Genomic DNA, 288358 nt, shown 5'->3' with positions numbered 1-288358 from the left:
TTTGGTCTTGCCCATGTTGTAGAGGTTAGAGTCAGACTGATTGATTGAGTCTGTGGACAGGAGTCTTTTATACAGGTGACCATGTAAGACAGCTGTCTTTAATGCAGGCAACAAGTTGATTTGGAGCGTGTAACTGGTCTGGAGGAGGCTGAACTCTTAATGGTTGGTAGGGGATCAAATACTTATTTCTCTGTGCACAATGCAAATAAATATATATAATTTTGACAATGTGATTTTCTTTTTTTTTTTTTTTATATATAATCTATCTCTCACTTGTAAAATTAACCTAGCCTAAAAATTCTAGACTGTTCATGACTTTGACAGTGGGCAAACTTACAAAATCAGCAAGCGATCAAATACTTATTTCGACTTCCGGTTCCGGCGCTGGGGATGCAGGACGCGAGTGACTGAGCTCCCGCTCCCGTCCAGCCTGTAAGCTCGAAATAGTCGCTACGGCGACGATAATCAGCGGGGAAGTCACCAGCCTTGCACACGGCAACATCATCGGTGGTGCCTGTATGGACAGGTACCTCCTCAGAAGCGCGCAGAAGCCAGCCATGGAAGAATCAGCCGCGGCCGTGGTAAAGGGAGGTAAGATGGCGGCGCTTCCCGCCACTGCGACCCTGCTATACACACAGGAAGATGAGCTGCAGCACCATCAGTCCCAGCTTTCAAGCCCGGCAGAGCATGTACTGTCCGCTCTTCCAGTAGCCATTGACTATGTAACCCTGGCCCGTGAAGTAGCCAAACAGATAGCGCCAGACCTGCAAAAGGCGCTGGAAAAAACGGTGCAAGATTCTCTAAACCGCGTGCATGCGGAGCTGGCACAAGTCACTATCAGAGCTGATGAGTTAGAACAGCGTATGACGCTGCTGGAGGATGAAAATGAACGCCTGCAATCCAAACTCAAAGGGGTGCTGTCTGTTACTGCGCAGTTGGGGGACAAGGTGGAGGATCTGGAAAACCGCTCCAGGAGGAGCAACCTGCGACTGGTGGGGCTGAAAGAAGCAGTGATATCTGCTGATTTGCAACGAGTGTGTGAGAGGACATTGCCGGAAGCCTTAGGTCTCCCCCGTCCATGCCGGGTGGAGAGGGCGCATAGAGTGGGGCCGGACCCCAGAAACCTCCCAGCAACAGCTGACCACAATTCACATCGTCCCAGACAAGTGATCTTCAAACTGTTGGATTACAATGACAAGGTGGCACTCATGAAAGCTTTCCGCAGCAGATCGCGTCCTTTGGAAATAATGGGCATGAAAGTGCTACTATTTGAGGATTTCTCGGGTTGCAAAACGAAGGCAGGCTTTCAGCAAAATCTGCACCGCGCTGTTCCAAGCGAGAATACGCTTTAGCCTGCAGTACCCAGCCATCCTGCGGGTGTTTCAAGAGAACGGGCGGAACAAGGTTTTCACCACTCCACAGGAAGCGGAGGACGCACTTGCGGAGCTTTGTGGGAACAGATCACAGCAAGAGGAGCGTCACAGTCCAGTACATAGTCTGCAGCGCAAGTCAAGAGAAGACAAAAGGAACCGGCTAAATATGGAGCGTACCTGGGCAGAAGCCTTAATGCCCACACCTGGAAGATCCCGGGGGGGTCGAGCCGGAAATAGAGGGGACTCTCCGAAGCCGCAGAGGCGAACACGGGACCGCACCCGATCCACGTCTCCTGATTGACGGACGAAGTCCTTTTTGGCGCATTTTATTTAAGCTGTTGTGATGATGATTTTGTGATGATTCTGGCATAACAGAAAAAAGTGAAGTCACGTACACCAGTGGGTATGGAGGGACTGCTAACCCTTGCCGCAGGTGATTTTATGATTTTGTTAGGTAAGGGATGGTTGGCCTTGTTGGTTCTGGCTTACAAGCCAGGGTTTGGTTATGATGTTAATGTTAATGTTAGTACATGGCTCTTGGGAAAAGGCGGATCTGACTCCCCGAACTCCGCACGACTTTTAGGCACTTTAGCTCATCTTAAACACGGTCCAATAACATGAAAATAGTTTCTTGGAACGTTAAAGGTCTGAGATCCCCACAGAAACGGACCAAACTTTTAAGGCACATGAAACGATTGCATCCTGATGTGGCCCTATTGCAGGAAACTCACCTTACCGAGCCGGAGTTTAAGTATTTGCAAAAGTTCTGGGTGGGTCAGGTTTTTGGCTCGTTGGCAAGGGAGGGTAAGGCGGGAGTTATAATTCTGGTACATAAAAACTTTGCGTTTACGCTGGTGTCCCAGGAGCGGGATGACGAGGGCCGTTGGATCCATCTAGTGATGGAGCATGCAGGGGAAACCATCAGTATTCATAATGTGTATGGCTCAAATACGGTTAACACTGGTTTTTTTGGTCACTTGGAAACCCAACTCCAGCATGATCGCACTAGGTTTTTGATTTTAGGGGGAGACCTTAACACTGTAAGGTCTTCAAAGGAGGATAGGAGCGCAGGGACTAGTTCGCAGAGAAATAGAGATAAGATCTTGCCCGACTTTTTAAGACACACGGCCCTAATAGAAGCGTGGAGGAGTTTACACCCAGATGCGCGGGAATATACACATTTCTCTCATGTTCATCAGTCATGGTCGCGTATTGATTATTTGTTAGTTAGTGACGCAATGGCGCGACGTTTACGTGAAGCGGCAATTGAAGATTTAGTTATTTCGGACCATGCTCCTGTTACCATTACATTGGCTGACACAGTAGCTAGAGGAACGGATTTTATCTGGAGGTTTCCCGCTTTTCTGGCAAAGGATGAGGGCTTTACACAGAAGCTTAAGGGGTGGTGGATGGAATTCGATGGGGATAATGTAGCGCATCGCTCGGAACCGTCATTGTATTGGCGTACAGCCAAGGCGGTAATAAGAGGGAAAATCATGCAGTATATGTCTAATCTTAAACGTAAGACGACTGAAGGATACAAGGCAGCGAGCGACAGATTACGGCGTGCGTACACAGCATTCCTACATTCGCCATCAATGCTATTGGGGGAGGAATGGAAGGGAGCGAAGCGACAGTTTGATCAATGGTTAGACAAAAGAGAGAGTATTTACCGGTCCCAATTTGATGCTGATTTAATGCGTTTCGGCAATAAGGCGGGCAAATTATTAGCGCGGTTAGCAAAGGGGAGGTATGCACCGGCACATATTTCAACACTTAAAGAATCAAACGGAACTCCTACCTCGGACCCAAAAAAAATCAATACCATATTAAGTAAATATTACCAAGCCCTTTACTCAGAAACACCCATAGATCTCCAAAAAGGGAGGGAATTTTTGGAGAAGGTGAAGTTGCCAGGGCTCACCCAGGAGCAGAATGGTCATTTGAGCGCGGAGATTACACTAGAGGAAGTTTGGAGCGCCATTAAAACATTATCTAACGGAAAGGCCCCGGGTCCGGATGGATTCACAGGGGAGTTTTTCAAATCTCTGAGAGAAGAAATCAGCCCTACCTTGGTGGCATATTATAATACTTTACTAGGAACGGGAGCTTTACCAGCAGAGGCCAAGGTAGCGCATATAAAGGTGTTACCCAAGAAGGGGAAGAATCCTCTTGACCCGGGGTCGTACCGCCCCATCTCGCTGATAGATCAAGATCAGAAATTGCTCACAAAAATTTTGGCCAATCGACTGGCTATGTATCTACCCATACTGGTGGGAAAATCTCAGGTAGGCTTTGTAAAGGGCAGGGCTGCAGTGAGAAATTTACGCAAGGTATTGACGGTGCTAGAAACAGTCAGGCACGATCCCCAGCCGGCTACCAGGCCGGCACTTTTAGCGCTAGACTCAGAGAAAGCCTTTGATAACATACAATGGGAATGGCTGGGGATGGTGCTAGACAAAATGAACATTCAGGGAGATTTCCGGGTCTTCCTGAAGGGAGTCTACAATAGCCCGCAAGCACGCGTTCACTCCTCGGGGTTCCTATCAGATCCCTTCCAATTACATAAAGGAACACGACAGGGTTGCCCCTTGTCGCCCCTGCTATTCAATCTAGCACTGGAACCTATGGCCAGATTCTTGGAGGAATCGGATATGTTCAGAGGCATTCAAGTGGAATCTTGTGCAGTGAAATTAGCCCTGTTTGCTGATGATGTCATACTTTTTATGTCAAACCCTCAGGAGCATTTAGGGAAGGTTTTTCAATTTTTGCAGGAATTTGGGCAATGCTCGGGATACAAAGTCAATATAGCTAAGAGCGAACTGCTGGAGTTGGGCAGGCCATTGCCAAAGACCTTTTGGCAATCCTTGGGTTGCGGGATATCACCGGTGGAACACTGCATTACCTATCTGGGTATAAAAATAGGGCACCAGACACTCTGTATGGCTTAAATTATCCCCCGTTAATTAAAAAAATACAAGCGGAACTCACTAGATGGGGCCAATTGCCGTTGTCTCTCTTGGGAAGATGTCATCTGATCAAGATGGTTAGTTTTCCTAGATTGCTATACCCCTTTCAAACGCTACCTCTCTTATTGAAGCATGTGGATGTCTCGAAATTGACGGCTTCATTCACTAAATTTATATGGGCAGGAAAAAGGCCGCGCATAGCGCTCACCAAGTTCATGATGGGTAAACAAGAAGGGGGGGTAAACTTCCCGAATGTCAGGGGTTATAACGTGGTCTGTCTTATGCGTCATGTAGTAGATTGGCTTCATGAAACAAGCAATTATTCCAATTTAGATCTGGAAGGGGAGTATGCCGCACCTTGGAACCTGAAAGCTTTGTTACATTGTAGAATCGCTTCTCTTCCGTGCCGTCTCAAAACCTCCATTGTATTGAGAGATACAGTTCTAGCTTGGAAAGTGGTACGTAAGCAGTTTGGGTTACCCCACCTGGTATCGAAGTATATGCCGTTGAGCGGTCATCCGGAGTTTTTACCGGGAATGGACAAGGGGGACGGAATTGCCTCATGGGGAGGGTAGGCATTGGTAGCGCAGGGGATCTTATGCATACAGAGGAAAAGAGGTGGTTAACTGGGGAGGAAATCACCGCTAAACTCAGACCCATAGTAGATAGAGTCAATTTTTTGCAAGTACTTCAGGTACGAACATTTTGTACCTCCAGGCTCAGGGATTTGAGTAAGGAAGCTACTAAGCACACTCTGGATGAGGTCATAGGTCCAACAACTGGGCGGGCGACCATTTCAGGAATGTATAGAGCATTGAGAGAGGGTTTTGTTCGTCCGCAATTAAGGAATAGTTTTAAAAGCTGGGAACGGTGGACTCAGGATCCAGATATAGGAGAGACCATACTGGGGGGTTGGGAGACGGTACGGAAGAGTGTGATAAATGAGAGCTGGAGGGAAACCTATTTCAAGTTGATGCATACAGCTATATATGGCTTTAATATTCTGCCTTCACAATCTTTCCCTGATCGCATTACAAGTTGTCCCAAGTGCAATACACCACTGACGAATTTGTGGCATGGAGTGTGGGGGTGTGTACATACGAAACGATTTTGGGGGATGGTACAGAAATATATTAAGGACCATTGGAAAACGAATCTCCCAATGACGCCTCAAGCGCTACTATTCCATCAGGCGCGGCCGCCAGAGGAAGAGGGTGCTCGAGGAGTAAGATCACCTCCCATGTTGGTGCACACGATTTTACTGGTAGCTTTGAGATGCCTCCTGAGTCACTGGTTAGAGGCAGACACGCCGGGGTTAGAATTGATTGTGTCACGGCTGAAACAGTTATTGGTTCTTGAGAGGGTGGAGGTGGAAAGGCGGAAGGAAACGGGAACCAAGAAGCTATTTGATAAGTGGCAAGTATTTATAGAAACGCAATGCACAGCAGCCGAAATAGCGGAAATTATTAGGCCTTTCCAGTACACAAAGTGGTACTGCACGCAGCTCTTGGCAGGCGTTTTAGGGAGGATGCAACTGTGAACCAGCTGGGGGAGAAAGGATGAGTGGAAACTCATTGATGATCTAGGTGGTGTTGGTGTGTTTATATGTTATGTTGAATTTAATTTAAAAGTTAATCCCATGACAGTTGAGTGCTGCGCACTCATGATGTAACTCTTACGTGAAATGTTTGTAAGAAAATGTGAAAACTGACAATAAAAAGGATATTTAAAAAAAAAAATACTTATTTCCTGCACTGTATGTACTGAGCTTGGTTCTGGTGTATTTATGTACTGAGCTTGGTTCTGGAGCTGTAAATATGTACTGAGCTTGGTTCTGGTGTTGTATTTATGTACTGAGCTTGGTTCTGATGCTGTAATTATCTAGAATATATTTATAGTATAAAAATTACAGGGCAGATGGCATTGTTTTCAATTCTTTGTATATTTAATGGGAACCTGCCTGGTAGTTTTAACCCCTTGAACCGCCACCATGCGGTATTACATGACCTGACAATATTTCCAAACATTCCCCTGTATGTTGTTTTCAGATGCAGAAAAATCTATAAAATCAACTTTTAAAACGACGCACGTTATATGCTAATTACTCATTAAAGGGTCATGGGGCAGTGCCGCTATCCTGAAGAGTCAGAGTCCTGCCTCCAAACCCAATTTTCCATGCTTGATTGACATCTCTCTAGCTGTTATACATCACTACCAGCCTCCTCCAACTTTCTCGGATGCGCCATTGCCTTCTACTACTTGGGCACACACCGTGCAGCGAGGTGTACTCTGCTCGGCTGAACCACGCATGCCAGTACAAGGCAACGGCGCATCTGCAAGAGCTGGCGGAGGCTGCTGGTAATGTAGAACAGCCAGGGGGATGTCAATCAAAGTCTGGGGGGCGCCATTTCAATTTTCGCCTCAGGCAGCAGAAAAGCTAGAATCGGCCCTGCAGACAGTGGTGAACACAAGCACCAACATTACAATAACTGCTGCCTCCTGGTGTTTAAAACCACATCTTTCCGAGATTTATTGCTGTGTACTACGAAATGATGGGAAGGAGCACTGCAGAAATGTAGGATAGTGCTTGTTGGCCGAACCACAGCTAATCAGCTCTAGACTTGTTTTCTGATCCCTCGCTCATTAGTGCACATCTCTAGCACCGCAGAGTAAAAGGAAAATCAGTACCTGCCCAGTCTGTATGTACAAATCAAACCTAATTCTGGTTGGCTGAGCATTAGCCAATTAGTGATGGCTTGCTCTTTCTACTGCCCCCTGAGCACAAATATGCATTTTTGTGAGTTTTGTGTCTTCTTCTAATGTATTAGTGGCATTTGTGTGCGTGTTGTTTTCATTGTGAGTGGTATATGTGGTATAGGTCTGTGTGTAAGTGTTATGTGAGGTATGTGTTTAGCATTTGCGTGGTGTGTGCGGTATGCGTCTAGTGTAAGTAGTGCATGCGGTATATGTCTAGTGTCTGGTACGTGTCTAGTGTGTCAGTGGTATGTGTGTAGTATGTGAGTGGTGTGTGCAGCATCTGTGCCAGGTGTGAGCAGTGCGTGTTCAACATGTGTCCTTGGTGTGGGTAGACAACGTGCGGCATATGTCTTAGGTGTGAGTGGTGAGAGTGGGGTATATATCCTAGGTGTGAGTGGTGTGCGTGCGCAGGTGTCCTAGGTGTGAGTGGTGCATGTGTGGCATATGTCCTAGGTGTGAGTGGGGGATGTGTTCTAGGTGTAAGAGGTGTGCTTGCGCATGTGTCCTTGGGTGTGCATGCGCATATGTCCTAGGTGTGAGTGGTGTGTGTGCGCATGTGTCCTAGGTGTGAGTGCGGATGTGTCCTAGGTGTAAGTGGTGTGCATGCGCATGTGTCCTTGGTGTGAGCGGTGTGCGTGCGCATGTGTCCTAGTTGTTAGTGGTGTGCGTGCATATGTGTCCTAGGTGTGAGTGGTGTGCGTGCGCATGTGTCCTAGGTGTGAGTGATGTGCGTGCGCATGTGTCCTTGGTGTGAATGGTGTGCATGCGTATGTGTCCTAGGTGTGAGCAGAGTGCGTGCGCATGTGTCCTAGATGTGAGTGGTGTGCGTGCACATGTGTCCTAGGTGTGAGTGGCATGAATGCAGCATGGGTCCATGTATATGGCTGAATATAAAATTGAAATCGTACTATTTAGTTACAGTATGGTGATATTTTAGCATTGTATAATGGTATAATTTGCAATCTTTATACGTCAGTATTAGGCCATGATCACGCAATCAGAATTCGATTAGGACTAAGTCCACACCTAAATCCCTTTCAAATCCAATAACATTCTGCATCCATTACAAGCGAATGGGCTATTTTATACCCCATTCACATGCAGCGGAAAGAAGTCTGCTTGAATTTTTCGCCGCTGTGCAAAAAAAAAAATCCTCTAGAATAAAGAGCATGTTCATTATTCTCGTGGAAGAGCAGTGGATTCGTTGGAGTTGGAGCTATCAGGAACTATTCCTCTTTTCATTTACACCTGTTTTAATAAATCTCCCCATGTCTTGTATAGCTGAAAGGTGGTCCCAGCCCAACACTGGCGGCTGTTTATAGCCTGCGGTGGGCCTGTGTGCTTAAAAATGCCAGGGCTGATTTTAAGTCCCAGTCTGGCCCTGATCTTAGCCAGTAGATTATCTGGATATCCCAACTCCTCCTGGAATTTATGCCTAAGGAAAAAGAAGCATACCTTAGCTTTCACCCATATAAACTGCTAATATGATTCCTGATTTCTCCGCCACTTGTCATATCAGACAGGTGAGGGATTAAATATATACAGTAATTCCTGTTCCGATCTTCCTGAATTTTCCCAAAATTTTCACTTTATAGTTTCTCTTATAGTTTCTTCTTAACCACTATTTCTTCTCTTAGTCTGAATTAAATTCTGCATTTCAAGATAAGCATGGAAGGGGGAAATTCTAACTAAGGGAACTTAATAGTTGTGGCATGGTAACTTGGAGTACTACCTATACTACTTATAAAGGACCAGTAACTATCTTCTAGATACTACTATTCCTTAAATAGTAGAACTACCACTAGTGAATAAGACCTTGAATGAGCTAGTGTGGGACTAGTTCCTCTGGCAGGTGATATGAGCTCACATCTCTCTGGCAAGCTGAGCAAAAAAATCAAGTACAGTGCCAGGCTCTTACGTGTACACAAACCTCTGAAATGTATTCATTTTATCATTTTGTGGAAATTCTAGCTTTATGAAAGCATGGGGGTGGTAAAACAAACGTAGACTATGCATACTATTTTTGGGAAAAAAGGCCTATAATATTTTCTAATTATAAATTCTACCAGATTTATTCAAAATTTTTTACTGAATATTGAGATCAGTTTACTATAGTTGTGCTTGGATAAACTGCTGGCCCAAAGTGGCTATAAATGTAAATATAAAATTCAAGTAATCTTGAATTTTGTATGTCTCAGTTTTTTCAAGTGTTTGGTTTTCATTTTGTTATTCTGAATCAATTACACCTACACATAGGCACTTAGCATCCCACTAAAACATGTGCTATTACTTTAATTTGATATTTGGCCTCAATCTCCTTGTTAATTATAATGTTTATTTAAAAAATATTTTGTTAACTGCCTTAACATATTTTTTACCAATATTTAATTTAATTTGAAATTAATAAAAACATCTGTATATTTATTTTAATGTTTGGAAATAAAAAGCAGTATCTCACTACATTGCACATGTATTATTAGCGGTGTATTATGGAATAAGCAAAGAATTACTGCACCAGCAAAATTCCTATATGCAAAAGAACTACAAGATCATCATAGGACCAAACAATAGCAATAAACTATGATCAATATAAACATGTAAGATTAAGGCCACATTTGTCTTTATTTTTTACCCCCTCCAATCCTCAGAACAATGGCACCCCCCTTAATTTTTTAAACAAGTACAATGGCTTTTCCATAGAGGCAGCTGTGCCTAGTACTCCAGTGGCGTCACATCCACTTACTTTATCACTGCAGATCAAACATTGATGGCCTATCCTAAGGATAAGTCATCATGTTTATGTCCTGGAAAACCACTTTATCACATGTATAGTGTTCTACTGAGTAGAGTATAAAGAAGATAAGGATCAAACAGTGCCGTTTTTGATGCATTTTTTTTTCAAGTTAAAAAGTGTGACTGCAAGGAATCATAGAGGGGGCATATGGCCCATAGTATTAGTTTGGTAGAGTGCTTGGAGGGGTGAAATGGAAGAAAGGCAGTGAAAGGGGAAGAAGTCTCTGGATGAACGGCCAGTGCCACTAACCAGCCTAGGGAGTATTGTTTAAGGACAAATAGGCACAATGGAGGATAAAGTTGGGATTGGTGGGTGGATGATGGAAAGGCATGTGGGTCATAATAGGGCCTAATGGCAGTCTAATTTTTGCACTAACAAGTATAAACAAAACCCCTCACCCAACCCTTTTTTTTTGTTATGCAGGATTTATGTAAGGCAGGATTACCGCTGGCCTTTTTAAAGGGTGACAGAGACAGGCGTGCTTAGCTGCAGAGAGTTGGATGAAAATTGTGTACCCTAGCTTAGCATGTAGGGTTCCATGATCAGTCATTACTTGCAATACATTTTTTCCTTTGTAGTCAGCATTACAAGATCCACTTACTCTAGAAAAGTCATGTGGGTGGTCCCGATTTCCTGGGCAGTCATGCAGTTCTGTCTTGATTTCATATTGCCATACACAGTATTGTCAATGCAGTACAGAAGCATCAATCTCATGACCTAAATTAGACACAGAATGGGATCAGGGCTGCTATATAATTTTTGAAAAAGCAAGAAATTACTGCAGGGCAAGGTGTACATGTAATGGCGTTCTATTATACACTACCGTTCAAAAGTTTGGGGTCACCCAGACAATTTGGTGTTTTCCATGAAAACTCACACTTATATTTATCAAATGAGTTGTAAAATGACTAGAAAATATAGTCAAAACATTGACAAGGTTAGAAATAATGATTTTTATTTGAAATAATAATTTTCTCCTTCAAACTTTGCTTTCGTCAAAGAATGCTCCATTTGCAGCAATTACAGCATTGCAGACCTTTGGCATTCTAGCTGTTAATTTGCTGAGGTAATCATGAGAAATTTCACCCCATGCTTCCAGAAGCCCCTCCCACAAGTTGGATTGGCTTGATGGGCACTTCTTGCGCACCATACGGTCAAGCTGCTCCCACAACAGCTCTATGGGGTTGAGATCTGGTGACTGCGCTGGCCACTCCGTTACAGATAGAATACCAGCTGCCTGCTTCTTCCCTAAATAGGTCTTGCATAATTTGGAGGTGTGCTTTGGGTCATTGTCCTGTTGTAGGATGACATTGGCTCCAATCAAGCGCTGTCCACAGGGTATGGCATGGCGTTGCAAAATTAAGTGATAGCCTTCCTTATTCAAAATCCCTTTTACCTTGTACAAATCTTCCACTTTACCAGCACCAAAGCAACCCCAGACCATCACATTACCTCCACCATGCTTGACAGATGGCATCAGGCACTCTTCCAGCATCTTTTCAGTTGTTCTGCGTCTCACAAATGTTCTTCTGTGTGATCCAAACACCTCAAACTTCGATTCGTCTGTCCATAACACTTTTTTCCAATCTTCCTCTGTCCAATGTCTGTGTGCTTTTGCCCATATTAATCTTTTCCTTTTATTAGCCAGTCTCAGATATGGCTTTTTCTTTGCCACTCTGCCCTGAAGGCCAGCATCCCGCAGTCGCCTCTTCACGGTAGACGTTGACACTGGCGTTTTGCGGGTACTATTTAATGAAGCTGCCAGTTGAGGACCTGTGAGGCGTCTATTTCTCAAACTAGAGACTCTAATGTACTTGTCTTGTTGCTCAGATGTGCAGCGGGGCCTCCCACTTCTCTATCTACTCTGGTTAGAGCCTGTTTGTGCTGTCCTCTGAAGGGAGTAGTACACACCGTTGTAGGAAATCTTCAGTTTCTTGTCAATTTCTCGCATTGAATAGCCTTCATTTCTAATAACAAGAATAGACTGTAGAGTTTCACATGAGAGCTCTCTTTTTCGAGCCATTTTGAGAGTTTAAACGAACCCACAAATTTAATGCTCCAGATTCTCAACTAGCTCAAAGGAAGGTCAGTTTTATAGCTCCTCTAAACAGCAAAACTGTTTACAGAGGTGCTAACATAATTGCACAAGGGTTTTCAAGTGTTTTCTAATCATCCATTAGCCTTCTAACACAGTTAGCAAACACAATGTACCATTAGAACACTGGAGTGATGGTTGCTGGAAATGGGCCTCTATACACCTATGTAGATATTGCATTAAAAACCAGACGTTTGCAGCTAGAATAGTCATTTACCACATTAACAATGTATAGAGTGTATTTCTGATTAATTTAATGTTATCTTCAGTGAAAAAAACTGTGCTTTTCTTTCAAAAATAAGGAAATTTTCTAAGTGACCCTAAACTTTTCAATGGTAGTGTATGTCACGTGATGGTGGGCCTGACATGAAATAATATTTAACCTTGCATAGACTATTGTTTTAAAGTGATGACATAACCACAAATTATTTATTAAGTCTTCTTCTAGTATACATAACAGGCAATTTTAGTAATGAGTTGGATAGCCTCTATCGGTTGGCTAGATGAATAAGTTGTTGTACCAGTTGTCTGTATCAGTTTAATTTTAGTTTTCAAAAAGGTTTTATAGTTAATGTTGGATCTCAAGCCACATATGAAATACACAGTCAAAATACAATCACTGCGTGCAGGGGGTTGAGGTACAAGCGTGGAGTTGTACATACAGCAAAAGAACAGGTAAAGGATGGGTAAGAGGGGGTAAGGGAAGAAATATATGTCAATAATGGCAGAACATCAAATACAGTAACATTGTCGCGTCTGTTTCAATTTTAAGCATATATTAACTAAAAATAGGTAGAGTAAGTAGTGAAGCATTATTACGTGGACATCTTTATATTTCCAACTATATACACAAGTTTTAGGGGAAGACAGCCAACACACCATCAAATTTTTCTCTGGTCTTATTTCTAGAGACTAAATTTTTTTTCAAACTGCATAATTTGGTTTATTCTTTGCTTAACAACTTGAAAGGATAAAGAATTCGATCTAACATTGGATATAACTACAGTGTGTGCCAAAGATCCACTGGTACATTACATCCCCAAAGGAATCAGTTTAATTTTATAGTTTTACACAATGATGGTGGTTACGTGTATAAATTTTATATTGGTTGCTTAAAGAGGCTCTGTCACCCGCCTGGAGGCAATGACTGGTCATACTCCCGTCGCTTGTGTGAAGGAACTACGGGAGTAAGTGACAGCACAGCGTGATCTCGCGAGATCACGCTCTGCTGTGGATTAAACTGGACATGAATGAAGAGAAGTATATGACGCTGGTTGGTCAGTCATACATTTCTCTTTACTACGCCTACTTAGTCAAGAGTAAAAAAAAACTCCCAGTTGGGCATTAAGGACATATTTGCATAACACTTAAAATGCTCATAACTTTGTAAAAAAAACAAAAACACATTACTTATCTACATTAAAGCGCCTAATAGATTAGGAAGAAGATAGGGCAGTTATAAACTGGTGACAGAGCCTCTTTAACTTAGTACAAAGAGCCTCCTGGTAATTAATTCAATGTTCTCCACATAAATTTTACACTTGCCGAAGTTACTACTAGGATTTGAAACATATTATCTGCTATATGTTGAATTCAGCCAGTGGTTGTATTCCTGCAATGCTGCACATTTCTAATTTGTCTCAGAATTTCTTCTTATTCCTCAAATCCCTGAAATAGTGGAATATGCCCAAAAAAATATTTTACAAGCTCACATTCTTAAAAAGTTAATACATAATATGATAATTTGTCAAAGTTTCACCTCCAATTCTGACATTGCTTTCTTCATTACATGTTTTTACTGTATAGGTTCCTTCTTCAGGACTGTATCACTCTACCTTCTGAGCACAGATCCTTAAGAAGCTCTAATTCGGTTATAATTTTGTTAGCAAATTTCATAGTGTCTCTGCATGTTGTATTGCTTTGGAACAGCCAGCACTTCTACAGATCAGACACAACAGCTTTCTGCCTTTTTCAACAACTCCCGAACTCTTTTAGCTTCTATGGCTTCTCTTCCTTTCTGATCTGTCTCTGAGTTAGCAAAAGTGGATGAAAAGCTACTTCCTTCATTGGTGAAGAGATCTATTGCTGCAGTTAGTCTTTATGTTACACAAATGCAGTTGAAGCATGTGGCCTATTTATTGACTACTTCTCACTGCGTGGCCCCTGACCAAAGTGTTGCACTGTAATTGAGGAGGAAAGTCAGAAACTATATCGCAAGGGTTCCCATTTATTTAGTACTCTTTGCTCATGCTCTGATATAGTTTCAACAGGCTATTTAGGCCGGATTCACACGAGCGTGTTCAGTCCGTGTTATATACGGTCCGCAGGTCCCAGACTGAGCACACTGTCGATGACGCTAGGAGTCGCTGCCGGAAAACTGTCCCGTACTGAAAACATGACAGTAGTTCCGCGGAGAGGCAGGGACTCCTAGCGTCATAGATAAGGATGATGCTAGGAGCCCAGCTCCCTGCAGTGTGCTCAGTCCAGGAAATGCGGCCGACTTGCGGTATATCACGGACTGAACACGCTCATGTGAATCCGGCCTTAAAGTCTTTTTGAAGGCCTGTGCTTTTGAGATTCAGCAACCTGATACATCTTCCTCTCTTTAGGAATCCCTGGCCTCAGATTGAGGGCATCAGTTATTTATTTCTGTCACTTATATAGCACCAACATATTCTGCAGCACTGTACTGAGGTCCTCACTTACTGTCCCCATTGGGGCTCACAACCTAAACTCCCTATTAGTATGTTTTTTGGGGTGAAACCAGATTACCCAGAGGAAACCCACTTTAACACAGGAAGAACATACATACTCCATGCAGAGGGTGCCCTTGGTTGCATTTGAACCCAGGACCCCAGCGCTGAAAGGCAATAGTGCTAACCACTGAGCCACAGTGCTGTTTATAGAACTTGTTAACTGTGTTGCCATGTGCTAGTCAAATCATGTGTACCGGTGTAGGGTTGTGATCTTCCTGCTCTGCCTAAGTATTTCCTCAGTCCATGTTTGCTTCTGTGTTTATTGCTGTTAGTTTATCCTGTTCCATTGTTTTCTTTTTTGGTTTGCATTCGTTTTTGATCGGTTCGGGTTGTTTTCATAGCCTCTGGTTTCAATTGTTTTCCTGAGACTGTGTTAGGGACAGTGTCTGCAGATTAAGATTTTTATTAGGTACAGTGTTTTGGACAGTGAGGGTTAGTGGTGTGGTGTTAGGGTCAGTGATTAGGAACAGATCCAGGGAAGATATAGGTCTAGCTTGTTAACATCTAACATCATTCATTTGATTCCCCTCATTTAGCCGTTATCATTACCCATTGTCTGTAGTTTCCATCAGCTGTGTGTTATGATCACCCATCAGCTGTTTGTTCTAATCATCCATCTGACATCATCATGTTGTTACATGCCTGTCTTCAATAAGTAAGTCGATGATTCTTGTATTCCTGTTGCTTATCAGAATTGTGATACATTCTCCATAATTCCCTTTCCTTTTGACAGTCCGGTTGGTTCACAATTTGACTTTACTCTAGTCCTGGGATTACTATAGATGAAGCCTAGTTCTGCCGTCTTATAGCCAGCCGGCGTCGTTACCGTGCTACGCATTCTGATTTATCAACTTCTTTCAGCTTTAAAGAAACAAAGTGTGCAGCACATAATTGTATTTTTTAAATTATTTATGGGTGAGAAGAGATGGGGTTACTATATGGAGAGTAAAAGGTGTCAAGAAATAGCGGATGTATATGGTGATCAAGGGGAGAGCTGGAAACAACAAAAAACAGCTGAGAGAACCTGGAGATGCAGGAAGGAAGCCAAGTTTTCCACCACGGGCCTAGATATATATTGCCATACACAGTATTGCCACTGCAGTACAGACACATCAGTCTCATGACTTAAAATAGACACATAATGGGATTAGGGCTGCTACCTAATGTTGAAAAATGAAAAAAAGGACTTCAGGGCGTGGTATGCATGTAATAACATTCTAAAACATGTCACATGATGCTTTTCTGGTGGACCTGACATTTAATAATATTAAAACTTACATAGACTGAACCTTACATAGACTATTGTTTTAATATGATGACATAACCACAAATTATTTAATAAGTCTTCTTCTCCTAGTGTAAATAATGGGCAAATTTAGTCATGAGTTGCATAATTACTTTTAGAGTCTCATAAGTCTTTGCAGAGGACAACAGCCTTTATAAGGAGGTCTAATAATACCTGTTCTTCTGAAAGTTCTGAGAATTCCCTGATCCATGCCTCCAAAACTCCCTTACATGTAAATACATGCTAAATTGCTTAGACATAACTTATGTGGTTTTTGGGAAGACTTTTCGAAAAGACGCAATCTATGTCATTTTCAAACTCTCTCTACAAGTGTCATGATGCATTTAAAATATTGATCTGTTTGGATATTGGTCATTCTTAAACAAGGGAGGTTAGGAAATGTACCTGGCTTAAAGGGGTTGTCCGGAGAAACCAAACTACTTGTTATTAATCTTATGAATAGATATAAACAAACCAATAGTGATACATTTTTAACTTTGTTCTAGAATCTTCAAATGGAACCCCGGTCACATGAACCCGGAAGCTCTGTCGTTTCAACCTACCTGATGACTCGCTGATACAGCAACATGTGATCTCTGCCGGATTTCTACTCCTGTTAGTGTTGGGGCTGGCTTAGGAAAGCAGCAGTCACAGTGCCAGATTCTTCCTCTATCCGCAAGAGAATGCCTAGAGCATGCGCAGCATATCGTATATACGCACTGTCTGTGCATGCTCTATACCGCCCAGCTAATGAAATAACAGTTTAATTGGGGGAAGTTTTATTGGGGGCGGACCTATAGGTGATTCAGTAAAGAGGGTGGGGACTAGACTGCAGAAACAAGAGAAAGGTATGACAGGATATGTAATTCCGAAGTGCCCAAATGCCACCTTCAAATCCGAAGTGAAGGTGCATTTGAGCCGTGATATCGGGGGACTGCTACTTGAATGTGTTTAATAGGTAAATAAGAAGGTTTTAACACCAGGTAAGCAATTTAGATGTGTTTGCGGAGTTCGATTTTTTGTTGGTGGCCTATGGACAACCCCTTTAATTTTAATACTAGACAAACATTACTGAAATGTTTAAGATATTTTACCCTATTTCTTAATACAGTTTTTTACTGTGCTTGAGCTTCTGAATTTAATATTTAAAATATGTTATCCTATCCAGCTAATACATGGAATGTGGATCGAATGCCATCTTTTGCTTGCCTAAGTAACACCTGCATTCATCATGTGGCGGCTAATGGTCGACTAAGTACCTATGTGTCTTAGTAATATACACTACATGCATAGAAGAATTAGGACACTTATACCTACAGGAGCTTTTATGACATTCCATTCTTTTTTTTAAAATATCCTTTTTATTGTCAATTTTCACATTTTCTTACAAACATTTCACATAAAAGTTACATCATGAGTGCGCAGCACTCAACTGTCATTGAATTAACGTTGAATTAACTTCAACATAACATAACATATAAACATGGCATAAGTGTCGATCTTCATATGGACCGAAAACATGACTTCCTCCAACCCCGACACGACCTAGGTCATCTATGAGTATCTACTTATCATTTATCCCCCAACTAGTTCAAAGTTGCAACCTCCCTAAAGTGCCTGCTAAGAGCTGTGTGCAGTACCACTTTGTGTGCTGGAAAGGCTTAACAATTTCCGCTATTTCGGCTGCTGTACATTGCGATTCTATGAATATTTGCCACTTATCAAATAGCTTCTTGGTTCCCGTTTCCTTCCGCCTTTCCACCTCCACCCTCTCAAGAACTAATAACTGTTTCAGCCGTGACACAATCAGTTCTAACCCCGGCGTGTCTGCTTCCAACCATTTACTCAGCAGGCATCTCAAGGCTACCAGTAAAATCGTGTGCACCAGCGCTGGAGGTGATCTCACTCCTCGAGCACCCTCCTCCTCTGGCGGCCGCGCCTGATGGAATAGTAGCGCTTGAGGCGTCAGTGGGAGGTTCGCTTTCCAATGGTCCTCAATATATTTTTGTACCATCCCCCAAAATCGTTTCGTATGTACGCACCCCCACACTCCATGCCATAAATTCGTCAGAGGTGTATTGCATTTGGGGCAACACGTAATGCGGTCAGGGAATGATTGTGAAGGCAGAATATTAAAGCCATATATAGCTGAATGCATCAACTTAAAATAGGTTTCCCTCCAGCTCTCATTTATAACACTCTTCCGTACCGTCTCCCAACCCCCCAGTATGATCTCTCCTATACCTGGATCTTGGGTCCACCGTTCCCAGATTTTGAAACTAACCCTTGATTGCGGACGAACAAAGCCATCTCTCAGTGCTCTATGCAACCCTGAAATGGTCTCCCGCCCCGTTGTTGCACCTATGACCTCATCTAGAGTGTGCGAGGTAGCTTCCTTACTCAAATCCCTGAGCCTGGAGGTGCAAAATGCTCGTACCTGAAGTATTTGTAAAAAATTGACCCTACCTTCTATGGGTCTGAGTTTAGTGGTAATTTCCTCCCCAGTTAACCACCTCCTTTCCTCTATGTGCATAAGATCCCCTGCGTTGTCAATGCCTACCATCCCCCATGAGGCAAATCCGTGCCCCTTGCCTACTCCTGGTAAAAATTCCGGGTGTCCGCTCAACGGCATATATTTCGATACCAAGTGAGGTAACCCAAACTGCTTACGTACCACTTTCCAAGCTAGGACTGTATCTCTCAATACAATGGAGGTTTTGAGACGGCACGGAAGAGAAGCAACTCTACAATGTAACAAAGCTTTCAGGTTCCAGGGTGAGGCATACTCCCCCTCCAGATCTAAGTTGGAATAATTGCTCGTTTCGTGAAGCCAATCTACTACATGACGAAAAAGACAGGCCACGTTATAACCCCTGACATTCGGAAAATTCACACCCCCTTCTTGTTTGCCCATCATGAGATTGGTAAGTGCGATGCAAGGCCTTTTTCCTGCCCATATAAATTTAGTGAATGAGACCGTCAGTTTAGAGACATCCACATGTTTCAATAAGAGAGGGATTGTTTGAAAGGGGTATAGCAATCTGGGGAAGCTAACCATCTTAATCAGGTGGCACCTTCCCAGGAGGGACAACGGCAATTGGCCCCATCTAGTGAGTTCCGCTTGTATTTTTTTTATTAACGGGGGATAATTTAGGCCATACAGGGTGTCCGGTACCCTCCCTATTCTGATACCCAGATAAGTAATGCAATGTTCAACTGGGGATATCCCACACCCCAAGGATTGCCAAAAGGTCTTAGGCAATGGCCTGCCCAACTCCAGCAGTTCGCTTTTAGCTAGGTTTACTTTATATCCCGAGCATTGCCCAAATTCCTGCAAAAATTGAAAAACCGTCCTTAAATGTTCTTGAGGATTTGACATAAAAAGTATAACGTCATCAGCAAACAGGGCTAACTTCACTGCCCGAGACCCTACTTGAATGCCTCTGAACATATCCGATTCCTCCAGAAATCTAGCCATAGGTTCCAATGCGAGATTGAATAACAAGGGCGACAGGGGACAACCCTGTCGTGTTCCTTTATGTAATTGGAAGGGATCCGACAGGAACCCTGAGGAGTGAACACGTGCCTGCGGGTTATTGTAGACACCCTTCAGGAAGACCCGGAAGTCTCCCTGAACGTTCATTTTGTCCAGCACCATCCCCAGGCATTCCCATTGTATGTTATCAAAGGCTTTCTCTGCGTCTAACGCTAATAGTGCTGGCCTGGTACCTGGCTGGGAATCGTGCCTGACTGTTTCTAGCACCGTCAACACTTTGCGTAGATTCGTCACTGCTGCCCTGCCCTTTACAAATCCTACTTGGGATTTTCCCACCAGTGTGGGTAGATACATAGCCAGCCGATTGGCCAAAATTTTTGTGATCAATTTCTGATCTTGGTCTATCAGTGAAATGGGACGGTACGACCCCGGGTCAAGAGGATTCTTCCCCTTCTTGGGTAACACCTTTATATGCACTACCTTGGCCTCTGCTGGTAAAGCACCCGTCCTTAGTAAAATATTATAGTATGCCACCAAGGTAGGGCTGATTTCTTCTCTCAGAGATTTAAAAAACTCTCCTGTGAATCCATCCGGACCCGGGGCCTTTCCGTTAGATAAGGTCTTAATGGCACTCCGAACTTCCTCTAATGTAATCTCTGTGCTCAAGTGACCGTTCTGCTCCTGAGTGAGCCCTGGCAGCTTCACCTCTCCAAAAATTCCCTCCCTTTTTGGAGATCTACGGGTGTTTCTGAGTAAAGGGCTTGGTAATATTTACTTAATATGGTGTTGATTTTTTTTGGGTCTGAGGTAGAAGTTCCATTAGATTCGTTAAGTGTTGAAATGTGTGACGGTGCATACCTCCCCTTCGCTAATCGCGCTAATAATTTGACCGCTTTATTGCCGAACCGCATTAGATCGGCATCAAATTGGGACCGGTAAATACTCTCTCTTTTGTCTAACCACTGATCAAACTGTCGCTTGGCTTCCCTCCATTTCTCCCCCAATGGCGGTGATGGAGAATGTAGAAATGCTGTGTATGCACACCGTAATCTGTCGCTCGCTGCCTTGTATCCTTCGGTCGTTTTGCGTTTAAGATTAGACATAAATTGCATAACTTTCCCCCTTATTACCACTTTGGCTGTACGCCAATACAATGACGGTTCCGAACGATGCAATACATTATCCACATCAAATTCCATGCACCACCCCTTAAGCTTCTGTATAAAACCCTCATCCTTTGCCAGAAAGGCGGGAAACCTCCAGATAAAATCCGTTCCTCTAGCTACTGTGTCGGCCAAGGTAATGGTAACCGGGGCATGATCCGAAAAAACTAGATCTTCAATCGCCGCTTCACGTAATCGTCGCGATAATGCGTCAATTAACTAGCAAGTAGTCAATACGCAACCATGACTGATAAACATGGGAGAAATGTGTATATTCCCGCGCATCTGGGTGTAGACTCCTCCACGCATCTATTAGGGCCGTGTGTCTTAAAAATTCGGGCAAGATCCTATCTCTATTTCTCTGCGAACTAGTCCCTGCGCTCCTATCTTCCCTTGAAGACCTCACAGTGTTAAGATCTCGCCCCAGAATCAAAAACCTAGTGCGATCCTGCTGGAGTTGGGATTCCAAATGACCAAAAAACCCTGTGTTAGTCGTATTTGGGCCATACACATTATGAATACTGATAGTTTCCCCTGCATGCTCCATCACTAGATGGATCCAACGGCCCTCGTCATCCCGTTCCTGGGACACCAGCGTAAACGCAAAATTTTTATGTATCAAAATTATAACTCCCGCCTTACCCTCCCTTGCCGACGAGCCAAAAACCTGATCCACCCAGAATTTTTGCAAATACTTAAACTCTGGCTCGGTAAGGTGAGTTTCCTGTAATAGGGCCACATCTGGGTGCAATCGTTTCATGTGTCGCAAAAGTTTGGTCCGTTTCTGTGGAGATCTCAGCCCTTTAACGTTCCAAGAGACTATTTTCATGTTATTGGGCCGTGCATAAGATGAGCTAAAATGCCTAAAAGTCGTGATAGGTTCGGGGAGTCAGATCCGCCTTTTTCCAAGAGCCATGTATAAACATTAATAACATAACCAAAACCCGGCTTATAAACCAGAACCAAACTCCATGTCAAGGCCATCCAGCCCTTATCTAACAACACCATAAAATCACCTACGGCAAGGGTTATCAGCCCCTTAATACCCACTGGTGTAAGTGACTTCACTTTTTTCTGTTGTGTCAAAACACGCCCCTCCCTCCCCCTCCCCCCCAGACCTGCATATATATCTCCTTCAATGAGGAAGCAGCACCTGCCCTTACCACCTCATTACCCCTTTGTCGCCTGTGCACACATTTATACATTCTCATACCATCGGTTCAACAACCTAGAGTCCGTTTGTATTATATCCTCACATAACCACATAAATCTTGTTTCACCTCTAGGTTTCCCTGCCGTTTTTTCCCAGATCTCCTGCCGCAACTTCCCCCAGTATGTCATCTGTGGCAGATATAACTAATCCCTTGTGTAGGGGAGGCATTGTATCATTCCCGGTCGATCCCGCCCACCAAGGAAAAATCTCAGAACCTGATCTAACTCCCTCACTAATCTCCTGTAGCGAGAATGCAGGGAAATATCAAAAAGGCATACATTTCAACATTGTAACATTATAACATTAGGTCAGCTGTTGACCGGTACAGAGTGCCGTATAAGACCGCCAAATATCGCCCTCAAAACTTTCAAATTATCTGCAAACTTATCTGTAACCGGTCGGAATCTGCAATTGGTCTACAGCGTCCACAGAATCATCATCACATCAGCTTAAATAAAATGGTGCTGAAAAGAACTGTGTCCGTCAATCAGGAGACGTAGACCGGGTGCGGTCCCGCGTTCGCCTCTGCGGCTTCGGAGAGTCCCCTCCATTTCCGGCTCGACCCCCCCGGGATCTTCCTGGTGTGGGCATTAAAGCTTCTGCCCAGGTTCGCTCCATATTTTGTCGGTTCCGTTTGGCTTCTCTTGACTTGCGATTTGGACTGTATGCTGGACTGTGACGCTCCTCTTCTTGCTGGGGTCTGTGCCTGCAAAGCTCTGTAAGTGCGTCCTCCGCTTCCTGTGGCGTGGTGAAAACCTTGTTCCGCCCGTTCTCTTGAAACACCCGTAAGATGGCTGGGTACTGCAGGTTAAAGTGTTTTTTTCGCTTGGAACAGCGTGGTGCAGATCTTGCTGAAGGCCCGCCTTCGTTTTGCAACCTCCGCAGAGAAATCCTCAAAAAGTAGCACTTTCATGCCCATTATTTCCAAAGTACGCGATCTGCTGCGGAAAGCTTTCATGAGTGCCACCTTGTCATTGTAATCCAACAGCTTAAAGATTACTTGTCTGGGACGAAGCGAACTGTGGTCATCTGTTGCTGGGAGGTTTCTGGGGTCCGGCCCCACTCTGTGCGCCCTCTCCACCCGGCAGGGACGGGGAAGACCTAAAGCTGCTGGCAATGTCCTCTCACATATTCGCTGTAAATCAGAAGATATCGCCGCTTCCTTCAGCCCCACCAGTCGCAGGTTGCTCCTCCTGGAGCGGTTCTCCAGATCCTCCACCTTGTCCCCCAACTGCGTAGTAACAGACAGCACCCCTTTCAGTTTGGATTGCAGACGCTCATTTTCATCCTCCAGCAGCGTCATACGCTGTTCTAGCTCATCAGCTCTGGTAGTGACTTGTGCCAGCTCCGCCTGCACGCGGTTTAGGGAATCGTGCACCGTTTTTTCCAGCGCCTTTTGCAGTTCTGGCGCTATCTGTTTGGCTACTTCACGGGCCAGGGCTGCATAATCAATGGCTGCAGGATGAGAGGACATTATGTGTTCTGCCGGGCTTGAAAGCTGGGACTGATGGTGTTGCAGCTCATCTTCCTGTGTGTACAGCAGGGTCGCAGTGGCGGGAAGCGCCGCCATCTTACCTCCCTTTACCACGGCCGCGGCTGAATCTTCCATGGCTGGCTTCTGCGCGCTTCTGAGGAGGTACCTGTCCATACAGGCATCACCGGGTATGTTTCCGTGTGCAGGGCTGGTGGCTTCACCGCTGATTGTCGTCGCCGAAGCGACTATTGCGATCAAACAGGCTGGATGGGAGCGGGAGCTCAGTCACTCTCGTCCAGCATCGCCAGCGCCGGAACCGGAAGTCCATGACATTCCATTCTAAATCCACAGGCCTTAATATGGTGTTGGTACGCCTTTGCAGCTAAAACAGCTTCCACTCTCTTGGGAAGGCTTCTACAAGATTTTGGAGACTGTGGGAGTTTTTAGCCATTCACCCAGAAGAGCATTTTTGAGGTCAGACACTGATGTTGATTGAGAGGGCCTGGCTCTCAATCTCTGTTCTAGCTCATCCCAATGGTGTTCGATGCGGTTGATGTCAGGACTCTGTGCGGGCCAGTGAAGTTCTTTCACACCCAACCATGCTTTTATGGACCTTGCTTTGTGCACTGGGGCACAGTCATGCTCGAACAGAAAAAAACCTTCCTCAAACTGTTCTCACAAAGTTGAAAGCATACAATTGTCCAAAACGTCATGGTATGCTGAATCATTAAGAATTACCTTCACTAAAACTAAGGCTAACCATGAAAAACAACCCCATAGCTTTATCCCTCCTCCACCAAACTTTACAGTTGGCACAATGCAGTCAGGCAGGTAACGTTGCAAAGGTTGAGTACTAAGAAGTGAGATGGTCTCAATAAGCCCCACTAGACTGTAGCATCCTAAAGGCTAGTGTCCATTCATCTGTGTGACCCTCATATATCTATATTTATAAGGCAGCACTGTTGTATACAATAGGTTAATCAACACAAATGATTACCTGTCGAGAGAGAGAGTAGGATGGCCTGTTCCATCGTAGCATGGTAAATGGCTGCCAATGACCCATAATAGAGTGAGAACATAATCATTGCGCATGCGGCAGTTACACAGTACAGCACCTGCGCATAAAGTGGCGCTCAATACACAATACTACACTTGCGTGCCAAATAGAACCCAATAGATGGACCAGGAATGGCATCCCAGTATATAGCAGCTGTGCATGCACCGATCGGTAGTCTGGCACATGTGAGGTGTAAGGCAATCCCAATAAAACAACAATTTGTTCCCATTGAGAGTAGAATATAGAATATAGAGAGTAGAATATATGAGCTGCTCATGTGCTAATCGACCACTTGGCACATGCGTGGTACAGGGTACAACGGATTCTTCCCTTAAAGCAGGGCACATCTATATCTGTTTTTAGTCTCCGATGGTGGTACCAGCTACGGATGTAGCCATCTTTATCTTGACTCTGATAACTTGCTGCAGCGTGATATCACACAACAAAAGCCATTGAAAAGTCATTGAAAAAGTCAAGATAAAGGATCTTGCCACTGTGTATTTAATGTGTTAAAAGTCACGATAAAGACGGCTACATCTGTATAACAACAATATATAGGGATAGTTGTACAGGGGCAATCTTAGAATAAACTTTTTAGTCAGTTATTCCAATATGTCGTGCAAAAAATAATAATAGAAAAATACAAATAAATATATATATATATATATATATATATACACACACACACACACACACACACACACACACTATATGGACATTTCATGACATCTCATTCTAAATCTATAGGCCTTAATATGGAGTTGATCACACCATTTGCAGTTAAAACAGCTTCCACTTTGTTCGATGGAGTTGAGGTCAGGACTCTGTGCGGGCCAAACAAGTTCTTCCACACCAAACTCACCCAACCATGCCTTTATGGACTTTTCTTTGTGCACTGGGGCACATGCATGCTGGAATAGAAAAGGCCCTTACCCAAAATATTCTCACAAGGTTGGAAGCATACCACAATGTCCAAAATGTCTTGTACTGTTTTCCTGACATTTGTAAAACCCAGATTTGTCCATCAGAATGTCAGACAGAGAAGCATGATTTATCACTCCACAGAACATGTTTTGACTGCTCCAGATTCCAATGGTGGCATGTTTTACACCACTCCATCCAACGCTTGGTGATGTAAAACTGCTCGGGCATGAAAACCCATACCCTGAAGCTCCCAGAGTACAGTTTTTGTGCAGATGTTATTGATAGATGAGCTCTGGATCTCTGCAGTTATTGAGTCAGCATAGCGTTGGCGACTTTTATACTCTATGCACCTCAGCACTTGGCAAACACGCTCGGTAACTTTACGTGGTCTGCCACTTCACAGCTGTTGCTGTGGTTCCTAAACTCTCAAACTCTTCCACTTTGCAATAATACCACTCACAGTTGATCGTGTAATATCTAGGAGAAGAGAAATTTCATGAACTGACTTGTTCCAATGGTGGCATCCTATTAAAATACCATGCTCGAAGGGTCTATTGACAAGTCCATTTTTAAAATGATTGGATCAGATATTACTCATTTTTATTTACTGTTACGAAACATAAAAAAATCTGTGTCACAAATATATGGGTACTTATTAAAAGCTGTCACAGAGAATATCACTTTTATTATTCATTACAAATGGGAGGGAGAATTTGGAGAAATTAATGATGCACAATATTAATTTTCACATAATGCTAATCACTGTATGGTTCAATATAGTATTATTCACAGATTGTACTACACCTGGCTTTCCTATGTAAAATAAGTAGTAGAAACTATTCCATTTGCCCCTGTTGCCTTCAGTCGAATGCAGACTTTTCATTTATTATCTGTTGTTGCCAAAAAAAATCGAAGGGAATTGGCACTCGGTTTTTAAAGTGATGCAAGATAAATATTAATTAAATGTTCCAGCTCTTCCGGAATATGCAGTTTTAGGAGATGTAACACAAATTCCTGGCCACAGGGAAATTAAAAATTCCATGTTGAAGTGTTTATTCCTTGCACTAGGATTTGGTTGTCGACAACCATTTCTGATCTAGTAAATTGGTTAAATTTGGTAAAGAAAATGATTACATATGAGAAAAATTTTCTGCAAAAGGAAAACCAAGGGGATAGGTTTTTGAAATCATGGAAATATTGGCTTTCATTAAGGGAATTGTTTATCTTTTAATTTTCTTCTTTTTTTATCACTGTTTCTTACAAATGTTCTTACTCAATGTGCATCTTTTATACTCTCATAGGAAGCATAATTCCAGTATGACATCTGCATCTTATGATTGTCCTGACTCTCAAGTTTCTATAGAAATTATACCCATAGCCATCTCAATCACATGGGCACCGTGGATGTAATGACAACTCTGTGGATAGCATTAGGGGCTTTATGACTGGCAATAGGCACACCGTGGTTGGTAATGGGAGCTCTGGCTGTCAGTGAGTCTTCTATTGCTGTCATAGGGGCACTTTGGCTGTTAAATAGGTTGTCCACTATCAGACAACTGTGGGAGTCCGACACCCATACTCCACACCGATGTGGTTGCCTTTGTACAGTTGTTCTATGGCTGGTCCTTTTATAAGGGAAATATAGTTGGCTGTGCTATGGAGGTGCTGTAATCGGCACTGATACAGGGGCACTGTTACTGGAAGAGTTATGGGGCACAATTGCACTGAATACAGAAAAGCTACTGTACGATATTTACTTTGAAAATGTACACAGAGTCAAAAAATAGCAAAAGTAAAGTGACATACTTGCAAGTAGAGATAATTTAAAAAGAGTCAACATGAATAAGAGGGAATATCTCACTATTCAATCACTGTGAACAGAGATGTACTGTACAAAACATTATAAGGTGATGCTTTCCTATTTTGAATTTTAAAAGTATTTTGATTTTTTATTCCCCATGCTGTTCTCTATGTGATTTTACTGCCTGATTAGAACGAATTAAAAATAGATTTTAATAGTATAGTATAAAATTGGCTCATATGGCCCAAAAGTACATATGTTCAGGCTCAGACAAGTGGTCAGGGATAGGAGACGGTATATTAAAGTGTATATCTACAAACCAGAACTCCTCTTATAGTATATAGCCCTAACAGCCACTCGCTGAAAAATTGATTGTTCCAGCCCAACAGGCTCACAGCATATGGTCAAAGAGAGAGGGTGTATCGACAGTCCTGATTGCAGACCGATATTACCCTTCAATGGTTTCAGACTCTAAGACCACAGACTGATTAGTTAATTACAACCCTACGCGTTTCAGTGCCACTGTTAGACGTGACAGATCATCAGGGCTGGAACAATCAATTTTTCAGCGAGTGGCTGTTAGGGCTATATACTATAAGAGGAGTTCTGGTTTGTAGATATACGCTTTAATATACCGTCTCCTATCCCTGACCACTTGTCTGAGCCTGAACATATGTACTTTTGGGCCATATGAGCCCATTTTATACTATATTATTAAAATCTATTTTTAATTCGTTCTAATCAGGCAGTAAAATTACTTATTCAGTGAACGAAATACATACAATATAAACCGATATTTGCTGTTCTCTATGTGAAACAATAAAATGTAAAGTATGCTCATTGTGTTGAAGGTGTATTGTATAAATGAGGCAACTTTTGGAGGAAATTTTTGCAAAGCAGAAATAGACATTGCTTTTTAAATACTACACACTGCTTAAAGAGGTTCTGTCACCAGATTATAAGTGCCCTATCTCCTACATAATCTGATTGTGTCATACTCTTCTCTCTATTCATGTCCACTTCTCTCCATTCATATCCATTCGTACTCCGCACAGCTTGATCTCACGAGATAAAGCTGTGCTGACGCATACACCCACATTAACTTTACTTAAGTGTTTTGAGAGTGAATAGACATCACCTCCAGCCAGGATGCGATGTCTACTCACACTCCCGACACTTCGGTAAAGTTTTTGTGGGACTTACTCACACAGCACAGCGTGACCTCGCGAGATCACGCTGTGCTGAATACAAATGGACATGAATGGAGAGAAGTGTATGACGCTGATTGGTCAGCAGGCTTGAGAAAGACCCTCCACTTGTCACGGGTCAAAACGTTGCAATTTTTTACTGGATGTTTGACCAATAAAATAACTTATTGATTGAAACTTGGGAGACGTGTGCTAATGTTCACCACGCTTTTTCTGAAGATTACATTACGTCAGACTGGGTTTGTCTGATTTTACAGCGTGACACTGCTCCTGATAACGGGATTTGTGCTGCTTCAAATATTGCATTTTTTTTGCTGATTCATCAGCGTCATACACTTCTCTTTACAATGCCCACTTGGTCAAAAGTTAAAAAACGCCCAGTTGGGCATTAAGAAACTAATTAGCATAAATCTAAAATTGTTCATAACTTGCTCAAAAATGAACGTTTTTCAAAATAAAAACCACTGCTATCTACATTACAGCGCCTATCATATTGGGTAGGGGATAGGGCATTTATAACATGGTGACAGAGCCTCTTTAAAGGGACTCTGTCACCAGTTTATCAAATCCTTATCTCCTAACTAATGTAACAGTCGCTTTGCTGCTGATAACTAGTGTGATTTGTTTTAAAAAACTTTTATTATTTGCAAAGTTATGAGCATTTTTCCTAATATGTAAATGAGCCTTTATTAGACAAGTGGGATGTAACAGCAGCGATTCCCCTGAGGTGGAGCTACCTCACAGCCTCTAACGCTTCACACAGTATGAGACACATTCTAGAGAGAAGGGGGACAACTTCAAAGAGCCATATCTCGGGCTTTGGACCACCTAGAACAGAATCTTTCATATGATACCAGGATCGCCGTTCTAGCTGTGACACAACCAGAGATATCACCAGTTGAAAACACAGTCGGGAATGGATGTTGTATACTATATGATCACGCTGTGCTGCTGGGCAGGGAAGGGGGAGAAGCTGTATGCTGATTGGACAGCGTCATAAAGAAAACTTTACACCGCCCAGAATGAAAAGAAAGAATCACCTCCTATTTGGCTACTAGAGCCACATTAGCATATTTAGAAAATGCACATAACTTTGCAAATAATAAACGTTTTTTAAAACAAATCACACTGTAGTTATCAGCAGCAAAGCGCCTATAAGATTAGTTAGGACATAGGGAATTGATAAACTGGAGACAGAGTCCCTTTAAGGAAGACTCTACCAAACAATACACAGAGGAACTTGTCCATATCATCAATAGTTTCAACGTTGTGTCAGACAGGTACTGGACCATATACTGGACAATCCCAGAATGGGTACATTCTACTTCTCACCTAAAATACATAAAGAAGGCAATCCAGGGAGACCAATCATTTTGGGTGTCCCAACTTTAACTGAGAATATTTCTGGCTGGGTGGAAAATATTCTAAAACCATTGGTGAGGCGCACACCCAGTTATGTCCAGGACACCACAGACATCCTCTGCAAACTCTCAGCCCTAGGTCCACTACCAGATGGAACAATATTGGCAACTATGGACGTGGAGTCTCTGTATTCTAACATCCCCCATGAGTATGGCATAGCCGCATTCCAAAACTTTTTTCAGAAGAACAATCTAGTGACAGAGCCAACCATACAATTCATCAGGTTCGTACTTCATCACAATAATTTTTTATTTGACAAAGACATATATCTGCAGTGTATAGGAGGCGCTATGGGTAGCACAATGTCCCCACAATATGCTAACCTGTTCATGGCCAAACTAGAGGAGGAGTTTTTATCAACTTTCGCAACTAAACCTCTAGCAATTTTCCGGTACATTGATGACCTTCTGATGATCTGGACAAGCTCTGAACATGAACTGCTATCTCTCCATAAAAACTTTAACAAGTTCCATCCTACCTTCAGACTCACTCTCAACTACTCAAAGTCTCAAATACATTTCCTGGACATGACTGTATACATGAGAAGCAATACCATACAAATCACAATCTACCATAAACCTACAGGCCGTCCAGCATTTCTGAGATGGAACAACTTTCATCCAGGACACATAACGAAATCCATCATCTACAGCCAGGCTCTGCAGTACATACGGATCTGTTCAGACAGTGAAGACAGAAAACAACACCTGCAATCACATTGAATACATTCCTAAAACAGGGATACCATCCACGGATTATAGATGATCTGTCATGCCCATGGCCGCGGGCCGCCACGTTTGCTTACCTCCTCACGGCGGCAGCCATGGATCAGTGAGTGCTGGTCCCCATCTCCTCCTCAGGAGACGCCAGCACTCACTTCTGCTCCGCTCTGCTGTGTCCCGTAGGGTGCGCACGCTATTACCTGCTCTTAAAGGGCCAGTGCGCGCACCTGAAATAAAGACCAAATTAGCCAATTTTCTTTGCCGCTACCTCACCGCAATGATGGAGACGCGAAGACCTGCCGTGGATTTTTGAACCAGTGCCAGATCCACTTTAGCCTGCATGCAAGGGCATTTTTGACTGATGGCGCAAGGGTCGCTTTCATCGTCTCTCCCCTCACTGGCAGGGCCCTAGCATGGGCGAACCCTATCTGGAAGAGACAAGTACCAGAGACCCGTGACTTCCTAGGGTTCCTACGGACATTTAGCACAGTGTTTGAGGAGCCCGGACGAGTTTCATCGGCAGCGACCTCCTTGCTGAACCTACGCCAGGGAGACATTTCCATGGGCGAGTACACCATCCACCTCCGCACCCTGGCGGGAGAATTGTTGTGGCACAATGAGGCCTTGGTGGCTACATTCTGGCAGGCTCTGTCTTCTTAAATTAAGGACGAGCTTGCCGTCCGAGATCTGCCGTCTACCCTGGATCACCTCATCCTTCTGGCCGCCTGGATTGATATAAGGATCCGAGAACGGCTCCAAGAGGCTCGACAGAAGGGAGGACTCCCTAGTCCGGTTCCTACTTTGCAGCAACCTCTGCTGTCCTCATCAGCTGCTCCTCCAAAGGAGTCTTTGAGGATGGACTATCTCAAGCTGTCTATCCTGGAGAGACAACGCAGACGCACTTCGGGACTCTATCTGTATTGCGGCCTCGGAGGCCATCTTGTGCGTCTGTGCCCCCAAAAGCCCCAGAGCCTAGGGTTGGTTGGAGAGACAACCCTGGGTGAAGAAGGTCTTTTCTCTAAATTGTCCATTCCGGTCACCATAATGTTCGGCGAGAAAACACATGGGATCTTTGCTTATCTGGACTCTGGATCCGCAGCTAACTTCATTCGGAGAGACCTGGTGGATCTTCTCCAATTGCCCACAACCCCTCTAGAGAGGCCTTTGATTGTTGCATCTGTGAATGGACTACCTCTGCCAGACCCGGTTGTAGCTGTGACCAAACAGCTCAGGCTCCAAGTGGGAGCCCTCCATTCCGAGCTCCTCTCATTCTTTGTCCTGGCTAAAGCCGTCAACCCTGTGCTGCTGGGCCTGCCCTGGCTCCGACTACATGTCCCAGTACTGGACTGGAATTCGGAAGAGGTTCTCCAGTGGTGTTCCAAGTGTCTCAACCACTGCCTGGTACAGATTCGTCCGGCTCAGCCTCCTCTGCCTCAGTCCTTGGCAGGATTGCCTGGTCATTATTCTGCATTCTCGGATGTCTTCAGCAAGGAGGAGGCGGAGATGCTGCCCCCAATACCGGGCGTATGACTGTCCTATCGAGCTGGTTCCTGGTGCATCACTTCCCCGTGGTAGGGTATATCCTCTCTCCTTGCCAGAGACTCTGTCCATGTCCGCCTATGTTAAGGAGAACTTGGAGAGGGGCTTCATATGGACGGCTTCCTCCCCGGCAGGAGCTGGGTTCTTCTTCGTCAAGAAAAAGGATGGTTCTCTGCGTCCTTGCATCGACTACTGGGGTCTCAACCAGATTACGGGAAAAAATAGATATCCATTGCCATTGATTTCTGAACTGTTTGATCGCATACGAGGAGGCAAAAATTTTTCGAAGCTAGACCTGCGGGGGGCTTATAACCTCATCCAGATTCGCCAGGGTGATGAATGGAAGACGGCATTTAACACCCGCAACGGACACTATGAATATCTAGTAATGCCCTTCGGCCTGTGTAATGTTCCCGCGGTCTTCCAAGAGTTCATTAATGACATCTTCTGTGTCTATGTCTGTGTTGTGGTCTATCTGGATTACATCTTGATTTTTTCTCCAGATTCTATGACTCACCAGAGACATGTCCGTCAAGTTTTGCTGTGCTTAAGGGAGAATCGCCTGTACGCCAAATTGGAGAAGTGTGTGTTTGAGAAAAATGCTCTACCCTTCCTGGGCTACATCATCTCGGATCAAGGCCTGAAGATGGATCCTGAGAAGGTAAAGGCCATCCTGGAATGGCCACGTCCTCAAGGCTTGAGGTCCATACAGCGCTTCCTGGGATTCGCTAATTTCTACAGACAGTTCATTCCACACTACTCCTCACTGACATCTCCTATCTCTACCCTCACCAAGAAAGGCATGAATGCCAAGGTGTGGACTCCAGAGGCGGAATCCGCATTTAATAACCTGAAGAGTGCCTTCACGTCAGCCTCTATCCTCCATCATCCAGATGTATCTCGACAGTTTTCGTTGGAGGTGGACGCCTCCTCTGTTGGTGCTGGTGCACTCCTGTTCCAGAGAGGGTCCATGGAGAAGACAATGGTATGTGGCTATTACTCTAAACTCTTCTCTTCCGCAGAACGCAACTACTCAATTGGGGATCAGGAGTTATTGGCCATCAAATTGGCCCTGGAGGAGTGTAGACATCTTCTAGAGGGCGTGTTCATCCCATCTTGATATTCACAGACCACAAGAACCTCACCTATATCCAGACGGCCCAACCACTGAATCCCCGTCAGGCCAGGTTTTCGCTGTTCTTTGCCCGGTTCCAGTTTGAGCTCCACTACCACCCGGTCGACTAGAATGTGAGGGCCGATGCCTTGTCCAGGTCATTTCGAGACAGAGGACACCATGGAGTCTCCACAAAGTATTATTGAACCATCTTGTATTGTCTCAGTCAACCCTCTGCAGGTTATAGACATCCCTCCTGGGAGGACTTTTGTGCGCCCGGCAGACAGAGGGAGAATCCTCCACTGTGGACACAGCTCCAGACTGGCAGGTCACGCGGGTACCCAAAAAACCAGAGACCTGATTGCCGGTCATTTTTGGTGGCCCACGCTGCCCATAGATATCATGGATTTTATTTCATCCTGCTCGGTGTGTGCATCTAAAAAGGTTGCTCACTCCAAACATGCTGGTTTGCTCCTGCTGCTGCCTGTGCCCGATGCTCCCTGGCAGCATATAGCAATGGACTTAGTTACGGACCTGCCTCCCTCTGCAGGATGCAGTGCAGTCTGGGTGGTGGTGGATTTTCGAAAATGTCTCACTTCGTTCCGCTAACCGGTCTACCTTCTGCTTCTTGACTGGCTGCCCTCTTCATCCAACACGGCTGCCTCGGCATATCGTGTCTGATTGGGGGGTTCAGTTCACCTCTAAGTTCAGGAGAGCCCTCTGTAAACTCCTCAATGAAAAGTTGGACTTTTCCTCAGCCTACCATCCTCAGTCCAACGGTCAAGTCGAGAGGATCAACCAAATCATGGAGAATTACCTACGACACTTCATCTCCAAGCAGCATGATGACTGGGTGCAGCTTCTTCCTTGGGCCGAGTTCTCATATAATAATCATACTAGCGAATCCACAAGAAATACACCGTTCTTCATAGTTTACGGCCAACACCCACGAATTCCTCTCCCAGTGTCCGTTATGTCCGAAGTGCCCACAGCGGATTCCACTTTTAGGGACTTCCTGCGGATCTGGCAGCAGACCCGATCCTCCATTCTGCTGGCGGTGGACCGCATGAAACGTAAGGCAGACACAAGGAAAAGAGAACCTCCCCAGTTTTCTCCAGGTACAAAGGTCTGGCTGTCCTCCAGAAATATCCGGCTGAGGGTGCCATCTTACAAGTTTACTCCCATGTTCCTCGGACCATTTGAGATCTTGCAACAGATCAACCCGGTCTCCTACAAGCTTTGGCTGCCTCTTACCCTCAAGATCCCCAGCTCCTTCCATATCTCTCTTCAGAAGCTTGTGTTCTTGAACCGCTTCTCCAAGATTTCTACTACTGCAGTGGCTCCCAGCGGTTCATCAGAGACTTTTGAGTTTAAGGAGATTCTGGACACCAAAAGAGTGGGTGGAAAAAACTTTTATTTGGTGGATTGGAGGGGGTTTGGTCCTGAAGAGAGGTCCTGGGAGCCATAAGAGAACCTCAAAGCTCCTACCCTCTTGAAGAAGTTTCTCTCTCGCTCTGGACCCCAGAGGAGGGGGCGTAAGAGGGGGGATACTGTCATGCCCATGACCCGTTACCACCTGACGGCCGCAGCCATGGATCAGTGAGCACTGGTCCCATCTCCTCCTCAGGAGGCACCAGCGCTCACTTCTGCTATGCTCTGCTGTGTCCGCTATTAAATGGCCAGCGCGCGCACCTGAAATAAAGACCAAATTAGCCCATGAGCGCCCTGGACTATAAGAAGGGCTCTGCCCCTTCCTCCATTGCCTTAGCGTTGTTGTCGTTAACCTAGTTTGTCTCTGCAAATGGTCTCCTAAGTGTCTTCCAGTTCCCGGTGTTTCCCGTTCCTGCTACCTGTAACCTGTATCCTGTGCTATCCTGGTCAATTGCCGTATTGAGTTGGAGTCGTGCTGTGCTGTGTATCACGCCTGTCCTGTTACACCTTGCCTGCCAAAGTCCCTTCCGAGCCTGCCTTGCTACTGTCTGAAGCTACCACAGGTACACCTATACGAACTATAGACTTTGACCTGTGTCCTGTTGGCCAGCTGCCATACTGTTAAGGTGGTACGGCCCAGTGGGTCCACGCACCCCACGTGACATGATCAGATCTACAAAGCCATAGGAATTCCAAGGAGCAATCTTCTGGAATACAAATAGAAGGAAGACAACAGCAGGGTGCCCCTTGTGGTCATATACAACCCCCAAATGAACATCCTTACGAAAATCGCAGCTGATCTCAACCATTATTTCACAAAGACAATACACTGAAGGAATTTATACCCAGATTTACATCTCCTCGCATACAAACAGCCACCAAACCTAAGGAATCTCCTGATCAAAAGTGCCCTCTCATGACCATCATATACTGGCACTTTTTCTTGCAACAGTAGAAAATGCAAGACCTGTACCAACATCTTGTCATCAAAGACCATCCACATACCAAACACGCAGCAGGACTATAAAATCACTGGCACATTCTCCTGTACATCCTCCAATGTAGTGTACATGATACTGTTATAACATATGCATTGGACAGACAGATTCAGACAGGTCTGGCATCACTCACTATGTATATAGTGAATCCTGGTGCTGTCCCTCTGTTCTAACGTGGAGGAACAGTCTGTACAGCACATTCCTGCAGTTTAGTGTGGAGAGACAGGGCATGCCCATTTCCAACATGGCTGACTCTGGTACTCGGACCACGCCCCCTCATGACATCAAGGGAGGCTGCAAGGGTGCAGACCATTGATTGGCCAGCACAGCCACACCCCCAAAAATCGGGGCGGGATTCTAGCAAAGACGTGATGCCAGATCATTGGCTGAAGATAACAGTGAGCTCATGAGGAGGAGGGTACTCGGTCTTTAAAAGACAGAACACTTTGCCACTGACAGTGGCTAGCAACTATGTCCACGTTTGATCATAGAATCAGTGCATTGTCTACACAGACCTCTGGAATGCCAGAAGGTCTAATCTATTAACTCTGTGAGCCCCTGATGAATTACTGCAGAGTTACTTATGAGTAAGGAAACGCGTAGGGCTAGATAACTACAGATAGGCAGGATTAGTGTGTTGCTAAACACGAGATCCTCACAGTGGAATCCACAGCAGCAGCAGCAGCTGAAGCTGTATCAGCTACTGGCACACACTGGGCTTGATAAAGCAGCTGATCTGCTAATAAGAGAGCTGCACAGACATCTCTATAGCAGCAGTAGCTGAAATACAAGAGATTCATATAGAGGAACTCCTAGAGCAGCTGCTCATGTTGCTTCAGTTCCTGGCACACACCTTGTGACAAAGAGGGTACCGGTCCCAACTTGGAACAAAAATATTTAAACATAATATTTTTTGAATAAATATAAAAAAATATAAAAATATAAAAATAAATAAAAACCAGGAAAATGCTAAAATAAATTATAAATACTAGAGTGTGATGGTATTAACCATTTAAATCTCATCCTTGTCCTATCTGAACTTATTACATATGTCAATGTAAAGTGCGCAAGCGCTAGTGAACGAACCTTATGGATACAATTGTATCACTATCTGAAATTGCTAAAAAAAAGAAATAAATCTCACATTAAAGGTTAGGCTCTAACCAAAAAATTCCCATTGGTATTCATCCAGTGAAACATGTACATGATACTGTGTAATAAAAATAATGCTAAAGCAGAGATACATACTTAAATATAGTTTACAAATACAGGATAAAGATATCATCTTACATTGTCTCCATCTTGCTTGGCCCTGGGTGTGTTTCTTCATCGTTGGTGTCACCCTGGATCACCCACCCATGTCTATCTCTGGTTGTCATAAATACCCCAGAATATAGGGGTGTCTTAACATTTAGGTGGCATTTGTGTCTATATTTGGAAGACCTACAACTGTCATTACTCATCCATTACTTCTGGTTTGGAAATAGCTGAAATACGTTTTACTTAACTGTCATGGTCAGCATAATGTATCTTTAGTTCTATCTAATAACATTTATATTATAACACAGAATATTTAACAGACTCCAGATCCCTTAAATCTTAAACCCTAGGCGCACCACGACGCATCTGCATGTCCTGGTGGCCTGTGTCTTAGCGCACGGGGACATATAGTTACTGCTTATTTCCGCTGATTTCGGCAATTAACTCCTTAATTGTGGTGATCGATTGCAATCGCCGCATTTTAGGGGTTTCTAGCACATTGGCAGACCGCACAATGAAATCGTGAGGTTTGCAGATAATGGCCTCCGTGTCTGCCATGTACGGAAGCCTATCAGGACCAGCCTCCTGATAGACTTCCTGTCAGAGTGACAGGACGTCACTGCCGTTCGCGATGCACACTGTCGGTGACAGTGTCTGTGACAGTGTGCATAGGGAACCGGGACGTCATCTGTACGCTGATTTAGGCAATTAACCCATTAAATGCGGAGCTCGATTGCGATCTCCGCATGTAGGTGGTTTGTAGCACATCAGCAGCCCCCATGCAATTGTGGGGGCTGCTGATGCTTGTGATGGCACCCGGGGGCCAGACAATGGCCTCCGGGTCTGCCATGTATGCAAGCCTATGAGGACCCGCCTCTGGCTGGTCCTCGTAGACTAACTGTAAGGGCAGGTTCAGACGTGGCGGCGTTTTTCCGCTGCAAATTTTGGTGCAGATTTGGGGCAATTACGCAACGAATCTGCACCAACATTTGCATATTTGACAGGTCATTCAGACGTTGCCGAAAAGACAGCGGACGTGCCACAGATTTCAGTTTTTGCATTGCAAAGGCTGAAATCCGCAGTGAAATTGCGCTTCTTCTCCGTAACAGTCAGTGCATGCTGCGGAGGGAAAATTCCGCACCGCAGCCTATGGTCCACAGCGGAGTTTTCCGTATCGTCTGAACTAACTTGCCTCAAAATGTATTGAAACAACTGTAAAAAACGGCCGCTGGAGAATTCCACTGTGGACTGTCCGCAGCGGAATTCCACAGCAATTCCGCCACGTCTGGCTGTGACTTCAGAGGTACCCTCTCTTGCTATCTACATGGAATGGGTGGAATAAAATCAGACACATATTGGGAGTTTCTCCGTTGATCTCCCCTTACTTGACCTTAGTCAAGAATCCTGGCTTTCAGGATGGTGGGTCCCATGCGATATTTGGTAACTGGTTCAGGGCAGGTATCAAGAACATACATTGTCTGCTGCATGTTGCGGAAAAAAGGATGTACACGAGAACAGAACTTCTGCAAAAATATCCTCATGTACCGTTCCCTTACTTCATGTATTTTCAGGCGAGAAGTTATATTAACACTCTGCTACATAAACTGACTGATAGGGATTGGAACCCTGCTGTACATGCAAAATTCAACAAACTCCTGAGCATTAGGGGAGCGATATCTCGTAACTATCAAGCTCTACACACACTTATAGATTATGCGGAAACTGAAGTTTCCCTCTCCAAATGGGTATTAGATGACTCCACTCTAATTTATGGGAATATACTGTTAGCGTTAGAGCAAGCCTATAAATATTTACCATCTGCCAGGTATTTGAAAATGAGAATAAAGATATGTCACAGAGCATACCTTACTCCCTCAAGGTTGTTATCTGATGGGTATATATACGAACTCTAATTGTTTTAAATGTGGCAAGTCTGACGCAAATCTATATCACTGCTTGTGGACATGCCCGGTGATACAACAATTTTGGGATAGAATAAGAACTTTTACTTTAACACACCTGACTAACTTCGTTTCTAATGATGCCTTGTGGGCTATTTTTGGATATCTGGACAAAGGATGTTATAACTATACATGGGGAGCAGGTAAATTATTGCATATGATAGCGGCAGCGGGTGTAAAATCTATTTTGCACACTTGGTTGCGAAAACGAGTGCCGCCGTTCCAATTGTTTTTGGATAAATTCACATTTTTGTTCAGGATGGACTGGACGGAAACCTCAATACGTAAGACGGCGTTCATAGAATCTTTTTTTGACACTTGGGGTAGTTTTATCTCTGTTCTTCCACAAAGAGTTAGGGAGGCTACCAAGACCAATTTCCAGAGCACTGTGTGGTACCAGGAAAGGGTATTGATGGGATCACCACCGATGTCATAATAACAATATATGTGAAACCCGGACCTACGTGTTTGGAACCTGTTAGGCGGGACCGCAGGTTTCCCATTAATACACTCTGCGGCATTTATGCCTGTACCCACCACAAGGGAATAGGGTATACAATGTTTGCTGGGTGGTGGTGTTTTGAGGAATGTGGGGAGCATGGCTGGCTCTAAGTTCCACATAGGAACTTTTGTTTGGGCTTGAGCAAAGTGCTGATTTATTTTTGATTTGCTCTTATTTTATTATTTTCTTTGTTATGATTTACTGTACTGATAGGGGCATTGTTCCTTACCTAGCTACTGACATGGCGGACGCCCATATACTTCTGATTTTTATGCACAAGATTAGCTGTATCTTCTGCTATAGTATCAATCGTTGTTATTATCACAATGCCCTTGTCGCTTTGATGTTTCTGTTTCATTGTAAAATAATTGTTTATGGTGAAAATCACAATAAAAACATTTGTTATAAAAAAAAAAAAAAAAAGGTACCACACTTGCCCTGCACCATTCCCTTGGCACTACACTAGCCACTAGAAAATAAATGAATATTATGAAGAGAGGGTCAGAAATAACTGAACTAAGTTCTTTAAGAACTCTTGGGTGTATATGTTCGAGGTGACAGTAGAATAAGGTCAGGAATAAAAATGTAGATCTTGGTTTTATCTGTGTATAGGTGAGATTTGAGGCTACAGAAGAAAATTACTTTCCTAAGAATGGTGGTGTAGTGAGAAATTGACTGCATTCAGAAATAACCACATACTGTACAAATCTGCAGTTTCTATTAACTAATGTCTAATGACTACGGGTTGTGTTAACATGGATGTACTGTAAATAGAAAAGATATTTTTCTAACTAAGGAAGTTAGTTAGCTAGCTCTTTAAGTTTAGTTTAATGCCTGCAAGAAAAAAAAAAAGATGTTTGGATAGGATGTGGAATTGGTGTTTTATTGCATTGTAGCCAATCCTGACCGTCAGCCAAAGGAAAAAAAAAAACTTCAGCAAGGAAATAAATGAAACCTTAGACACAGATCCAATGAGGCTTTGTGCAGAAGGGAGCGCAGACAGTGCCACAGGGACATTTCACTATGCTTCCACTAATATTTATCCTGTCCTTTTATAGCTTGTATGGATCCTGCCAGTTGCTATCTGGAAGAGGTATGTAAGGGTTTTACCTTTTTTTAAAAAATATAAATGTAACTACCTTATTAAAAAAAAGTATGTTAGTTTACAATACATGTTGCGTTATGTACATAGATTCATAAAATTACATTGCAAGTTATGTGCCTGTCAAAAATTACATAAGGCACTTTATGGAAAAACAGCATTCATTAAAATATTAACATGCTAAAATGTCTTCTTTTTTGAAAAGGTGCCTTGCTAAATATCTCTAATTCTGTTTTTCACATTTTAAAGGGGTTGTAGGGAAACAACTCTTTTTGAAATGCATTTTTAGGGTATTCTGAGTTAAGAGAGTGGGTACTCAATCTGGATCCCCTCTGTAAGCCATAGAGGAGAGATGGTTTAAAAGGCAGCTCTCATTCTTGAGGACCTGTCCAACAAATAAAAAACTGTCATTGGTGCCTATAGCAACCAATTCCAGAACAGTTTTTATTTTTTCACAGCAATTTAAGAAATGAAAGCTGAGCTCTCATTGGTTGCTGTAGGCAACATAGACAGTTTTGATAAATAAGGACCATTCTGTGTTTACAGTAGACTTATATTGCAATGGTGTATCATGTGTTTAATATTTTGGGGCACTATGAGGATAGATTTTTAAAAACTGGTGTTTCATATGTCAGTGTAAAACAAAAAGTAGGCTGGAGTGAAGAGCGTCAAATTTATAAAAATTCGTAAACCTCAACAAATTTGGTGCATTTTGGACTGGTGAGCAGGCATAGATAAGCAGCAAAATTTGTGCCATTTTCCGGCTTTCACGTTATTAAATTTGTCTTGAACATGGAGACTACACCCATGCACACATTTTCAACTTTTTGCAAGTGGGTGTGAAAAGTAGCCTTTTTCACAAATTTGGAAAACAGTTTACCACCAGAACTGGTGGAAATGTATTAATAAATGTGGGTCAATATGTAGCCAGTTTGTTGCGTTCTGTACACTTATAAAGTATAAATTATTATTTGTTTTAATTTTTTTAAATTAGTCTTTCTATCTGGGTGAGTATGCTGCAAAATTTGAGGAATTCTTCTTTTGTTTGTCCAATTAATCATCTGTTCTGTTTAATACCAAAAATGTAATGTGCACGCATTTTCGCATTTTTCTGGGATATAAAATTGTTGACATTTTCTTTAAAAAAGCCATCAATGTGTTATCTGTTGGGGTACAAAGCAAATGTGAACAGAGCCATAACCATTTATGGCATATCTCATATGCCATAAATGCCTTGTCTAATAACGGCAGGTCACACCTCTGGTACCGTCACCCATCACGATACTGGGGGCCTTGTGTTCCCTATTTGCAAATACACACTTAACCCATAGAAGTCAATGGATAAGTGACCGGGTCTATGAGTGTTTGGGTATGTTCACACGGCTGCCTCCGTTACGGCTGAAATTACGGAGCTGTTTTCAGGAGAAAATAGCTCCGGAATTTCAGACGTAATGGCATGTTGCAGGCGCTTTTCGCTGTGTCCATTACGGACGTAATTGGTGCTGTTTTTCCATGGAGTCAATGGAAAACGGCTCCATTTACGTCTCAAGAAGTGACAGGCACTTCTTTGACCGTCGGCACAGAACATCGTAACCCCATTCTAATGAATGGGCAGATGTTTGCCGACGCTTTGGAGCCGTATTTTCGGACGTAATTCGAGGCTAAGACGCCCGAATTACGTCCGTAATTAGGGTGTGTGAACCCAGCCTTATAGAAACAGCTGAGCCGAAAAGCCCATAGACATACTAAGGGTATGTGCACACAAGAACTGTCTTTTACGTCTGAAAAGACAGACTGTTTTCAGGAGAAAACTGCTGCATTGTTTCAGACGTAAAAGCTCCTCCTCGCATTATGCGAGGCGTCTTTGACACCCGTAATCTTGAGCTGCTGTTCATTGACTTCAATGAAGAACGGCTCAAATTACGTTGCATAGAAGTGTCCTGCACTTCTTTGCCGAGGCAGTCAATTTACGCGTCGTCGTTTGACAGCTGTCAAACGACGACGCGTAAATGACAGGTCGTCGGCACAGTACGTCGGCAAACCCATTAAAATGAATGGACAGATGTTTACGTCTGAAAATAGGTTGTGTGAACCCAGCCTAAGGCTCTTTCACTTTGCATTTAATTGTCTCAATTTGACGTATACATTAAACAGAGGTTGTGACGGATGCCTAACAGTGGCATTCATCACACATAGACTATAATGTTATTTGTTTAATGGATACGTCATGAACTCTTCCAACCTTTTTTCATGACGTATCCGTTAAACAGATACCATTATAGCCTATAGATGATGGTTGCCACAGTAAGGGTATGTTCACACGGCCTATTTACGGACGTAATTCGGGCGTTTTTGCCCCGAATTACGTCTGAAAATAGCGCCTCAATAGCGCTGACAAACATCTGCCCATTGAAAGCAATGGGCAGACGTTTGTCTGTTCACACGAGGCGTATATTTACGCGCCGCTGTCAAATGACGGCGCGTAAATAGACGCCCGCGTAGAAGAAGTGACCTGTCACTTCTTTGGCCGTAATTGGAGCCGCTATTCATTGACTCCAATGAATAGCAGCGCTAATTACGGCCGTAATTGACGCGGCGTTCAAGCGCCTGCACATGCCGGTACGGCTGAAATTACGGGGATTTTTTCAGGCTGAAACATCCCCGTAATTTCAGCCGTTACGGACCCCCGCCGTGTGAACATACCCTTAGGGTATGTTCACACGCTGAGCCAAAAACGTCTGAAAATACGGAGCTGTTTTCAAGGGAAAACAGCACCTGATTTTCAGACGTTTTTTGAGCAACTCACGTTTTTCGCAGCGTTTTTCGCGCCGTTTTCGCGCCGTTTTTTCGGCCGTTTTTGGAGCTGTTTTCAATAGAGTCTATGAGAAAACGGCTCCAAAAACGTCCCAAGAAGTGTCCTGCACGTCTTTTGACGAGGCTGTAATTTTACGCGTCGTCTTTTGACAGCTGTCAAACGACGACGCGTAAATTACAGGTCGTCGGCACAGTACGTGGGCAAACCCATTCAAATGAATGGGCAGATGTTTGCCGACGTATTGGAGCCGTATTTTCAGGCGTAAATCGAGGCATAATACGCCTCGTTTATGCCTGAAAATAGGTCGTGTGAACCCAGCCTGAGGCATCCGTTTAATGCATCCATTACCTGTTACATCATTAATAACCATAATATGTCAGGCTTAAAACTAGTTGCAAAGCATCATTAATAAAGTCTAGTTCACATGATAGCCAACATAATAAAGCTGTAGAAAGACATGTGAACCTCTTATGTAGAACCATTACAGTCTTGAGGTATGATTACATCAAAATTCAGGCAAAATTGATGATAGAGCATTTTTAGATACTTACTTGTAAAGGCTTATTCTGCAAGAGAAGGAGGATACAGCTGCTTGCAAATAGTTAATCTGCTAGAGGAGGTGGAAGAGGAGGAGATAATTACTTGTAAAGGGTTAATTTGCCAGAGGAGAAGGAGACAACTGCTGTAAAAGGTTAATCTGAGTAATCTGAGCAGGGTCATCATCTAAAATATCTAAGCCCTGAACGTGTAAAAGGTCAGGCCCCCTTAAAACTATTATGTCCAGCAACCTCCGTCTTGTACCCAGGGCCAGTTTTAGACAAAGAGTGGCCCTGGGCAAAGTTAAAAGTGGGGCCCCAATTGCTGAATTATTGTATCAATAATGCAGTCAATTCAGAAGTCGATGTGCAGAGAATTGCATCGCTGATTTCTAGCGTGTCCAGGAGAGTTGCATGCCCCAAAGCATATGTCCCCCCTCTCACACAAAAAATGATCTATAAACATATACAGTTATTAAATCATACCACTATACCAGATTAAATATTACCTGCATACTGTTGAACACAATTTACTATTATAATACCAAAATTACCAATAATAAGGTCTAAATAATACCACCACAGCATAACCACATAATGACTAAATAATACCCTATACTGAATAATACCGCCACACCATAACCACATAGTGACTGAATAATACACCATACTGTATTGGTTCAGAGCGCACAAGACTGAAGGAGGTGCACGAATAGGGTCCCAACCCAATCGTATGTGGAGAAGTATCCGGCACACAAACAAATGTGGTTCAATTTTTCGGTTTTATTAAATCTGATGCCATGGGCAATGTGCGTGCTACGTTTCGGTTCAATGACCTTCGTCAGGCACTACAGGTGTACAAAATATTACACATGAATATATTGGCATCATATTTGAACAATAACATAGTGGATAATATCAATGGTGAAGAACAAAAATAAAGAGAAACTTACATAAAATAGAATTCAATAAAAAGATATATAATATAATAAGAACAGAGTCTTTCGGCAAGACACATACAGTGCTCATATCTAGTCAATATATGCATTATTTCATTCGGAAAATGCCTCAAATAATAAATGTAAATATTTATATAGATATAAATATGAACAAATGTATGCTGATGGGTGACTTCCCTTCCAGTGTACAGTACTTGATTCAAAGAGTAGCGGTATATTACCGAGTATCACATAGAAGTTATCTAGAAGACATAACAGTCAAATGTAATGGACACAATGTAACAGTAAACAATGTAGCTGTGGACAACAAAGCGACGTACATGGAATGATAATCCGCATTCCTGTAGATATTCCCCATATCTGTTCCCAATCTTTAAGGAAAAGAGCATTGCAACATAGATCACTGAACATAAACTTATAACATTGATAGAGATAGTAGAAAAAATCCACCTGGGAAGCCTGTGTATCTGTAGTCTCATATGCATCCCTATCTGGGGTGCTGTCAAAATGTTGTCAGCGCATATAAGATCATCCACAACCCCAAGTTCTGCCAGTCATAGAATAGGCAAATTGCATAACGTATTGGTACAGTATTAAGTAATGATACAAACCATGGCAGTGGTAAAGCGTCAAACTTGTATAATATTTACCTAGATCCCACTTGGCGTTCGTTTACTCAATTATGTAGCGCTGCTGTCAGTATGGCGGCTTGTCGCTTCGTTCTTGGCGCTAAATTATGGTTTAAACCTCTGTGATTTAAATACTATGGGTGTGGGGCGGGCAGTGGGCGGTACTTCAGTGTGTGTAATGTGACGCTTAGATCGTCACACCGAAGGTATGCAGACAGGAGGGCATGTAAAGTGACGTAGCTGGCAAGGGGCGTGTCTAACGTAGGAAGTTCCACTCACTCCCAGACTTAGACTGTGGGACGGTCATGTTTGTGAACGTCATGGAGGGCGTTCCTAAGAGCAATGTATCGTACGTTGTGATAAGCAGGGGGCGTGTCCAATGGTGAGTATTCCGTTCGCTCCTTGTCCCTGCTAGTGGTTTGCCGTGTTATGTCCCAATTTTTACCATGTTTGAGAGAGCATTTTTATATATATAGAAGAATATATATATATATATATATATATATATATATATATAGAGAAATATATGAGAGGCAGAAGGATAGTAGGAGGTGTTAACTACTCTTAAATAGGCATACAGTGATCATATCATCATGAAGTATAAACTAGTAGCGATGGTCAGAAATGGTAACTAAAATCTGGGCTAATTTCCATAATAGATCATAATAGATCATAAATAATGTTATAATTTATACATTATCGGATAGATGTCGTATCAACATATTATAATATTAGTAGGATATCTATAAACATATGTATATATATATATATATATATATATATATACATATGTGTATATATATATATATATATATATATGTTTAATAATACCTCCAGACCATAACCACATAGTGACTGAATAAAACCCCCATACTGTTACTGAATAATACCGCCACACCATAACCACACAGTGACTGAATAATACCCCCAATACAGTTACTGAATAATACCACCACACCATAACGAAATAGTGACTGAATAATAACCCCTCACTGTTACTGAATAATATCGCCACACCATAACCTCATAGTGACTGAATAATACCCCCATACTGTTACTGAATAATACCGCCACACCATAACTACATAGTGACTGAATAATACCCCATACTGATACTGAATAATACCGCCACACCATAGCCGCAAAGTGACTGAATAATACCCCCATACTGTTACTGAATAAAAACCACTATAGACAGACCAATATTACCACCATACAGTGACCATATAGTGGCAGATACCAGTTATACACAGGAGCTCTGCAGAATATGTGATTACAGCACATTTATGTCCAGTGACTCACAGGTGATGTTTTCTCTGATTAGAGTCGTTTACTTTCCCTTTTTTTCCTCCATCTGGCCCAGGCCACTGTGACGACTTATTCCGGCCATGACTCATCTCTGCAGAATTTGACACACAGACATGTTGGTCTCTTACTTTTCCAGCACCCTCCCCACCTATATGCCATGCTCTAAACAAACTCGTAATCCACAGTGCCCCAGATGGTAATAATGATCCCTTACTGCTCGACACAATAAAGTGCCCCATCAGTAACCATTCCACCTTTGTGCCCACAGACAGTAATAATGCCCCTTTGTGCCCCCTGTAGGTAGTGCCAATGTAGATAGCGCCACAGCATTCCCTGTAGATAGCGCCACACACAGCCCCTTGTAAATAGAGCCACACAGCACCCCGTTGTACATAGTGCAACACAGCCCCCCTTTTTGTAGATAGTGCCACACTGTCCCCGTCATTGTAGATAGTGCCACACAGCCCCCTCCTTGTAGATAGTGACACACAGCCTCTCCTTGTAGATAGTGTCACACAGCCCCCCACCGTCGATGATTCCCCACAAACAAACACAAAATTGTACTCACCTAGCCTGCAATGGACGAAGCTGCTCCCCAACCTCGAGACGCCGAAACACTACCCGGTGACGTCATCACCCCAGCCTGCGCAGGGATTCTGTCCTAATGTGGCCTGTAGCCTATAGTATTCAATTGTATCTGCATCCTGAGAACCCATATACAATTGAATGTGGCAGTTGCTAGCACCGGGGCAGTGCTAGCGACACCACCGGGCATGAGGGGACCCGTGCCACCCTGCCCATAAATGTTACTGGGCATGACGTGGGCCCTGTAGCAGCCTCTATGGCAGCTATAGTTACCCAACTATCTACATTTTGTGGGCACCTTTGTGGGAGGCTGTTAAGCTCACTGATTTTGAAATGAGAAGGAAATAATATTAATCTCTTTATTCAGCCTCTCAGGCCCAGACCTTATATTTAGTTGGGAAGGGGTAAAATAATACTAATAGGGGCCTGTCAGTATATACTTGTGTGAAAAGAAGTGCACCTTGTTGGGAACCAGGGTTCTTTGATTTTCTAAGTGAAACTTTGTGACTCCCATGCAGCCAATGTAGTTTAGCAGGTGGGAGGCAGCTCACAGGTTTTGGCCCCTTATTTCTCTGAACCCCTGACAGCAGTACCATCTGTACTGCCTTGATAGCAGCCTAAAATCTGAGTTTCTCACTTCATACACACAGACCCAGCAACAGATTCACACTGAGGAGAAAGTAGAGAAAAGCTGTGACAGGATTTACCCTCCTACTATCTACGGTTGTTCTAGAGAGAGGCTTTTAAGATTACCCCCTCCTCCTCCTTTAGCTGCTCCATAATACACAGGAGAATCTTTTTATATTGCTGCTAATATAATAACATTGTGTACACAGCTTCACACCAAGGCTATTTTTACACGTGTCCGATTTGCCATAGTCATAGGTTTTTAACCAAAGCATTTAATTTGAGTTTTAGTATCTAAAATTATGAAGCATCTGGATGTCTTAAGTAATGGGGTCACATCTCCATTAGCCAGAACAGAGAGCAGCTGTAAAGACTGGTTCCCTCTCTGGTAGACCCTGCGTGAGCATTTAATACCACATTTCTCCTACAGGGGAAATGTGTGGCCACTTGCAGGTCCCCCGCTGTAGTGCCAGGACTTTTAGCAGTAGGACCTGCATTTAAGTGCTGACATACAGGGCAATTTGCCACTGTTTCCTTACCAGTGCAAAAGATTTATTATGCACCCATAGTGCCATGTTATCCATAAAAGAGATAAGTGAAATTAATAATTCTGAGTAGCTTCGTGTACTTCAAGTACTTTCATGTTAAATTCTGTACTGAATCGTTCAGTTCAAACCAGGTGAATTGGTTTGCCGGTAGTCCTGTAGTTTTCGTAATATTGATGACGTGCCGACGTGGCCCTGACTCAGGGCTTGCTTCCTGTGCTGTTCTTGTTGGCTTGTTATAAAGCGCATGACCGCAAGGGGCTGGCACTATGCTCCTGACGTCACTGTCCATATATGGACTATGATGTCAGGAGTTCCTTATCGCTGGAGTGAGTCCCCGAGCAAAGCATCAGCTGGCGCTCTGCCTAGGGACTCCAGCACATCTCTTGACGTCTCTGTCCATATATAGGAGAGGCTGCAGGGCAGTACGACCGTGTGTGCTGGCGTCTCCGGGTAGGGAGAGGTACGCATGAACTCAGAGGTCTGCGGTCGCCAGGTGAGAGAAGGTGGCAGTCTGCGTACGTGGCCATTACAGTACCCCCCCTTACGCCCCCTCTTCTTGGGTCCAGAGTGTGAGAGGAATTTTTTAATGAGGGTATGGGCCTTAAAGGGAATGTGTCGCTAGAAATTTTTTTTTTTAGTTAAACAATTATTATTTAAGTGATTACACATTGTTTTAATTTTTTCACAAGTCAGGAAATATTAAAAATTAGATTCTAATTTATAACATTCCCATGTGCTGGCCACTAGAGGGAGCGGTTCCCAAAATTGCAGGATGGTCAATGTGGTAAAGCAACCTCATTGCTTTATGCTGCAAATTTGGGGTAAACACACTCTCTCTAGTGTCCTCACACAATCCCCCCTCCCTTCTTCTAGCTAGTGCCAGGAGAAGGAGGGGTTTGAATCTTCAAACCTCCTACACTGTGTGCCGCCATTTTCTGAGCGACTGCACAGTGTAGGAGGATTAGATACAGTGCTCAGCAGACAGTATAACACGAACATACACAAAAATAATACACACATCCCATACACGAACATAATTTACCTTCTCTTGCCGCCGCCTCCACTCCTATTCCTTGCGCCTTGGCTTCCTTGAACATATGGCCGGAAGCCGCAGCCGGAAGTAGTCATCTTACTGTCCGGCCGCGGCTTCCGGTCCACATGAAAATGGCGCCAGATTTCACTCTGCGAACGGGCTTAGTTTTGGTCTGTGTGGGAGCGGCGCATGCACCGTTCCCACACAGACAGCATACGCTTCAGAGAATGGAACGGCTCCCGTTCGCATTCTCTATGGGGTTGTATGTGCCGTATTCCATCTCTGTATGTGTCGTTAATCGACACATACAGAGATGAAAAAAAATGGCAGCCCCCATACAGAAGTAAAACTAAGAATAAAGTAAAAAGTAGAACATGAGAACACAAATAAATAAAATTTATGTTAATATCATATTAAAAGCAATATGATAAAAAAAACAAAACATTTCATGACACCTTCCCTTTAAGGTTCTCTACTGGTTCCCAGGACCTCTCCTCAGGACCAAAACCTTTCCAGTCCACCAGATAGAAAGTCTTTCCTCATACTCACTTGAAGTCTAGAATTTCCTTTACCTCAAAGATGTCAGAAGAACCGTTGGGAGCGACTGCAGAACCAGGGAATTTGCTGTAACAGTTCAGGACCACAGGCTTTAGGAGATTAACATGGAACGAGTTGGGGGTTTTTAGAGTAGTAGGCAGCCGAAGCTAATAGGACACAGGGTTGATTTGTCGTAACACCTCGAAGGGGCCAAGGAAACTAGGAGCAAATTTATGGGAAGGGATTTTCAGACAAATGTTCTTTGAGGAGAGCCAGACCTTGACATCGGGGAGAAGATGAGCAGGAACCCTTCTCTTCTTATCGGCAAGAATCGCAAATTTGGTCTGCTGCCAGATGTGAAGAAAAGTCCCGAATGAAGAGTTGGATGCAGGCACTTGAGACATAGTAGGCACAAGAAGAGGAACTCGTGGGTGCTGACTGTATACAATATAGAATGGAGAGGAAGCAGTAGACTCCCTTGTATGGTTATTGTATGAGAATTCTGCCCAAGGGAGAAGCTGTACCAAATTGACATGTTGGACAGAGACATAATGACGGAGATAATTCTCTAGTATTTGGTTGATCCTCTCCATTTGACCGTTAGATTGTGGGTGATAGGCAAAAGAAAAGTCCAGCTTCACATCTAAAAGATTACACAGGGCACTCCAGAATTTAGACGTGAACTGTACACCCCGGTCAGAAAAAGTGTGAAGAGGTAGTCCATGTAGACGAAAGATGTGTTGGATGAACATATCTGCAAGACGAGGGGCTGAGGGAAGTCCTGTTAACGGAAAAATATGTGCCAGATAGTAAATTCCATGGAAATGTGTTGCCAGGGAGCATCAGGCACCGGTAGAGGTTGGAGCAGACCAGCAAGTTTAGAACGAGAAGATTTATTTAGGGCACAATTAGCTCAGGAGGAAACAAAGTCCAAGACATCTCTAGGTAGCGAGGGCCACCAATATTGATCAGCAATAAAGTACCGAGTCTTGAGGGCACCAGAATGCCCGGCCAGTTTGAAATTATGCCCCCAGCGGAGAATTATTTTCATGTCAATATGACGGACAAAAATCTTTACAGGAGGAATGTCCTTAATCTGCAGCAGATTTACAGTAATAATCCTAGAAGGATCAATTATGTGTTGAGGTTTTTCTTCTAAGTCGTCAGTTTCGAATGACCGAGACAGGGCATCGGCCTTAATGTTTTTGTCTCCAAGGCGTAAATGAAGAAGAAAACGAAAACTGGCGAAGAACAGCGACCATCTAGCTTGACGATGATTTAGTCGCTGTGCAGACTGCAGATATGTAAGATTTTTGTGGTTGGTGTAGATGATGATGGGGTGAGCAGACATCTCAAGCAGGTGCCTCCATTCTCCACAGGGACTGCCACATGTAATTGTATATGCGTCCTCAGGACGCAGATACAATTAATTTCTATGGTGGAGCAAGGAGCTATCAGCTGAGCCCCCTGCTCTGCGATTTACTAGGGGCAGGGAGGCAAGTGCCGGTTCTGCAGTAGTTTAGGGCCGCGGGGAGAGTTAGAGAGAATCCCTGCTGTGATTCTCCTGCACAGAACATGTGACCTCCGCCCGGGTGGCTGCATTATATGATGTCACTTCTGATGTATAATGCAGCTGCCTTGGGTCACACTCTGTGCAGGAGAATCACAGGTCCTCTGACCAGGCTGCAATAAAATATGGGGCCCTGCAATTTACCGCACTGCACAGCCCCATCTAGTTTCTAAGCAGGCAGGGAGGATGGAGGAAGAAGAAAGAGCTGGAGAGGAGCAGTGACACACAGCTTTCCTCCCCTCCTGCCCGCAACGGCCACCAGGCAGCTGATGAAGATTCCTCCTGGACAGGTAAGAAGGAACTGTAATGTTATGTGTGGGGGGAGGCAGTGGCGGATTAAGTGTACCATGGGCCCTGGGTTGTTGACAAAACTTGGGCCACCTCCTTCCCCCTCACACGCAATTCAACCCCCCCAACCCGCTGACACTGTACCCATCAGTGCCACTGACCTAACGGATACAGGTTTTAGCACTAGATACAGCTGCTCTGTATTCAGGATATAAAGCAGCTGTATCTCAAAAAGTTTCAATCTTTAATAAAAAGTATTTAGAAAGTTGCCCCAAACAAACTGATACACTGTTTTATTAAAGAAAAAAAAAGAAAAAATAATAATAAAAAAAAAAAATTATAACACCTATCTTTAAAGTGTAACTAAACTTTTAACATGTCATAGTGATATGTCAGAACTTTTAATCGGTGGTGGGTTCGAGCACTGTGACCCCCACCGATCGCTAAAGTGAAGCGGCAGAAGCGCACAATTGAATGCTGCGCCGCTTCGCTTCTGATCGGCATAACTCGGAGTGGGGTTCGTCCGTACACCGCTTGCTCGGCTTTCTGAGAAAAGTAGATCAGAAACTAAGCGGCACAGCGGTCACCTGAGCGCTTCTGCCACTTTGTTTTAGCGATCCATGGGGGTCCCAGTGCTCGGACCCCCACCGATCAAAACTTCTGACATTTCACTATGACATGTCAGAAGTTTTTTTAAAAGTTTAGTTACACTTTAAAAGGGTTTTCCTGTGAGGGAAATTTATGACATATTCTGTGGATCCTGTCAGATAGGTGCAGTTCCCAGAGGTGGGACTCGCATCTATCTCTAGAACTGGGCCCCCTAAACCCTGTTCTGCCTCTTTCTGCTATCGCTGCCTCCCGGCCACTTCCTGACCATGGACTTTCCGTAAGGCACAGTAGTGAATGGCAGTTACGGAAGCAGCGTAGCATGTGAGCTACGCTGTTTCCATAACTACCATTCAGTTCTATGGGACTTACGGAAACAGTGTACCAGAACCAAGCTCAGCACATAAATACAACACCAGAACCAAGCTCAGTACATATATACAGTTCTAGAACAAAGCTCACTACATATATACAACATCAGAACCGAGCTCAGTACATAAAGACACTACCAGAACAAAACACAGTACATAAATACAGCCCCAGAACAAGCTCAGTACATAAATACAGCCCCAGAACCAAGCTCAGTACATAAATACAGCCTCAGAACCAAGCTCAGTACATAAATACAGCCCCAGAACCAAGCTCAGTACATATATACAGCACCAGCACAAATACAGTTCAATTTAGTGCAACCCCTGCTGTATAGGTTTGTATGGATAAAACTACAGCTCCCAGCATGGCCCAAACAACGGTAAGGATATGCTGGGAGTTGCTGTTTCCCCCCAAAAAAAATCATACCACCCATCATCTCGCTGCAGATCATACAGTGACTACAGTACTGATTAGAGGGAGAATAAACATTTACATTAAGTGACTTACCAGTGACTTCATTTCAGATTCTAGTTCTACTTTTTTCTTTTCTTCTCAATCCGGTCCACACCTCTATGACTTCTCCCGGCCATGACCAGTTTTCCGCTCAGATGTCTTGGGCTTCTCACTTTTCAAACATTTCTGCATCTATAAACAAAGATAATGTTATCATGGTGCCGCACAATACGTCCCTATATATAATAGTACCATACACTGCACCTATAATTATAATAACGCCATACACTGTGTCCCTGATTATAATAGCACCATACACTGTGTCCCACACACACATAGTGCTCCCTGTAGATAGTACCCCCATAGAGCCCCCGGTAGATAGTGCCCCACATATATCCCCCCCTGTTAATATCGCTCTACATATAGCTGCCCCTGTATATAGTGCCCCACATATAGTCCCCCTGTAGATTGTGTCCCACATAAAGCCTCCCCTGTAGATTGTGCCCCACATATAGCCCCCTGTAGATTGCGCTCTACATATAGCGCACACTGTATATAGTGCCCTACATACAGTTCCCCTGTAGATTGTGTCCCACATAAAGCCTGCCCTGTAGATTGTGCCCCACATACAGCCCCCCCTCCTGTAGATAATGCCGCCCACATTTTTTAGTTGAAAACAACAAAATTTACATACTCACCAGGATCCTGTTCCCATGCCGTCCTGTGTGAATGCAGGCCTGCTCTCTTCTGAGCAGGTCTGCTGGTGCTGAGCGACACCATCGCGCCGCTTGTGTCATTGAAAGGTGCTGATTGGCATGGCAGAATGACATGTTCCGTCAATCAGTGCCCTTCAACAATGGAAGCGGTGCGATGACGTCATCGCATTGCTACCATCCTTGATTGGCAGGGCAGAATGACTTCCCGTGCCAATTGAAAGACGCTGATTAGCGAGACAACTCATTCTGCCCTGCCAATCAGCGTCATTGTAAGGCGCTGAATGGTCGGGCATGTAACGTACCCGGCCATTCAGCACTTATGCATGTAATTGTACCTGCGTTCTATAGACGCAGGTACAATTAGTGCAGGAGTGGGTGGCGGCGGCTGGTTTCAGTTGCGCCGCCACCCTCTCAGAGAGGCAGCAGGGCGGACGGTGCGGCCCTATTCCCTCTCAGCCCGCCCCTCCTCCTCATTAGCGACGCTAGCGCGCTGCAATGTGTTTTTTTTAAAATGATGTGTGGTTCGGGGAGCCGTGGGCCCTGGGCGGCCGCCCGAACCGCCCATATGATAATCCGCCACTGGGGGGGAGGGTATACTGTGTAAAACGTTTTTGTGGGGGAGGGTTGACTTGGCTATGAATGTTGTGTGGGGGAGGGAGAACTTGACTCTAAGTGCAGTTGTACACGACCGAGTTTCGGCCGTGAAAAACAGTCCGAGTGTCGGACGCATTTCCTGGCCCTACCATGGTACAGGTGAACGGGACTCCTGGCATCATAGACATTTTATGAAGCTAGGAGTCTCTGCCTCCTGCTGTTCCATACGGTATCATTTTGTTCAGTACAGAACAGCAGTTCCAAGGGGAGGCAGGGATTCCTAGCATCATAAAATGTCTATTATGCCAGGAGTCCCGTTCACCCGTACTGTGGACGGGCAATGCGAGCGACACTCGGACCGTTTTTCACGGCCGGAACTCGGTCATCTGCAAGAGGTGTAAATGTAATGTGTGGGGTGAGGAAAATCTGTTTTAATTGTTTTTTTTATTTAAAAAAAATCTTATTTTTCAGATACAGCTTCTATGTATTCTGTATACATAGAAACTGTATCTTGCCGTCAAAGCTAAATCCATCAGGTCTGCAGGACTGACAGCTTAAAGGGGTTTTCCAGCGTGTAAAAATTGATGGCTTATCCTCAGGTTAGGCCATCAATAGCTGATGGGTCGGGGTCTGAATCCCAGGACCCCCACTGATCAGCTATATTGAAGGGGGGTGCAGTGCTCTTTCCCTTCATTTCTACTTGCTCACTATGAATCGGCGACACGCATTTAGCGGCGAATCACAGGTATTGCAGCCTTTTCTCTAATTGAAGTGAATCGTAGAAAAGGCTGCAGTACCTGTGAATCGCTGCTACGTGCGTGTCGACGAATCATAGTGACCCACCAGAAATGAAGGGGCATATGAGCGCTGCACCCCTTTCAAAACAGCTGATTGGCGCGGGTCCTGGGATTCGGTCCCCGACCCATCAGCTATTGATGGCCTATCCCGAGTATAGGCCATCAATTTTTACTGGCTGGAAAACCCCTTTAAACGAACGCAGGTCCTGAGTGTCTCAGACACGCAGGATCAAGCTAATATCAATCACATCTAAGTTCATGAACTTAGATGTGATCGATAATAACATCATTCATCAACATCGACGATCTGGATCAGCGCTCATTTTCATGGCCCTTGTCAGGCCGTGTAAATGAAACCTAGAGAAATGCAATAGTTGAAGGGGTTCCTGTATTTATTTTTTGATAAATCTTGTCATATGATATAATTACTTTGCTGTTTCTTGGCTGTTCCACCACTTATGGTTTTCTGGGTCCCCTGATGCTCCTTTTGTTTATAATCTGTGGTCACGTCTGTCATCTATAACAATGTTGCATCACGCTGGGGTAATGTAAGATTGTTCTGGACAATGGCACTAGGTTATAAAAGAAAAGAAGCATCAGGGGACCCAGAAACCGTCAGTGGTGGAACAGCCAAGAAACAGCAACATAAGTGTCACGATAGTTGCGTGGACCCACTGGGCCGTACCGCCATAGCGGGATAGCAGCCGGCCAACAGGATACCAAGTCACAATCTATAGTTTGGATAAGGGTACCTGTGGTAACTTCAGACAGTAGCGATGGTAGGCTCGGATGGGACCTTGGCAGCAGGCAGACACCAGGCGCAGTGTAACACGGAAGGCGTAGTATACAGCACAATATGACTCCAACTCTTTACGGCACAGGAACAAGGTAGCACGGGATACAGGATACAGGTAGCAGGAACGGGAACACTGGGAACTGGAAAACACTAAGGGACCATTTGCAAAGATTAACATGGGTAACACAACAACGCTCAGGCAATGAAGGAAGGGGCAGGGCCCTTCTTATAGTCCTGGGTGATCATGAGCTAATTTGGTACACAATTCAGGTGTGCACGCTGGCCCTTTAAGACCGGGCACAAGCGTGCGCGCGCACCCTACGGGACAAAGCAGAGTGAAGCGGAAGTGAGCGCTGGCATCTCCTGAGAAGGGCGCTCACTGATCCATGGCTGCGGCCGTCAGGGGGTTAGTAATCCCGACGGTCCGCGTTCATGGGTGTCACAGTAAGTGTATGACTGACAATGTTTCTTATGTTTTCATGTTCTGTTAATATATGAGCTTTAAACAATAATAAGTGTGATTTTAGCATGAAAACACCACCAGCCACCGTCGTCTTTTGATGATGGCTGTTTTCAAAACCCAGTTACCCCTGACGACTTTCTACGGCAGATGGAGGTAAACAGATTAAGGATAGGCTGCTACTTATGGGCCAGTGCAGTATGCTTGACCCCAGACTAAAATTTGCCAGTCAGCCTTTGCCTGCAGCCTATAAGATGCTATAAGAACCGAAGGGCTCGAAACGTGTAGGTGTTCTGTGCCCGGGATTTTACTTATTTGTTTTACATTTTGATACCAATAAAGCAGCATTGAATTCTATACATATCGTGTGCCGGACCCATCTCTAATATAGCTGGGACAGGATCCCTGCGCAGTCCGGCACGATGATGTCACTGGATCACGCCGGCCTATGCAAGCGTCCTGTCTCCAAGAGTCCTGTGGCCCCATCTACAGGGTGTATGTGTGTGCATAGCACTATCTACAGGGGGGATACAATAGGGGCAATTGGATTATAGATATCTCGGAGATATATATCTTTTTTTAGGGGGGGGGGGTAAACATATGTCTTGGGGTTTGTGTCCCTGATGTTTTCAGAACCTAGCAACACCCCTGGTTGACTCCCCTTGTTTGAAGGTCAGCAGTGAGGCAGCTGCAGAGGATGTCCGACCCGGTTCCTCAAACACTGTACGGAATATCTCTAGAAACAGTAGTAGATCAGAGAATTCCAGGGCCTCTCGTTCCAAGATGGGGTTCGCCCATCAACTAACAACTAAGGGAACATTTGCCTTGACTAACATGTGAATATAACAACAACACTCAGGCAGACCAATTTTTATAGTCCAGAGTGATCTGGGGATTGGTTAGGGAACTATTACCTGGTGTGGGCGCTGGCCCTTTAAGGCCGGCTGACGAGTGCACCTGCACACTCTCGGAAGGGCTGCAGGGCAGTACGGCCGTGTGCTGGTGTCTATGGGAAGGGAGACGTCAGCATGAACTCAGAGGTATGCGGTCGCGGCCGCTGGTGGGTGGGAAAAAGCAGCGGGCCGTGACTGCGGCCATAACATGGACAGTGACGTCAGGAGCAGTGCTGGAGTCCCTGGGCAGAGCATCTGCTGATGCCCTGCTCGGGGATTCCAGCACTGCTGCCGACGTCACTGTCCATATATGGACAGCGACATCGGGAGCAATGCTGGAGTCCTGGGGCAGAGCATCAGCTGATGCTCTGCTCAGGAACTCCAGCGATAGGAAACTCTTGATGTCACTGTCCATATATGGACATTGATGTCAGCAGCAGTGCTGTCGTCCCCGAGCAAAGCATCAGCTTATGCTCTCCTCCGGGACTCCAGCCATAGGGCACTCCTGACGTCGGAAGCAGTGCTGGAGTCCCTTGGCAGAGCGCTAGCTGATGCTCTGCTCGGGGACTCCAGCGATAGGCAATGTGACAGCCCCTTGCGGTCATGCGCTTGATATCACGCTGACACGAACAGCACAGGAAGCAAGCCCTCAGTCATGTGGGGTTATGTCGGCGCTTCATCAATATTAGGAAAACTACAGGACTTCTGGCACCAATTCACCGGGTTTGAACTGAACGATTCAGTACAGAATTAAACATGAAAGTACATTAGTAAGGGACTTCTTTTCACAATGAAATATAAATCCAAAGCAATTTTTGGTCCCCGGATAACACCTTTAAGAAATAGCAATGACAACCTACACACCAAGGTATTGACTGATGTCAGATACGGACACTGATAGCAAAAAGTGTGTGGCCATAGCATTTGCCTGCATTCGCCACTAGGGGGAGCTCCTTGCATAGAGATTTGTAACGTTTCCCTAGTAGTGGCTGCAGGCAGCCAATGTTATCAAGTACTGTGTGAAGTAATGCAGGGGATTTTAGAGCTGCATGGGGTAGATTTATAAATTATTTATGCCAGTTGTCTGGTGTAAATACATTGAACAATATAGGGGTAGATTTAGTAATACTGTCTTAAATTTAGACAGCTTAGAACTTAGAACTAGAACTACATTTTTCACAACTGCTTATGCTGTATGACAAATTTTAAAAATTGTTACGGATAGTGATGCGATTATTTGTCACTACCTATACCTTGCCTAATCAAACAAAAACAATAAAGGATAAGGCTAAAATGTTACTTTTAAAGGGTAACTAAACGTTTAAATAATTTTTGACATGTCATGAGCCTGTACACAGTTCGAAAAGTCAATTGGAAATGAATCGGCACAACGCTCACGCGAGTGCTTCTGACGCTTCGTTTAAGCGATTGGTGGGGGTCTTAGTTCTCGGACCCCCACCGATCTAAACTTCTGACATGTCACTATAAAAGTTTGGTTACCCTTTATTATACTGCCAACCGATAAAACAGAAAGATCACAGCTATGGAAAGTTTTTAGTTCATATTTTTCTATTTTTGCACATACCAGCAGGGAGGGCATTTGCAGGTTTCTGGAGGGGAAACAACTTTAAGGCTGGATTCACACGACCATGTTACGTCCGTAATGGACGGAACGTATTTTGGCCGGAAGTCCCGGACCGAACACAGTGCAGGGAGCCGGGCTCCTAGCATCGTACATAACTATGATGCTAGGAGCCCGGCTCCCTGCACTGTGTTCGGTCCGGGACTTCCGGCCGAAATACGTTCCGTCCATTACGGACGTAACATGGCCATGTGAATCCAGCCTTAGCGCTAAATGCTGTTAGGATAACCAGTCAGAGTAGGGCATAGGTTCCAGTCTGGCCAAGAGTTGCTCTTTTCAGTGCAGATACTCCGCTATGACCAGTGTTAGTCGGAGAATACCAAAGTGAATCTAAGTCAGTTTAGGAACTGTGTCACTCACTAACCAGAGGCATTCTAGTTTTCTTAAAAAACACAAAACTTAGCAAAAGTACAGTCTAGCACCCAGCTCTGTCCAGAAACCTGTAAATGCACTCCCTGCTGGTATCAGCAAAATAGAAAAATATACACTAAAAACTTTTCTATCACAATAACTTATTTCCATATCTGCGATTTTTCTGTTTTATCGGTTGATACTATGGTAAAAGTTACATTTTAGCGTTACGCTTTATTGTTTTTATGTATGATAAATTTGGTGCATCTTTAGCCACGTTTGCCTAACTTAATGCCTCTTGTTTGGCTTACTTTAGACCAACTTATTTGTGGCATAAATTTGACGCAATGTGGCACATTTTAAGACATGCTCCCTTAAAGCTAGCACACACCCCTTTTCATCTAAGCCACACACCCTTATAAAACAAAGCTCAACAAATGTCTAAAACAGTTAATAAATGTGTCGCATGGCATGTGCGCCAAATTTCTGCCACATTTTGAATAGTTAAACTGCCCCATAGTGTTCAGACTGAGCGCTATATTTATGAAGTACATATGTACGAGCTGGTGAAACTGATGAGGTTTCTGAGTTGTGCAGTGTTCAACTTGTTTAATGAAAAACGTATCCACTTTTCTAATTCGAAGTGTTGGAAGAGGTCTGGCCTAAAGTCCTAAGACAGATTCATCAACAGGGGGTGCACTCTGTTAATAAATCTGTTTAACGCTGCACAGAGGAGAGATACTAACATACCGCTCACAAGCTGCATCAGTATTTCTAACAGAGCTCTAACTATAAGTTTTAGTAATTATTACCTATTAAATATTAGTACATTTTTCAGAGCTCTCAGTGCGGGGGTGCGGGGGGGGGGGGGGGTAGGGCCTATACTAAGTTATGTGCGTCATCCCAAACATTAAAAATGTCTCTCTGTTCTTTTCTGGCCCTGTGTTTTATTGAGCCTTCACTGAAATGTGTACCTGTATGATTATCACCCATGTGCTGAGTCTGTGTCTAAACCTAAGATGAGGGAGATACATGTTAGGCTGGGTTCACAACTGCATAAGAGGAGCCTTCTTCGCAATTAAGGACACCATGAGTGGTCCTGAAAGTACCCATTAGAAGTCAATGGGGTCCGCCGGGGGCCGATGTTTTCCATCATGTGATGGATCTGTTACAGCAGTGAATTCAGATTTCCTGCTCCTAAAACGAAACAGAAAAACAGAATTCTTAGCACAGATGTGATCCTAGCCTAAAACTGAAATGGGGCCTTTGTTGTCTACATCACTATGCACAGGGATACTGCAGGAAGTAGCTTGCAGTTGTAATTTTCTAATTGAGATAAAACTAGTGTATAAAATATATTGATTAAATGCCAACACATAAAGAGAGTTTCATGTGTTTTCCAGAATTTAATATATATAATTTTAATCTACCTAAAAACAAAAACAAACTCCACTTTCATCCACAGAATCTAACCATTCAAAACTTGCCAACCATATAAAACCTGCCCTAGAGATGAAAGAAATAGCTCTTTCCTGTTAAATTAAAATCTGTTTGTGTTATGGTTAGAAAGCCACGCACAGTTCCTATGTTACTTTCCATGCAGAAAGTAAAACCCGTAGGATAGCGGGGCTATTCACCCAAAATTGACAGTATTTATGGATATAAAAAAAACATCAACTCATAAAACATGGATAAAACAGCAGAATATGTCTGTTTTGTATACACTATAAAAATAAAACTATACTGCAAAGGTTTTGCTATTCAGAACTGAACACTGAATTGGTTGCTATGGGTATCAAGGCTGCTTTCTCTCTGAGACAATTCTCAAACAAAGACATAAAAAACGCAGAGCAGAAAAAAAAAAAAACAAGTATCAACCAGATCACTTCTTTTATTTATTTTAATTGGTTGTCTCATAACAGACAACCCCTTGTCTCATCACAGACAACCCCTTTAACCCTTATGCACACAACCATATTATATCTCTCTTGTATACAGAGCCGTAATAGAGCTCCAATTAGAGTGCATAGGGCCTGTACTGCATATCCGTCTGGCTACGATTTCTTTGAAAAAAAAATTGTGGTGTGCTTCATTGGATGCCATATGTATGGAGCTTTTCACCTAGGGGAGACTAACTCAATACATTCAGCACCTGACAGAGGTCACACAGACACTCAGATCTCTCAGCTGATTTTGACAGGGACAGTTGCTGTTGGCTACTCACTTTCCTGCAGCAACCACTACAGGAAGAATGAATACCTCCCAACCATCCCGGATTCAGCGGGACAATCCCAGATTCCGGGCAGTGTCCCGCTGTTCCGGGCGGCCGAGGTATGTCCCACTGTCAACTGTATCTGCGTCCTCAGGAGCAGATACAGTTCAACCAAATTCTGAAGCAGGGAACCATCAGCTCCCTGCTTCAGAATTAGTTCATAGTGGAGGAGCAGAGGGAGCTCTTCCGCTCGTCAAGGCTCCCCGGGCACAGCGCTACTTTAAGCGCTGTGCTCGGGGAAGCCCTTGATGTTACTTAAGCGGAATTCCCGTCGCTGATGATCTCGCCAGGTATTCCACTCCTAGAGGAAAACCTATTGACGTCAGGGGATCCTCCTGGAGCGGGGATTCCGCACAAGCAGTAGCCACTGACGTCACTGTCCATATCCATATATGGAAAGACAGATGGAGAATATGAAAGCACTGGAGACCCAAAGCAATATGCAATATAGTGAGTGCAAGCCTCAAAGGGACCTGATGCTTGAGAAAGGTCTTGTTGGACTGAAATGTCAAACCTGTGGGTGAATAAAATTCCAGTTTTCTTGGATGTGCTGCCTTGCTACTTTTTTCTTGGATTCCATATATGGACAGTAACGTCAATGGCTACCCTGAGCTTAAAGTAGCGCTGTGCCCGAGGAGTCCTCGGCGAGCGGAGGAGCTCCCTCTGCTCTTCCGCTCTGAACTAATTCTGAAGCAGGGAGCTTATGGTTCCCTGCTTCAGAATTATTGGCTATTCCTTGAGTGGAAGCCCCGTTGCTGATGATCTGACCGGGGATTCCGCTCCCAGAGGAAACTCCTGAGGTCACTATCCATATATGAACATTGATATCAGGGCTCCCCCTGGAGCGGAATCCCGGGTCAGAGTCAGCAACGGGGATTCTGCTCAAGGAGTAGCCACTGATGTCACTGTCCTTATATGGACAGTGACATCAGGTCTTCCCTCTAGGAGCGGAATCACCAGCCTATGCCCAATGTCGCTATCTACAGGGGGGTGGCGCTATATTCAAGGGGTGTGTGGCACTATCTACATGGACACTGTGGCACTATATAGGGACACTATCTAGAGGGGACACTGGCGCTATGTACATGGGCACTATCTACATGAGCACTAGGGGCAGCTAAGAGGGCATTATACTGCATGGGGGCATCTGTATGGGCATTATACTGCCCCCTGTAGTGCCCCTACACAGTATAATGTCCGCTTAGTGGCCTCCACACAGTATAATGTCCCCCTACCCTGGCTGCCACACACAGCCCCCCCTTGTAGATAGTTCCCCCCTGTAGATTGTGCCATACATCCTCCCTGTAGACAGTGCCATAATCCCCCACCTCCTCCTTGTAGACAGTGCCATAATCCCCACCTCCTTCTTGTAAGCAGTGCCAAAAATCCCCACCTACCCCTTGTAGATCATGCCATACAGCCCCCACCTTCCTAATGTAGACAGTGCCATACAGCCCCCCACCTCCCCCTTGTAGCCCAAAAAAAATATTGTACTTACCTAGGCCCCGGTCCCACGAAAAACTGAGCTGCTCCACGATGGGATCCTTTTGTAGGCCGGCATGATCCTGTAGCCCAGTACAGAGTTTCCCAACCTTTTCGGACTCGAGGGACCCCTGGAAAATTTTATTTTTCCTCCGGGCACCCCTACCAATTTTTTTTTGAGAAAGACAGAAAACGGCTATAAACAAGCACTACACTGACTTAGGGTATGTTCACACGGCCTATTTACGGACGTAATTCGGGCGTTTTTGCCCCGAATTACGTCTGAAAATAGCGCCTCAATAGCGCTGACAAACATCTGCCCATTGAAAGCAATGGGCAGACGTTTGTCTGTTCACACGAGGCGTATATTTACGCGCCGCTGTCAAATGACGGCGCGTAAATAGACGCCCGCGTAGAAGAAGTGACCTGTCACTTCTTTGGCCGTAATTGGAGCCGCTATTCATTGACTCCAATGAATAGCAGCGCTAATTACGGCCGTAATTGACGCGGCGTTCAAGCGCCTGCACATGCCGGTACGGCTGAAATTACGGGGATGTTTTCAGGCTGAAACATCCCCGTAATTTCAGCCGTTACGGACCCCCGCCGTGTGAACATACCCTTAGTGTATGTTCACACAGCAATTTTTGTAAGGCAGAAAGGAAGGAATTTTGAGGCAGATTTTGAATTGACAGCGTTATTCGAACTTTTTTCGGCATTTTTTTAAGCCGTTGAAGCTAATACAGAAGACACAGGCGAAAAAGCACCAAACGAGTGCCGCAGGTGTTTTCTGCCTCCTATTAATTTCAATTGGAAGTCAGAAATGGAAACCACTTGAAGACCATCAGCCCCCCCTCTCACAGTAAAATGACCATCAGCCCACCACTCTCAGTAAAATGACCATCAGCCCCTCACTCACAGATTACCCCTGTAAATAGTGCCACACAGCCTCTTGTAGGTAGTGCCACACAGCCCTTTGTAGGTGGTGCCACACAGCCCCCTATAAGTAGTGCCACATAGCCCACTTGTAGGTAGTGCCACACAGCCCCCTTGTAGGTAGTGCCACACAGTCCCCTTGAAGTAGGTAATGCGACACAGCCCCGTGTAGGCAGTGCCACACAACCCCCTTGTAGGTAGTGCCAGACACCCCTTTGTAGGTAGTGCCACATAGCCCCCCTATAGATAGCACCCCTTCCCTTCCTGTAGATAGCGCAACTGTAGCTCACTGAAGGAGCGGATTCCCCCTGTGTCCGAGAATTCCGCTCCTGGACAGAGCTCTTCATGTCTCTGTCCATATATGGACAGTGACATCAGGGGCAACTCCTGAAGCGGAATCCCCGTCCACAGCGTTGCCGACGCTGTGACCGGGGATTCCACTCCAGGAGAAGCTCCTGACGTCTCTGTCCATTTAGGGACAGTGACGTCAGGGGCTTCTCCTGGAGTGGAATCTTGGTCACAGCTTCAGGGTTTCAACTCCGGGAGAAGCCCCTGACATCTCTGTCTGTTTATGGACAGTGGCGTCAGGGGCTTCTCCTCGAGTGGAATTCCCGGTCACAGCGTTGGCAACGTTGTGGACAGGGATTTCGCTTCAGGAGTTGCCCCTGATGTCACTGTCCACATATGGACAGAGACATCAAGCGCTTCGTCCATTGAGCGGAATTCCCGGCCACAGGGGTATTCCGCTCCTTCGGGAAACTACAGTGGTGCTAGTAGATAGCAGAGCAGGGAGATACTATGGATGCATACTATTAAATGTGGCGTCGCTACCGCTGTAGCAGCCGTACCGGCTGCTAGCAGTGCTGCCGGCACAGGCTCCCTCATAGCTGGTGTCGCCGCTAGCAGCTGCTATGGCTGAGAGAAGAAGTGCTTGGGCAGAAAAAGGCAGCTGCTGAGTCGCCAGCCCGGGCACTTCTGAGATAAACAGGGGAAGGGAGCCAGTGCAGCGCCCCCTTCCACCTGTTGGAGTGATGTGCCCTCTGCCATTAGGGCGCATCACTCTGTCGCACACCCCTAAGGCCGGCCCTGCAGCTATGGGGGTATTATACTTTATGGTTGCAGCTAGAGGGCATTATACTGTGTGGGGGCAGCTATTTGGTATTATACTGTGTGGGAGGTACTATGGGAACATGATACTGTGTGGGCGTGGATTGGGTGGTATTAGAGATGTGGCCTAAAAGAAAACAATTTGCCACGACGCGCTGCGCCCGCCACATCGTTTGTCCCTCTTGTGATACTTGATAGTTGGGAGGTATGGAGATGTAGTGTTACATGCGGCTCTTGAAAAGGTCAGCCAGAGCGAGATAATCTGCTTGTTAGTGAGAGACCCCCACTATAAACTTCATATGCTCTAATAGGGTCTATGGACAGGAGACTACTCCTTTAAATGCACTGTGGAACTGAAAGCTGGAATCTGATTAGTTGCTATAGACAACAGATTTATTATTAAGGGGCAAGTTTTGGCATTGTGTAAAAAGTGCTATTAATTTAAATCAAATCTGTCATTAGAATATGGTGCACTATTCATGGGCAGCTTATTTGACAGGTCCACTGGGCTATTATACCAAATAGCACCAAACAATATTGTACCGTTTGGTTAATATCCAGGTAATTAAAAAGTTGCAGCTCTATAGACGAGTGACAAAGAGAGAGCCACATTTGGGTCTTATTTTTCAAAACTGCCTTAGGTTCGGGCTAGAGCCAGACAGTGGGTGATAAATCGCGGTCCATGGGAATGTATTAGGCTAGAGCTAATGATCTCACTACAAAAATCGCTGTGATATCCCTGTGATAAATTGTGGTCCATAGGAATGTATTAGGCTACATACAGAATATTTATCTCACTACAAAAAATTTTTGGGGATAAATCGCTGTCCATAGGAATGCATTAAGCAGGGCTACACACAGAGTGTCTTAAAAATCTCTAGAAAATCCCTCCAGTAAAGCGATTTGCTAGCAATTTTTTTTTCTTAATCGCTACGTGCTAGGATTTCAGAGCTACACACTTGTCTGGAGCGATTTTTAAGAGATTTTCAAGCTACTCAATGCATTCCTATGGACAGCGATTTATCAACAAAAGTCTAGATCTAGCTCCAGCCTTTAAAGCCATCCCATTTTAGACTAAAGCCAGACCAGCAATTGGCTAATCGTTGTGGGTCCACTTTCAAAAACCCTTGCTGATCAGCTGTATCTCTAAAGGAAGCTGCAATGAGTAGCTTGAAAATCTCTTCAAAATCGCTCCAGACAGTTCAAGTCCAAAGGACAGACCCGTGATAATCCGGGACAGCCCATGAAGTCCTTCACCAGACCATTCACCCAGGCGAAAGCAAACCCTTCCAGACCTGGATCCTCCAAGAAATCCCAGTCAGGTAAGAACACAAACAATATCTTTTTCTTCAGTTCATACCAAAATATGGGACAAAATCTCCACGGACCGTTAGTTACTACCCTTGAGGAGCATCTTACCCGGTCTGCCTCTTACAGAACTGAGATTACAAATCTCTTCATCACTTCCAGACCTCCGTTCCGAAAAGCATCTGCTAATACAGTTACATGCTGGATTTTATTTGCGATGAAAAGCACAGGCATAGATACCAATTTATTCAAAGCCAACTCTATCTAAGCTACAGCTTCCTCCAGGGCTGCAGCCAAAGTAATTCCCCTTGCTTCCATACTCAGAGCAGCTAGATGGTCTTCTAGCAAAAGCTTTGTCAACTTTTAGTGGCATCCTTCCAGAATAAATGCCTTGAGTTACAGAGCTACCACCAGGTGTGTGTTAGTCTACATTCACACGAGAGTGACAGAATTATGTGCATAAAAAACGCACTTAAATCTGTCCGTGTGCGTTGCGTTATGCATCAGTGTGCTTTGCGAGTGGCATGTTTTTCACACACTTGCAAGCACTTAATTTTTTTTTTCCAATATAATTGATGCGTAAAACATGGACAGCACACGAATGTGCATCCGTGTGCTGTGCATGGTTTTCACGCACCCATTGACTTCAATGGGCGGCTAGATGCGTGAAAACGCACCAATATAGGACATGCAGTGAGTTTCACGCAACGAACACTCGCTGCGTGAAAACTAACGCGTGTGTGAACAGCCCCATTGAAATCAATGCATAGCACATGGACGAGATTCACGCTCATGTGAATGAGCCCTTACTCTACCCATTAGCTGGTGCTACAGATGCTACGTCTTTATCGTGACTTTTAACGCTTTAAATACACAGTGGCGAGATCCTTTATCTTGACTTTTTCAATGACTTTTCAATGGCTTTTGTTGTGTGATATCACGCTGCAGCAAGTTATCAGCGTCAAGATAAAAATTGCATACATCCGTAGGTGGCTGCCTCCCAGATGAACAAAGCACAGTCTGCAGAACTCTCCGACCTGCAAACTGTATTTGTTCTAGGGGTAAAGACAGCCACCTAGCCAGAGGCGTAGCTAGGTTCTCCAGCACCCGGGGCAAAGATTCAGTTTGGTGCCCCCCCCCTCCTGAACCTCTTTCCCCACATCTCCTTCCTCCCCGCCATGTTTGTTTTCTCTACTAATCAAGGTGTCTTTTTTTTTTCCACATTTCTTTTATGTAACTCGAGCATAAAACCATTTGTACATTTTACAAGCAATATAGTTCTGTATACAACACCAGAACCAAGCTTATTCATTACATATATACAGCACTAGAACCAAGCTTAGTACATATATACAGCACCACAACCAAGCTCAGTACATATATACAGCACCAGAATGAAGCTCATTACATATATACAACACCAGAACAAATCTCAATATACATACAGCACCAGAACAAAGCTCAGTACATATATATAGCATCAGAAGCAAGCTCATTACATATATACAGAACCAAGCTCATTACATATATACAGCCCCACAACCAAGATCATTACATATATACAGCTCCAGAACCAAGCTCAGTACATAAATACAAATACAGCTCAATTTAGCGCAACCCCTGCCATGCTGGGAGCTGTATACAGTTTAGTGCAAACCAATACGGTTTGCACTAAACTGTATACAGCTCCCAGCATGGCCCAAACAATGGTAAAGACATGCTGGGAGATGCTATTTCACAAAAAAATCATACCACTCATCATCTCGCTGCAGATCATACAGTAACTACAGTGCTGATTAGAGGCAGAATAAAAATTTACATTAAGTGACTCGCAGGGGATTTCAGATTATAGTTGTTCTTTTTCTCTTTTCTTCTCCATCCAGTCCAGACCTTTATGACGACTTCTCCCGGCCACAGCCCATTTTCTGCAGTTTGCAACTCAGATGTCTTCAGCTTCTCTTTTTTCTAACATTTCTGCACCTATAAACAAAGATAAAGTTCTCATAGTGCCAAACACTGTGCCCCTAAATATAATAGCGCCATACACTGTACCTCTAATTCTAATTTCTAATAGCACCGTACACTGTGTCACAAACACACACCGTGCCCCCTGTAGATATTGCCACCCATAGGGCCCCCTGTAGATAGTGTCCTACATAGATCGCCCTGTAGATAGTGACCCCCATAGAGCCCCTGCAGATAGTGCCCCACATACAGCCCCCTGTAGATGGGTTCCCACATATAACCCCCCTGTATATAGTGCCTCACATGTAGCCACCCCTGTAGATAGTGCTCCACATATAGCCCACCCCTGTATATAGTGCCTCACATATAGCCCCCTCTAAAAACAGTGCCCACATGTAGCTCCTCCTGTAGATAGTGCCCCACATATAGCCTCCCTGTAGATAGTGCTCCACATATACCCAACCCCTGTATATAGTGTCCAACATATAGCCCACACCTGTATATAGTGCCTCAAATATAGCTCCCCTATAGTACTCTATATATAGCCCACCTCTGTATATAGCTCCCCCTGTAGATATAGCCCACCCCTGTATAGTGTCCAACATATAGCCCACCCCTGTAGATAGTGCCCTGCATATATCTCCCCCTATAAATAGTGCTACACATATAGCCCACCCCTGTATATAGTGCCTCACATATAGCTCCCCCTATAGTGCTCCACATATAGCCCACCCCTGTATATAGCCCCCTGTATATATTGCCTCACATACAGCTCCCCCTTTAGTGGTCCACATCTAGCCCACCCCTGTATATAGTGCCCCACATATAGTCCACACCTGTATATAGTACTCCACATATAGCCCACCCCTTTTTATAGCCCCCATGTAGATAGAGCCTCACATATAGCTCCCCCTGTAGTGCTCCACATAAAGCCCACTCCTGTATATAGCCCCCCATTAGATAGAGCTGACCCCTGTAGATAGAGCCCCCCTGTAGATAATGTCACTTTTTATTAGGATAAAAAAAGACAAAAAACTTTATATACTCACCTTAAGCCCATTCCCGCGCCGTCTGGTGGCAATGCAGACCAGCTCCCTTCTGAGCAGGTCTGCTGGGGTTGAACGACGCAAGCGGCTTGATGACCTCATCGCGCCGCTTGCGTAGTTGAAAGGTGCTGATTGACAGGGCAAGTCATTCTGCACTGCCAATCCACACCTTTCATAGATGCAAGCGGGTTGATGACGTCATAGCACGGATTGCGTCTATGAAAGGCGCTGATTGGCAGGGCACTATGACTTGCCCTGTCAATCAGCGCCTTTCAATGATACAAGCAGCGCAAAGAAGTAATTGCGCCGCTTGAGTCGGTGAAAGGCGCTGAATGGCCGGGCACGGAACGTAACCGGCCATTCATCGCCTATAGTGCAGGAGGGGGTGGCAGCTGCTGGTTTCAATGCCACCGCCGCCCCCTCAGAGAGGCAGCAGGCCACCATCATGGATGGAGCGGACCTGGCACCCCCACCTACTCTCTTAGTTGCGCCCACTTGTCCCCCTTAGCTACGCCCCTGACCTACAGTGACTTTCCCATTCTCCCTCCCCAACAATGTTGTCCTGTGGTAGCTGCCTTCATAGGGCCCATTCACACGAACGTGAATAACGTCCATGTGAATCCGAGAATCAGCTGCATGAAACTCACTGCATGTCCTATATTGGTGTGTTTACACGCACCTACGTGCCCAGTGAAGTCAATGGGTGCGTGAAAACCACACACGGCTGCACATCTGTGTGCGGTGCATGATTTCCGCATCAATTCAATTGAAAGTAATAAAAAAAAAAATGTGCTTTGCGAGTGCGTTAATAACACATGCCACTCGCAAAGCACACTGATGCATAACGCAACACACACGGACCAGATTCACGCGCATTTTTCAAGCACGTGAATCTGATACGCTCGTGTGAATGTAGCCTTAATGTCTCCATGTTTTAGGTCAGCAAAGAAACCTAAGAGAATGGAATCCAAGAAATAGACACTGGTCTTGAAGCTTCACTCCTAGACTGAGATTTACTTAACACTCTTAGGACCCTTCACCTATGTCTTAGGCTACATTCACACGAGCGTGACAGATTTATGTGCATAAAATACGCACGTAAATCTGGTCCGTGTGTGTTGCGTTATTGCAACTGTGCTTTGCGAGTGGCATATGTTTTTCACGCACTCGCAAAGAACATCTTTTTTAACGGAGATTTGGACTAGCCATCTTGTCTCCTTGGAAAAAATCTTAGCGCAGTTCATGCCCTCTCGCGAGAACTCCTCTTAGGATCGTGTGATCTTAGATGGCCCGGGGAGGCTGCCATCTGCACCCATTCGCTGTTGCTAGGTGGCTGTTCTTACCCCTAGAACAAATACCGTTTGCTGGTCATAGATGTCTGCAAACTGTGCGATCTATAGTGCTGAACACAGCCATCTTCATTTTTGCTTACACACACACAAATATATATATACAATGAATGGCCACTTTATTAGAGATGCCTGCCCTTTCACGATCGGAACTGCCCTGTATGGAAATGAGACATGTAACCCTGGAGTGCAGCATAAAATAAAGTGATCCTGTGGATCCTTTGTAGTGTGAATACACATTAGAATGGGAAAAACGAGTGATCTTTTAAACAAAGCCTTGGTTATCGGTGCTAGACTAGCTGGGTCCAGTATTTGAAAAACCGTTAACATCGTGGATTTTTCTTGTGCAACGTTGTTGAAAGTATACAAAGAATTTTGTGATCGAGGAAAATTATCCAGTGAAAGGGGATCCTGTGGTCGTCAAGAACTCATCGACAAAAGGGTTTAGAGGAGGATGTCGAGAGACGACCAGTTCAAATACCACTGCTGTATAAAGAGAGGCAAGACTTCAGTGGGCAAAAGAGCACAAATACTGGATCACTGAGTAGTGGAAAAACCTCGCCTGGTCAGATGAATCCAGATTTCTGTAGCACCATGCAGATAGGAGGGTCAGAATTGGGTGCAAGCGGCATGAATCAATGAACCCTTCGGGCATGGCCAGACGTGGCGGAATCGCTCTGGAATTCCGCTGCGGCCAGTCCGCTGCGGAAATCCGCAGCGGACATTTTCTCCATTGCTTTCCACAGCTTTTTAGTTAGGTTCGTGCACACGTTGCGGAAAACTCAGCTGCGGACCATAGGCTGTGGTGTGGAATTTGGTGTCCGCAGCATACACTGGCTGTTGCGGACGTGTAGCGGACTTTTGTTTTGCGGACTCATTGCGGAATTTCTCCATTGACTTCAATGGAGATTCAAAATTCCGCAATTAAATCCGCAGATGTTATGTGTGTTGCGTTGCATATTGGTTTTACGAACATCATGTTTCTTCATTCTGGCTGGACCTATGTATTTCTAGGTCTATAGCCAGACTGAGGCCCCATGCACACGAACGTAAAAGCGGCCGTAATCACGGGCCGTTATTACGGCACAGGCAGGCCCATAGAAGTCTATGGGGCTCCAGTAATTATGGGTGACTACGTGTGTGCACCCGTAATTACGGGAGCGTTGCTAGGCAACGTCAGGAGATAGTCACTGTCCAGGGTGCTGAAAGAGTTAAACGATCGGCAGTAACTGTTTCAGCACCCTGGACAGTGACTACCGATCACAATATAGATCAACGTGTAAAAAAAATAGAAGTTCATACTTACCCAGAACTCCCTGCTTCTTCCTCCAGTCCGGCCTCCCGGGATGACGTTTCAGTCCATGTGATGGCTGCAGCCAATCACAGGCCAGTCACAGGCCAATCACAGGCTGCAGCGGTCACATAGACTGCCGCGTCATCCAGGGAGGTCGGGCTGGATGTCGAAAGAGGGACGCGTCACCAAGACAACGGCCGGGTAAGTTTGAATTTCTTTTACTTTAAGGGCACGGCCAGACGTGGCGGATTTCCTCCGCAGCTGTCCGCATCAATGCCGCACCTAATCCGGGTTGCGGATTACGGCTGCGGATCTGCCCAAAATGTGCAGTAAATTGATGCGGACTAGCTGCTGCGGACTGCGGAAAAAGTGCTTCCCTTCTCTCTATCAGTGCAGGATAGAGAGAAGGGACAGCACTTTCCCTAGTGAAAGTAAACGCATTTCATACTTACCGGCCGTTGTCTTGGTGACGCGTCCCTCTTTCGGCATCCAGCCCTACCTCCCTGGATGACGCGGCAGTCCATGTGACCGCTGCAGCCTGTGATTGGCTGCAGCCGTCACTTAGACTGAAACGTCATCCTGGGAAGCCGGACTGGAGACAGAAGCAGGGAGTTCTCGGTAAGTATGAACTTCTATTTTTTTACAGGTTGCTGTATATTGGGATCAGTAGTCACTGTCCAGGGTGCAGAAACAGTTACTGCCGATAGCTTAACTCTTTCAGCACCCTGGACAGTGACTATTTACTGACGTCTCCTAGCAACGCTCCCGTAATTACGGGAGCCCCATTGACTTCCTCAGTCTGGCTGTAGACCTAGAAATACATAGGTCCAGCCAGAATGAAGAAATGTCATATTAGTAAAACCAATACGCTCCGCAGCACACATAACATGTGCATGACAGCTGCGGACTTCATTGCGGAATTTAGAATCTCCATTGAAGTCAATGGAGAAATTCCGCCATGAGTCCGCAACCAGTCCGCCACTGCTCCGCAACAGACAGAGCATGCTGCGGACACCAAATTCCGCTCCGCAGCCTATGCTCCGCAGCGGAATTTTACTCAACGTCTAAACGAACACTTCTAAATTAAAGTGGAAGTCAATGGAGAAACGGCTCCGCTGCGGATTAACGCTGCGGAGTGTCCGCCAACGGAATTCAAGTGAAATTCCGCCACGTGTGAACCCAGCCTTACTAGGGAAAGAGCTGCCCCTTCTCTTTATCCTGCACTGATAGAGAGAAGGGAAGCACTCTTCACCTGAATACGCAACGGCTAATCCGCATCAATTTAATGCACATTTTAGGCAAAGCCGCAACAGAATCTGCAACGCAGATTATGTGCGTCATTGATGCGGACAGTGTCTGCAGAAATTCGCCACGTCTGGCCATGCCCTTCCTGTCACGTATCAACAGTTTAAGCTGGTGGAGGTGTTGTAATGGTGTGTGGACTGTTTTCTTGGCACACCCACTGATACCTGTGGATGGACGTTTATACAGTAGGGCTTGCCTAAGGATTGTTCATCCCTTCATGGCAGCTGTTTACTCTATGACAGAACTACAATTTAGCGGCGACTGCGAGAACCTATCCTGTTCACATGGGCCAATATTCCTGCAGAACAATTTCAACATCTAGTGGAATCTATGCCACAACAAATTGCTGCATTTCTGAAGGCTAAAGAAGGTCCAACGCGCTACTAGATGGGTGTCCCTCATAAAGTGACCATTCACTGTATATATATGCAGATGTAGCTGATAAAAACATAGATCCACATCCATCATGGTGTATTGATAATTTGTTCAAACGACAAAGGCCTTGTTCACACAGTGAAGCGTTGCTGCAGATTTTGCATGTATTTTTTAAGCCACAACCAGGAACGGAAGCTAAACGGAATAAATATATAAAGGAAGGCCTTATAGGTCGTTTTGGCTTAAAAAAAAATGCATGTAAAAACTGCACTTGTGAACAAGGCCTTATAAAACTTAATTCCCTTCTAAACACGGTCTTGCTGCAAACTGGATGAATCACTTAATATTTCGATATTTGTTTTCACAAGTCCTCTTGAAAAAAAACCTCAAATCATAGCTAATAGAAGCTTTTAGAAGCTAATAGGAGGCTACATAAAATCTTATAACCACAGTCAATCTTTTTTTTTTTTTCTTTTTTGCAGAAAGCAATACCAACATTATGAAAAATAAACCAGCGTAAATGCATTTGTTCATGGAAAACCTTGCATATAATGATGTCCCAAGGGGAAATCTTATACAGTTGATGGCACTTGCCTTTAGTGTAACAGCAGATCTGTAGTTCCCAACCTTTACAATAACACCAAAGTAGCAATTATCTTGATAACTAAATTACAGGTTGATTTGTCGTAAAGAGCAAAATTACCGACTGTTTGAAAGCACTTTCAGAAGATTATTAGTAACATACCATTATATATTGTTCACTCGCACACTGGAGTCAAGGAGAAAGGAAAATTTATCCTGGCCTCACAGTGATAACAATCTCTATGGTTTATCTTTTTGATTTGTTAGGCCTCATGCACACTTTCGTCGGATCAAATCAATGAAAGGGCCAAGACTGTTCTGTCAAAAATGGACAGGAGTCGGAGCTGTCCTATTTTTGTCAGAACGGTCACACGGTTCCGTTAAAACAACGGAAGTGTGCATGGCCCCACTGAAATGAGTGTATAAGGGTGCTATCAGTTAGAAAAAACGGATAGCACCCTGAAGAAAATAACTGAAGTGGGCATGAGGCCTTAGGCACATTGAAGGGATTGTGAGCTTCAGTACACCTGCACTGCACCTCATTCTTTCTTCACCTTTCCAAAAGAAGATTCTGATACTATATATACATTAGTAATAAAATAAAGTACAGTATTGTGCAAATTTCAGAGACCACCTTCTGTTTTTTTATAATTCTAGTCAAAACAGGCACTTAGACAAAAGCCTCCAACAATTAGTATAATAATAATAATAATAATAATAATAATAGTAAAAATAAAATAGGTGCCCCTTACAGCCTGCTCCAGCCGCAGGTGCCCCTCCTATGGTCTGCGTCAGCTACAGATGCCCCCGTTAAAGCCTGCACTAGCTATAGATTCCATCAATATAGCCTGCGCCAGTCATAAATGCACCGAATAGGCTGGATTCACACGAGCACATTACGTCCGTAATGGACGGAACGTATTTCGGCCGCAAGTCCCGGACCGAACACACTGCAGGGAGCCGGGCTCCTAGCATCATAGTTATGTACGATGCTAGGAGTCCCTGCCTCTCCGTGGAACTACTGTCCCTTACTGAAAACATGATTACAGTACGGGACAGTTGTCCGGTAGCGAGGCAATGACTCCTAGCATCGTACATAACTATGATGCTAGGAGCCCGCCTGCCTGTAGTGTATTCGGTCTGGGACTTGCGGCCGAAATACGTTCCGTCCATTACGGACGTAATGTGCTCGTGTGAATGAGGGAGGAAAAGCACATTGCAGAGTTCTAAGAAAATATGTTTCAGAATTGTTATTTTAGAGGAAATACAAGTATTTACTAAAAAATAGACATGTGAGGAGAGGTGACAGGTCTTCTTTTAAAAAAATTTGAATGTTATTATAAATTATTCATATATAATTCAAAATTATCATTTTAGGTGGAGATGTTGCACCACAAATGCTTGCAGAAATGAAAGAAACTAACATTGTCTTGAAAGAGGTCCGAGAACTTCTAAAACAACAGGTGATTTCCATAGTTAATCCAATAAGGTCATCTCTGAAAGCACTGTTTTTCTCGTAAAACGGACCTCAAAGGGAGCATGGTTTATGCAATTATGCCCCAAAGTGGGAATTCTTGGGTTGGTTTTTGTGGGTGTTCCTGGCAGAATGAGGCGGGGCTTAATAATGTCTCGCTAATGGGGATTCAAATATCTGGAGGTATGCTTAAACTATATTTCTTCACAGTATCCCTCTGCACAGTGGTGCCGCTCACCACCTTCTATGCAGGCAAATGTTACACAGTCTGATTCACTTGGACCTAGCATAGCACAGAAACTTCTGAAGTTGCTTGTGCCCCTTTAGGGCACATTCAGACGTGGTGGAATCTGCAGCAGCCTTTTTTCCATTGGTTTCTATACCTTTTTAGGTAACTTTGTTCAGATGTTGCGGAAAATAACAGTGCAGAATTTAGGCTGCAGTGCAGAATTTTCCCTCCGCATCATGCACATTATGTTGTGGAGAAGCAGCCGAATTTCACTGCAGATTTCAGCCTTTGCGAAGCAAAAACCGAAATCTGTGGCAAGTCCGCTGTGACATCTGCAACGTCTGAATTACCTGTCAAATATGCAAATGTTGCTGCAAATTTGCAATGAATCTGCAGCAACATTTGCAGTGGAAAAATTCTGCCACGTCTGAATGTGCCTGTATTCTCAAAGTCGGCAGGGGTCCCAGAGGTTGGACCCCTCCAATCATGAAATGATGGCAAATTCTTGTGGTATGCCATCACTTCTTAAAAAGGACTTATCACTTCTGAAGTAACATCAGAAAGTGATAGGAGACCATAATATAAAATGATTGTGAAATATATGTAATGAGGTAAAGTAAGCATAAACCTCTCTTAGGCCCGGATCACACACACACGCACTTTTCATGCCGTTTTTGGCTTATTTTTTTTTAGCCAAAGCCAGAAGTGGATCTACAATAAAGCTTTAAAAAAAAGTGATGCATTTTGCCACGATTTCATTGTAGTCATGGCAAAAAAAAAATGTGCCCTTAGGTTGAAACTATACGTGCAGTTTTTTTTGGCAAAGCCAGGAATGTGTCCAACTGAAATTAAATCAAAAGACATTAAACTGCACCAAAGACCACAACACCTGGATGGGTGGTATTTTTGGTGGCTTTTCTTAACCCCTTAGCCGATAACCCCTTAGCCCCTTAACCCCTTAGCCGATACGTCTTTTTACGGCGGTCATTAGTGGGCTTTATTCTAGAGCGCCGCTATTCTACCTCGCTGCTGTAGAATAAAGTAAACAGAGCAGGGAGCCGTGAAATCTCCCTGCTCTCAGCTGCCAGAGGCAGCTGAGGGCTGGGGGCGTCCCTGCTCTGCCGGGTGAGATCGATATTAGTATCGATCTCACCCGTTTAACCCTTCAGATGCGGTGCACAATAGCGAGCACCGCATCTGAATGGTTTTGGAGAGAGGGAGGGAGCTCCCTCTCATCTCACTGACACCCGGCGATAAAATCGCCGAGTGTCTGTGTCTTCTATGGCAGCCGGGGGTCTAATAAAGACCCCCAGGTCTGCCTGGAGCGAATGCCTGCTAGATCATGCCGCAGGCATGACCTAGCAGATGCCTGTCCGTTTTAAACGGACAGGCAGTAATACACTGCAATACAAAAGTATTGCAGTGTATTACAATAGCGATCGGAGGATAGGGAAGTCCCCTAGTGGGACTAGTAAAAAAGTAAAAAAAGTTTAATAAAGTTAATTTTAAAAAAAAGTGAAAAAAAAAAAATGAAAAACCCAGCTTTTCCCCTTACAAAATGCTTTACTATTAAAAAAAACTACAATAAAGCAAAAAAGTTACACATATTTGGTATCGCCGCGTCCGTAACGACCCCAACTATAAAGCTGTTACATTATTTAACCCGCACTGTGAACGCCGTAAAAAATAAAATAAAAAACAATGGAAAAATTGCTGTTTTCTGTTAATCCTGACTTTAAAAAAATGTGATAAAAAGTGATCAAAAAGTCGCATCTACTCTCAAATAGTACCAATAAAAACTACAAGTCGTCCCGCAAAAAACAAGACCTTATACAGCTATGCCGACGCAAAAATAAAAAAGTTACAGCTCTTTGAATGTGACAATGTAAAAATGTAAAAAATGGCTTGGACATTAGGGCCCAGAATGCAAGCAGGGGGAAGGGGTTAATTTCATTATACTTCTGATATATGTTTTTTTTGGGGCGTTTTTCAAGTCCTATAGAGTCGCAGCATTTTTGGACAAAAAATGTTGAAAAAACAGCACAAAAATGCATAGTTTTTGGTGATATTTTTCCAGCTTTTGTTTCCCTCAAATGTTTGCTGAGAGTGAAATATAAAACACACTAGAAACAATTCTTTTGTGGCATTTTTTTCTGGCCTGTTTGTGCATTTCTTGAGTCAGGCGCGTTTTTTTCAAAACACAGCATGCTCCAGGTAGGGCATGGCCAGACGTGGCGGAATTGCTCTGGAATTCCGCTGCGGCCAGTCCGCTGCGGAAATCCGCAGCGGACATTTTCTCTATTGCTTTCCACAGCTTTTTAGTTAGGTTCGTGCACACGTTGCGGAAAACTCCGCTGCGGACCATAGACTGCGGTGGGGAATTTGGTGTCCGCAGCATACACTGGCTGTTGCGGACGTGTAGCGGACTTGTTGTGGACTTATTGCGGAATTTCTCCATTGACTTCAATGCAGATTCAAAATTCCGCAATGAAATCTGCAGATGTTATGTGTGTTGCGTTGCGTATTGGTTTAACGAACATGATATTTCTTCATTCTGGCTGGACCCATGTGTTTCTAGGTCTATAGCCAGCCTGTGGTGAAAAGTTTTAAAAGACAGCAGGAAGTACTCTTCACCTGAATGCACAACGGCTAATCCGCATCAATTTACTGCACATTTTAGGCAAAGCCGCAACAGAAACTGCAACGCAGATTATGTGCGGCATAGATGCGGACAGTGTCTGCAGAACTACGCCTTTTAGGACTTGAAAAATGCCTGAAAAAACCCATGATATAAATGTAATGAAAAAAAAACTCCACAAGAAAACGCATTAAAAATATGTACCATTAAAAAAACATTGGTAATTTCTAGATGACTTCACAAAGTCAACTCTAAGTTATGAGGAAATCTAAGAGATCTAAGAATCTAAGTTATGAGGAAAGATTAAAAGAATTAAACTTATTTAGCCTTGAAAAAAGACGACTAAGGCAGGACATGATTAACTTTCTGTAAATATATTAATACATACAAAAAATATGGTGAAATCCTGTTCCATGTAAAACCCCCTCAAAAAATAATGGGGCACTCCCTCCGTCTGGAGAAAAAAAGGTCAAATCTGCGGAGGTGACAATCCTTCTTTACTGTAGAACTGTGAATCTGTGGAATAGCCTACCGCAGGAGCTGGTCACAGCAGGGACAGTAGATGGCTTTAAAAAAGGCTTAGATCATTTCCTAGAACAAAAAAATATTAGCTCCTATGTGTAGAAATTTTTTTTACTTCCCTTTTCCAATCCCTTGGTTGAACTTGATGGACATGTGTCTTTTTCAACTGTACTATGTAACTATGTAACTATGGCTTTCTAGTGCAGCAACAGTTTCACCCCTTCATGCTCCTTGACAAACTATTCGGTCATGATGAGCGCATCTTTCGTGCTCAGTGACAGAATAGTAAGTCACGAGAGGAACCGCCACTTCGGCCCCCCTCATGGCACATACAGGAGCTGTGACAACTGCTGTCTCGTACAGCAGTTGCCGCAGATCCTTCCCCAGGGACCGATCGCGGTGGTCCCCACCAAATAACCCCTTAGAAGCCGCGTTGAATAGCAATCTCGGCTTCTTAGGGGTTAAAACACTATTGGAGTCCCGTGACGTGATCGCGGGCACCGATGGTTGCTATGGCAACTGGAGGCCTAACAATGGGCTCCAGCTATGCCATCTACGGAAGCCTTGTAGGTCCCGACAAAGGCAGGACTCACTATGCTTGCTGTCAGTGAGTAGCTGAAATCTCTAATACACTGCACTACATACGCATGTAGTGCAGTGTATTGGAATAGCGATCAGGGCATCCTGTCCTCATGTCCCTTAGTGGGACAAAAATAAAATAAAAAAAAAGTTGTATAAAAATTAAAAAAATGTAAGTTTTAAAGTAATAAAAGTAAATATCCCTTTTTCCCTTATCAGTCCTATAACTATATAAAAAAAAAAAAACTATACATAATTGGTATCGCCGCGTCTGTAACGGCCTGAACAACAAAAGTAATTAGTTATTAATCCCGCGCGGTGAACGCCGTAAAAGAAAATAATGATAAACCATACCAGAATCACTACACTCCCAAAAAATGGAATAAAAAGAGATCAAAAAGTCTCATGTACCCAAATATAGTACTGATCGAAACTACAGTTCGTTACGCAAAAAACAAGTCCTCACACCGCTTTTTTGATAGAAAAAAATAAAAAAGTTATGGTTCTTAGAATAAGGCAACACAAAAAGTAAATGATTTTTTATAAAAAGTATTTTATTGTGCAAACGCCATGAGACATAAAAAAATGTATAAACATATGGTATCGCCGTAATCGTATCGCCCCGCAAAATAAAGTGAATACAGATGTAGCCGTCTTTATTTTGACTTTTAATGCATTAAATAGACAGTAACAAGATCCTTTATCTTGACATTTTCAATGACTTTTCAATGGCTTTTGTTGTGTTATATCACGCTGCAGCAAGTTATCAGTCAAGATAAAGATGGCTACATCCGTATGTCATTTATAGCGCACTGTGAATGCTGTAAAAAAAGGAATAAGAAAAAATAGTAGAAATAGAATGAAAACTGATCAAAAAGTCGCATGCACCCCATGAAAACTACAATGAATTACTCAAGGGGTCTAGTTTCCAAAATGGGGTCACTTTTAAGGGGTTTCCCCTGTATTGGTACCTCAGAAGCTCTGCAAATGCGACATGGCGTCCAGAAACCAATCCAGCAAAATCGAATGCCAAATATCGCTCCTACCATTCTGAGTCCTGCCGTTTGTCCAAACAGCAGTTTATGACCACATATGTGGTATTGCCGTAATCTGGAGAAATTGCTTTACAAATGTTGGGGTGATTTTTCTCCTTTATTCCTTGTAATAATTAAACATTTCCAAGTTTTATCTGAAAAATATGTGATTTTCAATTTCACAGCCTAATTCCACAATATGCAGCAAACAACCTGTGGGGTCTAAATGCTCACTATACCCCTCAATAAGTTCCTTCAGGGGTGTAGTTTTCCAAATGGGGTAACATTTGCGGGGTTTCCACTGTTTTGGCACCACAAGGCCAGGACCACACACAGTGTTTTGATGCAGTTTTTGGCTCCATTTTTTGAGCCAAACACAGGAGTGGACACCAAAGAATGAAGATGCATCAGTCTTTTCTATGCACATTTTCAAAACTATGTGTGTGTTTTTACCCCAAGACCTCTTCAAACCTGACATGGTGATGAAAATATATTCTAATAAAAAGAAGGCCCCAAAATCCTCTAGGTGCTCCTTCATTTATGAGGCTTGTGTGGTCCACCAGGACCACATGTGGGAGATTTCTAAAAACTGCAGAATCTAGGCAATAAATACTGAGTTGTGTTTCTCTGGTAAAACCTTCTGTGTTACAGCAAAAAATGTATACAAAATTAATTTCTGCAAAAGTATAACATCTATAAATTTCACCTCTACTTTGCTTTAATTCAGGTGAAACTCCTAAAGGGTTAAGAATCTTTCTAAATGCTGTTTTGAATACCTTTTAGGGGCGCAGTTTTTTTTTAAATGGGGTGACATATAGGGGTTTCTAATATATGGGCCCCTCAAAGCCAATTTCTTGCAAATGTGAGAAATTGCTGCTAAAGTTCTAAGCCTTGTAACATCCAAGAAAAATAAAAGAGCGTTCAAAAAATGATGCAAACATGAAGTAGACATATGGGAAATGTAAACTAGTAACTATTTTGTGTGATATTACTATATGTCTTACAAGCAAATACATTTCAATTTAGAAAAAATCTAATTTTTGCAGATTTTCTCAGAATTTTGCTGTTTTTCACAAATAAATACTGAATGTATCGACCAAATTTTACCACTAACATAAAGTACAATATGTCATGAGAAAACAATCTCAGAATCGCTAGGATAAATAAAAGCATTCTAAAGTAATTACCACATAAAGTGACAAGTCAGATTTGAAAAAATCGACTGTGTCCACAAGGCTTTAAGGGGTCCTTTAGGGGACCGCAGAAACAGCAATATAATATTATTGGAAAATATAACTGTAGGGAATGTCAAATTCCCAGCACTTACAAATCTATCAACTATTCACAGGCCGTTGCTTATGTCAGACTATAATCTTCACTAAACACGGGCTGTAGGCATCCCACACTTTGCTTTTGAGTTTATAAGGCAAGCACTGGGAATTTTAAATGATGTTATTTACAATAAAATCAATTCCGTAGTCTACTCTATAAAACAGACTTATTGTATGTGCACACATAGTGTTTTCAAACGTTTTTCGGGCCATAAACGGGCTGAAAAATCCGAAGCAGAACGCCTACAAACATCAGCCCATTGATTTCAATAGGAAATACGTCGTTTTGTTCCAACTGGGCATGTTTTTATGCCTCATTTTCAAAAAGCGGCGGGCAAAAAGATGCCCGCAAAAAAGAAGTGCATGGCCGTAAAAAATGGCCGTAAAAAACGCTAGTTGCTTAAAAAACTTCTGAAACTCAGGAGCTGTTTTCCCTTGAAAACAGCTCCGTATTTTCAGACGTTTTTGATTTTGCGTGTGCACATACCCTTACGGTGGAGTACCTTTTTTTAAGCTAACCCGTCAGTAAGATATGGTGGAGTTTACTTTTAGGGTATGTTCACACGCAGTGTTTTCAGGCATAATTCGGGCATTTTTACGCCTGAAAAAACTCCCCGAATATGCCTACAAACATCTGCCCATTGCTTTCAACGGGAATTACGATGTTCTGTTCCCACGAGCCTTTATTTTACACGTCGCTGCCAAAATACGGCGCATAAAATTATGACTTGTCAAAAGAAGTGCAGGACACTTCTTGGGACATTTTTGGAGGCGTTTTTCATTGACTCCATAAAAAACACAGCGAAAAACGCGAGTTGTTAAAAAAACGTCTGAAAATCAGGAGCTGTTTTCGCCTGAAAACCGCTCCATATTTTCAGAAGTTTCTGGTCACTGTGTGTGAACATACCCTTAAAGGGAACCTTTCATCCAAATCATGATGCCCTAATCACTAGCATTTTGATTTAATGGCAGGTCCTACAATCCTATTGACAGAGGCGTAGCTAGGGGTTTAGCACAGGGGGGCGAAACATATCTGAGTGGGCCCCAACCCAGTAGGCCACCTAATTATAGTGGTTATCATTGTGAATGAGCAGGAGTGCTGTACTCCATACGCTGCTATATTATCCATGATAATTAAAAGTTTGAGAGCAGTATAAAAGGCTGTCTTAAAGAAACTCTGTCACCATATTATAAGTGCCCTATCTCCTACATAAGGAGTTGGGCGCTATAATTTTTATTCAGAAAAATGATCTATTTTTACCACTTTATGAGCGATTTTTAGGTTTATGCTAATTCGTTTCTTAATGCCCAAGTGGGCGTGTTTTTACTTTAGACCAAGTGGGCGTTGTACAGAGGAGTGTATGACGCTGACCAATCAGCGTCATACACTTCTCTCCATTCATTTACACTGCACTAGCGATATAGCTATATCGCTATGTTCAGACACATACACAAACACTAACATTACTGCAGTGTCCTTACAATGAATATACATTACCTCCAGCCAGGACGTGATGTGTATTCAGAATCCTGACACTTCTGAATCTTTTCTGTGAGATTTCCAGCAAGGCAAACGTAATCTCGTTTTAAATGACAGTTTACATCGTAATCTCGCGAGATTACGTTTGCTTTGCTGGAAATCTCACAGAAAATACACATCACGTCCTGGCTGGAGGTAATGTATATTCATTGTAAGGACACTGCTGTAACGTTATATTGTGTTTATGTGGCTGCACATAGCGATATAGCTATATCGCTAGTGCAGTGTAAATGAATGGAGAGAAGTGTATGACGCTGATTGGTCAGCGTCATACACTCCTCTGTACAACGCCCACTTGGTCTAAAGTAAAAACACGCCCACTTGGGCATTAAGAAACTAATTAAATTCTAGATAAAATTCTAAATAAAAAGCGCTGCTGTCACCTACATTATAGCGCCCATCTCCTTATGTAAGAGATAGGGCACTTATAATGTGGTGACAGAGTCTCTTTAAGTACATTACACATGTATAGCCTCGTTTAAATGCTATGTACTACATTATGCAAAACAGTAGAAAGGAAGGGCACTGGCGTAGCTATAGGGGTCGCAGCGGTCGCAATTGCGACCGGGCCCACAGCCCCCCACACCACATCAATAAAAAGTTACTATAGTAACTCGGGCCGCGGGCCCCTGTTACTATAGTAACAGACTGTACTTACCTTCCTGGTTCTGGATCGCAGCGGAGGTCCTGACGTCAAGCGCTGTGCACAGCGCATGACGTCACAGCGCTATGCGCCGCGCAAAACATCGAGAGGACAGAATTTCCGACGCGGCTGAAGAGGAAGGTAAGATTAGTAGAAGCCCTGACTGGCGGGGTCCGACTCCCGGGACCCACCAATCAGCTGTTTTGAAGGGGCCGCAGCACTCGTACGAGAGCTGCTTCCCCTTCATTCCGGTCACACTGTGAATCGGTGTCGGCGATTTACAGTGTGAGCGAGTGGTGAAATGAAGGGGAAGCAGCTGTCGTACGAGTGCTGCGGCCCCTTCAAAACAGGTGATTGGCGGGTCCCGGGAGACGGACCCCGACACATCAGCTATTGATGGCCAATCCTGAGGATAGACCATCAATGTTTAGGGACTGCACAACCCCTTTAAGCCTACGATGTAGCAGGCTTAGAGGGCCCATTAGACAGGATCACGGATTGTGTGATGCTGTCTGCTGGGCCCTGTATCTAAGCCAATCACATGGTAGGCTTAGATACATGGCCCATGTGTGATCCTGTCTGATGGTCCCTGTATATAAGCCTACCACACTGTAGGCTTATATACAGGGCTCCAGCAGACAGTAATCTTATACTGTATAAGATTACTGTCGACTGGACCCTGTATCTAAGCCTACCTTGTGGTAGGCTTAGATACAGGGTCCCACAGACAGTATCACACATGGGCCCTGTATCTAAGCCTAACACATGTGTTACTAATCGTTTTTTTTTGCGTGTTTTCTTACAGGTTTGGTCGTTGGACTACGTCGGATTCCAGGACTACTTCGATGACGGCTTTTTTTTTATTATCAATAAAATGGTTAATGAGGGTTGTGTGTTTTTTTTTTTTATTTCAATAAAATATTATTTCTATGTCTTTGTGTTTTTTTTTAATCTATATTACTACCGCCTTAGCAATGGCCGCCGGCTGATTGACTACATACATTGCTAAGGCGGGGCTTAGTGTTAGCCGGTGCAGAGGGTAACACTAAGCCCCTTTATTACCCCGGTACCCACCGCCACCAGGGGTGCTGGGAAGAGCCGGGTACCCTCCAGTACTTGACCATCTGTAGTGATGGTCGGCCACTGGGGCCGCAGGCTGGTATTATCAGGAGGGGAAAGTCCAAAAACAGTGGCCCTTCCCACCCTGGTAATGCTAGGCTGCTGCTGCTTTATTGTATCTGGCTGGTTATGAAAAAGGGGGGGGGACCCCACGTCATTTAAAAAAATAAAAATAAAAAATAATTGGAAAGAACGGTGTCGGGTCCCCCCCCAATTTTCATAACCAGCCAGATACAACACAGCAGCAGCAGGCAGCATTACCAAGGTGGTAGGTGCCTTCCCCAGCCTAATACTACCAGCCTGCGGCCACCCCGGTGCCTGCCCGTCACTACAGATGGACGGGTACTGGTTCGTACCCGGCTCTTCCCAGTACCCCTGGTGGCGGTGGGTACCGGGGTAATAATGGAGGTTAGTGTTGGCCTTTGCGCCGGCTAACATTAAGCCCCACCTTAGTAATGGAAGTTGTCAATCAGCCAGCGGCCATTACTAAGCTGGTGATAATAAAGTTTAAAAAGATACAAGGACATAGAAAAAATATTTTATTTAAATAAAAAAACACCGTCATTGAAGTCCTCGTATCCGAAGTCCAACAACCGAACCTGTAAAAAAACACAAACACACAAAAATAATCAGTAACACATAAAGAAGCAAAATTATTATTCTTACCTTTCCTGGGTCCAGCGCTGGAACCGCAATGTCAGCGAGCTGAGTCCTGTATCTAATCCGATCATGTGTGATACTGTCTGCTCAGCCACTGTATCTAATCCTATCATGTGTGATACTGTCTGCTGAGCCACTGTATCTAATCCTATCATGTGTGATACTGTCTGCTCAGCCACTGTATCTAATCCTATCATGTGTGATACTGTCTGCTGAGCCACTGTATCTAATCCTATCATGTGTGATACTGTCTGCTGAGCCACTGTATCTAATCCTATCATGTGTGATGCTGTCTGCTGAGCGACTGTATCTAATCCTATCATGTGTGATACTGTCTGCTCAGCCACTGTATCTAATCCTATCATGTGTGATACTGTCTGCTCAGCCACTGTATCTAATCCTATCATGTGTGATACTGTCTGCTGAGCCAATGTATCTAATCCTATCCATAGTTTATAGGGACGTAGTGCTATAGATATGCTATGCTGTCTCCTATACACACTTTTTTTTTTGGGGGGTGCACATATGTATTGGGGCTATTTCCCCTGACATTTTAATTCCTTAGCGACGCCCCCGGCTGCTAGTGCTGCATTGTTGGGTCACTTAGGAGACCCAGCGATGCAGCTGAAAGCTGCGGACCGTCGGCCATGAGAAGTTTGCGGGGGGGGGTGGGCCCAATAAGAACTTTTGCATCGGTGCCCATGAGCCTTTAGCTACGCCCCTGAAGGGGACTATTACATTAAGAATGATTAACAGGAGAAGACACGACCGCCATCTCAATATCAGAGACACATCTTAATCTATAGAAGTTTAATAGCCGAATATAATACCAGTTCAGCGGTATATCAAAAGGAGATATACATCTAAACCAACGTGATAAGTGAACGCAGTAGACTAGCCAAATATAAGCAAGGAGAACATCGGCTCTAATCCATCACATAAACCTTATCATATACAAATCACAGAAGCAGAGCATGTGAGCAGCTAGAAGTACATACACAATTAGGCAACTATTATAAATCAGATAGAAAAACACTTTAATATACTCATAGAAAATACATTTCAAAAACATGTTACTCACCAAGTCAATGTCTACGTTGGCTCAAACTCAAAAATAATCATGTGATCCATTTTTCTCAAACTGATACAGGGATGTGGGGGTTATATACAGTTATATACAGGGATGATGGCTGGTATATACAGGGATGATAGGGGGTTGGGAACAGAGATGATGGGGGTTATATACATTGATGATGGCTGCTCCAGCTATCATCCGCATATATAACCCCCATCATCCCTGTATATATCAACCATCATTCCTGTATATAACATCCATCATCCCTGTATATAACAGGCAGGCTGGTAAATACAGGTATGATGGGGGTTATATACAGTGATGATGGGGGTTATATACAGTTATATACAGGGATGATGGCTGGTATATACAGGGATCATAGTGGGTTGTGTACAGTGATGATGGTGGTTATATACAGGGATGATAGGGGGTTGTGTACAGTGATGATGGTGGTTATATAGTTATATACAGGGATGGTGGCTGGTATATACAGGGATGATAGGGGGTTGGGTACAGAGATGATGGGGGTTATATACATGTTTTGATGCTGCTCCTGCTATCATCCCCATATATAACCCCCATCATCCCTGTATATATCAACCATCATCCCTGTATATACCAGCCATCCTTCCTGTATATAACCTTCATCATCCCTGTATATGTCAGCCAGGCTGGTATATACAGGAATGATGAAGGTTATATACAGGGATGATGGGTAGTCCAGCCAGCATCCCGGTATTAACCCCCATCATCCCTGTTTAAAGCAGCCATTATCCCTGTATAATTTCAGAACGGGATACATCGGGGAGAGGTGCGTGCACTAGCAGATGTGCCTAGCGTGTGCGCAAGTCTGCTAGCTTGAATGACTGTGTGGCCGCGCACAGTCATGTGAGGGCGGCGGGAGAAGAGCGGAGCGGCGGGAGCGGAGGGCCCCACCATCTCAGTGAGTGGGCACCACCATCTCAGTAGGCCCGGGGCCAACGCCCCCCCCCCCCACTAGCTACGCTACTGCCTATTGAACTATGTTTTATTCTAAAGCGCTGTCGTGTTTTAGAGAAATCATAGTTTTAACACTGTTGGTTTCAACAGTGTTAGGCTGGATTCACGCTTTGCATATTTTTGTATGCCACGAAATTGGCTGCAGCAAATCCCCAACAAAATCAGCATGTAAAACATGCAGAGTTTGCGGCAGATTCAATGCGGCCAAATCTGTGGCATATAAATACACCATGTGTGAAGCCACCCTTAATGCTGGGCTTGGGGAAAAGTATCCAATGGCCAGCTCCCCCCTGGCTTCTCCCTGCCCAGCTCAGCATAATTGACAGGTCTCTCCCTGTGCACAGATAGGAAGATTAGACCCTTCAATCATAGTGAGCAGAGCAGGGGAAGCCAAAGGGAAAGGTTCTAGTGGACACAACTCCCAGAGCCCAGTATTTAATACTTGGAGCAAACCAGGGGCGTAGCTAAAGGCTCATGGGCCCGGGTGCAAGAATTCAGCTTGGGCCCCCCTACCCCTCCCCAGCACCACCATCATCATCAGACCCCTGCGCGCTCCTATGCCCAGATGCCTTGCCCAACAGCCCCCATAGTATAATGCCCCCACACAGTTAATGCTCCCATAGCTGCACCCACACAGTATAATGCCCCATAACGTATACTGCCCCCCCATAATAGCCCCATACCGTATAATGCTCCCCATATCAGCCCACCATACAGTATAATGCCCCCCCACAATATCAGCCCCCCCATACAGTATAATGCCCCCATATGTGCATAATTACTTACCTATCCCCGTTCCCACGTTGAGTGGAGGATCCTTCGCCTCCTCCGGTGTGTACTATGAGTGACTCAGCGCAGGCAGGCGCGATGATGTCGCTACATCACGCCTGCCTGTGTCGAGCCACTCACGGCACAGGGAATGCTGGATCAAGGAGATGTCAGCTCCTTGCTCCAGCATTGATTGGAACCTCGGTGAGTGACTCACGAACCCCCAGGGGGACGCAACCCACAGTGTAGGGATGTCACGATACCAAAATTTGGACTTCGATACCGATATTTTGTTTACTTTGCCAACAGTAATAAAAAAAAAAAAAAGTTCTTCCATTTTCTGATGTGAGGCAGGAGGTGTGATTATGAATTTTGAATGTGCCTCACATTAATAGTAATTAACCCCATTATGTTTCTCAGTCATAATGGGTTAATATGTAAGGTACATGATGGAGTTAATTACTATTAATGTGAGGCACATGGAGGTTAAATTCATCATCGCACCTTGTGCCTCACAATTAGGCCCCATGCACACGACTGTAAATAACTTCAATTCACTTTCATTGAGCGCGGACACATTTCCGTAGCGCTACGAATGGGTGTCCGTGCCGTAGAAATGTTCCGAAAATTATGGAACATGTCCGTCCTTTTGCATTTTGCGGGCCGTTCTCCCATACTTTGTATGGGAGGCACGGCCCGAAAATGCGGGTGGCAGTCGGCGGCCGGCCGTGCCCGCAATCGCGGGCCGTGATTGCGGGCATGGTCGTGTGAATGGGGCCTAAGTGATAGAAAGCAATTTATTTTTTTACAAAGTACACATCATAAATGATGCAAAAAAATAGTTGTGCAGGTTATTACGGGCGCGCCAATACCGATTATGTGTATGTTTTATGTATTGAGACTTATTTTAATGTTTATTATAAAAAAGGTGTATGTGTATTTTTTTTATTTAACATTACTGTAATGATAGGGGTAGGGAAACGGACAAGTGAGCCCTAATCTACCCGCCACTCTGTCCCTGTCTACTTGCAACGACCCGCCCTAGGCGACGGGGTACAACTGGGCGGCGGTCCCTACGCTCAGTAAGTGCACGAGACAAAACATACAAGGGAATATAAAGCAAAGGGAAAGGGGCGGTTGCCCACGGCGAACCGTGAGCAACAGAGTGGTGAACGAGCCAAGTCAAACCAGGAGAGCACGAGGTACCAAACGCAGAGCAGAAGAGTAGTCAGAAAGCCAGGGTCAGAATGGAGCAGGATCAAATTGTTAGGAGCTGTAGCTGGGCCAGGAAACCACACGGAAAGAATCACAAGCAAGGAGGAAAAGGAAAGGCAGGTATAAATAGACAGAGGGCGGGAGCTAGCTGAGTCTGGCCAGGCTGCGATAGGCTCTCCTACTTCTAAGCCTGCCAGCCTGAGTGGTGGAAGCTGGAGTCAGTCTCAGAGAGATAGACTCAGGTGAAGACTGATTACCTAAGGAAGTTAACCCCGAAGCTATGCCTGGCAGATCCTTTACAGTACCCCCCCTTTTATGAGGGGCCACCGGACCCTTTCTAAGCGGACCTGGTTTACTGGGGAAACGAAGGTGGAACTTCCTGACAAATACCCCAGCGTGAACATCCCGGGCGGGTACCCAAGTCCTCTCCTCAGGCCCGTATCCTCTCCAATGGACCAGGTACTGGAGGGAGCCTCGGACCATCTTGCTGTCCACAATCTTGGCCACCTCGAATTCCACCCCCTCAGGGGTGAGAACAGGAACAGGAGGTTTCCTCAAGGGAGCCAAGGACGGGGAGCAGCGTTTAAGGAGGGAGGCATGAAACACGTCGTGTATACGAAAAGATGGGGGTAACTCCAGCCGGAAGGAGACAGGATTGAGGACTTCAATGACCTTATACGGCCCAATAAACCGGGGAGCAAACTTCTTGGATGGGACCTTAAGACGCAAGTTCCTAGATGATAACCACACCAGATCCCCGACCATAAACAAGGGGTTAGCAGAACGTTTTCTATCAGCCTGAGTTTTTTGTACGCTCTGGGACGCCTCTAGGTTCTTCTGAACCTGGGCCCAGACTGTGCACAGTTCCCGATGAACGACCTCTACCTCGGGATTGTTGGAACTACCAGGTGAAACGGAGGAGAACCGTGGATTAAACCCAAAATTACAGAAAAAGGGGGAGACCCCTGACGAGTTACTGACCCGGTTATTAAGGGAAAATTCAGCGAGGGGAATGAATGAGACCCAATCATATTGACAGTCAGAGATAAAACACCTTAAATATTGTTCTAGAGATTGATTAGTCCTCTCAGTTTGGCCATTGGTTTCAGGATGGAAAGCAGAGGAGAAGGACAGATCAATCTCCAACTTCTTACAGAAGGCTCTCCAAAACAAAGAAACAAATTTTACCCCTCTGTCCGAAACAATATTGACAGGGACCCCATGGAGACGCAGGATGTGTTTGACAAACAAGGTAGCTAACGTCTTGGCGTTGGGTAGTTTCTTGAGGGGCACAAAGTGGCACATCTTACTGAAGCGGTCTACTACCACCCACACCACCGACTTGCCTTGGGATGGAGGCAAATCGGTGATAAAATCCATGGAGATATGTGTCCAAGGTCTCTGGGGAATGGGCAACGAACGTAGTAAGCCCGCTGGTCGGGACCTGGGAGTCTTGGACCTAGCAGAAACCTCACAAGCGGCGACGTAGGCCTTAACGTCTTTAGGCAAGCCAGGCCACCAATAGTTTCTGGCAATGAGGTGTTTGGTACCCAGGATGCCTGGATGACCAGATAGTGCGGAGTCATGATTTTCCCTAAGTACCCTTAGCCTGTATTGCAGGGGAACAAACAGCTTGTCCTCAGGAAGGTTCCCGGGGGCTGAACCTTGATCAGCTGCAATTTCAGAGGCTAAATCAGAATCAATAGAAGAAATGATTATACCGGGAGGCAAAATACAAGCAGGATCTTCCTCCGAAGGAGGGCTGGCCATGAAGCTACGCGACAGTGCATCGGCCTTAATATTTTTAGACCCAGCCCTATAGGTAACCAAAAAGTTGAATCTGGTAAAAAATAGCACCCATCGAGCTTGTCTCGGGTTTGGCCTCCGGGCAGATTCTAGGAAAACCAGATTCTTGTGGTCGGTAAGGACCGTTACCTGGTGCCTAGCCCCCTCCAGGAAGTGGCGCCACTCTTCAAATGCCCATTTAATGGCTAAGAGTTCGCGGTTGCCAATATCATAGTTACTCTCAGTGGGCGAAAACTTCCTGGAGAAGTAGGCACAGGGGCGGAGATGGGTGAGGGACCTGGTACCCTGGGACAAGACAGCCCCCACTCCCACCTCGGATGCGTCAACTTCCACGATAAATGGCTCCATTTGGTTTGACTGAACCAGCACCGGGGCCGAGATAAAGCACTTCTTAAGGACCTCAAAAGCCTGGACAGCCTCAGGAGGCCAGTGGAGGAGATCAGCACCTTTGCGAGTGAGGTCCGTAAGAGGCTTAGCGATGACCGAGAAGTTAGCAATAAATCTCCTGTAATAATTAGCGAACCCCAAAAAACACTGTAACGCCTTCAGGGAGGCAGGTTGGACCCATTCCGCCACAGCCTGAACCTTGGCGGGGTCCATGAAGAATTCATGAGAAGTGAGGATTTGACCCAAAATGGTATGTCCTGTACCCCAAACACACATTTTTCGGTTTTTGCAAACAGTTTGTTTTCCCGAAGGAAGCACCTTCCTGACATGCTCAATGTGGGAGGACCAGTCCTTGGAAAACACCAGTATGTCATCAAGGTACACTACAAGAAATATCCCCAGGTAATCTCTCAAAATCTTATTTATGAAATTCTGGAAGACCGCCGGAGCATTACACAACCCAAAGGGCACGACGAGGTATTCGAAATGACCTTCGGGCGTGTTAAACGCAGTCTTCCACTCATCCCCCTCTTTGATGCGGATAAGGTTATACGCCCCCCGTAGATCAAACTTAGAGAACCATTGGGCCCCCTGAACCTGATTAAAGAGATCAGGAATCAAAGGAAGGTGATACTGGTTCCTTACAGTGACCTTATTCAGGTTACGGTAGTCAATGCATGGCCTAAGACCACCATCCTTCTTCCCTACGAAGAAGAAGCCAGCACCTACCGGTGAAGTAGAGGGGCGAATGTAACCCTTGGCCAGGCATTCCTGGATATACTCTCTCATGGCTTCACGTTCGGGACAAGAAAGATTAAATATCCTACCCTTAGGAAGCTTAGCTCCTGGTACCAATTCGATAGCGCAATCATATTCTCTATGAGGAGGTAACACTTCGGAGGCCTCCTTAGAGAAAACATCAGCGAAGTCCTGAACAAAGTCAGGTAGCGTGTTCACCTCCTCAGGGGGAGAAATAGAATTAACAGAAAAACATGACGTCAAACATTCATTACCCCATTTGGTAAGCTCCCCAGTATTCCAGTCAAACGTAGGATTATGCAACTGCAACCAGGGAAGGCCTAAAACCAAATCGGACGATAATCCCTGCATCAACAGTACAGAGCACTGCTCCAAATGCATGGAGCCAACAAGGAGTTCAAAAACAGGGGTATGCTGTGTAAAATAACCATTAGCAAGAGGAGTGGAGTCGATACCCACTACCGGGACAGGTTTAGGCAAATCAATCAAAGGCATAGCAAGAGACATAGCAAATTCCACAGACATGATATTAGCAGAGGACCCTGAATCCACGAAGGCACTGCCGGTAGCAGACCTACCACCAAAAGAGACCTGAAAGGGAAGCAAGATCTTATTACGTTTCATATTTACGGGAAATACATGTGCGCCCAAGTGACCTCCCCGATGATCACTTAGGAGCGGAAGTTCTCCGGCTGCATTCTTACGCTTAGGACAGTTGTTCACTTGATGCTTGTCATCCCCACAGTAGAAGCAGAGACCATTCTTACTGCGGAAATCTCTACGTTGTTGGGGGGACACGGAGGCCCCGAGTTGCATAGGTACCTCTGAGTCTTCCGGGGAGGAACGAAGCAACGGAACCTCGGGAGGCATCATGGGGGAGTCGGAGGAGAAAAAACATAAACGTTCACTTTGTCGTTCCCTGAGACGTCGGTCAAGTCGTACCGCTAAAGCCATAACCTGGTCTAGGGAGTCAGAAGAGGGATAGCTAACTAGCAGGTCTTTCAGGGCATTCGACAGACCCAACCTAAACTGGCACCTTAAGGCAGGGTCATTCCACCGAGAAGCTACGCACCACTTCCTAAAGTCAGAACAATACTCCTCAACAGGTCTCTTACCCTGACGTAAGGTCACCAGCTGACTCTCGGCAAAGGCAGTCCTGTCAGTCTCGTCATAAATGAGTCCGAGAGCAGAAAAGAAACAATCAACGGAGGAAAGTTCAGGGGCATCAGGAGCCAAGGAGAAGGCCCACTCTTGGGGCCCTTCCTGGAGCCGGGACATAATTATACCCACCCGCTGGTTCTCAGAACCTGAGGAATGAGGCTTTAAGCGAAAGTAAAGCCTACAACTCTCCCGAAAGGAGAGAAAAGCCCTCCAGTCCCCTGAGAACCGGTCGGGCAACTTGAGGTGGGGTTCAGGAGGTGAGGTGAGGGGAACTACCAAGGTAGCATCAGGCTGGTTGACCCTCTGAGCCAGGGCCTGGACCTGTAGGGAGAGACCATGCATTTGCTGAGCCAGGGTCTCAAGGGGGTCCATAGTGGTGTCAGGGACCAAGGTAGACTAGGTATGGGCTTGTGATTATGTAACGACGGGGGTAGGGAAACGAACAAGTGAGCCCTAATCTACCCGCCACTCTGTCCCTGCCTACTTGCAACGACCCGCCCTAGGCGACGGGGTACAACTGGGCGGCGGTCCCTACGCTCAGTAAGTGCACGAGACAAACATACAAGGGAATACAAAGCAAAGGGAAAGGGGCAGTTGCCCACGGCAACACCGTGAGCAACCAGAGTGGTGAACGAGCCAAGTCAAACCAGGAGAGCACGAGGTACCAAACGCAAATCAGGAGAGTAGTCAGTAAGCCAGGGTCAGTACGGAGCAGGAACAAATAGTTAGGAGCTGTAGCTGGGGCAGGAAACCACACGAGAAGAATCACAAGCAAAGGAGGAACAGGAAAGGCAGGTATTAATAGACAGAGGGCGGGAGCTAGCTCCGTCTGGCCAGGCTGCGATAGGCTCTCCCACTCCTAAGCCTGCCATCCTGAGTGGTGGAAGATGGAGTCCGTCTCAGAGACGTAGATTCAGGTGCAGACTGATTACCTATGGGAGTTAACCCCGAAGCTGTGCCTGGCAGATCCTTTACAGTACCATGTGACCATAACCTGGAAGTGTCGGCTTCACGGACAGAAGATTCAGTTAGAAAACATGCTGTATGGCAACGGGGGCCCGTGGGCCCCCCAGGCTTATGGGCCCGGTCGCAATTGCGACCGCTGCGACCCCTATAGCTACGCCACTGGAGCAAACCAGTGTTAGGTCTTCTTCACACAGAGAATTTTTTAAGCGTTTTAACCTGCATCAAAAAATTCTTCTAAAAACTGTAGCGTTATTAAAATGTAACATGCGTTTTTTAAGGTGTTTTTAGATGCGTTTATTTTATGCTGTGTCGTTTTGTACATTATTCTTTTCTGGCGTTATTAAAGTCCTATAGTGAAGCCTATGGGAAAAACGCTTGAAAAAAACCGCCATACACTGAGCATGCTGTGTTTTTTTTAACAGCTGCCACACAGCTGCATTAAAATCAATGCATGTCTTTGGGGCTATTCACACTGCCTTTTTTTTTTTTTTTTTTTTTAACGGACCGTGTGAACAGCCCTTGAAAAAATAGGTCATCTCCTATCTTTGCCCATTTTCTCGGATCCCTCAGTAGACTCACTCTATGAGGGATCCGGGAAAAAAGGTCCAGCACGGGTGCAAATCGGCCGTGAAAAACAGTTGTTTTACGCGGCCGATTTGACACCCGGTCATGTGAATAAAGTCTAAGGCCCCATGTACACAACCGTAGATTTCGTCCGTAACTAGAAACCATAATTATGGTCCCATTCATTTCTATCACCGACTGACACATTCCCGTATGTCCTATTTTTTTATTTGAAGCAATTTTGAGTCAGATTTTTTCTGCCTATAAAATACTCCGTGTGAACAGGGCCCAAGGGGGAACAGAAGCTTTACACAGTTCTCATTAAAATACATGGGCTGTCCATGTTCTACACCGGTGTGTTGGGTCCCCGCAGAGCGAGAGACACTCCTTGTAAGTGCTCTCCACTCCAGCTATGAAATTGGGTTTTCCAACCAGACAACGCATATGTCTACATATGTAATACAGGGTGTAAAATAACTTTATATTAGCTCCAAATAACCCAAAAAGATTAATACTTAAAAGACATGTGTTCTTTATTTTTAATTTTTTTGCCTTGGTTTTTAACATGTTAACAATACCAACAGCACCATAGAGCTAGGGTGAACTTTTACTTTTCAAGTGTTTGGGTACATACACAGAAACACACGGTCAATTTTAAAGATATTAGGACTGGTTTTCACTGGTTCTTCTTGTCAATGGGTCTGTTTAGTATAACAGTATACATTCAGTCATTTGTTTGCTATTAATTGACCTCATGTTCCCAACTGTAATCTCCAGACTTGGCAATAACATTTCTAACTGTGACCAATGCGGACATCCGATTAACAGAATCTTTGGCTTTGGTGCAGAAAAAGAGAAGGGATTGAAATAAAACTATGGCTATGTGTCCATACAGTATGTTTGTACATTTAAAGAGGCTATGTCAACAGATTATAAGTGCCCTATATCCCACCTAATCTAAGGCCTCTTCACACACTGATAGCAACACCGCAGAAGAAATGCTAGCACAGGCTTCCAGTATCCGTAGTTTCAGTTGCTGCACATCTCGTATCTTCACAGCATAGACAATTGCCTTCATATGACCCCAAAGATAAAAGTCTAAGGGGGTCAGATCGGGAGGCATTTCTTCTGCGGTGTTGCTATCAGTGTGTGAAGAGTGGGAGAAGAGGGTTGCATTGACAATCCAACACTTTGAACACATTTTATAAGTGGTCAGAAACTTGTAAATAACTCATGAAAGAATAAAGTAACGTTAAAACCAAGCACACCATTGTTTTTCTTGTGAAATTCTCGATAAGTTTGATGTGTCACATGATCCTCTTCCCATTGAAAAAACTAAAGTTGGATACAAAATGTCCGACTTCAAAATGGCCACCATGGTCAACACCCAGCTTGAAAAGTTTCCCCCCTCCCACATACTAATGTGCCACAAACAGGAAGTTAATATCACCAACCATTCCCATTTTATTTAGGTGTATCCATATAAATGGCCCACCCGGTACATTTATACTAACTTTACATTTCATAGCCATTTAAAGGAGCACTCCCACAAAATGTTTTATTCTCTGGCCTATTAGAGAGACACATTATGTAAATTGTGGTGAAGGTAATCTTTTTACCGGTGGTTGTATTTGTGCGTTATCCACTCCCTTCTAATCCTCAGATGTGCCATGTGACCAGCAATAGGACTCCCCAACTGCCGCAGCGTCTCATGTGTGGACAGGAAGTCAGTTTCTCTAATAGGCCAGAGAATAAAAAATATTGTGGGAGTGCTTCTTTAAAGATAATGCATGTATAGAGTATAACTATCTGAGAGTCTAGAGCAGAGTATAAATATAAATAGCAACATAACGCAATGGTTGAGATTAATTATTTAATATATATTATGTCTCTATGCACCATCTTATAGATGTTGAATGTAGCCCTCAGGAATGAGCTAATATATCTATTAAAATCTCCATTTCCAGTGTTGTTAATACTTATGGAAAATATTTGTTTCAAAGTAGCTAAAGCAGTAAAACGGATGATTATTTTATTTAATGTTTAAAAACTGAAATCACGCAGTATACAAGTACATGGAAGGATAGGATGAGGAAAATGTGATTCATCACTTAATAATCACGCTTGCTACATGACATTATTCACTAATTCCCGCATATTACTGGACCAGGCAGGGGATCTAGAAGAACTTTTTGTTTTATTTTGTATATCGCACATCTTTATAATGAATGTTTTACGTGTTTAAGTTTGATGAGTAATACTTAACCTTTTACTCAGTGCCAGATATGCATAGTCATTGTGTTACAACCGTGCTGTGTATTTTCCAATAGTGAAGTTTCTTTTGTCAAAAAATCTTTTTTTTTCTTTCTAGATTAAAGAAATAACATTTTTGAAAAACACAGTCATGGAATGTGATGCTTGTGGTAAGTAACAGTTCACTAAGAAATGTTTAGAAAAATCTTACATCTAGCAATAAGCAACTGTAAACGTGAAATGTCCCACTGTTGAATGAACATGGATTTACTATTTTGTAGACAGAAAGGAGTATGCTAAGGCGGGGGGACCCCATGGGAAATCAATTTTGAACCCTCTTAGATTGCTTGCCAAAAAACGATCCTCCCAAAATACCCCTATGGGTGCCCTTGGAGGGTCACTCGAGCTATGGCCAAAGATGGCCTCAAGGCTTATACACATAACATTGGTGCAACGAGTGCAACGAGTGCAGTAAGTAAAGGGGCCCACTGTCACCTTAAGGCAGCCCTCTTCTGTATGTTAGATTGCATGTAAATGCCTGAGATTATGAATTTTAAGGCAAACAATTGTTATAGAGACTTAAGGGGGTGATTTATGATTAAATATTGTAGCACAAGGGGTCCATATACACTTCTTGCACAGGGGCCCTCACCTGTCTGTGTCCGCCCCTGCTCATACAAGTAAGGCTGTCAATGATTGAGTAATACCATCCTCCAGATTCATAAGCCCTGAGAGAGGAGCAATTTAAATCTATAAATTAAAAGTTATACATAGGTCTCATGTACATCTTTATTATGGCTCCGTACAAGCTGCAGGTTATACTGAGCCTTAAAGCGGAACCCATGTACTTCTATATGCCCCTGATTTCATACAAAGGGATGTTGTATTTATACAGAATCAACAGAAAGAAAAGAGATTCCGTATTATGGAGGTATTCTTCACTAGAGGCATTGCACCTAAGGGACATTATCTCTGTAATGTGCCATACAGTAACACATTCTGTACTACAGGGCTGTAGAGGCTTTGTGTGCCGCTATACAAGATCTGTGAATCAGCTGACACCGGGACATACCCCCGGCCGCCTGGGACAGCGGGACACAACCAGCTTATCCGGGATGGTTGGGAGCTATTGCACTGACGGGTTCAGTGTCAGCGGTCCACCTGTCATCCATCACATCTAAGTTCATAACTTACCACCCAGCTATAGTCATGTAGTTTATCCTTGCCAGCTGGCTGTAGTCATGGTGACGCGTCCCTCTGTTCTGAGCGTAGCCCGGCCACCTGGGATGACGTACAACGTCATCCATGTGACCACTGAAGCCTTTGATCAACTGCAGCAGCCACATGGGATGAAACGTCATGCCAGGAGGCCGGGCTCCACTCAGAAGAGAGGATCGCATCACTGGGACTACGGCAAGGGTATGTATACATTTTTTTATTAATTTAAAATTTAAAATACCTTCTTTTCCATTTGCGATTTTTGGGTGGGCATTGCAGCATTTCCACCGCTAAAGTCGCAACATATAGCTCTTTGTTGCGGGTTTTACCTCCCCATTGAATTCAATGGGGAAAACCTGCAAGAGAAGAGCAGTGATTCCGCAGCATAAATTGACACGCTGCGGCTTCGTAAACCGAACTGCAGGTCAATTTATGAACATTTTTGGATATTTTCTGCTGTGTGTGGCTGAGATTTGTTCAACTCTCATCCACATTACTTCTACTGTACTGCGCTGCGTATTTTCCGCAATGACTTCCGTTACGTGAAATCCGCAGTGTTTTTGTCTAGTGTGTTCCTACCCTAAAGAACAAATCAAGAGCCCAGGGCCTAAATATGTCTAGGCATAAAGAGTGCATTGAGGCATTATAGGGATTTTCCAGTTTTATGTAAATAAAACATAATCACTGACTAAATGCAACTTTCTAATATACTTTGTGTTTCAGTTCCTGACCGTTTTTAAAATCGATATGATTTCAGTGAATGCAAACATTATTGTTTCTGTCTAAAGGCTAAAAATCCATTCTTATTTAATACATCTCACAGCAGAGAACTTGCTACACTATATCCAGTCTAGACAATCCTCTGTGAACTAAACAGCATTGACTAGGTTTATACCAGGTGTCTCAAATTCATGGGCCACATATAGAAAAAATGTGAAGTTGACGGGCCCCATTACTTTAAAATTTGATACAAAATTATTGTTAATCAATTAGGTATTTGAACTACTATAACAATTCTACATTACTATAATAATACTACATTACTATAATAATACTACATTACTATAAGGCTGGATTCACACGACCATGTTACGTCCGTAATGGACGGAACGTATTTCGGCCGCTAATCCCGGACGGAACACAGTGCAGGGAGCCGGGCTCCTAGCATCATAGTTATGTACGATGCTAGGAGTCCCTGCCTCGCTGCAGGACAACTGTCCCGTACTGAAAATATTACATTACTATAACAATACTACATTACTACTACAATACTATACTACTACATTACTATAATACTACATTACTATAATAATACATTACTATAATACTACTACAATACTATAATACTACATTACTATAATAATACCGCTGGGTTTAAACTTAACGGAAATGTGCCCGTTTTCTCAACGTGCTTATTTTAACAATCCAGTTTTCCAGTTTTAGTGTCGCTAAATGCAAGTCCGGCAGGTCAATTGGCAGCGTTTGGCAGACAAACGAATGTCAATATTGGGCAGCCCCTTTTTAGATAGTGCCACAGAGCCCTCTGTAGATACTGTCACAGTGCCCTCTGTAGATACTGCCACACACCCACCCATAGATAATGCCACAGGCCCCTCTGTAGATAATGTCACAGTGCCCTCTGTAGATCATGCCACAGTGCCTTCTGTAGATAATGCCACAGTGCCCTCTTTAGATGATGCCACAGTGCCCTCTGGAGATACTGCCACAGTGCCCTCTGTACATACTGCCACAGTGCTCTCTGTAGAAAATGCCACACACACCCCTTGTAGATAGTGCCACACACACACACACACACACACACACACACACACACACACACACACACACACACACACACACACACACACACAGTAGATACCTCCATTGGGTCTCCCTCTAGGAGTGGAATCCCCAGCCAGAGCGTTGCCGATGCTTTGGCTGAGGATTTCTCTGCTGTTGGAGCTCCTGATGTCACTGTCCATAGACAGTGATGTCAGGGGATCCTGCTGGACCAGAATGTGATGTTAGGGGCAATCCCAGAGTCGGTGTCCCAGAGCAGAGCACTAGTACAGGCTCTGCTCTGGAACTATGGAGAAGCCACTGACATAAGTGACCATATATTGACAGTGATGTCAGGGGCTTGCTCAGAGCTGGAGTCCCGGAGCAGAGCCGTTTCTAGCATTTTGCCTCGGATTCCAGCTCTGTTCCTGACATCACTATCCATGTATGGACAGAGATGTCAGGGGCAACCCCAGAGCTGGAGTCCCGGGCAGAGCGCTAGTAGCTCTCTTCCTGGAACACCAGCTCTGCTCCTGACATCATTGTCCATATATGCACAGTGATATCAGGGGCTTGCTCAGAGCTGGAGTCCCGGAGCAGAGCCACTTCTAGCACTTTGCCTGGGATTCCAGCTCTGTTCCTGACATCACTGTCCATGTATGGACAGAGATGTCAGGGGCAACCCCAGAGCCAGAGTCCCAGGCAGAGTGCTACTAGCGCGCTCTGCCTGGGACTCCAGCTTTGCTCCTGACATCACTGTCCATATATACACAGTGATATCAGGGGCAACCCCGGAGTCAGAGTCAAAGGCAGAGCGCAACTAGTGCTCTGCTCTGGGACTCCGGCTCTGGCGAAGCCCCTGACAACTCTGTCCATGTATGGACAGTGATGTCAGAGGCTTCCCCAGAGTCCCGGAGCAGAGCCCATGCTAGTTCTCTGCCCGGGACTATGGCTCTGGGGAAGCCCCAGACATCGCTGTCCATATATGGACAGCGATGTCAGGGAATTCCACAGAGTACCAGAGCAGAGTCTATATTAGCGGTGCGTGTTTGAGACCCCTAGTTTATACATTACCCACACTGATAAAATGTGGCAAAGTGTCAGGGCAGTAGAGAGATTTGTGATGCTGATGTATTTAGCTCTCAGAGAATAGGAACAAGATGTGGTCAAGATGAGTTTTCAAACTTTGAATGTAAACAATGAACGTTTCCACTCACTGACCGTAAGCAGACATCTTGCACATGTTGAGGAAGTAAAAACAGATTTAATGCATAGGGTGGAGATATAAGGAGCTTAAAATACTAGCAAATTGCTTTTGGACCTTTGTAGCAGGTTCGACAATGGATAATGAATTGTATGGTGTAGAAAATATGTATAACTAGAACAAAAGAAATTCAAGTTAAAGCTATTTAATGGCAGGGACCTTCACAAACTGTAGCTTCACTGATGGTGTTTGAAGGGAATAGAGCCAAATTGCTGCATTTTACCTGATATTACAAAGTATTTTTATTTTACAACTGTTACTCATATCTAAACTGAACTAAGTGCATTCACATTTAGTACAAAACAGCAAAAGTCTTCGAGACGCAGCAAACTTGGCTGGGATTTTTTTTACTGCCACTGACTCATGCACTTGCTGTCAGCAGCCATACTTTCCAAAGTACATTTTTTATTTAGTGCTAAATTAGATTTTACTGGAATTACAGATTAAGAGGGATCTAGATTATGCTTGGAAAATTAACTATTAAATAGGTACCAAATAGGAACTCATACGTGTTTTTGTGGAGTGCCCAGTTCTAATGTATGTCTACTATTCAACTCTCTTGTGGGCAAAACACTGTTTTGTATTGGCAGAAGATATTCATTCTTTCCTTTTCATGAGCATCTCTAGCTTTCCTTCCATTGCAATTGATGCCAAGATAAAGTAAAATTACTGTCTTAGTAAGCCAATGCAGCATCTCCCCTGCCAAAAGAAAAGACAGAAAACAAGTCATGTCCCTTGATATTCATGTTTAACTGAGCCAAACAGACATACGGAGGACAGCTTTTAATGCAAGATGTGTTATTACACAGTGAGCAGGTCACAGGGGAAAAAAAAATGAAAGTAATTAGAGGAAATTGCTCCTATATTCTGTTGACATGTAGCAGCAGACAGTATGCAATAACCTCTTCGAAACAAAGGTTTTATTATACAACATTTGATCTGCACCTTCATGTAGCCACCGAGCAATGACAGAGTTTTCTTTGAAAAATTACATTTGGAATCCCACATGTACTTGCATCAAATGAAAGAAGTTTCATAAAGAAATGTCACTTCATAAAACTTCAGGAGGATTTCCATAATTTTTAAATAAAAAACTGGAATACAAGGTGATTTAAAGTTTACTTCAGCCAAATAAATAATAATTTTTTGGCCCAGAGCCTCAGGAAAATATTACTCCTGTCCTGTTATTCATATTTCATCAGAATATTCTTCTGGCATACCTTCTAACAATACTAAGGGGGAAACTAGGCCAATCCACCTAAGTCTAAAGATATTTGGCTAACTAGTTAAGGACTGCCCACCGTAAATCGATGGGGTCGGTCCTGGTTCTTAAACCCATGCCATTGCACATTCATTCCACATTTTTAATCTGGTTGCTCAAGCAATTGGGCAGCCGAATGACAGGTCTCCAGCTGTCAGAGAGTGCCAGGAAAGAGAACAGGAGCGGTTTTCACCTAAGAAACAGTGCCAGTGCCAGTTCCTCTTGATTGACTGATCACGTGACTACTGTGAATCAGGAACAAAGAGGAAGCTGCTGGTTTTAACTAGAACCTGCTCAGCCCTAGCAGTGACAATTGTCACTGAAATAGAGCTGATTTCCCCTTTAACTGGGTATGATGGGCATCCCCAGTTACAGTGATAAACCAGACTGTAAAAATTGAATTCTAAAATAATATAGTCCCCTAATTGTTGTTTCTGATATTTAGGGGAAAAAGGAAAAAAATAACAAACAAATACAGTATAAAAAAAATTATACCTTCCCGCCACCCATTGTTGCTGTAGTGCTAGCCTTGGCTCACCTACCAAAATTGTACATAAATATATCAAAACAAATGTTAGATAATGGCGATTACAGATATAGCTGGTTGCTTGTAGGTAAGTAAATGATGGGATGGTAAAGCGAGCAGATGCCTCTCTGATTTATACAGCATCATGGTGCTGTCCTGAAATCCCAGATTACCAAGCAGGGTTTTGTATAGGGAGTGTGTGGGTTCAAGATTTTTGAGCATTTTGATTTTCCACCAAATACACCATGTTGTTATCAATAGGGGTATTGTCTCTTATGTAAGGGAGTAGCGTGTTATAAAAAGTGTGTAGAAGGTTGGGCAGCGACAGCGTTTCAGGGAAAGCCAGGGCTAGTGATGGACCAGTCTGGTAAGAGGTTTGTTGTGACCAGTCTTTTATAATTCAAAATTGCGTGGCTGTTTACTGTAGTTTAAGAATGTCTGGAAAATTAAGGCCTCCATGAAGTCTTGTTTGTTGCAGTGTTCCAAACGAGAGTTTAGATTCCTTTGTACCCCAAATAATATTTCCAAAAAGAAAATGAATAGAAATAGACCAGCAGTACCTGCAAAATGTACAGCACCCAAAGGCTGGCTCTATCCATGAAAGTGGGTGGGAATTTTTGCCAGGCGGAAAAGAATGTGTCACGGCACGGGGTGTGGACCCACTGGGCCGTACCGCATAGCGGAAAGGCAGCTGGCCAAACAGGTACAATACAAAGTCTATAGTCCAGAAATGGTACCTGAGGCAATGTAGACAGTAGCGGTGATTCAGGCTTAAGATGAGGTTCCGGCAGCAGACAGACACCCGGTGGGTGTGACACAGTAGATGCAGTGGAAGACAAAACTCGACTTCAACTCTAGACGGCACAGAGGCACGGTAGCACGGGATACAGGGTACAGGCAGCAGGAACGGGTAACCCTGGGAACTGGGAAAAAACTAGGAGACCATTTGCAAGACAAACTTTAGGTAACACAACAACGCTCAGGCAATAATCAAGAGGGCAGAGCCCTTTTTATAGTCCAGCAGCATACTGGGCTAATTGCAGATTCTCTGCAACTGGACGCGCACTGGCCCTTTAAGGCCGTGCACACGTGGGAGCTCGCACCCTGCGGGAGACAGTCTCTGAACCAGGAAGTGAGTGCCAGCGTCTCTCAGGTGGGAGATGCCGCAGAGAACACACACGTCCATGGCAGCTGCAGTCAGACGGTAGGCCAGAACGATGGTCCACGGCCATAGACGTTACAGTATCCCCCCTCTTACGCCCCCTCTTCTTGGGGCCAGAGCGGGAGAGAAACTTCTTCACGAGGACAGGGGCATTGATGTTCTCCTCTGGCTCCCAAGACCTCCCCTCTGGACCAAATCCCCTCCAATCCACCAAATAAAACGTCCTTCCTCCCATTTTCTTGGTGGCCAGGATCTCCCTCACTTCGAAAGTCCCTGACGAGCCGCCAGGAGCCACTGCGGAACTAGGAGTCCTGGAGTAGTGGTTTAGGACCACAGGCTTCAGCAGGGAGACATGGAAGGAGTTATGGATCTTGAGGGTAGGAGGCAGCCGAAGCTTGTAAGACACAGGATTGATATGTAGCAGAATCTCGAAGGGTCCGAGGAACCTGGGGCAAATTTGCAAGACGGCACCCTCAGCCGGATATTCCTGGAAGACAGCCAGACCTTTGTACCTGGATGAAACTGGGGAGGTTCTCGGCTACTAGTGTCTGCCTTTCTCTTCATGCTGTCCACCTCCAGCAGAATAGAAGATCGGGTCTGTTCACATATCTGCAAAAAGTCCCTGAAGGTAGAGTCAGCTGCAGGCACCTGGGACATAGTAGAGACAGGAAGAGGTATTTGAGGATGTTGGCCGTAGACAATGAAGAACGGACTGGAGGTGGTGGACTCACTAGTATGGTTATTATAGGAGAACTCAGCCCACGGGAGCAGCTGCACCCAGTCATCATGCCGTCTGGAGACAAAGTGCCGCAGATAGTTCTCCATAATCTGGTTAACCCTTTCGACTTGACCATTGGACTGGGGATGGTAGGCCGAGGAGAAGTTCAACTTTACACCAAGGAGACCGCAGAGTGCTCTACAGAACTTCGAGGTGAACTGAACCCCTCGATTCGAGACAATATGCAGAGGGAAGCCGTGCAGACGGAAGATGTGTTGAACAAAGAGATTGGCCAGTCGAGCAGCAGAATGCAGACCAGTCAGGGGAACAAAATGAGCCATTTTAGAAAATCGATCCACATTCTTGTCGGCAGGTCGGTAATGGAGCTCAAACTGGAACCGAGCAAAGAACAGCGACCACCTGGCTTGACGAGAATTCAGCCATTGAGCCATCTGAAGATAGGTCAGGTTCTTGTGGTCCGTGAAGACCAGGATAGGATGAGCTGTGCCTTCTAGTAGGTGTCTCCACTCCTGCAGGGCCAGCTTGATGGCCAGTAACTCCCGATCCCCAATCGAGTAGTTGCGCTCTGCGGGAGAAAAAAGCTTGGAGTAGTAGCCACATACCACAGTCTTGCCTTTCGAACCTCTCTGGAACAAAAGTGCGCCAGCACCAACAGAGGAGGCCGCAATATAGTTAGAGTCCAGAGGTGCGCCTGCGCTGTTTCTCCTGAACTGACATTTTAAGCCGATCCACCTGCATTTGGACCTCGGTGTAGCAGTAGAAGAAGGCAAGAGGGGATGCTGGAAGTTGGGCGCCAGTCTAGGAAGCCATCTCTCTTGTCAAACTTCTTGAGATCTTTCTCTGAGCCTTATGTCCACTCGAGTGGAAAGTAGAATCAGGTCGTCCAAGGTAGATGGTAGATCCCAAGCAGCAAGTTTGTCCTTGACCTCGGATGATAGGCCATGCCAGAAGGAAGCTACCAATGCCTCGTTGTTCCAGGATAGTTCTCCTGCCAGGGTCCGGAACTGGATGGTGTATTCGCCCACGGAGGCGTCCTCCTGGCGAAGGTTCAGCATAGCAGTGGCTGCCGACGAGACTCGTCCAGGCTCCTCGAACACCGTACGGAATAACCGCATGAACCCCTGGAAGTCTCGGCTCCCTGTCGTTCCCAGATTGAGTTCGCCCACGCCAGGGCCTTGCCGGCAAGTAAGGAAATAATGAAGGCTATCCTGGCTTGGTCTGAAGGAAATGCTCTGGCGTGCAGGGTGAAGTGGATATGACACTGGTTAAGAAATTACCTGCACGTACTTGCGTCTCCATGGAAACGAGGTGGCAATGGCAGCGAGAACCGAGGATCAGAACCGGAGCTGCCAGGAGGTGTAGCAGGAGGATCAATCGGAGGAGCTTGAACAGGAGCAGAGAAGGAAGCAGCTAGCGCTTGTAGCTGCTGTGCCATGAAATCTACTGCCACAAGTAGTTGATCCTGTCGTGCTCGCAGATCCTGCAGGATCTGTTGGGAGGGTGGCAGGCCCTTGAATTGATCAGCGGGGTCCATGGCCTGAGCGTACTGTCACGGCGTGGGGTGTGGACCCAATGGGCCATACCGCGTAGTGGAAAGGCAGCTGGCCAAACAGGTACAATACAATACAATGTCCAGAAAGGGTACCTGAGGCAATGTAGACAGTAGCGGTGATTCAGGCTTAAGATGAGGCTCCGTCAGCAAACAGACACCCGGTGGGTGTGACACAGTAGATGCAGCGGAAGACACAACTCGACTTCAACTGTAGATGGCACAGAGGCACGACACACCCCCTGAGGAAGCACCTACAGCGAAACGCGCATTGGGGTTCATGTGGTAGAGCGAATATTGACCATCATCTTTTTTGCTGCTATGGGTAAGGCTCTCGTTTTGAGTGATATATCTATGCACTGACACTTTTTCCTATTTCCCTTTCTATTAATCAAGTATGTTTACAGGGTTCAGGGATAAGCAATAGGGAACCCTTTTGGATCTATAAATATATCTTTTAAATTACCCTATACAGCCTGCACATCTATACATGCCATCCAGCAATTGTTATATTTTGCTCCATTCATTTTACTAGGGTCTTGTCCTTATATGTATTTTAATATATTGTTTGTTATATTTGTCTAATAAAATTTTCATACTTTTATATACAATTGGCTATTAGCTCTAGTCTTTCTATCTTGTATGGCACAGATGGACGGTAGCACGGGATACAGGGTACATGTGTTCTATGTGTCAGAGGAAAAGTTCTATGGATAGATTCAAGAGGAGGGGTGAAAGAGGGTATCACTGTCTTGTGCCTCTAAATGGGTCAATAGGTAGGGAGCTTCTGCCATCAATGGTTAAAATTGTGCTACCCGCTTCATTAATAAGTTGCAGGTAGAAGATACAATTTTGGCAGATAGTATATAAAAGGATGAGAGACCTTGTCAAAGGACTTTTTGGCATCTAGACTTGATAACATCTGTAACGTCCGTGGTCGCTGGCCACAAACTCCTCCCATCCTGTTGACACCCTTCTCTCCAGAGATGTCTGCACATACGGCCGTCCTGTTCCGCAGTGACCACTAGGGTGCACTCGCGAGCTCAGTCCAGCCTTATAGATTGAGCTGATTGCTCCCAGATCACCCTGGACTATAAGAAGGGCTCTGCCCCTCCCTGCATTGTCTGAGCGTGTTTGTATCTACCCGTATCTGTCTTTAAAAATGGTTCCTTGAGTGTTTTCCAGTTCCAGTGTTCCCGTTCCTGCTACCTGTATCCTGTGCTACCGTGTTCCTGTGCTGTACAGTGTTTGAGTCGTGTTTTGTCGCCTACTACACCTGCTGTGTTTCATCGCACCTGTTGTCTGCCTGCTGCCAGAGATTCATCCGAGCCTAAACCATCACTACTGTCTGAATTGCCACAGGTACCTTTATCCGAACAATAGACATTGACTTTGTACCCTGTTTGGCCAGCTGCTATACCGCTACGGCGGTACGGCCCAGTGGGTCCACATACCCACAGATCGTGACAGTACGCTCAGGTCATGGACCCCGCTGGTCAATGCAAACCGTGACGACATCACAAGCCATGCAGTCGGATATGCTAGTCTGCCAATTACGACAGGACCAACTCCTCCAGGCGGTGGACTCCATTACAGAGTGACTGGATGCACAAGCTGCAGTTCCCCCGGCACCTGCTCCTATTGCCTCTGCTGTTCCTCCTACTACACCTCCTGGCAGTACAGATCCTCCGACTACACCTCCTGGCAGTGCTGACCCCTGATTTTCTCTGCCACTTCCTCATCACTATGATGGAGACGAGAGGACCTGCAGGGGATTTCTCAACCAGATCCACTTCAGCCTGTATGCCAAGGCATTTTCCACTGACGGTGCTAGGGTCGCTTTCATCGTCTCTTTCCTCACTGGCAGGGCCCTAGCATTGGCGAACCCCATCTGGGAACGACAAGGACCAGAGACCCGTGATCTCCAGGGGTTCCTACGGACATTTCATATGGTATTTGAGGAACCTGGACGAGTCTCGTCGGCAACTGCCTCCTTGCTGAACCTTCGCTAGGGAGAGACTTCCGTGGGCGAGTACGCTATTCACTTCCGCACCCTAGCAGGAGAGTTGTTATGGAACAACGAGGCCTTGGTGGCAACATTTTGGCAGGGACTGTTCCCCGTGATTAAGGACGAGCTTGCCGCCCGAGAATTGCCATCTACCCTGGAAGATCTCATTCTTCTGGGCGCCTGTATTGACATAAGAATCCGAGAACGGTTCCGAGAGACTCATCGGGAGAGAGGACTCCCTAGTCCGGCTCTCACATTTCAGCAACCCCTGCTGTCCTCATCTGCTGTTCCACCTAAGGAGTATTTGAAGACGGACCATCTCAAACTCTCTATCCAGGACTACCGGGGTCTCAACAAGATGACGGTAAAAAACAGATGTCCATTGCCATTGATTTCAGAACTGTTTGATTGCATATGAGGAGCTAAAATTTTCTCTAAACTAGACCTGCGTGGGGCTTACAACTTAATCCGGATTTGCAGGGGTGACGAATGGAAGACGGCATTTAACACTCGGGACGAGCACTATGAATACCTGGTAATGTCCTTCGGTCTGTGTAACGCTCCAAGAACTTCAAAGAGTTCATCAATGATGTCTTCTGAGATCTCCTCTATGTCTGTGTTGTGGTCTATCTTGATGACGTTCGGATTTTATTCCCAGATCCAGTGACTCATCAGAGGCATGTCCGTCAAGTTTTGCTGCGATTAAGGGAGAATCGTCTGTATGCCAAGCTGGAGAAGTGCGTGTTTGAGAGAAAGTCTCTACCCTTCCTGGGCTACATTATCTCAGTTCAGGGTCTCAAGATGGATCCTGAGAAGGTAAAGGACATCCTGAAATAACCATGCCCGCAAGGCTTAAGGGCCATACAGCGTTTCTTGGGATTCTCCAACTATTATCGACAGTTCATCCCAAACTTCTCCATACTGACCGCTCCCATCTCTACCCTCACCAAGAAATGCATGAACGCCAAGGTGTGGACTCAAGAGGCAGGGGCCGCATTCAATAGCTTGAAGAGTGCCTTCACGTCAGTCTCAACCTTCCATCATCCTGATGTGTCTCTGCAGTTTTCGTTGGAGGTGGACGCCTCCTCTGCTGGTGCTGGCGCACTTTTGCTTCAGAGAGGTAACAAAGGCAAGACAATGGTATGTGGCTATTACTCCAAGCGTTCTCTTCCGCAGATCGCAATTACTCGATTGAGTTACTGGCCATTAAACTGACTCTGGAGGAGTGGAGACACCTACTAGAGGGTGCAGCTCATCCCATCCTGATTTTCACTGACCACAAGAACCTCACCTATCTCCAGACAGCCCAATGGCTGAACCCCCGTCAAGCCAGGTGGTCGCTGTTCTTTGCCCGTATCCAGTTTGAGCTCCACTTCACCCTGCCGACAAGAATGTGAGGGCCGATGCCTTGTCCAGGTCGTTCGAGACAGACGACACCATGGAGCCTCCACAAAATATCATTGACCCATCCTGCATCATCTCTGTCAACCCTCTGCAAGTTAGAGACATCTCTCCGGGGAGGACTTTGGTGCGCCTGGCAGACAGAAGAAGAATCCTCAAGTGGGGACATAGCTCTAAACTGTCAGGTCATGCGGGTGTGCGTAAAGCCCTGAGACCTGATTGCCCGTCAGTTCTGGTGGCCCACACTGCCCAAAGACATCATGGACTTTGTCTCTTCCTGCACGGTGTGTGCAGCAAACAAAGTTGCTCACTTCAAACCGGCTGGCCTGCTACAGCCGCTGCCTGTGCCCTATGCTCCCTGGCAGCATATTGCAATGGACTCCGTCACGGATCTGCCTCCCTCTGCTGGATGCAGTACGGTCTGGGGGGTGGTGGGCCGATTCTCAAAGATGGTTAATTTTGTTCCGCTGACCGGCCAACCCTCTGCTTCTCGACTGGCCAACCTCTTCATTCCACACATATTTCACCTGCACGGCCTACCTCTGCATATCGTGTCTGATCGGTGGGTTCAGTTCACCTCAAAGTTCTGGAGGGCTCTCTGTAAGCTTCTCGATAAAAAGTTGGATTTTTCCTCAGCCTACCATCCCCAGTCCAATGGTCAAGTTGAGAGGATCAATCAGATCATGGAGAACTACTTACGACACTTCATCTCCAGGCAGCATGATGACTGTCCTCTATTCTGCAGGCAATCGACCGCATGAAGCGAAAGGAGAGCCTCCTCAGTTTCTTCCGGGTACCAAGGTCTGGCTGTCCGCAAGAAATTATCCGACTGAGAGTGCCGTCATGCAAATTTGCTCCAAGGTTCCTCAGACCCTTTGAGATCCTGCAGCGGATCAACCCGGTCTCTTATAAGCTTCGGCTGCCCGCTACCCTCTGAATCCCAAACTCCTTTCACGTTTCTCTCCTGAAACCTGTGGTCCTGAACCATTACTCTAAGACTCTTAGCCCTGCAGTTGACCCCATAGGTTCTACCGAGATATTTGAGGTTAAGGAGATCCTGGACACCAAAAAAGTAAGAGGAAGAACCTTTTATTTTGTAGATTGGAGGGGGTTTGGTCCAGAAGAGAGGTCCTGTGAGCCAGAAGAGAATCTCAATGCTCCTACCCTCATTAAGAAGTTTCACGCTCGTTCTAGTCCCAAGAAGAGGGGGCGTAAGAGGGGGGATACTGGAACGTCAATGGTCGCTGACCACGAACTCCTCCCATCCTGTCGACGACCTTCTCTCCCGAGATGTCTGCACATGCGGCCGTCCTGTTCCGCATAGACCACCAGGGTGCGCTCGCTAGCTCAGTCCAGCCTTAAGGAGCCAGAGCGCACACATGTATGAGATTGAGCTGATTGCTCCCAGATCACCCTGGACTATAAGAAGGGCTCTGTCCCTCTCTGCATTGCCTGAGCATGTTTGTATCTACCCATGTCTGTCTTTGCAAATGGTTCCTTGAGTGTTTTCCAGTTCCAGTGTTCCCGTTCTTGCTACCTGTATCCTGTGCTACCATGTTCCTGTGCTGTACAGTGTTGGAGTCGTGTTGTGTTGCCTACTATACCCACTGTATTTCATCGCACCTGTTGTCTGCCTGCTGACAGAGTTCCGTCCGAGCCTAAACCATCGCTACTGTCTGCATTGCCACAGGTACCTTATCCAAACTATAGACATTGACTTTGTACCCTGCTTGGCCAGCTGCTATACCGCTACGGCGGTACGGCCCAGTGGGTCCACATACCCACAGATCGTGACAACATCGTTAGGTGATAGAGCCATCTAAGCCGTTGACTGTGATTGTAACTGATTTACAGATATTTTTAATTGACTGCTGGTTAGTAAAGACACCCTGTTGCTTGTTTGTTAAGATGGCATGTGGGATTTGTAGTCTGGTAGCTAGAATTTTGGATAGTAGTTTATAGTTCTGGTGCAGTAATGTGATTGGATAGTAGGATTGGGGAAGTCATGGAAATTTGCCTGGTTTGGGAATAACTATCGTCCTGAATTCAGCAAATTTGTCTATTATTGTGGAATGTTTAAATGTTAAGTTGTAAAGTTGGGTTAAGTAAGGTGTGATTTCCAGGTAAAGGAGTTTATAGCATTCTCCCAGGAAGCCGACAGGACCCAGGGTTTTGTTATAAGGGGACAAATCTATTCCTTGTTTCTCCTTCTCCTCCTGTTTTGTTCTAGATTATTGGGTAATGTGTGGGAATCAATGAAGGAATGTGTCGCTGCTGAATCTGTTGGCGGGTCTCTGTGCAGATCTTAATAATAATCGCATAGGATTTTGGTTATATTATTACATTATTGAGAAGCTTGCAAGCGTCTTCGCAACAGCGCAGATTTCCAGAACAGGGATGTAAGACATGTGTGGCTCTGGGCATGGAGGAGGTCTGCATGCAACACTTGGATGTGGGTTTTGTAGTGTTTTTTCTGTAAATTAACATAGCTGATGACGTGACCCCTGCAGCATCGGCTTGGACTTGGACCATAGGAGGGGGATATCCTCCAGGTGTTGAATGTTATTAACTATAAAGATTGCATACTGTGTTTTTAGGTAGGATTGAAATTCTGGGGAGGCTGATAAATATACAGTTAGGTCTAGAATTATTTGGACAGTAACACAATCTTCATGATTTGGGTTCTGCATGCCACCACATTGGATTTGAAATTAAACAACTGTTGATGCAATTGAAGTGTAGACTTTCAGGTTTATTAAGGGGTTTGAACAAGAATATACTGTGAAACGTTTAGGAATTGCAACCATTTTTCTACACAGCCTCCTCATTTCAGGGGCTCAAAAGTAATTGGACAAATTAACATTACCATGAATAAATGTTGTTTTTTTTAAAATATTTTGTAAAGAATCCTTTGCAGGCAATGACTGCCTGAAGTCTGGAACCCATGGACATCACCAAACGCTGGGTTTCCTCCTTTGTGATGCTTTGCCAGGCCTTTACTGCAGCTGTCTTCAGTTGTTGCTTGTTTGTGGGTCTTTCTGCGTCGCTCCTGCGTTTGTGGGTCACTCCTGCGTCGCTTTCGCAGTATGTTTTGGGTCATTGTCCATCTGTACTGTGAAGCGACGTTCAATCAACCTTGCTGCATTTGGTTAAATCTGAGCAGAAAGTAGATCCCTAAACTCTTCAAAATTCATCCGGCTGCTTCTATCTTCAGTCATATCATCAATAAGCACTAGTGACCCAGTGCCTTTGGCAGCCATGCATGCACATGCCATCACACTGCCTCCACCATGTTTTACAGAGGATGTGGTGTGCTTTCGATCATGAGCCATTCCAAGCCTTCTCCATACATTCTGCCTCCCTTCATTATGGTACAGGTTGATCTTAGTTTCATCTGACCAAAGAATGCTGTTCCAGAACTGGGCTGGCTTCTTTACATGTTGTTTGGCAAAGTCTAATCTGGCCTATCTATTTTTGAGGCTGATTGATGGTTTGCACCTTGATGGGGAACCCTCTGTATTGGCTCTCATGAAGTCTTCTCTTTATAGTAGTCTTAGATACTGATACACCTACTACCAGGAGAGCGTTCTTCACTTGGGTAGATGTTGTGAAGGGGTTTTTCTTCACCATGGAAAGGATTCTGCAATCATCCACCACTGTTGTCTTCCGTCGACATCCAGGCCTTTTGGAGTTCACGGGATCACCAGTGCACTCTTTTTTTTCAAGGATGTATCAAACTGTTTATTTGGCCACTCCTAACATTTGTGCTCTCTCTCTGATGGATTTCTTCATTTTTTCCAGTCTAACGATGGTCTGTTTCACTTGCATTGAAAGCTCCTTTGACCTCATGTTGTGGGTTCACAGCAACAGCTTCCAAATGCAAATGCCACACCTGGAATCAACTCCAGACCTTTTACCTGCTTAATTGATGATGGATTAATGAGGGAATAGCCCATGCAGCCCTTTAAATAGCTTTTGAGATAATTGTCCAATTACCTTTGGTCCCTTGAAAAAAAAGGCAGCTACATATTAACACCTTAAGGACGCAGCCTAGTTTGGGCCTTAAGGCTCAGAGCCCATTTTTCAAATCTGACATATTTCACTTTATGTGGTAATAACGTCGGAATGCTTAAACCTATCCAAGCGATTCTGAGACTGTTTTCTCATGAGACATTGGGCTTTATGTTAGTGGTGAAATTTGGACGATATAGTCAGTGTTTATTGGTGAAAAATTGCAAAATTTTGAGAAAATGTATAAAAAATATAATTTTTCTGAATTTAAATGCATCTGCTTGTAAAACAGATGGTTATACCACCCAAAATAGTTACTAGTTCACATTTCCCATATGTTTACTTTAGATTGGCATCGTTTTTTGAACATTCTTTTATTTTTCTTGGACGGTACAAGGCTTAGAACATAAACAGCAATTTCTCATATTTTTAAGAAAATTTAAAAACCCTTTTTTTAAGGTACCTGTTCAGTTCTGAAGTGGCTTTGAGGGGCCTATGTATTAGAAACCCCCATAAAACACCCCATTTTGAAAACTAGACCCCTCAAAGTATTCAAAACAGCATTTAGAAAGTTTATTTAACCCTTTAGGCATTTCACAGGAATTAAAGCAAAGTGAAGGTGAAATTTGCAAATTTCATTTTTCTTGCTGAATTTCAATTGTATTAATTTTTTTTCTGTAACACAGAAGATGTTACCAGAGAAACACTACTAAATATGTATTGTCCAGATTCTGCAGTTTTTAGAAATGTCCCACATGTGTCTCTAGTGCACCTGTGGACTAAAACACAAGCCCCAGAAGCAAAGAAGCACCTAGTGGATTTTGAGGCCTCTTTTTTTATTAGAATATATTTTAGGCAGCATGCCAGGTTTGAAGAGGTGTTGAGGTGCCAAAACAGGAGGAATCCCCAAAAAGTGACCCCATTTCGGAAACTCCATCCCTCAAGGAATTCATTTATGGTTGTTGTTATTATTTTGACCGCACAGTTTTTACACGGCACGTATTTGAATTGGGCTGTGAAATTTAAAAAATGACATTTTTTTCCAATAAAATGTCATTTTTCATCAAAATTTCTTATTTTCACAAGGAACAAAATACCCCATTTTGTTTCCCAATTTCTCCTGAATGCAGAAATACCCCATTTGTAGAGATAAACTGCCGTTTGGGCCCATGGAAGGCCTCAGAAGGGAAGGAGCGCTGTGTGTTCTTTGGAGTGCAGATTTTGCTGGATTGGTTTTTGGGTGCCATGTCACATTTGCAGAGCCCCAGAGGTATCAAAGCAATGGAAACCCACCAGAAGTGACCCCATTTTGGAAACTACACCCCTCAAGGAATTCATTTATGGGTAATGTGACCATTTAGACTCCATAATTTCTTCACAGAACTTATTTGAATTGGGTTGGGAATTAAAAAATTATTTTTTTCCAATAATATGTTTTAGCTCAAAATTTCTTATTTTCACAAGAAATAAAGTACTCCATTTTGTTGCCCAATTTGTCCTGAGTGCAGCAATAACCCATTTGTGGTGATAAACTGCCGTTTGGGCCCACGGGAGGGCTCAGAAGGAAAGGAGCGCTGTGTGTTCTTTGGAGTCCAGATTTTGCTGGATTGGTTTTCGGGTGCCATGTCGCATTTGCAGAGCCCCAGAGGTATCAAAGCAATAGAAACCCACTAGAAGTGACCCCATTTTGGAAACTACACCCCTCAGGGAATTGATTTATAGTTGTTGTTACCATTTTGACTGCACAGTTTTTTCACAGCACCTATTTGAATTGGGCTGTGAAATGAAAAAAATGAAATTTTTTTCCAATAAGATGTCATTTTTTATCAAACGTTCTTATTTTCACAGGGAACAAAATACCCCATTTTGTTGCCCAATTTGTCCTGAGTGCGGCAATACCCCATTTGTGGTGATAAACTGCCGTTTGGGCCCATGGGAGGGCTCAGAAGGAAAGGACCACCATTTGGCCTACTGGGGATTTTCTGGTGCGAAGTTATGTATGCAGAAACCCCTGAGGTACCAGTACAGTTGAAACCCCCGAGAAGTGACCCCGTTTTAAAACTAAGTCCTTAACGCATTCAGCTAGAGGTGTAGTGAGCATTTTGACCGGAGAGATACACCCCATAAACTGTAATGTGGGTTCTCACGGGTATGGCAATACCCTCCATGTGGCTGTTAACAGCTGCCTGGGCACACAGCAGGGCTCAGAAGGGAAAGATGAGGGGGATAAGCTGTGCGGAGGGCATCAGGGTAAGTAATACTGGCGTAGATTAAAAATCAAGGGATGTGTGATAAATTTGAAAACACTCTTTCATACAGAGCCTTAGTTTTTCAGGAAACGTGTCACATTGATATATTTTGTCCTCCCTTATCCCCCTCATATAACAGACTTTGCACCTCTTTTGACTTTTTCCCTTCTTGCCAGTTTGGGGAACTTCTCCTGGAAAGTGTTGCCCTGGTGCGATGCGTGTGGCCTCGCTTCCAGAAGTACTGGGGGCCCCCCCCTTCCTGGTCCCTAAAAATTAGTTTCTTGATAACCACCTCTTGAAATTTCAGGAAAGTTCGCCTCTGGCCTGTACATCGACTTAGCATGTACGCATTGTATAATGCCATCTGTATGAGGTGCCCGGCCAGCTTCTTATACCACACCGCATGGCGCTGTAGGGCTTCAGGGCTTGATCTGACAAGTCCACCCCTCCCATGTACCTATTGTAGTCCAGGATGCAGTCTGGTTTGGGGGTCTCTGTACTGGTATCTCGTACAGGTACTTGGGTACTGGTGTGACATCTCTCTTGTCTTGTACGGGACACACAATATGTTACTGCTAGATTGTGCTCTGCTCTCACGCCTTCTGAGTGTTTGCCCACGCAGAGTCTTAGGGAGGCCTCTCAGATTTCTTCTAGCAGTGCCGCATGCCGCAAGACTTCTGGAAGAGAGGCAGTTGAAGATTGGGACGCGGGTATAAAAATTATCCAGGTAGAGGCGGTAACCCTGGTCCAGCAATGGGTGCACCAAATCCCAAACAATTTTTGCATTTACTCCCAGTAAGGGGGGGGGCATTCTGGGGGCTGAATACTGGTGTCCTTCCCTTCATATATCCTAAATCTGTAGGTATACCCTAATGTACTTTCACACAGCTTATACATCTTCACGCCATACCTTGCTCTCTTACTCGGCAGGTAATTGAAGCCTCCCTTTAAAATGTACCAAGGACACATCAATAGAAATACAATTCCCGGGGGTGTATGCTTGGGAAAACCGGGCAGTGAAACGGTCTAATAGGGTTCTCAGTTTGTACAAACGGTGAAAACTGGGGTCATCTCAGGGTGGGCACTGCTCATTATCAGTATAGTGTAAGAAGCGAAGTATTGCCTCATTTTTATTTATTTTTAGGTTTCAGTTCGGTTCTGAAGTTGCTTTGAGGGGCCCATATATTAGAAACCCTTATGAAACACCCCATTTTAGAAACTAGACCCCTCAAAGTATTCACAACAGCATTTAGAAAGTTTATGAACCCTTTAGGTGTTTCACGGGAATTTAGAGCAAAGTAGAGGTGAAATTGACATCTTTTTTTTGTCAGAAAATCCTTTTTATACCATTTTTTTTATAACACAAAAGGTTTTACCAGAGAAACGCAACTTAATACGTATTGCCCAGATTCTGCAGTTTTGAGAAATATCTCACATGTGGCCCTAGTGCGGTAATGGACTGAAGCACCGGCCTCCGAAGCAAAGGTGCACCTAGTGGATTTTGAGGCCTCCTTTTTATTAGGCACCATGTCCGGTTTGAAGAGGTCTTGTGGTGTCAAAACAGTGGAAACCCCCCAAAAGTAACCCCATTTTGGAAACTAGACACCTTGAGGAATTCATTGTAGTTTTCATGGGGTGCATGCGACTTTTTGATCCGTTCTTATTCTATTTTTAGGTGGCGTGGTGACTAAAAAAAGCAATTCTACTATTGTTTTTTCGTTCTAGTTTTTTTACCGCGTTCACCGTGCGCTATAAATGACATATTCCCTTTATTCTGCAGGGAGATACGATTACGGCGATACCAGATGTTTATAGTTTTTTTTATGTCTTATGGCGTTTGCACGATAAAATACTTTTTGTAAAAAATCATTCACTTTTTGTGTTACCTTATTCTAAGAGCCAGAACTTTTTTATTTTTCCATCAATAAATCCGTGCGATTACTTATTTTTTGCGTAACGAACTGTAGTTTCGATCAGGACCATTTTTAGGTACATGTGACTTTTTGATCTCTTTTTATTCCATTTTTTAGGAGGTGAAGTAACCAAACAATTGTGATTGTGGTACGGTTTATTATTATTTTCTTTTACGGCGTTCACCGCGAGGGATAAATAACAAAATAATTTTGTAGTTCAGGCCATTACGGACGCGGCGATACCAATTATGTATAGTTTATTTTTTGTTTATATATTGTTATTAATAATAAAAGACTGATAAGGGAAAAAGGGGGATTTTTACTTTTATTACTTTTAAAACTTTTATTTTCTTATTTTGACACATCTTTTTTTAACTTTTTTTTAACTTTATTACTTTGTCCCACTCGGGGACTTGAGGGCAGGAGGCCGTGATCGCTATTCTAATACACTGCACTACATGTGTAGTTCAGTGTATTAGAACGGTCAGCTACTCACTGACAGCAAGCACAGTGGGTCCTGACTTTGTCAGGACCCACTAGGCTTCCGTCGATGGCATAGCCGGAAGCCATTGTTTGGTGTCCGGTTGCCATAGTCACCATCGCCGGCCGCTATCGTGTAGCAGGCCGGCGATTGTAGCTTAACCCTTAAAAAGCCGCGTTCGGTATTGAACGCGGCTTTTAAGGGGTTAATCAGCGGGGACACAGCGATCGGTCCCCGCTGTAGGAGCTGTGACAGCTGCTGAACAAGACAGCAGCTGTCACAGCTCCTGTATGTGTCGGGAGGACGGCCGAAATGGCTGTTACTCCCGCGACGTACTATTCCGTCGCTGAGCGCGAACGTATTAGTTAGCGCGACAAAATAGTACGTAGCTGAGCGCGAAGAGGCTGTAATTCCTAATCCCTTAATCAAATTAGGATGTGAATACCCTCAAATTAAAGCTGAGAGTCTGCACTTTAAGCCCATATTGATTATATAACTGTATATTCAATATGTTTTGGTAAACAGCTAAAATGCCAAAACTTGTGTCACTGTCCAAATAATTCTGGACCGAACTGTAGGACTTCCACAGCCTAGTCTGTGCACCTTCTAGGCAGCTAGAGTTGGAAGCCCCAGAGTGAGAGAGAGCTGAAGGGATATCTGATGTAACATATTGAATTAAGTCCAGCCCCTTTACCGTTCCTGGGATTCCTAGGAAGGGGAGGTTATTGCATCTGGATCTGATCTCCAAGTCCTCCAGTTTGTCTTGGTGAAGTTGTTTTGCTAAAAAGTTAGTCTGTGCTGGCCGTCTCCATCATTGGTCTCCACCACCCTAATTTTCCAGGTCGCGCAGTTTTTGATCATTGCTAGTGATTAGGGGAAGGGCACCGTTTATTAAGGAGTGGAGGAAATGCAGCCTCTTGTATAATAGAAACATGATAAGTCTAGTAACCAGCACCACTGTCTCTCAAAGGCCCCATGCATACAGCTATAGCCACGTGCACTGTCTGTGATTACGGGCACGGACGGCCGCGGACTGTCAACCGCATTTGTGAGCCGTGCTCCCGTTATAAAGTATAGGAGCATGGTCCCCAAATTAAAAAAATAGGATATGTCCTATTTTTTTGCGGGTCATTTCTGCAGCCCGGATACATACCCCTAAACATACGGGAATGTGTCCGTGGGCGATAGAAATGAATGGATCCGTATTTTTATCCACAATTACGGAGACGTAATTGCAGCTAAAAATTACGGTCGGTGAATGGGGTCTAAAGCAGCAGGGGTGGAGGTTTGGCATTTCTGGAGTTGCTCCTATTTCAAACAAGTAGGTGCTCTCGACACTGGTTCTGGGGCCTTAGCGGGAGTTTTGCTTCTTCTGTATGTATATCTTGGCAGTATACCTGGTTTTGTGGTATTTTCTAGCTCCTACTCTGTCTTAACATATCTTGATATTGGGAAAGAAGGAATTTGTCCATGTCAAAGGGGGAGAGAGCCACATTGGTATGGAAGAGGAGAGGTGCGACCTTTAGTGATGAAAATATATGACCTTGGGGAAAGGTGTTAGAGCGCTTACATTGAAGTATTCAGCCCTACGGTCTGCGCTAATGAGGAAGTGCAGTTCAGGGCAACCAAGAGGCAATAGTGTGAGTATCTCTTGTCTTGCGATCCGTTAGCGTGGAAGCCATTCTACAGATGTTGATGGTGGGATGCTGTTAAAGTGGACTGGGATGCGGGAAGAAGACGTGTGAGTCCATAGTAAAGCAGGGTGTGAGGGAAGAGAGGAGTGCTTCCTTGGAATTATGCTTAAAAATGGCAACTATGCTGGCCTAGGTGTACAATGTGTAGGATAGGTAAATTGTAATGTACAACAGTTCCACACTGAACGGCTCTGTACTTTGAAAGAGAATGTGGGGGCATCATCACCCTGTGTAGTATGCGGGTACACAGGGAAAGTTTCAGGGAGAGTGCTCAGTTCTGCAAATCGGTAGGGACCTCTGTAATTTGTTCTGTGAGCTATGAGGTGCAGGGGTGATTCCTCATGCAGTCAAACATTATTTCAATCTGGGCAGCAGGAAAAATAATTCAGACTGCACGGAGCGGGTGGTGTTTAAAGGCTCTTTCTCCCTCGGAAAGAAGCAAGATGGCGGTGGTCTCCATGTGTGCTCACCAGCCACTGGTTGTGGCCAAAATCACTCTCCTTAAGAGGTTAGAGGATGGGGCGACATCCTCTGCTTTTCCAGACCCAAGGATGGATTTGGTTGGCATGCAAATGGTCTTCTGTGACATCTGGCACAAGCTGACGGATAGTGTTGGCATGGGCGACAGTGATGACTATTAATCCTGATCTTCGGAGCAGCAAAATGGTGAGCTATTCAGCTGTGGAGATACAGTGGGAAACTTGTCCCATTGTCTGGGGCAATGTTCGCCGTATGATGGCTTAGATTTTTCACCGATAAGGCCTGTATGTGCAGGAGCTCTGCTAAGATGCCACCGTTACAGACACCCCATCTCCGGAAGTCTAACTGAATTGACCTTTTAATACACTGGGTCAGATTTATCAATTTATTTACCCAAGTTTTCAGGTGTAAATACATTGAAAAATATTGATTCAGGCCGCTATATTTACAGTATCATGCCTCTGCGTCACTTTTTTTTTGACACATACAAATGTACGTTTTAAAGTTGAAGATCGCGGCTACATAGAACAGTTTTTAAATTAAACATCAGGTCCAATCATCTATTAACACAGTGTATTAACTGGTTGCCGACACAGGACGAGTATGCTCGTTCTGAGCGGCGAGCACTTCGCGCATTAGGACGAGCATACTCGTCCTGTGTGACAGCCTTCTGTGCGCGTCTGTGCGCGCGAACGAGAGCGGGGCAACGGCTGTAATACACAGCCACGGCCCCGCTCTGACAGCGGAGAGGAGAGAAACATCTTCTCTTCGCCGTTAACCCTTTGAACGCCGTGATGAAAGCTGATCTATGCCAGTACATTGCAGTTACAAAATCAAAATCAAAATGATAAATCCATTTATGGGATTAAAAAAAAAAGGAAAATGAATGTAAATTTTTTTTAATGATAAATAAATAAATAAAAAGTAAAAAAAATACACAGAAACACACATTTTTTTATAATAAATAAACTTTTTAAAGTATAAGTCCCAAAACATGAAATAATATAGACATATTTGATATCGCCACGACCGTAACAACCTGTACAACAAATGTATAACATTATTTATGATGCTCAGTGTATGGTGTAAAAAAAAAATATTAAAACTGCAGAACTGCTTTTTTTCTGCATTTTCGCCAAAATAAAAATGTATAGAAATTAAACGATAATGTATTTGTACCAAAAAATGGTACCTACATAAGTACAACTCGTCCCGCAAAAAATAAAGTCTCATACAACTACGTCGTACAAAAAATAAAAGAGTTATGAGCGTCGGGATGCAAAGAGGGGAAATGTAAAAAAAATTGCTCTGTCCTCAAGGGGTTAAAGTATTATTTTAGAGATAGAAAACAGTGGTAAACAAAACATATGCTCCAACTCAACAAATGTCTCATACTGGTAATGGTTTTTAATACCTAGTTTTTCAATTTAGCATGTTTATTTTCCATAAACGATTTTTTATTTGTGAAATAAAATATTGTAAGTATTTTGTTTTTTCACTCCACATAGGTATACATCCAATTCCCAGTAAAAGCCAAGTTGTTACTGTGGTTTATCCAAAAAGATGTGTCCCTAATCCCTGCTTCTCAGGAGTCACCTGCACAGAAACGTCATCTGGATTTAGGTGTGGCCCATGTCCACCTGGGTATACTGGAAATGGAACTCACTGTACTGACATTAATGAGGTAATGCATATTCATATTAGTGTATTTATAATGTAGACCTGTAAGGGTGTGGGGGAGAATTCCCACCTATAAAGGGATCAGTAAGTGCTATCATGTATATATGCTAAAGTATATGATACTTAGTTAAATACCTACTGTGCCTTTAAGTGCTGTTGTATGCTATTTTTCTCTCTAGGTGGCATACAGGAGGAAGGGTGGCAAGTCCAGCCTATTGCACTTATACCTATTGCAATTATACTATATGGACACAAATATTGGGACACACCTTTTAATCATTGCATTCAATAGTTTCATTCAGTCCCATTTCCACAGGTGTATAAAAATCAACCACCTAGCCATACAGTCTACCAGACCAGATAAACTTACAGAGCGGGGTCGCCGAGTGCTTAGGTGCATAGTGCATAAAAGTTGCTAACGCTCTGCTGACTCAATAATGGCAGAGTTCTAGACCTCCTCTAGCATTAACATCTGTACAAGAACTGTGCGCCGGGAGCTTCATGGCATGGGTTTTCATGGTCGAGCAGCTGCATGCAAGTCTTACATCATCAAGCACAATGCCAAGCGTTGGATGGAGTGGTGTAAAGCATGCCGACTTCTGGAAACTGGAGCAGTGGAAACGTGTTCTGTGCAGTGACGAAGCACACTTATCTGGCAGTCTGATGGACAAGTCTAGGTTTGTCAAAGGCTAGAATAACGTTACCTGCCTGACTACATTGTGCCAACTGTAAAGTTTGGTGGAGGAGGGATAATGCTATGGGTTTGTTTTTCACGGAGAGAGAGATAGATGGGTATGGGCAGGAGCCTTCCAACAAGTATAGCAAGCAAGCAAGCAAGCAGTAATCCAGGCTTTACATTGCCAGACTAACCCCTGTATCAGAGAGAGACGCCCATCGTCCTGTCCACGAATAAGCAAGCCAAACCAGCCATCTTCCTGCCTGAAATGTGCCTAGTCTTGTGCCTCTCATATTGAGAAGCAAACTTTGTGCTTTTCCTGCTGTGGACAGTTGTGCTGTGAACACTGGCATAGTAAAGTTTAAGTTGGCAACAAATCCCTTGCTTCCAACTTTATGCTTACCGCAATAGCAGTGACAGGTACAATACCCCCAATTAGTGGCATTGCTGCAGTGCTACTTATTAGTGCTATCTGCCACAGTACCTATTAATAGTGCAACCAGCCACAGTGCCCACCAAGCATGTCTATAGCCTGATTAGTGATGAGCGAATTTCCCAAAACTCGTTCCGGGGCCAATTCTTTTGAATCGGCCCTGAAATTTGTTTCGGTACGATTAAATTTGCCACGAAACCCAAGTCCCTTGATAGCCCTATCAGTCTTAGAAACTCAAACAAGGCAATCATGGCACTTGCGATTCCACAAAAGTAAAAAGGTCTTCTGTAGCAACGCGTTTCTGCCAGCAGCTAAGATTACATAGCTGTCAAATGTGATTGCTGCAGACAAACACAGGCTGCAGCGGTCACATGGGACAAAGCTACGTGTTGACGTTGCTGTCTCATGTGACTGCTGCAGCTGCAAATCACTGGCTGCAGCGGTAACATGGCAACGCTATGTCATGACGTAGTTTTGTCCCATTTGACCCCTGCAGCCTGTGATTGGCTGCAGCGATCACATGGGACAAAACTATGTATCTCACTTGCCCAGCAGGGACGCATCGCTACGGAAGACCAGAGGAGGTGGTGAGTGTGTATTTTTTTAATTTTTTTTATTTTCTCTTCTCCCCTTTTTTTTCTATAATCTACAAAATAGCAGCCGGTGCTCAACAGTGGCCGCCATTTTGACAATTTGTGCTCTGCGAACAACAAAAATTTCAAATTTCAGCGAATCCAAAACGTTTGGGAAATTCGGACCAAATTAGATTAGTGCCGAATCGGTTTGCTCAACTCTAGTCCTGATGGTTGTGGTCGCACAGAAAGTGTCTGAAGCCCATGAGTTGTTCACCCGAATTATTAATGATGGTGCCCAATGGTGTAATGGCCGTGTCCTCGGCCACTCTCTCCCGCTACTACCGCCATTGACTTATCAGTGTCTTCTGATTCCTGGTCGACGTCACACCTCTGTTCTGGAGAACTTTCTCAGAAATTTTGTGTCTCCTCTTTAAGATGATTGGACTAGTTTTCCTCCTTGGGAAGAGTTTGACTATATTAATAATCATTTTGGTGAATCCACTATGTCTTCTCCTTTCTCACTGGTGTACAGACAGCATCCAAGTGTTCCTCTACCAGTTCATACTCTCACTGAGGTTCCTGCAGCCAATATCTGGCTTGATGACTTCTTGCGCAACTCGCAAAGGGCCAAGGACCTACTTCAAGAAAAATGCTGATAAGAAGCACAGGATTCCTCCTCAGTTCCATCCAGGAAATATAGTGTAGTTGTCCTCCAAACACATTCGTCTGAAGACTCCCTGATTGAAATTGGCTCCTCAATTTGTGATCTTAAAACTAATCAATCCTGTTTTCTACAACCTCCATCTGCCTAAACCTTTACAGATTCTTAACTCCTTTCACGTGTCACTCCTCAAATCTCTGTTTTTAAATCGGTTCTCCAAGAAGCCTACATGTCCATCAGCCTCCTCCTTTGGTCCTGACACCGAATTTGAAGTCAACCATATCCTTGACACCAAGAGGAAAACTCTTTTTCCCCATTGATTGGAAGAACGTTTGTCCTGGGGAAAGGTTCTGCTAACCTGAGGAGAACATCCATGCTTCTGCACTCATCAGGAGGGGGGTACTGTAATGGCTGCACCCTCGGCCGCTGTCTTCCGTTCCCACTGCCATATACTTACCGCTCCCTGGCATCTTCTAATTCCTGGCAGACGACGCACCTCTCCCCAAGTCCATGCTCCCTGCATCCTCGCCGCTGCTCTCCTGCTGTTTCTCTGCTGGCCACTGTAGTATGCGGTGACCATCCGTTTCTTGAAGGGCCAGAATACGCCAATTCACCCAACTTTCCCTAGTACTTAAGGTACCCACCCTCTTTGCCTGAGCAATTAGGTTACATACTATAGCTTCTAGTTGTATGCTCTTGAGACTTGTATTTGTATTATCTGTTGCCGACCCTGCCTGGACTTAACCTCGCCGCCTGCCCTGACCTCTGGTTTGCTAACTGTAAGTGAAGGTCTGACACCTGCCATGAACTATGCTATACAGGACTCTGCATCTTGCCTGCTGTCACTGTACCTCGCCTGTCTACGTTGGTAGCTGCCAACAGGGACTACTCTGGGGGGTAGCGAACAGGAGATACAAGGTTAAATGGCGAAAACCTAGTTTACTCCACGCCAAATCTGTTGGCTGCACAGTGGATCCACACCATCCTCTGCAGGCCCCATGACAGTCACTACCCTACAGGCCCTGTGACAAATGGTGTTAGTAACTACAGAGCTCACACTATTCATACACACTTAGTTAACTTTTTTCTGCTCACTAGCACTAGAATAGAAATTAGAAAGGAGGCAGAGAGGAAGCAAAAAGTAATTACAGCAGCTTCCAAGCTTGTAAGGAGGCTCTAAGGAGATAGTCATTTATATAAAAATCAATACAAAAAATCAATACTATTAGATAAAATCTTATATAAAAGGACAAACCCTTCTTTATATATTCTGTTGTAAACCATGTTTTAACACTAGAGATTAATGCATTCTATAATAACCAATTGCAAGTCATAGTGCATAGTGCCTTATATTGCTCCCGGTGGAGCCATGAACTGAAGTTCTAGAAACCCCTGAGTGAGAGGTCTGATCACGTTGATATGTCTTATTAATTCATAGTTAGTATAGTTGAAAAAAGACATATGTCCATCAAAGTGTTCTTTGCATTTTGTTGTTTTTTAGTTTTTGTGTAAGCTTGGATTTCTTTGAGATTACTAACAAAGTAATGTGTCTTTCTAGTGCACTGCAAATCCTTGCTTTCCACGTGTCCGTTGTGTCAACACTTCTCCTGGGTTCCACTGTGAACCATGTCCTCTTGGTTACATAGGGAAAAGAGTTGAAGGAATTGGTTTGGAGTTTGCTAGAGCAAATAAGCAGGTACTTTTATATTTTATAAGTAATATGTTATGTTTAACTACAACTAGCTTATAAATTAAAAAACATTATTAAAATGTTCTTAACATTTTTAAATGTAGTAGAGAATGCATTATCGCTTTGTATGTATATTTTAAATGTATTTCTACCCCCAGTGATATTTTTGAAATAAACTTCCAAAATGTAAGAAAAGTGTTATTTTGAATATACTTTCTGAAATGCCCCACTTGTTTTTATGTAAATGATGTACACTACCGTTCAAAAGTTTGGGGTCACCCAGACAATTTTGTGTTTTCCATGAAAACTCACACTTATATTTATCAAATGGGTTGCAAAATGACTATAAAATATAGTCAAGACATTGACAAGGTTAGAAATAATGATTTTTATTTGAAATAATAATTTTCTCCTTCAAACTTTGCTTTCGTCAAAGAATGCTCCATTTGCAGCGATTACAGCATTGCAGGCCTTTGGCATTCTAGCTGTTAATTTGCTGAGGTAATCGGGAGAAATTTCACCCCATGCTTCCAGAAGCCCCTCCCACAAGTTGGATTGGCTTGATGGGCACTTCTTACGTACCATACGGTCAAGCTGCTCCCACAACAGCTCTATGGGGTTGAGATCTAATGACTGCGCTGGCCACTTCATTACAGATAGAATACCAGCTGCCTGCTTCTTCCCTAAATAGTTCTTGCATAATTTGGAGGTGTGCTTTGGGTCATTGTCCTGTTGTACATTATGAATAACATAGACGTTTATTTAACATCTAACTTCATCTTGAACTACAACATGCAGGGAGTTCCAACTAATATATTTTTTTATAATATTCTGTTAAAAGGCAGTCTGTGGGGGGATTTATTAAGACTGGCTTTTTAAACGTCAGTTTTAATCTTAAGAGCCCTGGAGTAAGATGCGCCTCTTAATAAATTAGGCGCATCTCTGGCTGTCGAGGGAAAGAAAATCAAATCTACTCCATTTACGAGCTGGAGTATCTTTGCACTATAATTTATGCCAGTTTCTGGCGTAAATTATAGTACATTTTTCCAAGCATGGAAGGCAATGTCCCCTTCTACCAATCCTCACCCACGTTTTTGTAAAGTGGCGTGAGTGGCACTAATACCTCAGAAGCTGCAATTTTTCACACAAAATGTGACTCTTGAGGCATTTGCCACTGTTGTACACCAGAAAACTGTTGTAGAATGAATAATAAATTCCTCCAATATCTACCGAAAGATTAGTGGAAATTTGATGGCCTACCCTGTTATTTAGAAAAATTCTGGTAAATGAATATTGAAGACTATTTTTTTCCAAGTATCGTTTTTAATAAATTTGAAGAACTTTTTTAAACAGATCTGAATCTTGTTTGACTGTTCATTTGACATTGTATTATGCCATGGCTAGGATAGGAAGCATTATTTATACTTTAGAGAGATAAACAGATTTATGATCTATATACTAAACATTTTTATTTTATGTAAAATTCAATTTCTACTATTCCATAGGGGCACAGTTTCCAACAGTTAAATATAGATTATACACCATTTAGCCATAACATAAAAACAAACTGACTAATATTGTGTAGGTTCCCCTCGTGCCGCCAAAACTGGTCGAGGCATGCACTCCACAAGACCTCTGAAGGTGTCCTGTGGTATCTGGCACCAAGATGTTAGCAGCAGATCCTTTAAGTCCTGTAAGTTGTGAGATGGGGCCTCCATGCATCAGACTTTTGTTTCCAGCAAACCTCACAGATGCTCAATCGAATTGAAATCTGGGTGATTTGGAAGCCAAGTCAGCACCATTAACCTTTGTCTTGTTACTCAATACATTCCTGAACAATTTTTGTAGTGGGGCAGGGCACATTATCCTGCTCAAAGAGGCCACTGCCATTAGGGAATGTCATTGTCCTGAAGGGGTTAATTGCAGTAATGTTTAGGTAGATGGTTCATGTAAAAGTAACAATCACGAGAATGCCAGGACCCAAGGTTTCCCAGCAGAACATTGCCCAGTGCATCACACTGCCTCTGTCAGCTTGGCTTCTTCCCATAGTGGATAGTGGTGCCATTTCTTCCCTGGATAAGCAATGCACAAGCACCCTGCCATCCACATGATGTAAAAGAAAACTTGATTCATCAAACTAGGCCACCTTCTTTCATAGCTCTACGTTGCAGTTTTTAAGATCACGTGCCCATTGTAGACGCTTTCAGCAGTGGACAGCAGTCAGCATGGGTTCTGACCAATTTGCGACTGCACAGCACCAAACGCACCAAGCTACGATGCACTGTGTATTCTGACACCTTTCTACCAAAGCCAGCATTTATTCTTTTAGAAACTTCTGCTACAGTAGCTCTTCTGTGAGATTGGACCAGTCGGGGTAGCCTTTGCTTTACACGGGCATGAATGAGCCTTGTGCACCCATGAACCTGTTGCGGGTTTACCGGTTGTCCTTCCTTGGAATACTTGTGGTAGGTACTAACCACTACATACCGTGAACACCCCACAAAACCTAGCCATTACAATTTGGCCCTTGTCAAAGTCGCTACAATCCTTATTCTTGCCTGTTAAAGGGCTGGTATAATAGCGGGTTTCGCTTGCTTGTGTCGTCCACTATTGCTACCTCCTTTATAATCAGGATCACTAGGGTTATGCCTAGTTCCTCTACCTTTTCCTTATACTAACGTTAATCTACTTGCTTTGCTGCTACGTAAGTGTATACGACTGAGTAAATACAATTGTATAGTAAATAAAGGGTAATATTTATTACTAACAATAATCACACTTATATATAAAATACACCAAACACAGAATACAGTAACTGATCACGGTATAGTATCAGTATACCCCAATACATATAACACGTTAATATATACTGAGTATACTCACACTATACGTAGTACAGTATAAACACGGTATCACAATCCTAATTATACCGCCACCCACTTACCTAAACATACATAGAAGTTACGTTACAACATAATACGCATGCACATGCTCACTGTTTCTGTCCCATTTCCACCTAGCAATAACTATCCCTGTACACTAAGGGTTAATAGCAAGGGTCACTAGGGACAGCAAGGGTTACCAGGTTAGCAGAACCTTTCCCCTTGAAAAAGACAAGGCCGGTAACATTTTTGAGAAATCTTTTATGATATTTTGCATACTGGCAACCAATTGTGACCTGGTAGCAAGCTCATCATTCAACTTGGCAATGATGGCATTTGTAGATGCCGTCTTATCCTTAAACGCATTGATCACAGCATAAGACCCAGTCAGCTGTGCATCAATATCATCACCATGATTTTTCAAATCTATCACCTGCGATTCCAGCATGCAAATTTGCTTAGCAATTTTACATTGGGCATCCTCTGCCAGTTGTGTCTGCAAAGCACAAACCTGCTTCACATTGTTGACACAACACTGGCAGTGAAGATTTGGGGAATCACTCTTCATTTCTGAGTTCTCCTCATACACACATATCAGTTTAGCCAGCATGTGGAGCCTTTTGGAGGTTTTGTTAAAAACACTCCTCTTGCTGATGCACATCTTATCATGTGCATAAGCCTCGTCCAGCAGAGTGGACCACAGCATTCCTGCTGACTCATATGTAGTGGGTGCTACTGGATTGAATTAACTATGTTTAGCAAGGTGTTTGAGTGTGGAGAAGTCCATACTCACTCTATCAGTAGTCATATTGGTTAGTGTTGTCCTCCGTGTTCCTTGCTACATGAAAAAGGTCCTTTTACGTCGGAACGCTTTTTCCCGAACAGCTGTATTTTCACACGAAGGACACCGACGTCGATACTGCTGAAGACTCTAATGTGTTGCTCGATCGCTCGACGATTTGTCGCCATAGAGAAGCGCCCTGCAAAGCAAAATAAAAACGTTAATACGTTAGAAAAAAAATAAAAAAATAACTAGGTTCGCTGTTCTCAATTGTATCCTGTAATAAGCCTTAAATAAAATTGTGTTACTCGTCTAAACTTGAAGGTCTGGGCGCACAGTATAACACAACACTTCACCTTGTACGTATGTTATCAGTCCACGCCTCTCCGCCTATCTTAGTTCACATTTTAACACAACTTTATTGTACAAAACACAGAAATAAATTGAAAACAGTTTGGTCCTCGGCTCGCCATATGTTAAGAGGTCACATATATATAATATATATATAATCTCATTACACACACACACACACACACACACACACACACAGTCTCCTACCTGGCACGCCATATGTTAAAGGGCTTCTATATATATATATATATATATATATATATATATATATATATATATATACATATATATATATACACACACACACACACACACACACACACACAGTCTCCTGGCTGGCTCGCCATATGTTAAAGAGCTGGTGTAATAGCGGGTTTCACTTGCTTGTGTTACCCACCATTACTACCTCCTTTAAAATCAGGGTCACTAGGTTTATGCCTAGTTCCCCTACCTTTTCCTTATACTAACGTCGATCTAATTGCTTTTGCTGCTACTCAAGGGAATAAGACCGTATAGAAAATAAACATATTTATTAACATACAGTAATCACTCTTATATAAATACAGTAACTAATCACAGTACAGTATAAACACGGTATCACAATCCTAATTATACCGCCACCCACTTACCTAAACATACATAGAAGTTACGTTATAATACACATAAGTTACTTGTAATTCTCACACACTCACTATCTCTATCCTATTCCCTCCTAATATAACTTTCCGTATACACTAAGGGTTAATACGGGATAAGGAGGAACAAGGGGAATGGGTTTCTGTGTACCTGGGGATGTGCAGGTCAAGGGTCACTGCAGGGTACTTAGGGCAGCAAGGGTAAACAGGGACTGTAAGAGCTCACAGGGACTGCAAGGGTTCACAGGGACTGCAAGGGTTCACAGGGACTGCAAGGGTTCACAGGGACTGCAGGGGTACACTGGGCTGCAAGGGTACACTGGGACTGCAAGGGTTACTGCAAATGGGAAGGGTTGCTGTATGCCAAGGGATAGCAGGTAAATAGTTGGAAAGGGTTGAACAGGGAAGTATTGTGTTAGGGGGGAGAAGTTGCGTGTAGCTGCTGCTACACGTGGATACTTAGCGGTTCATCTGGTTCAACGTTGGTGCGGTCTCAGGAGGGGAGAGCCATGAGGCAAGAGCAGACCAGGAGGGAAGGGGAATACGTTGGGAGCCGGGGAGCAAGAAAAGAGAGAGAAGTGTGGGACCGTTTGTCCTTTTTAAACCCTCCCGTGCACATCTGTGTGACATCACATGCTCATGCACGTGCAAGGGGGGAGGGCATAGGTTTATGGCTACCTCATGGAATCTCATTACCTGGTGAGGGGGATGGAAGCAGTTGGAACTTCCTGCTTCCTGGATAAGTTCACTACTTATGGCTTCCACCCCCCCCCCCCAGGATGTACCTGGTGAGGGGGGAGTGCAGCTTGTGTGAATGCATTGGATGTGTCTAATGTTTTCTCCCCCCTCCCCCAGAGGGCAGAGATACACACCTAACTAATATCTGACATAGAAAACACTTCCCTTTACATTGTCGATTTTTCCTGCTTCCAACCCATCAACTTGAAGAACTGATTGTTGACTTGCTGCCTAATATATCACACCCCTTGACAGGTGCCATTGTAACAATCTAAACAATGTTACACACTTCACCTGTCAGTGTTTTTAACCCTTCGGCAACATGTGACGTAACTGCACATTACAGTTACCAAGGGGGAGTATGGAGCAGGCTCATGGGCTGAGCCCGCTCCATAGTCCACAGGTATTGGATGTATGTTACTGCCAACACCTGACTGCAACGGCAGTGATCAGAAATAACTCTAATCACTGCCATCATTAGCCAACTCGGCATCTAAGCCATTAGAAAGGGGGAGCTGGCCCCCTGCGTCAGCCCATTGCCAACCCCCACCTCCCTGCAATACCAGCGGCAGGAATTAATAGGAGCCGATAAATAGGAAAATACACTGCAGAACTTAGGTACAGTATTGCAGTGTATTGTACCAGCAATCAAACAATCCCTTGTTCAAGTCGCCCAGGGGGACTAAAAATAAGGTAAAGAACTGTTTTTTGCATATTTTTAATATATTTCACCTCCACTTTGCCGTAACTCCTATGAAGCACCTAATGGTTAAAGATGCTAACATAAAGTGGACATATGGGATATGTTAACTAGTAACTATTTTGTGTGGTACTACTATCTGTCTTACAAGCAGATACATTTAAATTTAGAAAAATTCAAATTTTTTAAAATTTTCTCTCAATTTTTTTTTTTTTTACAAATATACACTGAATGCATCGACCAAATTTGACCACTAACTTAAAGTACAATGTGTCATGAGAAAACAATTTCAGAATCGCTTGGATAGGTGAAAGCATTCCAAAGTTATTACCACATAAAGTGACATGTCAGTTTTGAAAAAAATGGCCTGGTCCATAAGCTGAAAACAGGCTGTGTCCTTAAGGGGTTAAGTGTAGTGGGGGAGGTGTCCTGCTGTTGTAGTACCCCATAGGCTTTAGATATACCTTTTAGATGTCAGTTCAAGATTATAAAACTATTGTTCATATCTAGAAAGAGGACCAGTAGTTTTAAAATGAACAGATGAAAGATAATGTTGTAGTTGGAGGTACTTATAAAAATCATTAGACTGTAAGTTATACCTAGAAGTGAGTGTAGAGAAGGGTAATAAAAGGTTATTGTTATACAGCAAATCTATTGAGACAATACCCTTAGTAATCCAGTCAGTGAAATTCGAGTTAGGAATACAGCGCTGCACTATCTCCAAAGATACAAAACTACGCCTGAGCGGTAGGATAGAGACAGCATTCGACACCCCCTTCCACACCTGAAAAGTCGCTTTAATGGTACAGAATCGCTGTTTTTAAGTCACATCTCCTCACAAAAAATGGAATGAAAAGTGATCAAAAAGTCACATTTACCCCAAAATAGTACCGATAAAAACGACATCCCGTCCCACAAAAAACAAACCCTGACACAGCTTTTTCCACGCAAAAATAAAAAAGTTATGGGTCTTAGAATATGGCGACACAGAAAACAAATTATTTTTAAAAAAAGTGATTTTATTGTGCAAAAGCTGCAATACATGAAAAAAACGCTATAAATTTGGCATCGCCGTAATCGTATACACCCGCAGAATAAATCTAGCATGTAATTTATATCGCACGGTTAATGCCGAAAAATACCCAATAAAAAAACAATTCCAGAATTGCTTATTTTTGGTCATTTCCTCTTCCAAACAATTAAATAAATAGTGATCAAAAAGTTGTATGTGCCCCAAAATGGTACAAATGTCTATAGCTTGTTTCACAAAAAACAAGCCCTCACACAGCTCCATCAATTGAGAAATAAAAAAGTTATGGCACTAGTAATGCGGTGATGGAAAAACATCCCGATGTGCAGGCTGGAGGGGAACATTCCTTCAGTTTCTGGACCCTAGTATTTAGGAACTAGGAAGGGACACAGCAGGTTTGATGGAAGCGAGGGCACCCATATTATACCAGGGCTCATCTTTCCCAGCAAAATTTCCCAAACTACAAAAGAGGAAAAGTCCCCAAAGGGTGCAGAGTGTTACAAAAGGGGGATAAGAAAAAAATACAGTTTATCAGTGCGACACTTGCCCAGGGCTGGCGTCAGCACCCTGTTAACCTGGGCATGTGCCAGGGCAGACTACCCAAGGGGGAGGCCCACTCGGCCGACGGATGCTGACGCTGCCGTCGTCACGGCATCACTGTCCATATATGGACAGTGATGTCAGGAGGAGAGAAGGAGTCCCTGGCAGAGAGCTAGTGGCTCTGCTCCGGCACTCCGTCTCTGGGAAAGCCCCTAACATCACTGTCCATATATGGACAGTGTTGTCAGGAGAAGAACAGTGTCCCAGGCAGAGTGCTAGTAGCGCTCTGTCCGGGACTTTGGCTCCAGGGTTGCCCCTGACATCATTAGCCATATATGGACAGTGATGTCAGAGACTTCCCCAGAGCCGGACTACCGGAGCAGGGCCTTTACTAGTGCTCTGCCTAGGACTTCAGCTCTGCTCCGGACATCACTAGCCATATATGGATAGTGAAGTCAGAAGGAGAGAAGGAGTTCCAGGCAGAGCGCTAGCGGCTCTGTTCAGGGACTCCGTCTCTGGGGAAGCCCCTGACATCACTGTACATATATGGACAGTGATGTCAGGAGCAGAGCAGAAGTCCCAGGCAGAGTGCTAGTGGTGCTCTGACCGGGACAATGGCTCTGGGGTAGCCCACCCAACACAGTCCATATATGGACAGTGATGTCAGGGGCTTCTCCTGAAGTAGAATCCCCAGCCAGAGCATCAGTAATCCTCTGGCTGGGGATTCCACTCCAAAAGGGAACTCCAAAGGCACTACCTACAGGGAGGGTGGCTCTGTGGCACTACCTGGGAGGGGGCTTTGTAGCACTACCTGGGAGGGGGACTGTGTGACACTATCTGGGAGGGGGGCTGTGTGGCACTACCAGGGAGGGGGGCTGTGTGGCACTACCTGGGGGGGTCTGTATGGCACTCCCTAGGAGGAGGGGGCTGTGTGGCACTATCTACAGAGGGCACTAAATTTATGGGGGTACAAACTGGGGGCCTAACTTCTATATGGGGGCATAAACAGGGCCTTATGTCTATATGGGGCACAAAGTGACATTTTCTGCCATTTTACTGCCGCCATGAGTTCCCCCGCAAAGGCGCCTACTAAGGCTGTGTCGCCCAAGGGCCCATATAAACCTGGAGCCGGCCCTGCACTGGCTTGCGCATAACGGATTGCTTTACAGCGTAACACACATTTATGGATAATGGTATTATTTACCCCATTATTATACCCTCTTATTATGCCCTGATGTACTCCGCACAGATTACATATGCCCCCACAGTATAAACTGAAATACCAGTAAAACTCTAAGTAAAACTACCAAGCAAAATCCACGCTCCAAATGACGGTCCTTTCCTTCTAAGCCCTACAGTGTGCCCAAACAGCAGTTTACGTCCAGATGGATGGCATTGCCATAAACGGGAGAACAATTTATAGGATAAGATTCTCCTGTGGCACAAGCTGGGCACAACATATAGTGCGGTGACATTGCATATCAGTGGAAAAATTGCAATTTTCACTTTGCATCATCCACTGCGTATTCATTTCTGAAAAACACCTGTGAAGTCTAAATGTTCACTGCACCCCTTGACAAATGTGTTTAGGGGTGTAGTTTCTAAAATGGGGTCACTTTTTTTTGGTACATAAGGGGCTGTGCAAATGCGACATAGTGTCTGCAAACCATTCCAGCAAAATATATGCTCCAAAAGTCAAATACCACTCCTTCTTCTGAACCATTCCATACAGTGGATATAAAAAGTCTATACACCCCTGTTAAAATGTCAGGTTTATGTCATATTACAAAATCTGTCCAAGATAAATCATTTCAGAACTTTTTCCACCTTTAAAGTTACCTATAATCTGTACAATTCCATTGAATAACAAACTGAAATCTTTTAGGGTGGAAAAATAAAGAATAAAAATAATATGGTTGCATAAATATGCACACCCTTAAACTAATACTTTGTTGAATTAGCCTTTGACTTTATGACAGAATTCAGTCTTTTTGGGTAGAAGTCTATCAGCATGACACATCTTGACTTCGCAATTGTTGCCCACTCTTCCTTGCAAAAGCACTCCAAATATGTCAGATTGTGAAGGCATCTCCTGTGTACAGCCCTCTTCAGGTCACCCCACAGATTTTCAATGGGATTCAGGCTTGGGATTTGGCTGGGCCATTCCAAAACTTTGATCTTCTTCTGGTGAAGCCATTCTTCTGTTGATTTGGAGGTATGGTTTGGGTTGTTGTCATGCTGAAAGGTGAAATTCCTCTTCATCTTCAGCTTTTTAGCAGAAGCCTGCAGGTTTTGTGCCAATATTGACTGATATTTGGAACCGTTCATAATTCCCTCCACCTTGACTAAAGCCCCAGTTCCAGCTGCAGAAAAACAGCCCCAAAGCATAATGCTACCTCCACCATGCTTCACTGTGGGTATGGTGTTCTTTTGGTGATGTGCGGTGTTGGCTTTGCGCCAAACATACCTTTTGGAATTAAAGCTAAAAAGTTCAACCTTGGTCTCATCAGACCATAACACATTTTCCCACATGCTTTTGGCAGACTTGATGTAGGTCTTTGTAAAACATAGCCGGGCTTGGATGTTTTTCTTTGTTAGAAAAAACTTCTGTCTTGCCACCCTACCCCACAGCCCAGACATATGAAGAATACGGAAGATTGTTGTCACATGCACTACACAACCAGTACCTGCCAGAAAGTCCTGCAGCTCTTTTAATGTTGATGTAGGCCTCTTGGTAGCCTCCCGGAACAATTTTCGTCTTGTCTTTTCATCAAGTTTTGCGGGACGTCAAGATTTTACAAAAACATTGGCTTATTCTTCTTGCTAATTCTGACCTCCGTGATGCTCTTTCCTCCACTCCTAGTATTACATACTGCAGAGGGAAAAATTTGCGTGATTATCTTGTGCATAGTCACTATTCTAAAACATCCACAGCATCAAAATGTTGGCTTAAAGAGGCTCTGTCACCAGATTTTGCAACCCCTATCTGCTATTGCAGCAGATCGGCGCTGCAATGTAGATTACAGTAACGGTTTTATTTTTAAAAAACGAGCATTTTTGGCCAAGTTATGACCATTTTCGTATTTATGCAAATGAGGCTTGCAAAAGTACAACTGGGCGTGTTGAAAAGTAAAAGTACAACTGGGCGTGTATTATGTGCGTACATCGGGGCGTGTTTACTACTTTTACTAGCTGGGCGTTGTGTATAGAAGTATCATCCACTTCTCTTCACAACGCCCAGCTTCTGGCAGTGCAGACACAGCCGTGTTCTCCAGAGATCACGCTGTGTCGTCACTCACAGGTCCTGCATCGTGTCAGACGAGCGAGGACACATCGGCACCAGAGGCTACAGATGATTCTGCAGCAGCATCGGCGTTTGCAGGTAAGTCGATGTAGCTACTTACCTGCAAATGCTGATGCTGCTGCAGAATCAACTGTAGCCTCTGGTGCCGACACGATGCAGGACCTGTGAGTGACGTCACAGATCTGCACTGCCAGAAGCTGGGCGTTCTGAAGAGAAGTGGATGATACTTCTCATCAGAAAGCCCAGCTAGTAAAAGTAGTAAACACGCCCCGATGTACGCACATAATACACGCCCAGTTGTACTTTTGCAAGCCTCATTTGCATAAATACGAAAATGGTCATAACTTGGCCAAAAATGCTCGTTTTTTAAAAATAAAAACGTTACTGTAATCTACATTGTAGCGCCTATCTGCTGCAATAGCAGATAGGGGTTGCAAAATCTGGTGACAGAGCCTCTTTAAATCATCGGTTATAGGCTTTCATTCCTGCGGGAGATGTTCTTTTTGTACCTTTATGCCCACTGTCAAGAACTTCTGTAATCCCTCAGATGATAGATCTTACCAAATCAGACAATTTATCAACTCCCAAAGCAGTGGAGTCATTTATATAGCTAAATGTCCGTGCCCTAAATTGTATGTGGGCAAAATGGTTCAAGAATTGAGGAGAAGAATTTCTAAACATCTCAGTACCATAAATAAAAAGGAAGACACACCTTTATCCAGACATATTAGATTTATACATGATGGGGATATCCGTTCTTTGCCATTTTGGGGCGTAGCTCAGATTAAGTTGGGCCCCAAAGCTGGCAATTTAGACAGTAAACTTCTACAAGAAGAGGAACGGTGGATCCACCGTGTAACGTCCGTGACAGGCGTTTATCCCAGCATCGTGGGAACAGATGCATTTAACTATCTTTGCCACTGCATAAGATTTATTTCTTTCTTGCTCCAAAGCCTCCGACTATAGAGGCTAATTGGCTTAAACTCCCCTGAAGAATTCTGGCCACAAGGAAACGCATCGGGAGAAGGCATAATACTAGTTGCCTGGACACATATAAAAGGAAAATAGGAGGTTTCCCAGACCCCAGCTACAGGATCAAGATGGACTTGGATACACTATAGAACGGGTAGAGGGGTGGATTACCCCAAATATACCTCTTGAAAAACCTCTTCCTTATGCAGTAACATATGGAGCTTTGTATTTACTCTGTATAAAAGTGGTCACAACCTGCACAAATGGGTAATTTATGACCAAACAGAATGTAATTTTTCTCTCACAAAAGGGAGTACAGTTTTATCCTATAAATTTGTCCTGTGTATATGTATTTGCACATTTTTGAACAAATAAGAAGTAAAAGTTATATTTTATAACCTCTATCCTCATTCCAGTGATTTTTTCATTAATTCAAAATAGAGTATTTATATTTAAAATAAAACCTTTGGTGGAAGGTATTAAAACACCACTTGACATCTATTCGTAATGAAGGGGAAGTAGCGCTCGTACGAGTGTCTGCACCCCCTTCAAAACAGCTGATTGGTGGGGGTCCCTGGAGTCTGACCCCAACGCATCAGCTCCAGCAGACAGTGGCATTAAACTTACCCTCCTCTTCAGCCGCAGCAGAGGTCCTGACTCCATCCAGGGTCGGGATGTTGTGCGCAGAGCATAGTGTTGTGACGTCATGCCCTGCGCACTGCGCTGTGACGTCAGGATCTCCGCTGCGCTCCGGAAAGAGGGGATAAGTACTGTCAGTTAGTATAGTAATGGGGGCCCATGTAGTTTATTACATAGGCCCCAGTTACTATAGTAACTTTTCCTTGATGGGGTGGCTTGCGACCCCTGCAACCCCTATAGTTACGCCACTGCTTTCATGTATACGGTCATGCCCAGGAAATGTATTTGAGATTTTGAGTAGTTGGGAGTGAGTCTGATGTTAGGAAGGAACTTGTTAAAGTTTTTATGGAAAGATAACAGTTCATGTTCAGAGCCTGTCCAGATTATCAACAGGTCATTAAAATGCTAGAGGTTTAGTTGCGCTTATCTTAATGATGTATCACCTCCATGTACTAATTGTCTTTGTATAACATCTTAAATGTTGTGCTTTTTTCTAAGTTATTTATTTATAAACCTGCCTGAAGCAGGTGCCTGTGTGCTCTGAAAGCTTGCATACATATTTTTTGGGGTTAGCCAATAAAGGTATCATACCTATAATACTTTTGTCTTTTTTGACACAAAAGTATTTAACGTTATATAAATATACGGCAACAAATTCTAGTCAAAACTGAGGCCATTTGGGGCCAGCGTGCCTAGGTTCCTAATCCGATAGAATTTCATTTGGTCACAACCCCTCCTCGGTTTTGGCACACTATCGATAACTTAAAACTTAGCATACTTTATGAATGTTTTCAGAAAGTATTTTATATATTTAAATATTTCAGAAAATAAGTGGATCTTACAATAAGTAAGATCATTTAATTCTCGACTTTAGGAATTGAAAGTTATCATACATATATTTTAGGACTCCTTCCCATCACGATTGTGCCCTTTGTATATCCTCCCGACATACTCACGATAAGAGTGTTTATAGGGCTCCATTAGCCAGACAGAGACCAAAAGTGTGTCCTCTTAGTCTTTGTCAGGATGTTATACCTCAGTATACCTTTTTTTTTGAAGGATGGAATAGCATAGTACACTACACTATTCGTTCCTGAGGGAGTCCGCAAAAAAAGTATATTTTACGGTCTACAAATTTATTTTTCAACATGGGAGCCTTTGGGTGATGGATGCCATGGATGTCTATATATAAACATGGATGTCCCCGGCGAGAGCTCTTCCGACACTCTGTCCGGATACTCCAGTATTGTAGACATCACTGTCATATAAAACATAACAGGTCCTATTCTTGTCCGGATTTGCAGTCCGTCTCACCCATTCCAGTGTATGGGTCTGCAAAAAAGAACGGACATCCCACCGAAAGCACTAGAACTCGAGTTTTGTGGTCCGCAAAATCGTAACAGCCGTTTGCATGATGTCTTAAGTTCAGCTAATTGGGCTACTGTATTACTACTTTGAGGTATATGTGCGTTTTTTTGAACACATGCAGATGCTAGTTTTTAAAAATGCATTTTTTAATGCATATTTTTAATTGATGCTGCTTTTTAATTAACCCCTTCCCAACTTCTGACATACATGAATGGCAGAATTCGGAGGGGGAAATATGGAGCGGGCTCGTAGGCTGAGCCCACTTTATATGCTATCAAAGTATAACCGCATCTGAAAGCTGCATGCCTTTTTACTGTGATTTTATGCGGTAAAAGATGCAACCGCATCGAAAATTGCACCAAGTCCCTTATGCAGTTTATCGATGCGGTGCTAACTGCACCTCAACCACAAGAAGTGAATGGACCCTTAGGGTATATTCACACAGTGCAGTTTGGTGCCGTTTTTTGGTGCAGATTTTGAAGCCACAAACTACGATCCATTTCTAGTTGTGACATCAAAAACTGCCTAAAAAAAACTGTATAAGTATATAAATAAGGCCTAAGGCATAGTCGATTTGCTGCAGATTTGCAGTTTGGATTCCGCATTGCAAATCCGCAGCAATTTACAATACATTACAAGTGGATGGGGTTATCAAAATATCCGCACTAAGTTAAAGTACCACAGGCTGAGATTTTTCCGCACATTTGCTGTAAAGTCGTTGCAAAAACCATAGCGGAAATTGTCTGCCATGTCTGAATGTGCTTTAAAGGGAACCTGTCACCAGCATTTCACCTATTGAACTTTACTTATCCCTCACTGGCCATTGCTATAAAAAGTTCATTGCCGTTATCCCCTCACCTAAACTCCTCCGCCGACTGTAAATAACGGTCTGCAAACATTTTGCGCCTTTTAGCGTAATAATCCGGTGTCCATTTGTGCGCACACCCAAGAAGAGGATATCAATGCACAAGCGCGGGATAGTGTGTGCTGGGGGAAGACGAGGAGCTGTCAATCAAAAGTAAGGAGGCGGGGTAAACGCGGAAAGACTTGAGGAACGAAGATTTGACTCTTTTCAAAGGAAGATTTGACTCTTTTCAAACGAAGATGTGACTCTTTTATGCTCATTAGCATACGGTGTGGGAACACTAAAAAACTGAATACTAAAGCTACAGAGCCGAATAAGAAGACAATTATAGGTTATATAGAAATTTTTTTTAGATATATTTTTATTTTTATATATAGGTGAAATGCTGGTGACAGGTTCCCTTTAAGGGTATATACCAATGGGTCGGATTCACTGTAGAAAAGCCTGCTATCTGTACCACAGGGAAATCTAACCTAATATTCACCCCAAATGGTGATTTAATTTGGTGCGGTTGATCACTATACAAAACAGTGGACCAAAAAAAAAAGTCTATGCTCTCCTGGCACTGAATTGATTTGCTGCAGGGGTCACATGTAACGGTGCAGTCGGAAGAGCAGGGACACATTGCTATAAGAACATCAGGAAAAGGAAAGTTGAGTAAAGTCTTTTTTTTTTAACCTGCAGAATTTGCTGCAAATAGGCACCATAATCACAGCAAATTTCGCAACTATTGGCATTTATTGCGAAATTTGACTACCCCATTGAACTCAATAGGGAAACTCTGCAACACATGTGCAGCATTTCCGCAACATACAGTTAGGTCTACAATTATTTGGACAGTGACAAAGTCTTCATTTTTTGGGCTCTACATGCCACCACATTGGATTTGAAAAGAAACAACTGAGATGCAATTGAAGTGTAGACTTTCAGGTTTAATTTAAGGGGTTGAACAAAAATATCCTGTGAAACGTTTAGGAACTGCAACCATTTTTGTACACCACCTCCTCATTTCAGGGGTTCAAAAGTAATTGGACCAATTAATATTACAATAAATAAAATGGTTTTTTTTAATACTTTGTAGAGAATCCTTTACAGGCAATGACTGCCTGAAGTCTGGAACCCATGGACATCACCAAACGCTGGGTTTCCTCCTTTGTGATGCAGCTGTCTTCAGTTGTTGCTTGTTTGTGGATCTTTCTGCCTTAAGTTTTGTCTTAAGCAAGTGAAATGCAGCTCCATCGGGTTGAGATCTGGTGATTGACTTGGCCATTACAGAATATTCCACTTCTTTGCCTTAAGAAACTCTTGCGTTGCCTTCGCAGTATGTTTTGGGTCATTGTCCATCTGTACTGTGAAGCGATGTCCAATCAACCTTGCTGCATTTGGTTGAATCTGAGCAGAAAGTATATCCCTGAATACTTCAGAATTCATCCGGCTGCTTCTATCTTCAGTCACATCATCAATAAACACTAGTGACCCAGTGCCTTTGGCAGCCATGCATGCCCATGCCATCACACTGCCCCCACCATGTTTTACAGAGGATGTGGTGTGCTCTGGATAATGAGTCGTTCCAAGCCTTCTCCATACTTTCTTCCTCCCATCATTCTGGCACAGGTTGATCTTAGTTTTGCAGACAAAAAGAAATGGGGAGGAGACCTCCAGCTCACCTTGACACTCCAGTGTGGTGTAGATAGTGGATGGCGCTCGGATCCTCGTGTCGGCACACGGCAGGCTAGCAAAGAAGGAAGAAGGTAGGATCCAGCGCTGAGTGCTATTAAAACGGAATCTTTGTTCCAAGTTTAATGGTAATGGAATAAAAGGAAGTCCAGTTGCATGTAGTCCAGGGTGAGTGAGAGGTGAAAGTGCTTATCCTCGGGGCCTACGCGTTTCGGACGTCTGCCGCGTCCTTAAACTTGGCTGTAGTGATTTTTGAAATGAGCGCGCTGTCAGTTTTATAGAAGGTCAGCTGATTAGTGCGTGTCGTCATTATGATGCTTTGGAACGCAAACCGGAACTGATTTGGTTGGTACTCAGTCAGCTGTTAAATGATGCGTGTCATTGTCTAATTTGCGGTGGAACGCATGCCGGAGATAGTCATGAAGTCCTGTGTTTTCTGTCGAATTACATCTGTAAGTAGTAGAATTTTTCTCAAGATTTATCTATCTGGACGGATAGCGTTGTGTAATATGTTATTACTAGTTATGTTGAGTGCCATGTGTTGATGGTAATTATGTTTTGATTTGACTGCTACGTTTCAGAATTTTGAGTGGACATGTGAAACTTACGATGTCCTGCTTGAATGTAAATCCAGGTCTGAACAGTCTCCAAGAAATCATCGAGAAAATTCGTATTGGCCGTGCGTGATATCAAATCATGGGTTCTATTCATGTGCCCAATAGATTAAATGAGATATGGTTGTATTAATAGTTGGTTGTGGTGAGAACTGGGGGTTAGAGACAGCTGATCATGATGGATTATCGTATCATACAAGGGTGGCCAAGAAAGTTGAATACTGACTGGTATTAGTACGTGACATTGCTGTATTGCTTAATGATAAAGTATTCATGATGACCTAGTTTGCATGAGGCAGCGCGTTCTTGTTGGGAGGATGAGGATAATGTGGGAATTGTGTGGGAGGGACACAACTGGATATCTAATAGGGATTGGGAATAAGGAAAATTTACAACAAACTGGGTGGTGTGAGTGAAGAAAAATGGATTGGAATTGAAATTAAAATTAAAAAAGTGTGCATGACAAAAAGCATATGTTATGCATGCATCGCTTGGTAGACTTATACCTTGAGTAATTTTAGTTCAATTTTGGTTTTTGTGGGTTGTTAATTCTATCCTGAAGTTATGCCTATGTATGACTGATGATATTTATGAAAATACTAATTGTATTAGTCACTGGTAATATTTGGATGACTGATGACTGCTTAGTATAGATACATTAGTTCTTTTCTTAGGTTTAAACCTTTAGGGTACCTTGTATTGAGTCTATATATCCAGTATGCTTCCCTGAGGTGGGTTTTATGTTTTATGTCACCTCCTCGTTTGCAGGGATGGATTTTTTCTATGGCATAACAGCAAAAATGTTTGGTAGATCTATGATGTTGGGAAATAAAATGTTTGGCGGCATTTGATGTATTTAGGATATTTTCGTTTCTGATGTAGCTGAGGTGTTCCAAAATTCTTACTTTAAGCTTCCGATTAGTGCAGCCTACGTATTTCAAATTACATTCTGTGCATTCTATGATATAAATGACAGCTTCAGAATTGCAGTTAATGTAATTTTGAATATTGAAACTGTTTTTGTTTGTGGAATCACTGAAAGTTTTAGTGATCTGGACAAAGGAGCACACTTTGCATGGATGCTGCCCACATTTGTAGAAGCCTATAGTCTCTAGCCACGTTGTTTTTGGTTTTTCATTGGCAGTGAACAAAGATGGAGATAAAGCAGTACCTAGGGAAGAGGCTTTCCTTGCCACTATTCTGCATCCTTCGGACAGCAACGTGCGTAGGGTGTCATCTTCCATGAGGATAGGTAAGTGATCTGTTACTAATTTTTTAATTTGTGTGAACTGATTACTCTGTTGTAAGATTAACGTTGGTTGGTTGTCCATCGATTGAGTATTGTATGTCGAATTTGTTGTTTTGCTGTCCTGACCTAGAAGTTGAGGTCTGGTTTTTTTGGTCATGATGTTAGTGGCCCGATTGAGTGACCATTTGGGATAACCTCTTTCTTGGAGTCTTGTTCTGATTATTTTCTGTTCTGTTTCAAATTGTTTTTGTGATGTGCAGTTCCTTTTAGCACGGTGCATTTCTCCCACTGGTATGGCTTTAATGGTGTGCTTGGTATGGTTGCTATTCGCATGTAATATATTGTTGGTTGCCGTGGGTTTTCGGTGTGTTTTGGTCGAGATGTTTTGGCCTTGGACACCTTTCAGTTCTAGATCTAGGAAGATGATATTGGTGACATCAAAGTGGTAGGTAAATTTGAGATTGCAATCATTGTTGTTGAGGAATTGCGCAAACTCAGGGATAATGTTGGTGTCCTCTTTCCAGATGATCAATATATCGTCGATATATCTACCATACCATTCTATGCAGTGGTTGTATATATTTTCGGTCGAAAAGATGTGAAATTGTTCCCACCATGCCATGACTAAGTTGGCAATCGAGGGGGAGAATTTTGCCCCCATGGATACCCCTTTGAGCTGTAGATAATATTTTGAATCAAATTGAAAGTAGTTGTGTGTTAGAAGAAAATTGAGTACCTCGAGTATGTATAATTGGAAGTTTACATCATATGTACTGTGTTTAGTAAGATGAAATTCAAGGGCGGTGTGAGCTATTCGGTGCGGGATTGATGTATATAGTGACACGACGTCACATGTGAGCCAACTGTATTTTTTGTCCCAACGTTTGTTATACAGTAAATTTAGGACATGTTTGGTGTCTCTGAGAAAGCCGGGTGTTGATTGTGCCAATGGTTGTAACAATGTATCTAACCATTCTGAAAGTCTCTCTAGGATCGAACCAATACCTGAAACAATCGGTCTCATTGGTGGAGGGAATATCTGTTTGTGAATTTTTGGGAGTGCATGAATAATTGGAGTGATTGGCTGGTCAATGTAAATAAAGTCCATTTGTTTTTGGTTAATGAACCCTTCTAGAAGTCCATCATTGAGTAGTTTTTTCATTGACAATTTGATTGTTTCTACTGGGTTCTTTTCCAATTTTTTGTAGGTGGTTTCATCTGACAGCATGTTCAAAATGGACTGTTTGTAATCTTCTTTATTTAATACTGTGACATTTCCCCCTTTATCTGACATTTTTATGATTAGTTGATTGTTTTCTTGTAATGATTTTGCTGCTTTTTTGAGTTTAATTGACATGTTCTCTGTCGGACGCTGTCCTTTCAGGTTGTCCGCAAGATGGTGAAGTTCTTTTTCAATGACCATTTGAAATCGATCCATAGACTCTGTACGTGAGCTTGTGGGGTAAAATTTGGGATTTGATGTTTTGAAATTGGGAGCTGTGGTCACTGTTTGATTTGGCGTTTCATTTCTCATATGGTCAAGGCTTACTATCGTTGTAAGTTCTTCAAATGAAAAGTTCGTTGACTGAGACACTAATTCAGGCAATGATTGTGCCTGTCTATCGATATCTGTGATAGAGAATGATGACAATGTCCTAAAATCTTCTGGTTTTGGTTCATTTTGGAGAAAAAAATGCTTTTTAACTGTCAAATTGCGAATGAATTTATTAATGTCAAGTATGGTGTTGAAGACGTTGAAGTTTTTTTTAGGGGCATAGTTCAGGCCTAGGGATAAGACATCATTTTGTTCAGCAGTTAGAGGTATGGAGGAAAGATTTGTGACATTGGTAGTTAGTGTTGTTGGTATTTCCTTGAGCGGAGGCGGCGGTTTTGTTCTATGTTTAGTCGACTTGTGTTTTCTGCCGCCCCTCCTTCCCCGTTTTTTGACTGGAACAAGTTGTTGTCGGATCTGAAATTTGCGTGGGGACGTGTTCGAGTGTTTTCGTCTTCTGAGAAACCATCGGCAGACTCTGGTTCTGTGGAGCTGAAGCTAACTCTATTTGGAAGGTCCCTAAATTGTTTATAGGTCTGGTTTCTTCTTTTTAGAATAGGTCTTGGTCTGTTGTAGTTCCTTGTTTTTTGGCTCCAGTTGTAAACTTCGTTGCATGAATAGTCTTTGATGTCTCTTTGAAATTTGCTTTTCTTTATCTCTGCAATAGCGTGATCGAGTTTGTCAGTTGCAGATGACGTCCTGGTATATAGAGGAGTGAATGAAGGTGAGTTTGAAAAGATTTCTAATGATCTCTTTATGTCCGAAATGTTGGTATCTAGTTCTTTTAGTTTTATTTCCTCTTGTTTAGTAATTAATTTCATTAGATTTATTGAGCATGTTGATAGAATTTCATTCCAGTCCATTCCAGTCCTTTAGAAAGTCCTCTGTATAGATAAAGCTGGGTGTTTTGCGTAACAGATCTTTCATAAACTAGAAAAAAACTTAGCCCAACAAGCAAAGATTTGGTGGGATCTCACCACGCTAAAAAATTATATCGCAAAGGACATGATACCTAGAGGTTTACGGTTACGCAAAACACCCAGCTTTATCTATACAGAGGACTTTCTAAAGGACTGGAATGAAATTCTATCAACATGCTCAATAAATCTAATGAAATTAATTACTAAACAAGAGGAAATAAAACTAAAAGAACTAGATACCAACATTTCGGACATAAAGAGATCATTAGAAATCTTTTCAAACTCACCTTCATTCACTCCTCTATATACCAGGACGTCATCTGCAACTGACAAACTCGATCACGCTATTGCAGAGATAAAGAAAAGCAAATTTCAAAGAGACATCAAAGACTATTCATGCAACGAAGTTTACAACTGGAGCCAAAAAACAAGGAACTACAACAGACCAAGACCTATTCTAAAAAGAAGAAACCAGACCTATAAACAATTTAGGGACCTTCCAAATAGAGTTAGCTTCAGCTCCACAGAACCAGAGTCTGCCGATGGTTTCTCAGAAGACGAAAACACTCGAACACGTCCCCACGCAAATTTCAGATCCGACAACAACTTGTTCCAGTCAAAAAACGGGGAAGGAGGGGCGGCAGAAAACACAAGTCGACTAAACATAGAACAAAACCGCCGCCTCCGCTCAAGGAAATACCAACAACACTAACTACCAATGTCACAAATCTTTCCTCCATACCTCTAACTGCTGAACAAAATGATGTCTTATCCCTAGGCCTGAACTATGCCCCTAAAAAAAACTTCAACGTCTTCAACACCATACTTGACATTAATAAATTCATTCGCAATTTGACAGTTAAAAAGCATTTTTTTCTCCAAAATGAACCAAAACCAGAAGATTTTAGGACATTGTCATCATTCTCTATCACAGATATCGATAGACAGGCACAATCATTGCCTGAATTAGTGTCTCAGTCAACGAACTTTTCATTTGAAGAACTTACAACGATAGTAAGCCTTGACCATATGAGAAATGAAACGCCAAATCAAACAGTGACCACAGCTCCCAATTTCAAAACATCAAATCCCAAATTTTACCCCACAAGCTCACGTACAGAGTCTATGGATCGATTTCAAATGGTCATTGAAAAAGAACTTCACCATCTTGCGGACAACCTGAAAGGACAGCGTCCGACAGAGAACATGTCAATTAAACTCAAAAAAGCAGCAAAATCATTACAAGAAAACAATCAACTAATCATAAAAATGTCAGATAAAGGGGGAAATGTCACAGTATTAAATAAAGAAGATTACAAACAGTCCATTTTGAACATGCTGTCAGATGAAACCACCTACAAAAAATTGGAAAAGAACCCAGTAGAAACAATCAAATTGTCAATGAAAAAACTACTCAATGATGGACTTCTAGAAGGGTTCATTAACCAAAAACAAATGGACTTTATTTACATTGACCAGCCAATCACTCCAATTATTCATGCACTCCCAAAAATTCACAAACAGATATTCCCTCCACCAATGAGACCGATTGTTTCAGGTATTGGTTCGATCCTAGAGAGACTTTCAGAATGGTTAGATACATTGTTACAACCATTGGCACAATCAACACCCGGCTTTCTCAGAGACACCAAACATGTCCTAAATTTACTGTATAACAAACGTTGGGACAAAAAATACAGTTGGCTCACATGTGACGTCGTGTCACTATATACATCAATCCCGCACCGAATAGCTCACACCGCCCTTGAATTTCATCTTACTAAACACAGTACATATGATGTAAACTTCCAATTATACATACTCGAGGTACTCAATTTTCTTCTAACACACAACTACTTTCAATTTGATTCAAAATATTATCTACAGCTCAAAGGGGTATCCATGGGGGCAAAATTCTCCCCCTCGATTGCCAACTTAGTCATGGCATGGTGGGAACAATTTCACATCTTTTCGACCGAAAATATATACAACCACTGCATAGAATGGTATGGTAGATATATCGACGATATATTGATCATCTGGAAAGAGGACACCAACATTATCCCTGAGTTTGCGCAATTCCTCAACAACAATGATTGCAATCTCAAATTTACCTACCACTTTGATGTCACCAATATCATCTTCCTAGATCTAGAACTGAAAGGTGTCCAAGGCCAAAACATCTCGACCAAAACACACCGAAAACCCACGGCAACCAACAATATATTACATGCGAATAGCAACCATACCAAGCACACCATTAAAGCCATACCAGTGGGAGAAATGCACCGTGCTAAAAGGAACTGCACATCACAAAAACAATTTGAAACAGAACAGAAAATAATCAGAACAAGACTCCAAGAAAGAGGTTATCCCAAATGGTCACTCAATCGGGCCACTAACATCATGACCAAAAAAACCAGACCTCAACTTCTAGGTCAGGACAGCAAAACAACAAATTCGACATACAATACTCAATCGATGGACAACCAACCAACGTTAATCTTACAACAGAGTAATCAGTTCACACAAATTAAAAAATTAGTAACAGATCACTTACCTATCCTCATGGAAGATGACACCCTACGCACGTTGCTGTCCGAAGGATGCAGAATAGTGGCAAGGAAAGCCTCTTCCCTAGGTACTGCTTTATCTCCATCTTTGTTCACTGCCAATGAAAAACCAAAAACAACGTGGCTAGAGACTATAGGCTTCTACAAATGTGGGCAGCATCCATGCAAAGTGTGCTCCTTTGTCCAGATCACTAAAACTTTCAGTGATTCCACAAACAAAAACAGTTTCAATATTCAAAATTACATTAACTGCAATTCTGAAGCTGTCATTTATATCATAGAATGCACAGAATGTAATTTGAAATACGTAGGCTGCACTAATCGGAAGCTTAAAGTAAGAATTTTGGAACACCTCAGCTACATCAGAAACGAAAATATCCTAAATACATCAAATGCCGCCAAACATTTTATTTCCCAACATCATAGATCTACCAAACATTTTTGCTGTTATGCCATAGAAAAAATCCATCCCTGCAAACGAGGAGGTGACATAAAACATAAAACCCACCTCAGGGAAGCATACTGGATATATAGACTCAATACAAGGTACCCTAAAGGTTTAAACCTAAGAAAAGAACTAATGTATCTATACTAAGCAGTCATCAGTCATCCAAATATTACCAGTGACTAATACAATTAGTATTTTCATAAATATCATCAGTCATACATAGGCATAACTTCAGGATAGAATTAACAACCCACAAAAACCAAAATTGAACTAAAATTACTCAAGGTATAAGTCTACCAAGCGATGCATGCATAACATATGCTTTTTGTCATGCACACTTTTTTAATTTTAATTTCAATTCCAATCCATTTTTCTTCACTCACACCACCCAGTTTGTTGTAAATTTTCCTTATTCCCAATCCCTATTAGATATCCAGTTGTGTCCCTCCCACACAATTCCCACATTATCCTCATCCTCCCAACAAGAACGCGCTGCCTCATGCAAACTAGGTCATCATGAATACTTTATCATTAAGCAATACAGCAATGTCACGTACTAATACCAGTCAGTATTCAACTTTCTTGGCCACCCTTGTATGATACGATAATCCATCATGATCAGCTGTCTCTAACCCCCAGTTCTCACCACAACCAACTATTAATACAACCATATCTCATTTAATCTATTGGGCACATGAATAGAACCCATGATTTGATATCACGCACGGCCAATACGAATTTTCTCGATGATTTCTTGGAGACTGTTCAGACCTGGATTTACATTCAAGCAGGACATCGTAAGTTTCACATGTCCACTCAAAATTCTGAAACGTAGCAGTCAAATCAAAACATAATTACCATCAACACATGGCACTCAACATAACTAGTAATAACATATTACACAACGCTATCCGTCCAGATAGATAAATCTTGAGAAAAATTCTACTACTTACAGATGTAATTCGACAGAAAACACAGGACTTCATGACTATCTCCGGCATGCGTTCCACCGCAAATTAGACAATGACACGCATCATTTAACAGCTGACTGAGTACCAACCAAATCAGTTCCGGTTTGCGTTCCAAAGCATCATAATGACGACACGCACTAATCAGCTGACCTTCTATAAAACTGACAGCGCGCTCATTTCAAAAATCACTACAGCCAAGTTTAAGGACGCGGCAGACGTCCGAAACGCGTAGGCCCCGAGGATAAGCACTTTCACCTCTCACTCACCCTGGACTACATGCAACTGGACTTCCTTTTATTCCATTACCATTAAACTTGGAACAAAGATTCCGTTTTAATAGCACTCAGCGCTGGATCCTACCTTCTTCCTTCTTTGCTTGATCTTAGTTTTATCTGTCCAAAGAATGCTGTTCCAGAACTGGGCTGGCTTCTTTAGATGTTGTTTGGCAAAGTCTAATCTGGCCTTTCTATTTTTGAGGGTGATTAATGGTTTGCACCTTGTGGTGAATCCTCTGTATTTGCTCTCATGAAGTCTTCTCGATATGGTAGACTTAGATACGGATACACCTACTTCCAGGAGAATGTTCTTCACTTGGGTAGATGTTGTGAAGGGGTTTTTCTTCACCATGGAAAGGATTCTGCGCTCATCCACCACTGTTATCTTCCGGGGACGTCCAGGCCTTTTGGAGTTCAGGAGATCACAAGTGCACTCTTTGTTTTCAAGAATGTACCAAACTGTTGATTTGGCCACTCCTAACATTTGTGCTCTCTCTCTGATGGATTTCTTAATTTTTTTCAGCCTAACGATGGTTGATTCACTTGCATTGAGAGCTCCTTTTACCTCATGTTGTGGGTTCCCAGCAACAGGTTCCAAATGCAAATGCCACACCTGGAATCAACTCCAGACCTTTTACCTGCTTAATTGATGATGGATTAACGAGGGAATAGCCCATGAGCCCATTAAATAGCTTTTGAGATAATTGTCCAATTACCTTTGGTCCCTTGAAAAAGAGGCAGCTACATATTAAAGAGCTGTAATTCCTAAACCCTTCCTCAAATTAGGATGTGAATACCCTCAAATTAAAGCTGAGTCTGCACTTTAAGCGCTTTAAACTGTATATTCAATATGTTTTGGTAAACAGCTAAAATGCCAAAACTTGTGTCACTGTCCAAATAATTCTGGACCTAACTGTACGTTGACATGCTGCGGATTAATACATCACAGGTCAATTTATGTACGTATTCTGTGCATAAATTTGTCCATAGCCTGTAAGCTCTTTCTCTTTTTCTCTCTCTCTCACACTCTCTCTCTCTCTTTTCATCTTTCTCTCTCTTTTTTCTCACTTTTTTGCTTTCTTTTTCTCTCTCTTTCCATATTGCAAAAAAAAAAAAATCAAGACAGGGAAATAAAAAACGGATATAATATTGATAATTTCATACAGATCTGTAGTCAAAACAGAAGGTAAATGTTAGTGGCATATAAGGAAGGTAGATGGGTCAACGGTTTAATAATTTTAATCAGCTTTTTAAGTCATTTTTAAAAGATATTGAAATAATTGCAGGTGAACTTAAAATTAATAATATACCGTTTTCTCTCTCTCTCTCCACCTGTAGATGTGTCAGGATCTAGACGAATGTGGAAACAATCCATGTCCTGCTAACACTGTCTGCACCAATACCAAGGTAAATTGCATAATATTTTAATGTCTTGCATATGAGAGGGTAAAAGTCATTGGACCTCATTTATCAAAACAGTGTTACAGAAGAACTGGCCTTGATACCCATACCAACCAATCGGAGCTTAGTTTTAATTTCTTAAGCTGCTTTGGAATAATTAAAGCTGCACTGTGATTGGTTGCCATGGATAACAAGGCCAATTTTTCTGAAAAACAGTTTTGATAAACGAGGCCCATGAAATTAATTTACTTGTTTATTGTACAAATAGATGCAAGTGTGGAAATACATATAAAAATATTTGCAAAGATAAAAACCATTCCTCACAGGGAACGTATGACCAGTTTCCCTATGGTGAACAATACTGGAATGTACTGGTTAACATTTGCATGTGTATGGTCAGCTGAAGGCCGGGTTCCCACGTAGCGTAAAAGCTGTTTCGTTTCCGCAACAGACTTTTGTGTGGAAATTCCACAACATTTACAGTAGCAGCAAAGTGGATGAAATTTAGAAAATCTCAAGCCCACACCGCAGAGAAAAAAATGCAGCGAAAGCGTTAATAAATTGACCTGCAGTGCCAAATTTAAATTTCCAGCATTTAAATTTATGCTGTGTTTTTCTTTACTGTTCTGTTGTTTCGCAATGAAATCCAATCTGCAGTGTTTACGCTACGTGTAATCAAATCCAAGAAATGCGCAGTGCTATCATATTAACACTCCCTCCCCTGCCCCCACCCCCCACATGAACACTGGGGCTTATTTCCCATATTATTGATCAGGTCACATTTTACTATTTTTTAGAAAAAAACAACACACTCTTTGCCCGACAAATTACGACCTGCCGGTTACCTACTTTTGTCCTACTTTTATAAGTAGGCCAATGAACTGAGGTAACCTGGGACCATGTGATGTAAACTAACCAATGACACCTTAGAGCTGTCACTGCTTAGTGTCACAGACCCAGGTAAATAAGTATAATAATGGTTTTGCTTTTTTATTTATTAGTGTTACTAATGTATTTTTTTTGTGTTTTTTACAGGTTCGTTTGTTGGACTACGTCGGATTTCAGGACTACTTAGATGACGGTGTTTTTATTTTCAATAAAATGGTTAATGAGGATTGTGTGTGGGCTTTTATTTAAATAAAATATTTTTTCTGTGTTGGTGTGTTTTTTTTAACTTCATTACTACTGCCTTAGTAATGGCGGCTGTCTGAAAGCATCCATTACTAAGGCGGGCTTAGTATTAGCCGGTGGAAATGCTAACAGTAACCCCCATTATTACACCGGTACCCACCACCACCAGGGGTGCTGGGAAGAGCTGGGTACAATCCAGTACATGACCATCTAAAGTGACGGTTGTGTACTGGGGCGGCTGCCGGCTGGTATTATTAAGCTGGGAAAGCCCAAAAACAATGGGCCTTAGCACCCTGATAATGCTGGGATTTATTGTATCTGGCTGGTTATGAAAAATGGGGGAACCCCAAGTTGTTTTTTTAAATTATTTATTTATTTTAAAAAACCCGATGTTGGGCCCCCCCCATTTTTTATAACCAGCCAGATACAATAAAGCAGCTGCAGCCTAGCATTACCACGGTGAGAAGGCCCATTGTTTTTTGGCTTTCCCAGCCTAATAAAACCAGACTGCGGCCGCCCCAGTACCCGACCATCACTTTAGATGGTCGGGTACTGGATTGTAGCCGGCTCTTCCCGGCACCCCTAGTGGCAGTGGGTTCCGGGGTAATAATGGGGTTTAGCGTTAGCCTTTTCACCTGCTAACGCTAAGCCCCGTCTTAGTAATGGACGCTGTCTATCAGACAGCCACCATTACTAACGCAGTAGTAATAAAGTTAAAAATAACACAGACACACAGAAAAAATATTTTACTGAAATAAAACCCCAAATAACCCTCGTTAACCAATTTATTGAAAATAAAAACGCAGTCATCGACGTAGTCCTCGAATCCGACATAGTCTAATGACCGAACTTGTAAAAGAACACACAAAAAACCATTCGTAACACTAATAAGTAAAAAAGCAAAACCATTATCATACTTACCTTCCTGGGTCTGTAACAGTAAACTAAGCTGTGACAGCTCTAATCTGTCATTGGTTAGTTTACATCACATGGTCCCAGGTTACCTCAGTTCATTGGCCTACTTTTAAAAGTAGGCCAATGAACTGAGGTAACCGGCCAGCACATGATGTAAACTAACCAATGACAGCTTTAGAGCTGTCACTGCTTAGTTTACTGAGCCTTGTAAGTGGCGCAGGATCACTCGAGATCTCAGGTGCGTGCGCCACTATAAACCTAGTGCAGGGACTCCTTTAGATACAAAGGAGTCCCCACACTAGGAGTTACTAGCGTCGGTGGGGCTCAGCAAAAAAGTTTCTGTTGATGCAAGCCTGGTCTTTTCTGATCAGGCCTGCTCCAGCGGAACGACGGCAAATGATGAGCAAGAGAACTAATGGTTCCCTTGCCTCACCACCGCTTTCAACTGTATCCGCCTCCTAGGGACGTGGATACATTTGAAGACAGTACATTACATTAGACAGAACATTTTCTTTCCTTACCTGCTGCAGTGCCCTCCTGTCCTGCTCTGCCGTGCATTCCCCACAGCGCTTCTTAGACTGAGTCTAAGATACACCCACTGTTCTCGGATTGGCTAAAGCTGCTCACGTAAGCAGTTCTGGACAATCAATTAACAGAGGGCGTGGTGTCCTACTGCCTGAGGAGCGCTTGTGATCTGCACCCCCCCCCCTCTGAACTGTGAGTGACCTGGCCACTGGTCGGTCAGGTCACAAGTTGACTTATTAAGAAAATTATTCTATGTGGGAGGCCGGCCTTACGGTGTTTTTGATGTGTTCTTTCAATGCGGACATATGTTACATTAACGGCTATAGTGAAATTTAAAATGCACTACATACAATTTTAATCTGTGGCGTTTTTGTTGCTTTTTCATAGCAAGTGGTGTTTTTGTTTTCAAAACACAGCGTGTGGGTGTGGCATTTATTTCTAGCATCTTTCCTATAAGCCACCAAAAACGCCACTAAAAACACCTTAAAAACGTATGTTACATTTTTATAACGCTAGCATTTTTTAGAAGCGTTTTTTGATGTAGTTTAAAATGCCAGAAATTTTCTGTCTGAAGGAGGCCTAAAGGTATGACTGATGTCTCATCTCTTTTTGTATCCACTCCTGTTTAAAGCTCAGAGATGTGCCACTAAACCTGCATGTGTGATTCCAGATCACCTTATCCAGCTGACTCCACTGACTTACATCTGCTGTGTATCTAGAAGCACAGCCAGATCTCGAGCATGGTGCCACGCATTTACTAATCTTTATAGACCCTTCTTCTAATCTGTAGCTCCAGAACTATCTGTCATCACATCAGAGTGTAATAACTCAGTAAAATAATACAGTAAAATTATTCTCCAGGCAAAGACCGACAACATTACAACTTTTTAATTTGGGTTTGATAGTTGCTTGCTGAGTCTTATTCTGTACATGAAGTAAAAAAGTAGATTACACTTGATGCATCCATATCACTGGTCCATATCACCATATACAATAGAGGTTCCTGGGCTATTTCAGCATGGTCAATGTCTTTATTATTGTTGGGAATGTTTTAAAATAATACAAGTGGTGGCTATGCCCACAGCCACCCATTTTCTCAGGACCCTAGATATGGGCCTAGGTTGATTAGTTGGTAAGTATGTTTGAGCTGCGTGAACATTTTCTTTTTATGTCTCTATAGGGTTCATATAAATGTTCGGCCTGTAAGTCTGTTTCGGTAGCTGAGAACCAAAAGACTGCATGTAAAACTGAGAGGAGGTGTCCAAATGGTGAGATTAGCAAATGCCATGAAAATGCAGATTGCATTATGGAAAGAGATGGATCCATAGTATGCATGGTAAGAATCTTCCTTAGTCTTACTGAGAATTATTTAGGATAGTAATTGATTTTTGAAGAATTCTTTATCGAAACTAAATATGCAGATTGTGTACGTTTTTTCCATTAATCTAGTAATGTCTGCAGGGAAAATTTTAGATTATCTTCGTTCAAGTTGTTACAGTCTACCCTAACTAACATCACTTCAAATTCATTATTGGGATGTTAGATTTATGTAATCTGCCTATGATTGTTTATTTGATATATTACCTCATTGGATCGAACTATAGGCAGTACTTATTGATATGTAAACCAGCTCACCAACCTTGGTAATGCAGTCCTTGTTGCACCGTATCTACATTACGCATGGAAGTGGCATGGCACCACAAGGTTCAGCAAGAATTTACAAGATGTAAAGATAATCCAGCATCAGGCAGTAGAAAAATCCATATCTTTATTTGGAAAACGGAAGTAAAATGCAGCAGACACCCCACACACCGCATTTCCAAATAAAGATATGGATTTTTCTGCTACCTGATGCTGGATTATATTTATATCTTGTAAATTCTGACTGTAGGCAGTAGACACATTACTTATACTTGCACAATTGGCAATGCACAAAAGACAATTCCAGTGGCTGGATATTATTGGTCAGTGTAGCATTAATGTGTTGTGGCGGGCATAGGTACCAATGCATGATATATTTTCAAAACAGCTTAAAACAACAAAAACATAGTGAAAACACTCCCCCAAAGCAAATAACTATACTGGAAAAATTATGCAACTTTCTAATATATTTTAGTTCTATTTCACACCATTTTCAAGATCTCCTACTTGCTGTCACCTGTCAGTTAAAGGAAAGCTGAGCAAACCTAATACTCTGTACACTATTCAGCCTGTATTCTAGACTAATAGTTCTTACAAACTCTTAAAGGGTAAGTAAACTTTCAGAAAACTTCTGACATGTCAAAAAAAAAATATCGGTGGGGTCTGAGCACTGAGACCACCACGATCGCTAAAACGAAGCTGCAGAAGCACTCAGATGAGCGGTAAGTCACTTGGTTTCTGAACGGCTTTTTTCAGAAAGCCCGGCAGTTGGTGTACAGGCTCATAGACTTTCTATTGTGCATGTACACCGTTACCTTGGCTTTCCGAGACAAGCCGATCAAAAACCAAGCGGCTCAGTGCTCATCTGAGCGCTTCTGCAGCTTCAGTTTAGTGATCGGTGGGGGTCTCAGCGCTCAGACCCCCACCGATCAAAACTTCTGACATGTCAATATGGCATGTCGGAAGTTTTCTGAAAGTTTAGTTACCCTTTGAGGTCCTTTTACATCGGCCAATATGGGTCATGAAAACGAGCGCCGATCAAGGAGACAGCTCGTTGATCAGCACTCGTTTGCTCCTTTCACCAGCAGCAATGCTTGGTCATGTATGGAGACGATCAATCATTACTACAATCATTCGTCCCCATATATTTCTATCATGTCGGCATCACATCTCCATGTTTACACAGGTAGATGTGCTGCCAACAACGATAATACTTATTGCTGCATAAATTATATGACTAGCCGATGAATGAGTGTTTGTTCATTCATTGGCAGATTATTGCCCTGTTCAGGAATGAGCATTCATATGAACGATCGTTTGCCAGATCATTGGATCATGTAAAAGGGCCTTTAGCTGTAAAGTATTATTTATATTCCAATTAATAATGTTTCCAGTCCCTGATAGCAAGCAGAGATCTTGAAAATTGTGAGGAATTGGAACATAGTAAAATATTAAAACATTACACGATACTTCATTATACAACAAAGTGCCACTTTACCTTCGTCCTCCCGCCTGATCTTACATTGGTATTGAAAAAAAAGCAGGTAGCATTCCAAGGCAACGGTACAACTCCTCAGGAGTCTCGTGCACAGATCCTATTCTAATACAGCTGCCTCAGTACTTGTACAGCCCAATATGCAACCTGGATCTCTCCAGTCCTAATGGACTACAGGTACATGCACACTATAATTAGTTAAATGAATAAGGCGTCATACTCACATCTACTACAAATATATAAAACATAACTAGAACATTATCATAAGAAATGGACAAGAAGGCATTCTTTTGGTTAAAGTGGAAGGCCACAGCTTTATTATTATGATGAACAACGTCAACCTGCCCAGCTACGATGGGCAGCAAATCGTCCTGGTATGTCCTAGTAATATTCTGCCTTGGACAAGTAACATGCAACGGTTATAAACGGCTTGCTAGGCAAACCAACACCACCACAACGGGCGCCGCGTAAACCTACAATGTGTCCCGGCCCCCACCCAGAAGAAAGAGCGCCTACTCAATACCTTCTTGTAGTCCCAGCAAAAAGATGTCCAGACCAATAGGATTTAGGTGAACTCCATCCGGCAGTAGCACATCCTTATTGTTCCATTCGAGCATTTGGTGGCGAACCACCACTCCACCAAGGTCCTGTACGTAACAGGAAACTCGCACATTAAAGACTCGTCTAGCCCGCTCGATAGCAGCCAGGTTGCGTGCACCGTGCCACACCAAATGTGGCACCACCTCCGACCATACCAGTACCATCCTCTGGAAAAAACTGGGCAACTGTTCAGATCGATCTTGATAAAGTGAAATCAACTCTGCCAATTTGACCACACACAGGTAATTTCTCCCGGTGTGCACCACCAATACGACCGGACCAACCACCTCTTTGCTGTATTGAAATGCCTCTGGCAAAACACAGGACCATCTCATGCCCCATGCTCCTTTCCAAGACACATCTGCGTGGTGAAAACCGAGATGAGAACCTCCGGGATGAATACCAGCCCTCTGAGCAGACCAGTGGATGTAAGAGTGCCCTATGATGCACACCTGGGGGCGTCCAGCACCTGCAGAAAAAACAACAAGGAAAGTAACGATACAGAGGCAAAACGTCACACAGAAAAAAACAAACACATAATTGGCAAATAAATCACAGCACAAGATCCGGACGAATATAACTACGAAAACATTGAGACCGCCATCAGCCCAAATGCATGATATCCGACTCCGGAAAACACAAAGCGTCCACCATTGTAGCTGCCCCAATGTGGAAGGAATGGCTTCCGAACTCACTCGGGTTCAAACCCAACGAAGAAATACAACCTTTAAACAGTGACTCAAACGGAAACTTTGTCAAAGGCGAACCATCAAAATGAATGAAAAATGGCGAAGACACTGAGCTAGCAGGCCTGTGCCGCACGTAATCACCCAATATAGCTACAGGGCAAACCGCTGTACCCAAAGACTTGATCGATAGCCAGGTTCCCCTTCCATGAATATCCGTTTTTGATCTCCGCACACACAATTTAACTCCATCTTTGAACAAAACTACATTATCTCTCAGGAGACCGCCAGACTTGCAGGTGCTGGGAGGCACCAGTTCGCCAACCCGCAACGCCCCAAAAAAGGCCAAAGCAAGGGATGATCGCAACAGTAATACTTAATAATCAGAGGCACAAACCACAGCGGAGGCCCGAAAAAAATCCCCCAACAGTTCCAAAGATACGGGACGCCTGCGATCCACCTTAGTCAATTCTTTTTTCCAGCCTTTTAAGGCTTGACCAACCACAAACTGCTTTGTCACACCCAAGAAACCATTCAGCTTAAGCATAAAAACCACCCCAGACAAACGTTTAGAGGCCAAAACAGCACACACACCCATATTCCTAAGGAAAATCAAATAATGTAACACCACCGTGGCATGAATAGCATCAGAAGACGGGTAACGACCCGCCGGCCACCGACAACCATTCAGCCAACGCCTTACCATAACTGCTCCAGGTGGATGGAGCCACGGAACGTTCAACCAAACTCAGAAGTTGGCCTCTACCAGACCCATCAAGTCGGCCGGGCACGGATCCCCCACCTCCAGGGCAGATGGATTCAGCTCCCTGATGCGACCAACCTGAAAGTAAGACAAAGCGTCAGCGATGTCATTATTCACAAACTAGAACATGTTTAGCTCTAAACCACACATTCAACTGTAAGCATGGTAACACCAAACGCCTCACTAACATCAATACAGGCAAGGAACTAGACGACAAACTGTTCAAGACGTGAACCACAAACACATTGTCGGTCCAAAACAGAATACTGTGATTTTCCATATCTGAACCCCACAATTCAACAGCTAACACAAACAGGAACAGATCCAACAGAGTCAAGTTCCTAGTCACACCGAGCTCGTGCCATTGTTGTGGCCATACTCCATTTCTCAATCGGGTGACAAACACTGCACCAAAACCATAATCGCCAGCCGCGTCAGTAAACAGTTCAAGATCAGTACTAGACCTCTCTGCTTCCTGATACATAGTTCTACCATTATAGGTTCCAATAAAACTGTGCCACACAAGCAAATCAGCTTTTACTGACCGAGTGAGCCGAATAAAATGATGAGGCGAGGACACACCCGCCAGTGACAACCTTCTACAGAAAACCCGCCCCATGGGCATTACTCGAAAAGCAAAAACTAACTGCCCCAGAAGAGACTGTATCTGCCGAAGCGTGCATTTTTTTGCAGTTATAAACTGGCAAAGCAAGGCAGACAAACAACCAAGTTTATCACCTAGTAGCCGAAAGACCATGGAGACCGTATCAATCTCAATACCTAGAAATGACAAATAAGTAGTGGGGCCCTCAGTCTTCTCCGAAGACAAAGGCATCCCAATAGATGACATCAGGAAACGAATAGATTCCAACAAAACCACACACACTGGGAACCCGCAGGACCAACAAAGAGAAAATCATCCAGATAATGCAACACAGAAAGAAAACCAGACTCAAAGCGCACTATCCACTCCAAAAATGTACTGAACAATTTAAAAAACAAACAAGAAATAGAACATCCCATCGGGAGACACATGTCCACATAGAAGTCTCCATCAAGCATACAACCTAACAAGTGAAAACATTCCAGGCTCACTGGCAGCAACCGGAAAGGCCAACTCTATATCAGGTTTTGCCAACAATGCTCCTTTACCTGCCTGACGCACCAAAGACACAGCTTTGTCAAAGGATACATAGGACACTGCAGACTCAGTCTTTGAAATTCCGTCATTCACTGATTTGCCTTTTAGAAAAGACAAATGGTGAATCAAGCAGAACTTTCCTTCCTCCTTCTTGGGCACCAGACCCAAGGGGGATACCCGCAAATTGTCATAGGGGGGTGTGGAAAAGGGGCCGGCCCAAACTGACCTCCTTCAAACAATTTCGATCTTGCTACCTCAAAATTACAACCAATAGAACGCAAGTTTTCTGACATCAATAAACAATCACCCGGTACATAAGGAATAAAGAAACCAAATGTAAAACCCTCAAGAAACAACTCTGCCTCCTGTCTCCTGGGGTATTGATTGAGCCAAAGCCACAACGTGGTGACACTCACCGGCATTCTCCGCTCCACCGGGCACCCCCGCAAACTGAACATTCATGACGGAATTTACATGCGGCATAAAATCGGCAATGGACGTCGTTGTATTGCCAGCATGCACCAGTAAGCTTATTGTTGTTGTTGACGGTGGCCGCAGACCCCGGTGACCCATCCGGACCGGCGGCCCCTGCGTGACAGGGGGCGTGCCGGGCGCTGAGACATCATTAACTGTATCCAGACGTTGGTGGCCATTGTTGCCCAACCTACAGATGGGCTCAAAGCCAATCGGCACCTGAACTCTTCATTATAGCGCCACCAAGCCGCACCTCCGTGCAGCTTAAAGGCGCTATGAATCGTATCCAAATAAACAAAAAACTCGGCACACCGCTCCGGAATTCGCTGACAAAAAACATGAGCTAAGACAAAAAAACAATGAAGCCAGTTACCAAATGTTTTAGCAACCTTGATCTTCTTCTCAGATCCCCTCTCAAAAACTGGCTCCTTGTCAATCGTCACCTGATCCGCGGAAACCAAAGACCAAATGTCAGCATACTCTCCCTTCAAAAATGATTCCCTGGTTTCCACAGACAGGTGAGCATCGAGAGGAGCCACACCACAAAAAACAGAATCGCCAAAAGTTAGGCCAGACAAATTGGCCGCCCGTATGGGCAGGGGCACTACGCCCCCTCCCCGGTAAAGGCAACATCCCTTCAGGCCGAGAAGGATTCTCCAACGTAGCCAAACACATTTTTAACACAGAAACCACATCCAAGTTTTTAACCCCATTATGTATGGGCCAAGGGCTCGTCACGGATAAAGACAAAGAACACGCACGGTTATGTATATGGCAAAAAGTCTATAGACACAAAGAATATATAATAAAGCATATAAATTTATTAACAAAAAATACTCCACAAACACGATAAAAACATTTAAAAAAGCAGATGGCTGCTATAACTGGTTCAACTGGGAGATACTGCCCTGATAAGCATCCCAATACTAACTCCCCCAGAAAAGAACCTACCTCAAATAACCCTCACGTAATAATGACAAAGATAAGGACACAGATAAAAAGAATATTGCATCAGACCATGTGAATAAATGAGTCCTGAAGGCGTAGTGAAGTGTCCCAACAGAGGGGTTATGGAGGTATAAAGCGCCCAAGGGCTCGCCATGGTCAACTCACCAGATGCTGCAGTCCCCAGTGGACCCGGGAGTAGCTCCGGAGGTGAAGAAACAGCAACTGTAGTGGTGATCGCATCTACCGGTCATGCAGTCGGTTGGGTAGACTGGTCACTCTACACTGTAGGCATCGTCTCGCTCCGCACTGCCGTCCCACATTGATGACGCATATGACCAGCTGCCAGAGAGGAGCAACTGTAAGAGGAGCAACCAGGAGATTCAGTCTGTGAAGAGCTCAAGTGCCGCTCATGGCCATCACGGTCATCATGCCATCACGGTCATCATATCATCGCCGTCCATGAAGATGCTTATGGTGCGTGTGTGAGCCGTGTCTCCGGGAATGGGCTCTCCTATAGCCGCTCAATGATTCTGAGGAGGAGGATCGTCTTGGAGGGTAGCTGCGACCACATTGCTGCTGCTGCTGTGAACCAGGGGTAGCAAAAGGCAAAGGATTAGTTACATGTGCTCTTTCTACCACAGGGGGGAAGTAAGTCACAGGGACCGCGACCAAAGCATCAGCACCCAAATCCATAGGGGAAAAGAGGGTACCTGAGACCGAAAACAGCTCTGAGCTGTCATGACCTGGTGGGGGAATAGGTGCCTGACTGAAGGAATTGCCCGCGTACAGAGCACCGACGACTTGGGTGGGAGGGGCCGGGCTGCACAGAACACCCGCACCCGCAAGGGTTGTAGCTGCGGTGGTGGCATGAGCCCCGCCTTCCCCGGCCGACAGGAACAGCGGCAAAACAACCGGTGAAAGAGGGGGGTTAGCGTCCGGTCCCTGCCGGGAGAAAGTGGCCGTTTGTCCAACTACTTATACCACCGCTGTGGACGAGAGACCACCCACCGTGTCCAACACATTCTCATGTTGTTGCTGTCCTCTGGCCGAGGAACATCGCCACGCAGCGGCGCTGCAGAAGCAGACTGACCCACTGTGCGCAGGGAGCCGGGTTAGGAACCGCACTTCCCAAGCGCATAACTAAGAGCTTGGCACGGGTGGAGCAGGGTTTTGATGCCGCTGCCAGGGGGCGGGCGGTCTGCGATATCTGCACAGGTGGCATCCGGGAGCGGGGCCGGCCGCCTTGTGGCCTAGTAGCCTCAACTCGCTCCTGTCTCTTGGCCCGAGGCAGTACGGTCGGAGGCGGAGTAGGGGGGACAAAACCGGATCAACCGCTGCCGCTGTCATCCATCAGCAGCAGTGATCCTGGAGCTGCAGCCAGAGCGCAGCCATTACGTTTTTGAGGGGGAGGGAGGTCAGGACTAAGGCGGGACTGGGGGCGAGAAAGCCTGCGAGGTCTACTCACAGCAGGTGCCTACCCATAGGCCACACTAAGGCTGGGTTCACACGACCTATTTTCAGACGTAATGGAGGAAATTACTTCTGAAAAACCGGCTCCAATACGTCGGCAAACATCTGCCCATTACTTTCAATGGGCTTTACGATGTACTGTGCCGACGACCTCGCAAAACGCGAGTACATGCAATTACGTCTGAAATTCAGGAGCTGTTTTCTCCTGAAAACAGCTCCGTAATTTCAGACGTAATTGCAGTTATCGTGTGCACATACCCTAACAACAGAGGAAGCAGCTGCAGTCGGACGCAGCTGTAAAGCTCTCCCCAGCCAGGCGGAACCCTCCAAGCTCACCTTCTCAATAACCAGGGAGGTCAGCTCATCAGAAGATCTTTCAGCCATGGGTACATTTTTTGCTGGAATGGCCTGGAAAGAGGCCTGAGGTAAGTCTTACTGTCCTCTCAGTGACCTCTAACATAAACATAAAAAAGTTTGGGGCCAGGGAGAGAGCAAAACAAGTATCCCCGCCCTGACCTGCATTTGCCCTTTATTAACTCTTAACTGACCTATAGTCCAGGGCACCTTGGTACCCGCTAAAAGAATAGGTGGGAGAAGGTGAAATTGCACTTTAAAGTGTAACTAAACTTTGAACAAACTTCTGACATGTCATAGTGACATGTCAGAAGTTCTGATTGGTGGGGGTACGAGCACTGAGACCAATCGCTTAAATGATGCGGCAGAAGTGCTCGTGTGAGCGCTAAGCAGCTTCGTTTCTGTTTGGCTTTTTTTTTTTGGGAAAGCCAATGTATCGGACTACGGGCTCATAGACTTTCTATTGAGCCCATACTCCGATACATTGATTTCCGGTAAAAGCCGAACAGAAACTAAGCAGCTGAGCGCTCACATGAGCACTTCTGCCACTTGTTTTAGTGATTGGTGGGGGTCTCAGTGCTCGGACCCCCACCAATCAAAACTTCTGACGTCACTATGACATATCAGAAGTTTGTTGAATGTTTAGTTAACCTTTAAGCATTACTTACACAAGACTGGACAACCCCTTTAAGATGACAAACTATTGCATTACAGATACTGTACTGTTAACCATTTCATAGTTACAGCTTTATTTATCTAAAAGTAAGAGACAGAATGTCTAACTTGATATAATAATTTCCTTGATGCTTTTTGTTTTTGAAGCATTCTTTAACATATAAACAATTCTCTACAGTGTAAAGTGGGATGGGCGGGTAATGGACTAATCTGTGCAAAGGATACGGACATTGATGGATTCCCAGACGAAAAGCTGCGATGCTCTGATCTGAGATGTAAAAAGGTAAATTACAAATAAATTATATAATAAATACGTAAAGAAAAATATTTCAACCACATTCCAAGTAAGACCACTTGCACACAAGGCAAATCCACAATGCTTTTAAGTATTTTGAAGTCATTACAATCCCTCTACATGTAGTAGCTCATAACCAAAACACTGCCAGATGCATCACAAACTGTACAGTAATCCTTTAAGTTTCAATGGCTTTAGGTTACAATACTTTGTACTTACTACTTACAATGGCCTTTCCTGAACTCAAAACCACATTCAACTTATAATGGTGTGCCAATCCGTGGCGCATGTGAATGGCTGGAAGATCCAGCCAATCAGCGTGCTAATAGCTCTAGTAAAATGTTGGTGAATAAACACAAGTAGAGCCAATCAGCAGGTACTTTTATATGAAGTGCATGCACTGATTGGCGCATCTCTGAGGTTAGTACAGTACTACATGTACTGCCTTCTACCTGTATTACAAGTACTGGACTGCTCGCTACCTGTACTACATGTTCTGCTATCTATCTGTACTACATGTACTGTACTGCTCACTACCTGTGCTACATGTACTGTACTGCTATCTATCTGTACTACATGTACTGTACTGCTCTCTAACTGTACTACATGTACTGGACTGCTCTCTACCTGTACTACATGTACTGGACTGCTCTCTACCTGTATTACATGTACTGTACTGCTCTCTACCTGTACCGTATGTGCTGTACTGCTCTCTACCTGCGCTACATGTACTGTACTGCTCTCTACCTGTGCTACATGTACTGTACTGCTCTCTACCTGTGCTACATGTACTGTACTGCTCTCTTCCTGTGCTACATGTACTGTACTGCTCTCTACCTGTATTACATGTACTGTACTGCTCTCTACCTGTATTACATGTAATTTACTTCTTTCTCCCTTTACCACATGTACTGTACTGCTATCTATCTGTACTACATGTACTGTACTGCTCTCTACCTGTACTACAAGTACTGTACTGCTCTCTACCTGTACTATATGGACTGGACTGCTCTCTACCTGTACCACATGTGCTCTACTGCTCTCTACCTGTCCTACATGTACTGTACTGCTCTCTACCTGTGCTACATGTACTGTACTGCTCTCTACCTGTGCTACATGTACTGTACTGCTCTCTACCTGTGCTACATGCACTGTACTGCTCTCTTCCTGTGCTACATGTACTGTACTGCTCTCTACCTGTACTACATGTACTGTACTGCTCTCAACATGTACTACATGTACTGTACTGCTCTCTCCCTGTACTACATGTTCTGCTCCCTTCCTGTACTATATGTACTGTACTGCTCTCTACCTGTACTATATGTACTGTACCGCTATTTACCTGTACTACATGTACCTTACTGCTCTCTACCTGTACTACATGTACTATAATGCTCATTACCTATACTACATGTAATGTACTGCTCTCTACCTGTACTACATGTACTGTACTGCTCGCTACCTGTTATACATGTACTTTACCTCTCTCTACCTGTACTACGTGTGCTGTACTGCTTGCTATCTGTACTACATGTACTGTACTTCCCTTTACAAAACAGCATTATAATAGCAGCAAGAGGACACTCCAGTCTCCACCTGCTTGTCTCAGCAGATGCAGGGAGACTCCATTCTCCACCTGCAGGGACTACAAACGTAGGTAGCCTCACTTACAACCTCTCCTTCCAGGCATCTAGCAAACAAGCAAACAGTGCACTCTCGCTCTCTGTCAGGCCCCAGCACTTTGCCGGGCTACTAGCGCTATTTCAACTCTCAGCCGCTCTCGTGCTCACCAGTTTCCAATGCCTCTCTGTGACTGACCCAACTTCTTAACAGGATCCACAGCTTTACATACTATGAGGGGCATTTATAAAGACTGGCGTTTCAAAAGTCAGTCTTAATAGAAATCTTGAGGTAAGATGCGAATGCCTCTTAATAAATGAATTGCATATTTCAGCCGGCTGTGCGCCAGCGCAATTGTGGTCCTCCATCTAGCCATAAAATTTTAAAAAAACACATACTCACCCCATTGCTCCTACTCTCCCCTCCGGCTCCCCTCATCATTCCAGCTCGGCTCATACAAGGTCCCGTTACCGAGCAGCGTCAGGGCCTTATATGCGTCACAGCACTTCATCATCATCAATACTGCTTCACATACAACGTCCCAACGCTGCCTGGCGTCAGCACATTGTATGAGCCATGTCACGCTGAGGGTACCTGGATAAAAGAATGTTTTTTCATTTAATGGTCGATTGGTGGGTGTCCCGATCAGGAGGGGGCAAAGTATGAAGGCCAGCTAGAGCCCCTACCTTGTTACGCCACACAGAGTGAAATCTATGCCAGCTAGGTGCTGGCGTAGATTTCGACTATAATTTACGCCATTTTTTGGGCATAATTATAACAAATTTGTTAACCCACTGTGTGGCCCTACCCTCTTTTCCAACCCAAATTGCGGCTTTTGGAACCTTTTGAGAAAAGTGACGTAGAAAGGATGATAAATTCCCATGTCTCTTTATACTGCACTGCACGCTCTCCCTCCTCGGCTGTCTCAGTGACTCTTGTTCCGTTGCGGGTTTGTGGACCCACTAGGCCGTACCGCCGTAGTGGGGAGGCAGCTAGCCAAACAACAGGGAACTCCAGTAATACAATGTCCCGCACAAGGGTACCTGGATAGTCCAGACAGTGGCCGCAGCTCTGGCACTGATGGAGATGGGTGCAGCAAGTAACGCCAAAAGTGCCGCAGGTTGCGCCAGACATGGCGAATTCCTCTGGACGTGGCAGATGACATAGGATGTGGCGCATTTCTCTGGACGTGGCAGATGACACAGGACGTGACACAACTCCGACACTAGTAGGCACAGGAACAAGAACAGAACGTGATACAGGAACAGGTAACAGGGCACGGGTAACAACTGGAACGGGAAACACTAAGGAACAATTTGCAAGACAGACTTGGGATAACTAACAACGCTCAGGCAAGGATCATAAGGGCTGTGGCCTTCTTATAAACCAGGAAATCATGGGCAGTTGATGATGATGATTTCCTCTTGTGCGCTGGCCCTACGGGACACAGCAGACCGGAGCGGAAGGGAGCGCTGGCGTCTCCTAGGAAGGAGATGGGGACCAGCGCTCATGGATCTATGACTGCGGGCGTCGGGAGGTGAGTAAACCCGATGGCCCGTGGCCATGGATGCTACAGTATCACCCCTCTTACGCCCCCTCTTCTTGGGGCCAGAGCGAGAGAGGAATTTTTTAATAAGAGCAGGAGCAATGAGGTTCTCTTCTGGCTCCCAGGACCTCTCCTCAGGACCAAACCCTCTCCAGTCCACCAAATAGAAAGTCCTTCCTCCTACCCTTTTGCAGTCCAGGATCTCCCTCACCTCGAACACATCAGAAGAACCGCTGGGAGCAACTGTAGAACTAGAAGTTTTGCTGTAGCGGTTAAGGAGCACAGGCTTCAGGAGGAACACATGAAAAGAGTTGGGGATTCTGAGGGTAGGAGGCAGCCGTGGCTTATAGGAAACAGGGATTATCTGTTGCAGAATCTCGAAAAGACCAAGGAACCTGGGAGCAAACTTGTATGAAGGCACCCTCAAACTAATGTTCCGAGAGGACAGTCAGACTTTGGTACCCGGAAGATACTGAGGCGGCTCTCTTCTCTTAGTATCTGCTTTTCGCTTCATGCGATCGACTGCCAGCAAAATAGAGGAGCGGGTCTGTTGCCAGATTTGCAGAAAGTCCCCATATGCAGAGTGAGCAGCAGGTACCTGAGATGTGGTCGACACTGGAAGGGGGACTCTAGGATAGTTGACTTTACACAATGTGAAATGGAGTGGAAGTGGTGGACTCACTTGTGTGGTTGTTGTACGAGAACTCGGCCCATGGAAGAAGCTGTACCCAGTTATCGTGCTGTAAAGAGATGAAGTGGCAGAGATAATTCTCCATGAACTGGTTGATCCTCTCAACTTGCCCATTGGACTGGGGGTGATAGGCTGAGGAAAAGTCCAATCTCACATCCAGGAGTTTACAGAGGGCTCCCCAGAACTTTCAAGAAAACTGAACCCCCCGGTCAGACACAATGTGAAGAGGCAATCCATGCAAGCGAAAGATGTGTTGAATGAAGAGACTCGCCAGTCGGGGAGCAGAAGGTAGGCCGGTCAGCGGGATAAAATGTGCCATCTTAGAGAACTGGTCCACCACCACCCAGACAGTGTTGCATCCTGCTGAGGGGGGAAGGTCTGTAACAAAGTCCATTGCAATGTGCTGCCAAGGGGCGTTGGGTACAGGCAGAGGTTGAAGCAGGCCGGCAGACTTGGAGTGAGTAACTTTGTCTCTTCTTGCACGGTGTGTGCTTCCAACAAAGTCCAGAACATCTTTAGGTAGTGTGGGCGACCAGAAGTGACGAGCAATCAGGTCTCGGGTTTTACGGACACCAGCTAGTTTAGAACTGTGTCCCCAGCGGAGAATTCTTCTCCTGTCTGCCAACCGAACAAAAGTCCTCCCCGGAGGGATGTCTCTAACCAGCAGAGGATTAGCAGTGACAATGTAGGACAGGTCTATGATAGTCTGAAGGGACTCCACCGTATCTTCCGTCTCAAACTATCTGGACAGGGCATCGGCCCTCACATTCTTGTCCGCGGGGCGGTAGTGGAGCACAAACTGGAAACGGGTGAAGAACAGCGACCATCTGGCTTGACGGGGATTCAGTCGTTGAGAAGACTGAAGGTAGGTAAGGTTCTTGTGGTCGGTGAAGATCAGGATGGGGTGAGCTGGGCCCTCTAGAAGATGTCTCCACTCCTCCAGAGCCAGTAGAAACCCCGATCTCCAATAGTGTAATTGCGCTCAGCAGAAGAAAAAAGTCTAGAATAGTAGCCACATACTACCGCCTTTCCTTTGCAGCTCCTCTGGAACAGAAGTGCACCAGCACCAACAGAGGAAGCGTCCACTACCAGTGAGAACTGCCGAGATATGTCAGGATGATGGAGGATCGAAGCTGAAATGAAGGCTCTCTTGAGGCTAATAAATGCGGACTTCTGCCTCTGGAGTCCACACCTTGGCATTCACAGACTTCTTGGTAAGGGTAGAGATGGGAGCCATCAGAAATGAGAAGTTTCGAATAAACTACCGGTAGAAATTGGCGAATCCCGGGAACCGCTGTATGGCCCTTAGGCCTTGAGGACATGGCCACTCCAGGACCGGTCTCACTTTCTCAAGATCCATCTTGAGACCTTGATCCGACATGATGTAGCCCAGGAAGGGCAGAGAACTCCTCTCAAAGACGCACTTCTCCAGCTTGGCGTATAAACGATTCTCCCTTAATTGTAGTAGAACTTGACGGACATGCCTCTGATGAGTCGTCGAATCTGGGGAGAAAGTCAAAATATCATCGAGATAAACAACAACACAGACATAGAAGAGATCTCGGAAGATATCATTAATGAACTCCTGAAACACTGCAGGAGCGTTACACAGTCCGAAGGGCATAACTAGGTATTCGTAGTGCCCGTCCCAGGTGTTAAATGCCGTCTTCCATTCATCACCCCGGCGTATCCGGACTAGGTTATAAGCCACCTGCAGATCTAGCTAAGAAAAATTTTTGGCTCCTCGTGTGCGATCAAACAGCTCGGAAATAAGTGGCAACGGGTATTTGTTCTTGACCGTGATCTGGTTGAGACCACGGTAGTCAATGCAGGGTCGAAGGGATCCGTCCTTTTTAACGAAGAAGAATCCAGCCCTGGCCGGGGAGGAAGACTTTCGTATGAAACCCCTCTCCAAATTCTCCTTGATATAGGCCGACATGGATAGACACTGGCAAGGAGAGAGGATATACTCGGCCACGGGGGAGAGAGGCATTAGGAACCAGTTCAATGGGGCAGTCATAAGTCTGATGTGGAGGCAGCGTCTCAGCCTCCCTTTTGCTGAAAACATCTGCAAACTGAGCAAACGGGGGGGGGGGGGAGTCACGCCAATGACTGAGGCAGAGGAGGTTGGATAGGATGGATCTGCAACAGACAACGACCAAGGCACTTGGAGCCCCATTGTAGAACCTCTCCAGAATTCCAGTCCAGGACAGGTCCAGTAGAACAGGATTGATGGCCTTGGGCAAAACAAGGAAAGAAATCAGTTCAGAATGAAGGACTCCAACCTGGAGCTTCAACGGCTTGGTTTTAGAAACGATAGATTCTGGCAGAGGCAGTCCATTCACCGAGGCAACAGCCAAAGATGTCTCCAGGGGAACTGTGACTGTGGGCAACTGAAGATGATCCAATAGCTCCTTTTGAATGAAGTTTGCCGCAGACTCAGAGTCAAGATAGGCAGAAACCCGATGCGTCCTCTTGCCGGATACTAGGGTCACAGGAATAGTCAGTTTGAAACAGAATGCTCTATTAGGTACCGTTCCACCTACGGTTGTCTCTCCAAACAATCCTAGGCAATGGGGTCTCTCTGGCCTCTGGGGACACGGACGCACAATATGGCCTCCGAGGCCGCAATACAGACAAACTCAAGAAGTGCGTCTGCACTGTCTCTCCTGGATAGACAACTTGGCTTGGTTACTCTGCACAAGTTCCTCTGGTGGGACTACTGGGGAGGATTGCTGGAAAGTAGAATCCAGCCTAGGAAGTTCTCTCTCCCGGAGAACCTCTTGGGAACGCTCCCGGATCCTCATGTCAACCCGGAAGGTGAGTAGGATAAGATCGTCCAGGGTAGATGGCAGATCGCGGGCAACCAGCTGGTCCTTAATCCCTGAAGACAGTCCCTGCCAGAATGTGGCCATCAAAGGCTCATTATTCCAGGTCAACTCAGCAGCCAGAATATAGAACTGAATAGGATATTCGCCCATGGAGAGGTCTCCCTGGTGTAGGGTCAGTAGAGATGAAGCAGCCAAACAAACTCTCCCAGGTTGCTCAAAGATCGAGTGGAAGGTCCGTAAGAAGCACTGCAAGTCACTGGTCTCTGGTCCCTGATGTTCCCACAGAGGATTAGCCCATGCCAGGGCTTTGCCAGTAAGGAGAGAGATGATGAAGGCGATCCTGACGTAATCCGAAGAGAAGGACCTGGCATGTAGTCTGAAGTGGATCTGGCTCTGATTCCAAAATCCCCTGCGGGACCTCGAATCTCCGTCATAGCATGGAGGTAGTGGCAGGAAGCACAGGGGATTGGTACTGGTACAGACAGGAAGTGTAGCAGGAGGAACAGCATGAATGGGTGCGGTGACGACTGTGGTTGGAGCAAGCAGCCGATGGGCTATGGCGTTCACCGACAGGAGGAGTTGGTTTTGTCAATCATCTCGGTCAGCACGGCTTGTGTCGTCAACGTCTCAGGGAACAACAGGGAACACCAGCAATACAATGTCCCACACAAGGGTACCTGGATAGTCCAGACAGTGGCCGCAGCTCTGACACTGATGGAGGTGGGTACAGCAAATAACGCTAAACGTGGCGGATGACACAGGTGCCGCAGGTTGCGCCAGACGTGGTGAATTCCTCTGGACGTGGCAGATGACACAGGACATGGCAGATTTCTCTGGACGTGGCAGATGACACAGGAAGTGACACGACTCCGACACTAGTAGGCACAGGAACAAGAACAGCTCGGGATACAGGAACAGGTAACAGGGCACGGGTAACAACTGGAAAGGGAAACACTAAGGGACCATTTGCAAGACAGACTTGGGAAAACTAACAACGCTCAGGCAAGGATCAGAAGGGCTGGGGCCTTCTTATAAACCAAGAAATCATGGGCAGTTGATGATGATGATTTCCTCTTGTGCGCGTGCTGGCACTATGGGACACAGCAGACCGGAGCGGAAGTGAGCATTGGCGTCTCCTAGGAAGGAGATGGGGACCAGAGCTCACGGATCCATGGCTGCGGGCGTCGGGAGGTGAATAAACCCGACGGCCTGTGGCCATGGACGCTACAACTCTTAAGTCTGTGTGATGCGGCGCCCGCCACTTCTCTCAGCAAACACACTACTCCTAGAAGCAGCAGGATCTCCTGCCACTATATGTGGTTTATACCACACTCGGCTCTCCTCTTCCTGTTGCCAGCCCTTTTATATCGCTGATGCAACAGTTAAAGGGTTTATCTGGGATATATTTTTTTTTTATTAGGGACTGTAAATGAAATTAAAAAAAAACAAAAAAAAAGCAATACTTACCTATCCTTGCCCCCTGACGCTTCGGTGGCACTCCCGGTGTTTGTTTACATGCATGTAGCATATAACTGCTGCAGCCAATCAGAGGGCTCAGCTGAACTCACTGGTGACAAATCATATTTATGGCATAATGAGAGAAATACCACATATGGCCCCTGAGCCCTCTGATTGGCTGCAGCAGACTCATGCTACATGCATGTAAACAACTACAGGGAGTGCCGGGGCGTCAGCGCTGGATCGCCGGGATCAAGGATAGGTAAGTATTGCTTTTTTTATTTATTTATTGAATTTCCAGCCCTTAATAAAAAATGTGCACATCCTGGATAACCCCTTTAATGTAACAGCTGATTCCATCTAGTGGCAGCACCAACACACAACACCAGACAACCATAGCACATATACAGTGCAAAACAGTGCAGCAATAAAGGGCAATACAATTCAGCACCACTGCAGCTCCACTGCATCTCTACAGCAAATCACATATTAAACAGTCCCAAACAAATGTACATTAGTCCCAGGAAAACAGTCATTTTTAAAGGCGGACACCGGCTACACCTTACATGTCCTCTTTATGGATTTGTTTATTGATTGTGATAAAAGTTTTTTTAATTCATATGGATTAAAGTGTGTCTTTTTGGACTCATGTTTTAGGATGAATTATATAGTATGTAGAGAATATAATCGAAATATTCATTGTCTAGTTTGCTTTCTTAGATAGTTGGTCTATGTCTCATGTAATTCTATAGATTTAGTGTGGTAATCATTAGCCTACAACTCCAATTTTTATGGGCTGATGTTTTGCGCCTTTCTTTCAGGACAATTGTGTGACAGTACCTAATTCTGGTCAGGAAGATGCTGATAGAGATGGAATTGGTGATGCCTGTGACGATGATGCTGATGGTGATGGTATCCCAAATCTACAGGTTTGTATTTGTATTGCATGTAAAATAATAGGATAAATAAAGGAAAATTAATGTTAGTCTATGTTATAATATATACAGTACTTCATAGTATGTGCATTTCAGTGAATACACAAATCTAATTGTCCATTTAAGGGAGGATTTACACGAACGTGTAATACGTCCGTGCAACGCGAGTGATTTTCATGCGCGTCGCACAAACCTATGTTAGCCTATGGGGCCGTGCAGACAGTCCGTGATTTTCACGCAGCGTGTGTCCGCTCCGTGAAACGCACAACATGACCTATATTTCTGCACTGTTCGCGCATCACGCACCCATTGAAGTCAATGGGTGCGTGAAAATCACGCGCAGCCCACGTAAGCACTTCCGTGGGATGCGCGTGGTTCACGCAATATCAGTAAGAAGTATGATTGAAAACAGAAAAGCACCACGTGCTTTTCTGTTTACAAACATACAAACAGAGTGTCATAATGATGGCGGCTACGCGAAAATCACGCAGCCGTGCATCATATGGTGATGACACACGGAGCTGTTAAGTGCCTTTTGCATAAACTGTCATTTTTACAGCAGGGATGGCAAACTGGTCTCAGCCTGTTCAAAGAAGCTTGATATGGAAGTAGGTAAGGAAGTCATATATCTTGGTTGGATCCGAGGGATTAGTCCTCGTTCATATCTGCGTTGGAGGCTCCATTATGGGCCTCCGTCGCAAATCCGGTTGAAAATACCGGAAACAAAAGTGCAGCATGATGCGCTATTATTTCCTGTAAAACCACAGGCCCTTGATGGAATTCATTCAAGTCAACGGGTTCTGACGGCCACTGGTGGTGTCTGTGGTACAATGGAACCGGTGCTGACGGAACAGAACACCAGTAACACCAGCACAGGTGTGAACCAAGTCTTAGAATTATGGAATGTTTTCCCATTCCATAACGAGCTTCAATTAAATAAAAGTAGGAGCACCCCAACAGGGAATTATTTTTTTATGGGTTCCTCTACCAAATATTGGTAGTAGACCCATTTAGAGGTATAATGAATGACTCTAGCAACTCTAGTAACTTGAAAGTCTGAGCTTTCATTTTAGTAAAAGATTCTATGTATTTACAAGTGTGTACTGGTTGTAAAAAAAAAAACCTTTCTGATGCAGGATAACTGTGTCTATATTCCTAATGTGGATCAAAGAAACGGAGATCAGGACAACTTTGGTGATGCCTGTGATAATTGTCGCAACATCAAGAATGATGATCAGAAAGATACTGACCGGGATGGAAAGGGAGATGTCTGCGATGATGACATGGATGGAGACAGTATGCTTCAGTTATTACTTGTCTTTAAGACCAGACTACTTTATTGACATTGTTGCAACAAATGTATGACTGCATGTTTCTTCTTTGATAAATCTGTCATAACATACATCACTGTTATTAACTTTCACACTGGCTAAAATGACTTTTTCTATGCTAGAGTGTTTGGATTGATATGTGATTTTTTTAAATCATTTTTTAAGAACTTGAGTGTCATAATTCTGTCTAAATCCTGGCCAAGCAGTGAGGCAGTCCCACTTTTCACTCCACTTTTACAAACTGATATGTATAGCACAAATGGTTAAAATATGTTGTAAAGCAGATTAGAAACTATTTTGAACTAAGGGCATGTTTACATCAGCATTCGGGTTCCGTTCAACCTTTCCGTCAGAGGAACCGATAAACGGAAAGCCAAATGGAAACGATAGCTTTAGTTTGCATTGATTTCAATGGTAATGCTTCAGTTTCAGTTTGTTTCTGTCCTATAAAGTTTTCTTTTTTTTCACAGAAACAATAGCGTAGTTGACCATGTTCACACAGCATTTTTTCAGGTGTACTTCGGAGCGTAAAAAGCTTGTATTATACTTCGATATACACTTGAAAATATGCCTGCAAAACAGCATTCTATTGATTTCAATAGGAAATACTCTGTGTAGTTCATCTGAGGCATATTTTTACTCTGCCAAATTAAAAAAACACTGGTAAAAAAGACGCTTACTAAAAAAAGAAGTGACATGTTCGTTCTTGCAGCGTTGTACAGGCTATTTTTTCTAATGATAATTCAAAAAAAGCTTTGAAAATACACCACAAAATAAGCTAAATATTTTTTCAGCCTGAACATGTGCTGTGTGAACATGGCCTTACGGACAACACAGAACAGTTTTGCCAACTGCCCCCTAAGGCTGGGTTCACACGTGGCAGAATTTCACTTGAATTCCGCTGCGGACACTCCGCAGCGTTAATCCGCAGCGGAGCCGTTTCTCCATTGAATTCCACTTAAATTTAAAAGTGTTCGTTTAGACGATGCGTAAAATTCCGCTGCAGAGCATAGGCTGCGGAGCGGAATTTGGTGTCCGCAGCATGCTCTGTCTGTTGCGGAGCAGTGGCGGACTGGTTGCGGACTCATGGCGGAATTTCTCCATTGACTTCAATGGAGATTCTAAATTCCGCAATGAAGTCCGCAGCTGTCATGCACATGTTATGTGTGCTGCGGATGCGTCTTGCTTTTTTAACATGACATTTCTTCATTCTGGCTGGACCTATGTATTTCTAGGTCTACAGCCAGACTGAGGAAGTCAATGGGGCTCCCGGAATTACGGGAGCGTTGCTAGGAGACGTCAGTAAATAGTCACTGTTCAGGGTGCTGAAAGAGTTAAGCGATCGATCGGCAGTAACTGTTTCTGCACCCTGGATAGTGACTACCGATCCCAATATACAGCAACCTGTAAAAAAAATAGAAGTTCATACTTACCGAGAACTCCCTGCTTCTGTCTCCAGTCCGGCTTCCCAGGATGACGTTTCAGTCTAAGTGACGGCTGCAGCCAATCACAGGCTGCAGCGGTCACATGGACTGCCGCGTCATCCAGGGAGGTAGGGCTGGATGCCGAAAGAGGGACGCGTCACCAAGACAACGGCCGGTAAGTATGAAATTAGTTTACTTTCACTAGGGAAAGTGCTGTCCCTTCTCTCTATCCTGCACTGATAGAGAGAAGGGAAGCACTTTTTCCGCAGTCCGCAGCAGCTAGTCCGCATCAATTTACTGCACATTTTGGGCAGATCCGCAGCCGTAATCCGCAACCCGGATTAGGTGCGGCATTGATGCGGACAGTTGCGGAGGAAATCCGCCACGTGGGGGCATGCCCTTAGGCCTTTACTGCAGATTTTGCATGCAATTTTTAAGCTAAACGCGTAAAATAACACCTCGTGGGAACAGAACACCGTAAAACCCATTGAAAGCAATGGGCAGATGTTTGTAAGCATAATGGAGCTGTTTTTTCAGGCGTAATTCGAGGCGTAAAACGCCCGAATTACTTCTGAAAACAGTGCGTGTGAACATACCCTTACACTTTCCAGACTACAGCTATGCAGTACTCCTATAACCTCTTAGGGTATGTGCACACGATGAGAGGCTTTTACGTTTGAAAAGACAGACTGTTTTCAGGAGAAAACAGCTGCCTCGTTTCAGACGTAAAAGCGCCTCCTCACATTATGCGAGGCGTCTGTGACGCTCGTAATTATTGAGCTGCTCTTCATTGACTTCAATGGCTCAAATTACGTTGCAAAGAAGTGTCCTGCACTTCTTTGCCGAGGCAGTCAATTTACACGTCAACGTTTAACAGCTGTCAAACGACGACGCGTAAATGACAGGACGTCTGCACAGTATGTCGGCAAACCCATTCAAATGAATGGGCAGATGTTTGCCGACATATTGTAGCCCTATTTTCAGGCGTAAATCGAGGCATAATACGCCTCGTTTACGCCTGAAAATAGGTCGTGTGAACCCAGCCTTACTCTTTTTCCCACAACACAGCCGACACCTCACTGCAACAGCCGGAATCAAAGATCACTTCCTCCCATTTAAACCCTTAGATGCCACGGTCAACAGCATCCAATGCATTAGAAAGGGGGGGCGGCCCCCTTTGACTGACCATCGCGTCCCCTGCAATGCGATCGCGGGGGGTACCAATGGTTGTCATGGCAGCCTGGGTGCCTGATGAAGGCCCCGAGGTGTGCCTTCTTTGTGCTCTTATTAAGTCCTGCCAGAGGCAGGGCTTAATAGGAGCCTGTCAAAATCACGATATACTGCAATATATTAGTATTGCAGTATATTACTGCAAGCGATCTCCTAAGCAGACTTAGAAAAAAAATATAAAAACAGTTAAATAAAGTTTTTTGCACAGTGAATACTGTAAATAAAATAATAATAAAAACGCCAGAATTGCTGTTTTTTTGGTCACCTTAGCGCCCCAAAAAAATGGGAAAAAAAATGATCAAAAAGTCACATTTATGCCAAAATGGTACCAATAAGGATATTACGCTCGCCACACAAAAAACAAGCTCTCATACCAGTCAATCAACAGAAAAAAAAAGTTATGGCCCGCAGAATGTGGCGACACAAAGCATATTTGTTTAAACAAATTATTTTTGCTTTGTAAATGTAATAAACCAAAATATATATATAAATTTGGTATCATCATAATCATATCAACCCGTAGAATAAAGTTAACATGTCGTTTTTACTGCATTATGGACGCCATAAAAACGAAACCTTAAAAACTATGGCGGAATTGCTTTTTTTTGGGACCATTTCACACCACAAATAATTTTTTTTCAGTTTCTCAGTACATTCTATGGTACATTACATGGTGCCATGAAAAACTATAACTCGTCTCGCAAAAAAAAGGCCACACACGGCTATATCAACGGAAAAATAAAAAACGTATGGTATTTGGAAGACAGGGAGGAAAAAACTAAAATGAAGAACTGAAAATTGGTTTCTAAATTGCTGATCTGCAACAATAAAAATTTGCCGTGTGTCTGTGAACTGCCGGAAGCTGGGTGGTAACGAAGAAAAGTGGATGATGCTGATTCGTCAGCATCATACACTTCCATTCACAACGACCAGCTAGTAAAACAAATAAACACACCCAGATGTAACGAACACAATACACGCCCAGTTGGAAATAAGAGAAAACACACCCAGTTGTCCATAAGAAAGGCTCATTTGCATAAATATAAAAATGCTCATAACTTGGCCAAAAATGCTCGTTTTTGAAAAAGAAAAACGTTACTGTTATCTACATTGCAGCGCCGATCACCTGCAATAGGAGATAGGGATTTGAAAATCTGGTGACAGAGCCTCTTTAAGATACAAATTGCCATTCACCATCAAATGTGCTGTGCTATGTTACATGTACTATAATTGTGCAATTGTAACATTAAAGGTATACTTATATAAAAGATGTAACACATGGCTCTTAAATAGCAGCAAATGCCATTACAGATGTATGATGTACATATAAAGCACAAAAAGTTCATCTATCTTACCCATGGATATAAGGGAACTGAAAACAGCAGGGCTGCCTGGCCACACACCCCAGAAGCCATCCGTGTGTGGTCCATGTTTCACGGATCCGTCATTAGCGGCCGTATAACAGCCGACGGACGTGTGCAAGGGGCCTAAAGCTGAAGTGAGAAAACACAGGATTACACCATTGTGAATAGGTGATGAGGACAGCTCACTTTTTCCTTCGCCCTGCACAGTGAACTCTGCAGGTTACAGAGCATAACCACAATGCTCGCTTATAGAAGTCAACAGGTCATTTTTTTTTTATTAATGTCTCTAATGTCCAGGTGTCTGCTATAGAGCAAATCTCTAAACTGCTGTTCACAGCTCAAAGCAGTAGCTCAGGCAAGATAAACAATATACACAATCATAAAATAAAAACAGATTAGAAAATATTATAGAATTAGAATATTTTTGGTCATGCACGCTGACAGAGGGCTTAGTATGAAGCTGTACAGCTTCCTTAAGCTGTCGTACAGCCTCTATCGGACTAGGTGTTTACAGAAATATTCTCCTCTAGAAGCAATATTTATATGGGTGTCCGATTGAGCATGTCAACATTTTTTTTTCTATCAGATTCCAAGGGAATCTGCCTAAAAAAATAATAATACAGAAGCCTCCATATGAAATCTGAGGCATACGAAGATAGACTAAAAAATAAAAACAATAAAAAAAATTCTAGGTGACACTTTCTATTTAAATCATATTTTCGTTCTTAGATATAAAGATGTAAAATAAAAGAGCAATAAATAGAGTGCGTTTAAGTTTTCTCTATATAGTATCCTGCTATATTTACTGTATTCTGTCTATCATAACGTAAACCGCATATTTTATTTTTTTGCTTGCTTTCAGAAATTAAAAATGCTGTGGACAACTGTAAAACAGTACCTAATACTGACCAAAAGGACACAGATGGTGATGGTGTAGGCGATGTTTGTGACAGCTGTCCCTCAATTCGGAATCCAGACCAGGTAGGCTACACAGATTCAGAGATAAAATAGATAAAACCGTATTAACACAATATCTTGAATAAAAACTGAAAAATACTTTGCCATATTTTTTATAATAATTATTTTAAATAAATACATTTTGAAATTTCATTCTTGTCAGGAAATGTAACTAGTATCCTTATAAATATAAGTAAAGAAAGCTCACCGGGTACGGATGATAATCAGCAGTATTAGGAGACAAGTCAATATAGGTTTTTGAGTGCACGGAACTCTTGTTGGCCTCATGGCAAAGCATAGCAGTAAGCATGCTGCAAACAGTCAATGTGAATAAAGTGGTCTCATTCACTCCAACTCTGGAAAAGCCCCTGACATCACCGTCCATATATGGACAGTGATTTCAGGAGCTACAATACTGAATCCCTGGCCAGAGCCACAAAAGCGCTCTAGCTGGGGACACCGCTTCTGGTGAAGCCCTTGACGTCTGGACAGAGAGTGCCGTAACGTGCCCGTGTCTGTACAAAGAAGCTCGAAAAGGGAACTATCCCGCGTATATTCCGAAGGGTTAAACAAGGACATGAGAAAATGTCTCAATTGAGTGACCTGCCAGGAGGTAAAGTGATGAGGGTCTGTCAGAGATGCTAACATCTAATAATGCAGAGCTTGTTGGGAACGTCAATGTTCGTGAAAACCTCGGTAACAGTGATCACAATATAGCAACAAACACAGGCTGGGAGGGCAAAAACATTTAATTTTAAGAAAGCCAATTTCCCCAGGATGAAGGCTGCAATTCAGGATATAGACTGGGAAGAACTAATGTCAAATAATGGGACAAATGATAAATGGGAAATTTTCAAATCTACTTTGGGTTATTATAGTGCAAAATTTATTCCTATAGGTAACAAGTATAAACGACTAAAATTAAACCCCACATGGCTTACACCTTCTGTGAAAGGGGCAATACATGACAAAAAAAGGGCATTTGAAAAATACAAATCTGAGGGTACAGCTGTAGACTTTGTAAATTATAAAGAGCTTAATAAAATCTGTAAAAAGGTAATAAAATCAGCAAAAATACAAAATTAAAGGCGGGTGGCCAAGGATAGTAAAACAAATGCCAAAAAATTATTCAAGTATATAAATGCTAAAAAGCCAAGGTCTGAACATGTAGGACCCCTAGATAGTGGTAATAGGGAGTTGGTCACAGGGGATCAAGAGAAGGCAGAGTTACTAAATGGGTTCTTTAGCTCAGTATATACAACTGAAGAAAGAGCAGCTGATGTAGCCGGTGCCAGTGCTGTTAATATATCAGTTAATATACTGAATTGGATGAATGTAGATATGGTCCAAGCTAAATTAAATAAAATAAATGTGCACAAGGCCCCGGGACCAGATGGGATACACCCTAGAATTCTTAAAGAGCTTAGTTCGGTTATTTCTGTCCCCCTTTTCATAATATTCAGAGAATCTCTAGTGACTGGAATAGTGCCAAGGGACTGGCGCATGGCAAATGTGGTGCCTATTTTCAAAAAGGGCTCTAGGTCTTCCCCGGGTAATTATAGACCAGTAAGCTTAACATCCATCGTGGGGAAAATGTTTGAGGGGCTATTGAGGGACTATATACAGGATTATGTGACAATAAATAGCGTTATAAGTGACAGCCAGCACGGTTTTACTAAGGACAGAAGTTGTCAAACTAACCTAATCTGTTTTTATGAAGAGGTGAGCAGAAGCCTAGACAGAGGGGCCGCTGTGGATATAGTGTTTTTGGACTTTGCAAAGGCATTTGACACTGTCCCTCATAGACGTCTAATGGGTAAATTAAGGACTATAGGTTTAGAAAATATAGTTTGTAATTGGATTGAGAATTGGCTCAAGGACCGTATCCAGAGAGTTGTGGTCAATGACTTCTACTCTGAATGGTCCCCGGTTATAAGTGGTATACCCCAGGGTTCAGTGCTGGGACCACTATTATTCAACTTATTTATTAATGATATAGAGGATGGGATTAATAGCACTATTTCTATTTTTGCAGATGACACCAAGCTATGTAATAAGAGTTCAGTCTATGGAAGATGTTCATGAATTGCAAGCGGATTTAAACTAAGTGTTTGGGCATCCACTTGGCAGATGAAGTTTAATGTAGATAAATGTAAAGTTATGCATCTGGGTACCAACAACCTGCATGCATCATATGTCCTAGGGGGAGCTACACTGGGGGAGTCACTTGTTGAGAAGGATCTGGGTGTACTTGTAGATCATAAACTAAATAACTGCATGCAATGTCAATCAGCTGCTTCAAAGGCCAGCAGGATATTGTTGTGTATTAAAAGAGGCATGGACTCGCGGGACAGGGATGTAATATTGCCACTTTACAAAGCATTAGTGAGGCCTCATCTAGAATATGCAGTTCAGTTCTGGGCTCCAGTTCATAGAAAGGATGCCCTGGAGTTGGAAAAAATAAAAAGAAGAGCAACGAAGCTAATTAGGGGCATGGAGAATTTAAGTTATGAGGAAAGATTAAAGGAATTAAACCTATTTAGCCTTGAAAAAAGATGACTAAGGGGGGACATGATTAATTTATATAAATATATTAATGGCACATACAAAAAATATGGTGAAATCCTGTTCCATGTAAAACCCCCTCAAAATACAAGGGGGCACTCCCTCCGTCTGGAGAAAAAAAGGTTCAACCTGCAGAGGCGACAAGCCTTCTTTACTGTGAGAACTGTGAATCTATGGAATAGCCTACCGCAGGAGCTGGTCACAGCAGGTACCTTAGATGGCTTTAAAAAAGGGTTAGATAATTTCCTAGAACAAAAAAGTATTAGCTCCTATGTGTAGAAATTTTTTATTTCCCTTTTCCCGTCCCTTGGTTGAACTTGATGGACATGTGTCTTTTTTCAGCCGTACTAACTATGTAACTATGTAACTATGTAAGTCTCCCCTTGTATGAAATGAGCAGCATGTCCCTTATCCACCCTCAACCATTGCCAGAATGGACCTCTTTTTCACGCCCCGGAGGGAATGCGGGATTGCCCAGGATAGGAAACAGGGGGAGGGAGACGGGGAGACGTCCTGCCAGGACGCAACCGCCAAGGTGGGTCCAATAGTCAGGTGTGTCCACGCCGATAGGGGGATGTGTTTCCCCAACCATGGCAGTTTCTACAACGGAAGCACCAGAAAGGCCTGTTCCATCGACACCCACTGTTTCACCTCAGTGTGTCTGAACCAGTCCAGAATTCGTGACAGGTGTAAGGCCTGGTGATAGGAGACAAAGTCCGGAAGACCAACCCCGCCCTCACACCTAGCAAGGAAAAGCATGGAGCGGGCTATACGGGCTGATTTCCCAACCCATATAAATCTATGGAGTAAGGACAACAGGGCTTGAAAGAAGGTGCGAGGGATGTGTATCGGCAGGGCCTGGAAGATGTACAAGATCCTCTGCAGGATATTCATTTTAAATATTGCACACCTGCCGACCCAGGTAAAGGTGCCCATCGTCCAGGAATCCAAATCGCTCTTTACATGTTGAAGGAGGGGGGTAGATAACTGCATAAAGACGAGATAGATCCCTGGAGAGCTGGACCCCCAAATATTTGAGTGAGTCTCTAGCCCATTTAAAGGAGAAGGACTCCGACAGATCTTCCACCAGAGACTGTGGCAACGAGACATTGAGAGCCTCCGACTTCTGGTAGTTAATTTTGAAGTTGGACAATTTCGAGTATCTACTAATCTCTGCCATGAGATTGGGCAAAGAGATCCTGGGCGCGGTGAGAAAGAAAAGCAGGTCATCCGCATATGCTGCGACCTTGTGGGACCTTCCTCCCAATGATACACCCGCTATTTCTGGATTGGAGCGAACCTGGCACAGGAAGGGCTCCAAGCACAAAATGAAAATTAAGGGGGACAAGGGACAACCCTGCCTCGTGCCGTTAGAGATAGCGAGTGAGGAGGAAAAGTACCATTGACCTTAACCCGGGCCGAGGGGAGGAGTAGAGGCTCGAAATCCATTGCATCATGTGGGTGCCCAGTCCAATATGCCACAGGGTGGCCAGCATAAAGTCCCAATTGACCCTGTCGAAGGCCTTCTACGCATCCGTGGACAGAAAAAACGTGGGCAGGGCCAAGGCAGCCGCTTGGTATATCAAGTTAATTGCCCTTGTGGTATTATCCCGAAGTTCCCTAAAAGGCATGAAGCCCACCTGGTCGTGATGTATCACATTATGTAGGAGGAGGGTAATCCTATGGGCCAGAATCTTCGCAAACAGCTTAAGATCTACATTTAACAAAGATATGGGGCGATAGCTTTGGATCCTTCCCCTCTTTGGGTATCACCGTAATGTAGGCCCTCAGCGTGTCTGGAGGGAGGGAGCTCCCCTCAGTAAGTGAGTTGAAGGCATGTAAGAAATGGCATGAGAGCAGGTCTGAGCAGGCCTTATAGTATTTCAAGGGTAGGCCCTCAGGGTCCGGCGCCTTCCCTGCCGGCGAGTCCTTCAATGCCCACGACCACTCCTCTGGTGAAATAGGCGCCTCCAGAACAGCAATAGCCTCCTGGGGGATACATTTCGTCCCTGAGGACCGAAGGTATTCCTCTATCTTCTCCATTTGGCTCCCCCCATCCGGGGACGGAGAGGCCCGAGGAAGATTATAAAGGGAGTGGTAATAGGCCCGGAAGGCCTCCGAGATGTCATGGGGAAGTTGCAAATGCCTATTGTGGGAAGCCTGGATATGAGGAACATATGTACGTGATCGGGTTTTCCTAAGCGCCCGCGCCAGGGTCTTACCGGGTTTATTACTAAATTCGTAGAAATGCCGTCTGCATTTAGCTAGGGAGGCCCTAGCCTTGGAAAGGCAGAGCGAACGAACCTGAACTCTCAGCTGCCCCAGCTCCGCCCCCACCACATGACGTATTTTTATGCAGATTTTGGTGAGGAAACCGTGCGTATTCCGCGCGACATAATTTCTGTATAAAACTAACAGCGTCCTATTGATTTAAAATATGAAACCGCCCCGTTGTTTATACAGGGTTCAATTTAAAACGGCAGAGAATAGAAGTGACATGTCACTTCTTGACACGGTTTACGTGCGTATTCCGCACTAAAACAGAGTTGGGTTGCCACAAGAGGATTGGGCTATTCTGTGTGTGGATTTGTGGCAGATGAAGCTGCAAATCCCTGTAGGCTGACGCTCTAAATTCTGCCACGGATTATCATGCAAATCCACGCCGTGTGAGAATACTCTTCGCGAAAAGCAACGGAGCTTCCATAGGCAATAGATGGATGCAAGTTCCACCACATAAAGACAAACAATAAACGATCAGTCATAGAATTCACTATGTAAAATCTTAAAGTGTCCATTTGTGCAAAGACAACCGTGCAACGTCTGAAGAGTATATAGTGTGAGTTTTATTAACGGATCCTCGCAATAGAATTTCCTATCCTTAGGGCCAGTTCACACAGAGTTTTTTATGTGTTTTTTGACGTGAAACCCGCGTCGGAAAACACGCCAAAAATCGGCCGAAAAGGCCTCCCATTGATTTGGGAAAAACTTCTCGCGGGAAAAAGAAGTGACATGCCCTATCTTCGGGCGTTTACGTCTCTGACCTCCCATTGACATCAATGGGAGGCAGAGAAAGATTATTTCGCTGCGTTTTTTGCCTGCGGCGCTCAATGGCTGTGGGCGAAAAACGCGTCAAATGGAGTGCAGGCAGATCAAAATATGCCTGACAATTCCAGAATGAATTTTGAGGCAGAATTTTCTTCCTGCAAAAAACGCCGTGTGAAGATAGCCTTAGGGTGTTTTCAGATGTTGCGGTTAAGGTGCAATTAAAACCGCATTAAAAAAACTGCATTCGAAAACTGTATGCGCACTGCAATTTGATGCATGGAAAACCTCAACCACAACTGAATACACCCCGAGGGTATGTTCACACGGGCTATTTTCAGACGTTTTTCGGGCCGTAAACTTCCTGAAAAACGTCTGAAAAATCAGAAGCAAAACGCCTACAAAAATCTGCCCATTGATCTAAATGGGAAGTACGGTGTTCTGTTCCGACGGGCGTTATTTTACGCCTCATTTTAAAATAACGGTGTGTAAAAAGACGTTCCGTAAAAAGAAGTGCATGTGACTTCTTGAGGCGTTTTTCGAGCCGATTTTCATTAACTCAGTAGAAAAACAGCTCCAAAAACGTCCGTAAAAAACGCAGCGAAAAACGCTAGATTAAAAAACGGCTGAAAATTAGGAGCTGTTTTCCCTTGAAAACTTTATTTTCAGCCGTATTTTGTTAACTGTGAACATACCCTAACAAGGATGCAGCTCAACGCATTCCTTTAGAATTACAGCTATAGCTCTGTATAATCTCTGTTTAGGCCAGTTACCAATGCACATTAAAACAGAACTTGGCCTTCTCTCCCCTTACAGCAGAGGCTCAAGGAAAGAAGGATCGGGCATGTTGGCTTGTTCCCCTCTCCCCATTGAACTAAACAGGCACAGTTGGCCAAGCTGAGCATGCATGTTTATAGGAAAAATTAGCATTTGCCTGAGAGCTATTTAATGTGTGTGACCACCGTAACATGTACTGTACAGATTTCAAATTTCTATCCTATCAGACCAATATCAATCTAAATTTATGTGAGGCAGGTTGATCTCGAATGTCTGATCTGCCAGAAAACTGAACTTACCTGCTTTGTCTGGTAATCACCACGATTGCAGTGCGTAAGGCCGGGTTCCCAGGTAACGTAAATGCTGCGGAATATCCGCAACGGAATTGTGTGCGGAAATTCTGGAGCATTTACAATAGCAGCAAAGTGGATGAGATTTAGAAAATCTCATGCCCACGCTGCATAAAAAAACCGCAAGATAATTGTTAACAAATTGACCTGCGGTCCGGAATTTAATTCCGCAGCATGTCAATTTATGCTTGTCAGTTAATCGCAGCGATTACGCCTTAAAAATCTCAATTCCGGAGAGAAAATAAAATCACACTTACCCAGAACGCTCTCCTTGAAGACGTTTTATCCCATGTGAGCACTGCAGCCAATCCCTGTAGGCCGGACTACATGCAGACAAAAGTGAGGGGGTAAGTATCGACGTGTTTTGTTTTTTTCGACACAGTGCCCTCTGTAGATAATGCCACAGTGCCCTCTGTAGATACTGCCACAGTGCCCTCTGTACATACTGCCACAGTGCCCTCTGTAGATAATGCCACACACACCCCTTATAGATAGTGCCACACACACACATACCCAGTAGATAGCTCCATTGGGTCTGCCTCTAGGAGTGGAATCCCCAGCCACAGCGTTGCCGACGCTTTGGCCGAGGATTTCTCTGCTAGAGGAGCCCCTGGTGTCACTGTCTATAGACAGTGACGTCAGAGGATCCTCCTGGTCCGGAATGTGATATCAGGGGCAACCCCAGAGCCGGTGTCCCAGAGCAGAGCACTAGTATAGGCTCTGCTCTGGAAATCTGGGGAAGCCACTGACATCAGTGTCAATATATGGACAGTGATGACAGAGCTGGAGTCCCGGAGCAGAGCCGCTTCTAGCACTTTGCCTGGGATTCCAGCACTGTTCCTGACATCACTGTCCATATATGGCCAGAGATGTCAGGGGCAACCCCAGAGTTGGGGTCCCGGGCAGAGCTCTAGTAGCGCTCTTACTGGGACTCCAGCTCTGCTCCTGACATCACTGTCCAAATATGGGCAGTGATGTCGGGGAAACCCCAGAGCCAGAGTCCCAGGCAGAGCACTACTAGCACACTCTGCCTGGGGCTCCAGCTCTGCTCCTGACATCACTGTCCATATATGCACAGTGATGTCAGGGACAACCCCAGAGTGGGAGTCCCGGGCAGAGCCCTTCTAGCACTCTGCTCTGGGACTCCGGCTCTGGGGAAGCCCCTGACAATGCTGTCCATGTATGGACACTGATGTGAGAGGTTTCCCCAGAGTCCCGGAGCAGAGCTTATACTAGCACTCTGCCCGGGACTACGGCTCTGGGGTAGCCCCAGACATCGCTGTCCATATATGGACAGCAATGTCAGAGGCTTCCCCAAAGTCCTGGAGCAGAGCCTATAATAGCGCTTTGTCCGGGACTCCGGCTCTGGGAAAGTCCCAGACATCGTTGTCCATATATGGACAGTGATGTCAGGGGACTCCACAGAGTCTCGGAGCAGAGCCTATACTAGCGCTCTGCCCGGGACTCTGACTCTGGGAAGCCCCAGACATCGCTGTCCATATATGGACAGCGATAGTAGAGGCTTCCCCAGAGTTCCAGAGCAGAGCCTATACTAGCGCTCTGCCCGGGACTCCGGCTCTAGGAAAGCCCCAGACATCGCTGCTCATATATGGACAGCGATGTCAGGGGATTCCACAGAGTCCCGGAGCAGAGCCTATACTAGCGGCTCTGTGTCCCACGGGCCGCAGATGATAGGCTCAGGGGCTGCATGAGGCCCGCAGGCCCCGTGTTTGAGACCCCTGCTATACACCAATAATAGTGCCAGTGGCATCAAGGGTATGTTTAAACATGATGCATTGACCCCTGTTTTTGCTGCATTTTTTATACTGTCTATACAGTTAGGTCCAGAATTATTTTGACAGTGACACAATCTTCATGATTTGGGCTCTGCATGCCACCACATTGGATTTGAAATTAAACAACTGAGATACAATTGAAGTGTAGACTTTCAGGTTTAATTGAAGGGGTTGAACAAAAATATCCTGTGAAACGTTTAGAAATTGCAACTATTTTTCTACACAGCCTCCTCATTTCAGGGCCTCAAAAGTAATTGGACAAATTTACATTACCATAAATAAAATGTTTTTTTTTTAATACTTTGTAGAGAATCCTTTGCAGGCAATGACTGCCTGAAGTCTGGAACCCATGGACATCACCAAACACTGGGTTTCCTCCTTTGTGATGATTTGCAAGGCCTTTACTGCACCTGTCTTCAGTTATTGCTTGTTTGTGGGTCTTTCTGCCTTAAGTTTTGCGTTAAGCAACTGAAATGCAGCTCGATCGGGTTGAGATCTGGTGATTGACTTGGCCATTGCAGAATATTCCACTTCTTTGCTTTAAAAAAAACCTCCTGGGTTGCTTTCGCAGTAAGTTTTGGGTCATTGTCCATCTGTACTGTGAAGTGACGTCCAATCAACCTTGCTGCATTTGGTTGAATCCGAGCAGAAAGTATATCTCTGAACACTTCAGAATTCATCCGGCTGCTTCTGTCTTCAGTCACATCATCAATAAACACTAGTGGCCAAGTGCCTTTGGCAGCCATGCATGCCCATGCCATCACACTGCCTCCACCATGTTTTACAGAGGATGTAGTGTGCTTTGAGGCACAAAGGGGGCGGGGGTGGGTTTTGTGGCGCAAAGTTTAAGGGGGAGAGGGGTTGTGTGGCAGAAAATATAAGGGGGAGGGGGTTGTGTGGCACTATGTACAAGAGGGGGGTTGTGCGTTCCTGTAATGACGGGGGTGGGGAGACAGACAAGTGAGCCCTAATCTACCCGCCACTCAGTCCCTGCCTACTTACAACGTCCCGCCCTAGGCGACAGGGTACAACTGGGCGACGGTCCCTACGCTCAATAAGTGCACGACAGACAAACAGACAAGGGTACACAGAGCTAGGGGGAGAAAGGGGCAGTTGCCCACGGCAACACCGTGAGCAACAAGAGAAGTGAACAAGCCGAGTCAAACCAGGAGAGTACGAGGTGCCAAACGCAGAGCAGGAGAGTAGTGAACAAGCCGAGTCAAACCAGGAGTGTACGAGGTACCAAACGCAGAGCAGGAGAGTAGTCAGCAAGCCGGGGTCAATATGAAGCAAGGACAATAGTACAAGAAGCTGCAGCAGGGCCAGGAAACCAAACGAGAAGAATCACAAGCAAAGGAGGAACAGGAAAGGCAGGTATAAATAGACAGAGGGCGGGAGCTAGCTCCGTCTGGCCAGGCTGTGATAGGTTCTCCCACTCCTAAGCCTGCCACCCTGAGTGGTGGAAGATGGAGTCAGTCTCACAGACATAGAAGCAGGTGCAGACTGATTATCTATGGGCGTTAAACCCGAAGCTGTGCCTGGCAGATCCTTTACAGTGCCGCTATCTACAGGGGTGCTGTGCGTGGAGCTATCTACAGGGGGCTGTGTATGAAGCTATCTACAGGGGGCTCTGTGTGGCGCTATCTACAGGGCGGCTGTGTGTGGCGCTATCTACAGGGTGGCTGTGTTTGGTAATATCTACAAGGGGGGGCTGTGTGTGGCGCTCTCTACAGGGCGGTCGTGTGTGGAGCTCTCTACTGGGTGGCCGTGTGTGGAGCGATCTACATGGGGGCTGTGTGTGGCGCTATCTACAGGGGGCTGTGTGTGGTATTATCTACAGGGGGTTGTGTGTGGCACTATCTACAGGGGGCTGTGTGTGGCACTATTTACAGGGGGCTGTGTGTGGCGCTGTCTACAGGGGGCTGTGTGTGTCGCTATCTACAGGGGGGCCATGTGTGGAGCCATCTACAGGGGGCCATGCGTGTCGCTATCTACAAGGGGGTGTGTGTGGCACTATCTACAGGGGGGCCGTGTGTGGAGCTATCTACAGGGGGGCTCTGTGTGGAGCTATCTACAGGGGTGCTGTGTGTGGTATTATCTACAGGGGGCCGTGTGTGGAGCTATCTACAGGAGGCTGTGTGTGGCGCTATCTACAGAGGGCGGTGTGTGGAGCTATCTACAGGGGGCTGTGTGTGTGGCGCTATCTACAGGGGGCTGTGTGTGGCGCTATCTACAGGGGTCTATGTGTGGAGCTATCTACAGGGGGCTGTGTGTGGAGCTATCTACAGGGGGCCGTGTGTGGAGTTATCTACAGGGGGCCGTGTGGGGGCTATCTACAGGGGGCTGTGTGTGGAGCTATCTACAGGGGGGCTGTGTCTGGTGCTATCTACACGGGGCTGTGTCTGGCGCTATCTACAGGGGTGCTTGTCTGGCGCTATCTACATGGGGCTGTGTCTGGCGCTATCTACAGGGGGGCTGTATCTGGCGCTATCTACACACAGCCCCCCCTTGGAAATATTGCTAACTTAATTTTTTTGTTTTGCAGGTTCTGCTGGACTGTTTGGACTACGTCGTAGATTCATTGGACTACTGCGATGATCTACGTTTTTTGTTAAAATAAAATGGCGAAAGAGGGTTGTGTGGGGGAGTTCTTATTTCAATAAAAAAATATTTTCTTATGTCTGCGTTTTTTTTATACTTTAATAGCACCTTGGTAATGACAGTTGTCTGACAGCATCCATTACTAAGGTGGGGATCAGTGTTAGCCAGTAAAAAGGCTGCAACTAACCCCCATTATTACCCCGGTACCCACTGCCACCAGGGGTGCTGGGAAGAGCCATGTATGATCCAGTACCCGACCATCTGAAGTGATGGGCGGGCACTGGGGCGACTGCAGGCTGCCATTATGAGGCAGGAAAGGGCCAAAAACCGTGGCACTTCCCACCCTGGTAATACTAGGCTGCTGCCGCTATGTTGAATCTGGCTGGTTAAGAAAAATGGGGGGACCGTCGTTTAAAAAAAATAATAATAATAATAATTAAGAAAACGACATTGCGTCCCCCCCCCCCCCATTTTTATAACCAGCCAGATACAACACAGCGGCAGCCTGGCATTACCATGGTGAGAAGGGCCACTGTTTCTGGCCTCTCCCAGCCTAATAATAACAGCCTGCGGTCACCCCATTGCCCGCCCCTCACTACAGATGGTCGGGTACTGGATCATATCCGGCTCTTCCCAGCACCCCTGGTGGCGTTGCATACAGGGTAATAATGGGGGTTAGTTCCAGCCTTTTTATTGGCTAACAAGTCCCACCTTAGTAATGGACGCGGTTAGACAACCGCCATTACTAAGGCGCTAATAAAGTATTAAAAAGACACAGAGACATAAGAAAATATTTTTTATTGAAATAAGAACACCCCAAACAATCCTCTTTCACAATTGTATTTAAAAAAAAAACATAGATCATCGCAGTACTCCAACAAATCTACGACGCAGTCCAAACAGTCCAGCGGAACCTGCAAAACAAAATTAAGTTACTAATATGAAGAATAAAAAACTTCTTACCTCCAGTGACTTCTGTCTTCTTCCCTGTGCTGCAATAGAAACTAGACATGAATGAAAAATAATTCCCCTTCATGTAACTCTGCTACCTGTCAGCTGAAAAGTCATCCACCATAGGGTCTCCCTCTTGACTTTCATTGTTCTCAGACTTTTGGTTTGTCCTGCAGCTGCTGCTGCCGTGATGAGCAAATGTTATACGCAAGTTAGGAAAAGTAACACCAAGAAGACATAACCTGATCCATAATATCTGTGATATCCATACAGTCTTGAGATCCGCAGTGAGAATATGCGCTTGTTATTTAAAGAAGGATCTGGCTGTGATTTGATGTGTTTATGCAGGATATTGGGCGTGGTTAGGGGTGTGGCTTAAATGTCCCACTTTTCCAAATTCAATAGTTGGGAGGTATGAAGATGTTGTGAAGGGGTTTTTCTTCACCATGGAAAGGATTTTGTGATCATCCACCACTGTTGTCTTCCGTGGATGTCCAGGCATTTTGGAGTTCAGGAGATCACCAGTGCAGTTTTTTTTCAATAATGTAACAAACTGTTGATTTGGCCACTCCTAACATTTGTGCTATCTCTCTGATGGATTTCTTTATATTTTTTCAGCCTAACAATGGTGTGTTTCACTTGCATTGAGAGCTCCTTTGACCTCATGTTGTGGGTTCACAGCAACAGCTACCAAATGCAAATGCCACACCTGGAATCAACTCCAGACCTTTTAGCTGCATAATTGATGATGGATTAACAAGGGAATAGCCCATGCAGCCAATTAAATTGCTTTTAAAATAATTGTCCAATTACCTTTGGTCCCTTGAAAAAGAGGCAGCTACATATTAAAGAGCTGTAATTCCTAAACCCTTCCTCAAATTAGGATGTGAATACCCTCAAATTAAACCTGAGAGTCTGCACTTTAAGCCCATATTGATTATATAACTGTATATTCAATATGTTTTGGTAAACAGCTAAAATGCCAAATTATTTACTGTCATTTTTACCAAAGAAAGCAAAATGCCAGCTTAAAGGGAAAGTGTCATGAAATTTTTATTTTTTTATCATATTGCTTTTAATATGATATTAACATAAATTTTATTCATTTGTGTTCTCATGTTCTACTTTTTACATTGTTCTTACTTTTACTTCTCTATGGGGGCTGCCATTTTTTTTTCATCTCTGTATGTGTCGATTAACGACACATACAGAGATGGAATACGACACATACAACCCCATAGAGAATGCAAACGGGAGCCGTTCCATTCTCAGAAGCATGCGCCACTCCCACACAGACAAAACAGAGCTCGTTCACAGAGCGAAATCCAGCGCAATTTTCATGTCGACCGGAAGCCGCTGCCGGATAGTCAGATGACGACTTCCGGCCGCGACTTCCGGCCATATGTTCAGGCGCAAGGAATAGGAGCGTAGACCAGCGGAGGCGGCAGGTAATTTATGTTCGTGTATGTGATGTGTGTATTATGTTCGTGTGATACTGTCTGCTGAGCCCTGTATCTAATCTTCCTACACTGTGCAGTCGCTCAGAAAATGGCGGCACACAGTGTAGAAGGTTTGAAGATTCAAACCCTTCCTTCTCCTGGCACTAGCCAGAAGAAGGGAGGGGGGATTGTGTGAGGACACTAGAGAGAGTGTGTCCACCCCATATTTGCAGCATAAATCAATGAGGTTGCTTTACCACATTGACCATGCTGCAATTTTGGGAACTGCTCCCTCTAGTGCCCAGCACATGAAAATGTTATAAATTAGTATCTAATTTATAATATTTCCTGACTTGTGAAAAAATTCAAAAAATTAAAACAATGTGTAATTACTTAAATAATAATTGTTTAACTGAAGAAAAAAAAAAAAAAATATTCTAGCGACACATTCCCTTTAAGGCCAGAGCGACGCTGAGAATTTTTGTAGTGATACTTATTTATGTAATTATTGAGCTACTGCTGCAGTCCGTATGAATACATTGAGTTGCATGAAATATTTTGGACGGCAGCTGTCACTCAAGAGATAAAATCAATCAATAGCACTACAAAATGTCTTAGTGTAGCCCTAATCTAACTCATGGTTCTCATCTTATTTGCTGAGCCTTCTGTTTCTGGTCTTGTAATACTGTATAAATAGGTAGCAGTCCAAATTTGTCAGGTCACCAGGCCAACACCTCTTTGTATTTCCTAACCGTGCCTTTCTTCTGTTGGATACCCCTCTCAAGGCCTATTAACCTATTTACTTTACTATAAATTCCTGCAACGAGGGTGGAGCTTCCTCTAACCAAGGTTTTGTAATTAGTAACCCAGCCAAATATAGTAGATGTGCCATTGGTAGGTCCTAAATGTATCCTAATAAACATACTAATGGATTCATCTACTATACCAAGTTTACAAGTCCTATCACCCCTTCCCAGAATCTGCTAAGTCTGTTTTATTGACCTTGCATTTATTGCATAACTGTGTGTCTATTTTGCCTAAAAATAGCCGTTTTATACATTCTATGTAACAGGTTAAAGTCGGTGTTCTTCACTAAGTGAAATTTTGGCTTCTGCTCGCCACAATTTTCCAGATATAAAAGATTCTGTATGAGAAATTACAGATTAGATTTGATTAAACAAGACCCAGGTTTGTGACCAATTGGACAAGACACCTCAACCCATTCTGTTTTCATTTTACAATATTAAGGCCTCATGCACACGACCGTAGCCATGTGCACGGCCGTGATTTACTGTGACACCCGCGAGCCGCCCGCAAATCGCGGGCCGTGCACATGGCCGCGTGCATTATTTCCTATGAGTCTGGAGCTCAGAACACGGCCGTAATAAGACATGTCCGTGCTTTCTGCGGTCCAGGGCATAGGAATGAATGGGGCCGCAATTCTCCCGTGGATTTTCGGGGGAATTGCGGCCGCAAATGCACGTTCGTGTGCATGGGGCATTACTGTGCAGTGTTGAAAAAAAGTTTTGGTGCCTGGAAACAATCACTTCTGGCAGATCTTCTTATTGCTTTATTTTTTCTCTAATCAAGGCCTGTGTATCTGCATATACCCTGTAGCGCTAGGAATAAACAACCAGTGTAATAATACCTAAGGGTATGGGCACACGATAACGTCAATCACGGCTGAAATTACGGAGCTGTTTTCAGGAGAAAACAGCTCCTGCATTTCAGACGTAATTGCTCGTACTTGCGTTTTGCGAGGCGTCAATTACGGACGTAATTTGGAGCTGTTCTTCATTGGATTTAATGAAAAACGGCTCCAATTACGTCCCAAGAAGTGTCCTGCACTTCTTTGACGAGGCTGTTATTTTACGCGCCGTCTTTTGACAGCGACGCGTAAAATTACAGGTCGTCGGTACAGTACATCGGCAAACCCATTGAAATGAATGGGCAGATGTTTGCCGATGTATTTGAGCCGTGTTTTCAGGGGTAATTCAAGGCGTAAAACGCCTCCATTACGTCTGAAAATAGGTTGTGTGAACCCAGCCTAATACTTGCACTGGGTATTCATGTGTGAATGGTTAGTGCTGCAGGAGGTACTATGGTACTCAATATTCAAAGCAGAACAGCAACAAAGCACTAAATAGTCAAAGATGCGAGATTTCATTAGCTGATTTTAGAGCCAATGTTAATCAAATTAAGAGGATTATCCTTCTTTCCGGCTATTTATAAATGTTAAGCATAAGATTTAAGTAACCTAGATGCAGCATGTCATTATAAATCCTAGGGTCCCTTGTGGTATTCAGAGAAAAAGGCCTAAATGGATTGTACGTAATTGAACACCCCTTTTTCTAGCCCTCAGTTTGGGCTTTGTCACTCTGCCAGCTTCAGAACTTGGGTGTGAGGTCTAAATAGTCAATCCAGGCAAAAAAAAAAAAATTCAGCTCTTTGCTCATCATGGAGCTATACTAGCCTCCAAAATTTAGTTTACCTGAATGGAGCCGATACAGATATCCTTTGCTGTCCCCTAGTAGGCCGCAATTGAGGTCTGTGCTATCCATAACAGAGCAGTTAGGGTATGTTCACACTGAGCAGACATGCTGCGTAAAAGCACACAGCGTATCCGCCCTGTGCCCCGCAGGGAATTTCAGACGAAAAACCGCACCACATGTGGTGCAGTTTTTCGGCCAGAATGTCCGCTGCAGAAAACTGCACATAAAACCAAAAACAGTTTCATAGTTACGTAGCCATGGTGACGCGACCCTCTGCCGTCCTGCAGCCCAGCCTCCTGGTATGACGTTTAATCCCATGTGACTGCTGCAGCCTTTGATTGCTGCATTTCTACCGCAAAATACACATCTGCTATTTATTGCAGGTTTTTTTTCTCTCCATTGAATTCAATGGGGAAAACCCACAACAAAAAAGCATTTATGCAGCGTGTGGATAAGATTTCCTCAAATCTCATTCACTCTGCTGCACCCTTAGGCCAGATTCACACGAGCGCGTGCTTTTTGCGCACGCAAAAAACGCGGCGTTTTGCCTGCGCAAAAGGCACTTAACAGCTCCGTGTGGCATCAGCATATGATGCACGGCTGCGTGCTTTACGCGCAGCCGCCATCATTATGACACTCCGTTTGGATGTTTGTAAACAGAAAAGCATGTGGTGCTTTCCTGTTTTCATGGTAGCACAAACCCCAACATATAAACATACAAATAAATGACAACCACAACTTTATAATTGGAAATATAGGCCGCAATGTTTATTGAGGGTTACCCAAGAATAAATAATTCAATCCAACATAACCATAAAATTATTGAAAATTCATTAATCAATCATCATCAAATTATTGAACCAAGTCCCCCCAGCATTAGCTGGGAGACTAAACCCCACTAGTAAACATCGCGACAGGGAAGCCCTTTTAAAAAAGAGGAGGGCTGGGCGGGGCTTGTCTTGAATCTTCTTCAAACGGCCCGGAACACTGCCGGAAACCAGAATTTAAACAGGAAATCTTCCCGGCGTTGCTGCTCATTATCCAATCAGTAAAAAGCGCGGGCTTCACGAGCGCAAGGTGGAAAATTCCAGAACCTGCTCGTACAATCCTGTACAGCTGACCTGAACCTGACCCATGCAGGTAAATACCAACTGTAATAATAAAAGAGGGGTGGGGAGGAAGAAACCAAACCAGAAACCACCAACCTTTAAATCATAAAAATTATGTGGGGCTGTGATACCATGTGTCCCCCAAGCGATTGCTATGGGGGGCCCTGGCATGGTAACACAAACCCCAACATATAAACATACAAATAAATGACAACCACAACTTTATAATTGGAAATATAGGCCGCGATGTTTATTAAGTGTTACCCAAGAATAAATAATTCAATCCAAGATAACCATAAAATTATTGAAAATTCATTAATCAATCATCATCAAATTATTGAACCAAGTCCCCCCAGCATTAGCTGGGAGACTAAACCCCACAAGCCATAATCATCGATACATGCCCCCCCCCCAAACATCGCAGCCATTTTTCAATAACATTTTGCAGACCTTAAAAATATCAATCCCCACTTCAGAAAGATGAATATCATCTGACCTATAAAGGCCTGATGTAAAACCCTCCAGATCAATATGTCTGTATGAAAAACCCCCTAAGGCTATGTTCACACGGGGTCTTTTGCCGAGTTTTTTGACGCGGAAACCGCGTCGCAAAACTCGGCAGAAACGGCCCGAGAACGCCTCCCATTGATTTCAATGGGAGGCGTCGGCGTCTTTTTCCCGCGAGCAGTAAAACTGCCTCGCGGGAAAAAGAAGCGACATGCCCTATCTTCGGGCGCTTCCGCCTCCGACCTCCCATTGACTTCAATGGGAGGCAGGAGAAAGCGTGTTTTCTGCCCGCGGCGCTCAATGGCCGCGGGCGAAAAACGGCGCGATCATTGCTATTCACACGGAGTATTTTGGGGGAGGAATATCTGCCTCAAAATTCCGTTTGGAGCTTTGAGGCAGATATTCCTCCCCCAAAATACTCCGTGTGAACATAGCCTAAAGAGGGTAAATACTTCTCCATTGCTCGATTGACTCTCTTTCTTATTTTCTCTAAATATGAACATACCTTACCTGTCCATAATAATCGAGGAACAATTTCCGAAAAAAATTAAAACAGAACTGGGAAACATACATTTTATTACAGCTAAATCTCTTCTCATTTCCCAAATTAGCTCTAATGTCCTAACTTTTCCAATGTCATTACCACCGATATGAATTATTAAAACGTCCGGACATGGCCAAGACGAATTCAGTTTCTTCAATTCAGCCATAACTCTCTTCCACTGTAATCCTCTTATACCCCACCAAAAAATATTAAAAACATTCGGATCAAAAGATAAATTCTCTGAATAACTCCGCTTGCTTGCTCTCTTCTGAGCCCAAAAGATAAGAGTGGCCAACTATCCAGACCACTAATTTTTTTACCTAAAGGAAATAATAATTAACTCATAATCAACAAGTCAGGTCTAATATATAGTCTAAATCTGTTTGATTCCCATCTACCTATACGCTTAATTATTGATTCATCCAAACCTAATCTGGCTGCTTCCGTAGCAGCCCCAATTCTAAAAGAATGATATGAAAATTTAAAATCACCCAAGTCTAACGCAACTAAACATTTCTTAAAAATTTAAGTAAATTGGAACCTGGTTAATGGAGACATATCCTGGTGTAACAAAAAGGGGCCTGTAACTGCAGGTCTAATTTTAAACCATTCCTGAATATTTAGTACCGGACAAATTTCAGAGCCTTCAAACTTATTTAGACGAATCCAGAAACCACGACCAGACTGATCCGTTTTTGATTTTCTCAAGAAAATAGATGCAAACGAACTTCCCAACTGAACATCTTTACAATCTAAACCAGAACTAACTTTTTTATTAATCAATACTAATTCACCTATTCTTAACCCCTTCCCGCACCTTGGCGTAACTGTACGTCCAGATAAGCAGTAACTTCGCGCACCTGGGCGTACAGTTACGTCCGCGCTTTAAAAGATAACCGCCGCGCGGCGCTACACCGCAGCGGCGGTTAACTGTGCAGGGTGTCAGCCCTGCTCTCCCCGTTGCCGATCAGCGGCCTGTCGCCGCTGAAATCGGCAATTAACCCCTTCGATGCGGTGGTCGATTGCGATCACCACATCGAAGAGGTTTACAGCGGATCGGCAGCCCCCCACATGTATTTGCGGGGGCTGGCGATCCTTATCATGGCAACCAGAGGCCAGACAATGACCTCCGGGTTGCCATGTACGGAAGCCTCGGAGGATCAGCCTCCGGCCGTTCCTCCTCTGCTTCCTGTCAGTGTGACAGTTACGTCACAATGACAGTTAGAACACATTACACTACGTGTGTAGTGTAATGTGTTCCAGCAGCGATCAAAGCTGCCAGTCTAAGTGTCCCCTAGTGGGACAAGTGAAAAAAGTTAAAAAAAGATAATAAAAATGTTTTGAAAAAGTGTAAAAATCAAAGTTAGAAGTGACATAAACAAAGAATGCTTTTTTTCCTATAATAAGACTTTTATTATAGGAAACAAATTAACACGTTAAAAAAAGTACACATATTTGGTATCGTCGCGTTCGTAACGACCCCAACTATAAAACTGTAATATTATTTTTCCCGCACGGTGAACACCGCGAAAAAAATAAACGAAAAACAGTGCCCGAATCACAATTTTTTGGTTACCAACCCTCCCAAAATATACAATAAAAATATACAAAATATACAATAAAAAGTGATCAAAAAGTCGCATGTACGCCAAAATGGTACCAATACAAACTACATCCCGTCCCGCAAAAAACAAGCCCTTACAGCGCTTTTTTGACTGAAAAATAAAAACGTTATGGCTCTCAGAATATGGTGACACAAAAATTTATTTATTTTATAAATAAGTGATTTTATTGCACAAACGCTGCAAAACATAAAAAAATTATATACATCTGGTATCGCCGTAATCGTATCGACCCGCAGAATAAAGTATAATGGTCATTTATAGCCCAGGGTGAAGGCCATAAAAAAAACAAATAAAAAACATTGTCAGAATTGATGGTTTTTGGTCACCTTGCTTGCCAAAAAATGGAATAAAACGTGATCAAAAAAATTTCTGGTACCCCAAAATGGTACCAATGAAAACTACAGATTGTCCCGCAAAGAATAAACCCTCACACAGCCCCGGTGGAGAAAAAATAAAACAGTTCTGGCTCTCAGAATATGGCGATGCAAAATGTGCAGAGTGTTCCAAAAGCAGATAAGATCGGGCGCCATTTATAAGTGCGACACCGGCCACATATCTGCGGATTATTATTTATTTACTGCATTATTATACCCTCTTATTTTATACCCTGATGTACCCCACACAGATAACATGTACCCTGATGTACTCCGCACAGATAACATGTACCCTGATGTACCCCGCACAGATTACATATGCCCCCACATTATAAACTGAAACACCAGTAAAACCCCAAACAGAACAACTACCAAGCAAACTCTGTGCCCCAAAAGCCAAATGGCGTCCCTCCCTTCTGAGCCCTGCAGCGTGCCTAAACACCAATTTACGTCCACAGATATGGCATCGCCATACCCGGGAGAACCCGGTTAATATTTTGAGTCATTTGTCTTCAGTGGCACAAACTGGGCATAACATATAGTGCACTAAAATGGCATATGAGTGGAAAATTGTAATTTTCACTCCGCACCACGCGCTGCGCATTAACCCCTGCGCGCACCATGACATAGCATGTCGTAGTGTGGGGGGTGATGTATGGAGCGTCTCACGTGAAAAATAAAGAATTTAGAACGGCAAAATCGCTGTTTTTTTGGTCACCTTGGCTCTACCTAAAAACGTAATAAAAAGTGCTCAAAAAGTTGTATGTACCAAAAAGTTGCACCAATAAAAACGACCGCTCGTCCCTCAATAAATAAGCCCTCATACCGCTCTATTGACTGAAAAATAAAAAAGTTGTGGCTCTTGGAACGCGGGGAGGAAAAAACTAAGAAGGAAAAGAAAAAAATGGATCACTCCAGAAAGGGTTAATTACTTTCTAATGAAAAACCATTTATGACCACACGTGGGGTATTGCCGTACTCGGGAGAAATTGCTTTACAAATGTTGGGCAGCTTTTACCCCCTTTATCCTTTGTGAAATTGAAAAAAATGCAACATTTTAGTGGAAGAAATGTCGATATTCATTTTCACGGCCTAATTCTAATAAATCCTGCAAAAGACTTGTGGGGTCTAAATGCCCACTATATCCCTAGATAGATTCTTTAAGTGGTGTAATTTCCACTTTTGGGGGGTTTCCCCTGTTTTGGCCTCTCAGGGGCTTTGCAAATGCGACATGGCACCCAAAAACCATTTCAGCTAAATTTGAGCTCCAAAAGCCAAATAGCGTTCCTTCCCTTCTAAGCCTTGCTGTGGGTCCAAACAGCAGTTTATTACCACATATAGCGTATTTCCGTAATCGGGAGAAATTGTTTTACAAATGCTGGGGTGCTTTTTCTCCTTTATTCCTTGTAAAAATTAAAAATGGCTACCTTTTTTCAGAAAAAAAGTCGATTTTTACCTTTACAGAATAATTCCAATGAATTCAGCAAAACAACCGTGGGGTCAAAATGCTAACTTTACCCCTAGAAAAATTCCTTGAGGGGTGTAGTTTCCAAAATGGGGTCACTTTCCGGGGGTTTCCACTATTTTGTTCCCTCCAGTGCATTTCAAACGCGACACGGCACTGAAAACCATTCCAGCAAAATCAGAATTTCAAAATCCAAATGGTGCTCCTTTCCTTCTGAGTCCTGCTGTGGGTCCAAACAGCAGTTTATTACCACATATGGGGTATTGCTATAATCAGGAGAAATTGCTTTACATATGTTGGGGTGTTTTTTCTCTTTTATACCTTGAAAAAATTAAAAATTTCTACGTTTTTTCAGAAAAAAGTAGATTTTCATCCTCACAAACTAATTCAAATAAATTTAGCAAAAAAACGGTGGGTTCGAAATGCTAACTATACCCCTAGATAAATTCCCTGAGGGGTGTAGTTTCCAAAATGAGGTGACTTTTGGGGGTCTTTATTGTTTTGGCCCCACAAGACCTCTTCAAACCTGACATGGTACCTAAAATATATGCTAAAAAAAGAAGGCCCCAAAATCCACTAGGTGCTCCTTTGCTTCTGAGGCCTGTGTTTCAGTCCATTACCACGCTAGGGCCACATGTGGGGTATTTCTAAAAACTGCAGAATCTGGGCAATAAATAATAAGTTACATTTTTTGGGAAAAACCTTCTGTGGTATAGAAAAAAATGTATTACAAATGAATTTTGTATAAAAAAAATGAAATTTGTAACTTTCACCTCTACTTTGCTTTAATTCCTGTGAAACGCCTAAAGGGTTAATACACTTTCTGAATGCTGTTTTGAATACTTTGAGGGGTGCAGTTTTCAAAATGGGGTGATTTATGGGGACTTTCTAATATATAAGACTCTCTAAGCCACTTCAGAACTGAACTTGTCCTTGTAAAAATCGCCTTTTGAAATTTTCTTGAAAATATGAGAAATCGCTGCTAAAGTTCTAAGCCTTGTAACGTCCTAGAAAAATAAAATAATGTTCAAAAAACGATGCCAAACTAAAGTAGACATGTGGGGGATGGTAACTAGTAACTATTTTGTGTGGTATTACTATCGGTTTTACAAGCAGATACATTTAAATTTAGAAAAATGCTAATTTTTGCAATTTTTCGCTAAATTTTGGTGTTTTTCACAATTAAATACTGAATCTATCGGGCAAATTTTGCCAGTAACATAAAGTCCAATGTGTCACGAGAAAACAATCTCAGAATCGCTTGGATAGGTAAAAGCATTCCGGAGTTATTACCACATAAAGTGACACATGTCAGATTTTAAAAATCGGCTTCGTCCTGAAGGCCAAAACAGGCTCAGTCCTGAAGGGGTTAATGCTGCAAAGAAGGCGACTACAAACGCTGTGCGAAATAAACAAACTTCAAAACTGTCAAAACAAATCTGCTCCAAAGCAGACCACAATTTACTCAAAAGATCAACAGAAATAGGTCTCCTACCATCTGAGCAAGAAAAATTCCTCCGATAACCCTTCAGTAATTGCCTGACTGGAAAATAATTGATTGTGTTGTGAACCCAATAATTTCCTAAAAAATGAGATTCCTGACAGGATTTTTGAAATGTAAGACGCAGAAAATTCATTCTGAATTAAATCACAGATAAATAATAAAAATAGACCAACATCATCATGTAAATAATCGACCTCTAAATTTGCACAAAAGGAAAGCCAATCATTCCATGCAGCTGAATACTCAGCCAATGTTCTAGGTGCTAATGAATTTCTAATATTAGAAGAAATCAATCCCAGATCAAGTCCCACAAATGAATTGGGCATGGGATCCCTTCTTCCTCTGCCTCCGGAGCCAGCTCTCGAAACTTCTGCCACTGACAACGAGACAGAGAATCTGCTAAATTATTACTTCTTCCTTCAATATAACTCGCTTTCAACCATATATTAAAAGATAGACAACACAGTACCAAATGTCTTAACAGCTTAGTGGTAAGATCACATTTTGATGACAACGTATTTATAGCAAATACAACTCCTTTGTTGTCTGTAAACAAACGAATTATTTTATCTTTAAATTCAAAACCCCAAATTATGATAGCAACTAGCACAGGAAAAAGTTCGAGTAACACTATATTCATTATCCAAGAATCCGGCCAAGTCTCTGCCGACCATCTACCACACCAGTATGCTCCATAGCCACTACTACCTGCTGCATCCGTGAATAAAGAAAGCGAGTCTGAATCTTCAAAATCTTGCTGCCAGCAACTGTGACCATTGAATTTGCTCAAAAATTCAAGCCAAATTCCCAGATCGTCTTTCAAGTATCTCGATAATCTGATATGAGCCCTAGGCGACTTCAAACCCCGCGTAGCAAAATAAAGTCTCTTAGAAAAAACGCGTCCCATTGGAATAACTCTGGTAGCAAAATTTAATAAACCAAGTAAAGATTGTAGTTCCTGTAGCGTAGTTTTCTTTTTTGCTAACAGCTCAACCAACAAAACTCTGATTTTTAACAACTTATCTACTGGTAATCTAAATTCCATATTAACCGAGTCTATAACAATACCTAAAAACTCTAAACAATAACAGGGCAAAACCAGTTTTTCTTTAGCAAGTGGAACTCCAAAATAACTAGCAACTTCAATAAATTTATCTAATAACTCTAAACATGAAAATGAATCAGCATAACCAACAAACAATAAATCATCAAATAATGTAATATACCTCCATTAGGCATCTGTTCCTGAACTACCCAATGCAAAAAAGTAGAAAAAGCTTCAAAATAATGACAGGATACTGAGAATCCCATCGGGAGGCATTTGTCAAGATAAAATGCATCATCAAACTGAAAACCTAAAGAGTTGAAGCCACTAGGCTTAACTGGTAATAATCTAAAAGCTGATTTTATGTCAGCCTTAGCTAATAGAGCTTTGTGGCCAAACTGTCTTAATAAAGCCACTGCCTGATCAAATGAAGCGTATGTAACTGACGCTCTTCCTTTATCTATCTCGTCATTTAAAGACGTCTTCTCCGGGTAAGAAAGGTGATGAATTAGTCTAAAAGACCCAGCCTCCTTTTTAGGAACTACACCTAAAGGTGATAACCTGAAATGACTAAATGGAGGAGTACTAAATGGGCCAGCGATCCTGCCTAACTCTAATTCTTTACACAACTTTTCCCTAACAATAGCTTTATGCATATCTACTGATTTCAAATTTTCAACCCAGCAGCAGCCATGACCAATAAACATTGGAATTTCAAAACCTTCATTGAAACCCTTAAAAATGAGCTCAGCTTTCTCCCTGTCTGGGTAACGCTCAAGCCATGGGCACATTCTTATTAGCATCACTGGCGTCCATGCTTTTTGATAACAACTTGGTACTTGGCTGTTGCTGCGCTGACTGACTCGCTTTCTTGAAACATCTACACATGGGGTGAGCGCCCCCACAAAAGGAACACTCATGTTTATACCTACAATTACTAAACCATTTGCAAGTTGCTTCATTAAAAGCGAAACATACACCTTTCCTAAGGTTACCTTGAGCAGCATTTTGCTGTTTAACCGGCGCAGCTCTTTGTGGTAACATTAGATTGAGCCAAAGACCCACATCTTTAACCCCCCAATTAATGGACGGGTAAAGTGCTAACTTCTGTCTAAACATTTCGTCATAGTTATACCATGCCATACCGCCAAAATTGCGATAAGCCTCAAGAATAATGTCAATATGTTGAAATAACCGGATATTTCTCACCTAAAACTGCAGAATAAATACAAAACGCCTGCAACCAATTATTAAAAGATCTTGGCATACTACGCTTCCTATCATCCTCGTTCTTTTCATCTTTCTTATCACTACGAACAATATGTTCCTTAGCTGAGGGCAATAGTGATAAGACTTCAATAAATTCATTACGCCAAATGCGCTCTTTAATATTCTTCAACAAATGAAAACCTAAAGGTGACACTTCACACGAAATTGCCTCCTTAACACAAGTCTCTACAACTCCTGCACCTCTAATAAAGGAACAACACTAACAGACTCAGCAACCTGTGGCAAAATGACAGAAGTATTACCATTACTCTCTATCACTTTATCATTTGAGCTGTTCTGTTCACTCCATTCTCCAGCTGCTGTACTGGGAGCTGCAGCTTTAACAATAAAATCTGATAAAACCTTCATAAAATTAAAAAGATAGACATTTTGGTTAGCATTCATCTCACCACTCGCTGGGTCCATTGCAGGCTGATTTTCTCCCGACCTTGAACCGGCAGGCGGAGCTAAGCCCTGCTGGTCCTGACGAAATCCCTCTCTAGGCTGTGCAGTTCGTCCTGAGGAAGCTGTACTACGCTGCTGCTGTGAGGCGCTTTCCCACCCTTCTGACTCTGCAGGACGATGGAAACTCTGCCTCGTCACTGTCCCACGGCGTTCTGACGACACCGACCGCGGACGCTGTCTCCCCTCTGCTGACAGGCAAAACTCCGCCCTTTGGCCGACTGAACGACCACTGCTTCTGCTGCCATGAGGAGGCGGTGAGTAAATTACCCGGCTCCTCCTTGTCCTCTTGGTCGGCCTCCTGTCAGTCTCTGTAAGGCCCGGCTCCTCCTCTGTAACCGCCACACTCCGCTCCTTCACATCCTGTGGTAGTCTTCCTCCTTGTTCCGGTGGCAGCTCTGCTACATTAAGGCATCTTCTTAGCCATTCCTCACCTCCCGCTGACTCCGCTCTCTGTAGTAGCTGTTGCATAAGGTCCTCCATGGCTTGTCTTGAATCTTCTTCAAACGGCCCGGAACACTGCCGGACACCAGAATTTAAACAGGAAATCTTCCCGCCGTTGCTGCTCATTATCCAATCAGTAAAAAGCGCGGGCTTCACGAGCGCAAGGTGGAAAATTCCAGAACCTGCTCGTACATTCCTGTACAGCTGACCTGAACCTGACCCATGCAGGTAAATACCAACTGTAATAATAAAAGAGGGGTGGGGAGGAAGAAACCAAACCAGAAACCACCAACCTTTAAATCATAAAAATTATGTGGGGCTGTGATACCATGTGTCCCCCAAGTGATTGCTATGGGGGGCCCTGGCATTCATCCTTTTCACAGCTGTTGCGCGAATCACGCTTGTCCCACGGAAGTGCTTCCGTGGGGCAATGCGTGATTTTCACGCACCCATTGACTTCAATGGGTGCGTGATGCACGACATACGCCCAAAGAATGGACATGTCGTGACTTTTGCGCTGCGGACTCACGCAGCGTAAAAATCACGCACCTGTCTGCACTGCCCCATAGACTAATATAGGTCCGTGCGACGCGCGTGAAAATCACACACGTTGCACGGATGTATATCTCGTTTGTCTGAATAAGCCCTTAGGGTTGTTTCCTGACCCTGGTATTTACAGTGGGAGGCTAGTAAAAGTAAAATATTTTTACAGGCAATAGCGAGGACCGATATTTTTGTGTGTGCTGGCAGATTACTTATTATTTGGATTGGATGCTATGCTTTTGCCAGGCTGCCCAGCCCATATTAATGTCAGCAGCGTCAAAACTAGGTTAAGTGTGAGATTGGCGCTGGTGAGAGATTTGCAGAGCCTAATGCAGCAGAGAGTTAGGGCTCATCCACATGTAGCGGAATTGCAGTGTTTTTCGTCCACAATTGCAGACGGAAAAAAAACAGAAGAATACAGTAGCAGCAAAGTGGGTGAGATTTAGCAAATCTCATCCACACGCTGCGTAAATATTCCGAGTAGAAATTGACCTGCGGTGCGTATTTTTCAGACCGCTGCATGTCAATTCTTGCTGGACAAAGTGGACAGAATTGCTGCGTTTTTCAGAGTAGATGTCACAATCTCCCAGCATTGTGAAACACGCAGCAAAATACGCAGCAAAATACGCAACATTTTCTGCAGTCCAAAACTTAGGAAATCGTGCATTTTTGCCGCAGTGTAAAGTCTGCTATTTTCAACGGAATTGCTGCAGACATTTTCTGCAGCATTTCCGTTATGTGTGGACAAGCCCTTAGAGACCCTAAAATTTAGCAACTGGACATGCCTATGCAACCGTGAGAGTAAATAGCAGACGTTGGAGGAGTTACAGGGAGTCATTGTCTGTCTGAGCCTCCCAGACCTATCAGTGTGAAGTATCACCTACTTTTTTCCCTTGTTGGGATGTATTTCACGTGCCGGGTTTGTAATGTGTTTTTTGGTGTGCTTTGGGCAAAATCACTGCATAAGAGCATTAGAAAAACAACATGTGTAAATACACCCAGCACTTGGCCGATAATTTGGGGTAGAAAAGGTGGCAACTGTAAGGGTATGTTCACACGTGTATGTCCATTACAGCTGAAATTACGGAGCTGTTTTCAGGCGAAAACAGCTCCTGAATTTCAGACGTAATGGCATGTGCAGGCGTTTTTCGCAGCGTCCATTACGGACGTAATTGGAGCTGTTTTTCTATGGAGTCAATGGAAAGCTGCTCCAATTACGTCCCAAGAAGTGACATGCACTTCTTTGACATGGGCATTTTTTTTACGCACCGTCTTTTGACAGCGGCGCGTAAAAAAAATGACCGTCTGCACAGTACATCATAAAACCCATTCAAATGAATGGGCAGATGTTTGCCGACGCTTTCAAGCAGTATTTTTGGCCGTAATTCGAGGTGTAAAATGCCTGAATTACGTCCCTAAATAGTGCGTGTGAACATACCCTCAGAGTGGTGCTGTCATCCACTTGGGAGTCCGTCTAGCATATATGCCCAATCAAATAATTTTACAATGACGACTAAACGAATACTAGTTACTAATAGGACATCAGTGGTGATGGGGCATCGTTTCTAACTGCCAGTTTTACAATTTCCCAGACTGGATTCATGGACATAGCACATACTTGATACTAAAATGTAGGAAATATGCAGTAACAGCAAATTTCAGGAGACACAAAAGACTACAATGTAAAAGATTTTTCATTCTTTAACAGTGTGTCATTTTAATTCTTAGAATGTTATTTAGAAGGGACAAAGCAAGGCAATGCTCACAGGAGCAAATATTTGCCAGTAGCCACAGGATTGATAATGCAGTTGTGTTGCCTAGACATGAACTGTAGACAGGACTAATTCAGCTACCAGGCAGATGATCAACAAAAGTCGGGCAAACGCACTAACAGTAGACAAAGCAGGACAATAGTCAGGTACAATCTGGGTCAGAAACAATCGGTTAAATGGTCAAGGCTAAAAACTCTAGGAACGCTCGCTATATATAGGGTTACCCAACACTAGCCCACTGGCTGGACTAGTGGTGTGTACCACACATGCATCATCCCACATTTTGACCTGTCCCATCCTCTGAGTATTGTGCCAAGGGCAGCAGCTGGGTCTATAGGCCGATTTTGAGACATGAGTTACACAATGAAAGCTAGGTATATGCAAACGTTTCCTTCATATGCACTTCTGAATTTTTTCTTTTTCAGGCAGATGCAGACGATGACCTAGTGGGAGATCAATGTGATACCAATCAAGATCGGTAAGGAAAAAATAAATTCTGCATATTATTAATCATTTTTTTCCATTGCGAATGTACAGAGAAAAAATATTGTCTATAATAGTTTCAAAACATCCAATAAAATGTTCTGCTCATTTGAAGGGGTTGTCCAAGGATGGATATTACATTGTTTTTTTTTAAAATAAAAATAAAATAAATATATATACAGTGAAGGAAATAAGTATTTGATCCCTTGCTGATTTTGTAAGTTTGCCACTTTCAAAGTCATGAACAGTCTAGAATTTTTAGGCTAGGTTAATTTTACCAGTGAGAGATAGATTATATAAAAAAAAAAACTGAAAATCACATAGTCAAAATTATATATATTTATTTGCATTGTGCACAGAGAAATAAGTATTTGATCCCCTACCAACCATTAAGAGTTCAGCCTCCTCCAGACCAGTTACACGCTCCAAATCAACTTGGTGCCTACATTAAAGACAGCTGTCTTAAATGGTCACCTGTATAAAAGACTCCTGTCCACAGACTCAATTAATCAGTCTGACTCTAACCTCTACAACATGGACAAGACCAAAGAGCTTTCTAAGGATGTCAGGGACAAGATCATAGACCTGCACAAGGCTGGAATGGGCTACAAAACCATAAGTAAGACGCTGGGAGAGAAGGAGACAACTGTTGTGTAAAGGATCTGCCAGGCACAGCTTCGGGGTTAACTCCCATAGGTAATCAGTCTACACCTGAATCTACGTCTCTGAGACTGACTCCATCTTCCACCACTCAGGATGGCAGGCTTAGGAGTGGGAGAGCCTATCGCAGCCTGGCCAGACGGAGCTAGCTCCCGCCCTCTGTCTATTTATACCTGCCTTTCCTGTTCCTCCTTGCTTGTGATTCTTTCCGTGTGGTTTCCTGGCCCAGCTACAGCTCCTAACTATTTGATCCTGCTCCATACTGACCCTGGCTTACTGACTACTCTCCTGCTCTGCGTTTGGTACCTCGTGCTCTCCTGGTTTAACTTGGCTCGTTCACCACTGTGGTTGCTCACGGTGTTGCCGTGGGCAACTGCCCCTTTCCCTTTGCTTTGTATTCCCTTGTATGTTTGTCTCGTGCACTTACTGAGCGTAGGGACCGCTGCCCAGTTGTATCCCGTCGCCTAGGGCGGGTCGTTGCAAGTAGGCAGGGACAGAGTGGCGGGTAGATTAGGGCTCACTTGTTTGTTTCCCTACCGCCACCGTTACATGTTGGTGCAATAGTAAGAAAATGGAAGACATACAAAATGACTGTCAATCGACATCGATCTGGGGCTCCATGCAAAATCTCACCTCGTGGGGTATCCTTGATCCTGAGGAAGGTGAGAGCTCAGCCGAAAACTACACGGGGGGAACTTGTTAATGATCTCAAGGCAGCTGGGACCACAGTCACCAAGAAAACCATTGGTAACACATTACGCCGTAATGGATTAAAATCCTGCAGTGCCCGCAAGGTCCCCCTGCTCAAGAAGGCACATGTACAGGCCCGTCTGAAGTTTCCAAATGAACATCTGGATGATTCTGAGAGTGATTGGGAGAAGGTGCTGTGGTCAGATGAGACTAAAATTGAGCTCTTTGGCATTAACTCAACTCGCCGTGTTTGGAGGAAGAGAAATGCTGCCTATGACCCAAAGAACATCGTCCCCAATGTCAAGCATGGAGGTGGAAACATTATGTTTTGGGGGTGTTTCTCTGCTAAGGGCACAGGACTACTTCACCGCATAAATGGGAGAATGGATGGAGCCATGTACCGTCAAATCCTGAGTGACAACCTCCTTCCCTCCACCAGGACATTCAAAATGGCTCGTGGCTGGGTCTTCCAGTACGACAATGACCCGAAACATACAGCCAAGGAAACAAAGGAGTGGCTCAAAAAGAAGCACATTAAGGTCATGGAGTGGCCTAGCCAGTCTCCAGACCTTAATCCCATCGAAAACTTATGGAGGGAGCTGAAGATCCGAGTTGCCAAGCGACAGCCTCGAAATCTTAATGATTTACAGATAATCTGAAAAGAGGAGTGGGTCAAAATTCCATCTAACATGTGTGCAAACCTCATCATCAACTACAAAAAATGTCTGACTGCTGTGCCTGCCAACAAGGGTTTTGCCACCAAGTATTAAGTCTTGTTTGCCAAAGGGATCAAATACTTATTTCTCTGTGCACAATGCAAATAAATATATATAATTTTGACTATGTGATTTTCTTTTTTTTTAAATATATAATCTATCTCTCACTGGTAAAATTAACCTAGCCTAAAAATTCTAGACTGTTCATGTCTTTGACAGTGGGCAAACTTACAAAATCAGCAAGGGATCAAATACTTATTTCCTTCACTGTATATATATATATATATATATATATATATATATATATATATATATATATATATATATATATATATATATATATATATATATATGAACAAAAAGATCCAGCAGCACCAGTATGGTGTGGGTGCAAGCCAACGGGAGCAGACCAAGATCCCAATTATATACGATACAAAAATAGGCAGCACTTCATTCAAATCAAGGTGAAAAAAGAGGGTACTTTATTGTCCCATAAACAGCAATGTTTCAGCTCCTTCCACTGGAGCCTTTCTCAAGCAACAAACAAGTGAATAGTGTGGTGTATAAATCATGGTGTCAATCAGCAATCCAATTAAATGTTAATAAGTAAAAACATATATAAATACAACAGTAAAAATACAGTATTTGTGAATAGCACTCATTAATATAAACAGTATAAACACATCATATAAAAATTAGGATGGATACTATAGAATATACAGTTAAAAAGAAGCAATCTCCTTAATGTATCCAATAAATAAAAGTGAAACCACCTGTGAGGTGCATATGTGCGTGATAAATAATAATTAAAAAGTCAAGATCACCTCTGGGTTCCTCCTCATCACGGCGCCGCCATTGAGAAAGCTAGAAATGCGCAACTGCGCATGCGTGAGAAGTTACACAAAGTCTCGGGCATCAAGATCTAGAGATGACGTCCGCGCATGCGCCCAACGAACAGGGCGCAGACGCGGACATCTTTAATGTGGGAATACTAAAGCGGCCATACAAGATGACGAGCTAAGTATGCAAGTTATCTGCGCGGTCGTAATCTTGATAACTCTTGCATACTTAGCTCGTCATCTTGTAGCATGCACGGACGTCATCTCTAGATCTTGATGCCCGAGACTTTGTGTAACTTCTCACGCATGCGCAGTTGCGCATTTCTAACTTTCTCAATGGCGGCGCCGTGATGAGGAGGAACCCAGAGGTGATCTTGACTTTTTAATTATTATTTATCACGCACATATGCACCTCACAGGTGGTTTCACTTTTATTTATTGGGTACATTAAGGAGATTGCTTCTTTTTAACTGTATATTCTATAGTATCCATCCTAATTTTTATATGATGTGTTTATACTGTTTATATTGATGTGTGCTATTCACAAATACTGTATTTTTACTGTTGTATTTATATATGTTTTTACTTATTAACATTTCATTGGATTGCTGATTGACACCATGATTTATACACCACACTATTCACTTGTTTGTTGCTTGAGAAAGGCTCCAGTGGAAGGAGCTGAAACATTGCTGTTTATGGGACAATAAAGTACCCTCTTTTTTCACCTTGATTTGAATGGAGTGCTGCCTATTTTTGTATCGTATATATATATATATATATATATATATATATATATAACCATTTTTCAATTGGAATCATTGAAAAAAAATGCTCCCTATGCTGACTAGATATTTCTGTTACAAACGTGTTATGGCGCCCCTGGTGTTCTTTTCTTCTCCAAACATACACCTGATTTTTATAGTGGTGGTGGTTACACATGCTCAATGGCTTAGTCTCGCCGCCCGTATCCTTTTGCACACAAGTGACAGATTCCTGCTATTGTGCAAAATTTCCTCCCAGGAGGCCGGCAACACAGCCCAGACGGAGGAGCAGAAAGGCATCGCTACGGTAGACAATGATATTTATTTTTTTAAACTGGAAATAGGGCCTTTTTTTCTTTTCCTACTTTGCAGATTTGCGGCTTTTCTGCAGCAAAAATTTTTTACTTCCCCAATGGGGAAAGTTTGCAAATCAAATATGCAAACATTCCGCAGCATAAATTGAAGGAGGGGTGTCTTATCAAAGGAGTGGCGTTCTGGGGAGGTTTCACTGTACTTGTTTTGTAAGTACTGTTCATAAAGTGCTCTATTTATGCGCACACTTTGGTAAACCGCTTCTTGCAGTCTCTCTGCTGAAAAGGGGTGAGATGATCAAAGCAGGGATTGAGCGTGGTTCCATCTTATGACTTTTCTAAAATGCTTTTACCGCTACGTGCATGGTGTATTCTCTTGAGAACACTGTTTTACCTAAGTTCTCTTTTCTGGGGGAAAAAGAGTGGGGACTTAACACCTTGACGCACCAGGACGACATTAGTCCCATGCACATTACCGTGTTTTTCATGACTCCATGTGGGGGCCTTGGGAACGGGCCGCAAAACTCAGATTAGGTCCTATTCCTGTCCGTGTTTGTGGTTCGGTCTCACCTATTCAAGTATATGGCGACGTGAAACCCACGGACAGAACACAAATGCCATCCATGTGCTATCCGTTTTTTGCTGATCTGTTGTTTACGGACTGCAAATACAAATGGTTGTGTGCATGTAGCCTAAATGAGGAAATGCATTTGTTGCAAAAAGCGTGGATGGGGCATAGTTTTCACTCTAGAGGAGCGAGTGTCCTCATTCATCGGAACACTCCATTTGAATGTTCTAAGTCAGAAGTGGTAGATTCTATGGCATGTTATGCATTCTCATAGCCCTGTACATTCTGCCGCCTTAATCTAAAGAATTTATGGATAATGTTCTATCGTTCAAAACGCAGGTACCAGATACACCATTTACTATGATAGGTGACTTTAATCATTTTAAAGTTGCCAGTCTTAATGCATTTTCAAATGCACTCACTAGAGTTGGAATATCGACTGTACCACTCCCTGTGGGAAAATGTTTGAGATCTTCACGATTTGTGGAGGCTTACATTTCCCAAAGAGCGGCAGTTCCCATGCTACTCAGAGACTCACAGAACTCTCCCATATAGAATTAGCATTAGACAATGGTCAAACAGCCAGTATTGTAAGAGATCTCAAATACTTGGCTAGAGGTATCCCTGACCATTCCCCACTGCTTTTGAGCTTTGAGTTTCCGAGTCAGAGGAAAGATGGGATAAAAATTGAGTACTTTTACTTGTTTTGGGTATCCCTGACGGACAGCAGACTCCATCGAGGAATTCTTTACTATAAACAAAGGGTGATCACGCTATTTGGTTGTATAGAATACCATGAAGGCCTATCTGAGGGGGTGTTTGATACTAAATGTTCAAAGGATTAATGAGGCCTCCAGGGCTCTTGGGAATAGATTGTCAGAGAAGGTGTTGACAACAGAAATGGCTTCTTGGAGTAATGCAACTGATGTACAGATGTAGCCATCTTTATCTTGAATTTTAACACATTAAAAAGTGTCAAGACACTTTAACTTGACCTTATCAATGGTTTTTTAATGGCTTTTGTTGTGTGATACCATGCTGCAGCAAATCATCAGAATCAAGATCAACTTGGCTACATCTGTACATTAAACCCGATGGAGAAACACCTAGTCAAGACCAAGGTGAAGGCGTAGGGCAGGGTTTACACATGAGAATTGGAGCACTTACCGAGCCTGGGACCGCCCTCGGGCACTTGTGATCTAAATTTCATTCGCAATCAAAGCTCTCTGCATTGGTAATTCTATCTGCGGCGACAAAGATATGTTTGCATATGTTTTTAGGTCCCCTATCCCTGCGCTGGTATCAGCTTAGTAAGCCATGTAGCATCTGACAGACCGCCTTTAAAAGTTTGTCTATATACTGATACAAAAACTTATATTCATTCTATGCATCAAGAAAACATGTTTTCTTTTCTATTTATGCTAAAATAGAGATGGGGATGGCCTTCAGGACACACGAGATAACTGCCCATCAGACATTAATAGCTCACAGTTGGATACAGACAAGGATGGCATGGGAGATGAGTGCGATGATGATGATGATAATGATGGAATTCCCGATACTGCACCCCCTGGACCAGATAACTGCAGACTTGTACCCAATCCGGACCAGGCTGATTCTGATGGTATTTATTATTCTCAAATTTGTAATAAAATGTATTGTGATTTGTGAGGTGTCTGTCAAAGCATGTTGTTCTGCTTTAAACAGTCATTTGCCTGCATTTGTGTGAGTTTTCTTCAGATGTTCTTTCTACTTTTTGCAAGATATGCCATATTATAAAAAAAGCTCTTCAAAAGGACACAATTGCCAGCATCCTTTGAGATAGCTCTTTTGAATGTGACTTTTGTAAGCAGCAGTGACTGAAAACAGCATTTAAGCAGATTTTTCATCAGACTATAAGAGGAGCATAGTATGGGGACACGTCCGCTCTCCTATTAGCCAAAACGGCACACAAAAAAAATGGTGCCGTACGGCTATTACTTATGAGTCTGGTGTATTCATAAGGGGGAGCTCACCCCTCATGAATACAAAGGTCTCATATATACACTTTATATAGTGCAGCACAGTCTGATGACAGATCCACAGAAAGTGTGACAACTCTCAGAGATGTAACTTGAATCTCCTGGCCACAATGCAACTCTTTAACCGGGCTCCCAAATAATCACGTCATTCACAGTGCTTGTCTCTTCATATGAGGTAGAGGGATCTTATGAAATTTGTCTATAAGATTCTTAAAATTCAAGTTCAACCAAGGGATTGGAAAAAGGGAAGGGATGAAACAAAAATTCTACACATTGACATAAGAGCTGATATTTTTTCATTCTAGGAAATTATCTAAGCCTTTTTTAAAGCCATCTACTGTCCCTGCTGTGACCAGTTCCTGCGGTAGACTATTCCACACATTCCCAGTTCTTACAGTAAAGAAGGCTTGTGATCTCTTGAGATTGAACCTTTTTTTTTTCTCTAGACCGAGGGAGTGGCCCCTTGTCTTTTGAGGGGGTTTTACATGGAACAGGTTTTCACTAGATTTCTTGTATGGGCCATTAATATATTTATAGAAGTTAATCATGTCCCCCCCCCTTAGTCATCTCTTTTCAAGGCTAAATAAGTGTAATTATTTTAATCTTTCCTCATAACTTAGATTCTCCATGCCTCTTATTAGCTTCGTTGCTCTTCTTTGTATTTTTTCTAACTCCAGGGCATCCTTTCTATGAACTGGAGCCCAGAACTGAACTGCATATTCTAGATGAGGCCTCACTAATGCTTTGTAAAGTGGTAATATTACATCCCTGTCCCGCGAGTCCATGCCTCTTTTAATACATGACAATATCTTACTGGCCTTTGAAGCAGCTGATTGACACTGCATGCTGTTATTTAGTTTATGTTTTATAAGTACACCCAGATCCTTCTCAACAAGTGACTCTCCCAGTTTAGCTCCCTCTAAGACATATATACTTCTGTATATGGTCCCTCAATAGCCCCACCATGGATGTTAAGCTTACTGGTCAATAATTACCCGGGGAAGACCTAGAGCTCTTTAAAAATACTGCCAAAAGATAGTTGCATACGTCTTCCATTCGTATACTCCTTTTTTACTCTGTTGAAAAGCATAGTCATCTATACAGTTTTAAAAAAAGGAATGACGACATATACCATCCAAGTATATGGCAAAAAGGACACTTTTTTACATACATTTGGCTGTTAAATTCTATGGGCATGTTGGCGTAGTCTATAGGTATACTTCGAGCATTGAGTGCAAGCACAGTGTGAACAGAGCTGAACTGAAGTAGCTTAAAGCAGTTTTCCCATGAGGGACATCTAAGACATATCCAGAGGATACTTATTATTAAGTCATACTTAATATATATCTAAATATTTCCTAACTATTCATAGTTTCGCTCAGTTTCACATTATTTACATTCATATACCATTGAATGCATAGATTCCAAAACTATTCTATATTTTTCACACAATAACACACTCATCTATATACTCCCCAAAAAATATGTCATATAAGGGTCACCATTTATATACGCGACCAATTCCAATAATATTCGTTTTTTCATTGTTTATTCCTAACATATAGTCTACTCATTTATTTATTTTTTCTGTCAAGGTCTGTACTAATATTTTTAATAATGTATCGTGCATGTTATATATTTATTGCATCTTTACATTTTTTAAAGTCACCACACCTAATATACATATCACTGTGTATATATTTTCCGTTTTTTCTTTCGTTAAAATCATACAATTTCAAGATACCCTTCACTTTTCATGTGGTATTTATATCTATTACTGACCTTCTGAGTAAAAGACAGACACCTCGGTTGCATTACTGTTAACCAAATAATGACATCCAACATACTTTTTTGTTTATCCCCTATAATTGAATCCTCACAGAAATAAAAATTTCTAGATATACAAAGATATTATACCCGACTACATTTGTTACAATTTAACTATTATACAGACTAAACAATGCTCTTCTCTTTATATATATCTTCTTATTGAATTTACCTTCCAACTTGGCATCTGCTTCCAACTGCCGCTACATTTCTGGATTGCGTTCCAGGGTTACTATGTACTGTGAAACGCAAACAAAAGTAATCACTCAGTAAACCGGAAGCTATGCTCACTGACGAACTAGAGCCAAACATACGTGTGTCATTTTGACTAAAATCATGATACAATATGTCTCTTAAATTAGAACAATTCAACTAATCCCAGTATTATGGCTCATTGTGAATTTACAGCTATCAGCCAATTCATAAATATACATATTATTACAATTTTGTGAGGTTACGTAACAGAAATTTAGGGGAATGCAATCATTGTCATTAGTAACACCTGCAAACCGGGATATATATTCCAGCCAAACACACCAGAAGGTCAGCATCAGCCATGACTAAGGACGCGTGTAGCGTTTGAAACGCGTAGGCTTCACCTACTACAGATATCTTTCCCTCACACTACCAGGACTGCACATTCTCAAGCTTCCATCCTGGTGATTTTCTCTCTTTTTTAATTAGAAATTTTTTCATTAAACTTGGAACGTTGTTCCATTTTACTTCACAAATCTACGCTGGATCCAAATCCTTCTGTTTCTACCATTATCCAGAGGATATGTCATAAATGTCAGAGAGATGCAGGTCCCACCTCTGGGACCCGCACCTATCTCTAGAATAGCCCCCCTAAACCCCATTCTGCCGCTCTGTGTTGCAGCAGAAGAAGGTGAATTCCGACAATGAATTAGGAAACGGCGTAGCTACCTGAGCTACGCTGTTTCCGTAAGTCCCATAGAACTGACTGGTAGTCACGGAAACAGCGTAGCTCACATGCTACGCTGCTTCCGTAACTGCCATTCACTACTATGGGACTTACGAAAATAGTGTAGCTCAGCGACTTACGCTGTTTTCGTAACTCCGGACCATACAACCAGGAAGTGGCCGGGAGGCAGAGATAGCAGAAAAAGGTTGAACGGGAATTAGGGGGCGCCGTTCTAGATATAGGTGTGGATCCCAGAGGTGGGACCCGCATCTCTCTGACATTTGACATATCCTGTGGACATGTCATAAATGTCCCTCATGGGTAAACCCCTTTAATCTGTACTTTTTCACAACACTTACCAAATATAAAATATTTTACCTCTATATTTTAAGAATAATCCTGCTGTGCAAAGACAAAGCCACTGTGCTGTGGTAATCGCAGCTGGAGGCTGGAAAATGTTCATGTCCTGTGCATTTCTTCTTTGTTGGAATATGTACATACTCTGAGGTCTCTACTTGTCCTACTATATCATCTCAAATGCTTAAAGGGTAACTAAACTTTCAGAAAACTTCTGACCTGTCATAGTGACATAGTTTTGATCGGTCTGAGCACTGAGACACCCAACAATCTCTAAAACGAAGAGGCAGAAGCGCTCGGGTAATCCCTTAGCCTCTTCGTTTCTGATCAGCTTTTCTCTGAAAGCCTAACAATTGGTGTACAGGCTTATAGACTTTCTAATAAGCTCGTACACCAAGTTCTCGGCTTTCCGAGAAAAGACGATCGGAAACCAAGCGGCTCAGCAATCACCCGAGAGCTTCTGTTGCTTCGTTTTAGCGATCGGTGGGGGTCTCAGTGCTCAGACCCCACTGATCAAAACTTCTGACATATCACTAACCTAATGTGTTTTTCTTTCTTCAGGAAATGGTGTTGGGAACGCATGCGAAGGAGATTTTGACAGAGATTTGGTGGTTGACAAAGTTGATGTCTGTCCAAACAATGCTGAAATAACTCTTACCGACTTCAGAGCTTACCAGACTGTTGTGTTAGACCCAGAGGGAGACGCACAAATTGATCCAAATTGGATTGTTTTAAATGAGGCATGTAGAAGAGGATACATAGAATTTGTTTCAAATTGTCACACAAACACGATTGCGATTTTTTTTGAATGGATACATACCTACACATGTTGACATAAACTAGATTTAAAATTGAATAATTAAAATGTATTTTTACGCACATCAATATATTTCCATAGAACATATTACATTTTGACAATATCATAGACATCAAACATGCCACACCTCCAAAACAATAGTGGTAACGACCATTATGGGCTTCCTCTATATGGAAAGGGACACTATTGCCTCTATTAAAATCACCAGTGAGAAAGTTTCTATATAAACCAAAGCGACAGCTAGAGTTCCCCCATAAATCAAAAGTGACAGTCAGCGGTTACAGTCAGAGATTCTCAGTGGCTTCCGTCTATACCTCGGCCCCCCTTCTTTTGCTATGAGCAGGAGGCAAACACCATTCTTTGCAGCCAACAGGGTTGCCCCGTCCATTCCTGGAACTCATGCTTTGGTAAGACAAGCATGAAGTGCTGTTCTATTTTTACATGAAAATAATAAATTCTACTTGCTTGCAGGTGCCACTGGGGGCAGGTTAGAATTTACATTTGTTGAACTTATTAATAAAAGTATAAGCAATTTAGCTGCAAACAGCTGAAATGTTAAAATTTAACTCTATGCCTATGCAGGGGATTTAGAGCTCTTTATCCGAACGCTATAAAGTTCTATCAAGAAATGAATCAGCACAGAATATTGGGTCTAAAAATTACATGATGATAAAAGGCAGACATTCACTTATGTAAGGCCCAATGCACACTAACGTAGAATTCATCTGTAATTGCGGGCCGTGAATGCGGTCCGCAATTACGGACCCATTCATTTCTATTGACCACGGACACGGCCCGGTGATCGGGCCGTAGAAAGCCACCGCAAAAAGTAGGACATCATTTCCACCGGCTGCCGTGATTACAGGCACGACGGGCAGGTAATCGACGAGCCGTGATTACAGGCACAGCCATGTTCATGAGGCCTAAGGCTCCATGCACACGACCGTATGTTGATCCATCCATAAATACTGTCCGTAAACACGGATCTGTAGTCCTCCGCAACTTATTCGCATATATGGTATCCGCAAATATGGTCCGTAGTGCATTTGTAACGCAACCGTATATACTGATCCGCAAAAAGAAGAAAACTACAAATGATGTGCAACATCTGTAAACTTCCGTAATTATGGACGGCTTCAGGTACACATCCGTCAGAAATTACAGAAGTATCCATGGACTTCTACGGAGAGTCCGTGCTGTAATTACGGACAAGAATAGGATATGTTCTATAATTTATGGATCATTTCTACAGAACGGACACCCATCCATCAAAATACGGAAAGGTGTCCGTAGCCCATAGAAATGAAGGGGTCCGTAATTACGGATGAAAAATACGGTCGTGTGCATGGGGCCTAAATCTGTCTAGTTTGTCTCTAGATTTCTAGAAGGGTAATTTGATTAACACCGCCTGAATAAAACATATTTAATCTGTTTGTGGCACAACTATTAAATCGCTCCTATATAATTTATTTAGATAGAATAATTTACAACAATTAACATTATTATTATTTATTTTTTTACTCAATTTGAGATTTTCTGATGTGCCTGCCATTAGGATCTATTGGCAAACACAGTCTGAGTTTTTTTGCAAATTTAAGAGAATAATGGGCGACATTATTGCCACATGAAAATTCCCTCAGTTGCATAGCAGAAGACTCCAAACTGCTGCTAACAACTACGCGCTGTAAATGTACAGTACATGGTCCGGTGCTTTTAGTCAGATCAATTGTAAATATTTATTGCAGGTTTAAGGGTAAGGCTACACGGAGAGGCCCTGACACAGCACCATGTTCGCGGCGGCTGTCAAATAGCCTGTTAGTGGGCGTACGTTAATGCGGGTAAACCGTTCCTTTATGTGCAAAATGGTGCAGCCATAAATTAATACGCTCTGTATGGCCGCACGATTTTGCAAGTTACAACAAGTTACCCCCTATTCATTCTCTCTGGCAGCGCAGGAAAAATCCGAACACTGCACTCGGCTATCTCCGGCGCTCCCATGGAGAATGAATGGAGCGGCAGTGCGCATGAGCATGTAACCGGAATACCCATTAACAAGGTATTTGACAGCTGCGCCTACATAGTGCCAGCGCGGTAGTTGGCCGCATTGCGACTGTTTCAGGCCCGCTCCGTGTGGCCTTACCCTTAGGCTGAATACATATGGGTCAGTAGGGTGCAGCGTGGTAAAAAAAAGCATGGTAAAACCATACGCGCTTTACCAAGTTTTTTGCTATGCGGTTATTGGCTGAAGAGTTTTTAAAGGTCAATCACGTTTGTAGGCGCAAAATAATGGCAATTTGCAGTAAAACATCTATGATTTTTGACTGCGTGGCATACTTTGAGTTTGATCGCTCTATTTAGCATTTTTTGTGACAGGCAGCTAATCATTTCAGCTCCTAGTTACCATAGAGTGCAATCTGACAATAAAGGGGACCCACATATGTTTATGTTCCAGCTGCATAGGGCATGGAATGTAAATATATTTATTGTGCTTGTCTAGAGGTTAAGAAAATGCCACTGCTGACCCATTCGCAACCATACAAAACTATATGTTATACATCAAAATATGCTGTTATGGCTCAGCATTACTCAACAAAGATGGAGTCCATGCCGATTATCCCGGTGCATCCGAACTCCTTACTGACCTACACGTATACTTACGTCATATCCGGCAGGAGGATGTATGGAGCAGCTCAAGTGCTGAGCCCGCTTCATACTAAGTGGGTGTCAGCTGTTTGTGGCAGCCGACACTTCACTGCAACCATTTCACCCCTTAGATGCCACGGTCAATATCGAACGCGGCATCTAAGCCATTAGAACGGAGGAACGCAGCCCCCCTGCTGTCCCACCACCACTGCAATGTGACCGCGGGGTGCCGATGGTTATGCCAGGTCTGCCATCTTTCTGCTTCAATTAAGTCCTGCCAGAGGCATTAGTATTAGCATTGCAGTGTATCATTCAAGCGATTCAACAATCGCTGGTTCAAGTCCCCTAGGGAGACGAGTAAAAAGCAGTTAAAGTTGTTTTTTTTTATGTATGTGTTTTTTTTAAAGTTAAAAAAAAAAAACTTTCCCATTTCCCCCCAAAGCAATGTAAAATAAATAAATAAAATAATAAACAGAATTTGCATCGCCTCGTCTGTAAAAGTCCGAACTATAATAGTTTAACATTATTTAACCCACACTGTGAACGCAGTAGAGAAAAAAAAATATTTAAACCGCCAGAATCGTTGATTTTTGATCACCTCATCTCTCACAAAAAATTATTAAAAAGTCTTATGTACCCCAAAATGGTACCAATAAAAATGTCAGCTCACTCCGCAAAATATAAGCCCAATCGATGGAAAAAGAAAAAAAAGTTATGGCTTTCAGAATATGGCGACGCAAAACAAATTTTATTTTTAACAGTTTTTACCTTGTCAAGTAGTAAAACATAAAAAAACGATGTAAGTTTGGTATCGCCATAATCGTATTGACCCGCAGAATAAAGTTAACATGTTGTTTTTATTGCACGGTGAACAACGTAAAAACAAACCCCAAAAAACAATGGAGGAATCGCTTTTTTTTTTCCCACTCCACACCACAAAGAATTTGTTACCAGTATCCCAGTACATTATATGGTACAATAAATGGTGCCATGAAAAACTACAACTCATCGGAGAGAGAGAGAGAGAGAGAGAGAGAGAGAGAGGGAGAGCGAGAATGCAGCGCAATGCTTCATGTAATGTATTCCTATGAGATTGCATGGCATCATGTGTACATGCGTGTACATGAATCCACAATATTGAAAAAAATCCAGCACTGTTGTTTTTTTTTGCCATATTCCATATAACCAATTGAATAGCCTCCCCCTACTTCTCGTGGGTAGCATATCACATGCGAGTTTCCGCTGCGATCTTGCATGAGAATTATATCGCAAAACATAACTTGCAATATATCACTGTGGAGCCTCGGTAACCTTACATAATTAAACCTAAAGGGGTTTTCCCATCAGGGACATTTATGACATATCTGCAGGATATGTATGTCATAAATGTCAGATGCGGGTCCCACCTCTGGGACCCTCACCTATCTCTAGAACGGGGCCCCCTAAGTCCCATTCTACCTTCCTGTGTTCCCACTGATGCATGTGATTTCCCACCATGAAGAAGAAAACAGCATAGCTCGCGGAGCTGATCTGTTTCCGTAACTCCCATAGTAGGGAATAGCAGTTCCGAAAGCAGCGTAGCATGCGAGCTACGCTGTTTCTGTAACTGCTATTCACTTCTATGGGACTAAGGGTATGTTCACACGCAGTAGCAAAATACGTCTGAAATTACGCAGCTGTTTTCGTTTTTTTACGTTTTTAACAACTCGCGTTTTTTCGCGGAGTATTTTACGGACGTAAAAAACCCGAATTACGTCTGAAAACAGTGTGTGTGAACATACCCTTACAGAAACAGCGTAGCTCAGCGCTTTTTTAATCTTACATGGTCAGAAATCACACACATCAGCGGGAACACAGAGAGGTAGAACGGTGTTTAGGGGCCCTGTTCTAGAGATAGGCGCGGGACCCAGAGGTGGGACCCGCATCTATCCGACATTTATGACATATCCTGTGGATATGTCATGAATGTCCCTGATGGAAAAACCTCTTTACTCTAACAGTATTTTAAATGTACCTTTTAATTTTCCAGGGTATGGAAATTGTCCAGACAATGAATAGTGATCCGGGATTAGCTGTTGGTAAGACTTTTTTTCTAACGTATACTTTATGTACTGTATTTTTGTACTTGTATTTTAACGTATACTTTATGTACTGTATTCTTTAACATCATATATCTTGGCACTATTGCAATTAAAATATTCAGATGCCCCACTTCCCCCATAAGGCTGGGTTCACACACCCTATTTACGGACGTAATTCGGGCGTTTTAACCTCGAATTACGTCAGAAAATACGGCTCCAATGCGCCGGCAAACATCTGCCCATTCATTTGAATGGGCTTTACGATGTTCTGTGCCGACGGTCATTTTTTTTACGCACCGCTGTCAAAAGACAGCGCGTAAAAAAGATGCCCGCGTCAAAGAAGTGCCTGTCACTTCTTGGGACGTAATTGGAGCCGTTTTCCATTGGCACCATAGAAAAACAGCTCCAATTACATCCGTAATGGACGCAGCGAAAAACGCCGGCAACATGTCTTACGTCTGAAATTCAGGAGCTGTTTTCTCCTGAAAACAGCTCCGTGATTACAGCCGTAATGGACGCTGCCGTGTGAACATGCCCTAACAGTGATAGCAGTTATTTACAGCTATATCTTCTTCATACATGACTGTGATGCACCTCACTGGCATTTTTACATCTCCTTCGTGGGCACCATAATTTGGAAACCCTCGTGATACGACAGGTCCGAGAACCAAGGATGTTGGATTATATGCACGTACTGCATAAATTATATTATATTCTTCTTTAAACTGCAAGCTACTGTTACCAAGAGGTGCACACTCCACTCTGATGTAAACCAAACTGCTCAACTTCTGAGCTCTTTAGGCCATGTTCAGACGTGGCAGAATTTTTCCGCTGCAAATGTTGGTGCAGATTTGGGGCAATTACGCAACGAATCTGCACCAACATTTGCATATTTGACAGGTAATTCAGATGTTGCAGATATCACAGCGGACTTGCCACAGATTTCAGTTTTTGCATTGCAAAGACTGAAATCCGCAGTGAAATTCCGCTTCTTCTCCGCTACATAATACGCATGCTGCGGAGGGAAAATTCTGCACCACAGCCTAAATTCTACACAGTTATTTTCCGCAATGTCTGAACTAAGTTTCCTAAAAATGTATAGAAAGAAATGTAAGAAACGGCTGCTGCAGAATTCCACTGCGGACTGTCCACAGCAGAATTCAACAGCATTTCCGCCACGTCTGAACATGCCCTAAGGCCTCATGCACACGACCGTAAAAACACCCGTTATTGCGGGTCATAATTACGACCCGAAATAACGGGCCCATAGACTTCTGTTAGCCACGGGTACCTTCCCGTTTTCTCACGGGAAGGTGCCCGTGCCGTTAAAAAAATAGAACATGTTCTATTTTTTTATTTTACGGGCCGTGCTGCTATACTTTATAATGGGAGCACGGCTCGGAAAAGCGGCCGGCTGCCCGTGGTCAGCCGTGCCCGGCCGTGCTCGAAATTACGAGTCGTAATTACGAGCACGGTCGTGTGCATGAGGCCTAACACTGCTAGTCATGCAGGGTTATTTATATGCAGGAACCTGTAAATATGAAAATGTATTCAAAATGTTCTTAAAAAAATCATTCTGTTTCCATAGCAAATATGTCGTAGTAATGTTGTGTTTCTACTGTCTGTGTTTAGGTTACACAGCATTTAATGGAGTGGACTTTGAGGGGACATTTCATGTTAACACTGAAACAGATGACGATTACGCTGGATTTATATTCGGCTATCAGGACAGCTCGAGTTTCTATGCTGTAATGTGGAAACAGATGGAACAAACATATTGGCAGGCAAACCCCTTCAGAGCAGTGGCCGAACCTGGCATACAGCTAAAGGTAAAATAAAAGAGCAATATAACATTTTACAGAGTCTCCGGGGGAGTGTCGGGAATCCCGAGATAAAAATAGAAAAAAATAAAAGGAATAAATGGTTATATGAAATAATAAATCTAGCTCATTTTTTTTAATTTATTTTGTTAATAATGTTATTTATACAAATAATGTAAAGTTAAAATCCTAAGGTAGAGAAAAATAATATAATAAAAATTGAGCAGAACAAATATTTATTACAGTGCGATGATTGTGATGAATTGTTATTTAGCTTTAGGGAAAAAAAATATATCTGCGCTAAATTTCTTTAATCCATTTCTGCATGTACTTAATAGGTCCCCAGAGACGTGTTTCTTGAAAAATGTAATATACTGGGTTCCCCTAGGACTTTAGTTGCTCAATTCTTGCATGAACTTGGAGTTGCAGAACAGTGACTTCCATAGGAATGAATACAGTTGCACAACTTAGGCTAGGGCCTTAGCAACTTTTTGTAGCATAACTTTTTCGTTGTAACAACTTCAGTCCACAGGAGTATACTGAGTTACATGCAACTCTAAATATTTGTTTGGACTGCAGGTGTAGCTTAAAGCGACCCTCCAGTCCCCACAAAAAAAAAAAACTAGCAATAGTAGAATGATTTTTAACTTAACTAGGGTGTATCCATTTGATTCTTCTCTCTGTTGCATCGTTTTCTGTCCTCGTTGTCTTTCATCCGAGATGGCTGCCGCTGTCTCAGACTTGTATAGGGAGCGTTGTCTGAATGTCTGAGACATACCCCCTCCTCCTTCACTGCCCTCTGAAGTGTCATCAGCGCTGCTCCATTAGAGGTGAAGGAGGAGGAGGGGGCATGTCTCAGAAATGCAGACTACGCTCCCTATGCAAGTTTGAGACAGCGGCGACCATGTTGGATGGAAGACAACGGGGACCGAGAACGATGCAACAGAGAGAGAAGAACCAACGGGATGGACACTAGGTAAGTTAAAAATCATTCTACTATAGCTAGTTTTTTTTTTGGGCACTAGAGGGTTGCTTTAATACTTGAAATTGGAAAGTCATGCTACAGAAAGGTGCAATGAGTCCTAGCCCCTTAACCTAACTTAAAGAGGCTCTGTCACCAGATTCTCAAAGCCCTATCTCCTATTGCATGTGATCGACGCTGCAATGTAGATAACAGTAAAGTTTTTTGTTTTTTTTAAACGTTCATTTTTGGCCAAGTTATGAGCTATTTTATATATATGCAAATGAGCTTTGAAATGGACAACTGGGCGTTTTTTTTCTCGTTATGTCCAACTGGGCGTGTATTGTGTTTTTAACTGGGCGTGTTTATGTGTATGACGCTGATGAATCAGTGACCAGTCAGCGTCATACACTCCTCTCCATTCATTTACACAGCAGCGATGTGCAGCCACATACACAGAGATTAACGTTAATCAAGTGTCCTGATAATGAATGCTGGGTAAGCTGGAAAAAAGAGTCTGCAAGGGCGCTGCTGCACACGGATGAGACCGAAGTGAAAACTTCGGAATGATGATGATAATTCAATGATAAAATGATGATAATTGAATAAAATTTATTGGTATTATGACTACGCGTTTCAATGCCGTACCGGCATCTTCATCAGGTCATGAAAGAGAGCACAGACATCACAGTTTAAATAGAGTCTTGAAGTTCGAAAAAACCCGCCAATGTGAACAGGGGCAGGGCGTTCAAGTGACGTCAGAGTTCAAAGGTTAAAAAATGACAGATAACAATGACCAAAACATAATAAACATAATCAAAATAATAAAAATGTTAAAAAAGGAAAGATAAAGTCCATATGCTAGGAAACAATATAGGAACAATGAAACAAGTGGTACAAAATCAGGGGATGCAGAACAAGATGAGGGGTTATCCGTGAAATAAACGGATAAATAGGTGCTGGTGTCAATGCAAGATATAAAACAATTATAAACAGTATAAGAATAATAAAATATGTAAAATGTATAAATAGGCAGTATATTGGCACGATAATCAGGAAAGTCAGAAAGACAATTGGAAGTTAATCCTTATACACTCAAAAGAATGGAGTCGGCAAATGCCGGTAAAACATAAATAAATAACGGCTCAACGAATGTAGAGAAAAGGGATGTCATATGTATAAATTTAGAATGCAAAAACATAAATGTGAGCATTACTGAGAAAATAGGGGTAACAATACTGTATATGAATAATTTATACGAAATTTGTGAACAAATGAATCTGGTATGGTATAATGATACGCTATAAAGCCGATATTAAAGCCGGCAGCCGGTAAATGATAATAGGTAAAGAACGAAATAATAAAGATGAAGAATGATGTGGAGACAAGAGGCTAAATAATGAAATGTACAAATGTAAAGGACAGTAAGTGATAATTAACAGTATGTACTATTAATACTGATGATGGCAAAGGGCATATGTCCTGAATATATTCCAAAGAAATCAAGAATATGTCTATAACGGAAAGAACCACTGATGATGCAAGAGAAACTTAAAGTAAGCAACGATGAAGATAAAACATTAATGGTACATAACATAAAATTGCACAAATATATTAAACCGACAATACGGGTCAAAAAACAGTATAGCCATGAATATATAATATAATGTCATATCATGAACTGAAACATAAATCAATAAATGGAAAAAATAAGAATATACTGTATTAGTAATTAAGGCCATTATTAATCCAAAGTGGACTCAGAGACATCATTAAGGCCATCAGGTTGAAGAGTTTTCATTTTAAAAATCCAGTAGTTTTCGCGTTGTTTAAGTTTGCTGAATCGATTAGTGATATTGTGCGGAATTTGCTCTATAGGTGTAATGAGCAAACTACTAAACTGACTATTATGTGTAGTGGAGAAGTGTCGAGAGACACTATGTTTTAAAAAAACAGTATTTATGTTGAATCTGTGGTTATTGATTCTGGTCCGTAAACATTGCGTAGTATGGCCAATGTATTGGAGATGACACGGACATTCCAACAAATAAATAACGAACGAGCTTCCACAGTTCAGAAAGCTATTGATCTTAAAAGATTCTTTAGTCATTGTGGATGTGTAAATGGAGGTCTTGTGAGTGATATTGGTGCAGCACATACATCGCTGTCGGCCACATTTGAAAGAGCCTAAAATTCTAGGAAGCAAAATGGAAACAGGTACCATGGGATTTTTTAGTTTACTAGGTGCTAAAATATTTTTAAGAGATTTTGATCGTCGATAGGTAATGGTGGGTCTATCCGGTAATTCAGTTTTTAAAAAAGGATCATTTCTCAAAATGTGCCAATGTTTATCAAGGACCTCTCGGATTTTTTTGTTTCCACTATTAAAAGTTGTAATAAAATTATTACTAAATTTCTGTTTATTTTCGATTGCTCTATCTTGCTTAATGCACGAAAATTGTGATAATAGAGAAGCTTTCTGACGTGCCCCTTTGATTAAACTTAAAGGAAAATGTTTTTCCCTGAACCTTTTTTCCAATAGGTTACATTCCTCTGTAAAATCGGAGTCGGTTGTGCAATTTTTTCTCACTCTTCTAAACTGTCCAAAGGGAACATTTTTAATCCATGGGGGGTAGTGGGCACTGTTGAAATTTAAGTAGCTATTTACATCAACAGATTTGAAATGTGTCTTTGTTATAAATTTGTTAATTCTGGTGTCAAATGAAATGGTTAGGTCTAAAAAGTCGATAGACAAAGTGGAAAAAGTGTATGTAAAAGACAGTCCTAAGTTATTTAAATTTAGATGCTCAATGAAAGATGAAGCTTCGGTCTCATTGCCCAACCAAACGAAGAGGAGGTCGTCGATATAACGTTTATAAAATAGAATTTTACTTCTGAAGGGGTGATCATGGTATATATATTGATCTTCAAATTGTCCCATGTATAAATTAGCATAGGACGGTGCGAACCTTGAGCCCATGGCGCATCCTTTGATTTGGTTGTAGAATTTATTATCAAAAGTAAAAGAATTATGATTTAAAATAAAGTCAACACATTTGTTTAAAAATGCAATCTGATTCTCTGGCATACAGGTTTTAGTAGATAATGCAGAACTAATGACCTTTAGACCTTTGGAGTGGGGAATATTGCTATAGAGGGCAGTTACATCAGCTGTGAGGAAATTGATGGGGTACATAGAATTGGTGATGTTAAGTGAGTGAAGTTCTCTGATTACTTGGGTCGAGTCCCTAAGGTATGATGGAAGACTGACTACTAAAGGTTGAAGGTGAGTATCAATGAAATGTGAGAGGTTGCTAGTAAGGGACCCGATCCCCGATATGATCGGACGACCTGGGGGGTTAGTTATGGATTTGTGCACCTTTGGGAGATGGTATAAAAAGGGTATGCTTGGGAAGGGCATATTGAGAAAGCCTCTTTCCTTTTTGGTGATGATCCCTTCATGGAAAGCTGTATCTATAAGAAGGGCGTATTTAGGTATATGAATGGGTAACGGGTTTATAGCTAATTTAACATAGAAACTGCTGTCGTCCAAAATTCTATAAGATTCATCCAAATATTTGTCCTTGTCCATGATAACAATCCCACCGCCCTTGTCAGCAGAACGGATCACAATAGTATTATTTTTGGCCAATGATTTCAGGGCAATTCTCTCCTGGTAAGTGAGATTATGAGGAGTATTAATGGGTTTATCGAGGGATCTGAGTTCATTACCTACTAAAGCAGAAAAGGTTTCTATAAAAGAACCTTGGTGGTGCAAAGGGTAAAAGTTTGATTTAGGCTTCAAATTAGTGGCAATAATTACTTGGGGACTAACTGAAGTGGATGGTTCAGAAATCGCAGTCGGTAATGGAACGGTAGGGGCCATTTTGGACATAGAGAAATGCCTAGTAAGGGTAAGTTTACGGATAAAACGATTAAGGTCCATAAAGAGATCAAAAGTATTGGGTGGGGAGACAGGGCAAAAAGAGAGACCTTTGCTAAGGAGACTAATCTCATGTGTATTAAATTCATAAGAGGATAAGTTGAAAAGTTTGATTTTTAATAAATGGTTCGATGTTTCTTCAGATTGGTTGGTGAGGGTCTCTTTGTTTGCATTTCGTTTACGGCCTCCTCTTCTTCCTCTATATCTAATTTTCTTTTTGTCGATATTTTTTGAACTAAGGGAAAAAAATGTGTAATTGTTTGAATTTTTGGACTTATGAGGTAAGTGATGAGGTGGTCGTTGCTGTTGATGGTCGGCGTGACAGGTGGCATTGTGAGTTGGGAAGGAAGTCCTAAAAAAGAAGTAGTAGTGTCTAAAAAAGATACAGGCGCTGAAGCTGCAGCTTCAGATGCAACAAAAATTGCATCATTAGGCAATGATGCAAAGGCGACATTCTCTGTACAGGTGGGTAGAGACATTTCAAAAAGACTAGCAGAGGTATTATGAATGGACAATTGTAAGAGGGAGGGGGATATGCCATGGTCAGAGGATAAAATGGACTCATTGGGAGATAGGGATATTGGGATGGGATTGGAGGACTCTTCAATGGTGGATTGGAATTGTAATAGACGGAATTCCAATTCCGAAGCCTTAAAAGCATTGATGGGTACTTTAGTAAGGTGATTAATGGGTGGTGCTGAAATAGTATCCATAGGGACATTATTGTGCTTAGGTACAGTAGGAACGGCAATAGAGACTGGTGCTGAAACCATAGTGCGTTTGTCTGTTGGTGAAAAAAGGTGAGCAGAATCTACAATAGGTTTTGAAGGATTATAGCTCCTCAGGCTGTTCTTAAAAAATCTATTGCGGGGTGAAAAACTCCGTGGTTCACCCCTATTGAAACCGTTAGTAAGGGGATATTTGTTAGAAGCCGCTCTTAGTGGGAGATGTAAACCTTCACGACGGGAGTTTACCGTATTCTCAATGCAGTTGTCAGAAGTTTCATTGCTTAAACTGGAGAAATTTTCATAGTCACGACGGTCAAAAGAGACCGTCGTGACTATGAAAATTTCTCCAGTTTAAGCAATGAAACTTCTGACAACTGCATTGAGAATACGGTAAACTCCCGTCGTGAAGGTTTACATCTCCCACTAAGAGCGGCTTCTAACAAATATCCCCTTACTAACGGTTTCAATAGGGGTGAACCACGGAGTTTTTCACCCCGCAATAGATTTTTTAAGAACAGCCTGAGGAGCTATAATCCTTCAAAACCTATTGTAGATTCTGCTCACCTTTTTTCACCAACAGACAAACGCACTATGGTTTTAGCACCAGTCTCTATTGCCGTTCCTACTGTACCTAAGCACAATAATGTCCCTATGGATACTATTTCAGCACCACCCATTAATCACCTTACTAAAGTACCCATCAATGCTTTTAAGGCTTCGGAATTGGAATTCCGTCTATTACAATTCCAATCCACCATTGAAGAGTCCTCCAATCCCATCCCAATATCCCTATCTCCCAATGAGTCCATTTTATCCTCTGACCATGGCATATCCCCCTCCCTCTTACAATTGTCCATTCATAATACCTCTGCTAGTCTTTTTGAAATGTCTCTACCCACCTGTACAGAGAATGTCGCCTTTGCATCATTGCCTAATGATGCAATTTTTGTTGCATCTGAAGCTGCAGCTTCAGCGCCTGTATCTTTTTTAGACACTACTACTTCTTTTTTAGGACTTCCTTCCCAACTCACAATGCCACCTGTCACGCCGACCATCAACAGCAACGACCACCTCATCACTTACCTCATAAGTCCAAAAATTCAAACAATTACACATTTTTTTCCCTTAGTTCAAAAAATATCGACAAAAAGAAAATTAGATATAGAGGAAGAAGAGGAGGCCGTAAACGAAATGCAAACAAAGAGACCCTCACCAACCAATCTGAAGAAACATCGAACCATTTATTAAAAATCAAACTTTTCAACTTATCCTCTTATGAATTTAATACACATGAGATTAGTCTCCTTAGCAAAGGTCTCTCTTTTTGCCCTGTCTCCCCACCCAATACTTTTGATCTCTTTATGGACCTTAATCGTTTTATCCGTAAACTTACCCTTACTAGGCATTTCTCTATGTCCAAAATGGCCCCTACCGTTCCATTACCGACTGCGATTTCTGAACCATCCACTTCAGTTAGTCCCCAAGTAATTATTGCCACTAATTTGAAGCCTAAATCAAACTTTTACCCTTTGCACCACCAAGGTTCTTTTATAGAAACCTTTTCTGCTTTAGTAGGTAATGAACTCAGATCCCTCGATAAACCCATTAATACTCCTCATAATCTCACTTACCAGGAGAGAATTGCCCTGAAATCATTGGCCAAAAATAATACTATTGTGATCCGTTCTGCTGACAAGGGCGGTGGGATTGTTATCATGGACAAGGACAAATATTTGGATGAATCTTATAGAATTTTGGACGACAGCAGTTTCTATGTTAAATTAGCTATAAACCCGTTACCCATTCATATACCTAAATACGCCCTTCTTATAGATACAGCTTTCCATGAAGGGATCATCACCAAAAAGGAAAGAGGCTTTCTCAATATGCCCTTCCCAAGCATACCCTTTTTATACCATCTCCCAAAGGTGCACAAATCCATAACTAACCCCCCAGGTCGTCCGATCATATCGGGGATCGGGTCCCTTACTAGCAACCTCTCACATTTCATTGATACTCACCTTCAACCTTTAGTAGTCAGTCTTCCATCATACCTTAGGGACTCGACCCAAGTAATCAGAGAACTTCACTCACTTAACATCACCAATTCTATGTACCCCATCAATTTCCTCACAGCTGATGTAACTGCCCTCTATAGCAATATTCCCCACTCCAAAGGTCTAAAGGTCATTAGTTCTGCATTATCTACTAAAACCTGTATGCCAGAGAATCAGATTGCATTTTTAAACAAATGTGTTGACTTTATTTTAAATCATAATTCTTTTACTTTTGATAATAAATTCTACAACCAAATCAAAGGATGCGCCATGGGCTCAAGGTTCGCACCGTCCTATGCTAATTTATACATGGGACAATTTGAAGATCAATATATATACCATGATCACCCCTTCAGAAGTAAAATTCTATTTTATAAACGTTATATCGACGACCTCCTCTTCGTTTGGTTGGGCAATGAGACCGAAGCTTCATCTTTCATTGAGCATCTAAATTTAAATAACTTAGGACTGTCTTTTACATACACTTTTTCCACTTTGTCTATCGACTTTTTAGACCTAACCATTTCATTTGACACCAGAATTAACAAATTTATAACAAAGACACATTTCAAATCTGTTGATGTAAATAGCTACTTAAATTTCAACAGTGCCCACTACCCCCCATGGATTAAAAATGTTCCCTTTGGACAGTTTAGAAGAGTGAGAAAAAATTGCACAACCGACTCCGATTTTACAGAGGAATGTAACCTATTGGAAAAAAGGTTCAGGGAAAAACATTTTCCTTTAAGTTTAATCAAAGGGGCACGTCAGAAAGCTTCTCTATTATCACAATTTTCGTGCATTAAGCAAGATAGAGCAATCGAAAATAAACAGAAATTTAGTAATAATTTTATTACAACTTTTAATAGTGGAAACAAAAAAATCCGAGAGGTCCTTGATAAACATTGGCACATTTTGAGAAATGATCCTTTTTTAAAAACTGAATTACCGGATAGACCCACCATTACCTATCGACGATCAAAATCTCTTAAAAATATTTTAGCACCTAGTAAACTAAAAAATCCCATGGTACCTGTTTCCATTTTGCTTCCTAGAATTTTAGGCTCTTTCAAATGTGGCCGACAGCGATGTATGTGCTGCACCAATATCACTCACAAGACCTCCATTTACACATCCACAATGACTAAAGAATCTTTTAAGATCAATAGCTTTCTGAACTGTGGAAGCTCGTTCGTTATTTATTTGTTGGAATGTCCGTGTCATCTCCAATACATTGGCCGTACTACGCAATGTTTACGGACCAGAATCAATAACCACAGATTCAACATAAATACTGGTTTTTTAAAACATAGTGTCTCTCGACACTTCTCCACTACACATAATAGTCAGTTTAGTAGTTTGCTCATTACACCTATAGAGCAAATTCCGCACAATATCACTAATCGATTCAGCAAACTTAAACAACGCGAAAACTACTGGATTTTTAAAATGAAAACTCTTCAACCTGATGGCCTTAATGATGTCTCTGAGTCCACTTTGGATTAATAATGGCCTTAATTACTAATACAGTATATTCTTATTTTTTCCATTTATTGATTTATGTTTCAGTTCATGATATGACATTATATTATATATTCATGGCTATACTGTTTTTTGACCCGTATTGTCGGTTTAATATATTTGTGCAATTTTATGTTATGTACCATTAATGTTTTATCTTCATCGTTGCTTACTTTAAGTTTCTCTTGCATCATCAGTGGTTCTTTCCGTTATAGACATATTCTTGATTTCTTTGGAATATATTCAGGACATATGCCCTTTGCCATCATCAGTATTAATAGTACATACTGTTAATTATCACTTACTTTCCTTTACATTTGTACATTTCATTATTTAGCCTCTTGTCTCCACATCATTCTTCATCTTTATTATTTCGTTCTTTACCTATTATCATTTACCGGCTGCCGGCTTTAATATCGGCTTTATAGCGTATCATTATACCATACCAGATTCATTTGTTCACAAATTTCGTATAAATTATTCATATACAGTATTGTTACCCCTATTTTCTCAGTAATGCTCACATTTATGTTTTTGCATTCTAAATTTATACATATGACATCCCTTTTCTCTACATTCGTTGAGCCGTTATTTATTTATGTTTTACCGGCATTTGCCGACTCCATTCTTTTGAGTGTATAAGGATTAACTTCCAATTGTCTTTCTGACTTTCCTGATTATCGTGCCAATATACTGCCTATTTATACATTTTACATATTTTATTATTCTTATACTGTTTATAATTGTTTTATATCTTGCATTGACACCAGCACCTATTTATCCGTTTATTTCACGGATAACCCCTCATCTTGTTCTGCATCCCCTGATTTTGTACCACTTGTTTCATTGTTCCTATATTGTTTCCTAGCATATGGACTTTATCTTTCCTTTTTTAACATTTTTATTATTTTGATTATGTTTATTATGTTTTGGTCATTGTTATCTGTCATTTTTTAACCTTTGAACTCTGACGTCACTTGAACGCCCTGCCCCTGTTCACATTGGCGGGTTTTTTCGAACTTCAAGACTCTATTTAAACTGTGATGTCTGTGCTCTCTTTCATGACCTGATGAAGATGCCGGTACGGCATTGAAACGCGTAGTCATAATACCAATAAATTTTATTCAATTATCATCATTTTATCATTGAATTATCATCATCATTCCGAAGTTTTCACTTCGGTCTCATCCGTGTGCAGCAGCGCCCTTGCAGACTCTTTTTTCCAGCTTACCCAGCATAGTATCTGCGGTCGTTCTTCTGGAATCACCGGCCTCGAGTCCCGGCAGCAGCAGCACCTTTCTCTCCATCGCTCAAATTTCATTGCTTCAAGGTAAGCATCACTCTTCTCAACCATCCATTCCCACTTGGGTAACCTGCACCATGTGGCGCCGTGTTTCGCTTTCTCTCACCTGATAATGAATACACATGACAATCCAGCCTGGACGTCATGTGTATTCAGAATCCTGACACTTCTGAATCTTTTCTGTGAGATTCCAGCAAACCAAGCGTAATCTCGCGAGATTACAGAGGTAAACGAGATTTCGTTTCCCTTGCTGGAAATCTCAAAAAATGCAGGAAATGGTGCGGGTTTTTCCGCAGCGGAATGTCTGCTAGTTTTAACGGAAATGCTGCAGAAATATTCTGCCTTAACTTTACTAGTACGGAGTTAAGAAGAAGTTTTTCTAGCCTTTATAATTGATCTATGCCGTTTAAGAGGAAGTTCACACAGCGTTTTCTGTCTGGCAGAAAAAAATCTGCCTCAAAACTACTTCAGGAATTTTGAGGCAGATTTGACAATGGCAGCGTTTTTTTAAGGGTTTTTTTCCTCGTATTTTTTAGCTCTATGAATGTAAGGCAAAAATTACGAGCATGAAACGCCGCAAAAAACGCTCTCCAAATCAGCGCCGGAGGTTGTTTCTGCCTTCCATTGATTTCAACGGGAGGTCAGAGGCGGAAACCGTTCAAAGAAAAAGCATTCCTCTCTTTTTTTTCTTTCCGCGAGTGGCCAAAAGCTGCCTGGGAAGAAAATGTCCCTCGCCCCCTATTAAAATCAATGGGAGGCGATATGGGTTATATCTTGGTGCTGATTCTGACGTGGTTTCTGCATCAAAATCGGCACTAAAAAAACCGCAACGTGAACAACCTCTAAGGGTGCTTATTCCCTTTCTCTGGAACTGAGTTTGAGAGTTGAAAACACTAACATTTCAAATGGAATTCTTATAATTTCTTACTAAGAGAAACAACAGGAGAAAATTAGCGCAGAGAAAACACATGATCTTATTTTTGTAAAAGACCCCATAAATTAAAAGGGTTGTCAGGATAAGAAAACATGGCTGGTTTCCTCCAAACACTGAGCCACACCTGTCCACACGGTTGTATGTGGTATTGCATCTCAGCCCCATTCACTTCAATGGAGCTGAGCAGTAATACCAGACACAACCCATGTACAGATGGGGTGCTGTCTTTTGAAGGAAGCAGCCATGTTTTTCTCAACCTGTCCAATGCTTTTAATTGTTGGCATGATCATTGTTGGGGTAAACATGGACAGTGAGGTGCTATTGAGCATACTAAACAGTATTGTAGGTCCAAATATTTTGAGTTAAGTTTAACCTTTTCTTTAAGAAGTAAAAGTATGTAAAACTATGTAAAAATAATTGACTGTTTTACAATAGGCTGTCAAATCAACAACTGGACCCGGGGAACAGCTCAGGAACTCTTTGTGGCACACGGGTGACTCGGTTAACCAAGTCAAACTGTTATGGAAGGATCCAAGGAATGTAGGATGGAAAGACAAGACATCATACCGCTGGGTCTTGCAACATAGGCCATCAGTAGGATACATCAGGTATATACTCTCTACTAGTGTTTATCAACTCCAGTCCTAAAGTACAACAAACAGGTCGTGATTTCAAGATATCCCATAGAGAGGACACATGTGACAATTTGAAATGCACTAAGTGTGCCCGTAAAACTGGTGGTAGTGTGGTTTGTGGTTTTACCAATGCAGTTTTTACAGGTGAAACAAGTTTTCTGTTATCAATTCTTTATTTAAAGAGTTAACAGTACAAATTGGTTAAGAAATGAAAAACATTTCGGAATGATATCACATAAAAGATATACATGACGTTGACAAATCAGGTTTGAATGTTGAAGGTTAATACATCATTAATACAGCAATCTAAAAAACATTTTTCCTTTTTAGGGAAGATTTGTTAATGCCCTATGGGTAATATTTATATTTATTTATTTTTTTATTAATTAAAACCTTCCTCTGGATCAATAGGGGTAAAAAAAAGTTCTATATTTACTCCCATCCCTTTCCTTTCTCCCATCCTTTGGTTGAACTTGATGGACATATGTATTTTTTCAACTGTACTAGCTATGTAACTATGTATACTAGAAGACGCGCCACGGAGGAGGGAGGCGCTGCTGAGGGACAGTGCAGGAGGAGAAGCAAGAGGAAAAGGTATGGACAGCTGAACAGAACAGGCCGTACAATAGTCTGAAAGGCGATAGGGAGAGGCCTCCATGACCGGGATAGAAGGAAAGGGTTAACATGGTTGGCTTAAGGGGAGGGGGAAAGGGGGGAGTTTAGATAGGAGGGGAGTGGGAGCGGCTAGGGAAATTAAGGGGAGTGGGCAATATTAAGAGAGGCTTCCCGCCGTTTTCACAGCATTCAAGCGAAGGCAAGAGATAGCAGTGTTCTCACCATGTCCCCCTCTGAGCTCGTTTTGATGGAGCAGCTCCGTGCGGCTGCAGCATCTCGAGGACCCGACTAGCTCAGAGAGCAGGTTGCTGCTATCGTCAACGGAGCCCCTTCCTCCCCATCTCTCCCGGCATCGTTAGTTGGGGGCGACGAGACTCCGGCCCCGCTGGAAAGGTGGTACCCACCACTCCAAGCCCGTCGGCAGCGGGTCTTCCCTTTGTTCCAGCGGAACGACGTGGGACGCTTCTTTAACCCCTCAGATTAATCAGGCTGTGGCCTGTAGTGTAGACTGGCTTAGTCCGGATGTCGTCCCGCGAACACGGTGCCGCAGGAGGAGCCCCTCTAGGCACTCTCCAGGCCGGACACCCGGGGGGAACACCTCTTCCCAGGGTGCCAGGCCTGAGAGGAATCCTCGTCCGCGGCGAGGCTCGGCGGAATCGAGGGTCAGGCCTATCCTCCCAGCCACCCCATCTGCTTCTTACCTGACCGGTGTCTCCGCGGCTGCCCTGCATGGCGAGGATCCAGTCAGAGGGCCAGCTGCTGCTGGGGATGATGTTCCTGGGTCCCACGCTACAAGGATGGAATGGCAGTTGAGGTCTGCGGTGTCGATTTTTGCTGGTGTACAGCATGGAGCTGGCACCCTTCTACCTGTCGGGGATGTTTCCGGTTACGGCACTCCAGCCGGACACTGTTCCTTGCTTTTTTTGCTATCTGGATGCGATCAGCGAGGCTTACCGCGCTTATGGAGGTCAGGCTTGGTTAAGGTTCGACAAACAATTTTGTCAGTGGAAAGAGCTGTGTCCCGCTATTAGGTGGGATCAGAAGGATATTGCGCTGTGGCTAAAGGTCACTGCTCCCGTCAAGGCGGCTCAGTCCTTTCTTGGGAGCGGGGTGGCTGGGGGGCACTCGGTGGGCTCAGGATCTAAACTCTGCGTCCAATTTAACAAGGGCCAATGTAAGGGTGTGTTCACATCACCTTTAGTTTCCGCTGATGGGTTCCGTCTGAGGTTTTCGTAGGGTTAACCCCTCAGCCGAAAGTCAAACAGAAACCTTAGCTTCCATTTCCCTCACCATTGAACTCAATGGTGACGGAAACCTAGCTAATGGTTTCTGTCTGTCACCGCTGTGACATGGTTCCGTTGTTTTGGACTGAATCAATAGCGCAGTCGACTGATTCTGCCCGTTGCAGTGAGGTGTCGGCTGTAAAACACAGCTGTCACCCGCTGAGTATGGAGCAAGCTCAACGTGTGAGCCCGCTCCATACTGCCCCTTCTCGGCTACCATGTACATGTACATGTTATGTCATTAAGGGGTTAATGAGGGTGTCTGTCGGAAACTGAACTACACTTTCCTGGGAGTTTTACAGACCACATACACAAAAACAATCATTAACTCTTTATCTCATTCTCATAGTCTGAATGATATAGAGTAAACTACTTAACTCTTCAGTTACTTTCATAAACTCCTCTTTTGTTTATCCTTATATCATTCGGCCTACAGCAGATTCGGATGCCTCACAGAGGTACTTCTACCCCAGCCAGGGTCTTATTCCTAGCAGGGAGGTTTCACCAATCATCTTCACTCCATCCCACCCATCAGAGCACCGGACCCGCATGGTCACCTATTCCATTTGTACGGAGTGTCATTCAGTACTCTTTTGTCTCTTCTGTATAAATTCACAGATCTGGAGTTCTGGCCTGATGGCTGGCCTGTGGGTAACAGTTTTTGCCACTTTAGACATGCATGAAGGCAATTTACTTATGGCCCATACAGCTAATTTTAAGATGAGATATAGCAGCAATAAGACCATAAGCAGCTGGGCATGCCATCCACCTATCCCACTAAACCAGTTAGCTGGCTGTTCTCTCACCAGAAAGTGTCCTCCCACCATAAATTCTCTTTTTCTTGGTGTTCCTGGAGCCACTTATTCCTCATTTCATCAACTATTTGGATCTCTGCTTTAATTTGCATGTTGCCTTTCAGATCTATAAAATGACAACATGTGAGACCTATTACTTGGCACATTCCTCCTTATGCAGCAGTGAGGTAGTCTAGGACTATTATAGCTGACTGGTTACTGGGATTTACAGTACAATATATATTCAAAGCATCAAACATACATTCTATTATATTACCAAACAATTCAGCAAGCTTTTCTATATTATGTGCATTCTTAACTTCTACACCTACAAAGGTCAAACAGTAGCTAATTTTCAATTTAAAACTAGTGGTATCCCTTAACTTAAGTGTTGTCACATTGAGCCTTTTACAATGACGCACCAATGCTCAAAAACATGCCTCACTATTGGAAGAGGGACACTAACATTTGTCCACTTATAGTCCCATTCATCTTTCAAATGTTCATTTAGGGTTGAGACACAGGGTGTCATCACGCAGAGAAACACAACAGTCCAGGCTCCTGCACCTGCTTGCAGTAGCTGTCATGGAACTACGTTGGTTTTTTCCTCGAGTTTTACTCAGCTGGACACGGTAGGGCCTGTCAAACCTTCGCTCGAGGCTTTTCATCACATGTCTTTTGAGGATGACCCAATCTCCGGGTTGTATTGTGTGTGTACTGTCTGTGGAGTTAAGGTCTGGAAGGGAAGAAGATACACGTTTATGCACTTGTAAATGCTTATGTAGGACCCCCAACATACTGGGTAAGGTCCCCATGCATTGCCTGTAACTGCTGAGGAAAGTACAAGCCTGTCTTGGGCACACTTCAAAACAAGATTTCATAGGAGCTAAGGCTCAACTTCCGGTTAGGCGTTATCCGGACTGAGTACAAAGCAAAGGGAAGGCATTTAGTCCAGGGCTTCCCTGTCTCTTCCATTGCCTTTTGTATCCTCATCTTCAGGGTACCATTCATCCTTTCCACCCTACGACTGCTCTGGGGGTGATAGGGAGTGTGGAAAGCCTGCTCTATTTTAAATATAAAGGGAAAAGGAGTGAAGGGTGAGGAATAGCGGTGTAATTAAAACTAGACTTTTATTGTATACATTAAGATATATGCATCTACATGCTTCTATATTTTTATTTTTATTATTTTTATACTTTATGTATGATTAAAAAATTAATAACAGTAGTATGTTAGGTGGATTGTTGTCTATTCCACAGGACAGATGCAGGTAGTCCCCGCTCTATGTTTAAATTGTTTATACCAGCTTACCACATTAGAGTATTAGCTATTATTGTACACAAAGCCTTCTTATTTTGATACAAGTACTCCTATTCATCAATGTCTGTTTGCTTACACATTCTGTTCACTGATGACTGGTCATTCTGTGCAGCGTCTATTTTAGATGCTGTGTAATCCCCAGCATGTGTCCAAGAGAAGGTGGTTGGCCGTGTCCACCACTCCTGTCACCCTCCGGATATATGTATTTATCCACCAGTAAATGCCAGAGATGTATTACTTAATCAGGCTACTAGCTAACCCTTGTGGTAATATTAGCCGCCCCTAGCATACTACTATAGCGTCTGAGTATCTTTCGGCTTCTTTTGGGGGCCAAGGGTGACAGGAGTGGTGGACACGGCCGACCACCTTCTCCTGGTCACATCTCTGAGGATACAATTCTATATTGGAAAGCCTATTCTATCCCCACTGATCCCATGACCTCCTTCATAAGTTCTCCAGTAACATAGGTTGCCCGACACTCTCTATGCTCTCAGGGACCCCATATCTACACACAACTTCACTGAGAATTTTCTTGGCTGTATTATTAGCAGTGGGGGAAGATACTGGCCAGGCTTCAGGCTACCCTGAGAACAGATCTTTGCATATGAGCACATATTCATACCACACCTACCTTGGGTAGTTGTATGTAATCAATCTGCAGTTACTGGCAAGAGCAATGTGACCGTGGTGCACTTTTCACAGGTACCTTTTCTGTTTTTCCTATGGTATGCTGTGCGCATATCATCCAGGCTCCTACAAGCCTAGTGGCGGCATTATTGAATCCAGGGGCAAGCCAATTTGCTAATACCTGGCTGCAAATACTCTCCTTGGAGAGGTGCGTACCGCTGTGCACCAGGTCATCATTTGGTATAGAGACCTGGGAAGACATAACTTAGTCCCTACAGCCCAGAGGCCATCTTCTCTACCTTGTCTACTTGTGCCTGGAGGCCCTTCAACACCTGGAGGTCCACTCCTGTCCCAGGCAGGTGAGTGAATGTGCTAACCCCTCCTTCACCGTCCAGGGGCAGCATTGCAGCCACTTTGGAGGCCTCATCAGCCATTCTATTGCCTACTGCCTCAGGCGTGGTCTCCTTGGTGTGCACTTGCACCTTTATTATGGCTACTTTGGATGATTACCTCATGCATCGTGACTACCGCATATCCTGTCTTGTAGGTGCCTTCATGGTGGAATCTGGAACCATCAACAAAAAGCTCAAAATCTGGGTTACTTATTGGTGTCTCATACACATTTTGTAGACCTCCCAGCTCTGAGTTCATGAAGTCGACACAATTGTGCGGTGTTTCATTGGGATGTAACTGATCAATCTCGTCACTACTTCCGCAGGGACCAAAAGAGGGGAGTAATGTAGCTGAACATGAATGTATAGGTAAAGTTGGGTGGGGTGACCAAGGCAAACTCATACTTGGTGAGGCGGGCATGAAGACAGGTGTTTGGTCTGGACCTGGTGCAGGATAGCATTGACGCTATGAGGGATCATGAGTATTAGAGGGTGTACAATACACCAATACAAAATTCACTGCTTTCTGGACTAACTTCAAGACAACTGCTACGGCTTGTACACAGGAAGGCGCACCTCAGATCATTGCGTCCAATCTCACAGATAGGTAAGTTTGAGTCTCTGTTTGCCTCCATGCTTTTGCGTGAGGACGCCATGTGCGTGGCCCCCATTTTCATGGCAAAACATATAGAATGGAAGCTCATAATTGGGTAATCCTAAAGCAGGAGCTTCTTGCAGTAGTAAGACTAATCAGTGAAAACATGTGAGAGCCTCATCCGGCAATTGGAATGGCTCGAGGGGTAGACAGTCATACAGGGGCTGTAGGAAGCTGGATGCCCCTGGTATCCACTCCCTACAGTATCCCACCAGTCCCAGAAAAGCACGGAGTTGTCTGGGAGTGGCTGGGACAGGAGTGTCTCGTATTGCTACCACTCTATCTGAGGACAAATGTTTTGCCTTCTGGGATATGCAATGGCCTAGAAAAGTGACTTTCTCCTGACAAAATAAATGTGTACCTCTGTCCCTTTCAAGCACCTCAGGTACACATACCTATACACCATTTCATTAAGGCATTGGTGGTTACCACGGCATATCCAATTTTGTATCTTGATGATATCTGGATCAACCTATAAAACACTCAAGATATGCATTAGGAATTGGGTCTGTACATATGTTTTCAAGACCCCATGTCTTACCCTTTATTAATTTTAAGCAATCATGGGGAGAGTCAGAATTTTCAATATCTGTATGTTCTATCTGTATTTTAATTCTCTTCCTCAAATTCATTTTGAACCAGCTGAAGCAATGTAGCTGGTTTCAAGACACTACAACGTTAGATAATAACATGTGAAAATGCAAGGAGGAAGACATCATACTTAGTGAGTCTAGTCTAGAGCCACCAGTGATGAAGACACCTCATCCCTGGGGCTGCATTTCCAGCAGTCCACATTTGTAATCTATCTTACATGCAGACGAATACTGGGTCTGAGCTTGTTGTAGTATTTCAGCGTGTAGGACCATGATGAGATCATAGTTGAAACAATATCAATAGCTTAGTCCTTCAGTCACAAGAGAGAGCACCTTTCAGTATTGTGTGTTTCTGAGGGTGGCACGAAGAACAGCAGTGTGTGGACATAAGACACAATTACCGTTCACATTCCTTCTGACAATCCCACATACTCTAATCAGCTGCCTCTTGCCTCCCCACCCCCTCCTCTCAGACCCATTTTTGTAGAACTATGAGTCTCGGCAAGATAAAATGCTGAAAGAAACTTCGACTCTGCTGTATTTATAATTCTAAAACCTAACTTTACACAGCTAACTTAGTTATTTAAACCTTATTGATAAGGTACGTTAAAAAGCCAGCCTATACACAGCCTTGTACTCTTGTTCAGTATTCTAGGGCTTTTTTACACACTCTAAAATAACTAACAGTTCAAATAGTTCAGTAGATACACAAAATCTTCTCAATCTGAATCGAGACAAACGTCACACATTATGCAGTACAGCTAATTCTAGGAGTGAGAGAGCATCCAGTATAGATCTAAAATCCATCTTATACTGTGGCCACTTGGTCTCCCAGCCCATCAGACATGCAATACCTGCTCAATTGGTAAGCTTTACTACACTTTTCCTTTGTTTTCTATAGTTTTGTTTTCCTTACATTGGGAAGAGATTTCCCACATTTGTCAGTCCATTCTCATTTGCACCAGTCTGCTCCCCAGATGCGTCTTTGACACACACACTATATACATGTCTAAATCATACTTCTCATCATAATGCACATTACTCACTGAAATGTGCCTTGCTGTATTAGTTTTCATCATCACTAGTACAGCCACTCTTCTTGTCAAAATCTATGCCTGCATACACATATTATTCATAACAACTTCCTTGTAACCACCTTCTTCAACATTCACTGACAAAGCTCTGCTTTTCATTCTTGTTCTATGAATGTTTTCCATCTTGAATGAGCTAAACAACCTCCCTTTGACATTCCTGCTCATTTTAACATTATGTCACAACCTTCTACCACCTTCTTTCCTTCTCTACTGGCAACTAATATCAATTGCTAGATGTCCACCATCCCTCGGACGGGGTTTACTTGAAGAACTACCCATTTGAAGTTCTTCTTATTACCAGCTCCCAGAACTGGTAATTCTATTCTAGTCTGTACTTTTTATAGTCTTTTCAGTCTCTCTAAAACAGCAAGGTGGTAGGATATCTCTACTGGCCACTATATCAACCACTATATGACCACCATCCCCCAGGCAGTGTTTACTTGAAGAACTACCCTTTTGGAGTTCTTCTACTACCAGTTCCAATAACTTGGAATTAATGTCACTTTCTAGCCAGTCCTTTTCCTTTTCTCTGGTCTCCATAGATAATTATCATCAAACACAGTACAAACAGATAAAAACTACCTCCAAAGAAGACAAATGCAGACACACACTGTCAAGGGTGAGAAGAAGCAAATTGTGATCACAGGCTGTCACATTCATACTGTTCTGCAGGCTGGAGTCTGGACCCAGCTTGGGACAGTCCACCGGCTAATGCCACAGGCACGAGCGATGGGTGAAACTGTTTGTAAGAATCAAGGGTTCTTATTTACCGTGGGTTTGTAGTTTCACTGATTCTTCCGCATCTGGTTAAACGGGCCCGTTTTGGGTCCCAGATTTCAGCGCCAATGAAATGTCAGCATAGCATGGTTGTGGCAGAGCTAAAGGTACTCTAAGGGTATGTGCACACACACTAATTACGTCCGTAATTGACGGACGTATTTTGGCCGCAAGTCCCGGACCGAACTCAGTGCAGGGAGCCGGGCTCCTAGCATAATAGTTATGTACGATGCTAGGAGTCCCTGCCTCGCTGCAGGACAACTGTCCCGTACTGAAAACATGATTACAGTACGGGACAGTTGTCCTGCAGAGAGGCAGGGACTCCTAGCATCGTACATAACTATGATGCTAGGAGCCCGGCTCCCTGCACTGAGTTCGGTTAGGGACATCCGGCCGAAATACGTCCGTCAATTACGGACGTAATTAGTGTGTGTGCACATACCCTAAGAATCCAGCCTCGGAGCTCAAATCAGATAATGATGCATCGGAGAGATTCAAACAGACAAGTATTTCAGTATCTCATGAGGCATTCTCTGTAGTATGATGCCCTGTGCCATTTATTTATACAGGACAGGATGCCAAAGAGAGAACATACAAAAGCTAATAGAAAACACACCTGATTACAAGTATAGCCTCATTGCAGAGGTAGATTAACCAATTAGGTTTAAGATCACTTATGGTATATACATACATGTTGATTAAACAAAGAGGGAGCCTGTCGGAAAACGTCCTGTGCCCCCAGCTTTGGAAATAAAACAAGTTAAACTGAACTTTAAACTTTCCTGGGGGTTTTACAGACCATGTACACAAAAAGAATCATTAATTCTTTATTTCATTCTCATAGTCCGAATGACACAGGGTAAACTACTTAACCCAGCGGTTACTTTCATAGGGGTTTCACAGAGTTCACATTTGGGCCTTGTTTGCACAGTGCAGAATTGCTGCAGATTTTCAATGTATTTTTTAAGCCAAAACCAGGAACGGAACCTAAACAGAAGAAATATATAAAGAAAGGCCTTATAAGTCTGCTCCTGGACCAAATTCTGGTTTTGGTTTAGAAAAATGCATGCAAAATCTGCAGCAAATCTGCACTGTGTGAACAAGGCCTTTGGATGGATTTACACACGGCAGATTGTGTTGCAGAAAGTTCTGTGACTGAAAATCGGTTCCAAGTAGCTGAATGTGGTTGTTTCTGTAACAAGCAGATGGATTTCTGCAAGTTCCAATCATATGAATAAAAAAGTGATTTTCAGTCACAGAAATTTCTGAAACAAAATCTGTTGTGTGTGAATCCACCTTTAACATTTGTTCGACATCTGGTGTAATGTGAATACCAAAATATGTCAAGCACACCCTTGCCTATTGAAAATAATATTCTTGTTTAATCCTTTCTTGTTGCTGCTCCAACAGATGTTTACTTTATATAGTTTTTGCTTGTGGTTTTAAAGTTATGGCTGATCAGTGTATATATGAAGCTGCTTAAATAGCAATTTTAAACTATACTCTAATTAGGTCATGTTCAGACATAACGGACAATTTCTGCTGTAGATTTTGCTTCAAATTCGCAGCAATTACACAACGAATCTGTAGCAAAATTTGCACATTTGACAGTTAATGTAGACGTGGCAGATATCACAGCAGATTTGCCGCAGATTTAAGCCTTTGCATTGCAAAGGCTGAAATCTGCAGTGAAAATCCGCTGCTTCTCCGCAACAGACTATGCATGCTGTGGAGTGTAAATTCCACACCGCAGCATAAATTCTGCACTGTTATTTTCCGCAACGTCTAAACTAAGTTAGCTAAAAAAAACTATAGAAACCAAAGAAAAAAAGGCTGCTGCGGATTTCCACTGCGGTCTTTCCGCAGTGGAGTTCCGCCACGCCTGAATGTGCCCTTCGGGTAAATGTTTAGATTAGGAATGATAGCAGTACAGCTTTTTACTCTGACCAGCTAATAGATCAGGGTTAAAGTACTGTTTGGTTAAGTGGGCAGCACCAATTCTAGTGTACAGAGACCATGAGCGTGGAGACGTTTTGCTATTCTTCCAAATATTATTCCCAGTCCAGCCTTGTTATTGGGGATAGACCATAGGACAGAAGTGATCTCTTCAGATATAATTGGACCAACCAATTTATTTATTTTTTCTTTCAATGATCGAGTGGGTAAATGTAAGTTCAATAAAAATGCATCTGTTAGAGAACAGAAAAAGGCAATACACTGCAATACATAATTATTGTACTGTATTGCATGAGCAATCCATCGATCGGATGATAAAATCCACAAGGAGGACTAAAAAAAAGTCTTATAACAAGTTTGATAAAATTTGTTAAAATATAAAACATAAAAATAAGTAAAAGTAAAAAAAAATCACATCTTTCACATAAAAAATGTAAACAATAAAAAAACTAATATAATTGGGATTGCGTTATCCATAACTAATATAATATCACTTCCACATAATATCACCACAGTAAAAAAATAAAAGAATACACAATGCAGGATTTGCTATTTTTTGGTCATCTCGCTTTCCCATAAAAATGGAAAAAAGTCATCAAAAACGGTGTACCCCAACATTTTCACACACAATCTGTTCAGATGGGGGAGCATTCTGAAACTAACATGCAGGCAGCATTACATTTTAACTGCACTATCCAGGCAGATTGTTCACCAGGTTATAGGTTGTTTTATGACTATCACGTAGCCTACACCCTGCAACTTTGGCTTACACTTTAATCACATAGGTGGCATTGTTTTCCAGGGTAAAGTTTTTTGAAGGTCCAGAATTAGTAGCAGATTCTGGGGTTATACTGGACACCACGATGAGGGGTGGACGTCTTGGAGTTTTTTGTTTCTCCCAGGAAAACATCATTTGGTCTAACCTAAAATATCGTTGTAATGGTGAGTTTCCCTTTGTTTTTGTCAAACAGAAAATATTAATTTAGAAATTTTACTATGTAACAGGTGAGATAATGAGCCATAAATTTATATTAACTTCTGTAAAATTTGTTTATTAAAGTCATGAATTCTTAGGTTTATAAAGCTACTGAGAACTCAACATATTGTAATAACTGAAGAAATAGACGTTTCAACGCGGTCCCTGCTGTTCTCTCTCTTGTCCACTTGTCAAGCGAGAAAACAGCAGGGACCGCGCATACGTGTACCTGGCTGTATAACAGAAAAGCCCATACACGGCACATCACTAGTGAAAATTGTTTGTGAGGCTGAAATTGTCGTGATATGAAATATTCTAATATTCATTGTCCTGATTCTGCCTCTAACCATTGAATGGAGGAAGTCACTGTGGTAGAGCATTCAATGTGCCTACGCCGTTTTACTGGCGTAAAATATATGGCTTTTATGTCGATGGTCATATTTATGTCAGAATAAGTGGACAGGGCTTCAGAATCGTACCCCATGCAAGACACTTACGTTTTTTCTGCCATTTTTGATTAGAGAAGTGGCAGAAATCATCGCCAGGTCAAACCTGGCATTATTTGAAAACTGCTCTATACTATTAAACAAGGCACGGCTTATGTACCACCCCCTTCCAATTGTAGCCTCTGAGCATGATTTTATTATTTTATAGTACCCATTTAGAAGTGATGAAAAATTTATGTTAAATTTACTTAGGTGAATCATATCCATCATTTTAATACCCTATATACTGCTAATTATTTGGTAAACACTGCTAAAATCTTTCCTATTTTCTATTTTTCAGATACCATACCAAATGACTATGAGACATTTAAAGATCAGAGGAGTAAAGCTTGAAGTTGGAAACCACTTTGCGTGATTCACAGTCTTTAAGCATACATTTACAGTGCAGTTTCTTCTAATACAGTTTGCATATGTTCACTTGCCTGAAATGCTCAGTTAAATTAATGTGCACGTGTGGTAGGAGAAATGAAAGCTAAAAATAGAGTCACACATTTATCACGCAGTTTACAACGCCGGACAAATTTGCGTAAAAATTTGTGACCTTTTTTCTCTTCACTCGTCAAAGAAAAGTGTATGTCATTTTCACGGTGATGAAGTTTTATTCAAATTTATTACGTATGAAGCTTGAAAACGGCCCACATTTTGTTCTCATGCCTCTCGGGCAGTGCAAAATGTGCCAAATTCATTAAGAGGCCTGCGCCTTTTAATAAATTTGGCACAAATTACTCCAACCATCTCTTTTACTATGACTGATGTAAGATACGCAAGTCTTAGTAAATATGGACCTAGAGTTCTTGTTCTATGCCTTGATGAGGATGATTACATATTAATCTACGGAGAAAAATTTGTGACCTTTTTTCTCCTCACTCGTCAAAGAAAAGTGTATGTCATTTTCACGGTGATGAAGTTTTATTCAAATTTATTAAGTATGAAGCTTGAAAACGGCCCACATTTTGTTCTCATGCCTCTCGGGCAGTGCAAAATGTGCCAAATTCATTAAGAGGCCTGCGCCTTTTAATAAATTTGCCACAAATTACTCCAACCATCTCTTTTACTATGACTGATGTAAGATACGCAAGTCTTAGTAAATATGGACCTAGAGTTCTTGTTCTATGCCTTGATGAGGATGATTACATATTAATCTACGGAGAAATTATAACTAATCTATGGCATCACTTTAAACCATTGTTTAGATTTAAGAACATAATTTCCCTTTGTTGCAGCTGTCAGATATACTTTGTAGAGCAGTGTTCCTTAACCAGGGCCATCAGGAGCTACATGTGCCCCTCGAGCCCCCTGAATATGGCTCCCAAGTGGATGGCAGCCCTAAATACTAGTGTGCCTTAGTGGCAATATAAATGTCATAGTATTACTAAAACATGGCACTAGGGTCAAAACCGTATATCTGGTAACTAACACTAGGGTAAGATCCATATGACTCGGTCATATCTTTTAAAATTTGTTTCCCTTTTAATATTTAACATCACCTGTCATATTTGAAAGTAGCTGAAGAAAAAAAAAACATTGGGAGCCTTTTCTGGATGAGGGTGCAATCTATAATTCCAACTATTATCTCTCACTGGAGTAAACTTTCAGTTTTGTGAATCTTTTATCCAAAATATAAACCAGAAGGTTATTTTTTTTGTATTCTGTTGTCTTTTGAAAAAGTCCTGTAAGATCAGGGAGATAACAGCAGAAAGTAGAATGAGTTCATTGCTTCCCATGTATGTGCCCAGTGATTGCCTAGACCTTTACTTCGGAGCTGGTGTTATATCTAAGGTGTACTGGCCTTGCTTATTGATATTACCATGACACATCATGTCAATCATTCATGAAAATATCTACCCTTTTTAGTGTGTAGATGACAGCTCTGTGTAACTTTATGATCAGTAAATACTGCACAGAGGGGCACCCGCATTTGCGGACCATGCTTACAGTAATAAGTATAGGAGCACAGTCCGTAAATGCGAAAAATAGGAGATGTCCTATTTTTTGCGGCTCATTTCTACGGCCTGGACACATGCCCGTAAATATATATAAAGGTGTCCGTAGCCAATAAAAATGAATGTGTCAGTATTTTATCCGCAATTATGGATCCGTAATTGCAGATGAAAACTATGGACGTGTGCATGGGGCCTAACTGTTATGTGGTAAACTGCTCATGATCTCCAAAATACTTTCTGTATGTTTTCGTTGGATTTTCTTTTTCATTCTGATAAACAAAGTATAAAAAGAATTATTGTGATACAATACTCTACGTAAGCCTCTTATTCATTGGATTTCATTTCGGAATATTCAAGGTCTATGAATAACAGACTTGTCTCTTAGTTACAATGTTAGACCTTTACGCATAGAGAGGTTGAAACTACTGTTCTACAACATCTTGTACTTTTTATTCAAAACACGATAGGTCTTGACTATATTTTTTGGTCATTTTTACATATATCTTTGAGCGATTACTTGATGTGAAGAAATACATATATCTTTTTGCAATAAATGCTTTTATGAGAAATCTTTGCTTTCTACTGTTTTATGTTACACATATTTACTTGTAATTTACACATACAGTGAAACCTCTCAAAAGACCAAAAGACTAACTCTTTGAGAAGACCAGCCCTGATCTGCGGCAGTTTTGTTTGGTTACATATTCTATTTCCTTAAAGTTATATTTTCCCTCTTCTTTGAGAGGATCATCCTTATAAAAGATCATTTTTCAGTGCAATTTTTGGCGGTGGTCTCAAACAGCTTTCATTGTACCACACAACACACACAGTATATAGTTAACCAGTGTTTTTTACATTTGTTCTGACAACTAGTATTGATTTTATGTTCTGAAAAGATTGCATTGTGAAGTGGAGTTGTTGCCCATAGTAACCAGTCAGATTCGTCCCCTCATTTTTCAAAGTCCTTTAGAAAATGCAAGCAGTGACCTGTTTTGTTGCCATGGGCAACTTCTCCACTTTTCCTATGCACAAGTTTTGATAAATCTCCCCCATTATCTTTAACCCCTTAAGGATACAGCCTGTTTTGGCCTTAAAGAGGCTCTGTCACCAGATTTTGCAACCCCTATCTGCTATTGCAGCAGATAGGCGCTGCAATGTAGATTACAGTAACGTTTTTATTTTTAAAAAACGAGAATTTTTGGACAAGTTATGACCATTTTTGTAGTTATGCAAATGAGGCTTGCAAAAGTCCAAGTGGGTGTGTTTAAAAGTAAAAGTCCAAGTGGGCGTGTATTATGTGCGTACATCGGGGCGTTTTTAATACTTTTACTAGCTGGGCGCTCTGATGAGAAGTATCATCCACTTCTCTTCAGAACGCCCAGCTTCTAGCAGTGCAGATCTGTGACGTCACTCACAGGTCCTGCATCGTGTCAGACGAGCGAGGACACCGGCACCAGAGGCTACAGTTGATTCTGCAGCAGCATCAGCGTTTGCAGGTAAGTAGCTACATCGACTTACCTGCTAACGCCGATGCTGCTGCAGAATCATCTGTAGCCTCTGGTGCCGGTGCCCTCGCTCGTCTGACACGATGCAGGACCTGTGAGTGACGTCACAGCGTGATCTCTCGAGAACACGCTGTGTCTGCACTGCCAGAAGCTGGGCGTTGTGAAGAGAAGTGGATGATACTTCTCATCAGAGCGCCCAGCTAGTAAAAGTATTAAAAACGCCCCGATGTACGCACATAATACACGCCCAGTTGGACTTTTACTTTTAAACACACCCACTTGGACTTTTGCAAGCCTCATTTGCATAACTACAAAAATGGTCATAACTTGGCCAAAAATGCTCGTTTTTTAAAAATAAAAACGTTACTGTAATCTACATTGCAGCGCCTATCTGCTGCAATAGCAGATAGGGGTTGCAAAATCTGGTGACAGAGCCTCTTTAAGGACACAGCCTATTATGTGTCACTTTATGTTGTAATAACTCCGGAATGCTTTTACCTATCCAAGCGATTCTGAGATTGTTTTCTCGTGACACATTGGACTTTATGTTACTGGCAAAATTTGCTCAATACATTAAGTATTTAATTGTGAAAAACACCAAAATTTAGCGAAAAATTTCAAAAATTTGCATTTTTCTAAATTTATATGTATCAGCTTGTAAGACAGATAGTAATACCACACAAAATTGTTGCTAATTAACATCACCCATATGTCTACTTTAGATTGGCATGGTTTTTTGAACATCCTTTTATTTTTCTATGACATCACAAGGCTTAGAACTTTAGCAGCAATTTCTCACATTTTCAAGAAAATTTCAAAAGGCTATTTTTACAGGGGCCAGTTCAGTTGTGAAGTGGATTTTAGGGCCTTATATATTAGAAACCCTCGATAAGTCACCCCATTTTAAAAACTTCACCCCTCAAAGTATTCAAAACAGCATTTAGAAAGATTCTTAACCCTTTAGATGTTTCACAGGAATTAAGGCAATGTAGATGTAAAATTTTCAAATGTCTTTTTTTTTTTGCAGAAATTCATTTTCCATCTATTTTTTTTGTAACACAGAAAGTTTTACCAGAGAAACGCAACTCAATATCTATTGCCCAGATTCTGCACTTTTTATAAATACCCCACATGTGGCCCTAGTGCACTTATTGACTGAAGCACAGGCCTCAGAAACAAAGGAACACCTAGAGGATTTTGGGGCCTCCTTTTTATTAGAAAATATTTTAAGCTCCATGTCGGGTCTGAAAGGCTCTTGCGGCACCAAAAGAGTGGAAATCCCCTAAAGTGACCCCATTTTGGAAACTATACCCCTTGAGGAAATTATCTAGGGGTATAGTGAGCATTTTGACCCTGCAGGTTTTTTGCAGAAATTATTGGAAGTCTACATTCTTTCAAAGAAAATGTAGGTTTAGCTAATTTTTTCTAATTTCCACAAGGACTAAAAGGAGAAAATGCACCACTACTTTTGTAAAGCAATTTCTCCCGAGTAAAACAATACCCCGCATGTGGTCATAAACGGCTGTTTGGACACACGGCAGGGCTTAGAAGGGAAAGAGCGCTATTTGTTTTTTGGAGCTCAAATTTAGCAGGAATGGTTTGCGGAACACACGTCACATTTGCAAAGCCCCTAAGGGGCCAAAACAGTGAAAACACCAAAAAAGTGACTCCATTTAGGAAACTACACCCCTTGAAGAATCCATCTAGGGGTGTAGTGAGCATTTTGAACCCACAGGGGTTTCATAGATTTTATTAGAATTGGGCAGTGAAGATAAAAAAAATCATTTTTTTCCAATATGACGTAGCTTTAGCTCAAAATTTTTCATTTTTTCAACAAATAAAGGAATAAAAGAACCCCAACATTTATAAAGCAACTTCTCTGGAGTACGGCAATACCCCATTCGTGGTCATAAACTGCTGTTTGGGCATACGGCAAGGATCAGAAGAGAAGGAGCGCCATTTGGCTTTTGGAGCACAGATTTTGATTAATTGGTTTCTTGACACCATGTCACTTTTGCAAAGCCCCTAAGGTACCAGTACAGTGGAAACTACCCAAAAGTGACTCCATTCACAAAACTAAACCCCTTGAGGAATTCATCTAGGGATGTAGTGAGCATTTTGACCCCACAGGTGTTTCATAGATTTTATTAGAATTGGGCAGTGAAAATAAAAAAAATCCTTTTTCTTCAATAAGACGTAGTTTTAGCTGAAAATGTTTAATATTCTCAACAAATAAATGAAAAAAAGCACCCCAACACTTGTAAAGCAACTTCTCTTGTGTACGGCAATACCACATATGTGGTCGTAAACTGCTGTTTGGGCACAGAGTAGGGCTCAGAAGGGAGGGAACGCCATTTGGCTTTTGGAGTACAGATTTTGCTGGATTGGTTTCTGGTCGCTATGTCGCATTTGCAAAGTCCCTGTGGTACCAAAACAGTGGAAACCCCCCAGAAGTGACCCCATTTTGGAAACTACACCCCTCAAGGTATTTACCTAGGGGTGTAGTGAGCATATTAATCCCACAGGTGATTGCAACATCGAGTGCACACCAATTTCTGCCAGAGTGAAAATGGTTTTTCAATAGATATGCCAATATGTGGCGCCCAGCTTGTGCCACTGGAGACACACACCCCAAAAATTGTTAAAAGGGTTCTCCCGGGTATGGCGATGCCATATATGTGGAAGTAAACTGCTGTTTGGGTACACTGTAGGGTTCAGAAGGGAGGTACCGCCATTTGGCTTTTGGAGCGTGGATTTTGCTTGTAGTACTTTTGTTTTGAGTCTTACTGGTGTTTCAGTTTATAACGTGGGGTTACATGTAAGCGCGGGCGGAGTATATAAGGGGCATAGTCAGGTGGTATAGTGGGGTAAGAAAAAACAATACAATAATTCATAGGTGTGTGTTATGCTGTGACACAATCCTTTCTGCACAGGCTGGTGTTGCACTAATAAATGGTCTTTACTTATTCCCCTTTTGGTCCACACTCGGCACCTTTGAAGTTTGTGGAATTTTGCTGGGAAAGTGTTGTCCTGGTATAATACGGGCACCGTCGCTTCCAGCAGATATGTTTGGACCCTCCCCTTCCTGGTTCCCTAATTTTAGGGGCCTTGATAATTCGCTACTTGAAACAGAAGAAACGTTCCCCTCGGGCCGGCACAACTGCATATTTTTATTTCCTGGCTTATTGGTGCCTTAACTAATTTTATTTTTTCATAGACGTAGTGGTATGACGGCTGTTTTTTTTGTGGGACGAGCTGTAGTTTTTATTGGTACCATTTTGAGGTACATGTGACTTTTTGATCACTTGTTATCCTTTTTTTTTTGGGAGGCAAGGTGACCAAAAAACAGCAATTCTGACATATTTTTTTAGTTCTTTTTATACAGCGTTCACCACGCATTATAAATTACATGTTAGCTTTATTCTGCGGGTCAGTCCGATTCCGGTAATACTTAATTTATAGCACTTTTTTATGTTTTACAACTTTTTGCACAATAAAATAACTTTTGTAAAGAGAATGGATTTTTTCTGCCGCCAAGTTGTGAGAGCCATAACGGTTTTAAATTTTTCGTCGACGGAGCTGTATGAGGGCTTGTTTTTAGCGAGACGAGTTATAGTTTTTATAGGTAACATTTTTAGGTACATGCGACTTTTTGATCACATTTTATTTAAATTTTTGGAAGACAAAGTGACCAAAAAATAGCAATTATGTCAGTATTTTTTAGTTATTTTTTTTACGGCGTTCACTGTGCGGAATAAATAACATAATATTTTTATAGCTAAGGTCGTTACAGTCGCAGCGATACCAAATATGTATGGCTTTATTATTTTTTTCAATAATAAATTACTTGATAAGAGAAAAAGGGCGATTGTGTTTTGTGTTATTATTTGAAACTTTTATTGTATTTTTTACAACTAGGGGACTTAAAGGTCCAACTGTTTGTTTGATGTTCTAATACATTGCACTACCTATGTAGTGCAATGTATTAGAACTGTCAGTTGTTCACTGACAGCAAGCCGATCAGGCTCCGCCTCCGGGCGGGGCCTAATCGGCTAACGTAATGGCAGATAGGAAGCCATTGTTAGGCATCCTGTTGCCATAGTAACAGTCGCCAGCCTTGCCATCGTATGGCAGGGCTGCCGATTTCATACAAACCACTTTGATGCAGCGATTGCATTGAATCGCTGCATTGAAGGGGTTAATGGCAGGAATCGGAGCTAGCTCCGGTTCCTGCCGATAGATCGGGGTGTCCGCTGTAACATACAGCAGACACACACTGCTGATGACGCAGGCTCTGCTTCTGAGCCGGATGGTACCGGAAGCCTCCTGGGCCCCGCCGACGACGGGGCATAGGAGGATTTCGTTACTGGCAGACCGGGAGGTAAGTATTAGCCCTCCGATCGCCTTTGTAGCCACCGGCAACCCAGCGATCACGTTTCTGGGGTGCCGGTGGCTATAAACTCCTCACATGCTGCGATCTCTATTGAACGCAGCATGTGAGGGGTTAATTGGTCGGATCGGAGGCTAGCTCCGGTCCTGGCCGATACCTCAGGGTGCCATCTGTAACATACAGCTGTCACCCGGCGGTGATGTCGCTGGCTCAGCTCCTGATCCAGTTCCATCTGTTTCACGTACAGTTACGTGGAGATGCGCGAAAAGACCATCTCCCATCACGTAACTGTACGTGAAATGGCGCAAAGGGGTTAAAATGGACATAAAGATTACATAAAATTACATTTTTGTAAAATTTTGTTTCATGGTCAAAACCTGTCAGCATTTGATAGTGGAATGTCAAAAGGGATTTCTGGAGATTTGGCCAATATTAGCTGGAATCAGCATACCTCCACATACATTCCATATACAGTACAATGAAAGTATATTTTCCAGAATTCTTTAATTCTTTCAGATTTATTACAACAGAGAGACAAAATACACAACAATGTTATCCAGCACCAATTAATCCTAACCTCTTAAAAACTTAATACCTGGTTGGGTCAACTTCAGCAGCAACAAGGGCAGACAAACTCTTCTGTAAACTGGAAAATACATAAACAAGAAACAGTAAGGCCTCATTCACACGACAGGGTCCTAGTGTCGGCCGGGAAAATCGGACGTTTTTGGCCGATTTTCCCGGCCGGTTTGCATCCGTTCCGATTCCGTTTCAGGCCGTGTTGCCGTTTTTACCGGCCGATTTGGACCCGATTTGCATCCATTTTTTTTCCCTGACCGTTTTTTAATCGGATGAATTTTTTGCACTTTACTTATTTTTTTATTACTATGGTCTGTCCCTCAAAGGTCAAAAAAGACCTTTTTGGAACTTTTAATATTTTTTTTCTTTCTTTTACACCAGGTTTTTCCCCTGTAACTGGGGCTGCACAGCAGCCCCAGTTACAGGGGAAATCAACCCTCTCATAGTGACGATTGTCACTAACTGCGCTGTGCTGGGTCTAGTTAGACCCAGCAGCAGTCTGTCAGTAACGGCACCCGACGATCATGTGTGGTCACATGATCACCGGGAGGAATAGAGACAGAGCCGCTGCTGTCTCTATTCCTATACACAGCATTCATTGAGCGCTGTGTAAAAAGACATCGGAGAAGACAGAAGCAGCAAAAGCTGCTTCTATCCTCTCCTCAGGGTCCCCGGCAGTCTCTGACAGCCAAAGACCCGACATTCAGCTGCCCGATCGCGCGGGCAGCAAGTTAAAACCCGAGCCGTAAAAAGTCTATGGCTCGGGTTTTAAGCACCCTGACCGCTGGCCGCAGTGGCGGATTAAGTAGACCATGGGCCCTGGGCTGTTATCCAAACTTGGGCCCCCCTTCCTCACCGCCGCCCTGCCGCGTCGTAACTATTTTTAACACTACCTTTTTGGGCAAGCATTAACAGTGTTACGATTTCCCTTGTCACAGCGCGGTGTCCCTACATACTGACAGTATCACACTGTGCAGGGACACAACCTCCTGACAAGGGGAATTGTCTATCAGTCATGGACTGCAGAAAGACTTTTTGTGAAATACAAGGATTTCCTATAATAAACATGTAAGGAGAGGTGACAGATTCTCTATAAATCTAGTGACTCACAGGTGACGACGTCTCAGATTCTAGTAGTTTTTTTCCTCTTTTCTTCTCCATCCGGTCCAGCGCTCATGACGACTTCTCCAGGCCATGACTCATTTCTGCAGAATTTGCCACTCAGACGTCTCCTCACTTTTCCAACATTTCCACACCTATAAACGAAAATAAAGTTATTATGGTGCCACATACTGTACCCCTAAATATAATAGCACCAAACACTGCGCGCCTGAATATAATACCACACACTGTAAAACGCCACATACACACAGCCCCTGTAGATATTACACACCCCCATAGATATCGCCATACACAGCCCCCTCTATATATCACACATCCCCCTCGTAGAGAGCGTTACACACAGCCCCCTATAGATAGTGCCATACAGCCCCCCCCCTGTAGAGAGCGCCACACAGCCCTCCCCCTCTTGTAAATAGCACCAAAAAGCCCCCCCTATAAAGAGCGCCACACACATACCACTGTGGATAGCACTACACAGCCCCCCCTTGTATATAGTGCCACACAGCGCTCCCCCTTGTATATAGTGCCACACAGCGCTCCCCCTTGTATATAGTGCCACACAGCGCTCCCCCTTGTATATAGTGCCTCACAGCGGTCCCCCTTGTATATAGTACCTCACAGCGCTCACTCTTGTATATAGTGCCACACAGCGCTCCCCCTTGTATATAGTGCCACACAGCGCTCCCCCTTGTATATAGTACCTCACAGCGCTCACTCTTGTATATAGTGCCACACAGCGCTCCCCCTTGTATATAGTGCCTCACAGCGCTCCCCCTTGTATATAGTGCCACAAGGTTATGTACACATTTAAAAACTTTATATTATAATTATATATATATATATATATATATATATATATATATATATAGTATGTGTGTGTATCAGTGTGATTGATTGATTTTATTAAAAAATATTTTTACTTTTTGAGATACGGCTGCTTTGTATCCTGTATCCGTCAGGTCAGCAGGACTGACAGGATCAGTGACACGCAGGATCCACCTCAAATCTATCACATCTAAGATTAAAATTTAGCGCAGGGCCCGTTTCACTGATCCCATCAGTCCTGCTGACCTGACGGATACAGGATACAAAGCAGCTGTATCTCAAAACGCGAAAATATTTTTTAATAAAACGTAATTACAAAGTTGCACCAAACACACATTTTTATAAAAAAATAAATAAAACCGACGTGATTTTTGCGACGTTTTTTCCGTAGACAATGCAGGTTTCGTTTTTTATCGTTTTTATACACACCTTTTTTGCTATTTTAGAACTTTTATTCATAAAGTTTGAATATAATAGTAAAAAAATAAGCTTTTTTACGTTTCAGCTATTTTTTTTGGTAATAACATAGTTTTACCCTAAAATAGACCTTTTATTTGTGATCGTCATTGTCTACCGTAAATTTTTATATATTACATGTCTATATTAGGGTAATTGGGTCAGCGCTAGCGTTACAACAATGATTGGCGGGGGGAACGTTTTTTTTTGGGGTGGGTATTTTATGTGTATTTATTATTTACATTTTTTTTTGCACTTTACTTTATTATTTTTTTATTACTATGGTCTGTCCCCCAAAGGTCAAAGAAGACCTTTGGGGAACTTTATATATTTTTTTTCTTTCTTTTACACCATGTTTTTCCACTGTAACTGGAGCTGCACAGCAGCCCCAGTTACAGGGGAAATCAGCCCTCTCATAGTGACGATTGTCACTAATAGGGCTGTGCTGGGTCTAGTAAGACCCAGCAGCAGCCTGCCACTAACGGCACCCGGCGATCATGTGACCAGTCACATGATCACCGGGAGGAATAGAGACAGCGCCGCTGCTGCTGTCTCTATTCCTATACACAGCGTTCATTGAACGCTGTGTAAAAAGACATCGGAGAAGACAGAAGCAACGAAAGCTGCTTCTGTCTTCTCCTCAGGGTCCCCGGCAGTCACTGACAGCCGGAGACCCGACATTCAGCTGCCCGATCGCGCGGGCAGCAAGTTAAAACCCGAGCCGTAGAAAGTCTATGGCTCGGGTTTTAAGGACCCGTCCCTGACCGCTGGCCGTAAAAATACAGCCAGCGGTCGGGAACCAGTTGGGCATGATAAGTCAACTAACCTAAGCGCCGGTGACCGCCCGCCCGGCTCTTCTCTTGCAGCTTTGGAGTAACAGAACAGCCGTCCGTCGCTGTTCTGTTACTCAATGGCGGCGCCCGCACTGTCAGGGAGGCGTGTCCTACCTCTGGATCCCGGCCAATTCCCTGCTCCTCCCCATCTTCGGAAGTTAGCAGCGCTAGCGTGCTGAATAGGTTTACATGTCGATGTGCGGTTCGGGCTGCCATGGGCCCCCTGCGAGCCTCGGGCCCCGGGCGGCCGCCCGAATCGCCCATATGATAATCCGCCACTGGCTGGCCGTAAAAACACAGCCAGCAGTCGGGAACCGTAACAAGCAGGGGAAGGGAGCCAGCGCAGCGCTCCCTTCCACCTGCTGTACACCCCGTCCCTGCCACACAGTATCTCCAGCGTAGCCATTCGTCCGAATGGCATCAACTCCTCCTCCTCACATGCACTCTGCGATGCTCTGCGAGGAGGAGAGAGTGCACGAGCGACGGTAGACCCAGCCATCACTCGGGACACATTCCGGTGATGGCCGTGTATTACCTGGCCCCATAGACTTCTATGGGAGCCGGGCGGCCGGATACCCGGCCGAAAATAGGGAATGTCCCATTTTTTGACGGCCGGTTTTCCCGGGCCGTCAAAAAATCGGTCGTGTGAATAGCCCCATTAGGGGTCTATTATTCCTAATGCAGCCGGGTGCTGGCCGATTTATGAACGGCCGGCACCCGGCCGGGAAACCCTGTCGTGTGAATCCCGCCTTAGGCCTCATGCAAAAACATCCTTCACTGTTTTCACGTCCATTTAAAATGGATCCTTGTGTCCATTATGACTTCCTTGTGCTTTCCGTTGTCACTCTGTGTCCGTTCCGTTGTTCCATTTTATACGGACGTTGTGCTTCCGTTTGTCTTCCGTTTTAAATGGTTCGTTAAAAAAATGGAAGGTATTAAAATTAACTTGAACTTGTCACATGACACAGGGAATACCCATAGGAAAGTCACATGATCGTTTTGGCGCTGTTTTCTCTAGCTTTCAGCACATAGATAACAGTTTGAGATTCCTCTGATTGGCTTGCTTTGGTTTCTTGGGATTTTTTGACAGAAAAGATGTGCTCCAAACCAGTTGGTCGTGTTGTTTTAGCTTTGCTTGTTTCTCGGTGCTTTGGACAGCAATCTGCTATGCTTGAAGAAGAACCGAGGAGGAGTAGGAGGATTTTGGTTCATCCTATTGGCTTCTAAAGGGCATTTCCATACCCTCTACTGTGACCTGCAACAGCACCCAGAAAAATGTAAAAATGTATGCCGTATGTCAATCAGCACATTTTGATTGTCTGCTGGAGGCCGTGCGTCCTGGAATCACTCTCCAGGACACATATATGAGGCGCTGCATTTCCCTAGAAGAACGACTGATCGTCACCTTAAGACAACTTAAATGCCCCCTTTCCAAAAAACAGCCATGTCACCCTGATACAGCTAGCATTAACGTAAATGACATCTTTTTAAAAATACTCATCATGTTTTTATTTGTTTTTTTAAACTTTTTCAGATTTTTGGTAACAGGGAACTCCTTTGCCTCTCTACACTTTGAGTTTCTGCTGGGGAACACCACCATCTCTCAGATTATCCGGGTGACGTGCGAGGCAATCTGGTGTCTACTCAGAGAGACGGTGATGCCACAGCCAATGGCAGAAGACTGGATAAGAATTTCAGATGGCTATCTTGAATCCACTTAATTTTCAAACTGCATTGGGGCGCTTGATGGAAAGCACATTCATGTGCGAAAGCCACCTCACTCAGGGTCCCAATACTATAATTATAAGCAGTTTTTTTCTGTAGTGCTGTTGGCCTTGGCTGATAGCAACTACAGGCTTATAAGTGTGGATATTAGGGCCTATGGAAGCACTGCGGATGCTCGCATCTTCAGGGCTTCCAGAATGGGTGAACGGCTTCAATCCAATCAGCATTCCCTCCCTGAACCCAGACCACTACCAGGATCATCTGGACCCCATTTGTAATTATGGCTGAAGAAGGCTTTGCACTGTCTCCCCACGTCATGCCTCCATTCCCTCGTCGAGGTTTGGACAACAGGAGGCGCATTTTAAACTATTGGCTGACACGTGCACCTTTGGGATTTAAACACATAAATGGGTATAATCGACGCTGCAAGCTTTGATGCTAATTTTATTAAAATGAAAAATATATTTATTTCTCAATCACACACTGTTGGGAGATCTGAGTATCGTCAAGAAAATGCTGATCTTGTTTTAATAGCTGTGTTGTTAGATACTTACGTCCACTGGACAACAGAGCTAAACAACAGATGATCGGCCTGATTGTGACGGTAATCGCACCATGCTCAATAGGTCATAGTATATGAACACTAACATCTGAGTAAAGTTACACCAAAGTACGCTACACAATCAATAAAGACACAACATTATTTTGTTTTTAGTATTTCTTTTTTTAAACTCAACCAAGTATTTAGCAGAAAATACAAAATAACGGACATGGTTAGCATATGCACCAACATGGTGCCAACAAACAAGAGAAAATATCTCCAAAATGATAGTCCAAAGAGTTCATTGGCTAATGGTCCAGCAGCAGAGGTGGCAGGTCGACCTGTGGAATGTCTGTCAGCCATATCGTGGCCATGATGATGGCCTTGGCAGGGCTATGCCAAGTTCCCTGTGTAACTTGACCCGCTTGATGAGGGGCAATAGTAATCGGGACGCACGTTCAGGCCTCTATCTTGGCTGAACAGGCTAGGTGAGGACTCATACGTAGTCTTATATTGCGGAGTCCGTGTAGGCGGCGGTCCAGGAGTGACCGGGTTTGGTAATGGCGCTCCACTATCCATGGGCTCTTCATTGTGGGGACGCCAGAAGTCGATTCGGAAGATGGCCCTGTAATCGTTGGGTGGCATTGCTGCCTGGAGCATCACGATCATTGCTCCCTGGACTCTAAGCCGTCGTTCCGGAGGTAGCCGACTAAGATGAGGGGTAACGCTGGATTTTCTGTGGTGCTTCTGTTCAGGTACTCCAGGACTCTTGAATCAATAAGAGCCCTGTTGTCCTGTACCGCAGCACTAGCAGCAGTCACGCGGCTGCGACAAGAAGCACTCCTTGGAGCTGGGTTCGAAGCAACCCTGGTTGTAGGGGATGGCTGTAACGTGTCCAATGTTGGGACATGAGGACATACGCTACTTGGAGTAGACTGTGGTTCTGGCTCCTCAAGCTGAGTGGCATCAGAGTCCACTTCCTGCGCATCTTCCAGATTGTCCCTTGTTCTGTTTAAGAAAAGAACAATTTTAATAAAATCATATGTAATTACAAGTAAAAATTTGTTGAACATAATCATTTTTGCATAATTAATAATCGATGTCCTTTCTTCATAATAGGCCATCTACTGTATATTGTTGGGGGTGCGACTACATGCACCCACGACTATCAGCTGTATTGAACTGTCAATTCCTGACACACTTGTTGTTGGAGTTCACAGAAGTATGTCCAGTGAATCGCCGCTACAAGTGTGTGATTGACATTACAAGCAGGTAAGAAGAATGAAGGGGAGCAGGCCTCGTACAAGCGCCGCTGGCACAAAAAATAGGAAATATGCATGCAATATTTTCACACAATACTACTAGGCCTGTAATACGGCATGACGAACATTGCCTTAATTTTTGCGCTCACTTCTGCTTCACTCTGCTGTATCCCATAGGGTGCGCGTGCAGACTCGTGCCCGGTCTTAAAGGGCCAGCGCGGGCACTTGAATTTGATACCCAAATCAGCCCATGAGCACCCTGGACTATAAGAAGGGACCTGCACCTTCCTGCATTGCCTGAGCGTTGTTGTCTTTTACCTATGTTTGTTTCTGCAAATGGTCCCTGTCCCTGTTTTCCACTTCCCATTGTTCCAATTCCTGCTACCTGTATCCTGTGTCCCGTGCTATCCTGGTCCAAGTACCGTTCAGAATTGGAGTCGTATTGTGCTGAGTACTACACCTGCATTGTTACACCACGCCTGGTGTCTGCCTGCTGCCGAGGTCCCATCTGAGCCTGTCTTGCTACTGTCTGAAGTTACCACAGGTACACCTATTCGACCTATAGACTTTGACTTGTACCCTGTTGGCCAGCTGCTATACCAGTGCTGATCCCCGATTCTTGCTACCACTACCGCCTTGTTACAATGGAAACACGAGTACCTGCAGGGGATACCTCAATCTGTGCCAGATCCACTTCTCTCTTCATGCCAGAGCATTTCCGTCTGATGGCGCAAGGATTGCCTTCATTGTTTCTCTGCTCACTGGGCGAATCCGATCTGGGAACGACAGGGACCAGAGACCCATGACTTCGAGGGGTTCCTCCGGACATTTTGTACCATGTTTGAGGAGCCTGGATGAGTCTCGTCGGCAGCGGCCTCCTTCTTTGAACCTGCGCCAGGGGGACACCTCCGTGGGCGAGTACGCCATTCAATTCCATACCCTGGTAGGAGAGCTGTCCTGGAACTACGAGGCCCTACTGGCTACATTCTGGCAGGGATTGTCGCCCAAGATTAAGGACGAACTGGCTGCTCGTGATCTTCCATCCACCCGGGACGCCTTCATTTTACTTGCCATCCAGGTTGATATGAGGCTCTGGGAACGATCCCAGGAGATCTGTCAGGAGAGAAGACTCCCTAGGGTGGCCTCTACTTTCCAGCAGTCTCTGTTACCCTCACCAGGTGGCCCACCTGAGGAGCCTATGCAGGTAGACTGGCTTAAATTATCCGTTCAGGAGAAACAGCGCAAACGCACTTCGGGACTATGTCTTTAGTGCGGACTCGGAGGCCATGTCGTGCGTCTGTTTTCTTTAGAAGATAAAAAAACCCAACGCCTAGGATTGGTTGGGGAGACAACCCTAGGCGATACTGCACTGGATAGAGACTTTTCTTCTAAACTGTCCATCGCCGTGACTATTATGTCCGGCGAGAAGAACCACCGGGTGTCTGCCTATCTTGACTCTGGGTCCGCTGCCAGTTTTATCCACAAGGATCTAGTGGATCTCCTCCAGTTGCCTATGACCTCTCTGGAGATGCCATTGATCGTCGCCTCGGTGAATGGACTACCTGTGCCAGACATGATTGTAGCTGTGACCAAACCGCTGAGCCTCAGGTCGGAGCTCTTCATTCCTAACTCTTTTCATTTCTTGTTCTACCCAAGGCCGTCAATCATGTACTGCTGGGCCTGCTCTGGCTCCGACTACATGCTCCAGTTCCGAACTGGAATTCCCGAGAGATTCTCCAGTGGGGTCTCAAGTGTCTCGACCGCTGCCTGGGGCAGATCCATCCGGCCCCGCCTCCTCGTCCTCAGTCTTTGACAGGATTACCTTCTCATTATGCTTTGTTCTCAGATGTCTTCAGCAGGAGGGAGGCGGAGACGCTGCACCCACACCGGGCGTATGACTGACCTACCAAGCAGGTTCCTGATGCATCCCTTCCCCGTGGTAGGGTATATCCCCTCTCCTTGCCAGAGACTCAGTCCATGTCTGCCTATATTAAGGAGAATCTGGAAAGGGGTTTCATACGGAAGTCCTCCTCCCCAGCAGGAGCCGGATTATTCTTTGTCAAGAAAAAGGATGGTTCTTTGTGACCCTGCATTGACTACCGGGGTCTCAATCAAATCACGGTCAAGAATAGATATCTGTTGCCATTGATTTCTGAGCTTTTCGACCGCATACGAGAGGGCTAAAAAAAAATCCAAACTAGATCTGCGTGGGGCTTACAACCTAATCCGGATTTGCCGGGGTGACTAATGGAAGACGGCATTTAACACCTGAGAAGGACAGTATTAATATCTGGTGATGCCCTTCGGCCTGTGTACCGCTCCCGCGGTCTTCCAATAATTCGTCAACAACATATTCCGGGACCTCCTCTATGTCTGTGTTGTGATCTATCTTGATGATATCTTAATTTTTTCCCCAGATCCGTTGATTCATCAGAGACATGTCCGTCAAGTTCTGCTGCAATTGAGGGTGAATCTCCTGTATGCCAAGCTAGAGAAGTGAATGTTTGAGAGGAGTTCTCTACCCATACTGGGCTACATAATCTCGTACCAAGGTCTCAAGATGGAACCAGAGAAAGTGAAGACCATACTATAATGGCCACAACCTCAAGGCTTAAGGTCCATACAGCATTTTCTGGGATTCGCCAATTTTTAGCAAAAGTTCATCCCAAACCTCTCACTGACATCTCCCATCTCTACCCTCACCAAGAAAGGCATGAATGCCAAGGTGTGGACTCCAGAGGTGGAATCCGCATACAATAGCTTTCACTCGGCATATTGTGTCTCATCGGGGGGTTCAGTTCACCCCAAGGTTCTGGAGAGCCCTCTGTAAACTCCTCAATGTAAAGTTGAACTTTTCCTCAGTCCAATGGTCAAGTCGAGAGGATGAATCAAATCATGGAGAACTACCTGCGACACTTCATCTCCAGGCAGCATGATGACTGGGTGCAGCTTCCTCCTTGGGCCAAGTTTTCGTACAATAACCATACAAGCGAGTCTACAAGAACTACACTGTTCTTCATCGTCTACGGCCAACACCCACGAATTTCTCTCACGGTATTCATTATTTCCAAAATCCCCGCAGCTGATTCTGTTTTCAGGTACATGTCTGGCAGCAGACCCAATCCTCCATTCCGCTGGCGGTGGACCGCATGAATCGTAAGGCAGACACAAGGAGAAGAGAAACTCCCCAGTTTCTTCCAGGTACCAAGGTCTGGCTGTCCTCCAGAAATATCCAGCTAAGGGTGCCATCATACAAGTTTGTTCCGAGGTTCCTCGAACCCTTCGAGATCTTGCAACAGATCAACCCTGTCTCCTAGAAGCTTCGGCTGCCCCTATCCCCAACTCCTTCCTTGTCTCCCTTCTGAAGCCTGTGGTCCTGAACCACTACACCAAGATTCCTAGTCCTGCAGTTGCTCCCAGCAGTTCTTCAGATACATTTGAGGTTAAGACTGTTGGGCATTTGAAGTATTCACCCACTGTAGATAGGTGTAACTCCAAAGAAATCAATCTTTTAGAGTCTGCTTCCCATTTCTTTCTTGCACCCTCAATGTTGGGTATACTAAGAAAGGTGACATCTCCAGTGAGTCCCTGCAAAATATGGTTAGCATCTTCCTGGACAGTGGCGTAACTACCGCTATAGCAGCTGTTGCGGCTGCTATGGGGCCCGCAGCATGAGGGGGCCCGTGCCACCCGCCGTCACGGGCCCCCCCCCCCTATTACCGGAGGCTCCTCTAGCAGCTGCTATTGCTGCTACAGCGCGACGCCACCGAAGGGGTTGTTCCTACAAAAGGCATGCATCCCCTATTCACAGGATAGGGGATGCATGTGTGATCGCTGGGGCGCCCAGCGATAAGAAGAACAGGGGACCAAAAGTCCCCCGAAGTTCTCCATGACAAACCTCTGACTTCCGGGGTCTGTCTGCAGCTCCATAGAAATGACTTGTGCACCGGTCACGCTTGTGCGCATGCGTGACCAGCGCTCCTTTCATTTTTATTGAACTTGCCAGACACAAGTCCGAGGTTTGTCATGGAGAACATCGGGGGACATTCGGTCCCCCGTTCTCCTTATCGCTGCCAGCGATCACACATGTATCCCCTATTCTGTGGATAGGGGATACATCTCTTTTGTAGGACAAACTATAGGCCGTTTTTTTTGGGGGGGGGGGAGCTATATGGAGTTATCTACAGGGGGGTCTGTATGGCATTATCTACAGGGGGGGTCTGTATGGAGTTATCTACAGGGGGGGTCTGTATGGAGTTATCTACAGGGGGGTCTGTATGGCGTTATCTACAGGGGGGACTCTGTATGGAGTTATCTACAGGGGGGACTCTGTATGGAGTTATCTACAGGGGGGACTCTGTATGGAGTTATCTACAGGGGGGACTCTGTATGGAGTTATCTACAGGGGGGACTCTGTATGGAGTTATCTACAGGGGGGACTCTGTATGGAGTTATCTACAGGGGGGACTCTGTGTGGCGTTATCTACAGGGGGGTCAGTATGGCGTTATCTACAGGGGGTGTCTGTATGGCATTATCTACAGGGGGTGTCTGTATGGCGTTATCTATAGGGGGGTCTGTATGTCGTTATCTACAGGGGGGCTGTATGGCGTTATCTACAGGGGGGCTCTATGGCGTTATCTACAGGGGGGGATTTGGGGCTGTAAGACGTTATCTACAGGGGGGGGCTGTAAGGCATTATTCACAGGGGGCCGTGTATGGCGCTATCTACAGGGGGCTGTGTATGGTGCTATCTACAGGGGGCTGTGTATGGCGCTATCTACAGGGGGCTGTGTATGGCGCTATCTACAGGGGGCTGTGTATGGTGCTATCTATAGGGGGCGCTGTGTGGTGGAATCTATAGGGAGGCGCTATCTACAGGGGGCTGTGTATGGTGCTATCTATAGGGGGCGCTGTGTGGTGGAATCTATAGGGAGGCACTATCTACAAGGGGGGGGTTGCGTGATACCCAACGGAGGGGGGGTGCCCAGTCAAAAGTTTGCTATGGGGCCCAGTCTTTCCTAGTTACGCCCCTGCTCCTGGGTATAGGTAAACACACGTGGTGTAATTCCAACAGTTTATTTTTCTTCCTCTCCCAACATTTTCACAGGAGGGTGCACGTGTTAAGATTCATAGAATAGAAAGACCATAGAGGAAAAACAAAGCACACCTCACAAAACTGTAAATCAGGCCATGTGCACGCTACCCAAAACAGGATGAATCAACTCCTTCACTTTGAATAGAAACTGTAATGTAGCGGGAAGGGAGACAGACAAGTGAGCCCTAATCTACCCGCCACTCAGTCCCTGCCTACTTGCAACGACCCGCCCTAGGCGACGGGGTACAACTGGGCGACGGTCCCTACACTCAATAGGTGCATGACAGATAAACAGACAAGGGTACAAAGAAGCCAGGGAAATGGGGAAGTTGCCCACGGGGACACCGTGAGCAACAAGCGAAGTGAACGAGCCGAGTCAAACCAGGAGATGAGCGCGGTACAAAAACGCAGAGCAGAAGAGTGGTCAGTAAAGCCAAGGTCAAACACAAGCAGAGGATCAGTAGTTCAAGAAGCTGCAGCAGGGCCAGGAAACCAGCAGAGAAGAATCACAAGCAAAGGAGGAACAGGAAAGGCAGGTATAAATAGACAGAGGGCGGGAGCTAGCTCCGTCTGGCCAGGCTGTGATAGGCTCTCCCACTCCTAAGCCTGCCATCCTGGGTGGTGGAAGATGGAGTCAGTCTCACAGACATAGAAGCAGGTGCAGACTGATTACCTATGGGCGTCGACACAAAAGTTGTGTCTGGCAGATCCTTTACAGTACCCCCCTTTTATGAGGGGCCACCGGACCCTTTCTAGGTGGACCTGGTTTATTGGGGAAACGAAGGTGGAACCTCTTGAGCAATACCCCAGCGTGAACATCCCGGGTGGGTACCCAAGTCCTCTCCTCAGGCCCGTATTCCCTCCAATGGACCAGGTACTGGAGGGAGCCTTGGACCATCCTGCTGTCCACAATCTTGGCCACCTCGAATTCTACCCCTTCAGGGGTGAGAACAGGGACCGGAGGTTTCCTCGAGGGAGCCAAGGACGGGGAGCAGCGTTTAAAGAGGGAGGCATGAAACACGTCGTGTACTCGAAAAGACGGGGGCAACTCCAGTCGGAAGGAGACAGGGTTAAGGACTTCAATGACCTTGTATGGCCCTATAAACCGGGGAGCAAACTTCTTGGACGGAACTTTAAGGCGCAAATTTTTTGACGATAGCCACACCAGATCCCAGACCACAAACAAGGGGTTAGCAGAACCTCTTCTATCTGCCTGAGTCTTTTGAATGCTCTGGGACGCCTCTAGGTTCTTCTGAACCTGGGCCCAGACTGTGCACAGTTCCCGATGAACTACATCTACCTCGGGATTGTTGGAACTACCAGGTGAAACGGAGGAGAACCGTGGATTAAACCCAAAATTACAGAAAAAGGGGGAGACCCCTGACGAGTTACTGACCCGGTTATTAAGGGAAAATTCGGCGAGGGGAATAAATGAGAACCAATCATATTGACAGTCAGAGATAAAACACCTTAAAAATTGTTCTAGAGACTGATTAGTCCTCTCAGTTTGGCTATTAGTTTCAGGATGGAAGGCAGAGGAGAAGGACAGATCAATCTCCAACTTTTTACAGAAGGCTCTCCAAAACAATGAAACAAATTGTACCCCTCTGTCAGAAACAATATTGACAGGGACCCCATGGAGACACAGGATGTGTTTGACAAACAAGGTAGCTAACGTCTTAGCATTGGGTAGTTTCTTGAGGGGCACAAAGTGGCACATCTTACTGAAGCGGTCTACTACAACCCACACCACCGACTTGCCTTGAGATGGAGGCAAATCGGTGATGAAATCCATGGAGATATGGGTCCAAGGTCTCTGGGGAACGGGCAAAGAACATAGTAAGCCTGCTGGTCGGGACCTGGGAGTCTTGGACCTAGCACAAACTTCACAAGCGGGGACGTAGGCCTTAACGTCTTTGAGCAACCCAGGCCACCAATAGTTTCTGCCAATGAGGTGCTTGGTACAGGATGCCTAGATGGTCAGATAGTGCAGTCATTATTTTCCCTAAGTACCCTTAGCCGGAATTGCAGGGGAACAAACAGCTTGTTCTCAGGAAGGTTCCCGGGAGCTGAACCTTGATCAGCAGCAATTTCAGAGACTAAATCAGAATCAATAGAGGAAATGATTATACCTGGAGGCAAAATACAAGCAGAATCTTCCTCCGAAGGAGGGCTGGCCATGAAGCTACGCGACAGTGCATCAGCCTTAATATTTTTAGACCCAGCCCTATAGGTGACCATAAAGTTGAATCTGGTAAAAAATAACGCCCATCGAGCTTGTCTCGGGTTTAGCCTCCGGGCAGATTCTAGGAAAACCAGATTCTTGTGGTCGGTAAAGACCGTTACCTGGTGCCTAGCCCCCTCCAGGAAGTGGCGCCACTCTTCATATGCCCATTTAATGGCTAAGAGTTCGCGGTTGCCAATATCATAGTTACTCTCAGTGGGCGAAAACTTCCTGGAGAAGTAGGCACAGGGACGGAGATGGGTGAGGGACCTGGTACCCTGGGACAAGACAGCCCCCACTCCCACCTCGGATGCGTCAACCTCCACGATAAATGGCTCGATTTGGTTGGGCTGAACCAGCACTGGGGCCGGGATAAAGCACTTCTTAAGGACCTCAAAAGCCTTGACAGCCTCAGGAGGCCAGTGGAGGAGATCAGCACCTTTACGAGTGAGATCCGTAAGAGGCTTGGCGATGAACGAGAAGTTAGCAATAAATCTCCTGTAATAATTAGCGAACCCCAGGAAGCACTGTAACGCCTTCAGGGAGGCAGGTTAGACCCATACCGCCACAGCCTGGACCTTGGCGGGGTCCATGCGGAATTCATGAGGAGTAAGGATTTGACCCAAAAACGGTATCTGCTGCACCCCAAACACACATTTTTCGGTCTTCGCAAACAGTTTGTTTTCTCGAAGGACCTGGAGCACCTTCCTGACATGCTCAATGTGGGAGGACCAGTCCTTAGAAAACACAAGTATGTCATCAAGGTACACTACAAGAAATACCCCCAGGTAGTCTCTTAAAACCTCATTTATGAAATTCTGGAAGGCCGCGGGAGCATTACACAACCCAAAGGGCATGACGAGGTATTCGAAATGACCTTCGGGCGTGTTAAACGCAGTCTTCCACTCATCCCCCTCCTTGATGCGGATAAGGTTATAAGCCCCTCGTAGATCAAACTTAGAGAACCATTGGGCCCCCTGAACCTGATTGAAGAGATCAGGAATCAAAGGAAGGGGATACTGGTTCCTTACAGTGACCTTATTCAAGTTTCGGTAGTCAATGAATGGCCTAAGACCACCATCCTTCTTCCCTACGAAGAAGAAGCCAGCACCTACCGGAGAAGTAGAGGGACGAATGTAACCCTTGGCCAGGCATTCCTGGATATACTCTCTCATGGCTTCACGTTCGGGACAAGAGAAATTAAATATCCTACCCTTAGGGAGCTTAGCTCCTGGTACCAAATCAATTGCGCAATCGTATTCTCTATGAGGTGGTAACACTACGGAGGCCTCTTTAGAGAAAACATCAGCGAAGTCCTGAACAAACTCAGGTAGAGTGTTCACCTCCTCAGGGAGAGAAATAGAATTAACAGAAAAACATGACATCATGCATTCATTACCCCATTTGGTAAGATCCCCAGTATTCCAGTCAAACGTGGGATTATGCAACTGCAACCAGGGAAGGCCTAAAACCAAATCGGACGATAATCCCTGCATCACCAGTACAGAGCACTGCTCCAAATGCATGGAGCCAACAAGGAGTTCAAAAACAGGGGTATGCTGTCGATACCCACTACCAGGACAGGTTTAGGCAAATCAATCAATGGCATAGCTAGAGACATAGCAAATTCCACAGACATAATATTAGCAGAAGACCCTGAATCCACGAAGGCACTGCCGGTAGCAGACCTACCACCAAAAGAGACCTGAAAGGAAAGCAAGATTTTATTACGTTTCATATTTACGGGAAATACCTGTGCGCCCAAGTGACCACCACGATGGTCACTTAGGCGCGGAAGTTCTTCCGGCTGCTTATTCTTACGCCTAGGACAGTTGTTCACTTGATGCTTGTCATCCCCACAGTAGAAGCAGAGACCATTCTTCCTGCGGAACTCTCTACGTTGTTGGGGGGACACGGAGGCCCCGAGTTGCATAGGTACCTCCGAGTCTTCCGTGGAAGAACGAAGCAACGGAACCTCGGGAGGCATCATGGGGGAGTCAGAGGAGAAAACACAAACACGTTCAAGTCGTCGTTCCCTGAGACGTCGGTCAAGTCATACCGCTAAAGCCATAACCTGATCTAGGGAGTCAGAAGTGGGATAGCTAACTAGCAGGTCTTTCAGGGCGTTCGACAGACCCAATCTAAACTGGCACCTTAAGGCAGGGTCAATTTTTCTATTGGCACTACCAGGGTAGCATCAGGCTGGTTGTCCCTCTGAGCCAGGGCCTGGACCTGTAGGGAGAGGCCCTGCATTTGCTGAGCCAGGGTCTCAAGGGGGTCCATAGTAGTGTCAGGGACGAGGGTAGACTAGGTATATGGGCTTGTGATTATGTAATGTCGGGGTAGGTTGACAGACAAGTGAGCCCTAATCTACCCGCTACTCAGTCCCTGCCTACTTGCAACGACCCGCCCTAGGCGACGGGGTACAACTGGGCGACGGTCCCTACACTCAATAGGTGCACGACAGACAAACAGACAAGGGTACAAAAAAGCCAGGGAAATGGGGAAGTTGCCCACGGGGACACCGTGAGCAACAAGCGAAGTGAACGAGCCGAGTCAAACCAGGAGATGAGCGCGGTAAAAAAACGCAGAGCAGAAGAGTGGTCAGTAAAGCCAAGGTCAAACACAAGCAGAGGATCAGTAGTTCAAGAAGCTGCAGCAGGGCCAGGAAACCAGCAGAGAAGAATCACAAGCAAAGGAGGAACAGGAAAGGCAGGTATAAATAGAAAGAGGGCGGGAGCTAGCTCCGTCTGGCCAGGCTGTGATAGGCTCTCCCACTCCTAAGCCTGCCATCCTGGGTGGTGGAAGATGGAGTCAGTCTCACAGACATAGAAGCAGGTGCAGACTGATTACCTATGGGCGTCGACACAGAAGTTGTGTCTGGCAGATCCTTTACAGAAACCTTGAAGGATAAGTAACAGCACCAGAACTTCAAGGTGAATGGAGAGAACTTTGTTTAATCACCAGACAAAGTGAGCGACGTTTCGGTTCACACCTGAACCTTTCTCAAGCAATTACAATTTGCAAAGTGCCAGACTTAAACAGGAAAAACATAGAGTGTAATAAATGAATTAACATACAATTCATATTTATCCAAAATCTCAAAAATGTAAATGTGTTAAAAATACTCATACATATTGTCTCAGTCGCGGACCGCCTCCGTTCCTTATCTCGCGACAGCCGTGACCACAGACCTCTGGCATCCTGCCAGCGTCTCCATTCTAGGAGATGCCAGCACTCGCGGCCATCCTGCTCTGTCCTGAACTCTAGGGTGCGCAATCGGTCCTAGCCTTAAAGGGCCAGCGCACACACATGTTAATCTTCCCTGACCAATCTCCAGATCACCCTGGACTATAAAAAGGGCTCTGTCCTTCCACTTCTTGCCTGACCATTGTTGTTGTTGTTGTTGTCTACCCATGTTAGTTCTGCAAACGGTCCCTTAGTTGTATCCTGCTTCCAGTGTTCCCGTACCCTGCTACCTTTTTCCTGTATCCCGTGCTGTGCTTGTTCCTGTGCCTTATCTAGTGTTGGAGTCATGTTGTGCCATCTGCCATGCCTGCCATCATGCACCACATCTAGTGTCATTTGCCACACCTGCTGTCATACACCACGTCTGGTGTTATCTGCCACGCCTGGTATGATGCGCCACCTGCCACATCAAGCTCCATCCGTGCCAAACCCTCTGCTACTGTCTGGACTCTTACAGGTACACTTGCGCTAAGGACTTTGCATAGACTTTGTATAGACTGTGATTTTGCCAGCTGCCACTACACTACGGCGGAGAGGCCTAGTGGGTCCACATACTCCGATATTGTGACACATATTATGCAGATCTATAACAACTTAGTGTTTAGTGAGACATAGGTGCAAAATTAAGAAATATACCAAAAATATCTGGTGATTAAACCAACTTCTCTCAAATCACCTTGACGTCCTGGTGCTGTTACATATCCTACAAGTTATGTGCTATCTGTCAGAAGTTTTACTGAGAAAAGTTATTCTAAGGTAAATACATTCATCAACCTGAAACCCGTGAAAAGAAGGTAAATTCCATAACAAATAGATTCACTTCATCATGGGTATTGTGCATGTTTGTTTTTCCCCTCTTTATGCAGACTGTTACTGCATAAATCTAAATAATTAGGACTACTTGTCACGATCCTGGGGTATGTGGACCCACTAGGTCACTCCGCCGTAGCAGAGTGGCAGCTGGCCCAACAGTCTATATAAAGTCTATGCAAAGTCTATAGCACAGGAGTACCTGTAATTGTCCAGAGAGACACGAGGTGTAGCAGAGGCTTTGGCACGGATGGAGCTTGACGTAGCAGATGACACCAGACATGGTGGATGATAGCAGACTTGGCAGATGACAAAATCGACTCCAACAAAAGGCTTAGGCTCAGGAAACAAACATGGCAGCAGGATATGGGAACACTGGGGGCAGGAAAAAATGAACAATGCTCAGACAAGGAGTGGAAGGGCGGTGCCCTTTTTATAGTCCAGGATGATCTGGAAATTGGTTAGGGAACTTTTAGTATGCGCGAGCACTGGCCCTTTAATGCCGGGGACGAGTGCACACCTTAGGAAACTGTCCAGAGCAGGATGGCCGCGCGAGCTGGCATCTCCGAGGAGGGAGACACTGGCAAGAAGTCAGGGGTCTGCGGCTACGGCCGTCTGAAAGTGAGGAACTGCAGCCGTTACAGTACCCCCCCTTACACCCCCTCATCTTGGGTCCAGAGCGTAAGAAGAATTTTTAATGAGGGTAGGGGCATTAAGGTACTCTTCTGGCTCCCAAGACCTCTACTCAGGGCCTAACCTCTTCCAGTCCACTAAATAGAGAGTCTTTCCTCCTACTCACTTGTAGTCCAGAATATCCTTCACCTCGAAGTCATCAGAAGAACCGCTGGGAGCAACTGCAGAACTAGGAGATTTACTGTAGCGGTTCAGAACCACAGGCTTAAGGAGGGACATGTGGAACGAGTTGGGAATCCTGAGAGTAGGAGGCAGCCAAAGTTTATAGGACACAGGATTTATTTGTTGCAAAACTTCTAAAGGACCGAGGAATCTGGGAGCGAATTTGTGAAAGACCTTGACTCCGGGAGAGAATTGAGGAGGAACCTTTCTTTTTCTATTGGTATGCTTTTTCATACGGTCCAGTGCCAGAAGGATCGCAGACTTGGGCCGGATTCACACGAGCGTGTGCGTTTTGCGCGCGCAATAAAAATGCTGCGTTTTGTGCGTGTTGCAGTTCCGTGTGTCATCAGTGAATGGTGCGTGGCTGCGTGATTTTCACGCATTTGCCATCATTATGACACGCGGTTCTGCTGTTTAGAAAAATAAATTAAGGAAGTGCTTTTATTTTTTCCTTCATTTCTTTATCTACTGTTGCGCGAACCACACGCGACACACGGAAGTGCTTCCGTGTGCTGTGCGCAATTTTCACGCACTCATTGACTTCAATGGGTGTGTGATTGGCGAAAAACGGCCAAGTATAGGACATGTCGTGAGTTTTACGCAGCGGACATACGCTGCGTGAATATCACGGACTGTCTGAACGGCCCCATTAACTAACATAGGTCCGTGCGACGCGCGTGATTTTCACGCGCGTATCATAGACGTTAAATACGTTCATGTAAATAAGGCCTTAGTTTGTTGCCAGATGTGAATGACAGTCCCAAATGAAGAATTAGCTGCCGGTACTTGATTTATAGCTGGCACAGGAAGAGGAACTCATGGATGTTGGCTGTACACAATGTAGAAAGAAGAAGAGGCAGTAGACTCACTTGTATGATTATTGTAAGATAATTCCGCCCAAGGCAGAAGTTCTACCCAAAATGACGAAGGTAATTCCCTAAAATTTGATTGGTCCTCTCCACTTGTCCATTAGACTGTGGGTGATAGGCAGAAGAGTAGTCCAGCTTCACATCTCCCAAGAGATGCACAGGGCTCTCCAGAATTTGGAGGTAAACTGTACACTACGATCCAAAACAATATGCAGAGGTAGTCCATGCAGACGAAAGATGTGCATGATTTGCCAAGCGAAGAGAAGACGGAAGACCAATCAAAGGAATAAAATGTGCCATTTTAGCGAAACGGTCCACCACTATCCAGACTGTAGTACATCCAGCTGAAAGGGGAAGGTCTGTAATAAAGTCCATAGTGATATGTTGCCAAAGGGTATCAGGGACAGTCAAGGGTAAGAGCAGACCAGCAGGCTTTTAATGGGTAGACTTGCTTGAGGCACAGTTTGTACATGAAGAAACACACCATCTCTAGGCAGCATGGGCCACCAGTAATGATGAGCTATCAAGTCCTGTGTCTTACGGACACCAGAGTGCCCAGCCAGTTTGAAGCTGTGTCCCCAGCGGAGAATTCACGTCTTGTCTGCAAGACTAACAAAAGTCTTTCCGGGAGGAATGTCTCTAATTTGCAGAGGGTTAGCGGCAATAATCCTAGAAGGATCTATGATATATTGAGGAACTTCCTCAGAGTCATTCATTTCAAATGATCGAGACAGGGCATCAGTCTTCACAACACTGGGGGCAGAAAACAACTAAGGGACCGTTTGCAATACGAACATGGGTAGACAACAACAGTGCTCATGCAGGTGAGTGGAAGGGCGGGGCCCTTTTTATAGTCCAGGATGATCTGGGGATTGGTTAGGGAACTTTTAGTATGCGCGCACGATGGCCCTTTAAGGCCGGGGACGAGAGTGCGCGCACAGTAGGAAACAGTCCAGAGCGGGATGGCCACGCAAGCTGGCCTCTCTGAGCAGCGAAACACTGGCAAGAAGTCGCCGTCCAAAGGTGAGGAACAGCGGCAGTCCGCGACTGCAGTCGTTACACTACTATTCACAACTGTTATACTTCTAGCTTGCTATATCTCCCTTGAATGGTTAGGCTTGGATCACATTTTTCATCTGCATTTGGTGTATCCACCGGGTCTCTGTGCATAAGCTGAACCTATCCATAGCGCCCCATTTCTCCAATAGATGCCAAAATAGTGTCCTTTTCACATCCACCAGCCAGTGTTTTGTTTTTTTAACTGTATAAAAATGTCTGATGCACTTTCCTATAGGCATCCTGCAAAAAAATAGTGTACAGCTCAGTATACTTTTTAAAATAATGGAAGCCTGTGGCTGGTGACCTATGCCACTGTATGCCTATCTCTCTTTATATATATTTATGAAAATGTATTTCTGTTGGCTGATGTCTGTTGTATGTTGCATGTTCTTTATGCACGGCCAAACGACTGGACCAATCTGCACCAAATTGGCACATATGTAAATCACGCACTTCCGTAGGTGTAGACCGGGTTTCAGGTCTATAGGACCTACCGTTCTCGACATATTCACAAAAGCAAACATGACACCACTGGCTTCCACATCAAGGACCTTCATATCACATCAGATGACTTGTATTAGCCAATAGACGCTCGCAAGTCCTTCATTCTTAGCCTCACTCACATACACACAGTTTTAGACTAAGTAATAGTATCGATTTATCGTGCAATCCAACACTAAACCACATTACATTACATTAAACATGTAGCAATACTTACCTGCTATGCCATCCACTCCCCCTACAGCTCTTATTAGACTGAGTCTAAGACATATATGCAAAAAATCAGTGTTAACCCCTTCCCGACATCCGCCGTATATATACGGCGCTGTCGGGAGGTGCTTCCCGCAAAGCGCCGTATATGTACGGCGCAGTGATGGTGCGGGCTCAGGAGCAGAGCCGGCACCATCACCGCGGGGTGACAGCTGTATTATACAGCTGGCACCCTCCTGTAACTGCCAGGACCGGAGCTATTCTCCGATCCGGCAGATTAACCCCTCAGATGCTGCGCTCAATAGAGGCGTCCGAGTCTGCCTTGTACGGGAGCCGATGAGGATCCGCCTGCGGCGTGTCCTCATAGGCTTACTGTCAGTGAATAACTGACAGCGCTAATACACTGCACTACATATGTAGTGCAGTGTATTAGAGTAGCGATCAGGGCATCAGGCCCTCATGTCCCCTAGTGGGACAAGTAAAAAAAGTAAAAAAAAGTAAATAAAAATGTGGTAAAACAATAAAAACACACAAGTTTCAAATAAAAATAAAGCTAAACTGACTTTTTTCCCATAGTAAGACTTTTATTATGGGAAAAAACGTAAAAATAAAAAAAACTATACATAATTGGTATCGCAGCGTACGTAACGACCCAAACTACAAAACTATTATGTAATTTATCCCGCACGGTGAACGCGGTAAAAAAAAACATGAAAAACAGCGCCAGAATCTTTGTTTTTAGGTCACATCTCCTTCCAAAAAATGCTATAAAAAGTAATCAAAAAGTCACATTTACTCCAAAATAGTACTAATAAAAAATGACAATCCGTCCCGCAAAAAATAATCCCTGACACCGCTTTGTGCACGCAAAAATAATAAAGTTATGGGTCTTAGAATGTCGACACAGAAAACAAATGATTTTATAAAAAAAAGTGATTTTATTGTGCAAAAGCTGCAATACATAAAAAAAACTATATAAATTTGGTATCGCTGTAATCGTATCGACCCGCAGAATAAAGCTAACATGTAATTTAGGGCACACTGTGGATGCCGATAAAAAAACCAATAAAAAACTATTCCAGAATTGCTTGTTTTTGGTAATTTCCTTTACCAAAAAATGAAATAAAAAGTGATCAAAAAGTAGTATGTGTTCTAAAATGGTACCAATAAAATCTACAGCCCGTCTCGCAAAAAACAAGCCCGCACAGCGCTCAATCAACTGAAAAACCAAAAAGTTACGGCACTAGTAATGTAGTGATGAAAAAACATCTCAATGAGCAGGCCGGAGGGGAACATTCCTTCAGTTTCAGGGCCCTAGTATTTAGGAACTAGGAAAGGGAAGGGACATCGCACATCCGCTGGAAGCGAGGGCGCCCGTATTATACCAGCACAAAACTTTCCCAGTAATATTTCCCAAACTACGAAGGAGAAAAAGTCCCCAAAAGGTGCAGAGCGTTACAAAAGGGGGATAAGAAAGAAAACCGTTTATCAGTGTGACGCCGGCCTGTGCATAACGGATCGCTTCACAGCGTAATTCACATCTATGGATAATTGTATTATTTACCCCATTATTATACCCTCTTATTATGCCCTGATGTTCTCCGCACAGATTACATATGCCCCCACATTATAAACGGAAATACCAGCAAAACCCCAAACAGAACTATTACCAAGCAAAATCCATGCTCAAAATGGCGGTCTTTCCCTTCTTAGCCCTACTGTGTGCCCAAACAGCAATTTATGGCCACAAGTAAGGCATTACCATACCCGGGAGAACCCGCTTAACAATTTATGGGGGTAAGATTCTCTAGGGGCACAACATCTTGTGCGGTGAATGGGCAGATCAGTGGAGAAATTGCAATTTTCACTTTGCACAATCCACTGCGTATTCATTTCTGAAAAACACCTGTGGAGTCTAAATTTTTACTACATCCCTTGATAAATGCCTTTAGGGGTGTAGTTTCTAAAACGGGGTCACTTTTGTTTGGTACATCAGTGGTTTTGCAAATGCAACATGGCGTCCGCAAACCATTCCAGCAAAATCTACGCTCCAAAAGATAAATACCGCTCCTTTTCTTCTGAATGCTCCCATATACGTAAACAGCCGATTATAACCACATATGGGGCGTTACTGTACTCGGGAGAAATTACTTTACAAATGTTGGGGTGCTTTTTCTTCTCTATTCCTTGCAAAAATGAAAAATGTGTATCTAAAACTACATCTTGTTGGAAAAAAAAATATTTTTCATTTTCATGGCTTAATTCTAATTAATTCAGCAAAAAACCTTTGGGATCAAAATTTTCACTATACCCCTAGATGATTCCTCAGGGGGTGCAGTTTCCCAAATGGAGTCACTTTTGGGGTGTTTCCACTGTACTAGTAATACAGGGGCTCAGCAAATATGACATGACACCCAGAAACCATTCCAAAATCCAAATGGTGCTCCTTCCATTCTGAGCCCTACCGTGTGTCCAAACAGATGTTTGTGACCACATGTGGGATATTGTTTTACTCGGGAGAAGTTGCTTTACAAATGTTGCGGTGCTTTTTCTCCTTCAGTCCTTGTGGAAATGAAAAAAAAATACCTAAACCTACATTTTCTTTGAAAAAATGTAGATTTTCATTTTTACGGCCTACTTACAATAAGTTCTGTAAAAAAACTGGCTGGTCAAAATGCTTGCTACACCCCTAGATAATTTCCTCATGGGGTGTAGTTTCCAAAATGGGGTCACTTATTGGGGGTTTCCACTGTTTTGTCACCTCAGGGGCTTTGCAAATGCGACATGGCCTCCGCAAACCCATTCCTGCTAAATTTGAGCTCCAAGAGCCAAATGGCGCACTTTCCATTCTAAGCCCTGCTGTGTGTCCAAACAACCGTTTATTACCACATGTGGGGTATTGTTTTACTCGGGAGAAATTGCTCTACAAATGTTGTGGTGCTTTTTCTACTTCAGTTCTTTTGGAAATGAAAAAAAATTAGCTAAACCTACATTTTATTTGAAAAAATGTAGATTTTCATTTTCATGGCCTAGTTCCAAAAATTTTTGCAAAAAAACTGGCCGGTCAAAATGCTTGCTACACCCCTAGATTAATTCCTCGAGGGGTGTAGTTTCCAAAATGGGGTCACTTTTGGGGGGTTTCCACTGTTTTAGTTCCACTAGAACTGTTCAAAGCGGATATGGTGCCTAAAATATATTCTAATAAAAAGGAGGCCCAAAATCCACCAGGTGCTCCTTTGCTTCTGAGGCCGGTGTTTCAGTCCAGTAGCACACTAGGGCCATATGTGGGATATTTCCTAAAACTGCAGAACCTGGGCAATAAATATTGAGTTGCATTTCTTGGGTAAAACATTCTGTGGTACAAAAAAAATGGATTAAAAATAAATTTCTGGAAAAAAATAATGAACTTTGTAAATTTCACCTCTACTTTGCCTTAATTCCTGCGCAATGTCTAAAGGGTTAAGAAACTTTCTAAATGCTGTTTTGAATACTTTGATGGGTGCAGTTTTTAAAATGGGGTGACTTATTGGGGGTTTCTAATATCTAAGGACCTCAAAGCCACTTCACAACTGAACTGGCCCCTGTAAAAATAGCATTTTGAAATTTTCTTGAAAATGTGAGAAATTGCTGCTAAAGTTCTAAGCCTTGTAACGTCCTAGAAAAATAAAATGATGATCAAAATACGATGCCAATATAAAGTAGACATATGGGGGATGTTAGTTAGCAACATTTTTGTGTGGTATAACTGCCTGTCTTACAAGCAGATACATTTAAATTGAGAAAAATGCTAATTTTTGCTATTTTTCGCTAAATTTTGGTGTTTTTCACAATTAAATACTGAATGTATCGGGCAAATTTTGCCAGTAACATAAAGTCCAATGTGTCACGAGAAAACAATCTAAGAATCGCTTGGATAGGTAAAAGCATTCCGGAGTTATTACCACATAAAGTGAAACATGTCAGATTTGAAAAATGAGGCTCTGTCAGGAAGGTCAAAAGTGGCCAAAGAGGGAAGGGGTTAAATGACCCAAACATTTTCAAAATAAAATGGTTTTTATTGAGACATGATAAAAATACAAAATACAGTTAATAGCATCAAAAATGGATTAAAATATAAGTCCTCACAGTAAAGAAAATACTGAGTTGTCTACTGGCCATAACATCTATACCATACAGAAGTACATTGTAAATAAACAGCCATGGTGAGTCACATAACAAAAATAAACAACTGTGAAATAGACCATCAGAATCGATAGACAGAACTGGCAAGGTAGCCAAAAAAATAATAGAATAGAAGTTGACAGACTATGCAGATATACAATGGGATAAAGAGTAGCGATGTGCAAGGAGCTCACTTACACCCAACGCGTTTCGCCACCAGGCTTCGTGGTGCCGGTCAGGTCACGAGTTAAAGTGTAGCTAAACATTTGACAAACTTCTGACATGTCATAGTGACATGTCAGAAGTTTTGATTGGTGGGGGTCCGAGCACTGAGACCCCCACCAATCGCTAGAACGAAGCAGCTGAAGTGCTCGTGTGAGTGCTCAGCCACTTCGTGTCTGTTAGGCTTTTTCCAGAAAGCCGATGTATCGGAGTAGAGGCTCATAGACCAGTGTGAAGCCAGGTGACTTTGCTATTCTATATTATAAAAGTGAATGTCTGTTTGTCTGTCCTCTATAGGCATCCAAACACCTGAACTATTTGACCCCAAATTTGTCACATATGTACATCGAGTGTTCAGGAAGTTTTTCCTTAAGGTCTCTTTTATCAGCCATTATAGCGAATGTCTGTTTGTCATCCTCTATAGGCATCCAAACACCTGAACTATTTGACCCCAAATTTGGCACATAGGTATATCGGGTGTTCAGGAAGGTTTTCGTAGATGTTCCTACCTTGCTGTTGTTCTCTGTTATCAGCCATTATCACATGATTACGATCCAATACTATAAAAGCAAATACAGACATTCGCTTTTATAGTAAAGATGGTTTTATCTGGCGGTAGCAGGTAGTGCACTTTACAAGATGATCCCAGATGGGAACGTACAGGGCAGCGGTTACCCATAGCAACCAATCAGATTACTGATGGCCAGGAAGAAAGCTGCATTACTAGCTGCAGAGACTCCTCTTGCCCAACTCCAAGCTAATCAAATGCATCATATCGCTGCTCGAGCTGCTGAAACTCCTCAGCAAACTCAGGCTTTCTCTGCAACAGATCAGACAGGTGGCTCTCAGAAGCGCAGAGACTCATGCCGAAACCCAGAAAGCAAGCTGATAGAGCGGATCATGTGTACCGTGCTAATGAGTGGGCCTTCATGCATGATGCTGTTTTCAATTATGATCCAACCATAGTCTTTGGCCAACTGGTAATAAAACTGCCAATGTTGTTAATCAACAGGCTCTGTCACAATCTTATGACTCCATTTTCTACCAGTTTAGCTATTCGGTATTTAGGAAGTTAAAATTTAAATAAACAGTGTGTAACTGCTGGGGTATATAGGACTACTAGCGATTTCCCTGTAAACCAAGAAAATATGAGGGCATGGATTAGACTCCTGGGCACCCTTGGAACAAATCCAGTAACCACACAAACAGACAGACCAACACGTTATACCTGGGCAGCACCGGGTACTTTTTCTCGTATTATATAAAATTCCCATAAATAAGTGTTCATCTGATATATTATTTTTCAGGGGGGGAACAGAGGATTGGGCTTTTTTTTTCCAGAAACAGCGC

The 288358-nt window shown here is 43.6% G+C and overlaps 1 protein-coding gene across 1 annotated transcript; it reads left to right on the top strand.

Moving 5' to 3' along the window:
- The first annotated feature begins 66568 nt into the window (after positions 1-66568).
- On the top strand, positions 66569-255024 carry COMP (cartilage oligomeric matrix protein). Its single transcript, XM_075854768.1, has 19 exons — positions 66569-66647; positions 75927-76012; positions 98390-98441; positions 123515-123690; positions 127590-127727; positions 154144-154212; positions 157958-158113; positions 167203-167307; positions 176287-176394; positions 177537-177696; positions 182612-182730; positions 211808-211860; positions 217844-218037; positions 222102-222280; positions 227030-227078; positions 228714-228910; positions 240784-240956; positions 251892-252031; positions 252852-255024. The coding sequence occupies exons 1-19, from the start codon at positions 66569-66571 to the stop codon at positions 252902-252904; spliced, it is 2286 nt and encodes a 761-aa protein (XP_075710883.1). The 3' UTR covers positions 252905-255024.
- The last annotated feature ends 33334 nt before the right edge of the window (positions 255025-288358 follow it).

Source organism: Rhinoderma darwinii, chromosome 1, assembly GCF_050947455.1.
Source record: "Rhinoderma darwinii isolate aRhiDar2 chromosome 1, aRhiDar2.hap1, whole genome shotgun sequence".
NCBI classification, from domain to species: Eukaryota; Metazoa; Chordata; class Amphibia; order Anura; family Rhinodermatidae; genus Rhinoderma; species Rhinoderma darwinii.
Note: the sequence above shows the minus strand (reverse complement) of the source record. Positions and strands in the feature narration are given on the sequence as shown.

Bases quoted from the DNA above. Each gene is read 5' to 3' on its own strand.
- COMP (XM_075854768.1), top strand. From the start codon at position 66,569: ATGAAGTCCTTCACCAGACCATTCACCCAGGCGAAAGCAAACCCTTCC. The intron at 123,691-127,589 runs GTAATGCATATT...GTGTCTTTCTAG, and splicing joins ACTGTACTGACATTAATGAG to TGCACTGCAAATCCTTGCTT. The intron at 176,395-177,536 runs GTTTGTATTTGT...TTTCTGATGCAG, and splicing joins ATGGTATCCCAAATCTACAG to GATAACTGTGTCTATATTCC.